This window comes from Rhinatrema bivittatum, chromosome 9 (genome assembly GCF_901001135.1).
Source record: "Rhinatrema bivittatum chromosome 9, aRhiBiv1.1, whole genome shotgun sequence".
Taxonomy (NCBI): domain Eukaryota; kingdom Metazoa; phylum Chordata; class Amphibia; order Gymnophiona; family Rhinatrematidae; genus Rhinatrema; species Rhinatrema bivittatum.
In genome coordinates this window covers 224,028,490-224,272,282 of record NC_042623.1, presented here as the reverse complement: position 1 = coordinate 224,272,282, position 243,793 = coordinate 224,028,490, and the positions used below count along the sequence as shown (strand labels likewise).

Here is a 243,793-nt window from a genome sequence, read left to right as displayed (position 1 = left end):
GGACCCGGAATGAAGAAAGGAACATCATTGGTCTTGCATGGCTGAAAAGGGAGGAACTGGACAGTGATTTCAACCATCTCCGGACCTTTTTAACTCTTAACTTTGCTTCCTCGTGCCACCACCTGCTCCTGCACAGCCTGTTTCCTGAATCCAGCCACTTGCCCACCCCATCCTGTTTGCCTTGGCCAATCGACATTGCGATTTCCTGCCCGTGCATCAAACAGGAGTAAGAAACGGGCAGCATCCTCTTCCACAGCACAGGAGGAGCCCAAGTTAGAGTCTGCTGTTGCTAGTGTGTTTTGAAAGGGGTGGGGGGGAGAGAATGAATGAGCATGTCTGTGAGAGTGAGCGAATGTGTATTTGTGTAGGAAGAAGAGATCTGAGAGTGTATGTAGGTGAGTAGGAGAGAGCTGAGTACAAGTGAGCATGGGTGTGAAAGTGAGTGGCCATGTGTGTATGGAAGAGGGAGAGACCCGTGTGTGTATTGGTGGGAGGATGGCAGAAGTAAAGGTGTAAATGGACATGTGAGAGAATGAGCAGTGAAAGTAAGTGTGTGAACCTGTAAGAGGTTTATGAGAGCAAATTTGTGAGCATCCAGTCCCACTGTGCAGCTGCCCCCGCCCCCGCTAATCCATGGTAATCTCAGGGTGACTGGAAGTCAAAAGTTCCCAGGTATGCCTATTTCATGCCTCCCAGCCCATTTAACCACACACTCAAAGGCCTCCATAAAATCGCCGAATCCCTGCTGCTTCCTCCGTTTCCGCTAGTCGAAATCCCTATGCTCCTCACCAATCCTCGAGCTCCTACTCTTTCCTCATTCCCATATAACCGCTTGCCTACGTTCCCCGTCCCAACTCTCAACCCAATCTGCGAGTCCCACGCTCTTCCTTCCCCGAATCCAATAAGTGAATCGTAATATCAGGAAAGGAGTCCTGGCTTTCCCCACGCGGTGCTTTAATTTTGTTCCTACTCCAGCTCTGCCTATCCCCCCCTTATATAGCTCCTAGGATCGGCAAGATAAAGAAACGCCGGCACTCCAGCAGTAAGAACACTCAGGTTACAAGCACCAAGCCTGGGAACGGAAGAGGGACGGAGACAAAGAGGCACAGCAGAAGAAAGGAACAAAATTACAGCTCGGGGGGGGGGGGGGTCAGCCGGGACTCGAAGTACACTACACACAAGTACACTTGGTGATGACCCCCTCAGGTTTCTAGTTATAAAAATACATCGGCGTCCGAGCCTGTTCCACTGGATGACAAAGGAGCTATCACTGTTTCCATCCGCAAGATGGACACCACCAACGCTACAGTTTCTTCCAGGACTGTTACCAACCACAAAATGTGCGGCGGCGCTCCCCACGTGCCTAGCGGATAGGCGTTGTCATTCCAAGTGTGCTTAATTCTCTCTGATTATCCCACTTCGGATTGGATGTGTGATGGTGACGCGTAAATAGTAGAGCTTGCTGGTAAACTGCCGGTATAGGAAACCGGGTTACCACAGTGTTTATTCCATGCCCCTTTGAAATCTTTAGTCACGGAATGTCTTGGAACTACAACTCCCAGAATTCCAGGCTAACCTTGTGATTGGTGGCCGGTAAGGTGACGTTGCATGTTTTGGTCCTGGAAAGTCATGTGCTGAAGGTCTTTGTTTTCAGAAACAAGAGAAAAAAGCAAGAGAGAAGAGAGGAGAGACCGTTTCCCAGGATAGCTGATCCAAAGAAAGACAGTCTTCCCGGCTGTCGCAGATCGAGAGAGTGAGGCATTCTGGAGAGCCATCCTCAGAAAGAGACATCAAGGAAAGACTATCCTAGAGAGAGAGAAACTAAAGAGTGTCAAAGAGACACCTCAGGGGATATTTGAGAGTTCCAGAGAAAGACACCAGATAGACTGTCCCAGAGAGAGATACCACTGAGAGTCCTAGGAAGAAATCCCAATCGACTTTCAGAAACTATTTTAAAGCGACACTAGGAGAGAGAAGAAAGACTGTCAGAGATACCTGAAAGCAGAGGTACCAGAGACTGTTCTAGAGAAGTCCCCAGAAGAGAGATTTTCTGAAGAGACACGAGAAGTTGTCCCAAAGGCAGATATCAGAGAGGCTGTCAGACACAGGATAAAGAAGAGGTCAAGAGGGGCCTGAAAATTAACAGCAGAAGAGATACTGGAGAGAAGGGAGAGAAAGAAAAGGGAAGAGACTTTCGGAGACACTACCCTAGAAATAGACATCTTATAGACAAGTGACTGGGAGAGAAAGATAAGTGGAGAGAGACGTGGAGGGGATTAGAGACCTTGTCAGTAATTGTCATAGGAAGAAACAGCTGGGAGAGAAAAGAAAGGGTCCGGGAGACTGTCACGCAGTGTAGAGACTATCAGGTTGTTGAGAGTTTGAAAACACATCTCCCTCCCACGTTTCCTCCCAGCACTGGTAAAACGAGTCCCCTGGCAGTGGCAATTAGAGACTCCCTGCTATTATAGGTGAGAGACATCTGGACTCTTGCATGATCAAGAACTGGCTTTGTGGAACACGCTTTTCAATTGGCTGCTGTTGCAAGGCAGTGTCGCTAAGGTGAGTTTTTACAGCGGGTTGTTTCCGATTGTGTTTGCCTGAGGAATGGGGCCAACTTCAAAGACTCCACTATTTCCTATGTAGGGCCCAGTTTGGTACCCCTGGCAATCAAGGGGTTAATTGTGACTTCTATCATGGCAAAGGTTATTGCTGCGCCTTACATTTGCAAGTGTTTGTATATTTCCTAGCAGCAGTGGGGCTGGGAGTTCATGCAGTGCCGGTGTTGGGATTCTTAGCAGCGCGAAGCTATTTTTACTCTTAGCAGTATGAGGCTATTTTTATTCCTTACAGTGCCGGGTTGTTTTCATTTCTGGCTGTGCCGAGGTTAGGATTCTTCCTTGCAATGTCAGGCTATTTTTATTCCCGGGCTTTGGATGCGGGTGGCGGATATCTGCTTTTTTTGTTGACGTTTCCTGCTGGTTAAACAACAAAGGAACAGAGAGCAGTGTGTGAGCTGCGCAGTAAGATCTGTCGGACGTTAGCAGACTGCTCCAGGGAAAAACTGCATTTCTGATGGAATTTCATCCTGAGGGAAAGGAGGTGTTTTTAGTAAGAGTGAATTGTATTGCCCTGTAGGACAGGTGTTTCAATAAACTGTAATTCTGGGTCCATCCCAACGGAAAAAAACAAGGAAGGAATAATTACTATTATTATAATCATCACTCCAGGCCCTAGAGGGTAGGCGGTGTTATAAACCAAGTAGGATGGCACAGTTACCCTTTCAAACAGCAGCTAAATAATCTATATTGAAACATATGTAATATTAATATTTTTGTGGAAGGGATGACCATCTAACTAGTTCCAAAAAAATAGTAGCTGAAAACTTAAGAGTCCTTGAAGTCCTCGTGGCCCTTTAGTATTGATGTCATTTGGTATAATTGCTTTACAATCTATTATGTCATCTAAAGCTTATTTGTATGAGTATTTTTTTTTTACTTTTCAGTGCATAGCTCAAGGGTACAGTTAAGATTCACTATAGCAGAGCTTTCCAAACTTTTCATGTTGGTGACACACTTTTTAGACAAACATAATTTCATGACACAATAATTCAGTCTACTAGCAAACCAGAGGTTAAAGGTTAAACGAACAAAAATTTCTACAATTTATGTATGTTTCCTTAAATATATACATACATTTTTGTGGATTACATAATGTTACCCCCAGCAGGCACCCATACATTCACACATATGCACCCCCAGGCAGACTCCTATTCATACACTTGCACACACTGAAGGTAGACCCCCCTCTCTTTCTTTTGCCAGCAACCTCAGAGCCTCTCTCATTCCTCTGCTACTGCTGCCACTGCTGACATGTGGATATTTGGGGAGGTGCTGATTGCTGCTACTGGCACTGAAGCCCGTTCTGCTGCCTCCTCTGTGCAGGCCCCGCGGTATTGAATATTTGCCGGCTTCCACTTCCTCCATGCCGAACTCGTACATTGCGAGATCGGAATAGAGAAAGTGCTAATCTTGCACATTCCCAAAGATAATATATGTCAATCACTAAAAAGTAATTTTTTTTACCTTTGCTGTCTGATCTTAGTTTTCTAATCGGTTGGTCACAGGCTTTTTTTTTCCACCTTCCCTTTCTTGTTTTTTTGCCAATTCCTTTTATAGGGTCTTTTTTTTTTCTTTTTCTTTTCTCTACATCTGTCTTCTTCCCTCAAGCACACAATCAGGTTCTCATTCTCACAGCGGCCCTACTACCGGGTTTCCTCCTCTTCTCAGGCCACCGCGACGTGGGATATGCGGTGGCCCATTAACGCTGCTCTTCTTCTGCACATGGCAGATGCTCCTCCTCCTTTCTGCTCACGCGGCTCCAGCAACGTTTTTCTTCCGGGGCTGCGCAGGCAGGAAGGAGGAGGCGTGAACGTGACCCTTTTCTTCGGTCTGAGGTGAGATAAGCTCCACCACGGCCCCACCGATCTTCCTGCTGTAGTTCCCTGCTTCCGCCGGCCCTGCTGCTATGTGGACCGGGCGACACACCTTCACACTGCAGGTGACACACTAACGTATCGTGACACACAGTTTGGAAAGCTCTGCACTACAGATTCTGATGGTCACGTTTCTCTATTCCTTTCTCTGTGTTTGCTTTTTGCTGTCTCTTTGCTCTTCAGTGAGCCTGGCTCAAAAATTTAACTTAAGATTCAAGATCTACTCAATAACCTCTGGGGTCCTATGATGAACTTAATCAGTGCCTCCCATTTTAGGCCTGGATTAGAGGAGCTTCAGTGATGTAAAGGAGGGTGTATGCTTCTCCACGCTCACAGTGTGGTGCATCCTTCATGCACTGCTTAAGGAGGAAAAAGCTTTATCTTTTTTTTTTTTTTGAAATATGTTTATTAAGATTTTATGGTTACAACTTTCATGCAAACAAGCACAAGAACATTCCTTCTATCAACCAAAATAAAAATCCCACCCTTAGCCATCCCTTCCCCCCCCCCCCCCCCCCCCCCCCCCCCCTATTGTCCTGGTGGTTTGTCCAGTGATCTCCTATCCTGGAGAAAGGTAATGTCCATGACATGTGGGTGCCGCTGAGCGTGATCCGGTGAAGACGGAGGCTGTGTGTGGTTGATTTCAGAGTGAGGTGTCCTCTTCCCAGTCCGTGTTCTGGGCCATTTGCCATGGGTCTGTGGCCACACCTGTAGTGGGAGCTAAGTAAGTTGTAAATGCAGCCCAAATTCGAGAAGTGAGTACAGCTTTCTTTGGCTCCTTATGGGATAAAATGGCGTGTTCCATAGAACAAAGCCGCGTCATTTGTCTGAACTAGTGTTCATAACTAGGTCCAGCTACATTTAGCCAGTTTTTAAGGATGACTTGTTTCCCCACGGCTCCTGCTTTCAGAAGAAATAAATTTGCAGGGGTGGAAAGTGGTGTGGGAAGCGATGCTGGGATCTCAAATGACCAAAGGTTTGGATCCGGCGGCAGTGTCGTGTTCATAAAAAGGGAACAGGCGTGGGCTATTTTATTCCAGAAGGAAGAGCTTAAACCACAATCCCAAAAACAATGATAGTACCCGCTCTCAGTTTGGAGGCATTTTGGGCAGGCCGGGGATTGTGTAATTTTCATTTGGTAAGCTCGTGTGGGGGTAATATAAGATCGCCAAAGAAATTTGTATTGCGTTTCTTGCAACAAAACATTATCAGCTACCATACAGATATTTTTAAAGCAGGTCACAAATTCAGCATATGACAAGGAGAAAAGCGGCCAGTCCTGCCATTGAAGATACAAGGAATATAAAGGTTGGCTGTTGACCAGTTCCCCCACGGCTTTATAATAACAAGAGATTGTGGGCCTACCCCACCTCCTCTTCAGCAATATCTCTCTGACTCTCTTGGTGTTCGGGGTCTCCACTATCGAAGGTCTAGAAGTGTTAATGAAATGGGCCAACTGTAAGTAGGCATAGGTGTCCGCCCCTGCAAGTTTGTAACGTTCCTGGAGGGCAGGAAATGGCAAGATACCTTCCCCCGTCTTGCCCAGAACATCTGAGAGATAATTGATCCCCAGTTCTTTCCATCTTTGGAATACGCCTCTTTTGTTCCCCGGGGGAAACAGCGCATTTCCCACTATAGTAAGCAACGGTGTGGGCGTGCTCGGGGTAGCACACAGCTTGCAAAGGAGGAGCAACGCTCGCCTGCTCGAGTTCACTAGCTCCAGAATCCTAATTGATGCAGGAATGTAGTGTGTGGGGAGTTGTATCAGGGGGTTTAGGGAGGTCACTTGCAGCCACTCCAAGAGGCAAGAGTGCGGGGTCAACGAGGATGTGGCAAGGACCCAATCGTTAATATGCCTAAGGCAGCAGGCTAAATTATATAATTCTAAGTTCGGGCAGCCTAGTCCCCCCCCTTCGCCGGGACTCATCAGAACTTGTAAAGATATACGCGCTTTCCTGCCCTGCCAGAAAAAGGCGCGCAGTGCTCTCTGCAAAACTCTGTGATCAGCCTTAGTAATCCAGAGCGGCGCCGTCTGTAGCAGATATAGCCATTTAGGTATTAACACCATTTTATATAACTGTATACGCCCACTCAGAGACAAGGGTAATAACGTCCATCTCTGCAGCACCGCCAAAGTGGACTGCAGTAGTGGTTTGATATTGGCCCTGTATAAACTCCCTCCCCGCCTGGGGATGCGAATCCCCAAATAGGTAAGGGCTCCTTCCGCCCAACGTAATGGGAAATCTCCCCTCCAATTAGCGCGGACTGCATTCGTAACATCTAATGCCTCTGATTTTGCACAGTTTATTTTCAGTCCCGCAAATAGACCAAATTGATGCTGTATGTTTAAGACTGCCGGCAAGGAAATATCTGGTCTGGTGATAAAAACCAGTAAGTCGTCCGCGAAGGCCGCGGTTTTAAAAATATGCAGAAGCCCTCCCACCCCGACCACCAAGGGGCTATTCGTGAGTTTTCGTAAAAGGGGGTCGAGGGATAAGATATATAGTAGTGGAGATAATGGGCAGCCTTGCCTGACCCCTCTCCGTACCCTCACCTCTCCATTCACTAAAATACGAGAAAGGGGATTGCAGTATAACAGATAAAGAAATTTCAGAAAGTCTCCCTGTATGCCAAAGCGTTGGAGGACTGAAAACAGATACCTCCACTCGACGCGGTCGAAAGCTTTCTCCGAGTCCAAACTTATGGCCAAGGCCGGGATATCTTGTTGCTGGCAGAGAGTCATAGCCGTTAGCCATTTTATAATGTTTGCATTGGGCTTGCGACCTTTAACGAAGCCAGCTTGACTCGGATAAATCAGACGGGGTAAAAAAACATTCAGCCTTTCAGCTAGGATCTTGGCTAATATTTTATAATCACAATTGAGCAGTGATATAGGCCTGTACGAGGCCGGGTTAGTAGGATCCTTCCCTTGCTTGGGTAGGACAATAACATGGGGCCTCATTAAAGGCAGTAGGGAAAGTGCTATTGGTAATTCCCGCCGCATAGTAGTTAGTAAGGGGGGTAGTACTAAAGGGCGAAAGAATTTTATAAAACTCATATGAGAGCCCATCCGGGCCGGGAGACTTTCCTGTTTTGGCAGCTCGTATGGTTTGGTCAATTTCATACTCTTGTAAGGGACGATTCAAAAAATCGCGTTGAGAGGCTGTAAGGGCCGGTACGGGGAGATCTTGAAAGAAAGCCACCTCCTCTGACTCTTCCCCCGAGGAGTAAAGAATACTATAAAATTATCGAAACACTTCACTGATTTCCTTCTCGTTAGTCGTGGCCACACCCACAGAGGATTTTAAACCAGCTACAAAGGACTTCGGGCGCTGGGTTTTGGTAAGGTTCGCCAACAGGCGTCCTGGTCTATTCCCAAATTTAAAAAATGCTTGCTGACCCCTCCAAACATACGCCTGGGCCCTCTTGTCCAAGAGGGTGTTTAGGCGTCCCAGCACACTATAATATTCTTCCCGGGTTTTGTCTGTGTTGTGAAGTAACATGGTCTGTTTTCTGCCACGCAATATAGTTTCGAGTTGTAAAATAGAATGGTTAAGTTGTTTATTGCGAGTATGGATGTATGAAATTATCTCACCTCTGAGAACTGCCTTGGCTGCCTCCCAGAAAAGATGTGGTGTGTCAGTATGCTGGCTGTTATTTAAAGCATATTCTTTCCATTTCCCCTTAAGAAACTGCTGAAATTGGATGTCATCTTTTAGAAAGGCCGGAAAACGCCAGACGCGTGTGCGGTGAGCGGAGGGGTGGGCTTGCATCTGCACTGAGATTGGGGTATGGTCAGAGATGGATGGGGCTTCTATGCATGCCTTCTTTACTTCAAAAAAGGCTCGCTGAGAGACTAGGATATAGTCTATTCGTGAATGTGTATTGTGAGATCTCGAAATGTGGGTATAATCTCGCTCAGTAGGGTGGAGCGTCCTCCACACATCAAGGAGATCTAGGTGTTGACAGAGATAGGCTACGCCCCTCTCTCTCTGCCCTGTGGGATTTAGTTGGGATGGGCTCTTATCCATTGAGGGGTCGTGAACAATGTTAAAATCACCCGCTACATACAATGTGCCCTGCGCATGGAGATGGAGCACGTTACATAACTCTGTGAAAAAGCTATGCGAGTAAGTATTTGGGGCATAGACCGAACATATAGTTACTGGTTTTCCGTCCCAGGTACCCAACAGGATAACATAGCGGCCCTCAGCATCTGTGAGAGTTTTGAGCACTTGCAAACTGGCAGTTTTGTTAATTAAAATTGCCACTCCCCCTTTTCGATGGTTTGCCACTGCATATTCACACCTGCCCACCCAGTCCCTTCTAAGTTTGTTGCTCTCCAATGCTGTAAGGTAGGTCCCCTGGAGGCATACTACATCTGCATGGAGTCTTTTAAGGCGCGCCAACACTTTACTTCTCTTTAAGGGGGTACCCAACCCATTTACATTCCAGGAAACCAAATTCAACATTTCTTAAATCGGGTTAAGACAACTTACAGAACACAGTTCGAGCGCAACTCTGAGTGTATACTAGGTAGTGGGAAGAGGGCTCCCAGCCAGGCCCCCCCCCCCTACACCTCTCGGTCTCCGTCACCCGTTCAAAGACAAGGAACTCCATTTGGTTTGGTCCCTCAAGACCTCCTTCACAGCCATGTAACAACCAGGAAAAAAAAATAAGTACCATTGCTATCCACCAGGTGTCTGCTCCCCCACCCACCTTCCCCTCCCCTTCCCCGCTCCCACCCCATCCCCCTTCCCCTTCCCCTTCTTCCCTTCCCATTCCCCCCTCTTTCAATATTTCCAGAGCCTCTTCAAATAGAGGCTGAACGAACACGTAATGGATGCGTCCAAAGTCACCGCTCCACATTTGTAAGTCCACGAAGAGAAAAATGAAAGTAAACGAAACAAGAACTGAGGGTTCTGGGGGCCCGCTGTCTGCAGTCAGCTCGGAATGTCTCCCCTCCACCCCCCCCATCGTAATTGATAGTATGCCGGAAAGATGGGCAAGGAGGGAGAGTCCTCAAACAGAAAACTCATAGGGCCAAAAACTTCTGGCTATTTGGCGACCGGGACAAATTTGGGCCTTTCATCCGGGAAGCGCTCTCCCGGGAGAGGCCGTGCGAACATCCCCTCCCGGGCTCCCTGCGAGAAACGAGTCGGCAAATCCGCCCCCGGATACATCCTGGTGTTCGAAGGTCCGCCTTAGTAGCGCCATATTTCTTCTATTTTCTTCTAATTATTCTTCTCCGATTTATTGTTTGTTGTTTTTTTTTTTTTTCTTCCCCTCTTCTTTTTTTTTTTTCGTCCGCCGAGGGCTGCCACCGACCCCCGGATTTTTCAACCGCAGAGTCGCGCCCTTCCCAGCGCCTCCTACGGTCGCAAGCATGGTGGGGCCTAACTGTTCTTGGCCTCCGCTCTTATGCCCGCAACACTGTTATCCAAAAGGGCTCGTAAAACTGGGCAACGGGGATCCGAAAACAAACTCAAAAACACGCTAACTTTGCAACAGTACAACATGCGTTTTCACGTTCACGGAGCCCCGGGATCAAAATAAAAAAAAAAAAAACTAATCGGACTCCCCGCCAAATCTTCCGGTACCTGAATTGAGACCAGTCACAGCTCCAACCCGGGAACTCAGGTCTTTAACCGCTCCATAAATGCTTGCGCCGCCGCTGGCGTTTCAAATACCTGTGCTTTGCCGTCCTGCCATATTTTGAGCTTCGCCGGGAAAAGCAAAGCGAACTTCGGGCCGTGAGTGTGAAGGGACGAGCAGGTAGCCGAAAAGGCCCGTCGGGCTTCCGAGACCGCTGCGGAGTAATCTTGAAAGATCCGAATTTGGGACCCATTGTAGAGCAGGGGAGATTTACTTCTGGAGGCTCTCCAAATTTCGGCTTTATGAGCCGAGTTAAGGATTTTCGCAATGATCAAGCGCGGCCGTGCGTTGTTATCCTTCCTCGCCCCTAGTCAATGCGCTCGTTCCACCACAAGTTTACCCTGTAGGTGTGGGAGGGCTAGGGAGGAGGGAAGCCAGTCCTCCAGCACCGCGCAGAGCGTTTGGTCCTCTGTGGTTTTCGGGAAGCCCAAGAATCGGAGATTATCTCTGCGTGTGCGGTTTTCCAAGTCATCTATCTTCAGCTGAAGTGCTTGGAGCTTTCTATCTCTGTCGGCCATTTTAGTACCTTCACTCCGCGCCTCGTCTTCCAAAGTCGAGATCCGGTGTTCTGCATTGTCAATCCGAGGGCTTAGGTCCCGAAGCGTGTTTTGCACCTCTCCGAGTTGCGTTGTAATCTGTTGCAGTTTTTTCATCAAGGGCTTCCCGTATGGCCTCCTTAATGTCAGTAATTGTCAGGGCCTGCTGAGGCGGGTCCCCGTCTCCCCCGGCCGCCATCTTGGGATCGGGATTCTTCGGCTTTTCCTTCTCCCGTTTACTTCCCTTTGTTGCCATGGTTGGTGTCAATTTTTGCATGTAGGGAATAATGGACATAAGCTCTGTCCGCTAGTTCGTTTTGGTCCCCGTTGCTTCAGGTTTTAAGCGTCGATGGAGCACGGTTCGTGGAGCGGGCTTTGGAGCCAGGAAAAACGCAGCTTCCCAGCTCACCACATCACGTGATCCCCCAAAAAGCTTTATCTTATATGCATTGTTCTGATATGGTTAAGTGTGGTGCATTAACTCCAAGTTAAAGGGTTGTACGTATCAGGCACTGAAGCATTTTTCCAAACTTTGGAGAGCTACTTCTAGGTTTCATTGCCCCTTCTTGAGGTTTGACATTTGCCATATTATCCATATGGATGCATGTGAGAAAGATAGTGGATGTAGTGGATGTAGTGCATAAAAAATATCCTTTTGGGAGACTGTCATTATAAGTCCATGTTTACTCATCCATTCACCAAGATCTAAATGGATTTATTTATTCATCTGTTTATTTTATAGGAGGATTGAGCTTAGGGATGTGGAGTTAATCAGTTGGCAGGGTAGTGGGTGGGTTTGAACTGGGTGTGAGGTAGAGAGAAAGAGAGCCAGGGGTTTGAGTATGGGGGAGAAGAAGAGAGAGAGGTTGGGGGCGGGGGGGGGGGGGGGGGAGAAAATCTGTCTGGGAAAGAGAGAGCTGGAGGGAATGAGGGAGGGCAAGCCTGGGAGAGAGAGAGCTGGAAAGGAGAGGTTAAGCATGGTAGGGGGAGGAAGTGGGGAATGGGCCTAGGGGGTGGCAGAGACCAACCTGAGGAATGATGGGGGCTGAGTGGCAGAGGGAGAGAGAGCGATCTGGTGGGGGGAGAATGTTGGATGGGAAGACAGCTGTGGGGTTGAGCCTGAGCAGGGGAAGGGAGCTGGGTAGTCAAACCTGGGTGAAGAACCTTGGTGGGATGAGAAAGCAAAATGGGTAAGGGGAGAACTGGGGGGGTTGCTTCTAGCTTGGGGAACAGTACTTTTTCAGTATGCTTGAGGGAATTCTCAAATAATTAAAATTCTTCATCTTTGACTACTTCTGTATTGCATTTTCAATTAAACTATTGCTTGGACAGCGATTATGTTGTGTTATTTTGCCAAATTTTCTAATTTTTTTGCATAGGATATTTTTTTGTGCAGAATTCCCCCAGAAGTAATCTAGATTCATTGTAGTACTCTGTAATTATGGGCCCTAAGTCCAGCCATTGGGTGGTAGTATTACACAATGACTGGGACTCTCTCCCTGCCCTTCTTTCCCTGGGGATTATGAATGCTTCCTATAGAATATCCCCAGCCCAGCCTTACCCAAGAATGGAAGACATGACCTGGAACTGAACTAATGCTGCGTTCTGGGTTGTTGTTTTTTTTTTGTGTGGTATACACTACTGTTGGGGACATAATTTTGTTAGTGAGCTGGAGATGGGGGTTCCCAATTGTGTGCTGTTACTCTCCATACCATATTAAACATGACATACATATAATTTAAAACTTAAAAAATGACAGTGATGTTTCCAGACTTAAAATACAAATTTTCCATGTTTGTTTTACTTTTTCTTCATCCTATTGGTGTCAGTTTCCTCTGTAATCTTATCTGTCTTCTCCTGCTTCCTTTCTTAGTTTCATTTCATAGAAACAGAACATACCAGCAGATGAAGATCATGAGGCACATCCAATGTGCCCATTTCCATCTTGCATCTCACTTACTACAGACCCTAATTGATCCTTTGTATTTCTATCCTTTTTCCCCACTCCAAGAGAACCCTGTGCCTATCTCCTACTTAATTAAAATCTGATACTTTCTTTATCTCTACCAACCTCCAAATGGGAAATTGTTTCACAGATCCACCACTCTTTCCATGAAGAAATATTTCCTATGATTGCTCCTGAGTCTTTCCTCTTTCAGCCTCATCCCGTGATCCCTTTTTCTTTGAAAAAAGGCCTGTCTTCTGTGTATTTATTCCATGGAGGTATTTGAGTTTCTCCCATAACCTCCCTCTCTCTCCTTTCCTCTAGGGCAGAGCTTTCCAAACTTTTCATGTTGGTGACACACTTTTTAGACAATCATAATTTCACGACACGGTAATTCAGTCTACTAGTAAACCAGAGGTTAAAGGTTAAACGAACGAAACATATTTCGACAATTTATGTATGTTTCCTTAAATATATACATAAATAAAATGTTTCACGACACAACCTATCTCATGAAAACCTAAATTTATATTAAAAATATATATTCCAAGATTCATGTTATTGTTATAATTTATGAGAAACAATAATAAAACAAATTGTCTGTCCCCCACACACTCATCTCTCTCCTCCCCCCAGCACATGTCTGGCCCCCACACACTCATATCTCTCCCCCTCAAGCACATGTCTGTCCCCCCAGCACGTTTGCCCCCCACTCACTCATCTCTCTCCCCCCAGCACATGTCTGGCCCCACACTCATGTACCTCGTCTTTTTGATTGTTGCCAGTTAAGTGCTTCACTCCCTTCCATGATCACCAGACACTGCTGCTTGCAGTCAGTACTCCTCATGGCCAGCCCTCATCGGCAGCAGCAGCCAATGCAAGGATGGCTGGGCTCGTTCCACCCACCAAGCCCCCCCAAAAACGCGATTGACAGCAAAAATCACCCAATAATAAGCAACCCATAAACTGAAAAAAAAAGTGAATCTCTAGAAAAAAAAAAGCCCAAACTCGCATCAGAGTTGACTGGGCTTGCGCGACACACCTGCACACTGCAGGCGACACACTAACGTGTCCCGACACACAGTTTGGAAAGCTCTGCTCTAGGGTATATATGTTTAGGAAAAGTCTCTCTCCATATGTTTTCTGGTGAAGACCTGTGATCATTTTAGTAGTTGCCCTCCGGACTGATTCCATCCTGTCTATATCCTTTTGCAGGTGTGGTCTCCAGACTGGACAATACTCTGCATGGCCTTACCTTCTACAGTTGTATGGAAAGGTTTAGTACTTCTGGTTAAACTGTATGTTTCAAAGAATATATTAAGTGAGCAGAAGCTGACACAACCTCTACATGGTACAAATTAAACACAATATCTTTCTGCAGTTTTTAATACAAAATTACTTTCTAGCCTCTCAGGTTGCGACTGTTGTTCTGTCCACTTTCAACAACTATGGGCTCCTCTAAGCAGCTGTATGAGCATTTAAAATGAAGATAATTCATTCTTACAAAGCAGGAGAAGGCTATAAACTAAATCTCTAAATGGTTCCAGCTAGCAATTTCAACTTTTTTTTCACCTCTCCATTTGTTTCCCCTTCCAATCCTCAATCTTCCTATCTCCCTCTCTCATCTCAACTCCTCTCCTCACTTACTCCGCCCAGTTTTGATCTATTTAATTTCAGCCAGCTTCCTTCCCTGTCCTTTTCATCCACATGTAAGGTCCACCCTGGTGTGCATGTCCGGCATGGGTGGGGCCATAAAAGTATTTGTAGTCTCTTTGGGGCAGAGACCCTGACCAGCTCTTCTACTTCCCTTTACTCCCAAGATGTGAATCCTTTCGACTGGGGGAAGAAAGAGTTCCTTTCAGATCCCAGTGCTGGGTGACTGACTTCCTACCTTTAATTCCCTGGTTGAGGTGAATTTCTATACACTGTGTGCCCAAACAAGACACAGGGACCACTGCATTAGTGTCCAAAATAATAACTTTACTGCAGACAATGATGGACTGATTGCACAGTAAATATGAATGACAGCACCACAGTCTTTCTAGTTCTTTAGTAAAGTTTTTGTCTTCTATCTGTGCAAGAGTCTTTTGATCTGTCGGGGAATTCGGTCACCCTCCTGGATTTGGCTAAGTAGTGATCTCCTTGGTTAGGGCAAATCTTTAGTAGAACGAAAAACCCTTCACAGATGGCAAAAACTGTCTCTGCACAGAGAGCGGTTTTTATCTCTCTCTCCAGTGGCTGTGAAGTCTCTGGATAGGTGTCCTTTAATTATAAATGAGTTTTTACTCACAGTTAGATGTCCTTTGTCTTGATGGGGATTCCTGATGGAAGGATCTAGCTGGAACTGCAGATCTTACAGGTCCTCAGATGAGTAGGGGCAGAAAAGACGGCTTCCTCCCAAGTCTTCAAAATTAACTTCTTCTGTTCCCCAAACGTAAACAACACCAGAGCTGCCTGTTGTAACAGGTCACCACCAACTTCTGGAGCAAGTTTTCCCTATCCCTGGGCATCCTGAACACAGGGTTCCCCATTCCCTGAGTCCCAGAAAGGCCCAGGTGTGCAAAAAGGGTCCTTCCAATTAACATCCAAAATGCCAAAATAGTCCCCGAACGTGCCCTGAAGGATCTTAGATGGATTCCAAGGCCCCAAGTAGGCCAAAAATGTAATTCAGAAAAATCTCTAAACTTCCCCTCAAACTGCCAACTAAGACTGCCCCCAGAGCCCTTTGTGGAGCTCTGCTATAAAACCTCATGCAGGGGAAATCCATGACAGCTCCATAAATGGGAGGGGCTGCCAACGATTGGATCCTCCCCCTAATTATCCCTCTCAAACTGCACTAACATGAATGGTTCCAGGGCTTACTGGTAACCTGGAAAGTTGCCTGGGTTACATGCATATTTCAGCTTTTCTTCCCTGGCCAACCCAAATTATCATTCCTCCTCTCCCTATCATCCCATTTCTCCTTGTCTCCCTCTATCTACCTCTCTCTTCCCTGTCCTTTTCTATCTCTTTTCCTTCATTGCTCCTTGCTTTCTCTTCCTATTTTTCTCCCTCTTCCAAATCCTCTTTCAATCTCTTCTATTCCCATTCCTCCATCTTTCACACTCTGTCTCCATATATCTCCAGCTCTCACCATCTATCCCAATTCCTCCCGTCTCTCACCTCCAATCCTGTTCTTTCTCCCCCTCATCCAGTTTAATCCCCACTCCTCCCCTTCCTTCAACTTGATCCCTGATCTTCTCACTTCCTTTCTCCTCATTTGATCCCAGGTCCCTCCTCACCCAGATACTCTTTGCCTCTCTCTCCCCACTCCACATCCTCCTTGCTTCTCTGCCCCCTCCCACCTCACTGAAGGTCCTCTTAACCCTTTCTCTATTCCATGTCCTCTTTGTTTCTGTCTATCCACCCCACCCATCCCTCCCACACCCTTCTCCAACACACCGACCTGGCCTTGCCCAAGCCATATGACTGGGGCAGGGTCTGGGAATTGGACTTTGGCCACGTGGTTAGCATTCAATCCCCGGACCTTACCTTGGTCACATGGCTGGGGCAAGGTCAGGTCGGCACCATTTTGGAAAAGTGCACCCAGCCCCCACGCAGGATCCCTTGTCAGGTCCGGAAGGGTATTGGGGGGGGGGTGGGGACCTGCTCTTTTTTGGGGGAGGGAGAGGGGTCTTGATATTGGTCTTGGGGGGGAGGAGGAGGATCTTTCTCATCCCCCCAGCTGATCCCGTCTCACTCCAGCTCCTCACTCCTCTCTTACATCATCTAGTCTAGATCTTTTGTCATTCCCTTTCTCTCACCATCTGCCATCAATCCATCTCCACCTGATCCAACACTGAAACCTGTCCTGCATCTGATCCTTCCTTTCAAACAGCCCCTCCTCAAACAATTCCCATGGCTAGGATCAGCGACAATATTTTCCTTTAGGTCCCAGGCCAAAGGTGGATGACAACTGGTGGAAAAAGAAGGTTGGTTGATAACAGGGACAATATGTTTTCCCGTCGATAGCAGGGCTGAATTAGCCATGCTGTTATGGGAGCTGTCTTCAGGTCCCAGGGAGGCGGAGCTTCCCAAGCAGAGGTCAGAGCTTTCTCCCTCTGCGGCTGCGCGTGGGTTCCCGCGCAGGAAAGTAACAGATTCTCCTCAGTCTGTTTTTTCCGTGCGCAGGATCGTACGTGGAGCTTCTGATCTCAGAAGATTTTTCTTTTTTTCAAAAGATGTCTAAAAAACAGAGCAGGCAACCGGGGTTCAAGCCCTGTGTATGTGGCAAAATCATGTCCATAACAGATGGACATGATTTATGCTACAGGTGCTTAGGTCCCGACCATATCCAGGGTGACTGCCAACACGGTGGGAAGATGTCGCTGAGGGCCCAGCAACAGCAGGCCCAGAAAATCTGGGATTAAAATCGGTAAGAGAGGGCTCTTACACCCCCCCATCCGATATTCACTCTTCGCCGGGACTGGAGAAGAGACAGGCCCCATTGATAAAACGAGTAGCCTTGGTGGAACCTACAATCTCCAGGCCTGGAGAAAAGGAAAGATCCAACAGGAAAGAAAAAGAAGCCCGCTCGAAAATTTCGGCACGGGGCAGAGAGTTTTCTCTAAGCCCCTTGGCGCATAGGGGAGACAAGTTAACTTCCATATCTGCGCCGAGACCGTCAATGTAAAAAATGGCCGAAGCAGCGTTGGGAGCATCGGCAAAAGAGGTGCGGATGCACTCGGCTTCGAAGTCAGGATCCTGGACTCCAACGCACAAATCGACGCAACATATCATTTCAAAGCCGACGCATGGAGCATCGCTACCAACGCATAAAGAGTCGACGTCGACGCGGAAGTCGAGAATGATGCAAAAGGAGTCGAGATCACCTGGAGCCCCCAAGTTGACGCATCTTGCGTTGAAACCGACGCATTCGACGTCGACATCGACGCAAGTAATGTCAGTGGATGCACACGGGACACCTCAGTTGACTCTTTTGACGCAACAGATAATACACTCGACGCATAAGAGGAAGCATGCGACACAGACAATATCTACACCGACGCAAAGCAACTCACGACTCCACAAAGTCCATTGGAATTATCAGAACTGGGTTTCTAAAACGTAAAAGGCATCATGTTTTCCATAAACACAGGGAGACAACAAAGCCGCTTATTGATTTATTTATTTATTATTTTGCATATTTATATACCGTTTTACCAGTATCGATACTGATCAAAGCGGTTACAATAATATAGTTATAAAAACAAAATCAAAATCAGGTTTAAATATAAGATAACTAAGTAACGATAATAAAACAAAATTTCAGCAAAAGTAAGAAAAAAATACAATGTACTGTATTATCAAAACATAAAAGTAAAAATGATGTTGATAAACGGACTCAGCCTTTTTATTTACAGAGTCCCATTTCATCAGCAACAAGACGGACTGACATATCCAGCTTGTCATCAGAGAGGGAAGTGATACACTTGTCACCCTCAGCTAGGTCTTCTCAGAGTCAATCTGACAGTTCATTCAGATCTCACTCCCATTCCTCCACACCACCAACAACCAATCCCTCTAGAGGAAAGAGAGACGATTCCAAAGAACTTAAGAACCAGCTCAACCTGCAAGCCGACAAAATACCCTCGCAGGTACCAATTTATTCCTCCTAATCGTCACGGTCATGCCACCTTTGACAAGGGAAGCTTTTTTTTCAGTTGTCTCAAGCCACTATCAGGATTTTTTGATACCCTGCAACATATTTCTCAATGCCATCCGAATTGCCTACCACTCTCTGGAATCTCCACGGCCTACAAAACAACCATCTCCGACCCCCTCAAGGTCTCCTGTTTCACGTCACTCTCCTATACCTGTTGACGTCCCCGATTCACCATGGGACACGGACTCACCATCTTCCTCACCGTCCTCTTCTACGGGGTTTCCATCTGTCCCCTTGGCCAACCTCAGGAAGCCATACTCACCTCCTGAAGACCTATCTTATCCCAAGTTTTTAGATAAGATGGGAGCAATCTACACATCTAGAGACCGAAAAAATGCCTGATCCCAGAGCGGAAACTTTCGGTCTTCTAAAAAGTTTTGATGCTCCAAACGAACCAACCTCACTTCCTCCACAACCAGTTCTTGACAAAGTAAGGGAGAAATCTTGGGAAACCCCTTTTTCCATACCAGCCGTGGCCAGAAAAACAGAGCTCAAATACAAAATGCAGAAAACATTTTGTTATTCATCTATCATGGTAGAGTCGGCGATGCAGCGGGCGAAGAAGTCAAAATTACATGCATTTGTCCCACCCTGGTCGTGATAAGTGCTTGGATGACTTCGCAAAAAAGATATATCAGAATGCCATGCTCACGGGTAGATTACAGCACCACCAATTCTATATGGTGCAATACCTTTATGAGTACATCCAAGCAACCAAAGACATGCTGGTCTCTGCAGCAGATTCTGTACCACGTCCTCTTCAAGACATGGAGGAGTGTACCAGGCATTTGCTTCGTTCTATTTACGAAGGATTCGAAAATACATCAAGGGCCTCCGCCACGGCGATCGCAGCCAGACGTATGGCATGGCTTAAAGCCAGCACCATACGGGAAGATCTTCATGAAAAACTAGCTAATCTTCCCTACACGGACGACAACCTTTTCAGAGACCGTTTTCAAGAAACAGTAACGAAATTAAAGGATCAAGCGGTTGCTGTTCAATCTCTTACGGATCCATCTCAATACTCAGCCTCACGGCGCACTTTTGGTCCCTCACATCTGCTTCAATACCCACGCCGACCATATAGATCTTATCAACCATACAGGGCCACTGCTTACCAACCGTACCAGCGCCCTCAACAGCAGCAACAACAGTTGAGCAGAAGAGGGAAACCAAGAGCTCAACGTACACAATCTCAATCAACAACAGCAAAAACTTCACAATCTTTTTAAGTTTTCTGCCACCACCTCCACATCAAACACCCCCGGGAAGAATTACGGCTCGTTTTCAGGCGTGGACAGAGATAACATCGGATCGCTGGGTCCTGGACATTGTACAAAGGGGTTACCAATTACAATTCCTAATACCCCCCTTACTGCCTTATCCACCGGAACAGACAAACAAGATGTCTCATCCCCAACTCGAACAAGAGATCATCTCGCTCAAACAGGGAGCGATCCGTCATATTTTGCAAACAACCCACATCAAAGGGTTTTACTCTCCATATTTCCTCATTCCAAAGAAATCCGGTGGCCTTCGCCCGATCTTAGATCTTTGCAAGCTCAACAAATGTCTCAGCAAAGAGAAATTCAAAATGGTATCCCTCAAATCAATTCTGCCTCTCCTTCAGCGGAATGACTGGATATGCTCAGTAGATTTGAAGGATGCATCATACATTCCTATCCATCCATCTTCCTGGAAATACCTATGCTTCCAATACAAGAAGCAGAGATATCAGTACAAAGTTCTTCCTTTCGGCCTTTCGGCAGCCCCAAGAGTTTTCACCAAATGCATGGTGGTGGTGGTGGCACATCTCAGAAAGAAAGGCATGTGTATCTTTCCATACCTGGACGACTGGCTTATAGTAACCTCGACCCCTGCTATATTACTAGATCACCTTCATCAGATAATCGAATGCCTGGACAAATTGGGCTTAGTAATAAATTTTGAGAAGTCAATGTTGAATCCCACACAGATTCTACAATTTATAGGAGCGCGACTGGACACTATTCGTTGCAGAGCGTTCCTTCCAGAAGACAGAAAACAAGAGATGACACGACTTCTTCGCGACCTGATCACTATGCACAGGCCGACAGCGCGACATATACTCAGAATTTTGGGACATATGGCGGCGGCCATATTTACTATTCCCAATACCAGACTACACATGCGTCGACTGCAATGGGGACTAAAACGGCAATGGAAGCAACATGTCCAACCGTTAACGAAACGCCTCTTCCTCACCTCCGAGATGAGAAGGATGCAAACTGGTGGCTCAATGACTCCATTCTCTCCAAGGGAGTGCTGTTCAGCCTTCCCCCACATAATTGCAGTCCTCACCACAGATGCCCTCTCGCAAAGGATGGGGAGCACATCTGGACCTCTTAGAAATGCAAGGTCTGTGGTCTCCACAAGAACAGATTTATTTATTTATTTATTTGTTTGTTTATTTAAAAACTTTTCTATACCGTCGCTAAGTTATATACCATCGTAACGGTTTACAAATAGGCACATAGACTAAGGTAAGTAAATGTAGGATATCGTACATTCTAACAGGTGCCAATAAAGTTCGGTTACAATTTCATAAATAAAATCATTATTTGCGTAATGTTGGTCAAGTCCAGGTATATTATTGAGTTACTATCTCTTTGAGATATTACTTCTTAAATGTAGGATTGAGTAAATTGAGATCTTACAAATAAACTTACTGGAACTAAGAGCGATCCGACTTGCTCTGAAAACTTTTCAAACTTACCTAAAAGGCTGACGACTGATTACCTGCACGGACAACCAAGTAGCCATGATTTACATAAACAAACAAGGAGGATCAGGTTCATGGTCCCTCTGCAAGGAAGCTCTCCAGATATTTCAACACGCACATCAACATTCGATTCATCTTCAGGCAACTTATCTTCCCGGAGTGATGAACACCAGGGCGGACAGGCTGAGCTGAATATTCCATCCACACAAGTGGTCTTTCAATCGGGATGTAGCTCAGAACATATTCAATATATGGGGGCTCCCAACGATGGATCTATTTGCCACAGAAGAAAACACGCAAGTCCCACGCTTCTGATTGGTATGGCCCAGCCAAATAAGAATAGCACAGGACGCGTTTCTGACAAGTTGGACAGAATGATTGATGTATGCCTTTCCTCCCATACCTCTCATCACAAGGACGATACAAAAATGTATCGCGGACTCAGCTCAACTCATACTTGTAGCTCCAGCCTGGCCCAGACAACCATGGTACAGCTACCTATTACAACTCTCCATCGAAGACCCGATAACCTTACCGGACAGACCGGATCTTCTCTTACAACAGGAGGGAACTCTTCTTCACCCGCTTCATTCTTCCCTTCATTTAACAGCTTGGAGATTGAACGGTTCCTTTTATCAGAACAAGGAATTTCAATTGCAGCACAGGATGTGATATTGCAATCCAGAAAGTCATCAACCAGAAGGAATTACAAATGGAAACGTTACTCATCCTGGTGCACATCCAAGGACATTTCACCTATAGACTGTTCACCGGAGTTGCTTTTAGATTACCTTCACTCCCTCCATACATTAGGTTAGCGACGGCATCAATTAGGGTACATCTTAGTGCCATAGCAGCATATCACCGATCGCTAAACGGTCAGTCGATCTCCACGCATCCTTTTCTATCTCGTTTCCTGAAAAGACTTCTTCATATTCGACTACCAGTGCCTTGGAACCTAAATGCAGTTTTGGAACAACTCATGCATTCTCCATTTGAACCTATGCATTCTTCTCACATAAAATATCTCACATGGAAGGTAGCTTTCCTGGTGGCAGTAACATCAGCTTGCCAAGTTAGTGAACTACAAGCCTTGGTTCATTGCCCACTGTACCTGCAGTTTTATCACCACAAAGCAATACTCCACACACGTCCCAATTTTCTTCCAAAAGTAGTCTCACAATTCCATTTGAATCAAACAATAGAGCTGCCCACATTTTTTCCCAAACCGCAACACAATGATAGAGAACGTTTACTTCATTCATTGGACTGCAAGAGAGCTCTTGCCTATTATAAAGAGAGAACAAAATTGGATAACTGTGCTTCACAGTTGTTTTTATCTTTCAATCCAAACTTCCCGGGTCTTCTGGTAACAAAAAGGACTATATCCAGCTGGATTACTCAATGTATTCAATTCTGCTACGAAAAGCAAAACTTACCGCTAACCTCTCACCCAAGTGCTCACCAAGTACGAGCGGTGGCTACCTCAATTGTACATCTACATCAAGTCCAACCTGCGGACATTTGCAGAGCAGCTACGTGGTCTTCATTACACACTTTCACATCCCATTACTGTCTAGACCAACAGTCAAGTGGGGACGCCACACTGGGAAGAGCAATCCTCACATCATTAACGACAGAATTTGGTCGACAACCACCACATTCAGATCACACTTAACAGACAAATTACTAACAGAGCGTGATCAACAGCTTGGGACTCCCATAACAGCATGGCTAATTCAGCTCTGCTATCGACGGGAAAAAGCAAGTTTGCTTACCGTAAACGGTGTTTCCGTAGATAGCAGCATGAATTAGCCATGCTGACCCACCCTCGTCCCTGGTTAGTCGACCTTTCAAGGATAACACAAGCTTAATTACAGACTGAGGAGAATCTGTTACTTTCTTGCGCGGGAACCCACGCGCAGCCGCAGAGGGAGAAAGTTCTGACCTCTGCTTGGGGAAGCTCCGCTTCCCGGGGACCTGAAGACAGCTCCCATAACAGCATGGCTAATTCATCCTGCTATCTACGGAAACACCGTTTACGGTAAACAAACTTGCTTTTCTCTTGGGTAGGTTCAGTGGTGGGTGAGGAGGGAGGAACAGTGGCTCTCGCACACTCAGTCCTCCCCCTCTTCATTGCTGGTTCTGAGCCTGACGATGATCTGCAAGCAGCAGCAGCAGCAATATTAATGAAGGTTAGCTCGGAGCCTCCCAGCTAGTGCAGGCTCACAGGCCCTGTAAACTATTTGTAGCCTTTTTAGGGAGAGACGGGTAATAAATTGAAAATAAATAATATAAATAAATCCCTCCTCATGCAGGTTCCTGTTACCTCATGTTGAGGGCATGGCCATTGCAAGGCCTATGAATGTATGCTAGCTCACAGGCCCCATGCTGACTTCCACAGTAATGCTGCTGTTGTTGGTGCCTGAAAAGAGCTGCGGTGTGAGGCACTTGCAACCCCAGCTGGAGGTTTTGATACCTCATTTGGGGTCCCATCACATAGTTTGGGAAGTCTCTGCTTTAACCAGTTACCAAGCCACAATAGAACATAGACCCAGCACATGACATTTTAATTTCATGAGGAGTCTCTTTTGATGGACTTTATGAAATGCCTTCTGAAAATCCAGATACATTTTCGACCAGCTTACTTTTAAATAATAGAGTAGTAAGGCATCAGTTTTCTTTGCTAAAACCATGTTGACTCTTCCCCATTAATAAATGACTATCCATATGCCTACTAGTTCTGTTCTAAACAAGACTTCCACCATTTTGCCCAGCACCACCATCAGGCTCACTAGTCTTTAGTTTCCTGTATCACTCCTGGAGTCCTTTTAAAAAATGAGTGTTATATCTGCTACTCTCAGATTTTAATGGTAGGTTACAGATTATCAGTAGGGCTCATAGGAGCCAACTTTTCAAAATGATCGGTGGTGCTAAATTCAACACAAATCACTTCTTCCTGAACACAATGAGGAACTTCATTCAATATTGGGGTGCTTAAGCACCCACTGCTCCCACAGAGCTGGCACCTATGGCAGGCCTGCAGTTTCATATTTGAGTTATTTCAGAACACTTTGGTGAATACTGTCAGGTCCTGATGATTTGCTACCATTTAGTTTATTAATTTGATATAATATGTCTTCCAGTTTCACAGGGATTTTCTTCAGTTTCTCTAATTCATCTCCGTCAAGTTGAGTATATCCCCAATATCTTTTTCAGTAAAGAATTAATTTATTTTGTTTGCTTATAGCCTTAATCCTCATTCATTTTCTTTTAACCCCGGTCATATGATGGTCCAGCTGACTCCCCTATAGACTTTTTTACTTTTTATGTATTTTAAAAAGATTTTATTGTTAGTTTGTGCTTCTATGGCAAGTTTATCATAAAATTCTCTCTTATTAATGTTTCACATCTAACTTTCCAGTGTTTATGCACATTTTTTTTTCTTTATTTGGAGCTGCTTTCCATTATTTTTAAAGGATGCTTTTTAACTTTAATACCCTCTGTGAGGGAGAGAGTCACAATCATTGCACAATGGTGACACCTGGTGGCCAGATTTAGAACCCATGATTTCAGAGATCCAGAGAGAGCCCTGGTACATTGGCCCTGGCTAAAGACTATCTCTACAATGACTGGACTAGTTAGGTGGAATCAAGATTGTGACAAAAAGATGGGATGCACAGCACTAATCTTGCATGTAATGCCATTTTGGAAAGTCATAGTAATTAAAATCTAAGTTTTAAATGCTCCGAGGCAGGCAGCTACAGCTAGCTGAACAAAGTGTAAGCTCTCTGGGTGGCAAAGTTGGGATGCACAGTGCCAGCATACTGTTTGTTACGCTCCTCATCTCTGATCCAAAGCGACTCTGGCAAAGCCTCCAGAAGCATGCTGATCCAAGACCCCAGAATAGAACTTCCTGCAACACTAGACCTCCTTTATAGGTCCTCGAGCTGGGACTTCCTGTGGTTCTGGCTGATAACATCACATCCTCCAGGATTATATAAGGAAGTATTTTGCAACCAACCAGCGCCTCAGCAACAGGTCTCCTGGTGTACCTTTGTGACCCAGTTTTTATTGCTAATTAGTCTGTGTTCTTGCCTAGTCTTTGCCTTCTCCTTTCCTTGCTTTGCCTTGTTCATGCCTTGTCTGCTCTGTCTTGTTCTTTGTTCCATCTTCCCCTGGCTTGTCTTCCTGGTTCTGGCCCTAGCATGGATTTTGACCCTAATTCATCTGCTGCCTGCCCCAACCACTGCCTGCCAATTATCTCTGCTGTCTGCTGCCTACTCTGGTCCCTGGTCTGCCTCTCACCTCTGCTGTCTGTTGCCTACCCCGATCCTTTGCTTGGATTTAACTCTCTGTTTTCCTGGCTCTCCCTAGGGACCCACCTAATACCTGCTGGCCACCAGAACCCAAGGGCTCAACCTGTGGGCGGAGGTTGCTGGTATAGGAGAAGTTCCAGCTGGTCCCACCTAAGGGCTTCTCAGCCAGCAGGTTTGCCCACTAGGCAGTGTCAATCACACTACAGCACAAAGGGTCCACTCTTCCAGTCTGCATTACACTGGCTAACTTCAGGTGCCCACCCTGAAAGTTTACACTCGAAATTAAACTCCTTGGTCCAAGGTGGAGTAAACTCAATTTCTATTGCTATGCCCAACGTAGTAGAAGCAGCTAGACACTTCCATTCTGGGCACAGCAATAGAATAACGTGGCCAGCAGAAATATGAGTTTTTACTCCTGTTCTGACCCAGGAGTTAAATTTCCAGCGTTAAAAAAATGTGCTTTAAGGTGTCTGTGCTTTAACACAGTTCCCTGCATTGCTAATGCCTTCTTTTACATGGAATTTGTATGCACCTGTGCTAATTTTAGGGCGGATTTTTACTCCTGTTTTAGCATGCATTTTTTAGGAGTTAACACTGCTGTTAAATAACAGGGTTAACTTGTGGAAAAATGGGCGCTAAGACAGGAGTAAAAACCTGCACTGCCGTCAGTGTGGGTCAGGGATCTCATTCAGACCCTGCCCCTGTAGTGATGTCAGTGTGGTGTCAGGGAGGTGTATCACTCCCCATTGAAAGGGGTTGTGAGTCTGTATAAAAGTGCTACTCCCGTGTGATATAGTCAGAGGGTCCGAGTAGGCGCAAGGATTCCAAGAACTGGAGTTCTGCAGGATAGCCCCCCTCCCCGTAGAATGACAACAGTAGGCCTTATCCTTCCATAGGGAAAGTGCCTGGAGAAGGTTTCCTGCTCAGGGAAGGTGGCTGGGACCTATGGAAGAGGCTGGCCAAGCATTACTGGGAGGAAGGTGAAGGAGAAAGCCTAAGATTCCAAGATTTATGGAGAGCCCTGTTAACTCATGATTAAGTAACTAGCAGAAATATGTTTCAGTTAGAGGAAGCCCCAAAGAGTTCAAATTATAGGCAAGAGCAAACATTTTTCATTTAATTGATTAAAGTGCTTCATTATACAACAAGGGCCACAGGAAGACCTGTCTCTCTCCTCACTTGGCTTCGAGGAGCAACGGGAAAGCCTGACCCCTTCCTGACTGGCCTCAAATTGCATGGGAAGGCCTTCCTCGGCCCTCTTCTGGGCCAGAGCTATGCATCTTTTTTTTTTTTTCTGTAATGCTGAAAGGTAAAGTTTTGTTGTGAATAACAGATCCTTGAGGGGGCAGGGTGTGGTAAAGATTGTTTTCACAAGGCCTACCATGATCTAAAGGTGCATTCAGAGCCTACCATACCATCCAGCCAGCAACTCCGCCAGCCAGGGATTTATATCAAGCTATTTTATGATAGGTAAAATGGACCTGAGTAAATAATTTCTTTAAGTTCTGTGGTGAATAGAAGGCAATGAAACTTTAGAAAAAATTATGCAGGGCCTAGCCTCAGTAAGACTGATCTCATCTGTTAAGGACTAGCACACTGACATAGAGGTAGAGCAGCATATTGCCTTGAACAAGACCTGGTATATAATCTCAGAGTAGGCTTCTGTCCAGGAGGTTGGCAGAGGCTGAAGATGTTGCTGTCAGGATTAGCAGGGAGAGCCACAAGAGGAGCGGAAGCAGAACGAAGCCAAAGTTAAATCAGTCTCTGGCCCAGAAAGAATGAGGACCAGCTGGTAAGTGTTTACTGGTTCTGAGAAGAGACTATCCCTAAGCATCCATCATATTTACACCCAGAGATAATAGGGATACAGTACTGGCGTGAAATCCAGGAACCTCTTGCCTTAAATCCTCTTACTGCGTTTGGCCCTTACCTTGGCTGAACTTCTCTTACTTAGTACCCGATTCATTAAGGGTTTCTCCCATAGACACAAAATGGAAGAAAAGTCTTAATAAATCTTGTCCTCAGACCTTTTGCCCATACTTTGTCTGGACCTTCCTCCTAGATCTCACTTGGACTATTGTCTAAACTGTGCCTGGAGTTTTCATAAATTGGACCTTTTTCGTATGACTTTGCCCAAATTGACTGGGAAGTGCTAGAAGCTATGATGGTAACTTGGAGGAAATTCCCCATCACTTTTGCGTTCCAAGTAGGCATGTAGAAATTTCCGGCCGTATATGTTCTTGACTCCTCCCTGCTAGTGAACTTGGGTCACCCACACTCTCGGGTGCAAAGGCAGCAGGCTGAGACCCTTGAAAAAGAATCCCAGCCACTGCATAACAGCAGCATTAATGTGTGGGATTTAAGGAGAATGGGTACTGAATTTTGAAAGGAAACAGTCTGTGGCTCTGACCAAAGACTGTAGTTCTGATAGCTAGGTCGTAGAGAGAGGAGGATCGGACCTAAATCAAGGATAAACTTATTTCCTGTGAAGGAAGGCCCCAGCTTCAAACCCTGGGCCCATTTCCTAAATGTCAGTGAGCAAGGTTGGGCCAGCTTCTGACTCAGCTAGAAGCTCGGGTATGGAGGTTGGTGAACTAGGGCAAAGCAAAACACACCAAAGGTCTTGGATGCTGCTGGATTTTAGATTCTCTGTGAGGTTCTTAGAAGATACTCATGTTACATGTTGGTGAGTCTGGTATGAGATTTGAGCAGTTTTCTTATCTTCTGATTCACAATAAATAGGAGACCTAGAGTTTACCCTCTTCCAATCAGGCATTCTCTTCTTAATTTAAATGTGGCCAACACACAATGAAGATAAATGTTCAGAGACTGCAAGATGTTTAAGTCGGTTTATAGTACGCCTAACATAAAACCTCTAAACGTGGCACAAAACAAATGACAATTTACAAAATACAGAATTCAACAATTGTTAACAGTGAAATCAAAATTAAACATAAATCAATAATACAAAATACAATAGTTTGTAAAGTATATTTATAAATCACTCGCTACAAATTAAAAAATCAAAATACTATTAGAATTTAAAAATACAATTGCCAATTAAATACACAAAATCCTGTCAGGTAAATAAATAGAAATGCAGAATTAGCCAAAACTATTTATTAAAGTCAAGGTAATATTCGGCAAAATAAGAGAACTACAGAATGCTATAATACTTTACAAAATACAGTGTAAAATAATGCAGAGCTGAACATTCAGCCAGTCAAGTTTCTTCTCTCTCTAATAAATCTCCAGCTTTTCTAACTTCACTGTTACCTGAGACAGTGAAATACTAATTGGACTGATCCTGAGGAAAGGAGCGGAACCACTGTAAAGGTGTGCTCCAAACACCAGAGAGCACTCATGCTGAATCAGCACATCGTGATTCATAGACTCAGAAGTTGCCCTTATCAGATTCTATTCTGATATTATTGTTCAAGCAAGCAAAGCAGATTCAGTACTGCATCCCCTTCCAGATCTTGACTGACAAGTCTGGAAAGCAGAAATATTCTCCAAATAAGCATCGGATTGATCAAGAACTGCCCTTTCAATTATTTTTTAAAGAAATGGAAGATTCAAAGTGGGTCTGTGTTTACTCACATCCATAGGATCTGAATCCTGTTTTTTTCAAAATTGGATTTACCACCACCTCCTTCAAGGAGGGTGGCAAACCCCTGACCCAAGGTAGAATTTACCAGGGAGAACAAATATGGAAATAAACCAACTTCCTGATTTTTACTATTTTGAGAAGGAAATAGATTCAGAATGCAAGTAGTCAGTCTGACAGACTCCAGCAATTTAGATAAACTAAACTTGGTTATCTTACTCAATCCCTCAAAACTAACAGATATAGTCACAAGATGGGCCTTTTGAAAGTCATCATGAAGGCCAACACAAGAAACATTCAAATGCTAAAGCTGAATGAATCCTGAGAATATTAGTATCAAAGTAATCTGCAAGAATATGCCACGTCAACTCCTCAATATCCCCATGTCAAAGGTTAAAGCTGTTCTAAAATTGACCTGGGCTCAGTGTGCATTAAAGGAAGCAAAACCTGAGGCCTCAGGAAAAACGGCAGCTTCTAAATAGTTGCACCTGGTTTCTCCTATTAGTGGGTAAGCCTAAGGCTGAGAGGAGCAGCCTAATCAACAAGTTGACCAGTTTGTTGTGGTACCAGTTGGCTTGCTGCAGCTTGGGCATTGGAGGAGGATCTTCTCCTGGACTATAGAGTTCTGGCTTTGTGCCAGAGTAGGAACTCTTGCTGAGGCTGAGGTTGGATCGCCAGGGCTCTCAGACTGCTGAACCAAGAAAGACGGTACATAGAGTGTTTTACCTGTGCCTCAGTGTGCATGCTAGAGGTGTGCTGGCAAGCTATGACCTGGTTTGAAATGTCTTTACCTGGACACATTGAGGATTTGAAAGTTTACTGTAAAAAGGCACAATCTAGTCATTTATATGAACACTTAAGGACAATGCTTAGATATGTGGCAATTTAGAGATCCAGACGGGTTCTCTTAGAAGTCAAAATTGTGTACTTATTTGGGACAACACCTTCCTTCCTGCAAAGATTGAGAAGTTAGTGAATGCCAGCAGTAGAAATAATCTTTACCTGATAATTTTCCCCTAAATTTTTGAATATTTTGCCACAAGAGATGTTTAAACAATATTTGCAGGAAGTATTACACTTCTCAGGAGAAGTTATGCCTTGTTTGATTAAACCCTACTACCTCCTAAATGCCATTCGATGCTGGTGAATATCAACTATCAGTGGACAATTTGGAGCTGACCCAGTTGTTGGAGTCCTCACAGGAGGAAGAATCATCTAAGCTACTCTCCTGATCTCACTTACCTAGCAGCTTCCTAGGATATAAGGTTTGGATGCTCCTGAATGTGTGTCAGGTAACTCAAGCTAAATGCTAGATGAGATAACTTTGTGGTACAGGGAATTTTTCCCCAGCAAGTTCCAGTATTCATTTGTGGATACTTCTCATCTGGAGATCTAGGTCTTCTTCTCAGGATTGTTGATGGATCTGCCTGAAAGGTTGGGGAGGGGTGTAACCTGGATTATTGTTGAGACATATTGTTCCTAGTTATGATAAATGTGTGAGTTTAGCTAATATTTTATTGTGTTTCTTCAGTACCATTTGGGTTCAGCTCTTCCTCACAACTGAGGTCTTGAGATTTCATTTTCATTTTCACGTCACTTCATTTTTATATTTATAGACTACCTTCCGCAAACAAACACCCCAAAGTGGTTTACAATGTCCAAATCCAATAATGCATCGACAAAAAAATTACAAAAGCATAATAATCCTAATGTATGACTGTTGGGATCAATCATTTGTCTTTTCGCCTAGAGGAAAGCAAATTAATTACAGTGTTGGGAACTGTTAGCTTTATGGCATGTACTGTTCAACCAAGTGGGCCATTTTTGGGGGTTTTGGAGGTGGGGATATGGCCAACACTTCTTTTTTTTATCATATGTCAGTAATATACAGGATAAACTATGTGACGGAGAACAAGTAATACACAAAAACCCATCACCTATAGCGACACAACACATTTCTTTGCCCAGCAGTTTTGCTCCGGTTCTTTTCAACTTCCAGCTCAAGTCATTACCCAGTTTGGCCTTGGCACGATGAACCTTCATTGGCAGCTCCCCAGATGTTTTTCCCCCTAGCTCATATCCCTTAGCCCAGTTGTTGCAATGACAGCTCGTGGCTGGGTGGACATGTACCAGGGCTTCTATTGGAACCCTGCCATCACTGGCCCTGCATCCAGCAACTGGGCCTGATGCAATAAAGCTGCGCAGAAAACGGGCACTCAGTGCTGATCGCTCGCTTTCCTTACGTGCGCCCAGGCAACTCTCCTGGGTGTGCGATTCAGTATTTAAATGAGGGGTCGTGCTGCCAAGAAGGCAATATTAAGTCGGAGGATGTACAGAAAAGCAGTATTTTTTTGCTTTTCTGTACACGTTTTTGGTCTGCTCAGAAATTAATGCCTGCCCAGAGCAGGCATTAATTTCTGAGTAAAAATGTGCAGGACAGGCACACATTTTTACACTTTTATTTTTAGATCAGGGGGAGAATAACTAATAGCCTCATCAACATGCATTTGCATGTGATGAGCGCTATTAGTTTTGCAGGAGGTTGGACGCACGTTTTGGACACGCTAATCCCTTTATAGCATAAGGGGGTGTGGACGCACATCCAACCATGGGTTAAAGAGTGCGCTCGGCTGAGCACACTGTTTTGCATCGGCCCCAATGTGCGTTACCATAGAGCTGTGTCTGGGATTCTCCAGGGGCAGTGAGCACTGCTTCTGCAGCGCTCCTGGCCCCTTTCAGCTCAGAGAACAGAAGGATGTGACCTGAGAGCTGGACTCAGGCCCTTCACAGAGTAGTGCGTATCACCTGTCACCGGGCTGGCCTGCAGTAGTGCTTTTAAAAGTAAGAGGTAGCATTTACAATGTATATTAGCTGTTCTTGCTGGGAGATTGTAACTGCTGTCGGCACCTGAGAGATTCACCTTGCACAGGATCGGATCCCTTGTCATTGCACAGGGCCATCTCACGTTTCAGGACAGCCAGTTGGCACTTCCAGGAGGGAAGTGAAGAGGGAAGACAAGCTAGCAACCGTACTCATAATCAGAATTGTTTTAATGTACAGAAGTTAAAAAGCAGCAGTTAGCCCCCAGGGAGAAGAGCACATACAGATGTATTGTGGATATCAGTTGGTTGAGTCATAAAAGGAGTTGCACCTGTTTTAAAAAGACATTTATCACTTACTGGTTCTGTAAGGGGGGTGAGCTTTCTGCACACTGAAACCTACTGGGAGGAACAAGTAACCATAAAAAGCAGATGAGGCAGTAACGAGGGGCATATCTCAGCCATGGGGCAGAGGACATTTGTTTGCATGCTTTCCATGTATAAGAGAATTTTATAGAATAAATCTTTCATTTCCTGCAGCAATGCTATTTTTTTTTTGATCTGGCAGTTTTCTCCTGTTTTTTATACTCCAAACTCCATCAAAACCAGGCCCTGGTGCCATGAATACCCAGAGCCTCCCCCACCCTCTTCCTCGTTTACTAAGCATAGACGCAGAATGGGAGAAAAGCCTTAGCAAATCGGGCCCTTAGTCCCATCATTGTGGTGACCATCTTCAGCTGGAGTCAGTGGCTTATGTTTCAACCAGGCGGCCCTTGCAGTGCAGGGGGACCCAAGGAAGAAGGGGCTTCTCCTGGATCTTCTGAGATGGATGCCTCCTGCTCTGGTGGCCCTTTCTGAAATTGTCGCTTTGGTAGCGGGGGGGTGGGGAGCCCTTAATTTGAACTTATGCCACTGGCCAGAGGACCTGTACGATGTTCCTTCTGCAACCCTGCACTCATGGGCCCTAAATCCAGCCGCTCTGTGTCACCATTGAGTGATGGCTGCGACCACCTCCCTCCCAGAGGCTGGGTTGCTGTGGCAGCCCTGGCCAATCGGAGAAAATTCTTTTTCACTCAACGCACAATAAAGCTCTGGAATTTGTTGCCAGAGGATGTGGTTAGTGCAGTTAGTGTGGCTGGGTTCAAAAAAGGTTTCGATAAGTTCTTGGAGGAGAAGTCCATTAACGGCTATTAATCAAGTTTACGTAGGGAATAGCCACTGCTATTAATTGCATCAGTACTCCAACTTTAAACATACAAGGGAATGCTTGTCTGGTGGTAATTTTGTACGGAGGTTATTCAATGAGGGTAACCGATTTACAGTTATCCTCTCCTTAGCCTCCGTCTATTATTCTTTTATTAAATTGAACAATGTCTCTGAAAATGCTGTTTTTGTATTATTTTTGATTTTTCTTAAAATCCCTTCTCCCCTGCCGCTTTTCCGTCCCACTACTATTTCATTGCATACTTATCAGGGTCGTCGCCTCTAATAGTGTCTCATGGGTACGGAGCTGCATGTCCGACACGGTCCATGTTTCGGCACAATGTGCCTGCTTCAGGGACTATGGGAGAATGTACTGTGTCCAATACTGGGTTCACAGTGTGCAGTAAACCTTCAATATATAAAGATGTAATTTTGGTCAACAAACCTCTAAAAACTTAATTTCACATTCATTAACAACGCTTAAATCCTTACCCACCTTTCCATTTAGCACTTACTTATTCAAAGGTTCTTCTGTCCGACGTGCGACGCCTTCTGTGCTTGTCTGGGCGTCAGGTCTACTCTGACTGTTTTTATAAGCCTGCCTAGGGAGTCTACCTCCTACTCTCTGCCAGACTGAGGCTGTCTCAGGTGCGTGTGATAAAACTAATTAATTCTTCACGGACTTCTATACAATCCTAACCACTGAATATATCTAAATTTAATCAATAAAGATCCTTGCTACCAAAACTACTATATTACTACTGAATACTATAATATTCAATAATTTTTGTGTTGTCGGCAATAGCGGACCTGATGGGGGACTGCAGTTTAAATAACATCGTGTTTCTTCATGTCGAGCGGACCTGGTGGGAAACTTGTTCTCACCGCGTCATTTAGGGATACATTTTCAAAGGCTTAGGGAACTGTGCAGGTAAAAAAAGGGGAAGGTACTATATATGTGGGTAGAATGGCTGAATCTATATCTTAAATGGTTTTTCAGCCAACTAAAAGCATGTGCAAACTTTGAACAGCAGTAAAAGTAGGGATCTCTAGGTGCATAGCTTGATTGGAAGAGAAAACTACACATGTACATTTCATTTTCCAAAAATGTGCATTCACACTCAAACAATACTTTACACTCCCATCTGAGATGGCTAACAATGCGCATGTACTTTTAATTCACGTAACTACCTGATCAGGTGGCTAATAAATAAATTAAGTTGGTTTATGCAGGCTGAAATCCTGCATGCCCTTTGTCACTTAGTGCCCCTTCATTTATACACAGGGGGCTTTTCCTTCAGCTGGGTAACTTCGACAATGCTTTTTGGGTTGTCTTTTTTTTAACCTTAGAAGAGGACTTTAATATACACTGCAGTATATTGTTCTTTTCCAGATCTTTCCCGAATTTCAGTTGGCTATTGAAGCCAATAGATGTCTCCTCTGAAACTGAATTCTTCAAAATCAGCCGATTTGGGTCACCCAAGCAATGCACATCTGCCAGCTCTCCCCAGGATCCAATGGCTCTACTTCTGTGACCCAAGTGAACCTCCCATCCCTCTTGCTCTCTGACTGACCCCTATCCTGTCAATCGGAGTCTCCTGCTCTATTGTTGACACTCATCCTTATTACACTAGGGTCTCTTTCTCTGTGACTGACCCCCATCCTGTCACTCGGAGTCTCCTGCTCTATTGCCAACACTCATCCTTATCACTCTAGGGTCTCATTCTCTGTGACTGACCCCATTTCTGTCACTTGGAGTCTCTTGCTCTATTGCCGACACTCATCTTTATCACCCTAGAGTCTCTTGCTCTGTGATTGACCCCATTCTGGTCACTCAGAGTCTCCTGCTCTATTGCCAACCCTCATCCTTATTACACTAGGGTCTCTTTCTCTGTGACTGACCCCATCCTGTCACTCAGAGTCTCCTGCTCTATTGCCAACACTCATCCTTATTACACTAGGGTCTCTTTCTCTGTGACTGACCCCATTCCTGTCACTCAGAGTCTCCTGCTGTTGCATGATGCAGCCGTACGACCGGCTCAGCTTACCAGCGTGGGCGGATCTGCGGTCGGGCAACGAGGCATCCGGGTCATCCCCTCCAGCACGATCTCCAACGTCACTGAATGCAGGCATAAGCAACCCTCAAGACACTCGCCCCGCCTTTTAAAGGGGTGAGGGACCAGGAAGTGACCCAGCCCCAGGAAGTGACATCAGTGTCAGCTCCCCTTAAAACCTGGGACCTGCCTGCTGGTCTTTGCCTTGCAACAGGTCTTCCTGCCTAGCTGTGTTTCTGCATTGGTTGTGATTTGGACTGCCTGCCTCTGCCTGTTTGTCTGCTGCCTGCCTCTGCCTGTTTGTCTACTGCCTGCCTCTGACCTGGATTGCCTGACTTTGTCTGCTGCCTGCCCTGATTTGGATTACCTTTTGGAGTTTGCCTGTTTGTCTGCTGCCTGCCCTGATTTGGATTACCTTTTGGACTTTGCCTGTTTGTCTGCTGCCTGCCCTGATTCAGATTACCTTTTGGACTTTGCCTGCTTGTCTGCTCCCTGCCCTGATTCAGATTACCTTTTGGACTTTCCTTATTGGCCAGCTTCCTGCCCTGAGCTGGACTACATGGGACTCTGTCTTCCTTCTGCCAGTTGCTGACTCCAGTCCACACCCAGATTCCACCCAGTCAGGTGAGGGGGTTTCCTTTTCACTACTGATTCTGCCTTCCGTTGGTGAGGGTTCGTGGGGTCATCATCTGATAGCCCTATCTCACCTTGGTATAGGGTCCACATTCTGGCTGGCTTCAGCCAACACCTGCTTTATTGCTGACACTTACACTAGGGTCTCTTGCTCTGTGACTGACCCCATTCTTGTCACTTGGAGTCTCCTGCTCTATTGCTGACACTCATCCTTATCACACTAGGGTCTCTTGCTCTGTGACTGACCCCATTCTTGTCACTTGGAGTGTCCTGCAGTTTGCCAACACTCATCCTTATCACACTAGGTTCTCTAGCTCTGTGATTGACCCCATTCTTGTCACTCAGGGTCTCCTGCTCTATTGCCGACACTCATCCTTATCACACTAGGGTCTCTTTCTTTGTGACTGACCCACATCCTGTCACTCGGAGCCTCCTGCTCTATTGCTGACACTCATCCTTATCACACTAGGGTCTCTTGCTCTGTGATTGACCCCATTCTTGTCACTCAGAGTCTCCTGCTCTATTGCTGATACTCATCCTTATCACACTAGGGTCTCTTGCTCTGTGACTGACCCCATTCTTGTCACTTGGAGTCTCCTGCTCTATTGCCGATACTCATCATCACACTAGGGTCTCATTCTCTGTGACTGACCCCAATCCTGTCACTCGGAGTCTTCTGCTGTATTGCCGACACTCATCCTTATCACACTAGGGTCTCTTTCTTTGTGACTGACCCACATCTTGTCACTCGGAGTCTCCTGCTCTATTGCCAACACTCATCCTTATCACTCTAGGGTCTCTTGCTCTGTCATGACCCCATTCTTGTCACTCGGAGTCTCCTGCTGTATTGCCGACACTCATCCTTATCACACTAGGGTCTTATTCTCTGTGACTGACCCCCATCCTGTTACTCGGAGTCTTCTGCTCTATTGCCGACACTCATCCTTATCACACTAGGGTCTTATTCTCTGTGGCTGACCCCCATCCTGTCACTCGGAGTTTTCTGCTCTATTGCTGACACTCATCCTTATCACACTAGGGTCTCTTGCTTTGTGACTGACCCCATTCCTGTCACTCGGAGTCTCCTGCTCTATTGCTGACCATCATCCCTAACACTCTATGGTGTCATTCTCTGTGACTGACCCCCATCCTGTGACTCGGAGTTTGCTGCTCTTGCCGACACTCATCACACTAGGGTCTCTTGTTCTGTGACTGACCCCCATTCTGTCACTCGGAGTCTCCTACTCTTGTGGACACTCATCACACTAGGGTCTCTTGCTCTGTGACTGACCCCCATCCTGTCACTCAGAATCTTTTGCTGAATGATTCCCTTCCTCCATCTCTTTCACACAGGTGCTCATGCTCCATGGCTGACACCCAGACCCTTCACACATTTTTCTGTAGTTATTCATCCCTTACACTCTGGGTAATGTCTCCAAATGAGTCAATTTTGTACATACTTTGTAACTTAGGGTATATTGGGTATAATCTTAGTCTCTGAAATTAACTGCTAATGCTCTTACTTTCTTGCTTAGTTACATCTCCAAGCTATCCTAGGTGCACCACTCTTCAAGCCTGGTTTCTGGCTTTAGGACCGAGCTTCCTAAACCTGCCTGGTATACCTCATAGGTAGTTGGCTTTTCAGGGTATCCACAGTGAATATATATGAGATACATTTGCATGCAGCAGAGACCTAGTGTATGCAGATTTCTCTCATGCATATTTATTGTGGATATCCTGAAACCCTGTCTGGCTGTGGGATCACCTGGACAGGTGTGAGAAGACCTGCTTTAGGGATTGCAGCTGTTGTCTTCCTTTCACTCTCAGGTGACCTTGTGGATTCCTATTAATGCCTGATATTTCAGTGTACAGCTGTTGTGGGAGCGCTAGGGTGCGGTCCCAAATCCAGAGAGGTTGGTGTGCCCCTGGTCCACGGCGCGACTGCAGAGAGCTCTGTAGAAGCACCGAGGCAGGTAAGATGTGTCCAAGGACAGGCTGAAGACCAGGGATTCTGACCTCTGCCGAACCTGAATGCATCAGAAGAGACCCAACAACACAATGCTAGTCTCTGGGGTAGCCCTCTGGTCACTCAATAACCCTTTCGGACCTGCCGTACGGGAATGGCAAATGCATCAGGACGGACAGAGGTCGAGGACAGGCGCTGGTAGTGGAACTTGGAACAAGACAGGAACTTGGAGGCTTGGACAAGACTTGAAGACTGGAGACCTGGTCAGACGAAGGTACAAGGACAGATGAAGGTACTTGGAGATGAGGTCTGACGACGATACTTGAAGACATGGTCAGACGAGGGTACTTGGCAAGGCTGAGGCAAGGCTCAAGAGAAGAACATCAGGAACATTGATGGAAACACTTGATGAGTGGAAAGACGACAGCAGAGCTAAAACTCAGCATGAAGAGGAATACGGCCAAGACTTGTAGCAGCATCCGACCTGGACAGAGCTTCAGTGACCCAGTGTGATCGACGCACCTGACAGGCCCACCAGAAGAAGAGAAAACTTCAGACCTGGCGTGGAAGACGCACCAGAAGGTCATCCCAAAGTTGACGGAGGACGGCAGCCCACTGGGAGGTAAATCCAGAACCAGGACATCCGAGAAGAAGGCTTCCCTGAAAAGGAGCCAAAAGGAATGAACGCTTGAAGGCAAAGTATCAGAAGATGAGGACATCAGGAGAATCTGAAGACGAGGACATCTGGACACGAATACGTCTGGAACGTCCGGACTTCAACCCCCAGGACACTCAGCCAAGGGCATCAAGGAGGTGCCGAAAGAACTGGAGAACAAGACATATGAAACATCAGGACATCTGGACTTCGGATCCCCAGGTTACTCAATCAAGAGCATCGAGGAAGCACCGAGAGGCAGAACAACTGGACGACAGGACCACTGGGGAGACAGACATCAGAAAGCGAGGACATCAGGAAGATCTGAAGGCGAGGACATCAGGAACCTCGGATGACAGACATTTGAAGACAAGGACATGGGATCCGACGAGAGACCAGGACATGAAACGAAGATGCAGCGAAGGATCAGGAACCACAGAGGAAGACAAGGGAATTTCCACGAAGAACAGAGTGCCTTGAAGGAAGCGAAGATGAAGATCGGAGCCTCCTGGAAGAAGAGCTGGAACAGAAGAGACTCCAGGAGCAGACAGTTCCATGACTGACTCCTTGCAAAGGCGACAAAGAACTGAAGAAAGGCCCTTCTTATAGGGCTGAAGAGGAACGCCCAAGATGACATCATCAATCAGGGCTGCGGGACCTCTCCCACTGCTGGCCCTTTAAATAGGCTGAAGAGGCGCGGCCCCGTGCCTAAGGAGGGAGGACCAGGGACAGTGGTGTCCATGCCGCGAAGAGGAAGTTGGAGGCAGTGCTAGGCCACCAAGCAGGGCCCAGCATTAGAGGCGGCTTCCCGACCGCATAGGAACGGCGTCAGAGGCCTCCTGGTTGCAAGGGAGGAGAAGTGACAGCGGCGGGCCCACCGCGGAGCACAGTGGTGGCAGTTCTGACCGCCACCGAAGGACGGATAATGTTGGCGGCCTCCAGGCCACATAGAAGCACGGTGGCAAAGTCCTGATGTTTCATATGTCTTGTTCTCCAGTTCTTTCGGCACCTCCTTGATGCCCTTGGCTGAGTGTCCTGGGGGTTGAAGTCCGGACGTTCCAGACGTATTCGTGTCCAGATGTCCTCGCCTTCAGATTCTCCTGACGTCCTCGTCTTCTGATACTTTGCCTTCAAGCGTTCATTCCTTTTGGCTCCTTTTCAGGGAAGCCTTCTTCTCGGATGTCCTGGTTCTGGATTTACCTCCCAGTGGGCTGCCGTCCTCCGTCAACTTTGGGATGACCTTCTGGTGCGTCTTCCACGCCGTGCAGGGAGATGGCATGGGCGGTCTCCAGACCGTGGAGGAACACCGGCGGCAGCCTCCTGGCCACGAAGGCTGAAGAGGAGCAGCTCTGACCGCCTAGGAGCGTCGGGGGAGCTGGCAGCAAGGAGGTGAGAGGCTGCTCGCGGCCAGGCCCGTGAGCAGAATCACAACAGCAGCATTATGCCTTGAGGCTATGGGTGAAAATACTAGCCTGCGTCCTTTGCACATGATGATTTAAGCGAGTTCTTATTTGGAAACATTAAACACACCTTTGTAGGTTTCCTTAACAGGAATTGTTGGCCTGTGTGTAAAGGCAGCGGCTGCACACCCTTCTGGCAAGCAGACACCCCCCCACCAGCCCCCTAGAACTGGTGCAGCTTGTTGTATGTTGTCTAGCAGATATCACTGCAAGCAAGATTGTGAAACAGGTTGGCAAGAGGACAAAATAAATCAATATATGCAGGGTATGTGGAGGCAGTATTATTAAACATTACCTTGCAGAAAGGCACTGCCACTCAGAATGTAACTGACAGTGTATCAGCGCATCCAGCCTGCACCAACAGTTATTTCTCATGCCAAGGAGCATGCAAACTCTGCTTTGCATGTTGCTTCCAAATGTTCCTGACATACGGGTAGGGTGGAATGTGAAGCTGTGGAATTGCAGTGTTGAAAAACTTAAAGCCCCTTGGAATGTAACTTGAAGAAAGGCTTTGGCAGCTGAGTATGCCAAGACCTGTTTGTGTGTAGCTTATCTGCCACGTCCATTCTCCCTTTCCCTTCCAAAATCCTTTTTTACATACTGTTACTGCACAGCGGGAATGGAATGTAAAGTCTGGGATATGTTCTTTCTGCCATTGCTATAGTCAGAAAATAGGATTAGGGCATCAGCAAACTGGCTAATCAAAGCACTTGCAGAAAAAAATAAACCTGAAATCTATATGCTGTCTTGTCTGTAGTAATTGAGTCTGCAAAATGCTTTTTAGCAGTAAACAGGTGGCAGTCATAGGATAGTATACACAGTAATCTGGACGTTTTACAGCAGAGAATAATAGGACTAGGGGGCATTCCATGAAGTTAGCAAGTAGCACATTTAAGACTAATCGGAGAAAATTCTTTTTCACTCAACGCACAATAAAGCTCTGGAATTTGTTGCCAGAGGATGTGGTTAGTGCAGTTAGTGTAGCTGGGTTCAAAATAGGTTTGGATAAGTTCTTGGAGGAGAAGTCCATTAATGGCTATTAATCAATTTTACTTAGGGAATAGCCACTGCTATTAATTGCATCAGTAGCATGGGATCTTCTTAGTGTTTGGGTAATTGCCAGGTTCTTGTGGCCTGGTTTTGGCCTCTGTTGGAAACAGGATGCTGGGCTTGATGGACCCTTGGTCTGACCCAGCATGGCAATTTCTTATGTTCTTAGAGAAGCACTTAAGAGTAGTAGTACATTCAGCACTGAGCAATTTGAGCCTGATATTTAAAAAAAATGTGGGTATTTAACTTAGGAGATTGAACCTCAGAAGGGTTAGTACAGCTAAGTTTGGGTCCCAGCCAGACAAAACTTGAGTTTTAAATATCCTGCCCTGCTGAACGGGCTAAGTTTGAGCAAGGTAAATCAAACTTAGCTGGCTGAAAAAGTTGCAGTGTAGGTTTAAATTTACTCGACTAAGACTGAATGGCAGCACTAGCCATTTAAACTGATCAGGCTAATTCTGGCTCTGATGTAATAAATTGCACTGGGCTGTCCGCCCAGGTTTCTTGTGAATGGGTACAGACTTTACTCTCTATGCAGTAAGGAGTTTTGCATGCAAAAAATGTGCACACAAAATTAGCGCTCCTCCATTAAAATCCTGTGTTAATGAAGGCATTAGGTATTGTTCCCTGGTGCAAAGAGGCGCACAGGCCTAATTTATGGTGTCTTAATGCTGGAAATTTAACTCCTGGTCAGAGCTGGCATAAAATTACTCAAGCTAATTTAAGTTCATGGTGCAGGGGTTCTGTACTCAGAATTTAAGTGTATAAAACACAATTTGTGCACAAATCAAGTTTTTGGTGCAAAAAGTATGTTTCATATGCAGAGGATATGCTTTATACACAGATTTTATTTAATGCGCACACGTTGTGTTTCTCTGCAGAAAATGTTTTTTTCTGCAGAAATCATTTTATGCCGCCCTGAGCATGTTTTCTACATACATTTTTAGGTTAGCACACTTTTTTAAACTGCTGGAGCTTGTGCTTCAGGAGTTAACTCAATTTTTACCATGAGTAAAATAAAATGTGAGCTAAAATATAGCTCACAATTTTTACTCACATTTTATTATATCAGGCCCTCTGGTCAGAAAATTGCAGGCCTAAAATTAACCAGATAACTAATAAAAACCCTCCAGCCTGCTGAATGGGTGCCAATCATTTCTTCCATCCCCGATACACTATTGTACAAAAGGTGTTGACCAAATGTCCACCTCCTGAACCCCCATGAAGAGTTTCCCTTTGAAAATAAGTTTGCAGTCCCATGTGGCTGTGTTACGTAATGGGTGTTTTAGTGTGCCCTTGGGCCTCAGCCCGACCCCAGACGGATCCAGGGCCGAACCGAGGGTTGACGGCGTGTTCCAGCATGGCAGACGGTCTTACCCTCTGCCAGGCCTGCAAGCTCCCAAGGCCAACAACATGATGTTGGAAGTTGAATGGTCCTCCGACCATTCCAAGCCCTTTCGGACCTGCCGCTTAGATCGGCATGGAGCAGCAGGTCTGGCCTGAGGAAGAGAGCAGACAGGCCTTGACAAGAAGACATAACACCAAGGTGGATGCAGGTCAAGGATCGCAGTCCAGATATTGAGCAGAAGTAAATATATGCAAGTAAGCTGCCAAATTTACATGTGGAAATTGCCTACGCACATAAATATTGGCCCTGCCCTGGAACGCCCCTGGTCTGTCCCTTTTTTTACATGTGCAAGTTTCCTAATGGACTCCGATTTACATGTATATGTTGAGGTTTCTGCAATAGCATTTACTCATGTATCTGCTATTTTACATGCATAACTGCTCAATTTTATGCACGCAGCTTTGAAAATTCACCTTTAAGTGTATTATTTTGGTATAAATTGTAATTATTCCAATTTCTGTTCTCATTTGCCTTTGTTTATTCTTCCTTTTAGAGCTTGCTGCATTGCAATAAATATATCCCGAGGTAGATATTCACAGCTGGCCGTGTAAGTAACTTATCCGGTTAGAACTTATCCGGCTAAGTTACGATGTACGTTCAGTGGCACATCGAAGCCACTGAATATATGCATATATGTATGTACTTAGCCAGATAACTGTACCTGGCAAAGTTTAGACCTGCTCTCTGGCGCGTCAAAACTTTCAGCTATTCTTATGCAGCTAACTCCGAATATCAGTAGTTAGCCGTATAAATTATACAGCTAACTCGCTCCACCCCGATCTGCCCAGTACACGCCTACCTTTTGTGCATGTAACTTTTAGCTGTATAAAGAACTTATACAGCTAAGTGGCGGCTGCTGAACATAGCGCATATTTAGCGGCCGGTAATTAGCCACATAAGCCCCGCTTATCCAGCTAAATAGCACTGGACACGCTTTGAATATTGGGTCCCCTATGTTTTGCTATTGTTTTTCGAATGTGGCTGTCTAAAGAGATTTAAACAAGAAAAGAAACCAGGTTTGTTACAACTTACACCCAAACAAAGTAATGAGTTTAGAGAAAAACTAAGTAAATATTGGAAATGAGTTTACATAAAACAAGGTAAATATTGGAATAGTTTAACATCTGTTCCTTTCTTGAAAGAGGCGATGGCACTTTTGTTGTAAATAAATTATTTTCAGTTGCAGATGTTAGTAGCCGTGCAGTGAGGTGGTGGAGATTGCTGCTAACAATGCTGGCAACCTTTCAACATGACAGATTGGCTCATAAGCTAGTTCCTGCAGGCTTGTTGATGATATTCCTAGTGATGTTGTATTCCCTGACTTTTATGTGTTTATCTCAGATCCATAACATTTTCCTAATCAAACTTTGCTAATGAATTTCCTTGATTTTTTTGTCTCCCCATCCCACATGACATGGCTGATACAGAGTCCTGTGGCACAGAAGTTTCAGAGGGTCAGGGGAGGTAGACCTGAGACAGGCCTCCCGCGAGGCTAACAAAGCAGGCGACCCGCTCCCTAACGCGACCGGAGCCCACCCCGAACCGGACCGAGGCGAAAAAAGAAGAAAAAGAGAGCGGTAAGCCCACCCACCTTGTCCCGACGTTACACCAGGCGCCCCGGAGCCCTTTAAAGGGCACTCGACGGCGCTAGGCTCGCCCTTCTCTCTGTGCCGTCCAGGTCGGCCCTCCCCGCGCTCTCGGCATGTACCCATTGGGGTCAGGGGAGGTGGACCTGAGGCAGGCCCGCGAGGCTAACAAAGCAGGCGGCCCACTCCCTAATGCTACTGGAGCCCACCCCGAACCGGACCGAGGCGAAAAAAGAAGAAAAAGAGAGCGGTAAGCCCGCCCACCTCGTCCTGACGTCACACCAGGCGCCCCGGAGCCCTTTAAAGGGCATTCGATGGCGCTAGGCGTCGTGTGCCTAAGGAGCACGACAAAGGGGCCTGCCCCTTTGTGCGCCCCTTCGTGCACACCGGAACGATACCTAGCAAGGCACCCACCCTCCCAACCCGCCAGCACATGGAAGCTCTCTCAGATTCCAGCCACTCCCCAGCTCTCCAGCAGACGGATGCTCACTCATCATTCATCCTCATCCAGCTCTCCAGGACCCGGTCTCTCTCTCAGTCTCCAGCCACTCCCCAACTCTCAAACAGATGGACGCTCACTCAACGCTCTCCCAGCCCCTCAACACAAGAGAAACATGACACAAGGCCACCCAATCCCTATCCTACACCACAGCGCTCTTACCAAGAAAAAATAACTCACGCCACTCCGGACTCGCGCTACTAGAACTCTCATCCCACTCATGATCTCCCCCTTTACTCAACTTCTCGGTCTTGCACTATTCTCATTGACTCTATTCAATGCACAATCTCTCACAAAGAAATCACATATTCTAAATGATTACCTCCTCGACTCAAAGCCAGACATCTGCGCTATAACGGAAACCTGGCTTAAACCTACAGACATAGCCCCGATAAACCAACTACCTACACATCTTTACGACTTCTTCTCTCTTCCCAGACAAAAAAAAAGAGGCGGCGGCCTGCTCCTAGCGGCCAAAAAAGAACTTAGGCTAACTCTACAACCAGCCAAGTCTGCGTCTAAATTAGAATTAGGCCTGTTTAAATCTGACCAGCTTCAAATCCTCCTCATTTATGCTCCGCCAGGTCTCCTAGACACCGATGCCTCCCCCATTGTAGAAATCATAGCCAAATATATTAATCTAGATGCCCCCGCTATGATCTTAGGGGACTTCAACCTCCACGTTGATTCAATCCCTCTCTCTACCAACTGCGAAGCATTCCTCACCTCCCTCAAGGCTATGGGCTTCAAACAAATTATCAACAAGCCCACCCATAAAGCAGGTCATACTCTAGACCTCATCTTCATAAACGCTGGCCTCTCACTTTCTACCCCTCCTGAATGCATACCAGTCCCCTGGTCTGACCATTCATTGATTTCCACCACCCTCGCGAGAAAGGAAAATCCCAACTCTCACCCCACACAATCTACCTTTCACTACAGGAGATCATGCTCCCCTGAGGTCCTCAGTGAGCACCTAACAAAGGAACTTCTCAACCTAGATGTCTCAAACCCCAACTCGGCTCTTCTCTCATGGCACAGTATCACAGAATCAGTAGCGAACAAAGTATGCCCTCTTGCAGCCAAAAAAATCTGTCAGACATCTAACAGGAAACAACCGTGGTTCTCCGATGAACTCAGAAATCTTAAACAAAACCTCAGACAGAAAGAGAACAAATGGCGTAAGACCCCAATGCCCGAGCACATTAGCCGCTTACAAATCAGCCCTCCACTTCTACAGAAACTCCACTCTTCGAGTAAAAAAAGATTTCTACGCTCACAGAATCCACGACCTCGTTTTTGACGCCAAGGCCCTATTCTATGTATCGGGTCTCACAAAAACCACCACCCCGGCCATCCCGGATGATCAGGCACAATCAAAGGCAAACAAACTTGCAATCTTCTTCCAGAGCAAAATATCCAACCTATTAACACTCCTGCCCCCCAATTCTACCTCTACTCCCATCTCCATCTCTCCCTCCTCAAACACCGGAACATTACAGGTATCATTTGAACCTACATCAGCTCTAGAGATAGAATCCTTAATAAAGAAAATGAAACCCTCATACCACCCCCTCGACCAAATCCCATCTAAACTACTCCTATTGGTGCCAGACACCATTTCCAAGCATCTAGCCAACATCATAAATTGCTCACTATCACAAGGAATCTTCCCTGAATTCCTAAAACTCGCCACTCTCAAACCCCTTCTCAAGAAACCAAACCTAGACCCTAGGGAACCCAACAATTTCCACCTCATCTCCAAACTGCCTTTTGTTGCTAAGATTATGGAAAAACTAGTCAATACCCAACTATCAGACTACCTGGAAGACCACAACATTCTCCACCGAACGCAATATGGATTCCGCAAATCACTAAGCACTGAAACCCTTCTCATCTCCCTCACAGATCACCTCATCATGGGGCTGGACACTGGACACTCCTTCCTTCTAGTACTTCTTGACATCTCGGCCGCATTTGACACGGTGAATCACTCCATTCTCCTTAAACAACTTTCAGACATCGGGATAACAGGTACGGCCTTCAGATGGTTCGACTCCTTTCTCAGTAACAGAGGCTACAAAGTAAAAATCAATAACAAAGAATCTCCACGCATCAACTCCACAAGAGGAGTATCCCAGGGCTCCTCCCTGTCCCCCACACTCTTCAATATATACCTTCTTCCCCTCTGCCAGCTGCTTATGAATCTAAAACTTAAACACTATCTCTACGCCGACGACGTACAAATCCTGATCCCGATATCCAAATCCCTCTCAAACACTTAAGTTCTGGGACAACTGTCTCCAAGATATCAACTACCTCCTCACTAACCTAAACCTGGTTCTGAACACGTCTAAGACAGAAATGCTCCTTATATCTCCCAACCACAGCGATAACCTTCAATCGATCCACACCAACACCCTGGTCAGTCAAGCAAGAGATCTCGGAGTTATAATTGATAACCAGTTAAATCTAAAGAAGTTCATCAACAACACAACCAAGGACTGCTTCTTCAAACTTCAGGTGCTAAAAAGACTCAAACCGCTTCTGTACTTTCAGGACTTCAAATCTGTACTCCAGGCAATTATATTTTCCAAATTAGACTATTGCAATTCCATTCTACTAGGTTTTCCCGCCTCTTCCACCAAACCTCTTCAGATGCTTCAGAACTCTGCCGCGAGAATCTTAACAAATTAAGAACATAAGAACATAAGAAAATGCCATACTGGGTCAGACCAAGGGTCCATCAAGCCCAGCATCCTGTTTCCAACAGTGGCCAATCCAGGCCATAAGAACCTGGCAAGTACACAAAAACTAAGTCTATTCCATGTAACCATTGCTAATGGCAGTGGCTATTCTCTAAGTGAACTTAATAGCAAGTAATGGACTTCTCCTCCAAGAACTTATCCAATCCTTTTTTAAACACAGCTATACTAACTGCACTAACCACATTCTCTGGTAACAAATTCCAGAGTTTAATTGTGCGTTGAGTAAAAAAGAACTTTCTCCGATTAGTTTTAAATGTGCCCCATGCTAACTTCATAGAGTGCCCCCTAGTCTTTCTACTATCCGAAAGAGTAAATAACCGATTCACATCTACCCGTTCTAGACCTCTCATGATTTTAAACACCTCTATCATATCCCCCCTCAGTCGTCTCTTCTCCAAGCTGAAAAGTCCTAACCTCTTTAGTCTTTCCTCATAGGGGAGTTGTTCCATTCCCCTTATCATTTTGGTAGCCTTTCTCTGTACCTTCTCCATCGCAATTATATCTTTTTTGAGATGCGGCGACCAGAATTGTACACAGTATTCAAGGTGCGGTCTCACCATGGAGCGATACAGAGGCATTATGACATTTTCCGTTTTATTCACCATTCCCTTTCTAATAATTCCCAACATTCTGTTTGCTTTTTTGACTGCCGCAGCACACTGTACCGACGATTTCAATGTGTTATCCACTATGACACCTAGATCTCTTTCTTGGGTTGTAGCACCTAATATGGAACCCAATATTGTGTAATTATAGCATGGGTTATTTTTCCCTATATGCATCACCTTGCACTTATCCACATTAAATTTCATCTGCCATTTGGATGCCCAATTTTCCAGTCTCACAAGGTCTTCCTGCAATTTATCACAATCTGCTTGTGATTTAACTACTCTGAACAATTTTGTGTCATCTGCAAATTTGATTATCTCACTCGTCGTATTTCTTTCCAGATCATTTATAAATATATTGAACAGTAAGGGTCCCAATACAGATCCCTGAGGCACTCCACTGTCCACGCCCTTCCACTGAGAAAATTGCCCATTTAATCCTACTCTCTGTTTCCTGTCTTTTAGCCAGTTTGCAATCCACGAAAGGACATCGCCACCTATCCCATGACTTTTTACTTTTCCTAGAAGCCTCTCATGAGGAACTTTGTCAAACGCCTTCTGAAAATCCAAGTATACTATATCTACCGGTTCACCGTTATCCAAATGTTTATTAACTCCTTCAAAAAAGTGAAGCAGATTTGTGAGGCAAGACTTGCCCTGGGTAAAGCCATGATGACTTTGTTCCATTAAACCATGTCTTTCTATGTTCTGTGATTTTGATGTTTAGAACACTTTCCACTATTTTTCCTGGCACTGAAGTCAGGCTAACCGGTCTGTAGCTTCCCGGATCACCCCTGGAGCCCTTTTTAAATATTGGGGTTACATTTGCTATCCTCCAGTCTTCAGGTATAATGGATGATTTTAATGATAAGTTACAAATTTTTACTAATAGGTCTGAAATTTCATTTTTTAGTTCCTTCAGAACTCTGGGGTATATACCATCCAGTCCAGGTGATTTACTACTCTTAATTTGTCAATCAGGCCCACCACATCCTCTAGGTTCACCGTGATTTGATTCAGTCCATCTGAATCATTACCCATGAAAACCTTCTCCATTATGGGTACCTCCCCAGCATCCTCTTCAGTAAATTCCAACAGAAGAGACCACATCACCGTTATTATAAATGATTTCATATTGTTTAGATCCGAGTTACCTCTGCCACTGGCTCCTCTTCTTCCCAGTTAGAGTACCCCTGTTTTATTGTAACTTTTCGCTATCTTTATGTTTATGTTAACATTATTTCCCCCTTGTTCCTTGTAAACCAATATGATATGATCTGTATCATGAATGTCGGTAAAAAAAGCACTAAATAAATAAATAGTTCCTATAGGGCTGTATGTCCCACCCTTGGCCTGCAGGGGTGTCATTAACTATGGGCACATGGGGCACATGCCCCTCATCTCTGCTTCTTTGGGTGCTGGCCAAGCCCTTCCCACCGGCGGCTGCTGGCAGCTGAAGAAGGAGAGGCCCACTTGCCAGTAGGCTGCAATGAGAAGCCAGGAGTCCGGATTTTTGGGCAACAGCCACACTAGCATTGGTAGTTATTTAGATTAGGCAAAAGAGATAGAATTAAGCTAGCAGCTGGGTCTAGCCGGCAGGCTGCAAGTTTAATAATACTTAGAAGTTCTAGCAAGTCTGGCAGGCTATTCAGAGGACCTATGAGCCTGGATATTCGGACAATAGCAATACTAGTACTGGTGGTTATTTGGGTTAATACAAAGCTTTGTGGTTAGATATGGGAAGGGTGCAAAGTGTAAATCGGTGGGGGATCTTATGTGCTCATGTGCCTAGGATGGTTCAGTACAAATGAAAAAGATAACAAAAATAGTCCTGGATGAGGGACAATATCTTACAAGTAGTCCCTGGCAGCTGGGATACATCCTTGCGGTGTGGACAAGAATAACTGGGCAGACTGGATGGATTGGTTGCTCTTTTTCGACAGTCATCTGCTGTTACTGTGCTACCACTTTCAGCTTAGTTCTTGCTGAAACCTTTAACTATTTGTTTTGTTTCTTGGTCTTCCTTTTAAAAGAAATTTAGCAGTGAATAACTGGTATTAGTTTGCCCAGGCTTTCCTGGGTGCATGAGGTCTCAGTCCCTCTGTTAAGCAACACAGATGGATACAGACACAAAGTTTTCATCCCAGGAAAGGGATCATTTTAACCTCTACCTGGATTATCCTTTCAACCTCAATCCCAATCTTTTTGGAAAGATGCGAACTGTTTGTGTTGTGTACCTCGGCCGCGGGCGGCCACGGCCGGCCACGGCCGGGTTCCCCCCTTACCTACTGCACATCTCCGGGGTTCCCTGCGGCAGTCTCTGTGCGGCTCCGGGCTGAGGCTGGGCCTTCCCGTGGCGTTCTCCCCACGAGGGAGACGCCGCCGACCTCCTCTTCCAGACCCCGCCCCTTAGGCGCGCGCACGCAACGGGCTGGGATTTAAAGGGGCCGTGGCAGGAAACCTCGGCCCGGCCCCCGAAGATGACGTCAGACACCCAGGGTATTTAAACCCAGCTTGGATCTCTGTTCCCTGCCTTGGCAACAGGCCGACTCTCTGAGTGCCTCTTTGCTGCATTCTCCAGTTCCTGCGTCCTCCGTGTTCCTGTTCCAGCTCCACTCCTGCCTCCGTGTTCCTGCCTTGCTCCGCTCCCGAATTCCTGGTCCTGCTCCTGTTCCCTCGTCAGCTTGCTTTCCTGGTTTGACTTCGGCTTGGCTTCTGGTTCTCTCTCTGTCTGCTGCCCATCCTGACCCTTAGCTCATCCTTCTACTTCGCTTGTCTTCAGCCTGCCCCGACATCTGGCCTGGATCTCCGTCTCACACCGCTGCCACCAGCCATAACCTCTGGGCTGTCTCCGTCTCTCCCACACTTCTGCCTGCCTCAACCCGGACTGTTCTTTGGACTCTTCATTGCCAGGAGACCCTCGCCTAAGTCCTGCTGGCCCCGGCACCCAAGGGCTCAACCTGCGGGGAACGAGGGCTGGTATAGGTGAAGGTCCTGCTCGGTCTTCTGGTCTTATACTGCTTGCCGGCTACGAGTCCCGCTGTAGGCCTTCCTCCAGCGGATCCTTCCAGCACTCTAGCCGGTCCAAGGGTCCACGTTCATAACAGTTTGCCAAGGCCATGGACCCGGTGGACATTTCAGGCCTCCAGGCTGTTCTAGGCATGGCCCAGTGCTTGCAACAGCAACAACACTGCCTGGACGTTTTGGCGGCTACTGTGGAGAGGTTAGTCAACCGCTGGATGCTACCCCTCCTGCAGCAACTTCACCCCCGGCTCCGGTTCCTGCTCCAGGACCTGCTGCATCACTACACCTGCCTGCACTGCAACGATATGCAGGGGATTCGAAGCAGTGCTGTGGGTTCTTGAACCACTGCTTTATGCGGTTTGCCCTACAGCCGGCGCAATTCCCTTCAGACCAGATCAAGACAACATTCTTATTGTCTTTTTTGGATGGTCGAGCCCTAGCCTGGGCTTCACCATTATGGGAGTGTGGCGACCCCTTGCTTGGGGATATGAAGCAGTTTGTTCATGCTTTCAAGCTGGTATTCGACGAGCCGGCTCGGCAGTCTTCTGCAGCTACAGAACTTCTCCATCTTCATCAGAGGCCCCGCCCCCTAGTCGACTACGTGGTCAAATTCTGCACCTTAGCATTGGAGCTGGGTTGGCGAGAGGACAGCTTGAGGAGTATTTACCTGGAGGAGTTGTCTCCCTGAATAAAGGACGAACTTGCCGCTCGGAACCTCCCAGAGGACCTCGAGTCCCTAATAGATCTCACAGGGGCGGATTGACCGCTGGCTTCAGCAATATGCCCGGGAAGTCAAGCCTGCTCTGAGACCGGTTCCACTGGCTCCTTCCTTCACTCGTCCCCTCTTCTGAATCTCAAGCCAATCGAACAGAGGAACCCATGCAGCTGGATCGCAGTCCACTTACTCCAGAAGAGAGAAAACGCCACTGTTCTCTAGGCCTCTGCCTGTACTGCAGAGGCAAGGGTCACTTGCTGGCTCAATGTAGCGAGCGGCCGGAAAACTCCAGAGCCTAGGCATCATTGGGGAGCTGACCCTAGGCTGCATTAATCCTGCTCCTCAATGTACTGTTCCAGTCACCCTAGAATATCCTGGGGGACGTTTTCCACCCTGGCCTTTATTGACTCTGGGGCAGGAGGAAACTTTATCCTTGTGGATTTGTGCAACAGCTGCAGCTCCCGGTACTGCCTCGCACGCCGCCACTATGGATATCTTCCATCCATGGCACACCACTTCCAGGCTGTGTCTCAGCCACTATGGTTCCGGTGACCCTCCGCACTGGAGTGCTTCATACCGAGGAGATCTCCTTTTTTACCTTGGGGAAGGCCATCCATCCCATTGTTCTGGGCTTACCCTGGCTCCAAAAGCACTCGCCTGTCATCAAGTGGGACACTCTCCAGATTGCTGCGTGGGGTCCATCTTGCTTCTCTTCATGTTTGCCTGCGATACCCCAGCCGTGCATTCCTCTGCCTGCCACTCCACTGTCTCTGCCACCACAGTACTCTGAATTCATGGATGTTTTCTCTAAGGAGATGTCTAAACTCCTTCTGGAACATCGCCCCCTTGATTGTGCCATAGACTTGCTACCGGGCACCATGCCTCCCAGGGGGCGTGTCTACCCTCTGTCCCTTCCAGAGACACAAGCCATGTCCCAATATATTCAGGAAAATGTGGATCGTGGCTTTATTCGACCCTCGACCTCTCCAGCAGGAGCGGGTTCTTTTTTGTTGCAAAAAAGGATGGCTCTTTCAGACCCTGCATTGATTACCATGGTCTCAACGCCATTACCCGCAGGGACAGGTATCCCCTACCACTCATCCTGGAGCTCTTAGACCGCCGACAAGGGGCTAAGGTCTTTACCAAGCTTGACCTTCGTGGTGCCTACAACCTGGTACGAATCCGCCCAGGTGACAAGTGGAAAACCGCTTTCAATACCCGAGATGGGCATTACGAGTATCTTGTCATGCCCTTTGGGTTGTGTAATGTCCCAGCGGTTTTTCAAAACCTGATGAATGAGGTACTACATGATATGCTACACTCCTGAGTAATCGTCTATCTAGATGATGTACTTGTATACTCCAAAGATCTCATTACTCATCGACGGCAAGTGAAGCAAGTATTGCAACGACTTCGAGACAACCTCTTGTTTGCCAAGTTGGAGAAATGTTTATTTGAACAAGAATCGCTACTGTTCTTGGGATACATTGTATCCTCCACAGGATTCCACATGGACTCCGAGAAAGTATCAGCCATCAAAGATTGGCCCCGTCCAGTTGGGATCAAGGTTCTTCAACACTTCCTTGGATTCGCAGACTTCTACCGGCAGTTCATACCCCACTGCTCACAAAAGGTGGCTCCACTCACTGCCCTCACTAAGAAGGGAGTGAATGCCAAGGATTGGCCACCAGCGGCATTGCAAGCTTTTGAAGAGTTAAAACAAGCTTTCCTCTTAGACGCCTGCTTACATCACCCAGATCCTCAACACCCTTTCGTTGTGGAAGTAGATGCATTGGACCTAGCTGTGGGGGCTGTCCTCAGCCAACTGTCTAGCAAAGGCAAACTACTTTCTTGTTCATACTTCTCCCAGAAGTTCTCAGCTGTTGAGAAGAATTACGGCATAGGTGACAAGGAACTCTTAGCCATAAAATTGGCCTTTGAGGTGTGGTGTCAGTGGCTGGAGGAAGCCCAGCCACTGACACGATTGTAGTATATACGGACCACAAAAATTTGGAATTCTTATGTCGAGCCCAACGCTTGAATCACAGACAAGCTCATTGGTCATTGTTTTTTAGCCGTTTCGATTTCTCCCTACATTACTGGCCAGCATCTAAGAATCTATGTGCGGATGCACTCTCCCGCAATACTGAAACCGAGGACACACCCATCTCTCCTGAGTACATCTTAGATCTGGCTAAGGTCATCATTGCCGCTTCTGAAGTAGTTCCTGCTGGCAAAACGGTTGTGCCCATCCGTTTACAAAAGGAAGTTCTCTCCTGGGCACACGACTCCCTAACGGCAGGGCATCCGGGCAAGGCCCAGACCTTAGAACTCTTAACACGGTACTACTGGTGGCCACACGTCAACGTGATGTCTAGGCATACGTCAGCTCCTGCCCTACCTGTGCTAGGCAGAAGCCCTTGCCAGGACATCCCTGGGGCCTTCTGCAACCTTTACCCATACCTGCGGAACCATGGACTCACCTCTCTACAGATTTTATAACAGATCTCCCCCCTTCCGAGGGGAAACAAGTCATCTGGGTCACTGTAGACAGGTTTTCTAAGATGGTTCACTTTGTGCCACTCACTAAACTTCCTACTGCACCAGAGTTTGTGCAGGTCTTTACCCAGCACATTTTCCGCACACATGGACTACCATTGCACATTGCCTCTGATCGTGGCTCGCAATTTATAGCTAAATACTGGAAAGCACTTTGTAAAAGGTTTGGGGTTCGCTTAGACTTCACGTCTGCTTTCCATCCGCAAGGCAATGGGAAAGCAGAACGGACTAATCGTTCTCTGAAGACCTTCCTCTGTTCCTTCGTGGGGGACAAACAAGATGACTGGGTTCCCCTACTACCAGGGGCAGAGTTCTCTTACGACTACCACATTCAATCTGCAACGGGCACTTCGCCCTTCCAACTTGTTTATGGCTCAGGCCTCCCTTGCCACTCCCTCTAACTGTACCTTCACCTGCAGCCCAACTCACAGCTCAGCGGCTTCACTCTCTATGGGACTCTACGCAAACTAAATTGCAGCAAGCAGCTGCCATCACAAAGAGGAACACTGATAAATATCGTCAAAAAGCCCATTTTCAGCCCTGGAGATAGGGTGTGGGTAAGCACCAGGCACATTCATCTCTGGATTCCCTCCAAGCGCCTGGCTCTTAAATACATTGGTCCCTTTGTGGTCGTGGAGCAAGTGGGTGCTGTCTCTTACCACCTACGTCTTCCACCTACTTTGAGGATATACAATGTGTTCCATGTTTCCTTACTCAAGCCATTGATACTTTCAACCTTTCACTGCAGACCACCCGAACCTTCCAAGACAGTAGCAGAGGAAGAGACCATATACCAAAGTATATGATGTTTTGGAATTATGTGATGTTTTGGAATTACGGTTCTACCATCGAAGATGGGAGTATTAATATCATGGGAGGAATGTGGTCTGGAGGAGAACATGTGGGAGCCTGCCTCCAGCATCCTGGACAAATCCCTTCTCTGTCAGTTTTATCAAGGCCATCCTGGTAAACCAAGACCCCTAGGGAGGGGGCGTAAGAGGGGGATACTGTTGTGAACCTCGGCCGCGGGCGGCCATGGCCGGGTTCCCCCCTTACCTGCTGCACATCTCCGGGGTTCCCTACGGTAGTCTCCATGCGACTCCAGGCCGCGGATGGGCCTTCCCGCGGCGTTCTCCCCATGAGGGAGACGCCGCCGACTTCCTCCTCCATACCCTGCCCCTTAGGCGCGCGCGCACGCACACACCCAACGGGCTGGGATTTAAAGGGGCCATGGCGGGAAATCTCGGCCCGGCCCCCGAAGATGACATTAGATGCCATGGGTATTTAAACCCAGCTTGGATCTCTGTTCCCTGCCTTGGCAACAGGTCGACTCGCTGAGTGTCTAGTTGCTGCGTTCTCCAGTTCCTGTGTTCCAGTTCCTGCATCTTCCGTGTTCCTGTTCCAGCTCCGCTCCTGAGTTCCTGGTCCTGCTCCTGTTCCCTCTTCGTCTTGCTTTCCTGTTTTGACTTCAGCTTGGCTTCTACTTCTCTCTCTGTCTGCTGCCCGTCCTAACACTTGGCTTGTCCTTCTATTTCACTTGTCTTCAGCCTGCCCCGACATCTGGCCTGGATCTCTGTCTTGCACTGCTGCTGCCAGCCACGACCTCTGGACTGTCTCCGTCTCTCCCACACTTCTGTCTGCTTCGACCCGGACTGTTCCTTGGACTCTTCGTTGCCAGGAGACTCTCGTCTAAGTCCTGCCGGTCCCGGCACCCAAGGGCTCAACCTGCGGGGAACGAGGGCTGGTATAGGTGAAGGTCCTGCTCGGTCTCCTGTTCCTGTACCACCTGCCAGCTACGAGTCCCGCTGTAGGCCTTCCTCCAGTGGATCCTTCCAGCACTCTAGCTGGTCCAAGGGTCCACGTTCATAACAGTTTGCTACACACTTTGCTGATAAAAGTAATAAAGGTTTCAAAGGTTTTCAGATTCCATCTGTTTAAAGTTGTTGACCAGGTTGAGCAATCAGCTTTGAGGACCAGGAAATTATTTTTAAAGTTTCTCTGCTTGAATCTAGAGGAGGTTGAAGCTATATTTGACCAAACTAAAGCCACTCTGAGCTGATATAATTCCTGCCCATCTTGTTTGCTCAAAAAGGTCAAGCCTAGCACTATAACTTGGCTCCACCATATTATTATTACCTCACTGTCAGATGGTGTGTTTTATGATTCCTTGGAAATAGCAGCTGTGCTCCATTTGCTAAAAAAAAGAGTTCTTTAGATCCTACTTAAGAACATAAGAACATAAGAAATTGCCATGCTGGGTCAGACCAAGGGTCCATCAAGCACAGCATCCTGTTTCCAACAGAGGCCAAACCAGGCCACAAGAACCTGGCAATTACCCAAACACTAAGAAGATCGCATGCTACTGATGCAATTAATAGCAGTGGCTATTCCCTAAGTAAACTTGATTAATAACCATTAATGGACTTCTCCTCCAAGAACTTATCCAAACCTTTTTTGAACCCAGTTACACTAACTGCACTAACCACATCCTCTGGCAAGAAATTCCAGAGCTTTATTGTGCGTTGAGTGAAAAAGAATTTTCTCCGATTAGTCTTAAATGTGCTACTTGCTAACTTCACAGAATGCCCACTAGTCCTTCTATTATTCGAAAGTGTAAATAACCGATTCACATCTACTCATTCAAGACCTCTCATGATCTTAAAGACCTCTATCATATCCCCCATCAGCCGTCTCTTCTTCAAGCTGAACAGTCCTAACCTCTTCAGCCTTTCCCCATAGAGGAGCTGTTCCATCCCCTTTATCATTTTGGTTGCCCTTCTCTGTACCTTCTCCATCGCAACTATATCTTTTTTGAGATGCGGCAACCAGAATTGTACACAGTATTCAAGGTGCGGTCTCACCATGGAGCGATATAGAGGCATTATGACATTTTCCGTTTTATTAACCATTCCCTTCCTAATAATTCCTAACATTCTGTTTGCTTTTTTGACTGCTGCAGCACACTGAGCCAATGATTTTAAAGTATTATCCACTATGATGCCTAGATCTTTTTCCTGGATGGTAGCTCCTAATATGGCACCTAACATCGTGTAACTACAGCAAGGATTATTTTTTCCTATATGCAACACCTTGCACTTGTCCACATTAAATTTCATCTGCCATTTGGATGCCCAATCTTCCAGTTTTGCAAGGTCCTCCTGTAATGTACCACAATCCGCTTGTGATTTAACTACTCTGAATAATTTTGTATCGTCCGCAAATTTGATAACCTCACTCATCATATTCCTTTCCAGATCATTTATATATATATATATATATATTGAAAAGCACTGGTCCCTGAGGCACTCCACTGTTTACCCTTTTCCACTGAGAAAATTGACTATTTAATCCTACTCTCTGTTTCCTGTTTTTTAACCAGTTTGTAATCCACAAAAGGACATCGCCTCCTATCCCATGACTTTTTAGTTTTCTTAGAAGCCTCTTATGAGGGACTTTGTCAAATGCCTTCTGAAAATCCAAATACACTACATCTACCAGTTCACCTTTAACCACGTTTATTAACCTCTTCAAAAAAATGAAGCAGATTTGTTAGGCAAGACTTCCCTTGGGTAAATCCATGTTGACTGTGTTCCATTAAACCATGTCTTTCTTTATGCTCTACAATTTTGATCTTGAGAATAGTTTCCACTATTTTTCCCGGCACTGAAGTCAGGCTCACTGGTCTATAGTTACCTGGATCGCCCCTGGAGCCTTTTTTAAATATTGGGGTTACATTGGCCACCCTCCAGTCTTCAGGTACAATGGATGATTTTAATGATAGGTTACAAATTTTAACTAATAGATCAGAAATTTCATTTTTTAGTTCCTTCAGTACCCTAGGATGCATACCATCCAGTCCATGTGATTTACTACTCTTTAGTTTGTCAATCTGGCCTCTACATCTTCCAGGTTCACAATGATTTCGTTCAGTTCGTCTGACTCATTACCCCTGAAAACCATCTCCGGAACTGGTATCTCCCCAACATCCTCATTAGTAAACACAGAAGCAAAGAATTCATTTAGTCTTTCTGCATGACTTAAACAACTTCCGCCCTGTTTCAAATATTCCATTTTTGTCAAAATTGATTGAAAGGGTAGTCTTTGAACAGTTAAAGGATTCTGTTGATTTATTTGATCAATGAGCTTCATTGATTTTAGATCAAGGAACTTCTGTATTGTGCTGTTGGATATTTTAGTAGCATTTATACGCTTGACCACAGCATTCTGTTGGAACATTTGTCAATGTTAGGGTTGGGTGGAGAAGTGCTTTTTTGGTTCAAGTCTTTTTTTAGAAGATCAGACTCGATATATTATTTGTGATGAGTTTGTCTCCTCTCCTGGATTGGTTCCCTGGGGTATTTCCTAAGGATCACTACTGTCACCATTATTGTTTAATTTGCATTTGAGATTCTGACTAATCTGATTAGATGTCACCTTTGCTGGACCTCAGCTGCTCCACACTTAGACTCCAACTTTCGGCTTGTCATCACATCATTGTTCTTCTAGTTTGTGGCCCTAGAATCTGTGCTGCTAATGCACACCTCTTGCTTACATGGTATCAGAATCAATGTTAATATGACACAAAATTGGGAATATTTGGTATGGTGGTGTTCTCTCTTTCACCCTGCCAAATGGATGCTAATAATGTAATAACAATAATGTTTTGAGAAGGGAATTTGCCCATTCTTTCTTGGAAGGCTAACAAAGAGGTGTTAGATGATTCTGGTGATGGCTGGGGTATTGAATGTGTGCTTTTTCAAAATCTAGATTTTGTGAAAAGCCTCTTATACAGGTGCTGCTCATGGGGAGAATCTGTGGAAAGAAACAGTAAATTAGACAATTGTGGTTACTATTTCTTTCTTTATTGTTTTAAAAATTTAGGGCCTGATTTACTAAGGCTTTTCTCCCATTCTGTATCTATGGGAAAAATGCTTAGTAAATGAGGCTCTTAGTTTGCTAATCTTTTTATAGTGGAATAGAGCTGTGACAGGGTTTGGTATTGACTTGTATTAATCTTTTGTCCTACAGTTTAGCCAGCAGCAGAGACGATCTCCAGTTGTGCTGCACAATCAGTGGAGGAAGCAGCCTTTCCTTAACTGAGTAGGGAGCAAGCCTGAAAATGGTGCTGATATTGGGTCGGCGACTAAACAGACAGGATGTAGGGGTCCGGGATTCCCCAGCAACTAAGCGGAAAGTTTTTGAAATGGAGCAGAAGTCATTAACAGGCCATGAAGTCTTTGATTTCTCATCAGGATCTTCTCATGCAGAAAGCATCCTCCAGGTATTTAATGAATTCCGGGATAGCCGCTTGTTTACTGATGTCATCATTTGTGTGGAAGGGAGAGAGTTTCCCTGCCATCGCGCTGTTCTTTCTGCCTGTAGTAGCTACTTCAGAGCCATGTTCTGCAACGATCATCGAGAAAGCCGTGAGATGTTAGTGGAAATCAATGGGATTTTTGCTGAAGCTATGGATTGCTTTCTACAGTATGTCTACACTGGGAAGGTAAAAATCACCACCGACAATGTACAATATATTTTTGAAACATCAAGTCTTTTTCAGATAAATGTCCTACGTGATGCTTGTGCCAAATTCCTGGAGGAGCAGTTGGATCCTTGCAACTGCCTTGGGATCCAGCGCTTTGCTGATACACACTCACTTAAAACCCTCTTCACCAAATGCAGAAGCTATGCACAGCAGACGTTTGAGGTTGTGGCCCAACATGAAGAGTTTCTGGAGCTGGACAAGGCCGAGCTTATTGATTACATCTGTAGTGATGAATTGGTTATCAGTAAAGAAGAGATGGTGTTCGAAGCAGTCATGCGTTGGGTGTACCACCATGTTGACATGAGACGGCCCATGCTGCAGGAACTGCTGATGCATGTCAGACTTCCATTATTGCATCCAAACTACTTTGTTCAGACCGTAGAGGTAGACCAGCTGATTCAGAATTCCCTGGATTGTTATCAGCTGCTGCATGAAGCACGACGGTATCATGTACTTGGGAATGAAATGATGTCCCCAAGAACTAGACCCCGCAGGTGAGAGGGTTCCTTCCATTTCTATTATTATTTACTGTTGTTGATATCTTGCAGAAAGGACATGTTGAGTAAGCAAAGCATTTTATTTATTCTTTTTATTTATTTGTTGGGTTTTATATACTGTCATTCGAATTAGCCATCATAACGGTTTAACAACTTTAAATATAGGTAAAAGTAAAACTTAATAAAAATACAATAAGATTTGAGATAAAAGTAAAGTACAAGTTACAATAAGATTCATTATAAAAATTTAGCTACGAGTTACATATTAAAAGACAAATATTAAAAAGCAATAAGTACTAAGAGAAATAAATATTAAAAAAAGGTCTTGCAGTGTAAGAGTAGGAGGGAGGGGATGCGTAAGGTTTATTGTGAATCTTGTTAGGCGTTGGTAAAGAGCCAGGTTTTTAACTCCTTCTTAAATGTTTTTAAGCTTGGTTGTAATCGTAATTCAGTGGGGAGTGCATTCCAAAGTTTAGGGCTGGCGAGTGAAATTGCACATTCACGGACTAATGTGAGTTGTGCAGAGCATACTGAAGGGATTGTTAAGAGGCCTTTGTTGGCTGAGCGTAAGTTTCGCTGCGGAACATGAAGTTTGATTGCTGTGTTTAGCCAGTCTGTTTGCTCCTCGTATAGTATTTTGTGTAGAATGGTAAGTATCTTGTATTCAATTTGGGATTTTATTGGAAGCCAGTGTAGAGATTGGGGTTATGTGTTCGTACTTTTTAGTGCCTGTTAAGATTCTGGCCACTGTGTTCTGTAGGATTTGAAGGGGACGAATAGTAGAAAGCAGTAGACCAAGTAAGCAAATTACAATAATCTAGATTAGAGAATTTTATTCCTATAATCATATAATTTATTGTGATTGGCACACCTAAATCTTGTAGAATACATGCATCTTTGTTCATGCAGCATATTCCTGTATGCAGATAGAGCTCGGTGAACTTTCAGCTGCAAGTAAAGAAATATATCTGAATTAAGACGGGATGTAAGGGCGGGGCGGAAAGGAGAGGTTTAGGAGTGATTGTGCTTGCAGATTCACGATCTACTCAAAACTGACAAGCAGTTTCAAATGAGTACAGCCCACTCCTCAGAGAAAAAATAAGTTTAAAGCAAAACATACTAGCAGAAAGCAAAGAATTTTTCCACTTAAAATTTAAAGGAAGAGATAATAAAGGACAGAGAAAGAGAATGAAAATAGTACAAATGCATGCTAATTGTTCTAAAATAGATGTTTCTAAATGAAGTGACAATCCATTTAATGGTGATGTTACAACCACTGAAAAGTGAGAACCACGTAGAGGCTGATTTATTAAAAGGCTTGCACCAGGTTTTTCCCAATTAAAAATGGGATTTTTTCATTGATAAATCTAAGCCAAGTTTTGCACAAGAGTGAAAATGGCACAAACCTTTAACAATTCAGCTCAATAGAGGTCTATTCCATCATAGGTGGTTTTGATAAGTTCCTGGAAATGATGTCCATAAACTGCTATTAATGAAATTGACTTAGGGAATGGCCACTACTTATCACTGACCAATAGCAGCATGGGATCTATTTATGGTTTGGGATCTTGCCAGGTAATTGTATCCTAGATTAGCCACTGTTAGAAACAGGATGCTGGGCTTGATGGACTATCGGTTTGAATCAGTAAGGCAACTTCTTATATTCTTATTGATCTGACAATTTGAAAGATTATTTGGTCCAGTAGCTTGTGGAATCCCTTCGTGCTCGGTATATCAACAAGACTCAAACAAGTTAAAAGAATTTAAAAACAACAGGTCAGGAAAATTGTTTGCAATCAGAAATTTCATAAATTGCAATACACCAAATGTTGTTTATTGCATTGCATGTCCATGTACCAAAGAGTCTGTTGGTTACATTAAAATAATGTATATCAGAAAACATAAAGAGGCAGAAATATTGGCTTTGTTATCTCTTTTTTCAAATTACTTTTTGTTTTGTAAGAGATGCAGATCTGTTTCATTTCAGATATTTTGGTATTGAGTTGACAAATTTTGAAACCATTAGGAGGAGAAGACTACTGAGGCAATTTGTATCAGAAGTAAAGATGGAATACAGTTTTTGCATATTTCAGTGTATCTTCAATTTGTTTTTATAATAAAGATATATATTTTCATAGGTGATTCATTCCATTCTAAAAATAATACATTTGTGTATTTTTGTTGAATTTTATTTTTGTTTATTGTAATTATGTAAATGACTGGCTATAAATAATGAGGTCCATATTCAGATACAGTCCGGATAACAAAGTTAGTTGGATAAACGTATCCGGCTAACTTTGGAGGTATATTCAGTAGTGCAGCCGCACTATTGAATATAGCCGGTTATCTAAAAGTAAGACATTCAGCTAACTCTGAATATCGGAATTATTCAGTTAACTTAGCTGGCAAACTCAACTCCTCCAAGATACACCTCTGAAATGCTCCTAAATTATCCAGCTAAATTCTAGCCGGATATATATGAGTATATATTAAATGACCTTTGACTCCAGATGAAGCAGAAGCCAAATGAGTTGTTGGAGCTGTGCGAACTCCAGTGCACAGAAAGGAGCATTTTAGCATGTATGAAATAAATGCTTCATCTAGATAAGATTTTAGACATTGCTGGGGAGGAGCCAGCTGTCAGGCTAAACGTGGGCACCAACGATATAGGAAAGCGTGGGAGGAAGGTTCTGGAAGCCAAATTTAAGCTCTTAGGACGTGATTCACTAAGTCTTTTTTCCCATTCTGTATGTATGGGGAAAATGCTTTGTGAATCAGGCCCTTAGAAAATTGAAATCCAGAACCTCCAGGGTAGCATTCTCTTGAAATGCTGCCCGTCCCATGCACAGGACACCAGAGGCAGGCAGAGCTTTGGAATCTCAATGTGTCGATGCAGGGAAGAGGGCTTTCATTTTATTAGGAACTGGGCAACATTTTGGAGAATGAAGAGCCTATTCCAAATTGATGGCTTCCACCTTAACCAGGGTGGAACCAGGCTGCTGGTGCTAACTTTCAGAAAGGAAATAGAGCAGTAAAGAACCACCTGAGTTGAAAGATTACCCCTGTCAAGTGAAAAGCAGATTTATATCAACCAAAAACAGAAGTCTAAAAAGTAAGATGGGAGAGTTAGAGTGCATATAGCACTGAATGAATAGACAGACATAATTGGCATCTCAGAAACCTGGTGGAAGGAGGATAACCAATGGGTTCCCTGTATGTATTTGGATCAGTCCAGACTGTGGGTTATGCCTCCCTTCCAGCAGATGGAGACAGAGAAAAACTTGAAGGGCACCCTCACTTAACCTGGTGTGCCTCCTGCATCCCTTCAGTATTTCTCTGTCTCCAGCAGATGGAGGTGGTGCAAACCCTGCAGTCTTGCCCTGTTTCTGGGGTTTAGGCTATCCCTTTAAAAAAAAAAAAAAATCAAGTTGCAGAGACAGGCTTTGGTTATCTGCAGTAAAGTTTTGAATCAAGCAAAAAAAAAAAAAGGTGCTTCAGCAGAATGGCAGTGCTTTGCTAATCCTCCCAGGGGTTGTTAGATCCTTCAGGGTCATCCCCTCTGGTGGCAGATTATTGGAGCTGGGGTTGGTTACCCCATGGGGCTCCAGCCAGGTAAGAGGCTGGGGAAGGTGGTCCAGTCCTTCTCTTACCCCGTGGCCATTTTCAGCATTTAAAAAAAAATAATTTTTTTTTTTTAAGTTTTCTTTTTTGGTCAGTTGCATTTGGGGACAACTCTGCGTCCATTTTGCCGCGTTTTCGTGCAATTTCACCGCATTTTCGCTGCGTTTTCGCCGTTCTTTTGCCGTTTTTGGACTCACCACAATGCCGCAGCCATCTTTATGTGTGGCTTGCAGGGAGTCCTCCTTGCGGCTTTCCCGGGCCGGCATTTGCTCTCGCTGCCTCCCTGGAGGGGAAGGCAGCTATTTTTCTGAGTCTGCAGCATTGCCAAAGCCCTAAGGGGCTCAAAAACTGGCTGCTCCGCGGGATCCTCGGGCTGACCCGTTTCCCCTCAGTGCAGGGACGGCAGCCATTTTGAATACCTTTGCTGAGGCTCAGGCAAGGGCTATGGGGCGGGGGAGCTTCCCCCAGCACTGTCGCCGGTCTCTGCCAGTCCTGTGGATACTTCTGATCCAGACCAGGATTTTTTCCAGGAGGATCCTGATGCCCCTGGTGGGGATGATGTGGATTCAAACTCTTTTTCTTTAGATTTTGTTCTTCTGATGCATAAAGCCTTTTTGGCTTCTCGGTCTTTGCAGAGTGGTGCTTTGCCAGTGAGACCTATACAGGGACCTCCCCCCAAGGTTGCCAAGCGCACGGATGTGACCGCGTCTCTGAGGGTCACGAAGTTAAAAGGGTCTTCGGTTTCAGGAGGAACGGCCACTCCGGAGGTTCTGGGCAGTGCGGCCGCAGGCGCAGTAGCCTCTCCTTCCCCCCTGTGGGGGGGGGGGGGCATCGGAAGAGGATCAGGGGAAACAGACCCCATTGGATGGCAATGATCCGAAAGTGGTTCATCTGTTCCAAAGAGAGGAGTTGGAACCCCTTATTCCTTCGGTCCTTGCAGAGCTGGGGGTAGAGATTCCCCCGCATGTCCCGCCGCAGGATTCAGTGGATCCGGTCCTGGCGGGGTTGCGAGTACCGACCCAAGCTTTTCCTTTTCATCCCATGCTGCAGCAGCTGATGACCAGGGAGTGGGATGCTCCAGATGCTGGTCTGAGGGTTGGTCGGGCTATGGATAAGCTTTATCCTTTGCTCGACAAGTCGTTGGAGCTTCTGTGATCCCCTAAGATGGACGCTTCCGTTTTGGCGGTTGTGAAGCAGATCACCATTCCAGTAGCTGGATCAGCGGCTCTCAAGGATCTTCAAGATCAGAAGCTCGAGGTCCTGCTAAAGCGCATTTTTGAGGTGTCAGCCTTGGGTATTCGAGCGGTGGTCTGTAGTAGTTACATGCTGCGGGCCAGCCTGCGCTGGGTACAGCAATTGCTGACATCTAGAAATCTCCCTCCGGGGGAGGCAGAACAGGCGGAGCAGCTGGAGGCTGTGGTAGCATATGGCTCCGATGCACTGTACGACCTTCTCCGTACTTCTTCGCGCACCATGTCGTCAGTGTCAGCGAGGCATCTTCTGTGGTTGCGCAACTGGTCAGTGGATGTTTTCTCCAAGGCCCAGCTTGGGGCTCTTCCATTTAAAGGTGGTTTTCTTTTTGGTGATGATTTGGAGAAGTTGATAAAGTCTCTGGGTGAGAATAAAGTTCATAAGTTGCCGGAGGACAGGCCAAGAGCCTCCAGAGGGTTTCCATCTTCCCGCTCTCACTTTCGGGGGCAGCATTGGTTTCGGCAGAACCGACCACAATCGGTGGGACAGCATCAGCCTGTGGCCGGTCCCAGCCTTGGAACTCATCCTTTCGCGGATGCAGGCCCTCCCGTGAGGGAGGTTCTGCCTCCTCCCTTGCCTCCAAAACTCCACAATGAGATGGGGCCGGCCCATCTCTCAATCCCTTGGGTTGGGGGTCGCCTGTCCCAGTTTTACGAGGCATGGGCCAGAATTACTTCCGATCAGTGGGTGCTAAGCATAATAGAACAAGGCTACGTTTTGGAATTTGCTTGTCCTCTCAGACTCCTTTCTAGTGTCCCCCTGTGGAGCGAGGGGAAAGTGGGACATTGTTCTTCAGACTCTTGAGCGATTACTTGCTCTCGGAGCAGTGAAACCAGTCCCTCCGGAGTACTGGAGAACGGGGAGATACTCCCATCTACTTGGTAGTCCCGAAGAAGGACGAGTCCTTCTGACCGATCTTGGATCACAAGAAGGTGAACAAATCTCTCAAGGTCCCACATTTTCGGATGGAAACGCTACGCTCCGTCATAGCGGCGGTCCATAAGGGTGAATTTTTGGCCTCTCTAGATCTCATGGAGGCATGCTTGCACATTCCGATTCAAGAGGATCATCAGAAGTTTCTTTGCTTCATGGTCTTGGGAATGCATTACCAATTCTGTGCCCTACCATTCGGTCTCGCAACTGCGCCCCAGACATTCACCAAGGTGATGGTGGTTGTGGCAGGAGCCCTACGGAGACAAGGCCTTCTCATTCATCCATACCTGGACGATTGGCTTATCAGAGCAAAGTTAAGAGAGCTCTGTGTAGAAGTTATCCACAAGGTGACTGGTCTTTTGGAATCGCTCGGTTGGGTGATCAATCAGGCCAAGAGCTCTCTTGTTCCTTCTCAAATGCTGAATTTTCTGGGAGCTCGGTTCGATACCACTGTCGGGAAGGTGTTTCTCCCGCCGGATTGGATGCACAAATTAATGGATCAAGTTTGTCGCGTGTTGTCACTCCCGCTACCCACAGCTTGGGACTATCTTCAAGTTCTCAGCTCGATGGCTTTTGCTCATATGAGCGTTAAGAGTGTTGCTTTCCCGCTGGGATCCCAAGTCAGTAGAGTTTCGGTTTTCTCTGCTGCTTACAGATCATGCCAGGTCCAGTCTTGGGTGGTGGCTGTGCCCGCTCCACTTGTCTCATGGAGTGGATATGGAGGTCCCAAACTCGATAGTGGTGACCACGGATGCCAGTCTCTCCGGTGGGGGAGCTGTCTGCCACTGTCATTCGGTGCAGGGCAACTGGTCACGGGAGGAATCCCAATGGTCAGTCAATCGGCTGGAAACCAGAGCGGTTCGCCTGGCGTTACAACATTTCCTTCCGTGCATTTGCAATCAGGCAGTTTGCGTCCTCTCCAACAATGCAACAACAGTGGCCTACATCAGCTGTCAAGGAGGCACTCGGAGCCAAGTTGTAGCCGACAAGGCAAAGCACCTTATGGCTTGGGCGGAACAAAATCTTGCGCTTCTGGCGGTATCTCACATAGCTGGGAAGGACAACGTACAAGCGGATTTCCTAAGTCGAAGGCGCATCGACCACGGAGAGTGGGAGCTCTCGGACCAAGCGATGGTTTCCGTCGATAGCAGGGCTGAATTAGCCATGCTGTCATGGGATCTGTCAATCAGGTCCGGGAGACGGAGCTTGTCAAAGCAGAGATCAGAGCTTTGCTCTCTGCGGCTGCACGTGTGTTCCCGCGCAGGAAAGTAACGGAATCTCATCAGTCTGTTCTTTCCGCGCACGGGATCGCACGTGGAGCTGTTCTTCTCCTTAGCGTTAATAAAACAAAACATGTCAAAATCGGGGTTTAAGCCCTATAATTGCAGCAAGGTAATGTTGGTCACGGATGGCCATGACCGATGTTACCGATGCTTAGGATCAGATCACAATCGGGAAGATTGTGAATTTTGCTCAAGGATGTCACCCAGAGCACTGAAGCAAAGGGCCTACAGGCTTCAGGAACTTTATGCCTCACTGGAGCTATCGGAGGCTCATTCGTCGCCTGGCCCTGCGATTTTACCGGCTCCCTCAAAAAAGAGGGCATCATCGTGGGATCCTCAATCCTCCAATCTTGGAGGTAAGGATGTGGCAAGCCGACAAAGGCCATCGGATTTTCAAAAATCCAAAGAGCCAGAATCGCCAGCATAGGACACATTGGCGCCAAAAATCTTGGCGCCTAAAACTTCTGCGCCTAAGGCGCCTTATGCGCATACAAAAGTGTTGGCGCATAACACTTCGACGCCTGAAGAAGTATTGGAGCACAACATTTCTATGCGCATGGCGCCGAAGACACTTGTGCGCATGGTGCCGAAGGACCCTGCACGCAACGCGCAGAAGATTTCTGCGCACAAGGTGCCAAAGCAGTCTGTGCGCACAACCAAAGAAAACTCTACGCGCACGGCACTGACACCACCTGTGTGCCCAGCGCCAACCATATCTATGCGCACGGCGCCAGAGACATTGGCGCCGATCACTCTTGCACATACAGAAACAGAAAGATATGCGCACAAGTCTAGATCCGCGCATAAATCCAAATCCGCGCATAAGACACATGAACACCCATCTCAAGTATTAGAAAATGAGTTGAAACGAAGACGTGGACCCTCACAAAGGTCTTCTTCAGCCTCTCCATCAATAACCTCACCTCGTTCGGGTACTTCCCTTTCTTCGGGAGATAATTCAACAGAGTTTACAATAAAACGTAGAAAACGATCACCGTCTTCACGGAGAAGTCATACAGACTTGTCGTCACACTATTATCAGAAGCACTCACGACACTCCCACCACAAAAAGTCGGCAAAGAGCAGTGCAACATGGGAAATAAGCCCTTCGACTTCTAAATCATCTCATATACCAACTTCAAATACCTTCTCCCACAGAGGTAATACAAGTTGCTTCCTCTACCGCTTCTACAGCTTCAGAGGATTCGAGGGACAAAATATGCGACAAAAAACAGAAAGACCATAAAGTATACCCTACTTTACCTCAGAATACTCCAGTGCACCATAAAGCATGTGAGTCACAAAAACCAGATGATCGTACAATAATGCCCCCTCGTACAAAAGAGGCATTTTATCAATTGTCCCAATCCTTAGCAGGTTTTTATGAAACTCTTCAGTCATCATTCAAAATGACTAATATTGCTGATGACAGTTCTCCGGAACATAAGCGCAGACTAATAGAGAACCGTCGGTGGAGCCTCCGACATCTCCCATAGCAAACCGACCAGCTTCACCAAATTATAAACAGGATACATCTTTTGATTCTCCTTCACCACAAACATCATCATCTGCGGGATTCCCATCGGATCCGCAGGAACAACCTCAGGAGCCATATTCCCCTCCAGAAGACCTTACATACCCAAAATTTCTAGAAAAATTGGGTACAATACTGCATCTAGAGGTCCAAAAAGAGACAGACCCTAGGTCAGAAACCCTAGGTCTCCTAAAGATTTTTGATACTCTAGGGGAACCAACATCTCTTCCACCACAAGAACTCCTGCATTCAGTCTTACAGAAATCCTGGGAAACACCTTACGCAATCGCAGCGGTTTCCAGAAAAACGGACATAAAATTTCGTATGAGGAAAACATCACCGTACTCTGTACCACAATTACCTCATGCTTCAATTGTAGTAGAGTTGGCGATGCAAAGATTTAAGAAAACAAAGTCATATTCTTCATACCCACCAGGGAAAGACAACAAATATTTAGATGAGTTTGGCAGGAAAATATACCATAACTCAATGTTGAATGCCTGAATTATGCACCATCAGTTCTACATGGTACAATACCTATATGAGTGCATACAGGCTATAAAAGGTATGCTTTCTTCGACTGCGGATCAGATACCTCCGCCTCTTCATGACATGAAAGAGTGTTCCCGACACGTTTTGAGGTCAATCTATGAAGCATGTGAAACAACGTCTAGGGCATCGGCAACAGCAATTGCAGCCCGCAGACTAGCATGGTTACGCTCAAGTTCGATACGTGAAGATTTGCACGAAAAACTAACAAACCTCCCATACAGGAGATAACCTGTTCGGAGAACGATTTCAGGACACAGTAGGTAAACTTAAGGAAGAAGCTCTAGCAGTACAATCATTAATATCACATCCTAACTATTCGACCACACGTTGTTATATTGGATCTACTCGTAGGCAATCATATGCCAAGAGACCCTACAGATCTTACCAGTCCTTTCGGACACAGGCTTACCCTGCATACCAACGTCCTGCTCCACAACAGAATACCTCAAACCAACGTAGAGGTAAACTATGTAACCAGAGACAGCAGGCACAACAGCCGGCTACTGCAGTGAAAGCAACTTCATCCTTTTAGTTACCCAGCCACCACCACAACATCAAGCACCACCCGGCAGGATTCATTCCTGCCTGGCAGCCTGGGAGAGAATAACATCCGATCAATGGGTTTTGGAGAAAGTACGTCACGGCTACCAACTCCAATTTGTCACAAAACCCATATTACCTCATCTTTCCACTTTCAAGATTCACAACTTCCAACCACAACTGGGGGAGGAAATTGCTTTGCTTCGCAAACAAGCAATTCGACAAATTTACCCGGGAACCCAATCAGTAGGATTTTATTCCCCATACTTCCTCATACCCAAGAAGTTGGGTGGCCTTCGCCCCATCCTAGACCTAAGGGAATTCTCACCAAAGAGAAATTCAAAATGGTATCGTTGAAATCAATCCTTCCTCTGATTCAAACCAACGATTGGATGTGTTCTATCGACCTGAAGGATGCTTACACACACATTCCAATCCATCCATCCTCGTGGCATTACCTATGCTTTTGCTACAGGCATCAACACTACCAGTACAAAGTTCTCCCCTTTGGACTATCGGCTGCACCCAGGGTGTTCACCAAATGCATGGTAGTAGTGGTGGCTCATCTCAGACAACAAGGTATAACCATCTTTCCATATCTGGATGATTGGCTCATAATCGCCTCAACTCCAAACATCTTACTCGAGCACCTCCATCGAGTGATACAATGCTTGCAAGAATTAGGATTGGTGATCAGTTTTCAGAAATCACACCTACAACCAACACAACAGTTACAGTTCATAGGAGCATGCCTGGACACTACGCTCAACAGGGCATACCTACCAAGCGACAGAATATCACAATTCCATCTTCTGTTACATTCCTCGGCCACATAGCAGCGGCAAATTTCATGGTTCCCAACACCAGGCTACACATGAGATGCCTGCAATGGGGCTTGAAACATCAATGGAAACAGCACTCGCAACCATTGACACAGAAGTTATCATTGACTGCCGAAATGAGAAAAGATATAACATGGTGGCTTCTAGACTCCACCCTATCCAAGGGAGCATTGTTCAGTTCCCCTCCTCACAACGCAGTATTAACCACAGATGCGTCTCGCAAGGGCTGGGGTGCACACCTCGAGATTTACGAAACACAAGGGATATGGACAATCTCGGAACAAAACTTGCAAATAAATTTATTGGAACTCAGAGCGATTCGGAATGCATTACGAGTGTTCCAAGACCACCTGAAAGGACGCAGGGTCATGATCTACACGGACAACCAAGTTGCGATGTTTTACATCAACAAACAAGGAGGGTCCGGTTCATGGTCCCTTTGCAAGGAGACCCTGACAATCTTCGAACATGCTCATCGAAATTGCATACATCTCCAGGCATCTTACCTACCAGGAGTTGCAAACACAAGAGCGGACAAGCTAAGCCGCATCTTTCATCCTCACGAGTGGGCACTCAATACAGAAATAGCCCAAGACATATTCATGCAGTGGGGGTCGCCTTCGATAGATCTCTTTGCAACGGAGATCAATGCTCAAGTTCCCAAATTCTGCTCGATAAGACCAAGCCAATTTAGGATCGCCCAAGATGCCTTCCTTATCCCGTGGACGACAGGCTTCCTGTACACTTTTCCTCCCATACCACTCATAACAAGGACAATTCAAAAGTGCATAGCAGACAAAGCTCAACTGATACTCATAGCCCCGGCTTGGCCGAGGCAACCGTGGTACAGTTTCCTTCTCCGACTATCCATCATGGATCCAATTCGATTACGGAATCGTCAGGATCTTCTCTGCCAAGATCAAGGGACGCTTCTACACCCGCTACACTCATCTCTCCACTTGACAGCATGGGGATTGAGAGGCTCCTTCTAACAGAACAGGGAGTTTCCACCTTGGCACAATTCATCTTGTTAGAATCCAGGAAACTCTCAACGAGGAAAAATTATAGCTATAAATGGAAATGTTACTCTACCTGGTGCATTTCCAAAGGTGTACCACTATTAGACTGCTCATTGATTATCTTCATACACTATATACAGCGGGTCTAGCAACATCATCCATCAGAGTTCATCTGAGTGCCATAGGGGCATATCATAGACCAGTTAACAATATTCCTATATCCAATCATCCCTTACTATCTCGTTTCATTAAGGGGCTAACTCACATTCGTCCTCCGATCTCTAAACCTCCGGTTCCATGGAACCTCAACATAGTTCTGGAACAGCTCATACTTTCCCCATTTGAACCCATGGACTCGGCACATATTAAATACCTCACATGGAAAGTGGTATTCTTGGTTGCAGTAACATCAGCACGGAGAGTTAGTGAATTGCAGGCCTTGGTCCATTATTCTCCATATTTGCAATTTCATCACCAAAAGGTAGTTCTCCGAACTCACCCTTCCTTCCTACCAAAAGTGGTTTCCCAATTCCATCTCAATCAGACCATGGAATTACCCACCTTTTTCCCTAAACCTCATGCAAATGATAGGGAAAAACTACTGCACACACTAGATTGTAAAGAGCTTTTGCATACTACAAAGAAAGGACAAACTTGGACTCCCATGTTTCTCAACTCTTTGTCTCCTTTGACCCAAAGGCACCTGGATTACCAGTGGCTAAACATACCATCTCCAGCTGGATAGCACAGTGCATCAAATTCTGTTACCATAAACAGAAACTACAACTACATTCAGAGCCGAAAGCTCACCAAGTCAGAGCAGTAGCAGCCTCATTGGCACACCTAAGGAATGTGCAACCCATAGACATTTGCAAGGCAGCTACTTGGTCATCGCTCCATACCTTCACATCTCACTACTGCCTTGATCAACAAGCAGCCACGGATGCGAAGATAGGGCAAGCAGTCCTGCAATCTCTATCCTCCTGTCCACGGTGACTGCCACACTGTCAAAGATCACGTACAAACATATATATCAAAAACAACGTGATCGGGAGCTTGGGACTCCCATGACAGCATGGCTAATTCAGCCCTGCTATCGACGGGAAAAAGCAAGTTTGCTTACCGTAAACGGTGTTTCCGTAGATAGCAGGATGAATTAGCCATGCTGACCCACCCTCCTCCCTGGCAGTCACCAAGTCTTCGACTACACTAAGGCTTAATCACAGACTGAGGAGATTCCGTTAATTTCCTGCACGGGAACACACACGCAGCCACAGAGAGCAAAGCTCTGATCTCTGCTTTGACAAGCTCCGCCTCCTGGACCTGATTGACAGATCCTATGACAGCATGGCTAATTTATCCTGCTATCTACAGAAACACCGTTTACGGTAAGCAAACTTGCTTATGTAATTTCCCGCAGGTGGGGAACTCCTCACATGGACCTGATGGCAACGCGGGACAGTGCCAAGGTTCCGCAATTCTTCAGTCGCCGAAGGAATCACAGCGCAGAGGGAGTCGATGCGCTGGTGCTTCCCTGGCTGGCCTCAGTTCTTCTGTACGTGTTTCCTTCTTGGCTGTTGATGGGCAAGGTTCTTCGCAGGATAGAGGTTTACCCAGGGAGCATCATCCTAGTGGCTCCAGAGTGGCCCCAGCTTCTGTGGTTCACAGACTTAATCAATCAGGCCGTGGACGGTCCCCTGCAACTCAGACATCTGCCCCGTCTTCTTCATCAGAGTCCTATATTTTTCGACCAGGCAGATCACTTTTGTCTAGCGACCTGGCTTTTGAAAGGAGGAGATTGAGGAAAAAAGGGTAATCGGAGGAGGTCATCGCTTCGCTATTGCAAGCTAGGAAGTCATCTACCTCTCTATCATACGTTCGCGTGTGGAGAGTTTTTGAGACGTGGTGTCGGGAGCGATAGATTCTGCCCAGACACGCTACTATTGCTCAAATGTTGAGTTTTTTGCAGAGCGGTTTGGCCAAGGGCTTGTCTTTCAGTTCCCTCCGGGTTCAGGTAGTGGTCCTAGGTATTCTGTTCGGTATGTCGGTGGCGTCACATCCGGATGTGGTGCGTTTTCTCAGAGGAGTAAGGCATTTGAGGCCACCTGTCCCCCCTGTATGTCCATCGTGGAGTCTTAATTTGGTGCCGTTTGAGCCCATTAAAAAGGCGATGTTAAAGGACCTCACGTTGAAGACTGTGTTCTTAGTAGTGATTTGCTCAGCTCGCAGAGTTTCTGAGTTGCAGGCTCTCTCTTGTAGGGACCCTTTTTTGAGAATTTCTAACTCTGGGGTTTCTCTTCCTATGGTCCCATCTTTTTTGCCAAAGGTGGTCTCGACTTTCCATTTGGTTGAGCTTCCGGCATTTCCAAATTCATTAGCGGACGATCCACACACGAAGGAGCTTCATCGCTTAGATGTGCGGCGATCTTTGTTGTGCTGTTTGGAGAGCACAAATTCTTTCAGGCTGTCGGATCATTTATTTGTCCTTTGGAGTGGTCCCAGGAGAGGTCAAAAAGCTTCTAAGACAACGATTGCACGCTGGTTGAGAGAAGCGATTTCATCCGCGTACATTTGTAAAGGTCATTCCGTTCCGGAGGGTCTGAAAGTACATTCTGTTCATTCCCAAGCGGCTTCATGGGCCAAATGCCAGTTTGTTTTGCCCCAAGAGATTTGTAGAGCTGCTACTTGGAAGACACTCCATACTTTTGCTTGCCACTACCGTTTGGACGTTTAGGCTCCAGAAAGCTGCAATTTTGTCTGGTGTGCTGCGCGTGGGACTCGCAAGGTCCCACCCGGTTTAGGCAAGCTTTGGTACATCCCACGGTCTGGACTGATCTGGGTACGTACAGGGAAAAGAAAATTGGTTCTTACCTGATAATTTTCGTTCCTGTAGTACCACGGATCAGTCCAAACACCCGCCCTAGGACTAGGAGTGGGTGGCATTGGGTGTTTATATTTCAGGAGTCCGCGCGCAAGTATCTGGTTATTTTATTGCAGCATACTAAGAAAGAACTCTACAGATTGTTTTCAATGTTATCCATTTATGGTTACAGTTCTGTTCTTGCTTGATTCATTGCTAGTATGGTTAATTATTATTCTGCTTGGCTATTCGATATACTGAAGGAATGCAGGAGGCACACCAGGTTAAGTGAGGGTGCCCTTCAAGTTTTTCTCTGTCTCCATCTGCTGGAAGGGAGGTATAACCCACGGTCTGGACTGATCTGTGGTACTATAGGAATGAAAATTATCAGGTAAAAACCAATTTTCTTACACTGCTGTAGCAGGGTACAAATTATATCACAATGATAGGGTATATTAATCTGGTGGGGAGGGAGCACTTTATGTTAGGGATGGCAGGAGACTTAGGGCCTGATTTTTAAAGCATTTTCATGCTGAAAATTGGGTTTTACATCTGTAAATGCACTTTACATGTGCAAGTGGGCTTTTGAAATTTGCTACAATATATGCCATTGAATTGTCAATAGAAAATTAATCTGTAAGTGACCTTTATGTGCATAAATGGCTTTTTAAAATTGCTACGATAGTATGTTACATTTACATGTGTATCTCCTTTTAAAATGATCTCCTAAATGCACAATAGAATCCTTATGAGTGGAAAATCCATGTGTGATGAGGAAGAGTGTAGCGCTGGTGGTATACTGTCCTCTACCAGGCCAAAATGAACAGATGGACAATGAAATTCTAACAGAGATTAGGGAAGCTAATAAATTTGGCCACACAGTAATAATGGGATATTTCAATTTCTCCAGTATTGAATGGGCACATCTAATATCAGGACATGCTAGAGGTAAAGTTTCTAGAAGAAATAAATGACTGATACAAGGAGCAGTTGGTCCAGGAACTGACAAGAGGGGGAACCGATTTGGAACTAATTCTTAATGGTATGCATGATTTAGTGTTAGAGTTAATGGTGGTGGGGGCCGCTCAGCAACAATGATCATAGTGCATTCAAATTTGATTTAATGACTGGGAGGACTGTTGAAACTTTAAAAATCAGCTTCAAGGTGCTGCTCCAAGAACACACACAGAGGTCCACTAGTACAGACGAATTTAAGTTTATTATTTAATATTGAAAGCCAATCATATAACACCTCTGGAAGACTACAGAATGGGAGCCTCTTTTCAAGTTCCAGCTTGGATCCAGTACCTGTCCTGCTTCAGTTCCTGCTTGGTTCCAGTAACCTGTCCAGCTTCAGTTCCTGCCTGATTCTGGATCCCTGCCCGTCTGCTTCAGCTCCAGCTTCCATGATCTCCTAAGTCCCAGCGGCCGGGCTCCTACGGGCTCCTCCCAGGGGAGCACCGGCTTCCAGGGTGAATCCCCTAAGTCGCAAGCGGCTGGGCTCCTACGGGCTCCTCCCGGGGGAGTACCAACTTCCTGGGTGAAGCTCACCATCCAAGCCTGCCAAGCCTTCGAGGACCTTAAGAATTCCTTCCTGCTAGACACATGCCTCCGCCATCCTGACCCCAGTCGACCATTTGTGGTGGAGGTCGACGCCTCGAAGCTGGCAGTCGGAGCAGTTCTGAGCCAACACTCCGACACAGGACAACTTCTCCCGTGTTCTTACTACTCACGGAAGTTTTCCCCGGCCGAGAGTAATTACTGTATCGGGGACAAAGAACTCCTCACCGTAAAACTTGCCCTGGAAGAATGGAGACAGTGGTTGGAGGGAGCACTACAGAAACCGCTCGTCGGGAAACCAAGAGGACTGCTACAACCCTTGCCTATCCCAGTGAAGCCGTGGACGTATATCTCCACGGATTTTGTAGTGGACCTCCCAGCATCCGCCGGGAACACGGTCATCTGGGTAATAGTGCACCGGTTCTCCAAAATGGCGCATTTTGTCCCTTTGTCGAAATTGCCCTCAGCTCCCGATTTGGCTACCCTGTTCGTCCAACACGTATTCCGACTCCATGGTCTCCCTCAAGACATAGTATCTGACCAAGGTCCACAATTCACCGCCCGCTATTGGAAGGCTTTATGCAAGCGCTTCAATATACAACTGAGTCTCTCATCTGCCTTTCATCCCCAAAGCAATGGACAGACAGAACGAACAAACTGGACCTTAAAGACTTTCCTACGATCCTTTGTAAATGAAAAACAAGATGATTGGGCCAAGCTACTCCCATGGGCGGAGTTTTCTTACAACAATCATACACATTCCGCTACAGGAAGCTCCCCCTTCCTAGCAGTTTATGGGAAACAGCTGCGGCCACCCTTGCCTTCGCCTGAACCTAGTGCACTGCCAGCAGTGCAGCTTTCCGCCCGCCAGTTACTTGCTCTGTGGAAGTCCATCCAAAAGAAGATACAAGAAGCTGCCCGGTCTGCCAAAAAATGGGCAGACAGCCATCGCCAGCCAGCGCCAGTCTACCTCCCTGGAGACCGCGTTTAGCTGAGTACAAAGAATCTGCAACTTCGGATTCCCTCCCGCAGACTCGCCCCCAAATTCTGTGGACCATTCCGTATTGCCAAGCGTGTAGGGGCTGTTTCCTATCACTTGCACTTACCCTCCTCGATGCATGTGCACAACGTCTTCCATGTGTCAATCTTGAAGCCTCTCATTCTTTCCAGGTACCATCCCCGGGCTCCTGATTCTCCAGATCCTTCCGTGCCAGGAGATACCACCTATCAAGTTCGGGAGATCCTCGACGTAAGATTCCATCAACGCCGGTGGGAGTATCTAATTGCCTGGGAAGGCTGTGGACCTGAAGATAACACATGGGAGCCTGCCCACAACATTCTTGATAAGGAGTTGTTGAAGACATTCCATCAAGACCACCCAGGTAAACCCAGGCCTGCTAAGAGGGGGCGTAAGAGGGGAGGTACTGTTATGGTCCCGGTGGCGACGGTCGCGACCCGGCCCTCATCTCCTTGATCCCGTTCCGTCTCCGAGAGCCTGCGGCCTGTTTCAGTTCCTGCTTGGTTCCAGTAGCCGGTCCTGCTTCAGTTCCAGCTTGGATCCAGTACCTGTCCTGCTTCAGTTCCTGCTTGGTTCCAGAAACCTGTCCAGCTTCAGTTCCTGCCTGATTCCGGATCCCTGCCTGTCTGCTTCGGCTCCAGCCTCTGTGATCTCCTAAGTCCCAGCGGCCGGGCTCCTACGGGCTCCTCCCGGGGGAGCACCAGCTTCCAGGGTGAATCCCCTAAGTCCCAAGCAGCTGGGCTCCTACAGGCTCCTCCCGGGGGAGTACCAGCTTCCTGGGTGAAGCTCACCGTCCATCGCCTGCCTGGTATCTGCCTCCCGGACTGCCCTCAAGCAGACACTATAGCCCATCTCTCCCCAGTCTCCCGCAGGCCGGCCCAAGGGTCCAGTAAAACAGCTTATTCACAACATTGGGCACCTATTTTTTGGGCCTCCATGGTAAGTGCTTATGGAGAGCGCAGCTGGGTGCAGTTATTGGACACTTTTTGGAGCGTACTGATAGCGGATGTTTACCATGGCGCTGGTAACAAAGAAGCCTAAACGCCTTACTCTTTGTGTTCTTGCCATATTTGGGCATCACAGCCTGTTGTCTCCTCTAACTTATGTCAGCGCTGCTTGGAGGCTCAGAGAGAATTGTCTCTGACTGATTTTGCTAAGCCCAGACCTTTCCAGAATGATGAGAGAATGGAAAAGGAGGGGGAACTGCCAGAGTTTTTGCCTGGTTTTGGGCTCCCATAACTGGCTCATCAGTGGGGGAAGGTAGTTCATTGGGCGCAGGACCAACGCCTTCTGGTTTTGGTAAGGATCCCTCTGCTTTTTCTTGGGTGGAATTTTTTCAAGGGCTGCAGACCTTTCTTCAGGCACAGTTGGCGGCCTTGGCCAATCAGTTTAGGATTGCAGGCTGTGGATTCCCGCATGCCTGGTGCTGCGGGTAAGCGTTGGAGTACGTCTAGACTTGCTGTAGGTCATGCTGATAGGGACCCGGATGGTACGGATGATAAAGCCGATCCTTACTCCCTGGAGGATGGGAAATTCCTCTGGGATTGGAGCCATATAGAACAATGTTGCGGCTGAGGGGGGATATGATAGAGGTGTTTAAAATTATGAGAGGTCTAGAACAGGTAGATGGGAATCGGTTATTTACTCTTTCAGATAATAGAAAGACTAGGGGGGCACTCCATGAAGTTAGCATGTGGCACATTTAAAACTAATCGGAGAAAGTTCTTTTTCACAACGCACAATTAAACTCTGGAATTTGTTGCCAGAGGATGTGGTTAGTGCAATTAGTATAGCTGTGTTTAAAAAAGGATTGGATAAGTTTTTGGAGGAGAAGTCCATTACCTGCTATTAATTAAGTTGACTTAGAAAATAGCCACTGCTATTACTAGCAACAGTAACATGGAATAGACTTAGTTTTTAGTTACTTGCCAGGTTCTTATGGCCTGGATTGGCCACTGTTGGAAACAGGATGCTGGGCTTGATGGACCCTTGGTCTGACCCAGTATGGCATGTTCTTATGTTTCATAGAGATGAGTTGTCGGCTCTGATTTCCCAGACATTGAAGATGCTGGAAAGGCCAGATGCCGATTTCATATCTGAACCAAAGAAAGATTCCATTTTAATTTCTTTGCGTAAAGCTTCATGATTTTTCCCCATTATGGAGGCTATTCAAGATTGATCTTGAATGGGATGACTCCGGAAGCTAATTTTAAAGGGGGACGAGCCTTGGAAGGGCTGTACCCCCTGGATCCAGCTGTGAGAAAGCATTGTTCTTTCCAAAATTGGATGCGCTTGTGTGTGCCATCACCAAGCAGACAACTATCCCTGTAGAAGGGGGAGCGGCATTGAATGATGCACAAGATTGAAGAATTTAGGCTATCCTTAAGCAGGCCTTTGAGGTGATGGAAATGAATTTGCAGATAACTTCTTGTTGCTTCCTGATGGCTCACTCTTGTTTACTTCTCTCTTAGGAAGTCGATGAATCTGGTGTGACTTCCAGGGCAGTGATGGAACTGGCAGCCACCTTTTTGGCAGAGGGGGGCTATGACCTAGTCTGCACTTCTTCCAGATGGGTGGCTTCGGTAATAGCAGCCAGGCATCAGCTATGGCTTAGGAATTGGTCAGCTGATACAATTTCAAAGTCTAATATTATGAAATCGCCAATATTAATTGCCAATATTAATTGCCAACATTATCTCCATACAAAGAGATACATGATTTCTTTTGCAGGCATCCTCGCATAGTCTACCTTCAGAGATTGCTAAACAATGGTTACTGGCTCCCATGCGCCTAACATGGAGGATTTTGATGGAAAGATTACATTTGTCTGCAACGTGCTTTCCCTTTTTGCCTCTACAAGGAAATGTACACCAGGCTTTAACACTAAAGGTTTTATATTTTGGCAACTCAAGGGGATCACGCAACTTCAACATGTATTATCACACGATGGTTCCATTCTTCCATTCACTGACTTGAAATTACCCTTTAAAGGATCACTCTTGTTTGAGCTGGAAAAAATTACCAATAAGTGGAGTGAGTCCCAGGTTTCTCGTTCACCAGAAGATAATAAGCAGGTGCCATGCTCCTTTGGCACGAAAAGGTCGAGTTAGGGGTTTCAAACACTTTTGACCCTTCAGAAGACTGGCTTCTCAGAGGGCTCGACCTTTGGGTAATTCTCAGACCTTTTGTCCCATGCAGCCCAGACAGGGTGCAGGCTCGAGTGGCGTGCCCTTTGAACCTCTCAATGAAGATATGCTGACCCACCCCTGGGAACAGGAGATAGGGGGTTGCCTCTCTCTTTTTTACTGGAGGTGGTTCGAGATCACATCAGACCAGTGGGTTCTGGAGGTGATAAGAAATGGCTCTGCTCTGGAGTTTCTCAGTGTTCCTCGGGACGTTTTCATGGTGTCTCCCTACAGTTCTCCACGGAAGAGGCAGGCAGTGGGGTGTACATTGTCAAGACTCCTCAGCCTGCGGGCTGTAGTCCCGGTGCCCGTGTTACAAGAAAATGCAGGCTAATATTCCATTTATTTCATTGTGCCCAAGAAGGAGGGTTGTTTTCGCCCTATCTTAGATCTCAAGGGAGTCAACCGCCATTTGCAGATGACTCATTTCCGCATGGAAGCTTTATGCTCGGTGATAATGGCAATACAGTTGGGATTTCTTACATCTCTGGATTTGTCAAAGGTGTACTTACATATTCCCATCCAGCTGGAGCATCAATGGTTTCTGCATTTTGCTGTTTTGGGGCAACATTTCGAGTGCTGCCCTTCAATTTGGCCACCGCACCCAGAGCCTTTTCCAAGGTCATGTTAGTGGTAGCAGCAGTGTTGAGAGAATGGCATTCTGGTCCACCTGTACTTAGACCATTGGCTGATTCGGGCCAAGAGTATGAACAAGAGCTTTCATGTCTCTCGCAAGGTCATCTCCTTGTTACAGGAACTAGGTAGGGTGGGGAACTTGATCAAGAGCAATCTACAGCCATCCCAGACACTGGAGTATCTCGGTGATCATTTCAGCATGAAGCAAGGCAGGGTGTTCTTGCCAGAGATCCGCATTCAGAAACTGATGGCGCAAGTGTGACTATTGACAGAAACAATACACCCAACAGTGTGGTCTTATCTACAGGTGCTCGGGTTGATGGCAGCTACCCTAGAGGTGGTTTTGTGGGCAAGGGCGCATATAGAGGAGGAATAGCCTAGTGGTTAGAGCAGTGGACTATGAACCAGGAGACCAGCGTTCGAGTCCTGCTGTCGCTCCTTGTGACCTTGGGCAAGTCACTTTACCTTCCATTGCCTCAGGTACAAAAACTTAGATTGTAAGCCCTCTGGGGATAGAGAAATACCTACAGCACTTGAATGTAAACCGATGTGATATCTCAATTTGAGATCAAATGTCGGTATATATATATATATATAAAAAAAAAAAATATGCATCCTCTTCAGCGCACTCTGCTTGCACATTGGAGTCCACAGTCTCAACTACTTGAAATAGCTTCACTTGCCAGTGGAGATCAGCATTCAACTGCAGTGGTGGTTGCAAGCGGATCATCTAAGGAAGGGAGTTTCCCTACAAACACCGGAGTGGCTAGTATGATGGATATGAGCCTCCAGGTTTGGGGGGACTCACTGTCAGGAGTTGACAGTCCAGGTGCACTGGAGTACAAAAGAGTCTCTCTGGAGTATCAATCAGCTGGCAGCCCATGCTGTTCAGTTGGCATGCTTGTGATTCGTCAACCGCTTGAAGGGTCGAGTGGTCCGGTAATGTCAAACAATGCGACGATAGTGGCTTATGTCAACTGCCAGGGAGGAACTAAGAGCTAGCAAGTGTCACAGGAAATAGCCCAACTTATGGAATGGGTGGAAGTACATCTTCAGGAGATCTCAGCCTCACACATTGCAGGAAAAGACAATGTAAGAGCAGACTTTCTCAGCAGACATAGTCTGGATCCAGGAGAATGGGAATTGTCAAACGAGGTGTTCCAGCTCATAGTGGACCACTGGGGACTCCCATTTTTTAGACTTTCTGGTGATACCTCACAATGCGAAGATTCCTCACTTCTTCGGTCGCAGGAGGACATCTAAAGTCCTTGCCCTGATGCAGGAGTGGCTGGAAGGCAAGTTTCTATTTGCTTTTCCCCCGTGGCCCTTGTTAGGCAGAATGTTTCAGAAAATCGAGAGTCACATGGGGATGTTGCTTCTAGTGGCACTGGATTGGCCCAGGAGGCCATGGTATGCAGATCTGCAAAGGCTTCTGGGTGGACTCTCCTATCTGATTACTGGTCCACATGGATCTGCTATGGCAGGGGCCTGTTCTTCACGAAGATCCAACTTGATTTTGTCTTATGGTATGGCCCTTAAGAGGGCATGGTTGCTGAATGTGGATATTCCACTACTGTGATTGCTACCTTGCTGGGAGCAAGAAAGTTCTCCACTTCATTAGCCTATGATTGGGTTTGGCAAGTGCTTGAGGCTTGGTGTGAGGATTGAGGAGTTCATCCTCATTCGGTTAAGATCCCGTTCGTTTTGGATTTTATGCAGGATGGATTGATTAAGGGGTTGGCCCTTAATTCATTGAAGGTACAGGTGAAGACTCTTACCTGTTTCTGAGGTCAGGTGGATGGTGGACCCTTGTCGGACTATCCAGATGTGGCCCGATTCTTAAAAGGGGTGAAACATCTTCATCCTCCCTTGCAGTTATTGGTGCCCTTGTGGAGTCTTAACCTGGTTTTGGAAATTTTGGCGGGTCCCACCTTTCGACCACTGCGTAGCCTCTCCTTGGGGTTAATTACTTTGAAGACAGTGTTTCTTGTGGTAATTTGCTCTGTGCGTAGTCTCCGAACTGCCTGAAATAATTTCTGCAAGTGACTCCAGGGGCGATACAGCTGCGTACTGTTCTATCTTTTTTTTCCAAAGGTGGTCTCAGATTTTCACGTGAATCAATTTCCCTGCCGACTTTGGACACAGAGAGAGATGCGGATGAATATTGCCTGTGACGGACCTTGGATGAATATTGCCTGTGATGGACCTTGGATGTCACGCATGCGGTGTTGATCGGATTGCAGGCAGCCTCCCGCCCTTTTCGGGAGTAGCTTTGGTACATCCCACTGGTGTGGATTAACCTGTCTGAATGCTAAGAGGAAAAATTACTACTTACCTGATAATTTCCAATTTCTTTAATGAGGACAGGTTAATCTATCTTCCCGCCCTTGGCTGCCAGATGGTGGTGATATTGTCCTCCTGAGTGGCTGTATTTCCAGGGATTACTGATAAGTGTCAGATCCAGTTCCTTGGTTAGTGTATTACACTCCTTGTCTGAGTTTTCCTGTTAACTGAGTGTTTGAATGGTTATCTGTTAATAGTTATGTTCATGTATTGTTTAATTGTCCACAGTTGTCTTTTGCAGAGAATACTGGTGGGCTGATACTGGTGCAGGGGTATATATACTGAGACATCATCTTTTCTCCATCTCCATCTGCTGGTAGAGTGTATAATCCACTGGCGTAGCTTAACCTGTCCTCATTAAAGAAAAGGAAGTTATCAGGTAAGTAGTAATTTCTCCATTTAATATATTTATAAATGATCTGGAAAGGGGAACAACAAGTGAAGTGATCAAATTTGCAGATGTTACAAAATTATGGTGAGTTGTTAAATCACAAGCAAATTGTGAAAAATTGCAGGAGGACCTTGCAAGACTGGAAGACTGGGCATTTAAATGGCAGATGAAATGTAATACGGACAAGCGCAAAGTATTGCACATGGGGAAAAATAACCCACACTGTAGTTACATGATGTTAGGTTCCATATTAGGATTTACTACCCAGGAAAAGGACCTAAGTATCATAGTGGACAGTACTTTGAAGTCCTCAGTTCAGTGTTCAGTGGTAATCAAAGAAGCAAACAGATTAGGGCTCTTCAGCTTGGAGCAGAAATGACTGAGAGGGGATGTGATAGAAATGTTTAAAATCACAACTGGTGTAGAACAAGTAAATAGGGAATAGTTAGTCAATCTTTCAAATAATACTAGGCATAAAGGACACTAAGAATTTTTTTTTTCATTCAACAAACGAATTTGTCATCAGAGGATAAATTCAAGACCAGTAGTATAGTTGGGTTTAAAAAATGATTTAGACAAGTTTCTGGTGGACACGTCTATCAACAACTATTAGCCAGGTAGGCTTGGGAATCACAATCTCATATTGCCATAAGGTGGGTGTTAGCACCGCCGGCCGCGGCACACCGGGACCGGGTGTCATGGCCGCCGGCCACGGCGGACCGCAACTGAGGCTGGGCCGGCAGGTGCGCAGGAAATAGCTTACCCGGGACGCCGGGAGCAGGCAGTCCCTTCCATGCTTCTGGTGGCCGCCGCCATTGCTGGGATCGGCGGCGTGGCTTAGAGGCGATCCGGCTCCTCCTCCTCTTCTCCTAGGAGCCACGCACGGCTGATGGGTATTCTTAAAGGAGCCATGACAGGAAGTGTCATGGCTCCCCCTGAGACTCCTCCCCTGGCTTCCTGTACTTAAGGCAAGGGCTGAGCATTCAGTCCTTGCCTTGGTATTGAGGTTCCTGCCTGAGTGCATTCCTGTGTTCCTGGTTCTTCGTTTTTCATCCCGCTCTGCTCCCCTGCTCTGTAGATTGATTCTTGGCTTCTGACTTCTGGACTGGTGGATGTGTCTTCTCCTGGCTTGATCCTGGTACGGCGTTGGACCCTTCTCCTGGCTTGATCCTGGTACGGCTTTGGACCCTTCTCCTGCTTAGACCCTGGACTGGACTCGGACCCCGCCTGTGTATCGAACCTCAGACCGGCTTTGGACTCTTCTACGACTCCGCCCTCAGACTGCTCGACCTGCTGGAGGCGCCAGCCGTCTGGAACCCACGACCTGCAGGAGGCGCCTGCATCCAGACCTTTCTACAATCTTCAGAGGAGTCGCCTAAGTCCCAGCGGCCGGGCCCCTAAAGGCTCCTCCTGGGGGGGTCGCGTGCTTCCAGGGTGAAGTCTTCAATCAAGCCTCTCCAGTCCAAGTAGCCTTGCTCTTCGACAGTAGCTATCTACCTCAAAACAGGGGTCCACTTTCATAACAGAATACCAAGGCCATGGACCCGGCAGAGGCCTCAGCTCGGAAAGCTATTCCAGGACTAGCCCAGAAGGTCATGGAACAACAACGCATACTAGAATCCATGGCAGCCTCTCTAGAGCGACTTAACACGCGTCTGGACTCTATGGCAGCTGCTCAGGCTGCTTCTTCAGCAGTACTAGCGTTGATGTCAAACACCGCCTGAACTGCAATTCCGCTACCCATACCTCCATGCTATGCAGGGGATCCTCAGTTATGCCAAGGATTCATCGACCAGTGCAGCATGCATTTCCAGCTTCAAGCTTCTTCGTTTCCAGATGACCTCACTAAAACTACTTATATTTTATCGCTCTTGGAAGGGAAAGCCCTGGCATGGGCTTCTCTCTATTGGCGGCGATCAGACCCAGTCCTGCAAGATCTTCAAAAGTTCCTGGAGCTATTCCTCGCTGTTTTCGATGATCCAGGAAAGCAGGTAGTAGCCGGTTCTAAACTTCTGCAACTTCGGCAAGGGAACCGAGCTCTCGCAGATTACACCATCGAGTTTAGAACACTGGCGTCAAAGCTTCACTGGGAGGAGAATTGTTTGCGTTCCATATATTTGGAGGGTCTGTCATCTAAGATTAAGGACGAAATGGCGACTCGAGAACTACCAAGGTCCTTGGACTCTATTATAGACTTAGTATCTCGGATAGTCCGTTGACTGCAAGAAAGAGGTTCGTGAAGGAGCCAATTTCAGAAAAACCACCTCAGGGAACTCTCCTCGTCCAGTATCGACCGTTTCACGAGCTACACCTGTTTCCGAAGGAATTGTAGAAGAACCTATGCAATTGGGACGTGGTCCTCTTTTCCCTGAGGAACGACAAAGACGCCGTCGTACAGGCCTCTGTATGTATTGTGGAGGAACTGGTCACCTCATAGCCCGTTGCCCGATCTGTCCAGGAAACTCCAAAGCCTAGGCTCCGGCGGGGGAGTAACCTTAGGCATTACCTCTCCAGCTCCCCCACTCACTCTTCGGATTTCTTTGGAACTAAGAGACCTTCAGTTTTCTACTGTGGCTTTAGTAGACTCCGGTGCAGGAGGGAGTTTCATCCTGCAAGATATCGTGGAAAAACTCCATATCCCTCTTCAACCTTGCCCCAGGCCACTGATCATATCCTCTATTCATGGAGATCCGCTACCAGGAAGGATAACCCATCAAACTGTTCCTCTGGTGTGTCGCATCGCTCCCAAGCATTCTGAACAAATTTCATTTTATGTCATCCAGAGAGCCATACATCCCGAGGTATTGGGTATCCCCTGGTTACAACGTCATAACCCTCAGTTTGACTGGACGACTTTAAAACTTCTGCAATGGGGATCTACTTGTCAAGAGACTTGTCTACAAGGAATCATGCCAACCGACAGCTACATCTGCACCGCACTGCTTGAAGGACTGCCCGCACAATATAGTCAATTCGCAGATGTTTTTTCTAAAAAGGCCGCTGATGTCTTGCCTCCGCATCGGGAGTTTGACTGCGCTATTAACTTGGTTCCAGGAGCATCATCTCCCCGAGGGAAGGTCTACGCATTATCCGTCTCAGAGACTCAAGCTATGACCAACTACATTCAAGAAAATCTACAGAAGGGGTTCATTCGACGCTCTACCTCGCCAGCCGGAGCTGGTTTTTTCTTCGTGGGAAAAAAGAATGGGACACTGCGGCCATGTATTGACTTCCGCGGACTCAACGCAATCACCATCAAAGATCGCTACCCATTGCCTCTTATCGCTGAACTTTTTGATCGTTTACAGGGGGCTCAGATATTTTCCAAATTGGATCTCCGAGGGGCCTACAATCTAATCAGAATTCGTGACGGTGATGAATGGAAAACGGCTTTTAATACTAGAGATGGACATTACGAATATCTCATTATGCCGTTTGGATTAACCAATGCCCCTGCAGTGTTTCAACACTTTATTAATGAAATATTTTGAGATCTAATTTATGTCTGTGTTGTGGTCTATTTGGACGACATTCTTATTTTCTCGGCCAATTTACAGTCCCACAGACAACATGTCCTTCAGGTGTTACAGCGTCTAAGGGAAAACAGACTGTATGCTAAGCTTGAAAAATGTATCTTTGAAAAGGAATCATTACCCTTCCTGGGTTACATTATATCTAAGCAAGGGTTTCAAATGGATCCCGCCAAGCTGAAATGCATTAAAGAATGGCCTCAGCCTAATGGATTACGTGCGCTTCAACGTTTTCTGGGGTTTGCGAATTATTATCGCAGTTTTATCCAGAATTTTTCTAAATTAGCGGCCCCCCTGACTGCTCTGACTCACAAGGGAGCCAACATCAAGGCGTGGCCTGTCGAGGCTGAGGAAGCATTCCAAGCACTCAAAAACTCCTTTCTTCGACAACCATGTCTTCGGCATCCCGACCCCAAGCTCCCATTTATTGTTGAAGTAGATGCATCGGCTGAAGGGGTTGGAGCTGTTCTGAGTCAGACTAATACATCAGGAGCTTCTCATCCTTGTTCATACTTCTCCAAGAAATTCTCTGCGGCAGAGCGTAATTACTCCATTGGGGATAAGGAGCTTCTCGCTATCAAGATGGCACTAGAAGAGTGGCGACAGTGGTTGGAAGGAGCACAACATCGCATAACCATCTTTACTGACCATAAAAATTTAACATATCTTCAACAAGCTCAACGGTTAAACCCTTATCAGGCCCGTTGGGCTCTCTTTTTCACTCGCTTCGACTTCGAATTACGGTACCGTCCTGCCGACAAGAACATTAAGGCTGATGCCTTATCTCGATCATTCTCCACAGAGGATACTGAGGATCCTGAACAACATATCGATCCGGTTCGTATCATTTTGTCTGCTACCTTCACGGTACCACCAGGGAAGACGGTGGTGCCTAAACAGCTTCGTAATAAAGTTTTGGCTTAGGGTCATGATTCCAGATTGGCAGGACATCCCGGACGAATGCGAACGCAGGCTCTCTTACAACAGTATTATTGGTGGCCTGAGATGCATAAAGATATACGAGCCTATGTAGATTCATGTCCAGTCTGCGCACAAAATAAAGTCCTCACCGGGAAAACTTGGGGTTTGCTACAACCATTACCCATTCCCACTAGACCATGGACACACATCTCCACAGACTTTATAGTGGAATTTCCTCCATCTGATGGCAACACTGTGATATTTTATTTTATTTATTTATTTAACGGCTTTTCTATGCCGACATTCGTAAGGCACATCATGCCGGCTTACAAAGAACTGATAAGAGGAAATACAGAGAACAAAATATGATATGGGTAGTGGTAGATCGTTTTTCAAAAATGGCTCATTTCATTCCCCTCCCCTCCTCCCATCTGCTCCACAACTGGCTCAATTGTTCATGCTTCACATTTTTCGCCTACATGGACTGCCTCAACACATCACCTCGGACCGGGGTCCTCAGTTCACGGCTCGATACTGGCTCAACCTCTGCAAGAAATTCCGGATTTCGCTGGATTTTACTATGGCATTCCACCCTCAGGCTAATGGTCAGGCAGAGCGTACAAATCGTACGCTGAAACAGTTTCTACATTTTTGTCAACTCTCGACAAGATGACTGGGCGTCACTTCTTTCCTGGACTGAGTTTTCACATAATTCGCATGCTGGGACCTCTACGGGGGCATCCCCCTTTCAGATTGTTTTCGGTCGTCAGTCCAGGCCGCCCTTGCCTGTACCCCTGCCTGTTCCATCGCCAGCAGCTCAGTTAACAGCTATACAGCTGAAACAGCTTTGGGTCCATACTCAGAAGATGCTACAGAAAGCTGCCCGCTCCGTGAAGAAATTTGCTGATCTACATCGACGACAGGCTCCTCAGTTTCATCCCGGAGAGAAGGTGTGGCTCAGCACCCGGCATATCCGTCTGAGAGTCCCTTCCATGAGACTGGCTCCTCGGTATATTGGACCTTTCCAGGTACTGCGACAATTAGGTCCAGTGACCTACCAACTTCAGTTACCTGCTACATTGCGAATTCACAACTCATTCCATGTATCTCTTCTGAAACCATTGATCCTCAAGTGGCCTAGCCGGAAGCCGCCCGGGGCTGTGCACCATCAAGCAGTGGATGAAACTATTTATCAAGTTCGTGACGTGTTGGATGTCCGGAGACGGGGCACCACTTGGGAGGACCTCCTAGCATGGGAGGGATTTGGACCTGAGGAGAATTCGTGGGAGCCAGCAAAGAATATATTGGACAAATCCCTGCTCAAGGACTTTCATGCAAAACACCCTGGTAAACCCAAACCTTCTAGGGGGAGGCCTAAAGGAGGGGGTACTATTAGCACCGCCGGCCACGGCATGCCGCGACCGGGACCGGGTGTCATGGCCGCCGGCCGCGAAGGACCGCAACTGAGGCCGGGCCGGCGGGTGCGCAGGAAATAGCTTACCCGGGACGCCGGGTAGTGTCGAGGGTTCCTGCGGGAGCAGGCAGTCCCTTCCATGCTTCTGGCGGCCGCCGCCATTGCTGGGATCGGTGGCGTGGCTCCGCGGTGATCCGGCTCCTCCTCCTCCTCCTCTGCTCCTAGGAGCCGCGCACGCGCGGCTGATGGGTATTCTTAAAGGAGCCATGACAGGAAGTGTCATGGCTCCCCCTGAGACTCCTCCCCTGGCTTCCTGTACTTAAGGCAAGGGCTGAGCATTCAGTCCTTGCCTTGGTATTGAGGTTCCTGCCTGAGTGCGTTCCTGTGTTCCTGGTTCTTTGTTCTTCGTCCCGCTCTGCTCCCCTGCTCCGTGGATTGATTCTTGGCTTCTGACTTCTGGACTGGTGGACGTGTCTTCTCCTGGCTTGATCCTGGTATGGCGTTGGACCCTTCTCCTGGCTTGATCCTGGTATGGCTTTGGACCCTTCTCCTGCTTAGACCCTGGACTGGACTCGGACCCTCCCTGTGTATCGAACCTCGGACCGGCTTTGGACTCTTCTACGACTCCACCCTCAGACTGCTCGACCTGCTGGAGGCGCCAGCCGACTGGAACCTACGACCTGCAGGAGGCGCCTGCATCCATACCTTTCTACAGTCTTCAGAGGAGTCGCCTAAGTCCCAGCGGCCGGGCCCCTACAGGCTCCTCCTGGGGGGGGTCGCATGCTTCCAGGGTGAAGTCTTCAATCAAGCCTCTCCAGTCCAAGTGGCCTTGCCCTTCGACGGTAGCTATCTACCTCGAAACAGGGGTCCACTTTCATAACAGTGGGAGTAAATAACAGTGAATAGATCTCCCCAACAGATATCTTGGATCCTTCTTCCAGGCAACCCAGATTGGTTAGTGTTGGGTGAAAGGATGCTGGGCTCAATGAGCTATTGGTCTGACCCAATACAGCATTTCTTATGTTCTTATATTCTTAGGCAATTTTCAAGGTGATCACTCAGGCAAATTTATTTATTTATTTATTTGGGCTTTTTATATACCGTCATTAACGGTGAGAATCACTATATCAGAATGGTGTATTAGGTTAAAATAATAATGAACAAAGGAAAAGTTCAAAGCAAGGTAGATGAACAGGAGGACAATTAAAGGAAAAATTATAGATTTAAGTGGAAGACGTTTAGTTATTGAGTTAGTGTGGAGGCATTGTTGAAGAGCCAGAATTTTAGATCTTGCTTAAATTTCTTGGTGTCAGTAGATATTCTTAGGTTCTCTGGTAAGGAGTTCCAGAGTATAGGGCCTGCAATTGATATAGCTCTGTCTCTTGTTTGTTTTAGGTGCTCAAACCAGTCTTCAGGCCCCCCCAGCCAGTCGCTAATGGATATGTATGAGCACTCCTGGGCTAAACATATGTGTGGGCTTCACAGTGCTCACACTTTTAGCCAGATTAGAAAGCGTGGTTCCTGGGGGATGTGGAGGGGAAGAGAAGATGTTTAAATCAGTAGAGATAAGCACACATAATTTTGCATTTTCCAGTGTGCGTATGCTGTTTTACCCCACAGTCAACCACCCATAGAAATAACACATGCAGAGTATGTGGCCACAAATACTTGTATACATGTAGCTTATTGTCAAAGGGAATCTACAAGTGTACAAAGCATGCACTTACTAAGGTGCACAAGTGTCTTGTACCTAGGCAGGCTACGGAAAATTGTCCCCTGAAAGCCTACAACTCCTGTCATGCAGCACTTCCTGTGTCCTCCACTGTTAACAGTACCCAGCTCTGAGAAGCTGTCTCTCCTCCAGCACAGGAAAGGATCTCCTGGCTGATGCAGAGCAGGAAGCACATGGAAGAGAAATGGCCATCCCATTTACCATTTGGTAGTTAGAGCAAATTTTATCTTATAATACTGTGATACTATTTCTGTCAACAGCATGATTTATTCCATGTAAGAACAGGAAAAAAGAAATTATTCTCTCTGTACTATACTAAAAATATTTTATAGTATATAGAAAAGTTTGTAGTGTTTTGATTTTGCTGGTACTTTGTTTTCTATAAAATGTAAGAACTTTGGTTATCAGGGTATGTTCTTCTGTTTTCATTGATCTAGGTCAACAGGATTCTCTGAAGTGATTGTGGTGGTTGGGGGCTGTGAGCGAGTCGGAGGGTTCAATCTGCCTTATACTGAATGCTACGACCCAGTAACAGGAGAGTGGAAGTCATTGGCTAAACTGCCAGAATTCACCAAGTCTGAATATGCAGTCTGTGCTCTGCGGAACGATGTTCTTGTATCAGGTACATAACATGCCGGTGGACGTGTAGGCCACTGGTTATGGAATAGGACTGTCAGGAGAAATCCTGAGATAAATTTGCATCCCCGATCTGACGCGATCCTGTGTGACCTTGGACAGGTTACTTTATTTCTAATCCCAACTCTGCTACTGTTCTTGTGTCCTTAAGTCGGTCACCATCATGAACAGGTTTCATGATTTCAGAAATTTATTTATTTATTTATTTAACATTTTTCTATACCGACCTTCATGGTTAAATACCATATCAGGACGGTTTACATCGAACAGGGATAAAAATAATTAGGTAAAGGAAGAGACAAAGTTACATTAAACGAGGACCGTGAACTTGGAAGCTTAGGTAGCTGGAAGAAAAGAGATAAAGTTAAGTAAAGAAAAGAGAAATAACAAATTCCGGACTAGAGATAGTTCAGAATAGAATTAGTCCACATGTTAGAGTTGGTATCCATGCTGTCCAGGAATCAGATGAGGGGAGGTATAATTATAAGAAATTATATTATATTATATTATATATATTATATTATATTATATATTATAATTATATATTATATTAATTATAAGAAATGACATGGGTACAAGGTCACTGGAATCCAAGATGAAACTGTGTTCCAGATTCACCTTTGGATTTCCCATTTGCAGTTGGAAGCTGCATGTGGATAGCTTTCACCTACAGTTTGTCACTTTGTGTCCCAGCCTGGATTTTCTGCAGGCTGTGATGCATTTTATTGGACCAGAGTGAAACTGTCTATACTTGTTGTGCATCATCACCATTATCATTGTTTATTTATATCACGGTTTTCCAGTTAGCTCAAAGCATGTTATTTATTTATATTATTTATATTATATTATTTATTTATTTGTTTAGGAATCTTTTAGCCTGCAAATCCAATAACCCTCAATGTGAATTACAATAGAAACATACTTATTAAAATTCAAAAACATACAAATAAAATACAAGAACACAAAGCACAATACACAGGAGGTCTACACAAACATTAAATACCTGCTTACGCTTGTAAAAATGGGTTACCTTAGATTGGGAGTCTTCAACTGGTATAACATGGAATAAATAGAGAAGAAACAATCAAGAGCAGTGCATAAAGAATGTGAGTTTAAAAAAATCACCTGCCTGATGCTGCTTTTAATTACCAAGTACTTCTCTACAGTAATTACACTTCCCACAGATTCTTGTTTGGCCTGTGTATCTTGACTATATTGTAAGTTCCATGAAGCAGGGACTGTCTGTGATGTGTATCTGTACAGCACTACTTATGCCTATTAGCCTTTAGAAATGAGAAATAGTAGTAGTAGGGACATATCAGAGTACATAGCAGTGTTCATGAGTAGGGGTGTGAGGCAAAAGCTTCTTCAGAGAGCCAAGTTTTCAATAGCTTCCTGAAAGTTAGCGGGTCTGGAGCTTAGCACCACAAAAAACCAAAGAAACTGTGAGGCCTTTTTTTTTTAACTTTATAGAAAAGACTTCCTTTTTGCGGCTGCAGGCTTCAGCTGTCCAGCTGTAGGAGGGAGGAGAGGGATCTGGCCCCACCAGTTATCTCCCCCCTCAGTGGGTCAGGAATCTGGACATACCCAGAGGTTTCTAACCCCTCCCGCTCGTCCACTTCTCTACCTGAAAGGATGGCCCCACCAGGACCTACCGACCTTTAGGGAGGGCTAAGTATTAATCCTAACCCTAAAACTACATCTAAAATCTTTTCAAAATCTTTTTTTTTTATTCTTCTCAGACTGCAGGATTTGCAACACCTTCCATCAGCTGGAGACAGAGAAATACTGATGGACTGCAGGTGGCACACCAGGTTCAGTACTGAAGAAACAGCAAGGAAGGCTGTCTAACAAAGCCGTGAGGGCGACAAAACAATTGTTCATTTACTCGTGTTACTACCCAATAAAGGATACTATTTGGACATCTGGCTGCTAATCCTGTTTTGTCGCCCACACCAGGTTCAGTGACAGTGTCAGTAAACCTTTCTCTGTCTCCATCTGCTGGAAGGGAGGCAAAACCCAGAGGTCTGGACTGATGTGGGTACATACAGGGCTGAGACAGATCTTGAGAAGATTCTCTTGATGTTGGAAGGTATCTTTCCATAGGGGCCAGCATGACTAAGTGGGGTCGTGGCAATGAGCACGGAGAGCGGGTGATTCCCAGCCTTTGTGGATCTTGTTAGCCAGGACTACTCTTGGGGGAATTCTGCGTTACTGCGGAATGCAGAATTTGTGCAGAATTCCCCCCCTGCGCAGAATTGCTAAATTCTGCGCAGAAATTAGCAGAGGAGACCCCGGCATGCCGCGAACGGAGCGTGTCCCGCGGAATATGCTCCGTTCGCTGCGAATAGGGAAGGCCCCCATGTGCCGCGCTCTGTTTGCGACGAAGATGAAGGCCCGGCGCGCCAATCGCAGCATATGGGGGCCTTCCCTTTTCACTGCGAACGACGTGCCGGGCCTTCATCTTCGCTGCGAATGGAGCTCGTCCGTGGGCATGCCGTGAGAGAGAATGTGTGTCGGGGAGGGGAGGGTGAGAGAGAGCATGGGGGAGGATGCCGGTGAGAGAGAATGTGTGTGTGAGAGAGGAGAGGGTGTCAAAGAGCATGGTTGGTAAGAGGGGGGGTGGGTAGGGTAAGAGAGCAGGAAGGTGTGAGAGAGAGCATGGGAGGTAAGAGAGGGTGGGTGGTGCGATGCTTGAGTGTGGGATCCAGAGAGAGGGAGCCTATATGAGGGGAGGGTGATGCCGGTGAGAGAGAATGTGAGAGAGGAGAGGGGGTGTGGGGGAGGGTGAGAGACAGCTTGGTTGGTAAGAGGGGGAGTGGGTGGGATGCTTGAGTGTGGGTTTCAGAGAGGGAGCCTATATGAGGGGAGGGTAACAGAGAGCAGGAGGGTGTGAGAGAGAGCTTGGGAGGTAAGAGAAGGTGGGTGGGGGGGATGCTTGAATGTGGGTTTCAAAGAGAGGGAGCCTATATGAGGAGATTGTGAAGGAGTGTGTATGTGTGTGAGAGATTGGGAGCTCATGTGTATGAAAAAGTGATCGTGTGTATGTGAGGGTGCTAGCCTGTGTGGAGAGATTGTGTATGTGTGAGACAGAGCCTGTGTGAAGGACTGCATGAGAGAGAGACATAGGTATCCTGTGTGAGGATGTATGTGTGAAAGAGATAGGGAGCTTGTGTGGGTGTGTATGCAAGAGAGAGGGCCCTGTATGAGGGGATGTGTGTATGCGAGAGAGTGAGGGAGCCTGTATGAGGGTGTGTGTATATGGAAGGGACACTCTTATAGTGAATTTCTAGGGAAATTCTGCTCAAAATATTTAAAATTCTGCAACTTTAAGTAATAACTTTTTTCTGTAATAAATTGCACACCAGTACCTTGGTCAGACCACTTTCTTATAAACTTGCAAGACAAAACTTGTATCCACCTCCACCCAGGAACCCAACAAACCTTACTACTTCAAATACAGACCTCCATTCCCCCTTGAACCACTGCAACAAGAATTGGAAAAAAAACTAAAAGACATAGACACTACCACCATAAACAACGCAACCCGCTCACGGCAAAACAACACCACAAATATAGCCAACAACTTAAACCCTGAAAGAACAAAAAAGATCAATAACAAAAGAAAGAATGATAATCCATGGTTCAACAAAGATCTAAGAAATGCCAAATCAACACTCAGAAAAAAGGAAAAAGAATGGCGCAAAAACAAATGCTCCTTGACACTAGCCAGATATCGAACCTTCCTTGCATACTACAAAAACCTCATAAACAAAGCAAAGAGAGACTACTACAGCAAAATAATCCAAAACCACTCAAACAACCCTAAAACTCTGTTTAACATATTAAAAAAACCTAACAAGTGCAATGATATCATCCATTCAGCCAAAACCCTAAGCCAGGATCTAGCAATCTTCTTCAAAAACAAAATATGGAAAATTATGGAAAACATAATCAAAACTCCCAATAATCTCATACAACCAAACAACACCAAAATCACTCCATGGTCATCATTTGAAACTATATCATCCATCGAAATTGAAAACCTAATTAAATCACTAAAACCTGCAAGCCACGATTTTGATAAAAAACCTACACAAACCCTAACAGAACTATCACATACCATCGCTCCAACCATAGCTGCAATCATTAACAAATCACTCGAAGAAGGCGAACTCCCAGACAACCTCAAGATGGCAACAATCAAACCCATCATAAAAAAAAAAAGAACTTGGACCCCACTGAACTCAATAACTACCGCCCCATCTCTAACTTACCATTCCTGGCCAAACTACCCGTGCAAAATGGTATTCATCTATGTCAATTATAATAAGCATTTCAATTCATCTAATAGACCTACTGAACCATGAGTTAACCCTGCTCAACTATGAGGTAACTAGTGCACATGTTTAACTGTTAGACAACGGACATAATAGAACAGACATTATACACTTTGGGGCGGATTTTAAAAGGCCTGCGCGCGTAAATCCTTCCAGATTTACGCGCGCAGGGCCCTTGCGCGCCGGCGCGCCTATAGCCCCGGGACGCGCGTAAGTCCCGGGGCTTTGGAAAAGGGGTGGGGAGGGGGTGTGTCGGGGGCGTTCCCGAAACGACACAGCGTTTTGGGGGCGTGCCGCGGCATTTTGGGGGCGTGGCGCCGGCCCAGGGGCGTGGTCGAGGCCTCCGGACCAGCCCCCGGGACCGGAACACGGAGCGGGGCTGCCGGCCGGCGCACCCTTTGCCGACAAAGGTAGGGGGGGGTTTAGATAGGGCCGGGGGGGTGGGTTAGGAAGGGGAAGGGAGGGGAAGGGTGGGGAAGGTGGGGAGAGGGCGAAGGAAAGTTCCTTCCGAGGCCGCTCCGAAATCGGAGCGGCCTCGGCTGGGCTCGGCGCGCGCAGGTTGCACAAATGTGCACCCCCTTGATCTAACATGCATTACATTCTAATAAGTTGTTTTATCTGTAAACTGGAGTGAAGGCGTGTTCCAAACTTCGGTATATAAAAACACATACATAAATAAATAAAGTAGCAGTGTTGGCTCCCTTCTTAATGGACTTTTAATGGAACAGTCAATGAAGAGTAATTTTTAATAAAGGTCCGGTAGTAATTGGTAAATCCCCAAAATCGTCTTAGAGCTTTTAGGCCCGTGGGCTGTGGCCATTTTTGAATACTCTCAAGCTTCTGAGGGTCCATTTGGAAACCATTGTTTGAGACAATGTAACCTAAGAAGGGCACGGATTCTTTATGAAATTCACATTTAGACAATTTGGTGTACAAGTGGTTTTCACGAAGTCTCTGCAGAACTATTCTGACATCTTTCTGATGGGATTGCAGGTCCTGAGAAAATATCAAGATGTCGTCTAAGTAGACAATGACACAGTGGTAGACTAAATCACTCAGAATATCGTTCATCATGTTTTGGAAGACAGCCGGGGCGTTGCACAAGCCGAAGGGCATCACCAGGTATTCAAAGTGTCCATCCCGGATATTAAAAGCCGTCTTCCATTCATCGCCAGAGCGGATGTGAATGAAATTATACGCTCCTTTGAGGTCAAGCTTGGAGAATATCTTGGCTCCCTGTAACCTATCAAATAGCTCCGAGATGAGTGGTAAAGGATAGTGGTCCTTTATGGCGATCTCATTCAGACCTCTGTAGTCAAAGCACGGACGTAACGTTCCGTCCTTTTTCCCCATGAAGAAAAATCCTGCGCCAGCAGTAGTCTTTGAAGATCTTATGAAGCCTTTCTGGAGATTCTCCTGGATGTATTCCGACATCGCCTTATTCTCCACTACGGAGAGGGGGTAGACCCTTCCTTTGTATGGTTCCGTATTTGGCTTCAAATTAATTGTGCAGTCGTATGATCTGCATGGAGGTAACACATCAGCAGCTTCTTATGAGAATACATCTTGGTAAGATGCATATTGAGGCAGCAACCCAGGCAACAACGGGGTAGTTGGCATGCATGGTATTGGAGAGACTTCCATTAAGCATTTGCCATGACAGTCTGGACCCCAACGTGAAAGCTCCAAAGTGGTCCAGTTGAATTGTGGCATGTGTTTCTGCAGCCACGGTAGCCCTAGTACCAAAGGATGCATGGCCTTCTCTAGCACAAAGAAGGAAAGAGTCTCTGTATGAACAGCACCGGTATGCAAGCTCACTGGTTCTGTAAGCAGAGTTACTTCATCTGGTAAGGGCTCTCCATGAGAGGACAATTGTAATGGAGGCATCATAGTAGTGGTAGGGATCTGCAAATGTTCCACTAGACGTTTCAAAATGAAATTTCCCCTTGCCCCAGAGTCTACTAAGGCAAGGGTCTGAATTTCCAAAGGCCCGCAGATTAAAGATACTGGAAGAGAGAGTGGAGGAGAGGGTGCAGTTAGACTTAAGAAGAGTTCTCCCACAGGACTTAGGTCTGCCAGTTTTCCGGACATATAGGGCATGTTTGTACAGCATGACCAGCTTGTCTACAATACATGCATAGTCCCAACCTCTTTCAGTCTCGTCTCTCTTTAGAAGTCAAATGACTGCGGCCCAATTGCATTGGTTCTTCTTCGCCAGCAGCAGGCCCTGGGAGTGTAGGCCTGGGTACAGACTTGACACGAATCTCTCCCTGGAGTGGTCTTCTGGGACTCTTGACCTCTTGAACTTTGTTGCGAATTCGGCGATCAATCTTTGCTGCCAACTGCATAAGTTCCGCTAAGGTCTCGGGCATCTCACGAGTCACTAGTTCATCTTTCAACCAGGAGTTCAGGCCTTCAAAAAATAGGGTTTTCAGGCACCTAGGGTCTCAATGTAATTCTGAAGCCAACGTCTTGAATTCAATGGCGAAGTCTGGTAAAGGTTTGTTACCTTGTTTTAGATGAACCAAAGCTGATCCTGCTATCGAGTACCAGGCAGGGTCATCAAATACTGACTTAAACAGTTCAAGAAACCCGGCAAGATCATTCAGGATAGGGTCATTGTGCTCCCACAGCGGTGAGGCCCAAGCCAGCGCTCTTTTGTCCAGATACGAAAGGATATAGGTGGTCTTGGCATACGCTGTAGGGAAATGGTTAGGTTGCAGAGAAAAGTGCATGCAACATTGATTAATAAATCCTCTACACTTCCAAACCTCACCCGCGAAGCATGTCGGAGCAGATAGAGGCACTGTAGGCTTGACCGTCACTTCTGGCAGTATAACTTCTTTACCTGCGGCAGCCGGTGCATTTATCTGTGCGTGTAACTGATTAAAGGCAATAGTCAAGTTGTCTAACGAATCCTGTTGTTCGGAGATTCACTGGGCCAGGCCTGGAATGGCCTGCAAAGCGGTGAGCTGAGCTGAATCCATGGAGTTAGCAATCTGTTATGGTTATGAGGTATTGGAGTGGATTCTTGGGTACTGCGGGGATGGCCTCTGCCACGGGGAGGAGACCCGTGAGGAACCGCAGTGCTAGGCTAGACTCCATACACGCAGACACAGAAAAGTTATATTTATTGTACAGCTCGATGGTACTGCCCGGGGAATGGGCAGCAGTGAAGGTAACCCAGTGAAGTAGTCCAGGGGTCCTCAGCAGAGGAGACCAGTCTCACACTCGAATAGGTGATAGGCAGCGCGGCGTAGCAGGGACAGGTCCCAGATGTAGACACAGAGCGCTGAAGCTGCAGGTGAGACAGACTGATAGGTTAGTACTCACTGAAGCAGAAAGCTGTATTGTTGAAGGTCCTCTACCCACCCACCCCTGGGGCTTGTTTTCTAATAAAGACTGCCTAACGTACCATTGGCAGCGAGATAAATTAGTGCATTTGTAAAAGTCAAGAAAATACAATTCACAAATTCCCATGATGAGGACTATCCAATGTAACTGCTGTGGAGCCTTTATTCTGAGGGAAAGCATCTGGACACTTAGAGCTTGCCCAATTTGTGCACAACTCTCTTCCTTGAAAAAGGAGCTGACTGAGATTAAAGATCAATTAGCTTCAATTAAAAGTAATACACCCACATTGCATTACTCAGAACATAATTCCCCAATATCACAAAAAAACCAGGAGTCAAGAAAAGGAGATTCATTAGGCTCAGGTAGGACCCACAGTCACCCATTCTTGACAGATGGGCAGCCAAGAGGTACACCCCCCCACTCAAACAGGTCATTAAGTTCTTTAAAATCCAGGAATACAGTGGGCTCAGGTAGAATTAGACCTGTGATGAGGAGACACACAATGTACCAAATGCAAAAAGAACAACAAGCCATCTTTATATTAAAAACTGATGAAGTTCTTGAGAAAAACATTGAAGTGTTACCAGAAATGAGAGAAAAAACACAATGCATGCAGTATTTCAAGATCCATAACCAAAAGAAAAATCTAATTCAGAGGAATAACTCTGTCAACAGTGGCACAACTACAAAAAGAGAGAGTGAAGTGAATAGCAAATCTCAACTAATATCTTATAAGGAGTCCAGGAAAAGCAATAACCTTAAAGAGAGTACCTGGAAGGCTATGACCACAAATGCTCATAGTTTGGGAAATAAAATCCCAGATCTGCAGGCCCTAATGGCTGAGGCAGAATTGGACATTGTTGCTATCACAGAGACATGGTTCACAGAATCTCATGATTGGGATACAACAATACCAGGCTATAACTTGTTAAGGAAGGACAGAGAGGATAGAAAAGGGGGAGGTGTGGCTCTTTATGTCAGAAACAACATCCAAGCATCTGAGCTACAAGGAAGTTGGGGTAAGGAAGAAGCTCTATGGCTCGACCTAAAAAAAGATGACGGAGCGTCCATTTATATTGGAGTGGTTTACAGGCCTCCAAACCAAAAGGAAGAGCTGGACAGAGACCTGGTTGAAGACATCCATAAGATAGGTAAGAAGGGAGAAGTGGTGATCATGGGTGACTTTAATATGCCAGATGTAGACTGGAAAATCCCATCTGCAGAAACTAAAAATAGCAGAGCGATAGTGGATGCCATGCAAGTATCTTTGTTCAAACAAATGGTGTTGGAACCCACCAGAGAAGGAGCTATACTCGACTTAGTACTCACTAATGCAGATAATGTCTCAGATGTCCAGGTGGGTGCCCACCTCAGCAGCAGTGATCATCAAACGGTATGGTTTAATATCACTAAAAGAATAGGGAAAAGAACCACAAAGACCCGAGTTTTACAGTTCAAAAACACAGACTCTGAGGAAATGGGGAAGTACCTGGAGGAAGAACTAAAAGGATGGGAGAACGAGAGAGATGTGGATCAGCAGTGGACCAATCTAAAAGGAGCAATCACCAAGGCAACTGCTCTATACGTTAGAAATGTAAAGAAAAGCAAAAGAAAATTGAAACCTATCTGGTTCTCAAAGGAGGTGGCTGACAAAATTAAAGCTAAAAGAACAGCATTCAAGACATATAAAAGATCCCAAAGGGAGGAACACAAAGAAGAATATTTGTATCAACTGAGGGAGACAAAGAAATTAATCAAGTTGGCAAAAAGTCAAGCGGAAGAGAGGATTGCCAAGGAGATAAAAAATGGTGACAAAACATTTTTCAGATACATCAGCGAAAAGAGAAAGATCCAAAGTGGTATAGTGAAATTGAAAGGTGGTAATGATCAATGTGTGGAGGGAGATGAAGAAATGGCAGAAATATTAAACGAATACTTCAGCTCTGTGTTCACTAAAGAAGACCCTGGAGAAGGACCATCTCTACACAACAAAAAACTGGTGGGAAGTGGAATAGATGAAAATCCTTTTACAATAGAAAATGTGTGGGAAGAGCTAAAGAACCTGAAAGTGGACAAAGCCATGGGGCCTGATGGGATTCATCCAAGGATATTGAGGGAGCTCAGAGATGTTCTGGCAGCTCCGCTGTGTGACTTGTTCAATAGATCCCTAGAAACGGGAGTGGTGCCGAGTGATTGGAGAAGAGCGGTGGTGGTCCCGCTTCACAAGAGTGGGAACAGGGAGGAGGCTGGCAACTACAGACCGGTCAGCCTCACTTCGGTGGTGGGAAAAGTAATGGAGTCACTGCTGAAAGAGAGAATAGTGAACTATCTACAGTCCGGAGAATTGATGGACCAGAGGCAACATGGATTCACCAGGGGAAGATCCTGTCAGACAAATCTGATTGATTTTTTGACTGGGTAACCAAGGAATTGGATCGAGGAAGAGCGCTCGATATCTTATACTTGGATTTCAGCAAAGCTTTTGACACGGTTCCGCACAGGAGACTGGTGAATAAAACGAGAAGCTTGGGAGTGAGTGCCGAGGTGGTGACCTGGATTGCAAATTGGTTGACGGACAGAAGACAATGTGTGATGGTAAATGGAACCTTCTCTGAAGAGAGAGCGGTTTTAAGTGGTGTACCGCAAGGATCGGTGTTGGGACCGGTCCTGTTCAATATCTTTGTGAGCGACATTGCGGACGGGATAGAAGGCAAGGTTTGTCTTTTCGCGGATGACACTAAGATCTGCAACAGAGTGGACACGCCGGAAGGAGTGGAGAGAATGAGACGGGATCTAAGGAAACTGGAAGAGTGGTCGAAGATATGGCAGCTGAGATTCAATGCCAAGAAGTGCAAAGTCATGCATATGGGGAGTGGAAACCCAAATGAACTGTATTCGATGGGGGGGGAAAGGCTGATGTGCACGGAACAGGGAAGGGACCTTGGAGTGATAGTGTCTAATGATATGAAGTCTGCGAAACAATGCGACAAGGCTATAGCAAAAGCCAGAAGAATGCTGGGCTGCATAGAGAGAGGAATATCGAGTAAGAAAAGGGAAGTGATTATTCCCTTGTACAGGTCCTTGGTGAGGCCTCACCTGGAGTACTGTGTTCAGTTCTGGAGACCGTATCTACAAAAAGACAAAGACAAGATGGAAGCGGTACAGAGAAGGGCGACCAGGAAGGTGGAGGATCTTCATCGGATGACGTACGAGGAGAGATTGAAGAATCTAAATATGTACACCCTGGAGGAAAGGAGGAGCAGAGGCGATATGATACAGACTTTCAGATACTTGAAAGGTTTTAATGATCCAAAGACAACGACAAACCTTTTCCGTAGGAAAAAAATCAGCAGAACCAGGGGTCACGATTTGAAGCTCCAGGGAGGAAGATTCAGAACCAATGTTAGGAAGTATTTCTTCACGGAGAGGGTGGTGGATGCCTGGAATGCCCTTCCGGAGGATGTGGTGAAGACCAGAACTGTGAAGGACTTCAAAGGGGCGTGGGATAAACACTGTGGATCCATAAAGTCAAGAGGCCGCCAATGAAGAGTGGGTGACTCGCCAGAATGATGGCTACTGCCTGGAGACAATACCCTTATTCAATAAACGTACACATGCTTACTGTGACTCCAACATCGTTCTAGCTTCAACAGCAAGAGGAAATGTGGAATAAAGGATCTGCACTCACAAAGGGGGGAGTAGCTGACTTGTTACGGCGGTTACTACCCCAAATCAAATAAGCCTGTTACTTCAATTTCTATGCATATACAGCATAGTTCTCTGCTTCAACGGCAGGGGAGAAGAAAAAACTGATACTACACACATCCAGCAGAGCTCTCTGCTTCAACGGCAGGGGAGAAGAAAAAAGGGTTCGCACTCACAAAGCGGGAAGTAGCTGGCTTGTTACGGCGGTTACTACCCCAAATCAAATAAGCCTGTTACTTCACTTTCGATGCATATCCAGCATGGCTCTCTGCTTCAACAGAATGGGAGAAGAATAAACTGATACTTCAAGCATATCCAGCATAGCTCCCTGCTTCAACGGCAGGGGAGAAGAAAAACAACCAATAAGGGCTGTATAACATAGTCTGAGTAAAACAAATATGCATGGGTGTAGCTTGCTTATTGCGGCGGTTACTACCCCTACTACCCCTAACTTATCAAGCTAGATATTTCACTTGGATGCAGCTCCATCACTGCTTTCTACATTAATGGTGGGGGTGGAAGGGAAATAGAACCAAGAGCTAAGAGAAACAGATAAGTATGAGAGAAAAAAATGTGTGAAGCTTGCTGGGCAGACTGGATGGGCCGTTTGGTCTTCTTCTGCCGTCATTTCTATGTTTCTATGTCCTGGCAGGCAGAAGTTGTTCAGTGGCAGGCACCAGATTAGGGAGAGCAGGCCCTCGAGGAGCGAGTACCCGGTATCCCAAGATATGTACCTGAAATAGAGCAGAAGGGCCCCCGAGGAGCAGGTACCCAGGTTAGTGAAGAAATGCCCCGAAGGGCATTTGTTAGCAAAAGAAGGGCAGGCTAAATACCAGGATGTGATGACGTCACTTGGAGGGGACGCACCCGAGGTTCCAGCCTTGACGGGGATAAAGACGTGGATGGCATGCGCGCGCGCACCCTAGGAGGCCCTCAGGAAAAACATGGCGAACACTGTCGCCGTTGCCGATCCAGGGACACTGGAGAGAGCAGCATGAAGACGCGGCAGCAGCCATCTTCCCAAGGCTTGAGGAGAGAGAACAAAGAAAGGTGAGGCACAGAGGTCGAAGCCGTTTGAGACTGATGGACGCAATATGGATAAGAGTTATGTTATCTGGCTAACATAGCTGATTTGTAACTACAACCAGCTATGTTATCCAGTGTTGTGGGACCAGATAACCTGCCACATAAGAACATAAGAACATGCCATACTGGGTCAGACCAAGGGTCCATCAAGCCCAGCATCCTATTTCCAGCAGTGGCCAATCCAGGCCATAAAAACCTGACAAGTACCCAAAAACTAAGCCTATTCCATGTTACCGTTGCTAGTAATAGCAGTGGCTATTTTCTAAATCAACTTAATTAATAGCAGGTAATGGACTTCTCCTCCAAGAACTTATCCAATCCTTTTTTAAACACAGCTATACTAACTGCACTAACCACATCCTCTGGCAACAAATTCCAGAGTTTAATTGTGTGTTGAGTGACAAAGAACTTTTCCAATTAGTTTTAAATGTGCCACATGCTAACTTCATGGAGTGTCCCCTAGTCTTTATATAATCTGAAAGAGTAAATAACCGATTCACATCTACCCGTTCTAGACCTCTCATGATTTTAAACACCTCTATCATATCCCCCCTCAGCCGTCTCTTCTCCAAGCTGAAAAGTCCTAACCTCTTTAGTCTTTCCTCATAGGGGAGCTGTTCCATTCCCCTTATCATTTTGGTAGCCCTTCTCTGTACCTTCTCCATTGCAATTATATCTTTTTTGAGATGCGGTGATCAGTATTCAAGGTGCGGTCTCACCACAGAGCGATACAGAGGCATTATGACATTTTCCATTTTATTCACCATTCCTTTCTAATAATTCCCAACATTCTATTTGCTTTTTTGACTGCCGCAGCACACTGAACCGATGATTTCAATATGTTTCTTGGGTGATAGCACCTAATATGGAACCTAACATTGTGTAACTATAGCATGGGTTATTTTTCCCTATATGCATCACCTTGCACTTATCCACATTAAATTTCATCTGCCATTTCGATGCCCAATTTTCCAGTCGCACAAGGTCTTCCTGCAATTTATCACAATCTGCTTGTGATTTAACTACTCTGAACAATTTTGTATCATCTGCAAATTTGATTACCTCACTCGTCGTATTTCTTTCCAGATCATTTATAAATATATTGAAAAGTAAGGGTCCCAATACAGATCCCTGAGGCACTCCACTGTCCACTCCCTTCCACTGAGAAAATTGTCCATTTAATCCTACTCTCTGTTTCCTGTCTTTTAGCCAGTTTGTAATCCACGAAAGGACATCGCCATCTATCCCATGAATTTTTACGCCATCTGAAAATCCAAGTGCACTATATCTACCGGTTCACCTTTATCCACATGTTTATTAACTCCTTCAAAAAAGTGAAGCAGATTTGTGAGGCAAGACTTGCCTTGGGTAAAGCCATGCTGACTTAGTTTAATGGAACAATGTCTTTCTATATGTTCTGTGATTTTGATGTTTAGAACACTTTCCACTATTTTTCCTGCACTGAAGTCAGGCTAACGGGTCTGTAGTTTCCCGGATTGCCCCTGTAGCCCTTTTTAAATATTGGGGTTATATTAGCTATCCTCCAGTCTTCAGGTGCAATGGGTGATTTTACTAATAGGTTACAAATAGGTCTGAAATTTCATTTTTTAGTTCCTTCAGAACTCTGGGGTATATACCATCCTGTCCAGGTGATTCACTACTCTTCAGTTTGTCAATCAGGCCTACCACATCTTCTAGGTTCACCGTGATTTGTTTCAGTCAATCTGTATCATTACCCATGAAAACCTTCTCCAGTACAGATACCTCCCCAACATCCTCTTCAGTAAACACCGAAGCAAAGAAATCATTTAATCTTTCCGCGTTGGCCTTATCTTCTCTAAGTGTCCCTTTAACTCCTCAGTCATCTAACAGTCCAACTGACTTCCTCACAGGCTTTCTGCTTCGGATATATTTTAAAAAGTTTTTACTGTGAGTTTTTGCCTCTACAGCCAACTTCTTTTCAAATTCTCACTTAGCCTGTCTTATCAATGTTTTACATTTAACTTGCCAACACTTATGCATTATCCTATTTTCTTCTGTTGGATCCTTCTTCCAATTTTTGAATGAAGATCTTTTGGCTAAAATAGCTTCTTTCACCTCCCCTTTTAACCATGCCGGTAATCATTTTGCCTTCTTTCCACCTTTTTTAATGTGTGGAATACATCTGGACTGTGCTTCTAGGATGGTATTTTTTAACAATGACCATGCCTCTTGCACACTTTTTACCTTTGTAGCTGCTCCTTTCAGTTTTTTTCTAACTATTTTTCTCATTTTATCAAAATTTCCCTTTTGAAAGTTTAGCACGAGAGCCATGGATTTGCTTACTGTCCCCCTTCCGGTCATCAATTCAAATTTGATCATATTATGATCACTATTGCCAAGTGGCCTCACCACCGTTACCTCTCTTACCAAATCCTGTGCTCCACTGAGAATTAGATCTAAAATTGCTCCCTCTTGTCAGTTCCTGAACCAAATGCTCCGTAAAAATATCATTTATTCCATCCAGGAACTTTATATCTCTAGCATGTACCCATGATACTTTTAGTCAGTCAATATTGGGGTAATTGAAGTCTAGAGAATAACAATGAGCAGGCAGCTGCACTTCAACAAATACTACAATCCAATAGTGCAGACAAAACAGTCTGAGTCCCAATCAGAGTTCAAAAGTTGAGTTTATTGATGTATCCATGTATTTTATGCGGCAACTCCACTGACTTAAATAGCAAACATTTCAACAGAGTCCCCCGACACGACCCGTGTTTCACCAGAGGCTGCGTCGGGAGGGACCAAGAACTTCACAAAGAATCTGAATGCAAGGCACTCCCTGCCATGTTAGAAGTCCTTGCATTCAGATTCTTTGTGAAGTTCTTGGGCCCTCCCGACGCAGCCTCTGGCGAAACACGGGTCCGTGTCAGGGGACTCTCTTGAAATGTTTGCTATTTAAGTCAGTGGAGTTGCCGCATAAAATACATGAATACATCAATAAACTCAATTTTTGAACTTTGATTGGGACTCAGACTGTTTTGTCTGCACTATTGGATTATGGTAATTGAAGTCTCCCATTATTACCGCACTACCAATTTGGTTAGCTTCCCTAATTTCTCTTAGCATTTCACTATTAGTTTCACCATCTTGACCAGGTGGACGGTAGTATACTTCTATTACTATAGTCTTCCCTGACACACAAGGGATTTCTACCCATAAAGATTTGATTGTGCATTTAGTCTCATGCAGGATGTTTATCCTGTTGGACTCTATGCCATCCCGGACATAAAGCGCCACACCGCCTCCCGTGTGCTCCTCTCTGTCATTGCGATATAATTTGTACCCCGGTATAGCACTGTCCCATTGGTTGTCCTCCTGCCACCAATTAAGTCTATGTCATCATTCACTGCTAGGTACCGAACCTCAAAAAGCACCTCAAAAAGGGTGTACAGGGTGTACAGAATTGATAAAAATATTGGATGGAGGAGGTTTGGTTGATGATTATATACGAGAAAAGAGTTCACCCAGTGGGGTTTTAATACTCACATATATGAAACCCTTCCTCTATCTTTCCAAAATTTTTTTTGTTGGTGAAACAACTGGGCTATAGGAGCCACCACAGACTCCGGAGCCCTCAGTGAATATTGGTTTGATCAATATATGACTCTGTTTTGAGCATGGAATAGTGCATTTTGAAGGTTTAGAGAAAAGATATTTATGGGGCATTAATCCATTGATTTGATAGTTTATCATTCACTGCTATACATTCTAATTCTCCCATTTTACTTCTTAGACTTCTGGCATTAGCATACAAACATTTCAAAGTTTGTTTTTTGTTTGTATTTTCATTCTGCTTTTTAATTGATAGGGATAAATTACATTTTTTTAGTTCAGGTAAGTTTTTAGTTACAGGCATTTGGACTACTTTTCTTATTATTGGAATCTCACTGTTGGGATGCCCTAATTCTAATGCATCATTAGTATCCTTTGAAGATACCTCTCTCCGAATCATTCGCTGCTGAGTGACTGTCGGCTTTCCCCTTTGTTCTAGTTTAAAAGCTGCTCTATCTCCTTTTTAAAGGTTAGCGGCAGCAGTCTGGTTTCACCCTGGTTAAGGTGGAGCCCATCCCTTTGGAAGAGACTCCCCCTTCCCCAAAAGGTTCCCCAGTTCCTAACAAAACTGAATCCCTCTTCCTTGCACCATCGTCTTATCCACGCATTGAGACTCCAGAGCTCTGCCTGCCTCTGGTGATTTGCGCATGGTACAGGGAGCATTTCAGAAAATGCTACCCTGGAGGTTCTGGATTTAAGCTTTCTACCTAAGAGCCTAAATTTGGCTTCCAGAACCTCCCTCCCACATTTTCCTATGTCGTTGGTGCCCACATGTACCACGACAGCCGGCTCCTCCCCAACACTGTCTAAAATCCTATCTAGGTGACACGTGAGGTCCGCCACCTTTGCACCAGGTAGGTATGTTAACAGACGATCCTCACGTCTACCAGCCACCCAGCTGTCTACATTCCTAATAATCGAAACACCAACTATGATGGCCAACCTAACCCTTCCCTTCTGGGCAGTAGGCCTTGGGGAGATATCCTCGGTGTGAAAGGACAATGCATCACCTGGAGAGCAGGTCCTTGCTACAGGATCCTTTGCTGCTGCACCAGGTTGATGCTTTCCAATCATGAGACCTTCTTCCTCCAAGGCAGCACCAGGACTGCCAGTCTGAAGTTGGGACATGGCTACTATGTCCCTGAAGGTCTTATCTATATACCTCTCTGTCTGCCTCAGCTCCTCCAGGTCTGCAACTCTAGCCTCCAGAGATCGGACTCGTTCTCTGAGAGCCAGGAGCTCTTTGCATCGCATGCACATGTACAATTTCTCACCGGCGGATAAAAAAATCATATATGTGACACTCGATGCAAAAGACTGGAAAGCCCCCCTCTTGCTGCTGGACTGCTGCCTTCATATCAAAATTGTTCAGTTCCTACTTAAGTTTTAGGTTGCTAAGGGAGTAGGAATGTGTCTAATTAATGTCCTTTAAATGTATTAGTGAATTCACTATATGTCTAGTATTGGCCTACAGGGGAATGATCAAGCTCATAAGGTTTTTGGGGGTTTTTTTTTGTTTTTTGGTAAGGGGCACCTGCCTATAAATTAAAGGATGAGCTAGGGCTGGGTGGGTGTGGGGTGGGAGGGTTGGAAAAACAAACAGTCTAACTTCAGTTAGTCAGCCAGAGTGACACACTGCTCTCTTGATTAACAAATGTTGGTACCTAATTAAACCAAATCACACTACCTGAACACCTTTCCAAGGTGAGTAACTGAACTGAACTTTTCAACCTTTTTACTTAGGTTTACACTGCTCCTAGCTTATTTCTAGCTTCTAGCTACTTTTTTTTTGTTTTTAATATACAAACACTCTAACTTCTGTTTACTAGCTGCCTTACAGACTTTTAAAAATAAACACACTAACTACTGCTTGTTAGCTGCCTTACTGACTAACTATTTAAAAATACAGTCTAACTTCTATTTATTCGCTGCCTTACTATTAAAAGCACAAACACACAAACACAGTAAATAATATTCCCAAATAGTTAATGTTGCCCCAATACTTTTTAAAAAAGACAGTGTCCTAAGCAAAAACTTACTGATTCCTTTCAGCCACCAGCAAGGTGATCCTCTCCTCTCAGTGCTCCCACTGGATTGTGGGTTACTGAGCTCTTCCCTTGCAATATATAATGTGCTTTTAAGGTAAATTAGTGCAAAACAATCCCTTTGGAGATTTACACTACAGTTAGTTGTCCTGAGTGACTCACTGCTGTTCTGATTAACAAATAATGGTACCTAATCAAATCAAACACACAACCTTAACACTTCAGTTAGTCAGTCAGAGTGACTCACTGCTCTCTTAATTAACAATGTTACGCTCTCCTCCTCCAGAGGGGAGGAGTTAGCAATCTGTTATCGCTCACCCCGCCAGGAGGGCAGAGTTAGTAATCTGTTCTGCTGTTCTCCTGAAAGGGGGAGGAGTTAGCGATATGACATGACCTGCTCCTCCAGAGAGGAGGAGTTAGCTACCTGTAGATCTGTTAGCGAACTGCTGTTAGATGCTCCTGTAAGGAAAGAGGTAGCAATCTGTTATGGATCAACTCTCCAAGGAAGAGGAGTTGGCAGTCTGTTCAATGATACTCTTCTGCTAACAATAGATATATTGTACTTCGCTACTGAGATAGCAATTATCATGCCTCCGCTACGGAGTAGCAATCTGTATACATATAGGCTGCTGGGAAGTCCCAAAGAAAGAGGAGTTAGCTATCTATATAATACTTCCGTGAGCAGTGTTAGTGGTCAGTAGTGGTTGGCTCCCACAGAGTGATAGTAGTGAAAGGAATGACCACTTGGAGGAAATGGTAAATCCCTGGGCCGATGGCAGCGCCCCCAGGAGGAGATCCTGAGAGGAACCACCGGCTAGGCTAAATATGAAATATCACAAATAGTTCTTTATTAGACTGGAAGCTGGACCACCAGTGGTGGCAGTAGTGAGTTGATGTGTTCGGCATGGCTGAAGTCCTTCTGATACTGGAATATAATCTCTGGGTTGCTGAGCTGTAGAGAGAGACTAGAAGTAGTGAGTAGACAGGGTATACTGGATACAAGATGGTACACTCACAATAGTAAATGTCTGCAGTGGTCTCTATGCCACAGAGAGTCTTCAGTACATTCAGGGTCAGGAGCCGTAGGCGAGCACTGGTCCCAAACAGTCTGTAATAAGAACTCACAATAGCTGTATATGAAATGGCTTCTAGAGTAGAAGTGAGTCTGTAAATGATTCTAGGAACATGGGCCCTCGTGGAGTGCCAATGTAACTCTCGATCTCCGTACCTGCGATAACGTCTTGGACGGAAGGGAGTCTTCAGAATTGTAGGAATGTAGGCCCTTGTGGAGCGAGTACCGATTCCTATGTACAATAGAACTCACTGTGTTCACGTCCGCGATCGCTTCCAGGCAATGAGGAGTCTTCTGAGTATTCAGGAACATAGGCCCTCGAGGAGCGAGTACCGGATCCCGTCTTGGCAATCTGAAATCAAGAAGAGAGAGCGGAGCCCCCGTGGAGTGGGTACTCCTGGTAAGTTTGAAAAGGCCGAGCAGTGGAGAAGGATTCCCCTGGCTGTCTCGGATCGTTGTTGCAAGTAGCATGGACTGCTGAAGCAAGTCCTGTTGGAGTTCCTTGCTAACTCGTTAGAGGTTAGCAAACAAAGACCTTTTAAAGTGAAAATGGATGATGTCACTACGGGGGATGCCCCCGAGGTTCGCGCCCTTGCTGGTACAAAGTCTGGAGCGCGCGCCCTTACGTCATCGGGAACATGGCGGATCCGTAGCGTCAAGCCAGCCCGGGGACACCGGGAGAAAGAGGAAGGGAGAAGCCGCGGCTGCATCTGTCCATCAGAGCCGAAGGGAGTCGCTTCCAAGGTAGAGAGGGTGGAGCGAGGGGCGAGAAGAAGCACAAATGCAACAAACAAATGTTGGTACCTAATCAAACCAAATCACACTACCTCAACCCTTTCCAAGGAGAGAAACTGAACTGAACTTTTCAACCTTTTTACTTAGGTATACACTGCTCCTAGCTTATTTCTAGCTTCTGGCTACTTTTTTTTTTTTTTTTAATTTAATATACAAACACTCTAACTTCTGCTTACTAGCTGCCTTACAGACTTTTAAAAATAAACACACTAACTACTGCTTGATAGCTGCCTTACTGACTATTTAAAAATACAGTCTAACTTCTGTTTATTCGCTGCTTACTGACTATTAAAATTACAAACACACTAAATAATATTCCCAAATAGTTAACTTTGCCTCAATACTTTAAAAAAAGACAATGTCCCAAGCAAAAACTTACTGATTCCTTTCAGCCACCAGCAAAGTGATCCTCTCCTCTCAGTGCTCCCACACAATATCTTTGAAAAGTCACAGGCACGATTCCCACCCCCTCCTCCACCACAAATGTCTCAAACCCCTGCTGGCCAAGGGGCCCCACAAACCCCTCCTAAGGAAAACAATAAAGAAAATATCAGTGCTGGCCCTCCAACTCTCCTTCTGCCTCCCTGGTAAATAGTAAAAATAAATAAATAAAATTGCCTCCTCGCCACCAGCCTCCTCCACCCACCCACCCAGTATCTCAGCTTGCCTCCTTTTAAAAGCCCAGGATCACAGTATACTGAATTATGGGTGCTTTCCACATTGCTCTGGGAATCAGCACTGGAAACATAAACTGTCAATGTAACTGGGTACTTGCCAGGTACTTGTAGTCTGGATTGACCCCTGTTGGAAACAGGATGCTGGGCTTGATGGACCCTTGGTCTGACCCAGTATGGCAATTTCTTAAGTTTCTTTAAGAATGGTTTTGGGAGGCCTTAGTCAGCAGGGGTTTGACACATTTGTGGTGTGGAGAGTTGGAATCAGGTCGGGAGGCCTGCAGTTGCATTTTTTTTTCCATAAGAGTGCCACTTATTCAGATATCTTTTGAAGATTAAGTGGCAGCTTATCTGGCCACACAAGGCTGGATAACTTTAGATCTAAAGGTAGTCGGATAACTTTAGGAGAGTATATTCCGTGGGACATTTAGCTGAATATCTGGGACAAGTTGTCCGGTTAACTGTAGCCAGATAATTTGTCCTCTCACCGCCTTGCTGGATATGGACATCATGTACATTTAACTTCAGTCACATTATTCCAAAATATATTTCAGGGTATGCTACAGTATGGTATATATCTTTTCTCTGGACGAAAACCACAGTTTATTTCATACTCATCATATTGAACATCCTAAGAAGCACAGCACTCATTTATTGGGACCAATTTGATGCATTTGTATATAAATTTGCCATCAGGAAAATGTATACTGTGTTGAGCTTTTAGAACCGAAGGAGTAGAAAATAAAAATAGTTTATTTGTAATCCAATATTGCTTCTGGAAAAGATCTGGCTTCTTTGTATATCGTGTTACCTTTTACTGGAATTTAGAAATGAGGGCCATAAGGTCGTTTATTTTAGATGCAACAACCTGAGGAGGAGGGGCAGGCTATTGCCTCTGCAGCACTAATTTCTCCTCCTTCTCCATCAGAGTAAATGCACTTCCTTCCTTGAACTTTGCCATCACGTCTAAAGAAGGGACCTGTGAGATATCAGCAGTTTGTGTGCTTCCCCTCATTTTTAAATAATTCTTATGTTGATGCAGTCAGGGCTGGATTCAGGGCCGGTGCAAGGGTATTTGGCACCCTAGGCAAACCTTACAGTCTGGCGCCCCCTCCCCATACACAATTTTAGATTATGAATTTATAACATATTTTACATGAACAATGACATTCTGAGGTAAAATTAATATACAAGTTGTTGTGATAATTTCATGCACTGTTGGGATGCCAACAAGAAACCTTTGCATCTTGGAATTCATATGGCATCATATCTATTGTGATATGTTTTGGCATGGTCCTCCCATATCAACACAGTACTATCTGCCAACACTCAAAGAATAACAACCCTACCTATGAAAAAGAATACCAAAAATATTACACCAGAATCTAAAATACCAATATACCTCCTATCAGGAAAACAGAACAGGCTAAGCTACTACAGATCCCTACAGAGAAACCACATGCTAAAAGAATGCTTCATCTCAGTCTTTGCATGCAGAACACAAACCTTCACTAAATACAGAATAAAGCCACATAAAGTATAACTAGAAACGTGCAGACAAAAACTGAACTGTAAAACGCATCACGCCAGACTCTATACAGTGTAACAATGGAAAAACAAAAATGTCACCATTCCTCGTGAAACAAATCAATAAAATAAAGATATATAAATCATTAATCATAATTATAAAATCATACAAATAAAATAATTTCAAAACAGCTGATGAATAGAATATCCAATAAAGACATGCAAATTTTGAAAGCCTTACAAAACACCAATAAAATATTTCAAACAGCAGACACATCACATACTACCCAATAATTAAAATGATAGTCAATCAAGAAAAATGAACTTAAAAAGCCACCTTTACTTACCCTCTCCAGCAGTTCTCCTACTCCTTTCCCTTGCAGGCCATACCAGAAGCAGCAGTAGCTGCTGAAGCTGTCCTCACAGACCTCTTCCTTAGGGACCACAACCAGTCTCTTCTGTCTCTCACTCACATACCAGTCACACCCTCAGGACCAGTTTCTGTCTCTCACACACCAATCTCTCCCCAACCAATCTCTCTCTCTCTCACACACACACACACACACACACACACCAGTCATCTCCCTGATCAGCCGTTCTCACACATACACACGTCACCTCTCTGGCCAGTCTCTCTCAACCACACATGCTCTCGCTCTCTCTTACTTACACACAGGCTTTCAATCACACACATGCTCTATTTCACTTACATACAAGCTCTCAAACATGTTCTATCTCACTTACAAACAGGCTCAATCACACACATGCCCTCTCTCACAGCCACAAGCCAGCCAAAAACATGCTCCATCTCTCTTGTGCACACACATTGACACACACAAGCACCCTCCCTGCCTCACATATACACCACACACACACATACAGAAGCACCCTCCCTGTCTCACATACATATTACACTCTCACAGAAGCACCTTGCTTTCAGACTTGCAGCATTTTTCACTTTTACTAAAAGTGAAAGTGATGCTTCCAACCGTTAAATAAGAAAACCACATTCCTATCAAAAGGCGAAATGACACCCTTCCTTCAGGTTCTGTCCTCCCAAGGGACAGCCACCCACACAGTACAGCTTCTCTTGTTTTACGCTTCCAGGCAATAAAGCAAGTGTCTTTCTTCAAACTATCAGTCGTATGATTATTCATGTGGGAGATATGGAACAGAAAGACATCCTTAGTCGGCTTCCCTTTTAAATGGGAAGATTCCAGTGTTAGTCATTTAAAAATATACATTTTCTAAAGGCTTAAAAAAAAAAAAAAAAAAGCAAAACCATTTCAGATTCTATTCTAGTCTTCATGCTTAAATTATGCTTAAAAAAAAAAACAAAAAAACAAACCCCACCTGGCATCAGTATCTTAAATTTGTGATTTTGATGAGATGAACATTTTAAAAACTTTAATTTTTTTTGCTTTAGTATTTGTCTCTACCCACTTTAAGTTAAATTTTATTTTCCAGAAGAGGGATGCTTAAAATTTAGTAATTTTATCTTTCATCCAACTTTTCAAAAGTTCAGCTATATGTATTATCATATTTCATTTTTTTAAACTGGCAGATTCCTTTCTCACATACACACACACTCACAGAAAGAAGATCGGCGCCGAGACTTAGGGGGCGCCCTGGCAGGCAGGCAGCCAGCTCCCGACTCGCCCTGCCTCCCCGCCAGTGCCACCCTCCCGACACCCCCCCCCCCCCATAGTGGTCCAGAGGAGGTCCCGGGAGCGATCTGCCGGTCCAGGGGCCTCGGCTGCCACTAAGCAAAATGGCGCCGGTGGCCTTCAGCCCCTACCATGTGACAGGGGCTACCGGTGCCATTGGTTGACCCCTGTCACATGATAGGGGCTGAAGGTAACCGGCGCCATTTTGCTTAGTAGCAGCCGAGGCCCCGGGAGCGGCAGATCGCTCCCGGGACCTCCGCTGGGCCACTAGGGCGTGTCGGGAGGGTGACACTCGGGGGGGAGGCAGGGCGTGTCGGGAGCTGACTGCCTGCCGCGGCGCCCCCTAAATCTCGACACTTGGTCTCCACCTAGGCGAGTCGAAGGTTGGCAGAATTTTGAAAGGGCACTTTTTGCCCTTTCAAAATTCTGCTGCCTGCCGCGGCGCCCCCTAAGTCTCAGCGCCCTAGGCACAGGCCTCGCTCGCCTAGTGGTTCCGCCGGCCCTGGCTGGATTTAAGAACATAAGAAATTGCCATGCTGGGTCAGACCAAGGGTCCATCAAGCCCAGCATCCTGTTTCCAACAGAGGCCAAACTAGGCCACAAGAACCTGGCAATTACCCAAACACTAAGAAGATCCCATGCCACTGATGCAATTAATAGCAGTGGCTATTCCCTAAGTAAATTTGATTAATAGCCGTTAATGGACTTCTCCAAGAACTTATCCAAACCTTTTTTGAACATAGAAACATAGAAATGACGGTAGAAGAAGACCGAACGGCCCATCCAGTCTGCCCAGCAAGCTAAACACTTTATCTTTTTTTTTGTTTTATCTTTTACTCTCTCCCACCTGTTACTATTGGCTTCCAGTACCCTCCAGCCCTAATTCCCCTCCACCCCACCACCAATGTAGAGAGCAGCGCCGGATCTGCATCCAAGTGAACATCCAGCTCAATTAGGGGTAGCAACCGCTGCAATAAGCAGGCCACACCCCTGCCCCATACTCTTACCCACCCCTAGTTTTTTTTGGGGGTTTTTTTTGGAGATGGCAGCCCTCCATCCTTCCGCTCCGTGAAGGTGGAACACCAACCACTGGCATCCCGCTCCGTGAATGCCTCTGTGGCTACTGCCGCTCCGTGCAGTGTTTTGCTGCCTCCTCTTTATTCATGTCCTCTAGACTTGATGGATCCACAGCTAAACTAACTGCACTAACCACATCCTCTGGTAACAAATTCCAGAGCTTTATTGTACGTTGAGTGAAAAATAATTTTCTCCGATTAGTACTGGCAGGGGTCTAGGGCACAACAGGATCAGGGCGAGGGGGGAGAAGGCACGCCAGAGCTGCGGGGGTGGGGTGGGGGATCCCCTCAGAGAGTGCACAGCAGGGGGAAGAGGGGGAGTCGACTTCAAAGAGAGGTCATGGTACCTCCTCCGTTATCCTTAGTGGCAATCTTTCCTCTGACTTGCCCCCTTAAAAATCTGCAGCATCCTGCAGACAGCCTAATGGGGAAACCTAGGCCTGGGTCCAGCGATAAAAGGGATTGTAATATTAACATTTATCATCAGCCTAAATGTTGGGATGGAAATTACACATTCTGTTTGGTGGTCTCCCTATTTACTTCAAGCATTCATTTGACTGTTAGGGAACCCCTGAAGCAAGCAGCTCGTTGCCATGATGGATCTAGAGCAGCAGCCTGCTTAGCTATTGAAGTTTGTGAGCGTTCTTGTGATTCTGCTGATAAACTATTTCACCAGCTGAGTGCTTTTGAAAGTTTTGCCTTTTGAAATATGTAATTGCTAAATGCTGCATGTAGTTGCCTCCTTGAGACAGCGTTTCCTCGAAACAGGGCTCGGGGGGGAGGGCGGGATCTTTCTCCCCTGTGTTACCGTCTGGCAACCTCTGCTGATGTAAACATTAGCCTTCACGTTGAAGATTCTATGCAGCCATATGAATAAAAATTCTCCCTTGACTCTCCTACAATTTGGTGGACAATATTTCATATTTGCTATACCTCTGCTTTGATCTTCATTGTATCCGGTATGCTGCCTGCTCCTATTGTTTGTGCTGATCTAAAGCAGCAAAATAATCATTTGTTTTATTAAATTTATTTAACTGTAAAAGTCCTGGTGGCTTGTTTATAATAGCAAAAAAAGACCCGAGAGGGTCAAATGTTAAAAGTTAGAAAACATTGGTGGTTTTCCCTTAAAATTTGTAATATAAAATGTTAGTATTTTATTGTTCATTCTTAGGTGGGAGGATAAACAGCCGTGATGTCTGGATGTATAACTCTCAGCTTAACATTTGGATCAGAGTGGCCTCTCTAAATAAAGGCAGATGGCGTCATAAAATGGCTGTCCTGCTTGGGAAAGTAAGCAAACAGTTTCTATTCTTTTACCTTGGCTACTTACCATCTTAGTCATTGTTAGGGATCTCATTTTCTTTTGTTTTTTTGGGGTTTTTTTTAAGCTATTGTTGGAAAACAAGTCTCTTGCTTTTTCTTTACAGTCAGACATGAACCTGTATTTACCAGCTGAACTTCCTGCTTGCAGTTAAGGAAGTACCTGGTCTTGCCTGTGATTCAAAGAGCACAGTAACATAAACAGTCAGGTCACTGTGTGTTCAGCTCTCTACTCATGTCTGAATTAATAACAGAAGTGTTTTTCAAAGGTTAGATGGCACAGAAGATGTCAGGAGGATATGACAGGTGATTTTTAGAGCATTGGGCAGTGGTGACATGAGTTTAAGCCTCCTCTCTTTAGACCAGTGGGTTCTGTTTCGGGTTCAAACTGTGCACACTGGTATTCTATCCAGGGGCTCTGACCTGGGGGGGGGGGGGGGGGGCTAATCTCACTGAGGTCTACACTGGGGGCTACCTGAGGGTCTTATCCCATAAAAACACACACAATTACTGGGATTATACCTGGGGGCTTGAACCTAGGAGCTTATCCCCTGCACAAATAGCCACACACAAATATTAGGATGATATCTGGGGGCTTGAACCCAGGAGATTATCCCCTACACAGAGAGCCACACACAATTACTTGGATTATACCTGGGGGCTTGAACCCAGGAGCTTATTCCCAGGACAAAGAGCCACACACAAACTTTGATTCAGTACATCATGGTTCCAGGTATTTAGGAAAGTGAGTTTATTTGAGCAATAGGAGGATAGAACAAAATAAAATCAGATTAGGAGATCACGTGACACTGTGAGGGAGAGCAGATGTAGCTCCTCTTCTCGGGCTCTCATCCCGCTCATCCAGCCCCATCTTTTATATTCCAAACATAAAATTTGCTCCCTGACCACAAGATTAGATTCGGGTGCTGACACTGCAAGTGATCGCTGGTGAAATGTCAACTCGGACGGCGCGGAAAGAGAAGGAAAAGGAAAGAGACAAGGTGCAGCCCAATGACATGGTGTCTGATGAGGAGCCGGGAACGCCCGAATCACCTGTCCCTACTAACTGGTCTGATCTTAAAGCAGCAGTCGTGGAGGTGCTGGAGCCGGAATTTAAAAAGCTATCAAACCAAATAGGTGAACTTACATCCTCTATCATGGGTTATGAAGCCTGGTTTGGGGACTTGGAACACAGAGTTTCCGATGCTGACGATGGCCTCCACAGCACGCAATCAGAGCTGGAAATCCTAAAGAATACGCTGGCACAGCACACCGATCGTCCTGAGCACCTGGAGAATAGGTCAAGATGATCAAATCTTAGGTTTGTAGGGCTGCCAGAATCGTTGGACGAAAGGGAAATTCCTCAATGGCTCGAATCCTGGCTCACCAAAGAACTTGCCCTAAATTTGGCGCGAGGGCCCTTACGAATGGAGCAAGCGCACCGCCTCGGCCTCAAATGACCCCAGCAAGATCGGCCCAGAGTGGTCATAGCTAAAATTCTCAATTATGCACATAAGGAGGCGATCGTACAAGCCGTGCGTGGAGGTAAGGCGCCATTCTACGAGGGAAAGAAGGTCCTAATATTTCAAGATTTCTCGGCGGCATTATCGGCCCAACGACGAGTACTCTCACCTTTGTGTGCTCAGCTGCACAACTTAGGCTACCGCGCCATGATTGTCTACCCGGCGCAGGTCAGGGTCGCCACCCCGAAAGGTCCTCGCTGGTTTTCAGATGTTGGAGAGCTGCGGGTGTTCATTTCTTCCCTTGATGATTCTTCGGCGACCCCTCTGAAGTCCCCAGACGCTTGTGATCTCTGAGCGCCACGTGTTCAATATGGCCGCTGGGACCTCGCTGTTTTTTTTTTCCTCTTTCTTTTTTCCTTTGCCTGAAGTTGTTTTGATCGTCTAGCATATGACTGAAGTATTTGTCACTGCCACGATCTGTTTTTCTATTTATTGTTTGTTCGCTGCTTGCTAGGACCCAGCAGTTCGGGACACCTAGACAATTTCTGCCCACTATCATGAACTGTGAGCCGGGCGACTCTCGGCCGGCTGGGAGGCCCGACTCGATGGGAATGTACATAACTAAACGTACCCTTCACCGGCTCCCTTCACCAGAACCTTGCGCTTTGTTCCCGTGGCTGGACTTTGGGAACGATTTAATCGACAGAACGGAGGGTGCATTGCAGATTCGGAGCCACAATCAGTACAGCCGGAGGTGATTGGGACTATGACGACTAGTTGGATATTTTCTTTATTTGTTGTGTATAATACCTTCTTACTTGCGGGAATTCTCTGGGCTGCTGATTATTGTGATATATGGCCACAGTCTGTTCCCCCAGCTTCGGGGTATTTCTGCAAAGATTTTCAGACTCTTTGGCTTAGGGGCCAGACCTTTCCCCTTACCGGGAACAAAAGGGGTGAGTTCATTTTTCTCCATGTGGGGAACTATGTAAGGCGGCCGCCTAGTCAAGGGCAATTTGTTTATCATACAGAGTTTGTGGGAAGGGGGGGGCAGGTAATCCGATGCTATTTATTCCTGTATCTTCCTTGGTCTCCCACGGTTTCGGGAGATATGTTCTTTCCGTGTTTTGGAGTTAAGTTAACTAGAATACCTGGGCGGCCCCCGAATTCCTTGGGATCAGCCCAACATGTGTTTCCTGTTTTGGAATCCCCTAACTCTGTTACTCGCCTTATTACTCGTTATCAAGGCAGAGAGGGCGGGAAAAGAGAACCTAGGACCGATATTGGGGAACGCTCATGTACGGAGCTGGGGCTGGGGGGTGGCGGGGGGAGTCTTTAGCGTATTGAGTGACCTCTGGGAACAGGGTATGGTAAGATTAGAGGCGGGGGGGTTGGTACTCAGAGGGTACGGGGGTGGGGGATGCAGGGGGTCAGAAGGGGGTGGGAGGGGGGGGACGGGGGGGGGAACTTTAGTTTAATAGTAGTCCTGCTCCTTTCTCCGGGAGGGCTGGGAATTTGGTTCCTCCTGGTTGGTAGTTCACCGGGTGGGTGAGTCTTCGTGGCTCAAGAGTTGGTCTTTGCTGGGACGGCCATCTCTTGTCTCATTTTAGTGCAATCTGTTGTAATCACCTTCTTTGTTCCAGAGAATGGCTAGAACGGGCCCTATTTTGACTTCCTGGAATGTATGTGGTATCCATTCTCCAGTTAAGAGGTACAAAATCTTACAGGCCTTGAGGCGCAAATCTACGGATCTCGCATTCCTCCAAGAAACCCATCTCACAGATGCGGAACACTCTAAATCGCGCCAGGGTTGGGTAGGGGAAGTTCATTTTGCATCTGCAAACTCCAGATCGGCAGGGGTGGCAATATTAATTCGTAAAAATCTCCCACTGCAAGTGTTAAATGTGATTAAAGACCCAAATGGAAGATATGTGCTCTTAGAGGCTGAATTTCATCAGATCCCTATAGTGTTCTGCTGTGTATATGCCCCTAACTCCCAGCAATCTGCTTTCTACCACACCCTGCAGCAGGTGCTTCTTCCATACATAGACAAGAATTTGGTGGTAGAGGGGGATTTTAATGCCTTAAGGGACCCTGCATGGGATAGAATTTCTTCAGTGCCGTATTTTGGGCAGCCCAGTAAAGATCTTCCGTCTTTAGAAAACACTTTACATTTGGTGGATTCATGGAGGACACTCCATCCCTTTGAAAAAGGATTTTCGCATTTAGCAAGGGCGCATGCAACCCAATCCCGCATCGATTACTTTTATGTGAGTGCCTCATATTTTTCTCAGATTTCCTCTGCCGGGATTGGTGATGTCATAATATCTGACCATGTACCCATTTGGCTAGAATTAAAGGCCAATCCAGTTCAACGGAGATATCCGTATTTTTTAGCTGAGGATACTTCATTCCAGGCCTTTGTCCGGGAGAGGTGGGAACGTCGACGGTTCCTTCAGATTTGGAATGGACACTTACAAGCTTTACCGCACCGGGCACGTAGCCTGATTCTCAATTGCTGACATGGTTTTTGAACAGGCTCGCTCGCTTACCTCGTGGACTTTACCAAACATGGACTATACTGAGCTAGGACTTTTGTTGTGGACCTTGGGGAGTGGGTTGGGGGGGTAAATTAGACATGATATTGTTGTTACATTGGGTTGCTGATGGAATTGGGGATATAGAAGGAACCATATGTCTCTAATTCCCTTTGTACTGTTATCTATTTCCTTCAATAAAAAACCGTTTTCTACTAAAATCAGATTATACTGAAGAAGTAATGGTAAATAGTATCTATAAAAGCTTACATGTTTCCAAAGGATCAGCCTCTGCTCTCATGTTCAGCATGCTCTCCCCCTCTCTCCTTATACACTAAAAAATGCTTGTAAAAGCAGTGGTGTTCCCTCTCTCTGATTTCTTATCAAATTTCAGGCACAGCTGTGTGGCTTTCATTCTCTCTCAGGCCTTAATTGCTAGCTTTCTCATCGTAGACCTACTGGAATAACTAAAATAACAGACTGTAAACATTTCACAGTGCAAAACAGTAAATAGGAGTTCACTCAGAGGTTGGCCTGTGTCCTTCAAACTAGTCTGTTTCTGAATGAAAACTCTGAAACTATACTACACATCCTCAGCAAAAGTAACAAAATTTGACTCCATAGGTTCTCAACCTTTTTTGATTGGGACACTCCTGACAGATGGTTCTCACATGTGTGACACACTGCTCATTACAATCTACGGTGGAAATAATAAAAAAAAAAAAAGGCCCCATATTACTTTCATTGTTAAGAATGGCGCAAGGGAAAAATAAGTGTACTCTCTCTGACATAAATTATATAAATAGTAAACATCCCATACCAGAACAGCACCAACTTCCAGTACTCAAACAGTAACCATCTTACCTAAGAAAAGACAACACTGAAAATATTATGCCAGACCTTAAAAACTCCAATTCTTCTATTAGGAAAATGGAACAACCAGGCTGCTGTAGAGTCCTACCTAGAAACTACATGTAGCAGAATATCTCACCTGAATCACATGTGCAGACCCTCCACCAAACAGAATAAAGAGACCATAAAGCATAAATAGAAACATGCAGTCAAAAAGTGAACTGGAAACCGCAACAAGCCAGAGTCTCGGTATGCAGTGTTATGGAGTAACGGTTTTAGTGGACCCTTGGGCCGGCCTGCAGGAGACTGGGGAGAGGAGGACTATAGTCTCAGTGTACAAGCAGGCCGGGAGGCGGATATCAGGCAGGATGCGAACGAAGATCTTCACCCTGGAAGCCGGTGCTCCCCCGGGAGGAGCCCGTAGGAGCCCAGCCGCTGGGACCTAGGTGATTGGTGGTGAGACTTCACCCTAGAAGCCGGAGCTCCCCCGGGAGGAGCCCGTAGGAGCCAGACTGCTGGGACTTAGGCGAGTACTGTAGCTGGATCAGGAACAAGCAGGCTTGGGAACTGGAACCAGGCAGGGAATTGAAGCAAGACACGGGTACTGGAACCAGGCTGGAACTGAAGCAAGACACGGGTACTGGAACCAGGCAGGAACTGAAGCAAGACACGGGTACTGGAACCAGGCAGGAACTGAAGCAAAGTCTGAAGCAGGAACCAGGCTGGAACGGAGCAACTACCGGCAAGTAGTAACACACTCCGGGGCATGGAGCAACTGGAAACCGCAAGGTAACCCCGTTGCAAGGCAAAGACTGAGGGTCCGCGGCCGGCTTACATAGGCCGCGGCATCTGACGTCAGGAAGCGGGCGGAGCTTTGAATGGCGGGAACAGGCCTACAAAAGCGTCCTTCTTGCGCGCGCGCGCCTAGGGACAGGGCGTCCACCGAAGATCTCGCACCGGCATCGCCCCCGCAGGGACACCGCCACACAGGCTGCAAACTCCACCAGCTGAACCGGGAGCGGGACCAGGAACATGGAGGTAAGGGCCTGGTCGCGGTACACGCGACCGGGACGTAACAGTACCTCCCCTCTTACGCCCCCTCTTAGCAGGCCTGGGTTTACCTGGGTGGTCCTGATGGAACTGCTTTAGTAAGTCCTTGTCAAGGATGTTGCGGGCAGGCTCCCACGAGTTATCCTCGGGACCACAACCCTCCCAAGCGAGCAGATATTCCCAGCGTCGTTGATGGAAGCGCACATCAAGGATTTTCTGGACTTGGTATGTGGTGTCATCTGACACAGAAGGATCCAGAGAGTCAGGAGCCCGAGGATGATATCTAGAAAGAACGAGAGGCTTCAATAATGACACGTGGACGACATTATGTATATGCATGGAGGAGGGTAGGCGTAACCGATACGAGACTGCTTCCACTCGTTCGGCGATACGAAACTGTCCACAAAATCTTGGGGCTAGTCTTCGAGACAGGATCCATAGCTGTAGATTCTTAGTACTAAGCCAGACGCGGTCTCCTGGGAGGAAGATAGGTGCTGGCTGACGATGCTTATCTGCCCATTTCTTGGAGGTCCTGGCGGCTTTATGCAACTTCTTCTGGATAGAAGTCCATAAAGTAAGTAACTGACGGGCTGAAAGCTGCACTGCTGGGAGTGCACTGGGATTTGGCGAGGACAGAGGCGGGCGAAGTTGTTTCCCATACACAACGAGGAAAGGTGAACTTCCAGTAGCGGCATGCGTATGATTATTATACAAAAATTCCGCCCACGGGAGTAACTTGGCCCAATTGTCTTGTCGTTCGTTAACGAATGACCAAAGAAAAGTCTTTAATGTCCGGTTGGTCCGTTCCGTCTGCCCATTGTTCTGGGGGTGGAACGCAGACGAGAGACTGAGTTGCACGTTAAAAATGCTTACATAGTACCTTCCAATATCGAGCGGTGAATTGCGGACCTCGATCTGACACTATGTCCTGAGGGAGGCCATGGAGTCTAAAATGTTCTGAGCAAAAAGGTTGGCCAAGTCAGGTGCTGAGGGTAACTTTGGCAGAGGAACAAAATGCGCCATTTTGGAGAACCGGTCTATGGTCACCCAAATGACCGTGTTTCCTTCTGAAGCAGGGAGATCCACCACAAAGTCTGTGGAGATATGCATTCAGGGCTCCACCGGAATGGGCAACAGTTGTAATAAGCCCCTAGGCTTCCCGGTGAGTGGCTTCTGTAAGGCGCAAGTAGGGCAGGAGCCCACAAATGCATGAACGTCCTGTCTCACTGTCGGCCACCAGTAATACCGGTTCAGCAGATCAAGGGTTCCTTCGCGGCCTGTGTGGCCCCCAGTGAGGGAGTCATGGGCCCAGGCAAGGACTGCTCTACGAGAGCGGCGAGGGACGACGGTTTTCCCTTGGGGGGACACAGAAGTCGCCGAGAGGCACACCTTCGTGGGGTCCAGGATATATTGTGGAGTCTCTGGAGTTTCCTCGACTTTGGTGGAACGTGACAGGGCGTCAGCTCGGATGTTCTTAGAGCCCGGACGATAACGCAGAATAAAGTTAAAACGGTCGAAGAACAGGGACCACCGAGCCTGCCTCGGGTTCAGGCATTGGGCTTGGCTCAAGAATGCCAGGTTCTTGTGGTCGGTGTATACAGTAACTGGATGGTTGGCCCCTCCAACCACTGTCTCCATTTTTCCAAGGCGAGTTTCATGGCCAGCAACTCTTTATCGCCAATATAGTAGTTGCTTTCCGCCGGTGAGAATTTTCTTGAGAAGTATGAGCACGGTAGTAGTTGTCTTGTATCGGAGTGCTGACTAAGCACGGCCCCAACCGCCACATTGGAAGCATCGACTTCCACCATGAATGGTTGGCAAGGGTCAGGATGATGAAGGCAGGTATTTTGCAAAAAGGACTTCTTAAGGTCCTTAAAGGCTTGGCAGTCCACAGCACTGGCTCCCTTCTGGGTAAGTGCAGTTAAAGGCGCCACAATGCGAGAGTAATTTGGGATGAAATGCCTGTAGAAATTTGCGAAGCCGAAGAAGCGTTGCAATGCTTTAAGGCCCCTCGGCTGAGGCCAGTTCTTAATCACAGCCACTTTCTCGGGATCCATTTGAAAGCCAGCTGCTGAGACAATGTAGCCCAGGAACGGCAGGGAAGACTTCTCGAAGCTACATTTCTCCAGTTTCGCGTACAAGCTATGCTCCCTGAGTATCTGGAGCACTTGACGAACATGCTGATGGTGTGTAGGCAAATCTTGGGAGTAGATTAGAACATCATCGAAGTAGACGATTACGCAGGTGTTCAGTAGGTCCCGTAGCACCTCGTTCATCAGTGCTGAAAAACCGCCGGGGCATTACACAAGCCGAAGGGCATTACAAGATACTCGCAATGCCCGTCTCTGGTATTAAAAGCTGTTTTCCACTCGTCTCTGGGACGAATTCTGACCAAGTTGTAGGCACCCCGTAAGTCCAGTTTTGTAAAAATCTTTGCTCCCTGAAGCCTATCGAGGAGCTCCAGGATTAGCGGGATAGCAATCCCGCTTAGTAATGAAATTAAGCCCTCGATAGTCAATGCATGGCCTCAGCAAACCGTCCTTCTTGCTGACAAAGAAGAAGCCCGCCCCAGCAGGTGATTTGGACGGGTGGATAAACCCCTTGGCCAAGTTCTCAGATATGTATTCGGACATGGCCCGGGTTTTGGGTAATGACAAAGGATATACCCTACCTCGAGGGGGCATGGTTCCGGGTAACAGGTCAATGGCGCAGTCATACGGACGGTGCTGCGGAAGGATCTCCACCTTCGTCTTGGAGAAGACATCTGTGAAGTCCTCATAAGGTGCCGGAGGACTGAGGGCGGAGTACAGCAACGGTAGTCCTGGACCCTTGGGTACCTTCATACAATTAGCGAGACAGAATGGGCTCCATTTGGTAATTTGTAGAGTATCCCACTGGATCGTAGGCGAGTGTTTTTGTAGCCATGGCAACCCTAGATATCTCATCCGAATGGATCGCCCTGGTGCGGACAGTGATGGGTGCCGGGGACGTCATGATAGGTCCTGGAAGGAGCGTCCCCTGGATGGAGGTAATTCGTAACGGAACCTCCCGTCCTGCAGGATAAAATTACCCCCTGCTCCTGAATCCGAATGCGAGTGTCTCTAGAGACCCTCCAGGGTACTCCAGAGTAATAGGCACAGTACATTGAGGAGCTGTAGCGCAACCTAGGAGGAGCTCCTCTCGACCTCCTAGGTTCTGGCGTTTTCCGCACGCTCCTGGCAGCATGCCAAGTAGTGGCCCTTCTGCCCACAATACAGGCACAGGCCCATCGAGCAACGACGTTGTCTCTCTTCAGCAGAGAGCGGGGCATGTCCCAGCTGCATGGGTTCGCAGAAGTCTTAGGAGAAGACACTGGTCTCGTAGGAACAGAAGTTGGACTGTGTCTGGTCGGGCCGCAACTCCCTGGCCCTTTGTTGTAAGCGACGGTCAATGCGGGCGGGCCATCTCTATAAGAGCGTTGAGGTCCTCCGGAAGATCACGGGGGGCAATCTCATCTTTGATACATCCGAATAGTCCTTCCAGAAAGGTGGCTTTGAGGCTGCCGTCTTGCCAGGCCACCTCTTGGGCAAGAGTCCGGAACTCCATAGTGTAGTCTGCCAAGGAGCGAACCCCCTGACGGAGCTGTAGCAGTTCGGACATAGCCATGGCTAATCGGGCCGGCTCATCAAAAGCCTGTCGGAGGTTCGAGATGAACTGCTGTAAATCCACTAATGAAGAATCATTATGTTCCCAAAGGGGGGAGGCCCACACCAAGGCCTCCCGTCAAGCAGGGACAGGATGTAGGCTACCTTTACCATGTCGGTGGGGAACTGCCGGGGCAGCAGGGAGAACCGTATGAAACATTGGTTCAAAAAACCCGCGACAGGTCTTAGCATCCCCAGCGTAGCGAGAGGGTGCAGGTAGCTGAGTTACGGAAGTAGCTTGTCCCTCGGGTGCCGGGCCAGCGGCAGGAGGGGAATCAGCAGGCAAAGAATCAAGGTGGATTGCAAACTGGCTAAAAGACAGGAAACAGAGAGTAGGATTAAATGGGCAATTTTCTCAGTGGAAGGGAGTGGGACAGTGGAGTGCCTCAGGGATCTGTATTGGGACCCTTACTGTTCAATATATTTATAAATGATCTGGAAAGAAATACGACGAGTGAGATAATCAAATTTGCAGATGACACAAAATTGTGCAGAGTAGTTAAATCACAAGCAGATTGTGATAAATTGCAGGAAGACCTTGTGAGACTGGAAAATTGGGCATCCAAATGGCAGATGAAATTTAATGTGGATAAGTGCAAGGTGATGCATATAGGGAAAAATAACCCATGCTATAATTACACGATGTTGGGTTCCATATTAGGTGCTACAACCCAAGAAAGAGATCTAGGTGTCATAGTGGATAACACATTGAAATCGTCGGTTCAGTGTGCTGCGGCAGTCAAAAAAAAGCAAACAGAATGTTGGGAATTATTAGAAAAGGAATGATGAATAAAACGGAAAATGTCATAATGCCTCTGTATCGCTCCATGGTGAGACCGCACCTTGAATACTGTGTACAATTCTGGTCGCCCGCATCTCAAAAAAGATATAATTGCGATGGAGAAGGTACAGAGAAGGGCTACCAAAATGATAAGGGGAATGGAACAACTCCCTCTATGAGGAAAGACTAAAGAGGTTAGGACTTTTCAGCTTGGAGAAGAGACGACTGAGGGGGGATATGATAGAGGTGTTTAAAATCATGAGAGGTCTAGAACGGGTAGATGTGAATCGGTTATTTACTCTTTCGGATAGTAGAAGGACTAGGGGACACTCCATGAAGTTAGCATGGGGCACATTTAAAACTAATCGGAGAAAGTTCTTTTTTACTCAACGCATAATTAAACTCTGGAATTTGTTGCCAGAGAATGTGGTTCGTGCAGTTAGTATAGCTGTGTTTAAAAAAAGGATTGGATAAGTTCTTGGAGGAGAAGTCCATTACCTGCTATTAAGTTCACTTAGAGAATAGCCACTGCCATTAGCAATGGTTACATGGAATAGACTTAGTTTTTGGGTACTTGCCAGGTTCTTATGGCCTGGATTGGCCACTGTTGGAAACAGGATGCTGGGCTTGATGGACCCTTGGTCTGACCCAGTATGGCATTTTCTTATGTTCTTAGTTGTTCTACTACCGTGGCTGCCAGCATATCAATGCAGTGTTGCTGCTGTTGCATCTGCTGGGCCATCCCAGGAAGGTCCGGACGGTCCGGCATATCCGCCGAATCCATGGCCTTGCAATCTGTTATGGATTAACGGCTTTAGTGGACCCTTGGGCCGGCCTGCAGGAGACTGGGAAGCGGAGGACTATAGTCTCAGTGTAGAAGCAGGCCAGGAGGCGGATATCAGGCAGGATGCAAACTAAGAGCTTCACCCTGGAAGCCGGTGCTCCCCCGGGAGGAGCCCGTAGGAGCCCAGCCGCTGGGACTTAGGTGATCGGTGGTGAGACTTCACCCTAGAAGCCGGAGCTCCCCCGGGAGGAGCCCGTAGGAGCCCGACCGCTGGGACTTAGACGAGTACTGTTGCTGGATCAGGAACAGCAGGCTTGGGAACTGGAACCAGGCAGGGAACTGAAGCAAGACACGGGTACTGGAACCAGGCTGGAACTGAAGCAAGACACGGGTACTGGGAACCAGGCAGGAACTGAAGCAAATTCTGAAGCAGGAACCAGGCTGGAACAGAGCAACTACCAGCAAGTAGTAAACACACTCCTGGGCACGGAGCAACTGGGAAACGCAAGGTAACCCGTTGCAAGGCAAAGACTGAGGGTCCGCGGCCAGCTTACATAGGCCGCGGCGTCTGATGTCAGGAAGCGGGCGGAGCTTTGAATGGCGGGAAACAGGCTTACAAAAGTGTCCTCCTTGCGCGCCCGTGCGCGCGCCTAGGGACAGGGCATCCACCGAAGATCTCCCAAGGGCGTCGCCTCCGCGGGGACGCCGCCACACAGGCCGCAAACTCCGCCAGCTGAACTGGGAGCGGGACCAGGTACATGGAGGTAAGGGCCTGGTCGCGGTACACATGACCGGGACCGTAACATGCAGTGCAACAAAGGAAAAAGAGAAATCACCAGTCCTCATAAAATAAAGCAAGAAATATAAAATCAATAGCAGTAAAATCATACTAATAAAAAGAACAGGTTATTTCAAAACAGTTGATGAATGGAATATCCATAATTAAAAACTCAATAAAATATTTCAAAACAGTAGGCACAAAGACCCAATAATTAAAAATAATAAGGATTAAAAATGCTCTGTTCTCCATTCGATATCCAGGTTCCCCAAGATTGTTGTGAATTGGGAGGAGGGGACTTCAGACGGAAGCCAGCAGTAAATATCTCCTTTCTCTCACACACATGCTCTCTTTCTCACTTACATAGGCTCTCAATCACACAATTACACACATGCTTGCTCTCTCACTTACACAGGCTCTCAATCACACAATTACATACATGCACTCTCTCTCACACAGTTACACACATGCACTCTCTCTCACACTTACATAGGCTCTCAATCATATAATTACACACATGCTATCTCTCTCTCTACTTACATAGGCTCTCAATTACACAATTACACACATGCTTGCTCTCTCACTTAAATGGGCTCTCAATCACACAATTACACACATGCTTGTTTTCTCACACAGGCTCTCAGTCACACAATGACACACATGCTCTCTCGCTCATATACACAGGCTCTCAATTACATGACATACATGCTCACTCACTTACATAGGCTCTCAATCACACAATTATACACATGCTCTCTCACTTACATAGGCTCTCATCACACAATTACACACATGCATGCTGTCTTACATAGGCTCTCAATCACACAATTACACACGCTCCGCTCTCACGTAGGTTCTCAATCACACAATTACACACATGCTGTCTCTCTCACTTACATAGGCTCTCAATCATACAATTGCACACATGTTCTCTCTCTCACTTACATAGGCTCTCAATCACACAATTAGCCCACATGCTTGCTCGCTCACTTACATAGGCTCTCAATCACACAATTACATATATGCTTGTTCTCTCCTTACAGGCTCTCAGTCACACAATGACACACGTGCTCTCTCGCTCACATAAACAGCTCTCAATCACATGACATACATACTCACGCACTTACATAGGCTCTCAATCACACACATGCTTGCTCTCATCAATTTGCATAGGCTTCAGTCCACACATTACACACATGCTCACTCTCACATTGTGTGATTGAGAGCCTATCACCCACATGCTTGCTTTCTCAAATAGGCTCTCAAACACACAGTTACACACATGCTCTATCTCTCTTATATACACAAGGCTCAATCATACATACACATTATCTCACGCAAACAGGCTCTCAATCACACACTTACATACATGCTGTCTCACACACACACACACATATGCTCACTCACTCACTTTTCCCACCAAACTAGTGGCAGTAACAGCCTCCTCCTCTTCCAGCCTTCGCAGCCCTTGAGAAAGGAGACCAATCGGCCACGGGGGCTGACATTGCTTCTCATTTTGCTCCAGGCCGATACTGCTCTTCTTTGGGCCGGCGCAGCTGCTCTTCTTCAGGCTGGCGCTACTGCTCTTCTTCGGGCCAAGTCTGGCAGAGACTTTACCTAACAGAGTCTCTTCTTCCCACGCTCGTGGCTGCTGCACTTCACTTCCTCTTCCAGACCATGGGGACAGAAAAAAGAAACCATACTGGTGCTACTGTTTCCAGCTCTCCTGCCGTGTTCTGCCCGGGCTTATAGCTGGGTGGAGGAAGAGTTCCAGTTCTCTGGAGCAGAAGCAGCTGGGCCAGCAGAGGACCGGGAAGTGTGATTTTTCAAAATGTTATGTGCGTAAAAATTAACATATACGTGCATAAGCAGCCTTTACTTGTGTATTTCGTATTTTATAAAGTAAAAAAAATATATGTGCATATTTTCACTTTCGCATATACATATACATGTATAAAAAAGGGATGGAAAGAGATTGGTGCCTTAAAAACATTCAAAGATATTTTATCCAGTCAAGAGTTTTTAATCGTGCAGGATGCGGTTTAGCTAATGAAGGCCTTTTATACACCTCTGTTTGTGTCTGTTACATTTAGGAAATTGTTCAGCTGCAACTTAGTTGTCTAGCTTGTGGCCGAAAGTTCACCTAAAGATAGCTGGCTGTAGCATCACCTATTTCATAGTCAGCTATGTTGCTGCTGATTAATTTCAATAGTCCTGCTTAATTGCAAAGTACGTGCATACCTTTTGCTTAATTTTCACAGAGAAACTAACTGGGTAGTTTCTCTTTGAAATGAGATGCAAGTAAGCATATATAAGAAGCACACACATTTTGCACCAGTTGTTTCTTTCAGCAGTCAACTGGAAGTAAAGCATTGCATGCACATTTGAAAGTCAAGCGCACATGTGCTGTTTAATCCCCTGACCTAACACACACCTAGGAAACACATCTTTTTCACCTGACTAAACGTATGTCTTGTGACAGCTCATGGCTACTTTTAGCTGCTCTGAGGGGGAAATTTTACAATCAGGGCAATCTACCTAGGTAAGTGCCTTCAAAAATTGTATATATTTCAGAATCATGTCAGTGTATTGGATTCAGTTACTCACCTTTGCAAATCCAAACTCAAGGCGAGTTACATTCAGGTAGACTAGGTATATCCCTGACCCAGAGGGCTTACAATCAAAGGGGCGGGTTTACCAAAGGTTTTTCCTCCCATTCTATGTCAATGGGCAAAATGCATAGTAAATGACATCATAAGTTTGTAACCTGTTCAATGGAGGGTAAAGTGACTTGCTCAAGGGTCGCAAGGATCCTCGGCAGGAAAAGCAGGATTTGACCCCTGGCTTCCTTGATTCTCAGCCACCAGGCTCCCTATTTTATATGGGTGCAGAGATGTGTTAGCTGTATCAGTCAGGAACATAGAGCACATGTGTATATAAGGGATGTTTAGTGTACATATTTTTTGTATGGGTGGCACCAATCATATATTTCTGATACACATTTATATATATATATTTTTTTTTTTAATTTTTTTTTGCATACATGTACTGTCTGTACAGTATGTAAGCTGGTATTTGTCAGTGCACCATTTACACACCTGTATACAGGTATATGTAGGTGCACATACCGGTATATTAGAGAGTCCTATTGATAAGTACTGTTTAATCAATGAAATCAGAGATGGGTGAAAAATACGTGGAATCAAAACAAAACTGTGAAGGGAACACTGAGACGCATAAATTCACAAAGTAAAATGGATATGAATCAGTAAGATGACTGTGTCTGGAACCTCTCCCTCAGGTATATGTGGTTGGGGCTATGATGGCCAGAGCAGGCTGAACAGTGTGGAGTGTTACGATTCATTTTCCAATCGCTGGTCTGAAGTGACTCCCCTTAAAGAGGCAGTAAGTTCACCAGCAGTCATCAGCTGTGTCAGCAAGTTGTTTGTGATTGGTGGAGGTCCAGATGACAATACGTGTTCTGACAAGGTGAGACTTTTCTTTGCCCCAGTACCATAATTGTTTGTGCCACTTGTTTCTGGTGCTTCTCCTTTTTAATTTATAGTTGCTCTCAACCTACATCACATCCACCTTTCCCGATTACAAGTTTTCTTCTGTAGGTAGATAAATAGTCTCTGTACTCCACTATAACACTGAAACAACAATATTTCTAAGAAGTGTCACGAACGCATTCACAGGGAAGTTTTTGGAAAGCCTTACAAATTTTTAAAAGTCTAAACCGAAATAGTATCATGGGAGTTTGGGTAGTATAATGCATTTGAGGCTTTAGTTTTAGAGAGACTTCCAAGAAGCTCAGTTTTGCCCTGTCTGTATCCAGCTGTCTCAGATTAGGGTAGATCATTAGGTTCATTAGGACAACGAAAATCCAGCGGTTCAATTTGTAATACAAAAGACTATGCAGGATTGGGCAAAGAGGCGTTCAGTGTTACGAGATGCAAGACGGCCTATCACTATGGAAATTTTCAAAATAATTTTACGAGCTTTACGCTTCATCTGCCACAATCGATATGAAGAAACCTCTTTAGCTGCGCATTCTCTATGGCCTTTCTTCGCCGCCCTAGGGATTAGCAAGTTAGTCACAAGCTCGGGAAAACGAGCAGAGTATTCGGGTTTACAGATCAACGACCTGGGAAATGGAAAAAAACAAGGGATAGTTATCATTCACCGCTCCAAAGCGGGACCAAAAAAGGGAAGGGATCAAAAATTCAACTATATCAGCTAAAGGACAAAGTTTGCCCAGTTAATAACCTAAAGTGATTCTTAGCGATGCGCCCAAAAGTTGATAGCCCTCTACTACTGCATGAAAATCGTCACCCCCCCTTACGCGTTTTCAGTTTTCACGGGCTTTGCAACTAGCACTTAATGCAGCAGGCATAAAAACAACAGGCTACAAACCCCCCAATCGTTTAGAATAGGAGCTGCGACCATGGCCTCTGCCTATGTCTATCTTTTGATGCCATAAAAGGAACTGGAAGATGGAAATCGTTTCAGCAAATCTATCCGCGCACCTGCAAAGGAGTCATATTACTAAGATTAGGTAGATTAATAGATTACGATGGGTTCTGATAGGATAAGACCTGTAAATCGCAGCACCCTCTTCCCCCTATGTTATTACTGTGGAGCACTTTCACTGCATTAGCAATAGAAGATACGTCTGTGCAGGTTTGTGAGGCAGATGGAGAGTTGAAGGAGAAGACCCATCAAAAAAGTAACAGCAACAACAACACAGCAGATCGCAAACGAAGAGTAGATTGCTTCTGGTAGGAGACTCGATCATCAGAGAAATTGATTTGGGGCATGATTGGAGAGAGACAGAAAGATCAAATGCCTAGAAGTGCAAAGTCATGCATATGGGGAGTGGAAATCCAAATGAACTGTATTCAATTGGGGGGGAAAGGCTGATGTGCACGGAGCAGGAGAGGACCTTGGGGTGATGGTGTCTAATGATCTGAAGTCGGCTAAACAATGCCGACAAGGCGATAGCTAAAGCCAGAAGAATGCTGGGCTGCATAGAGAGAGGAATATCGAGTAAGAAAAGGGAAGTGATTATTCCCTTGTACAGGTCCTTGGTGAGGCCTCACCTGGAGTACTGTGTTCAGTTCTGGAGACCGTACCTTCAAAAAGACAAAGACAAGATGGAGGCGGTACAGAGAAGGGCGACCAGGAAGGTGGAGGATCTTCATCGGATGACGTACGAGGAGAGATTGAAGAATCTAAATATGTACACCCTGGAGGAAAGGAGGAGCAGAGGTGATATGATACAGACTTTCAGATACTTGAAAGGTGTTAATGATCAAAAGACAACGACAAACCTTTTCCTAAGGAAAAAAAATCAGCAGAACCAGGGGGTCACGATTTGAAGCTCCAGGGAGGAAGATTCAGAACCAATGTCAGGAAGTAATTTCTTCACGGAGAGGGTGGTGGATGCCTGGAATGCCCTTCCGGAGGATGTGGTGAAGACCAGAACTGGTGAAGGACTTCAAAGGGGCGTGGGATAAACACTGTTGATCCATAAAGTCAAGAGGCTGCCAATGAAGAGTGGGTGACTCGCCAGAATGATGGCTACTGCCTGGAGTCAATACCCTTATTAAATAAACATACACAGGCTTGACTCCAACATCGCTCTAAGCTTCAACAGCAAGAGGAAATGGTGGAAAAAAAGGATGCACACTCACAAAGAGGGGAGTAGCTGGCTTGTTACGGCGGGTACTACCCCAAATCAATAAGCCTGATACTTCACTTTCAATGCTATACAGCATAGTTCTCTGTTCATTCAACGGCAGGGGAGAAGAAAAGAGGGTTCGCACTCACAAAGCGGGGAGTAGCTGGCTTGTTACGGCGGTTACTACCCCAAACCAAATGGGCCTGATACTTCACTTTCGATGCACATCCAGCATGGCTCTCTGCTTCAACGGCATGGGAGAAGACTTATACGTCACGCTATCCAGCATAGCTCCCGGCTTCAACGGCAGGGGAGAAGAAAACAACAATAAGGGCTAATACATAGTCTGGGTAAAACAAATAAGCATGGGTGCAGCTTGCTTATTGCGGCGGCTACTACCCCCAAACTAATCAAGCTAGATATTCACTTGGATGCAGCTCCATCACTGCTCTCTACATTAAAGGTGGGGGATGGAAGGGAAATAGAACCAAGAGCTAAGAGAAACAGATAAGTATGAGAGAAAATATGTGTGAAGCTTGCTGGGCAGACTAGATGGGCCATTTGGTCTTCTTCTGCCGTCATTTCTATGTTTCTATCTGGAGCCTCAGCTAGCCAGAAGACACATCATATTGTTAGGATTGCTGGTGAAGGAGGTAATGTCATTGTCCATGAGCACACTGACACGCTAGGAGGGGCCCAGTCTGCTTAGTAAAAGACAATGTAAAAACATTAGGGGACGAATCATAGGCAGCTCTGCAAGGACAGTAGCATTTTCAGAGGTATTGCCTGTCTATGGTGAGTGAAAGAGTAGGCTATGTCATGCCAGAATTTTAATTCAAGGCCAAAGCTGATATAAAGAAGGTTTTGGACATCTTGGCGCATGCAGCGATACATATCAGGATACAGGATTATACTAGAGGATGGCCTGCAGCTTTCAGAGAGGATCAATGAATAGGTCAGATCATATATTGACAAGAATTAAAACTAGATGAAGGGGGTGTTAAAAATGGAGTATGTTAGGAGATCTGTAACAAATAACCAGCAGGAACCTTCTCGCTATAGCCTTACTTATAACACACAGGAGACAGATACTTTTCACAATAAAATCCTGCAAAAAGAACACATTTTACTATGGACTATTATCATCAATTACGAACACAGCATCAGAGATTTAATTTAGGTGCTAGTTGGTTGTGCAGCCACCATCTCTCGCCATGGCAATGGACCCCAAGTGATACAGCAGTAAGCACTCAAGGTTCCATTCACTAACCGGTTCTGCCCTATTAATCACACTGTCTTATCTTTTATTGTGTCCCTTGAAAACTTTGCATAATATTAATAAGGGATACAATAAAAGTTTGTTGGATAATAGACAGTGGGGACCAACAGGCAGAACCGGAGAAAGAAGATAACTCAAGTGATAAAACCAAGGTGACAGACAGGCAGGCCAGTGAAAGGAGAAAGTGCAGACCGCAAGACTGGGAGAGAAAAAGGACTGCATGGAGAGCGATGAAGAAAGAGTGGGAAATTGCTTCACAATACTTAGAATGGAAATTGCTGAGAAAGGAATTGGCCTGCTGACTGTAGGTAGGACTACATATTAGATACCACACCAATGTACAGGAGAAGAAGGTTTGCGTGCAACTAGCGGAAGTGAAAAGAGACAAAGCTATTGGGCCAAAGGGGGATGCATTCTAGGGAGCTCAGAGAAGTTCTCACAATCTGTTTAACAGATCTTGGAGACCAGAGTAGCTTCGCAGAACGGAGAACGTCAGATAGATGCTGCCTTTCACAAAAGGGATAACAGAGGGAAGGCTGAAAACTACAGATTGTCAGTGGTGGGAATATTAAGGGAGATTCTACTGAAGAAAAGGATAGTGGAAGTATAAAAAATGCAATGTGTTGCAGGATCCGAGATAGCATGGTTTTTATACCGGAGCCAGAGCATGTCAAACAAATCTGATCAATTTCTTTGATACACTGACTAGAAAATTAGATCGAGGGTGTGCGCTGGCTACGGTTTTACATGATTTCAGCAAAACTTTTGATACTGTCCCACATAAGAGATTCATAAATATAACTTAAGCAGCCTGGGGTGAGCCCTAAGGTAATGAACTGGATTAGAAACGACTGAGGGATAGACAATAGAGGGTACTGATAAGGGAAATCTCCTTAAAGAAAGAACGGTGATTCTCTACTCAGTCTGCTTCAGCTTGTTGAGGTCTGCCACTTAAGCTTCCTCCAGAGATCAGACTCATTTTCAGAAAGCCAGAAAGCCTTTTGCACCAGTACACATATGCAACCTCTCCCCAACAGCAAGCTAATCATAACCATTGGCACTTGGTGCAAGAGATTGGATAGCTCCCATCTTACTGCTGGACTGCTCACTGCATCTTAATGTTGTTGAGCTGCTTTTTAAAATTGTATAAGGTGTGGAGACACTTAATTCAATTTAAAAGATTTTATTTTAATCTGTCACTGACCTGCATTAGGACTACAGTTAGTCAATTGCTAAGATCAGTGTTTCTAGTTCACAGATGCTTAGGGCCCTCATATTCCACATGGCTTCTCATTTCCCCCCTGATCGCTCACTGTTTTCATCCTAACCTACTACTCAGCTCTAAAACTGCCTACAAGGAACAGTAACACATTAGCTTCCTGTGTGGATATTCTTGTATGGGTGACCTTTAGGAACTAATTTATGATTAACACGTACTCTTTTTTAATGTATGACAAGCTTTGTGTGCATTTCTGCTCACAGGTACAGTGCTACGAACCAGATAGTAATACTTGGTTTGCTGCGAGCATCAATCCCAGTTGCAAAGAGATGTATCACTGCTGTATCCCTCAATAACCTGATCTATGTTGCTGGAGGACTAACCAAAGCTATATACTGCTATGATCCAGTGGGAGGATTACTGGATCCATGTGCAGAACACATTCAGTAGACAGGTAGAGCCAAATATATTTCTGTTATTTTATTAATTTACTTTTTTCACTACCATCCTATGCTTCTTTTACAGGAGCTAAATAGCATTTCCACCAGTTTTGGTAAAAGGCTGACTAGTTTGATGGCCTGAACAAATAAGCATTTTGAAATCGCTGGATGGCCATTCCTTAAATGTAGCTTTTTCAGGCAAAGATACTGCCGAGCTTTTCCTCACAGGAATGTTGCTTGCACAGTTTTTGTTTTTTCTGTTGATTATTTTCCCTTTCCAAAACTGCAGAAAATAAAATTATTGGGCAAATATATGCTATTTCAAAATTATACAGGCAAACAGACCTGCAGGGTTTTTGCACTTATTTTGGTCATTCCATAAAGGTGGCTGCACATTTTCATACAATCAGTTTTAAATAGAAAAAAATCTCCTTGCAAGGCTAAACTGTGAAGAAGAAATAAGATAAGAAACAGGCTACTGAGGGAAAGGAGAGAGGTTTAAGAGAAAGATCAGACTCACAGGCCGAATCAAAAAGGTGCATGCAGCCTAACGCACCCTTTCTGCCTGCACTTGAACGCGCATTTTCTGTGCTCAAACTTACTGCCGTTGCAGTGAGGAGTTCTGTGTGGCGAAAAAATGTGTGTTCATGAACAGGAATACCTCTTAGTGCCCTCACATGGAAATCCCATGCAAATGACGGATTAAGCAGTACTTCCCCATGCAGACAGTTTGCATCTGGCCAGTGCAACCTTTCTTAGCGCTGGAAACTTTACCCCCCTCAGTCAGAGCTGGAGTTAAGTTTCCAGCATTACTGCACTGGCACTTAAAACCCTTAAAGTAAAAAAAGTCCAGAAGATTATTCGGGTACACTATAGCAACTGCTGCCACTTACCAGGATAAGTATTCAGTTATCTGACAGTGGCTGGCTGCAGCCAGATAGCCGGTTAAGTCCAGTACATATCTGAATAAGTGACAGTGGCCTGTCAGGGATGCCTCCCCCCAACTTATACGGAGTTAAAATATGCATTTGGCCTTTGCTGAATGTACATTTTAACACAGAACACACTTTTTTTTACTCCGAAGCATTAGCATAGCATTAGTTTACTGCATAGGGGAGTTAAAAAAAAAAATCTAGGCGTTAAAAATGTGTGCTGAAAAGCAGGTCAGTTTCTTCTGAAATGCCCAGATTACTGTATTGGCCTGTCAGTGCACACCTACAAAAAGAAAGTGTAGCAAACAAAGAAGAAAACTAGTGGCTTATAGTAGTAGTAATGCAGGACACAGTTTATACCACTACCACTCTGCTATTACTTTGCTGTAGACATTCAGGTTCCTAGAATGTTCTAAGAATAATGATTCCTTTTATAATCTTCCCAGGAAAACTGTGGCATGTCTGTGTGTAATGGCAAAATTTTTATTCCTGGGAGGGAAGAGGAGAAAATGGTGAGGCCACTGACACCATTCCTCTGTTATGATCCCAGCTACTAGCATCAATCCACCGTTGTGGCTGCCATGCCAAGACCTGTCTCCTATCACGGCTGTGTAACATCCACAGATATAATGAGAACACACTAAAACTGTGAGGGGAACAAAATTGCTTTGGCTTTATTTAAACTCAACATGTTTGGAAGATGGCAAACTGCTAGGATCCAAGGGTCTTGTAGGATTATTTTTCCTTTTTCCCCCAAGGTTTAAAATTTGTAAAAACGTCAAATTTTTCTAATAAGCAAAATGAGACCTTTCTTTGTATTGCTGTTTCTATGAGTGTATATAATTCCATGTTTTTTCTATATATGGTTAATAACAAGCTTGTTTGTTTTAGACAATGTGCCTTATCAGATATTCGTAGGCTAGTCCTTTTCCAACAGCATGTATGTCATGCCTATCAGGAAATAGTAAAGGGTACTTATGAATAAAAACAGGAAAAAACAGTTGTATCAACATACATGTTAACAAGAGAAACAAAAAGGTTCACAGACAGAATTCCTTTTAGAACAGGTGTCTAAAATGATCTCCAGTCCTTGTGATGCATTCAGTGTATCCTGGTCATGTAAGCCTTTTATGAAGATGCCACAGGGCCTTGTTGCTACAAATGTTCTCTAACACACTATTTTCATCTATATTGGGAGCTGCAGTTAAACATTTTGTGCACATTTGCTTTTTTTTTTTTGTATCAGTGTTTGCATTGGTCACGGTGCCTTTCGTAGCAGATGAGAATGTGCAGAGAATAAAGACACACTGGGCTTGATTCACACAAATTCTTTGTGGCTTCTGCAGGGCAACCAGCAGGAAATATTCAGGTTATTGACTAGCAACTGTCCCTGAAGATATTTGTCAAAAAAAACAAAATCTGTCAAGGCCTGAAAAAGATGGTTGAGACACTCAGGAGGAGCCACTAGTAGACAAACCTAACGCTATTTAACCCAAATATATTTACTGTGTATTTGCACTTTTTATTGCTGCCAGCAACCCTCTTAATCAAATATAGTTACTACTTCCTGCCTTGGAGGTAGGGAAAAGCTGGGCTGGTGTTGCGCCGGAGGTGGACCCTTGGGCGAGGTGGGGTTGAATGCAACCCGAGGTAAGGACCTACGGGTCCCCACTGTCGGCAGGTGGAGTGAGCTGATAAGACAGAGGCCGCTGGAGCTTCACCTATACTAACCCTCGTTCCCCGTGGGTTTGAGCCTTTGGGTGCCGGGGCCGCAAGACTTAGTTGGGCCTCTGTGAGAGATAGCAGAGTCGTACTCTGGACAGGGTAGTGTCCTGGAAACATGGGCACCAATGGAACAGAGGCAGACAGGGAGCGTCTCGAGCAAGAGCAGGCCGAAGCCTGAGTACCACGTCCAGGAAGTAAGCCGGAGAGGCATCGAAGAACAGGCTTGAGTCAGGGGCTGGCAGCAAATACGAAGGCAGTAGCAAGCAAGGCTGAGGTCTGATCACGGAAATAGTCAAGCGTAGTTAGGCGAAGCAATGGTCTGGGTCTGGAAATAGGCAATAGTGTAATCAGGTGAAACAAGTGGTCCAGGCTTGGAGAGAGTCGATGGCGTGGTCAAGCGAATCAGAGGTCGAAGTTCGGAGAGAGTCAACGGCGTGGTCAGGGTGAAGCAGAGGTCGAAGTTAGGAGAGAGTCAACGGTGTGGTCAGGTGAAGCAGAGTTTGAAGTCCAAAGGAAACAATCCGAAGATACAAGGACTCAGGAACTTGAAATATCGGCTGGAGGTAACAGGGAGTGAGGGGACCTGTTGCAAAGGCAAGCTCCGACTGTCAGAGCTTGCCTTAAATAGGCCAGGTGAGTGACATCATCTGGAAAAGGGCCGGCAGCCTTAGCGTGCCACGGGCCCTTTAAATCCAAAGGAGGAGCGCGTGCACGTGCCTGGGGAAACCTGGGGAGAAGAAGTGATCGGCAGCGGCGTCTCTGCTGCAAAGAGGACCCATGAGGGGGTTGGCCATTGTCTCCACCGCGCCATGAGGTCGAGGACTGCAGGCAGGGCCTTGGAGGGAAGGGCAGCGCCAAAGGCGCTCTCTTCGCATTGCGGGAGCGGCGACAGAAGGTGAGGAAGGCCAGCCACGGAACCCGTGGTCAGCCGACTAACAGCTGGACCACTGCTGCAGCCTTGCAGTTAGCAGTACTTCCTATAGAAATGAATTTGGCATGTTAGTTTGCTATATCAGCCCTCTTCTTTATCAGATAACACAAAAATGTTTCCCTATTTTTAAGTGCCTTGTAAACTCCCTTTGAGGTCACATACAATGATGAGGTTGTGATGACTGTTTAAAAGCTGAGCATCAACTTCTGCATTTCGAAAAATAAAACTGCGGGGGTCAGAACAGATGGTATAGCAGATGTGAAGCAAGGACTCTTATTTCTCCTGCTGGATAGAAACACCACAAAATGCATTCTCTGCCCCCTCAAAGTGGAATACATTCAAGTTCTGTAGGTATTTCCCTATCCCCAGAGAGCTTATAATCTAAATTGTACCTGAGACAATGGAGGGGTGAAGTGACTTGCCCGAAGTCACAAGGAGGATTTGAACCCTGGCTTGCAGCTGCTGCCTTAACTACTAGGCTACTCCTCCACTCCTTATTTAGGATGCAGCCAAGTCAAAGCCAGGAACTAGGCAACTGCAGGGCTCAAGTCTGTTAAGACTTGTCCAGCTCTAACTACTATGTAGAATCAATTCTGAATCACTCAAGTTAATATGCACATTTCATCACACGCATCTTTTCTGGCATACAGATTATGTCTGAACATATGGCATACAAAACTCATAGGGCCTGATTATAAAAAGTATTTACATGCGTAAAAACTGGGTTTATACGTGAACAGTTCAATTTACTCAAGTAAGTGGGCTTTTGAAAATTGCTACAATGTATGCCATTGAATTGTCCTAGGATTTACTCATGTAAGTGCACTTTACTCAAGTAAATGCCTTTTGAAATTTGCTATGAGTGTATGTTACATTTAACGTGAGTAACTCCTTTGCAATTACCTCCTCATTGACTGGAAAAAAAAACATTTAAATAAGTGTTTGGCTGTCTGACTGTAAACTTCTTCAGAGTCATGGGAGTGGGTTGTTTTGTATTTGTAGTCTAGTTTGCAATATGCGTGTTCTGCGAGAGTGCTGACAAGCGATGGTGGCATTTTTTTTATGTAAGGGTGCCCATCTCTTTTGCCATTCCCTTACCTTTCCTGTGCTGGGTTGTTGTATATAAAGAATGGACATGGAAAATAAAACGGAGGATGTCATAATGCCTCTGTATCGCTCCATGGTGAGACCACACCTTGAGTACTGTCTACAATTCTGGTACCAGCATCTCAAAAAAGAAATGGCTGCACTGGAGAAGGTACAGAGAAGGATGACCAAAATAATAAAGGGAATGGAACAGCTCCCCCATGAGGAAAGGCTAAAGAGGTTAGGGGCTGTTCAGCTTGGATAAGAGACGGCTGAGGGGGTATACGATAGAGGTCTTTAAAAATTATGGGAGGTCTAGAACGGGTAGATGTGAATTGGTTATTTACTCTTTCAGATAATAGAAGAACTGGGGGCATTCCATGAAGTTAGCAAGTAGCATATTTAAAACAAATCAGAGAAAATTATTTTTCACTTAGCGCACAATTAAGCTCTTGAATTTGTTGCCAGAGGATGTGGTTAGTGCAGTTAGTGTAGCTGGGTTTTAAAAAGTTCTTGGAGGAGAAGTCTATTAACTGATATTAATCAAGTTGACTTAGGGAATAGCCACTGCTATTACTGGCATTAGTAGCACGGGATCTACTTAGTGTTTGGGTACTTGCCAGATTCTTGTGACTTGGAATGGCCACTGTTGGAAACAGGATACTGAGCTTGATGGACCCTTAAGAACATAAGAACATAAGAAATTGCCATGCTGGGTCAGACCAAGGGTCCATCAAGCCCAGCATCCTGTTTCCAACAGAGGCCAAACCAGGCCACAAGAACCTGGCAATTATCCAAACGCTAAGAAGATCCCATGCTACTGATGCAATTAATAGCAGTGGTTATTCCCTAAGTAAACTTGATTAATAGCCGTTAATGGACTTCTCCTCCAAGAACTTATCCAAACCTTTTTTTGAACCCAGCTACACTAACTGCACTAACCACATCCTCTGGCAACAAATTCCAGAGCTTTATTGTGCATTGAGTGAAAAAGAATTTTCTCCGATTAGTCTTAAATGTGCTACTTGCTAACTTCATGGAACGCCCCCTATTTATTTATTTATTTGGCACTTTTATATACCGATATTCTTGTAACAAGTTACAAATCACCTCGGTTTACATTCTAACAAAAACCTTTGCACAAGGATGCATTATATTGAACAGAGAGATCAAGACTTGGAACTAACAAAATGGGGATAACAATTAGATAACTGGATTAGAGTATTACAGCTGAAGAACATTGATGGTATGTCAGTCCTCAGAAGCGGCTTGCTAGCGATGTGGTTCAACTAACAACGCTGCCTGACATGAACCCGACAGGTCATCCGAGTTGGGCAAAGGCTTCGCAAAACAACCATGTCTTTAATCTTTTCTTAAAGGTGTAAGGGCATTGTTCTAGTCTAAGCTCCGGAGGGAGGGAATTGCATTGCATAGGTCCCGACGTGGAGAGGGCTCTCTTCATTAATGTGGATTTAATGGGGTGGGCCAGCAGGGTGCCTCTGTACGCTGATCTCACTGGTCTGGAGGGCATGTGATGGTCGAAAAGGGAACTTAAGATCCAGGGGGAGATATTGTGGATGGTTTTATGGATGATCGTTAGAACTTTGTAAGAGATTCTGTATTTGATTGGAGCCAGTGCAGGTTCCGCAAGATGGGTGTTATGTGGTCTCTTTTGTTGGTCTTTGTCAGATTCCTTGCTGAAGCGTTTTGAAGCATCTGTAATGGTTTGATGGTATTAGCTGGGAGGCCAAAGAGAAGAGAGTTGCAATAGTCTAACTTTGAAAATATGATGGCTTGGAGGACTGTTCGAAAGTCCTGGAAGTGGCGGAGGGGTCTCAAATGTTTTAAGACTTGAAGTTTAAAAAAGCAGTCCTTGGTGGTGGTGTTGATGAAGCTTTTGCAGTTCAGTTGGCTGTCCATGATGACTCCTAGGTTTCTGACTTGGGAGGTGAAGCCTGATTGGTTGACAGGGTGTGTGTTGGACAATGGGAAGTTTCCTTCTTGGGTAATGAGGAGGATCTCCATCTTCTTGGTATTCAGGATCAGGTGAAGGGCTTTTAGAAGGTTGTTTATGGATTGGAGACAGGAGTTCCAGTATTCCAAGGTTTTGAAAAGGGATTCAGTGATCGGTAATAAAATCTGAACATCGTTTGCGTATATGTAATGAGTTAGGTTTAGTTTTGTGAGGAGTTGGCAAAGCGGTAACAGGTATATGTTGAATAGTGTTGGAGATAGAGAGGAACCTTGTCCCCCCCTAGTTCTTCTATTATTCGAAAGTGTAAATAACCGAGTCACATCTACTTGTTCAAGACCTCTCATGATCTTAAAGACCTCTATCATATTCCCCCTCAGCCGTCTGTTCTCCAAGCTGAACAGCCCTAACCTTTTCAGCCTTTCCTCATAGGGGAGCTGTTCCATCCCCTTTATCATTTTGGTTGCCCTCTCTGTACCTTCTCCATCACAACTATATCTTTTTGAGATGCGGCAACCAGAATTGTACACAGTATTCAAGGTGTGGTCTCACCATGGAGCGATATAGAGGGCATTATGACATTTTCCGTTTTATTAACCATTCCCTTCCTAATAATTCCTAACATTCTGTTTGCTATTTTGACTGCTGCAGCACACTGAGCCGACGATTTTAAAGTATTATCCACTATGATGCCTAGATCTTTTTCCTGGGTGGTAGCTCCTAAAATGGAACCTAACATCGTGTAACTACAGCAAAATTTATTTTTCCCTATATGCAACACCTTGCACTTGTCCACATTAAATTTCATCTGCCATTTGGATGCCCAATCTTCCAGTCTTGCAAGGTCCTCCGGTAATGTATCACAGTCTGCTTGTGATTTAACTACTCTGAATAATTTTGTATCATCCGCAAATTTGATAACCTCACTCGTCATATTCCTTTCCAGATCATTTATATATATATGTTGAAAAGCACCGGTCCAAGTACAGATCCCTGAGGCACTCCACTGTTTACCCTTTTCCACTGAGAACATTGACCATTTAATCCTACTCTCTGTTTCCTGTCTTTTAACCAGTTTGTAATCCACGAAAGGACATCACCTCCTATCCCATGACTTTTTAGTTTTCGTAGAAGCCTCTCATGAGGGACTTTGTCAAATGCCTTCTGAAAATCCAAATACAGTACATCTACCGGTTCACCTTTATCCACATGTTTATTAACCCCTTCAAAAAATGAAGCAGATTTGTTAGGCAAGACTTCCCTTGGGTAAATCCATCTTGACTGTGTTCCATTAAATCATGTCTTTCTATATGCTCTACGATTTTGATCTTGAGAATAGTTTCCACAATTTTTCCCGGCACTAAGTTAGGCTCACTGGCCTATAGTTACTCGGATCACCCCTGGAGCCTTTTTTAAATATTGGGGTTACATTGGCCACCCTCCAGTCTTCAGGTACAATGGATGATTTTAATGATAGGTTACAAATTTTAACTAATAGATCAGAAATTTCATTTTTTTTAAAATTCTTTATTTCTAGATTTTCAGAACAATAGAATAAATCAAATATTGCATATGAAATACAATAGTATAGTTTAACATTCCAATTTAACAATATATTTCCATATCCATAAATTTAACTTCTACTATTTTAGACATCAATCAACATGGAGGAGTATTTTAGTTTCATGAGATACTGGGAGAACATTATAAAAAGAGAAACATGATTTCAGAAAAATATCTAGCTTGCCTATATACCATTTCCAATTCTAGGTCAACACTGGGGTTGATGAAGGTATTCTCAGTGGTTCTAAGAAATTATTTAACTGGTCCGGAGTGAAAAATATATACATATCTCTCTTAATTATACATTTACATGGAAAACGTAGTACAAATGAAAAACCCCTAGAAAGAACTTCTTGGCGGTGGACTAGGAAGGCTTTACGGCGTTGCTGAGTCGAAATTGCCAAATCCGGGAAAATCTTTATTTGTTTCCCAAAAAAATTTGTTGGATATTTATTAAAGTATTTTTTCATGGTTGAATTAATATCAGAAATATTATGAAAATTTACCAATAAAGTTCCCCAGTCAATTACATTGGCTGAGGAATCCTCCAGAAAATTTGTTAAGTCCCCTTGAAACATTTCTGATCTCTCATGTTCATTCTTAGACTTTGGAAGGAAGTAACAATTGTTAATAATTGGGAAATACTCATGAGAAAATCCAAGAATTTCAACCAAGAATTTCTTTAGAGTTGTTAGGGATTCCTCCCCAACGACTCTAGGAAAAGGAATTTCATTTTTGAGTTCCTTCAGTACCCTAGGATGCATACCATCCGGTCCAGGTGATTTTCTACTCTTTAGTTTGTCAATCCGGCCTACTACATCTTCCAGGTTCACAGTGATTTCATTCAGTTCGTCTGACTCATCACCCCTGAAAACCATCTCCGGAACTGGTATCTCCCCAACATCCTCATTAGTAAACACGGAAGCAAAGAATTCATTTATTCTTTCTGCAATGGCCTTATCTTCCCTAAGAGCCCCTTTAACCCTTCGGTCATCTAATGGTCCAACCAACTCCCTCACAGGTTTCTTGCTTTGGATATATTTTTAAAAGTTTTTATTATGAGTTTTTGCCTCTATGGCCGACTTCATTTAAAATTCTCTCTTCGCCTGTCTTATCAATGTTTTACACTTAGCTTGACAATGCTTATGTTTTATCCTATTTTCTTCAGATGGATTTTTTTGGTTAAAATAGCCTCTTCCACCTCACCTTTTAACCATAACAGTGATCGTTTTGCCTTCTTTTCACCTTTCTTAATGCGTGGAATACATATGGACTGCGCCTCTAGGATTGTATTTTTAAACAATGTCCAAGCCTGTTGAACACTTTTAACCTTTGCAACTGCACCTTTCAGTTTTTTTCTAACTATTTTCCTCATTTTATGTTTCCCTTTTGAAAGTTTGGTGTTAGAGCTGCAGATTTACTTATTGTCTGACCCAGTATGACATACCTTATGATCTTATGTTTTTATGTTCCTGTCTGTATTATAAGCTCCAAGCTGTCCAAGCATCTTATCCTAAGAGGTCTGCATTAGAGACTCAAGCTACAGCATAGTAAAAATTAGGCATATGTTGTTTCTGGAGATATTGTTGATGTTGGCTTGCAGTGTTACAGGTAAGGGAGGATAAAGCAAAGTGTGCAAAAGGGATTTAAGTTTCTGGATCTTTCTTTATGTGTGAGCTTTTCCTAACTCTTATAAGTAAAATAAAACTATCTATAGCAAATATTATATGAGCGATTTTCTCCATCACAAATGAAAGTTCTGTTTATAGTTTGGCTGTGTAAGTGCTTTTGAGTATATTTCATTGAAGTAGTGTTGTGCAGGACATGTGGATACGTGTTTTTGGTTTCTTGCAATGTGTGAGCTTACTTGTTGGGTACTTGTGTTGATGACTTCCTCCACCTTCCAGATGCTGATGATGACAGAAAAGTGACTCATCATATCTGAAAAGGGATAATGACAGTCTTACATATTGTGAGGAAATAATGCATTAAGCAAATATAAGAGGGTTGGACCAGAACGCCCATGTAAAAGTGGGTTTATTTGCTTTTTCTGGTATATGCCAAGACCACTTAACCTGCATTTTTTAAAACATAAATTGTAATTATCTTTATTTTCTGAAGTTACCAAATATCTTATTGCTGTCCTAAATCAAGCCTGTCCTTTGTACTTTTCAAATCATGGAATCAGACTCCATTACTTGATAAGATGATCCTTCTAAACCCCTTCCAAGGGTCAACGGGAATAATGAGGTCCATATTCAAAAGCCATTTAGACAGATAACGTAATAGTTATGCATCTAAATGGCTTACCTGGCTATATTCAGTCTTTATCTAGCCAGATAAGTTAGGGGCGGTCCAGGGGCATAACTCTACTCCTAGGAGGAATTGACTTAGCTGCCTAAATTAACTGGCTAACTCCAATATTCAGTTAGCCAGATGACTTAGCCGGCTAAGTCTGACCAAGTCAAAGAGCTGTCCTAAAGTTAGCTGGCTATAGTTAGGCGGCTAACTAATTAAGATAGCCTGCTATATTTAATAGTGTGGCTGCACTGTTGAATATGCCTCCAAAGTTAGCCGGATAAATTTATCTGGCTAACTTTGCTATCCAGACTGTGTCTGAATATAGACCTCAATATTTATGGATTTGGGTCCCAAAGTTAGAATTGTAATTAGTCTTTTATATTCCAGTGGCTGATTAGTCCCTCTTTATTTTCTTAGCTGTTTGCTTTAAAAGAAAATTGTACCTGCTATGCAGTATATAATTGGAAATGTATGGAAAGCAGTAAAATACATTATATTAATTTAAAAGTCATTTCATATTTTTTAATTTATTCCCTTGTAATTCTCTTGTATCCCTGGAACCAGTCTTATTAATTGCGATGGAGAAGGTACAGAGAAGGGCTACCAAAATGATAAGGGGAATGGAACAACTCCCCTATGAGGAAAGACTAAAGAGGTTAGGACTTTTCAGCTTGGAGAAGAGACGACTGAGGGGGGATATGATAGAGGTGTTTAAAATCATGAGAGGTCTAGAACGGGTAGATGTGAATCAGTTATTTATTCTTTCGGATAGTAGAAAGACTAGGGGGCACTCCATGAAGTTAGCATGGGGCACATTTAAAACTAATCAGAGAAAGTTCTTTTTTACTCAACGCACAATTAAACTCTGGAATTTGTTGCCAGAGGATGTGGTTAGTGCAGTTAGTATAGCTGTGTTTAAAAAAGGATTGGATAAGTTCTTGGAGGAGAAGTCCATTACCTGCTATTAAGTTCACCTAGAGAATAGCCACTGCCATTAGCAATGGTAACATGGAATAGACTTAGTTTTTTGGGTACTTGCCAGGTTCTTGTGGCCTGGATTGGACACTGTTGGAAGCAGGATGCTGGGCTTGATGGACCCTTGGTCTGACCCAGTATGGCATTTTCTTATGTTCTTATTTTGATTTGTAATAGATGTGTCAGTATAGTATGACAGTATGATATATGTTGCATCTACTTGTCTGTTCCTGGTGTATGCTATAAGGTTTGTACCAATATGGCTGTTATGGGAGTCTCAGTTTTAGTGGACCCTTGGGCCGACATGCTGGAGACTGGGAAAGATGGACAATGTCTCTTGTGGATAGCAGGCCGGGAGACAGATGTTCGGGCAGGACGTAGATGCTCTTCACCCTGGAAGCTGGTGCTCCTCCGGGAGGAGCCCGTAGGAACCCAACGACTGGGACTTAGGTGGCTTCACCCTTGGAAGCCGAAGGCCCCCCCTGGGAGGAGCCCGTAGGGGCCCGGCCGCTGGGACTTAGGCGGGTTGTGGATCAGGACAGGTAACTGGAACCAGACTAGAACAGTAGAGACAATGTAACTGGGCTCGGGTACTGGAACCAGGCGGAACTGTAGCAGGTAAACAGGAACCAAGCAGGCTCTGTAGCAGGCAAGCAGGAACCAAGCAGGTACTGTGGCAGGCAGGCAGGAACCAAGCAGGTACTATGGCAGGAACAGAGCGACGAAGCAAGGCGAGTCACTCCAGGGCACAGCGCAACCGGGAACCGGGAGGCAAACCCGTTGCAAGCAAAGGCTGGATGGCCACGGCCGGCTTATCAAGGCCGCGGCGTCTGACGTCAGGAATTGGGCGGAGTCACCACTGGTGGGAAACGGCCTTAAAAAGCGCCCAAGTAGCACCCGCGCCTAGAAGCAGGGCGTCCATGGGAGACCTCGCAGCGGCGCAGCCCCAGCAGGGACGCTGCCAAACTAGACCTTCGGAAGTGGGAGCAGGTCCGGGAGCCTGGAGGTAAGGGCCTGGCCACGGTGCTCACGGCCAGAACCACAACAATGGCTGCTTCCAAGGACAGTGGAATTTACTGGGGGCGAGCTTAAAAAAAAATTACAGACACAGCAGTAAAAGTTATCATAATTTCTTGGCGGGTGTTGCCATGTGCAGTTTTTAAATACTGCACAGCGCACCGTGATTGTGATTTCCTTTGAAATATTTACCTGTATGCATCTTACAAGGTTCTTCATAACTATTGCTTATACTGCAAAAGTTAAGAAATTGTTATGAACACAACATCCATAGCATATCATTCATTTGCACTCATTACAACACAAATGGTTTCTACTTTATCCTCCCAGAATTCTGCGAAACTAGTGAGGATACAAAATATCCTGAGTGGATTCTTAAAATACATATAATCAGTTTTTCTAAATATTTTACATTTATGATATTATTTTGCAGATCTGCATATATGAACATTGAACCTTGCCTTAGTAGATATGCCTTGTCTTCAAATCCTACTTATAAGTGCCTTCTTATCACTACTCTATATTTATCTGTTTTGTGAGGCTTCCATCAGTTTCTATATATTCTTTATACCTGCATATATATGGTGCAGTAAACAATTTCCAGTACAACTTTTTCAGTGCCTCAAGTTAGAGTGGTGTTTCCCAACCAGGGTGTCATGGCACTCTGGGGTGCCTTCAGACCTGATAGGTGTACCCCAGAAAAGTCCCTGGTGCCTGATGCTCAGATCCAGAGCAGCACCTCACAGCAAAAGAAGCCACCAGTGGTAACACTTAATCATGTAGGAGCTCCTTCCTGAGTACATGTATAATCATGTGTGCTGCTTCTTCCTAGCTAAGGCATGAGCTCTGGAGTTAATAATTAATGGCCAGCATATAGAGCATGGATGTCTGGGCCTCGCTTTGTTTGGAGCACATATGGGGTAATTTTCAAAAGGATTTACACACAAAGCTGGGCTTTACAAGTGTAAATGCATTTTACACATGTAAGTGGGCTTTTGAAAATTGCTACAATTGTATGTTACATTTACACATTTAACTCATTGGTGCACAGAGCACCTTCTCATCTTCCTTTTTCTGAGCTTCCTCCTTTGAGTCCTTCCAGCCTCTGTCTTATCACCAGGCTGAGCGAGACAGGGAGAGCCTGCCCTGAGCACTGGATGTGACTCATTCTGAGTGTTGAGGGCAGCAGCAATGGAGGAAATCTGATAATTACCTTAGCTACCTCATGTGGCTAACTGAGGGGTGGATTTATCAAAATGCGGTAAGTACCGCATGCAATAGCAAAAGGGGTGTGTTTTATGCTAATATAGCATTTATCGCAATTTACCTGTGTGAAGAGCTAAGTTAGTGCAAATTGCGATACCATTTCAGATTCTGTGATAAGTGCCAGACCTGTTGTATTTCCTTCATTCAACCACCAGGGGACCATTGTTAATGGTCAGAGAGAGAGAGAGAGAGAGAGAGAGAGAGAAAAAGAAAGCCTGGCCATAATATCAGGGCCCATAGGTAGGTATTTGTATCCCTATGGTAGGCCCACCTAGTAACTCGAGGTGGGGTTTAGGTAAGAGTGTAGGGGGTTAGGGGCCACTTTGACATTCTACGTGACACCTACGAACAGAACAGTGGTCTCTTGTGAAGATTTGCTGGCCTTCGGAGTGAGGAAACTCACTCCAAGATGAGATTTGGGCAAGGTTCTCTCAACCAAGCTTGATGGACTCTCTACCTGGGTAACATCAAGCTAGGTTGAGAGAACCTTGCCCAAATCTCATCTTGGAGTGAGTTTCCTCACTCCGAAGGCCAGCAAATCTTCACAAGAGACCACTGTTCTGTTCGTAGGTGCCACGTAGAATGTCAAAGTGGCCCCTAACCCCCTACACTCTTACCTAAACCCCACCTCGAGTTACTAGGTGGGCCTACCATAGGGATACAAATACCTACCTATGGGCCATGGTATTATGGCCAGGCTTTCTCTCTCTCCCTCCCTCCCTCTCTCTCCCTCTCCCTCAGGCTCTGGACCTATCAATTCACCTGAAATAGGACTTACAGGAGACATCTCAAATGGCAATGAAGCAGCACAGCAGCTATCACACAGCCTAACGCAATCCAAAGAGGTGTAGTTAAAATCAGCATTATGGCTGTGCGATAGCTCTTCGCAAGACAGGCTAACCCAGCCCACTCTCCGCCCCTAACTCCTCCTATTTTCTGAATTTGCATCGCACCATACGATATGGTGCGATCGCATGCATTATACACGTTTTCGCATGCATTAAAGGCCTATCGCATGCGTTAATGTGGCGTTTCACATGCGATAAGCTCTTAACGCATGCAAAAAAACCTTATCGCATTTTGATAAATGACCCCCTGAGATGGCTGGCTGCACCACAATGACTTCTCCATGTTTCCTTCTTCTGCACTTGCATATACAGGGTCTGTGTTGGGTTCATGTGTGTCTCTGTGCCCCCCCACACAAACACATACATTGTTTTAAAATTTGAAAGAAAGGTTGGTGGGATTTTCGGTGCTTCCCTAAGCTCTTCTTCTGAATATAAGTCTTCTCCATGTCTATATTGTCTGCCCCCTGGAGGTTAGAGTGCCACATAACATTTTTGTAAATGGAGGTGTGCCTTGAGTTTGCAAAAGCTGAGAAACACTGAGTTGGGGAAATGACTATCTTTAACGCCTTTAATGTCAGGCATAAATGGTTCATCAATGCTATCAATATCTAGAACCATTACCACTAATAATTGTCATTAGTCATATTAGTGGCACTTGTCAGAATTTGGATCTTAGGAGATTTTCACCCATCTCTCAAGCTTGTCGGTGAAGAAGGGAGAGACTGTTTCAGTTGCAGATGGGAAAACACTTAAAGACTTCCTGTACAGTGCACATTTTGTTATCCAATAAGACAATCATTTTTGGACCTAATCTGAATCTGCTTATTAGTTCAGTCTAATGAGCAAATTGTTTGTTCTCACAATAAAAAAAAAAACCTCAAACACCTCTTATTTCTGAAGGAGGTAACAGTTTGTTACAACTGTTAACCAGGTCACTTCTTTGTACTTGTGCAATGTGGATTAACCCATTTCAGAAATTGCCTGGTAACTCTTGCTCAAGCCGGGGTTTTTTTGCACTACTTTGTGAGATGCTAGTGATACTGGGTCAGTTTGAACATCAAAAGCGAGGTGGCTTTCCTGCCAGCTAAAGAAGGGAGGGCCGTGTGTATAACTTTCTTTAGATCATTTACTTAGTACCCACTGGAATAGGTCTTAGAAAATATATATAAAGGAAAATTAGTTCTTACCTGATAATTTTCGTTCCTGTAGTACCACGGATCAGTCCAGACACCTGGGTTGTGACTCCGCACCAGCAGATGGAGACAGAGCAAAACTTGTCGGGCTCCCTACATATAGTAAGGTGCCACCCACAGCCCCTCAGTCTTACGGAATGTCAAAGCAAAGAACTGCCCGACTAACTAACTAAAAACGACCCTCAATACAAGCCAATTCAACTACCCCCAGCTGGAACAGAAATGCCAGACCCAGAGGAGAATGGTATTACTCCAAACGTGAGTAAATGAAAAAAACTGGAATCCAACCGAGCGGACTCTGTGACTTCAGCGCAAAAACCAGAACATAAGGGCGGGAGCCTGGACTGATCCGTGGTACTACAGGAACGAAAATTATCAGGTAAGAACTAATTTTCCTTTCCCTGTACGTACCCGGATCAGTCCAGACACCTGGGATGTACCAGAGTCAATTACCGAGGGTGGGAAGCAGAGAGTCCCGCTCGGATCACTCTCCCTCCAAACCCCCCTGAATCCGGACATCAAGCCGATAATGTCTAGTAAACGTATGTAATGACTTCCAAGTCGCCGCCCTGCAGATCTCCTGCGGGGACACCTGAGAGGCCTCCGCCCATGAAGTGGCGTGTGACCGAGTAGAATGAGCCCTGAGGTCCTTAGGGGCCGTCCTGCCCTGCAAAAGATACGCCGAGCTAATGGCCTCCTTAAGCCACCTCGCAATCGTGGCTCGAGAAGCCGCAGTGCCCCTTCGGGAACCAGAATACAAAACAAAGAGGTGGTCGGAAACCCGAAAAGGATTCGTGACCTCCAGATAACGGAGAAGAACCCTACGAACGTCGAGCTTTCTCAGGTCTTTTGACTCCTTGTCCACGCCCGAAAAGGCGGGGAGCTCGATAGATTGATTCAGGTGAAACGCTGAAACCACCTTCGGCAGAAAAGACGGGACCGTTCTCAAAGACACCCCCGAATCCGAAATTCGCAAGAACGGTTCTCTGCACGACAAAGCCTGTAACTCCGAAACTCGGCGAGCTGACGTGATCGCAATCAGAAAAACCGTCTTCAAGGTTAGGTCCTTGATGGTCGCCCGCTTTAAAGGTTCAAACGGCGCAGAACATAGAGCTGAGAGAACCCAATTTAGATTCCAGGACGGACAAGGATTCCGCACCGGCGGGCGCAAATGTTTAGCTCCTCGCAGGAAACGCGCCACATCCGGGTGGATTGCTAACGACACCCCCTGTATCTTACCTCTGAGACAACCAAGAGCAGCTACCTGGACTCTAAGGGTACTACAGGACAACCCTTTCGAGAGCCCGTCCTGGAGAAAGGCGAGGACCTCAGGCAGGGATGATACGATAGGATTCACCTTGCGAGAGATGCACCAGTCCTCAAAAACTGTCCAAACCCGAACGTAAGCTAAGGACATGGACTGTTTCCTAGCTCTCAACAAAGTGGCTACCACCGCATCCGAGTACCCCTTCAACTTCAGGCGTTTCCTCTCAAAAGCAGAGCCGCGAGACAAAAGTGATCCGCGTCCTCCAAACAGACGGGTCCTTGGCGAAGAAGGATCGGATCGTCGCGGAACCGAAGAGGCGGTTCCGCTGCCAGCTGTAGAAGATCCGCGAACCACGGTCGCCGTGGCCACTCCGGCGCCACCAAGATCACCACCGACGGGTGCAACTCTATCCGCCGAAGCACCTTGCCTATCAAGGGCCAAGGAGGAAACACATACAGCAACACGTCCATGGGCCAGGGCAGTACCAGCGCATCGACGCCTTCTGCCCCTTGTTCCCTTCTCCGATTGAAAAACCGCGGAGCCTTTGCGTTCCGAGCGGTGGCCATCAGATCCATGTGTGGCCGTCCCCATCTGGAGCAGATGAGGTGGTAAGCTACGTCCGGCAATTCCCATTCTCCTGGATCCAGGCGATGTCGGCTGAGAAAATCCGCTTGAACGTTGTCGATTCCTGCTATGTGTGACGCCGCCAGGCTGCTGAGATTCTGCTCCGCCCAGCGCATCAGCCGGCTGGCCTCCTCCGCCACCTGTCGGCTCCTGGTTCCGCCCTGTCGATTGATGTAGGCCACTGTGGTCGCATTGTCCGACAGCACCCGGACCGCCCGCCCTCGAATCAGTGGGCGAAAGACTTGCAACGCCAGCAACACTGCCCTGGTCTCCAAACGAATGATGGACCACCGCGATTGCTCCCTGGACCACTATCCTTGAAAGGGCGCCCCCGACAGACCGCTCCCCAGCCAGAGAGGCTGGCGTCCGTTGTGACTACCGTCCAGTTGGGCATGAGCAGTGACACTCCACATGTCAGATGGTCGGACCGCAGCCACCACTGCAGACTGGACCTGGCCCGGTCCGTGAGGGGAAGGGGAAGATGGAATTCTTCCGATACCGGTTTCCAGCGGGAGAGTAAAGCGAACTGCAATGGTCGTAGATGAGCAAAAGCCCAGGGAACTAAGGCCAGCGTGGATGCCATGGTGCGCAAGACCATTAGATAATCGCACACCAGCGGGCACCGTAGTGACAACAGGCGCCTCACCTGTCCCTGCAGCTTGGTCACTCTCTCTTGGGACAGGGAGACCCTGCCCTTCTCCGTGTCGAACAGGGCACCCAGGTACTCCAACCTCTGGGTCGGTTCCAAATGACTCTTGGCGAGATTGATCACCCATCCGAGAGAACGCAAAAGCTGTAGCACCCTGGCAACCACCTGCCGACACGTGACCTCCGATTTGGCTCGGATTAGCCAATCGTCCAGGTAAGGGTGTACCAGGAGGCCCTCCCGTCTGAGTTGTGCCACCACCATGACCTTGGTGAAGGTGCGAGGAGCCGTGGCGAGTCCGAAGGGAAGGGCCCTGAACTGATAGTGTCTGCCCATGATGCAAAATCACAGGAATTTGTGATAGGCCGGCTGAATTCCGATGTGCAAGTACGCCTCCGTCAGGTCCAGTGAGGCTAGAAACTCGCCCGGCCGCACCGCGGCCACCACCGAGTAAATCGTCTCCATCTTGAAGCGTGGAACGCGAAGACACCTGTTGACCCCTTTTAAATCCAAAATTGGTCGAAACGTGCCCTCCTTTTTTGGCACCACGAAGTAGATGGAGTACCTCCCCTCACGATGTTGCCTTAGGGGTACGGGAGTGATGGCGCCCAGTGCTTCCAGATGCCGTAAGGTCGCCCTTACCGCTGATCGCTTGTCGAACCCCTTGCAGGGCGACACGAGGAACTTGTCCACCGGCCGACGTACAAAATCTAACGCGTAGCCGTGATTTATCACGTTGAGGACCCACTGGTCCGACGTTATCTTGGTCCATTCCTCGAAAAACAAGGCTAGCCTTGCTCCCACGTTTGGCACGAGGTCCTGAGGCTGCCGCGAGGAATGGACCTCCCTCGTTTCATTGGGCCGCCTTGGCCCCCGAACCCGACGAGGGACCACCTTGTCTTCCGAATTTCTTCCCACGAAAGGACTGAGACCACGAGGAAGACCTGGAGGAACCGGATCCGGCTGATCTCTGCGGTCGCTGACGTCTGTTACTCCGAAAACGATTCCTAGTGTAGAAGGAGACACGAGGTCTGGGTCTGTCCTCCGGCAACTTAAACGTCCTGTTCTCCCCGAGGGACTGCATCAGGTCGTCCAGCTATTTTCCAAACAACAATTTCCCCTTAAACGGCAGCGAGCCAAGGTGAGCTTTGGACGATCCATCAGCCGCCCAGTTTCTAAGCCAGAGGAGACGACGTGCGGATACCGCTGACACCATGGCCCTGGCTGACGTCCGCAGCAAATCATGCATAGCATCCGCGCTATACGCAATTACAGCTTCCAGGTGATCTGCCTGCTGTAATTCCCCTTCGGAGAGACCGGCATTCGCCTGGAGATTCTGGGCCCAGCGCAGCCCAGCCCGCAGCGCGAAGTTACTGCAAATGGCCGCCCGGACTCCCAGGGCGGAAACTTCAAAAACCTTCTTAAGCTGCACCTCCAGCTTTCTATCTTGAATATCCTTGAGCGCCGTAGCTCCTGTGACGGGAATCGTAGATCTCTTCGTCACCGCCGACACCGCTGCGTCCACCCTTGGGAGGCGAAGAAGTTCCAAGACCTCCTCTGGCAGTGGATACAGCTTGTCCATGGCCTTACTCACCTTCAGGCCCAGCTCAGGGGTATCCCATTCACGGAATAGGATATCGGACGCTGAGAAGTGAAAAGGGAAAGCCACCGGTGGCCCCGCAAGCCCCAGCAACACCGGGTCCATATTGGCCCCCTGCCGAGATTCCACCGGCGGGGCCTCCACTCCCAGTTCCCTGAGAATAGCCGGAATGAGGGGCGACAGCTCATCTCTCCGGAACAGGCGCACGACTTTCGGGTCATCGCCATCCGCCGCCTGCGTCCCCTTGCCGGCACCCAGCGGGACTGGCCCCTCCTCCTCGTGTCCCTCAGCCCCTCCTGGGGCCCCTGAGGACAGCTCCCCCTCCTCTGAGGAGGTGGACTCCGTGTCAGAGTCCTGCGCAGCCCCCCGCAGCTGCCGCTTTTCCCTCGGCGGGTCCTTCTGAGACCGATCCCGAGCCGTCCTCTTCCGGGGCTGAGAGCAACCCTCCGAGCCCCCCGATGCCTTGGACTTCCCGGGCTTCCTCATGGATTTTTTGTATTTCAGCAGCTTGCGGAGCAGCAATGTAAAATCCGCTGAAAACGAGGCCTCCGAATCAGAAGAGGCCTCCTCCATACTTAGGTCCCCCGGCGAGCTCAGCCCCCCCGGGGCCTCCCCCCCGGGGGCTCGTTGTTGCGGTGGAGGCTGGCCGCCATTACCGGCAGCCTTCCACGTTGCTTCTCTAACTGTTTCCAAAATGGCCGCCGTTCCCGCGCTCAGCGGGAACGGGTCAGCCACACTGCCTTCAGCGTGCCCGGCGCGCAGCGGCGATCGTGCCGCCCGAGGGTGGCCCCCCCGACCGCCCTCCGACGGTCCCTCGCCTCCGGAGACGCAGTTCGCACAAACCCCGTCGTGCGAGACCCGCGCGCGCGCCAAGCCGCACGCGCACCAAGCCATTCCCCTAGGCATCCCCGGTACCCTCCGGCAGAAGGAGAAGACCCAGAAAGTAACAACAAAAACAACAATCGCCCCCCCTTCCGCAAAACGCCCGACCGAGACCAAGAGAAGAGAGAGAGAAACGGCGCGGCTGAAGCAAAAACAAAGTCCCCGGCTTTACTTTTTTTTTTAACTTTTACCGCTTTCCCGGGTCCTGAATCTTCTGCTCCAGCAGGGGTGAGTGAACCAGGCTCCCCGGTGTCACCCCCGACGCTGCTGCCTGCCTCGGCCGGGTCCTCGACCCTCAGCAGCTGGCTCAACCAGGGGGGGATGGTCCTCTCAGAACCTTCCCAACCCCCCTGGGAGACTTACACCAAAGGAGACTTGTCTTCTCTTTTTCTTCTTCTGAATATCTTTTACCCTTTTGTTTATTTCTTTCCTATTTTTTTTTTCAACTATCCCTGATTACTACGACAAACCCCGAACCAGGGATCCCAGAGACTGTGGGTGGACCTGCCCCATCTGCTGGAGACAGAGAAAGACTGAGGGACTGTGGGTGGCACCTTACTATATGTAGGGAGCCCGACAAGTTTTGCTCTGTCTCCATCTGCTGGTGCGGAGTCACAACCCAGGTGTCTGGACTGATCCGGGTACGTACAGGGAACTGGAATCTTGTCAAGAGACAGTATGATGGCAGAGAAGGAACAATAGGCCTATATAATCTGTCCAGTGTAATGCCATAGACCCCCAGTTGATCTCTCATGTTTCCTTGCTTCTTCGTAACTAGGGATCCTGTGCTTTTCTTGAATTCTTTTGCTGTTTTCTCTTTACTACCTCCATTGGGAGGCCACTGTATGGATCCATCCTTTCCATGAAGAAGGGTTTTCAAATGTTGCTTCTGGATCTTTCCTCCCCAGTCTCATACCCTTTGGAAAAGCTTCGCTTGCTGTGGCTGATTTATACCTTTTAGGTATTTGAACATCTGTCATATTTCCAGTCTCTCCTCTCACGTACACATCTCTGGCCGGACCACCTCCAGAGAGGAGGTTTTGGAGGTAACAGCCTTTTTTTTCCTGCTGGTTATAAAAACAAGGGCTTGTCCAAGATTTAAACCTAAGAGCTTTTGCACACTAAGCCTACTTATTATGTTATTAGCCTTATGTCTAATCACTTCTTATGAATTCTGATTCATTTTTAATGGGTGCAGAAAGAAATAATTGACAATAGTATTTCATACTGGGGTTTTGGGCTTTAGCAGAAGAAATTTAGAGCCTAATATTCAAACCTAAACATTTAGGTAAATTAACCAGATAAGACTTAGCCGACTAACTTACATAGGATATTCAGCAGCACAGCAATGCTGCTGAATATCCATGTATAAATTGTCACTTAACCAGATACGTTATATCTGGCTAAGTTAGACTTGCTCTATGGCAGTTCTAACTTATCCAATTAACTTAAACAGATAAATCCAAATATCGCCACTTATCTGGTTAAGTTAATTGGATAAGTAGTACCACCTTGTTACGCCCAGTGCCCACCCATGACTTATCTACTTATCCGGCTAAGTGGTGAACACTGAACATAGCCGGATATTTGGCGGCCCCCATTTAGCTGGATATGTCCTTACTTGTCTGGCTAAATAGCGCTGAATTTCGGCTTCCCCAGTATTAGTGTGGAACAATTGCTTAATTATCTTGCCTGCTATTTTTTATTTTTTTTACTGCATCAGTACAGATGAAAATTCAGACTACAAGTCCAGCAACAAGACTGTTTGGCAAAACCCAAATCTTTTCATGAGACAAGGAATAGTTAATAAACAAAAATAAAACAATGTCCAAAAGTTATAGAGAGAAAATCGCAGCTGTCAATGAACATTTCTGTTGTGATACAGGGCTTTAATGCAATAAAGATGTTTATCAATAGATACAGAATTGGAAAAATTATTTTTGAACAAGACCCATAGTAGTTTTACAACTTTGATATATAGTACATCAATTATGTAATCTATTGCACTTAAGTTTCAATATGTGGATAAGATGTGTGGTCTCTGATCTTTGACGCATCAGTGAAAGTTTAGTTCAGGGCCTCATGCAAGCTTAGGGAATTATATTGATAAGTTTTTTAAATATTTCTTTATTTGTAGTAAATGTAGGCAATACAATATCTGTTTGCACAAGATTTTGTATATATAGTGTATGTTCCAAAAGTCTACCAGTTTAAACACTTCCTTTTGTCATTTTATAATAAGAAAAAGAAAATGTTTAATTTCATGTGCAGTGTATTAACTGGTAAAAAGAAAAGAATCTGTAGAAAAGATGTATCTTAAATTCACCAGAACCTTTTCAGCTTGAGTTGGGATTCTTGCAGGACTGTCACTCTTATGAAAAGCGATAATCTTGCAGAAAGATTTCATTTCACTGGACCTTGCAAGGTAGAATATTTTTTTGTTGAATACTTTGTGAATCCTTTGGTGCCACAAATGTATCAGTGCCTAATTGTGAAAGAGGTTAGTATGAAATGATTTGCATTTGATGGTATCTGACATGATGTGTATACAATGGTTGCTACAAAGAAAGGCCAATACTAAATCCACACCTCAAGTTGTAATGTGTGAAAGGATTTGTGATCACAGAGATATATCAAATAATTTTTCTAGACATACCATATTGTTAAATTAATGTAATTGAAAATTATAAAAAAGTGAAAAGGATATATACTGCTTACCTAGATACAATCTAAATAAGATGTTACTCATCAATCTTGCTTCCATGTGGTTCAAATGACCCACAAGAAATGACAATAATCAGTCTTATTTCCAGTGACTTTAATAATGCAAGAGTTCTGATACATTTTGGCCACTGCACCGATCTGTCACTGAGGGAGTAAAATGGGGCCAGTATTGTAGAAGCCATGATGATGGTTAACATTCTTTTACCTGGATTGCACTATAGTAATCCCTTTCATCTTTTATTATTTTTTATGTTGTTCCTTTAAGAAACTTACATATACATACAATTTGATATATTTCTGTGAGCATCTGAATTCCTATTCTTTCACACTTATGCATGTTAAATGTATCAATTTCTAAAATTATGTGATATAATCAGATATGTAAAAGGGCTTAGCTATATGCTTCCAAAGAACTTTAATATATTGTACATTTATCATTTTAGTCCTCAGGTGTTATGTTGTACAGCACTATGTACAGTGATGGAACCATATAATTATTGTATATACTTTAGTGTTCATACAGTAAAGATGTGTGCTCCATTCATTTTATTAATCTTTTATCTACAATACTAGAAGAAGCAGGAGGTTGATATTCCACTTGGTTTTTAAGACATGTCCTTGACCATGTTTGGCACATTTAGTGACATTTTGCTGAACTGTTTCATTGTGAAAGAGTTTGAAAAATGCACTTTGAAAAAAAAAAGTTGAGGGCATCACCCCATTCTATCCTGCAGTCATAACTGTGGCCAAAAAGTGCAGGGAATTGACTGAATGACTGCTCTAAGGAGGTAAAGGTTCAACTTTATTTTCTGGATGCACTGGATGGTTTATTTTGTGTACATTGCATTATTTTTGGTCCGGACCGGCAGTTGGTCAACTGTTGACTGCAAAGACAGGTAAAAGAATATAATGTTGTGTGCCTGTTTTATTGTTATACAATTTATATAAACGTACTTCTTTTCTTTTTATAGTGACAAGAATAATATATATATAACTAAAAGGTTCTACATATGTTAATGTGATCCAGTATTCAATAAACCTAAAAATTCTCATTTTGAGAATAAAATGCGCTAAAAATGGATTTGCAGAAACCATTAGTGCTATGCTTTGAGACAGGAAATGACTTAGCAGTCATATTTTGCTATAATCTGGTGTTTATGGCTTTAAATCAAATGCTTACCTAATACAATATTCAAAGACAGGAACAACATCCAACTTCAAAGACAACTACCGGCCTGCGGTTTGATAAGCTGTTTTTGGACAGAAGGTCATGAAGTTTTTCATTGTACTGACTAGACTGAAAATCCATTTAATGTGATTTGTATGTATCTATAACCAGTTTTTAAATTGATATTTGGATTTTAAAAAGCAAAAAGATTTGACTGATGGTCTCCTGTGTATTAGCCCTTTAGTACATTCACATTTTCTGAACTGTAGTTTTCCATTCTCGCCTTCTGATCTGCTCTTTACTGAACTATGGTGGCTTTCACGCCCGAGCATTAACTTATTTGTTCAAAGCAATTAGCTTCTACAAGAAAAACCAACAAATCTAAAAAGAGTTTAAGTTCCTCTCATTTTTAAAAAATCTTCATCAAAGAGGAACGATCATATTGGGCGATGTCTGGGACAAGTTTTTAGCTTCTTACTTATTTGTCAAATATTAGATTCAGGGCAAAATGTTTTTTCTTCAGCTTCACAGCCAGTTGCAGGTATAGTGGGTGACATTGCTTAGTGGGAATCGTTTGACAAAAGCATGGAACCTGCTTTTGGTGTGAACTCGGGAGGGGGGGGGGGGGGGGCCTTGACGTGCTTTTCTCTTATCTTCTTCCCGAACCTACCACCCTTCTTCTCCATGCCTTCTCTGGGAAGTAGCACTACCGTATTTAACCCTTAGTAAGTACTAGATCAAACCCTTACAATACAATTTGTTGATGAAGAACAAGCCAGATGAAAGCATGCAGCAGCTGTAGGCATCAGAGATGGCTAAAGATCAGGTTGTAAACTATAAATTCATTCAGACTTAAGAAGAGCACACATTTGTAATAGGTTTGTCACTTTCTGATGTAGCACAAGTTCTGTAATGTTCGGATATATTTATAGACATGCTCTGAAAAAGTTTTGCAAGTTTGTTTAATGTAACAAATATTTCTTTTTCAAATGTTGTATGTGTGGTATCCAATTAAACATGGTATTTTATTGTTCATGAATTGTTCATGGCACATGGCGGAAGAAGAATAACAGACTGTTTCTTTTTCATAATGCCACCGGGCCCGCACGCAGTGGAGCGCACAGTTTTATCTGTACACGTGTTACTTCTGCCACAGCAGGGGGATTTGCATACAAAAACTGTTTGGTTAGCACCCTTACATGGAAATCCTGTATGAAGGAAGGCATTAACTATTACCCCCCAATGCAGAGAGGTGTGCTGGGTTAACTGGTTTTCTTAGAGCTAGAAATTTTACTCCTGGTTAGTGGAGTAAAGCTTCCAGCGCTAGTATCGGTCTATTGGCAGAAGCTGGAGTTCTGGTCCTAGGACCAGTAATTGAGATTTATGTGCAGAATGCATGCTTTCCGTGCAGAAATATGTGCAGAAAAAATGTGTACATAATCATATTTTGTGTGCATAAATCATGTTTGAGCAGTCCCCCATGTTAAAATATGCAATTAGCCTGTGCTGAAGACACATTTTAATTCAGGTTTGTGCACACATTTTCCAGTCAATGCTCTTTTTTACTCTCGATGCATTAGCATACCATTAGCTTACTGCATTGAGAGTTAAATTTTTTATCTGTGCATTAAGAAACTGTGCGCTAAGTTTTAACTCGCATCTTATTATATCATGCCCGTGGGAATTACTCTGCAAATGGCAATTCCTAATCCCCAGATCATGTGGCAGTTCCTGGTCCCCAGATTTGCTAGGCTTAAACTCCTTGAATTATTTGAAACTAGAACTGGTTTAGTATATGGTAAAAATATAACAAAAAAAGTGAAACCACATATGAAGGAAATGCCGGTGGATTATAGAAAAAATGACAAAACCTTCATAAGTGAGCTGAAAGTTTGAATGGCAAAGCATTACTGTATATTCACTTATTATGGTAACATTTCTCATTACTAAGTGATATGAGAAAACAGCTCAAGTGTGTAATCACTGGGGTTGTCATTTAATAAATTTCTAAATTTTTAATTTTAAATTGGAATTTTTGATTAAATTTAAATGCCACAATAATGAAACTAAAGACACTTATCGTGTTGATAGTGCAGCAGCACCAATTTTAAATGCTCTGCAGTGCCCACCCGACACAGCGCATGTTTTGTGTAAACTTCGTCAGGGGCTCGTAAACATTTTATCTGAAATCAAAAAAGCAATATTGAAATACCAATAAGTGTAAAACAATTTTAAAAAGGTTCTCTTTCTAGAGTTACATACGTGTCTTTAGGGACAGAACTTTTCCCGCAACTGCATTGTGGTTACGGCGTTTGAGAATGGAACCGCCATTTTAAAACCTTCCGCTATTGAACGTATTGCTGACTTGTAAACTGACCAATCAAAAATCATTTTGACTAAAGGAGCCAATAGAATCCTCTGAGAAGGCTCTTTAAATCAGTCATCCATTCTATAATGTTGTTCCTGCCTGATGGAAATTCAGTGGACAGCTTAAAAATCCAGCGTTGTTCCCGGTAGTTTAACAGGGAACAATTGTCTCCTTCATGTGCTGGTGGTACAATGAGGTCCAAAATGGTCCATCGTAATTGTGAGAAATTGTGTTGTGCTGATAAACAATGTTTCACTATTGGAGCTTCAAGGTTTTTAGTATTCAATCGACTGCGATGTTCCCTGAATCGAGTTCTTACAGGTCGAGACGTCTGGCCAACATACAGTTGTGGACAATCACAATGTATCACATAAATTACATTATTGGAATTGCAGTTGGAAAAAAAATTTTTTGTGTATGTTGGGCCGGTGACGGGATGTTGCCATGAATCCCCTTCTAGTGTGGTTGAGCACATATCACATTGACCACATGCTTTGTGGCCAAATTCTCTCAATGGATGAGTAGAAATAGGTAATGCTGCACGGACAACATGATTCCTGATGTTTAATCCTCTTTAAAATGATATTAGAGGTTGTTCAGAAAAAATTGGGTGTAATTGAAGCACATGCCAGTGTTGATGAATGCTGCAAACAATGGCCGAAGACCGATTGGAATGTTGCAAAACATAAGCATTTTGTGATGAAGAACGTCTGGTCTGATATTCCAATAGGGATTGTCGAGGTGAATAGAGGGCTCTTTTATAAGCGGTACGTATTACCGAGAACGGGTAACCCCGCTCCAAAAACCTCATAGCCAAAACATAAGACTGTTTCTTAAAGTCGTCCAATGAAGAGCAAATGCGTCGCAAGCGAAAATACTGGCTGACTGGAAGACCATTTTTGAAGGCTTTAGGGTGGAAGCTGTGATATCTTAATAATGTGTTTCTATCAAATGGCCTTGCGGAATAATGTGGTTTTGATGTGTTTGCCATCTTTAATTTATTTATTTATTTATTTATAGTTTTTATATACCGACATTCAATCTGGGATATCACATCGGTTTACATTCAGGTACTGTAAGTGTTTCCCTATCCCCAGTGGGCTTACAATCTACGTTTTGTATCTGAGTCAATGGAGGGTGAAATGACTTGCCAAGGTCGGTAAGGGCCATAATTAGTTGGTTACTAGAGGGAGGAGGATAATTCGAGTGTTGGTTTCAGTATACATTGGATTTTTTTTATACAGTGATTATATACTAGGTTTATACACACAAACTTGTCAGTCAAGGATTATATACAAGGTCTCTGAAATATACACCAGGGTTGAATGCCGAGGATTATATACAAGGGTTATATATATACATGCCAAGGATAATACAAGAGTTATTTTTTTATTGATTTATTTAGATTTTTTATATACCGGCATTCATGAACAGGTCACATCATGCCGGTTTACATAGAAACAAGGGGTGCATCGAACAGTAGAACTATAACAAGTGCAAGGGGAGCAGTTACAAAAAACCTGGGGAAGCATAACTGTGAGAGAGAGAAGGAAGAACAGAATGGGTAAGAAAGAACTGTATGGGGTTAAGATAAATAACTTAATAGTAATTTACAGTGTCAGATGGAAACAATGTTAAAGGAGATGTCGGTGGTTATGGGTTGTCTGGGAAGGCTTGTTATCCATATAACTCTTGTATTTTTATGTCCAAGAATGGAATCTGAAAATGGTCATGTTGAAAAGTAAATTTAAGGTCATCATCAATTGTGTTTAACCACAATAAAAATTGTTGTAGAGAGTATTCATCTGCATTCCAAAAAAAAACAACAGGTCATCAATGTACCTGACCCAAAAAGTAACATTGTGAAAAAATGGAGATTTATAAATGTGTACATCTTCCAATTTATTCATGACAAGATTGGCAACGGAGGCAACAGAGGACCCCATCGCTATGCTATGAATCTGTAAATAAAATTGATTATTGAACATAAAATAATTATGTTGCAAAACCAATTGTGCGATGGACATTAAAAAATGTTGTAGGAACCTGATGAATTTGGGATGAAAAAACTTCAGCCACAACTTCCAAGGCCACTGTATGGGAAACATTGGTGTATAGAGATTACGTCCATAGAAACAAGAATGGTTTGATCTGAAAATAAAGAAACTTTTTCTAATTTGTTAAGAATTTGGGTGGTGTCTTAAACATATGACTGCATAGATTTGACATGTTTTTGTAAAAATGTATCAAGAAAAATCGTTAATGGTTCGAGTAAAGAACCATTACTGGAAATTATGGGTCTTAATGCGGCAGGGATATGATACTAAGAGAAACTGCCGTTCTTTCTTGGTTAAAAATGGAGTTTTAATCTCGGTCAAAAGGTCTTCAATCAGAGTTTGTAATTGAGGAGTTGGATTCTCTTCCAGTACATGATAGTATTTTTCATCTTGCACTTGTTCTTCCAGACTTTGTATGTATTGTGTTTTGTCCTGAATCACTGTGCTCCCACCCTTATCGGCGGGTTTAATCACAATTTCTGAATTGGATGATAGGGACTGTAATGCATTCCTCAATTTTGATGACAAATTGGCATATTTCTTGTTAACCGAGGATTCAATTTTGTTGATGTCATGTAACATGAGGTTTCGAAAGGTGGCAATATGAGGGTCCATTGGGCCAGGAGGAACCCACTTGGATTTCGAATGTGTTATGACCCGAAGGCTTGAAGGCCTTCGGATCATGTTACAAGCGCGAACTCCGGCAGATGTTACACTCTGAGGCACGGAGGCACGGTCGTCTCTGAAGCTGGTGATGTGAGCCCTTGGACCGCGGCATGGCCCAGGGAGGAGCCCCAAGCCACACCGCGGGAGGTGAGCTGGTGCGAGCATGGGTATGAAAGCAGGACAAGACTGAAGCTAGGACTAGAATACAAGGTCTGACCCTCAACCAGACCTGCACGCCCCAGGATTACCAACAACGCAATGTTGATTGAACAGTCCTCCGACCGTTCCAAGCCCTTTCGGACCTGCCGCTGGGTACGGCAGTGGGCGGCAGGCCGGACAGAGGACGAGGGCAGACAGAGTCCTTAGGACACAGAGGACTTTGGACGAAGACTGAAGCGAGAACGTTGAAGAGGACACTGAAGACGAAGGCTGGGGTAAGACATCATAGACGAGGACTGAAGCAAGACATCGTAGATGAGGGCTAAAGCGAGATACTATAGATGAGAGCTGAAGCAGGACACTGTAGATAAGAGCTGAAGCAGGATCAAGAGCTGGGGCGAGTCTGAGATGCAGCGCGCCCTACACAGTCCACCCGCGGGACTGGTCGTGGACCACACTGGGCTCGAGGCAGTACTCCAGGAGGAATAGTGGAAGCTGATTCCGGAACATGACTAAGCAACTGCAGAGACCTGCACTGGGGCGCGCCCTACACAGCCCCCCGTGGGACTGGTCGCGGACCACGCCGGACTCAGGGCAAGTTCAGACAGAGGCTTGACATGGACATCACGCAGGTTGCAATAGGCTCTGAAGACCGGAACAACTCTGAAGCAGGATTCAATTCTCAAGGATTAAAAACAATAGATTGAAGCAGGAGGTCTTCCAGAGGGTTGCGCTGCGGAGATAAGGATGGCCTTGTACCGTGAGGCGCCCAACACAGTCCACCCGTGGGACTGGTCACGGACCACGACAGCAGTACGCCAGGAAAGTGAACATCGAGGAACCAAGGCATGGCGGTGGAGACGAAGGCAAAGACATCAGAAACATCGGGACAACAGAAGAGCAGGACATCAGGCACCAGGGACACGAAGACATCAGGACAACAGGGACAGAGGACGTCAGGAACCTGAAGACATCTGGGCAAAGGGCATCTGGAACAAGGAGATTACTGAAGACTGGGACGACGGACATCTGGAACATGAAGACAACTGAAAACCTGGACGATGGACATCAGGAACATGGAAACAGCTGAAGACCTGGACGAAATACATCAGAGACATGGAGACGAAGCCGTCAAAGCAGGAGACCACAGAGGACCTGGACCGGTCAAAAGACACAGACGACTGTGAAACCCGATCCGAAGGCCACGAGAGACTGAAGATGAATCCCTTTTATAGGGCTGAAGCAGGAAGTCATCATCAGAAGGAGCCAGCAGCACTTCCTGTGGCTGGCCCTTTAAATGGAGGGAAGAGGCGCGCGCCGGCGCCTAAGGAAAAGCAGAAGCAGAGAAGCAGGACCATGGTCAGCGGCATTCCCTGCACTCTGACACCGATGCAGGGAAGACAGGCTGGCTGCAGGCACCGGCGAAGACCCCGGCAGTTGCAAGGATGGCTCCCTGCCATCAGAGGACCCCAGGAGGAGCGTCGGGGAGCCGGAGTGGCATCGACCGTGAGGGAAGGCCCCCGGCAGTTCAGCCCTGCCGCGGCCGCGGAGGATGGAGTCAGCAGCATCCTGCTGCCGCGGGGCAGGCAGGCGATGGCTGAGGTGAGAGGCCTGCTCACGGAGAGTAGCTCCGCGGGCAGGAATCGTAACAGAATGTACTAACGAAACTCCATCTTGTGGAATGTCGTTCGAAGTGCAGTAGAGTTTAAGTTGAAGCTTCCTTATGAAGCGAAAAAGTGAAACTTGGCTGTCAAATGGATCGTGATAGTTAAAAGGAACAAAAGATAATCTCAAATCAAGTTCTTGTGTTTGCTCGTCAGTAAGAGAGAAATTGATTATTGTTGATCGTGATGTGTTTTTGATCCTGGAGGCACTTCAAATTTCTATTAAAAATGAATACTCAACTGAACGTTTGGACAACATCATAGAGAAACAAACACACCTTAGAGGATTTTTGGACCTTTCTTAAACAAGCAAAAATTAAGAAATTGAGAAGAGACGAAGCCGAATATTCCACAAACAATGTATATCGATGGCTAAATAAAGGTGAGCAAACAGCATCCCATCGTGTTACTTTTGAAGACTCCAATAGTGACAGCTCAAATGGATCTGATAGCGATGGTTCCCACGGGGTTCAAGGTAGGGGACAAACCTCTTACAATACCCAACCTTTTTTGGGCCGAGGCAGACGAGGTTGTTGGCATCAATGCAGTTATCGGAGACAAACGCGCAAAGATCCAATATCACAAGCTTACAAAGACTGGGAAGGTCCTCAAACGAGATCAAAAACATGTCACGATCAACAATAATCAATTTGTCACAGGTCTCTCTTACTGACGAGCAAACACAAGTACTTGATTTGGGATTATCTTTTGTTCCTTTTAACTATCACGATCCATTTAACAGCCGAGTTTCACTTTTTCGCTTTATAAGGAAGCTTCAATTTAAACTCTACTGCACTTCGAACGACATTCCACAAGATGGAGTTTCGTTAGTACGTTCGAAATCCAAGTAGGTTCCTCCTGGCCCAATGGACCCTCATATTGCCACCTTTCGAGACCTCATGTTACATGACATCAATGAAATTGAATTTAGAAATTTATTAAATGACAAACCCAGTGATTACACACTTGAGCTGTTTTCTCATATCACTTAGTAACGAGAATGTTACCACAATAAGTGAATATATAGTAATGCTTTGCCATTCAAACTTTCAGCTCACTTATGAGGGTTTTGTCATTTTTTTCTATAATTCACCGGCATTTCCTTCATATGAGGCTTAAACTCCTGACATGCCAGGCAATAGCTTCTGAAGATAACGAATTGTAGCGGCAATGATGCTCTTCAACTGCTGGGGTATCACAACGTCCCACTGTTTATCTACTTCCTATCATGTATCTGAGATGTCCAGGCAGTGCAGTTTTCAAAACAGATCTAGCCTCCTACCAAAGAGTTAGGAAGCTAGACTCCTTTTTAGAATACTGCCTGGAGCAGAGTGGCTAAATATGGCTACCCACCTGCTTTCACTAAGCAACTGTACCTAGCCTCTCTAACTGTAGGCATTATAGGGGCAGAGCTGGTTGATGGAGAAAGTCTATGTGTCTATTTAATATTTTAAAGTCTTTGTATAGTTTACCCCTACCTGATCCCAACTGTAGATATAGCAGAGGCAAAGTATGCAGGTATGTTCACTTTCGATGCATATCCAGCATAGCTCTCTGCTTCAACGGCAGGGGAGAAGAAAAAAACTGATACCTCACGCATATCCAGCATAGCTCCCTGCTTCAACGGCAGGGGAGAAGATAAACAACCAATAAGGGCTGTATAACATAATCTGGGTAAAAACAAATAAGCATGGGTGTAGCTTGCTTATTGCGGCGGTTACTACCCCTACTACCTCTAACTAATCAAGCTAGATATCTCACTTGGATGCAGCTCCATCACCGCTCTCTACATTAATGGTGGGGGTGGAAGGGAAATAGAACCAAGAGCTAAGAGAAACAGATAAGTATGAGAGAAAAAATGAGGGAAGCTTGCTGGGCAGACTGGATGGGCCATTTGGTCTTCTTCTGCCGTCATTTCTATGTTTCTATGTTCATAATAGAATACATACAAAACATAAGATTTGCAATATTGGGTCCATCAAGCCCAGTATTCTATTTCCAACAGTGGCCAATCCAGGTCACAAGTACCTGGCAGGATTCCAAAAGGCTGACAGATTCCATGTTGCTTATCCAAGTGATAAGCAGTAGATTTCCCCAAGTCCACCTTAATAATGGTTTGTGGACTTTTCTTCCAGGAACTTGTCCAAACCTTTTTTTAAATGCAGTTATACTAACATCTTTCACTACATCTTCCAGTAACAAAGTCCAGAGTTTAATTATGCATTTAGTAAGGAAATATTTTCTCCTTTTTGTCTTAAATGTAACACCTAGTAACTTCATTGAATGTCCTCTAGTCTTTGTATTTTTTTAAAGAGTAAACCACCGATTCACGTTTACCTGTTTCATGATTTTATAGACTTCTGTCATGTTTCCCCTCAGCCGTCTCTTCTCCAAGCTGAAGAGCCCTAACCTTTTAGACTTTCCTCATTGGGGAATTGTTTAATCCCCTTTATCATTTTGGTCAGCTTCTCTGTACCATTGTTTTAGTTCAAATATTTTTTATTAGTATCAATAAAACAAAGAAAGAAAAACAGGAACAGAGTCAACATGACGGCATACAATCCCAGAAACATAGTCTTGAGAACATAGTATAAACAAATTGGTACACAGGACCCTATATTTTCCATGAACTTAGATGTCCAGCATGCTCAGCCAACACCATTTCATACTTATAAAATTGAACTACCACATTCTACCACATGTTCATATGTAATACAATATTGTTTTTCCAGTGTAACAATAGATGTAAAGCAACAGAGATAAAAAAAAATCAAGTAATTTACCTTCAGATAACAACAAAGGGTAGGATAAAGCCAGGGATTTCCAAAACACGAATCAAAATGTTACCTCCTATTGAATGAGAAGGATAGAACAAATACATTCTCATACAGATGTCCAAAAATCATGCAAATTCTTACAACATGTATCTGTTGAGGAATGGCTCTTGTGAAGTCACCACACTCTAAAATCAGCACAATCAACACATGGTCAGATATTACTATATTGTTATATATAAAAAAGCCCCAGTAACAAAACCTTGGAAATAAGAAAATAATCTATTCTCAAAGTGAGATTTATGGGGTAATGAGAAAAAGATATACTTTTTTTACCCATGAGATGTTGACGCTTCCATGGATCAGACAGGCCAAGTGCATTAATTAAAGAATGAAGAACCACACTCGGCTTTGATGGTCCCAGGCATACTTTAGATTGCCTGTCCATAAATGGATCTAAAAGTATATTAAAATCCCCTCCTGCAACAAGAGGTACATCTCCCTCTTCAGCAATAATCTCCGCAAGAGCATTAAAAAAAATTGCAGTATATCATTAGTGGGAGCATACACATTCAGTAACAAAAAAGGTTCTCTATGAATCTCTCTCTAGACCTTAACTCATCTCCCTTCTGAGTCAGATGCTTGAGATAGAATACGTCAATAAAATAATGATATAAACATAACTCATACCAAAAGCTTTATTTAACAAAATAAACAAGCAATATATTATTCAATAATACATCAAATACAATTATAAAATCCAATAACTGCCCTTCCCTTGCAGGAAACACCCATATAAATTCATCCAAAAACATTCATAACACATCACACCAGCCGCGCGGATGTTATAAAATCAAGGGTTGGCACGCGCAAGGGAGTGCACACTAATGCAACTTGCGCAGGTCGAGCCCTCAGTGAGACCAGCTGGCTTTCCCCGTTCCCCCTCCACCTTCCCCTCCCTGTCCCGCCCCACAGCCTGAAAACCCCCCATACCTTTGTTGTTGAAATTATGCGTGCCAGAGGCACGCAATCCCCCGGCCCAGTAGCCATACTGAGGCCTCTGGCCATGCCCCCGCCACGCCCCCGGACCACCCATTTTTTCAAGCCCTGGGACTTACATGCGTCCCAGGGCTTTATGCGTGCCGCTGGGCCTTTTGAAAATAGGCCCAACGCGCATAGGGCTTTGAAAATCTGCCCCTTAATGTGTACTAGTATCTTTTTGTGTTTAATAGGATGCCTAAGACCTTTCATATTTAAGGAAAAGATCAGTAGCATCCCCATGATGCCCAATTACAAAAATGTATACAAAGTAAGAAAGCTCTGAGAAGGAAAAAGGAAAAAAAGAGCTGGACTGACTAGATATGACATGAGAAATATGTGGAACCCAGCCATATAATAGCCATCCATAGAAAACCACAAAAATAGTGCAAAAAATAAATCAACAACTGCATACTCAAGTCCTGATGCACAGCATAATGATGTCATGCCCGTGCTCCCTCTCATCCAAAACATACAACTAGTTACCCGCCAAATATGCTAAGCTATCATCAACCAGATATCCTCAACATTCATGAAATGAGTTGACAACCACCTGAAAACATAGGAAATCCACCCGCCTCTCATATGTCCCCCACTGATCAGAAACCCCCAACCTTGCATACCAAACCCAACATAACTCCTTATCAAGTCATCTGGAACACTCCATGAATGCAATCACATGCTGCAGTTCACATAAACCATCGTACTCAATGGTACCTGATACACCATAAAAAGTCTAGAAAGTGTTTCAGTTTGACTGATATATTCCCTGGAATCACATGCTGAGCAGCAGCATGGCAAGCTAGACAGGACAAACTAACTGTGTTGGCTCTTAAAAAGGCTTGTTACTGGCTCTAATTCTGGTGAACTAGAAGTTTTAATCTCTGAATTTAGCCACAAAGTGGAAGTGGTAATATCCCTATGACATGTCCAGTTTGCTGGATCAGGAAGTGATAGGGAAGTGGGTACTAATAGGTAATGTGTACATGCAGATATGGAGGCAATATTATAAAGATCATGTGCCTGACTAGACAATCTATTCCAAGTCATCTATTAAGAAAGTTTCATGTATACCATTTATGCTACTATAGTACGAGGGTAAGTCAGTAAGTAAGTCACAAACATACATGGGATTAATATTCATGAAATTTATTTAAATGCAAAAGATGAATTATTCACTGTGAAATATACAGAATATAGTCACAAACAGTTTTTCTGGAAAAACCAACTACTTTTCAACGTAATCGCCGCAAACATTTATCCATTTGTCCCAGCGTTTGAAAAGTCAGTCAAAACCTTCTGCGTAAAAGTCTTTTGGCTGGCATCGTAACCAGCGCTTCACCTCTTGTTCCACTTCTTCATCGCTGGTGAAATGTTTACCACCGAGATGGCTTTTCAGTTTGCCAAACAAGTGAAAATCGCTGGGTGCCAAATCCGGACTGTATGGTGGATGTTCAAGAACTTCCCAGTGCAGGTTCGCAATTGTCTGACGAGTCTCATTCGAAGTGTGTGGTCTGGCATTATCGTGAAGAATCAGCTCTTTTTTCCAGATCTGGGCGTTTTCTACGAATAGCTCCTTTAAGCTTTAATAGAGTAGCACAGTAGGAAGCCGAATTAACAGATTCACCACGCTTCCGAAAACTGGTTAAGAGTATCCCATCTCGGTCCCAAAACACAGTCAACATCACCTTTCCTGAAGGCACAAGCTTGAACTTTCTCGGTGTCGGTGATAGTGGATGCTTCCGCTGCATGGAATCGCGTTTCGCTTCTGGTTGATAGTGGTGCACCCACGACTCGTCACCAGAAACAATACGTGCCATCATTGATTCACCTTTGTTTGCATAACGGCAGAGATTTTCCAAACAGACACCCATCTGGTTGTTCTTATTGTCTTCGGTCAGCTGTTTGGGAACCCATCTTGCACAGACTTTGCGAAAGTTCAATGCATCGTGCACTAAGGAATATGCTAATCCATGAGAACACCCAATTTCTTTGGCAACTTCGTCAATTGTTACCCTCCGGTTAGTGCGAACCATCTCTTCAACCTGCTTCACAGTTGCCTCTGTCGCAATCTCTACAGGTCGACCAGGTCTGGTTTCGTCGTTCACGTTGGCACGTCCTTGTGCAAATTTATCGGTCCAGTTATAAATTGCTTTACACGAGAGACATTTCTCTCCATATACTGGATACATTTCTTTATGAATGTCTTTTGCCACTAAGCCCTTAGCCCATAAAAATCAGACAACAGCACGTTGTTCTTCGACCGTACAATCTGTCAACATGGCAGCCATTTTCCTTGTGTACACAGCCCCTGCGCATGCACAGTTTAAATAACTATTTATGTACAGAAGCACTTCTAATGTGCTGCCATCTATGGAATATGACATTACAGATATATGTTTTATTACCTTAGTAGAGAGATTTGTGACTTACTGTTACGGCTATGCCTGCTATGTAGCCGCCTCACCACCAGAGGTCCTCCACGAGCATGTCCTTCTGGCTGGCCCACTCCTTCCTTCCTGTCTAATCTATACACCACTCTTGTCTTTATAACCCTGTCTAGCAGTACCATCGGCGCTTCAGCATCGAGCTCACCTGGGCTCCCTGCTCTAGCCTCCCGTGCTTGGCCTTCGGGCCTTCTGTCCTGTTCTGTGTTGCCTTGCTTGTGGTGTTTGGCCTTTGGGCCTTCTGTCCTGCTCTGTATTGCCTTGCTTGCGGTGTTTGGCCTTCGGGCCTTCTGTCCTGTTCTGGATTGCCTTGCTTGCTGTGTTTGGCCTACGGGCCCTCTGCCTAAAGGGTGTGTGTGTGTGGCCTACGGGCCCTCTGCCTACAGGGTGTGTGTGTGTGGCCTACGGGCCCTCTGCCTACAGGGTGTGTGTGTGTGGCCTACGGGCCCTCTGCCTACAGGGTGTGTGTGTGTGTGTGGCCTACGGGCCCTCTGCCTACAGGGTGTGTGTGTGTGGCCTACGGGCCCTCTGCCTACAGGGTGTGTGTTTGTGGCCTACGGGCCCTCTGCCTACAGTGTGTGTGTGTGGCCTACGGGCCCTCTGCCCTGCTCTGCTGCCTTCGGGCCTATGTGTTTTATGTTCATTGTCAGTGCTGTCCTGGGTTGTCTGTACCGTTCTCTGTCAGTCTTGTTTTCTCATCTCAGTCACTTATACCTCCAGCCATTATCACTCTTACCTGCACGCTTCCTGAATTCATCCTTACCAGCACCCAGTTCCAGTTTCCTGTACACCTGTACCTGCATTCACATTCATACATACCTCCACGCAGTACCAGTACTCAGGTTCACTCTTACCTACATGCATCTGATATTAGGTATCCCCAGTCAGTGTGAAACTCCATTTGCCTATTCCACCTTCCCACTTGCCCATAGGGTGCATTCATTCCTGCCTGCACCAGCCAGCATCTGGACTCTTCTGCAATCCTGCCTCTCTCCACCCGGAGACACCCCTGTTAGTGGTGTTCTCGACTCCTGACCGGAGCCCAACCGTGACACTTACTTACTGACTTACCCTCGTATCATGGTAGTAATACCAAAGAGCTCTACCTACCTTATAGTTTTATGCCCTACACACAAAACCTGGAGCTCTGGAGCCCTGGGGTGAATTTACAGATGCACAGGACCTTCATTGTAGGAGGATCTTGTATATCCTCACATAGTACCAGACATATATAAAGCAATCTATATGCATACTGATACAAGGTTTCCTATAGACAGTGCTCACCTTGCTGTTGTTCTGGTTAGGAGGTGTCCAAATCTACCACCTTTGCATCTGAGATGGTGCTGAGCACCAGATGCTCTGCAGCTGTGAAGGAAATCTGGCTATCTGGTCCCTTGGCATGCATCCTGGCCTGCTTCTTCTCCGAGGCATCACAGGTCCTGTCACTTGTGATCAGCTCACTGGCACTATGATTATTTTTGAATACCAAATTGAACTTGCCATGTATCTTTCTCCCAGACCTGTTCTTTGTGGTAGGACCCCGCCCTCTTAGACTGGGGGGCCATAAGGCACCTTCTGAACCCTTATTACTTCTTTGATCAGGTCAACCTCCTTGGCTAGGAAGTTAGGCTTTCTGAGCTGTGCTCCACTCCTCTGGGGCATGGTTCAGGTTGAAAGAAATGCTGCTGGGCTTGCCTTTTTATTCATGCTGATGCATGTAATTTGTGCATATTTATGTGGGTAAGTGGGTAGGATTTACACAGGTAACAATTACCTGTGAAACCAATTAAAATTTAAAGCATTATTACACATGTACATCATTCTTCATGTAAATACCTGTATCTTACACGCATAACCTCTATTGATGTGGAGATATGTCAAACATGGACTCATCATACAATCCTGATGACCCTCCTAGGTAATCAGGTATTCTTAATTTGAACAATGAAATTGAAGAAGATTACCACTCTATGCAGGCATTGCCATCTATTGTATTTCTTGTACTTCATGCATATTCGTTGTGATTATTATGATCACCTGACTGCCTAGCTGTGTCCAGATGACAGGGTTGAGAGTCCCAGTTTTATACATTGGATCACACCTCAAACTATCTCCTGTGGGACTTTTGCATCCATCCCAGGATTTCTTTGGTGAGATTACAATATTGGCAAGACCTGGAAACTTAATGTCTCTGTATTTGTAAATGAAACCTCATGTTGGAAGTATGTGTTTCTTAGTCCAGGCAAAATCGGTGCCACCGGCGACACAGTCACAGCCTCCACCAGAAGACCAAAACCTGCCAGGCCCCTCTTGGCCTCCCCGAGATGTGCCCCCTCCGGACAAGAGCCTCCTCTTAGGGGACGCGGACACCTCGGAGGAAGAACCAGACTCCCTGGAGGAAGGAGAAATCCCTCCAGGAACGGAACCATACCAAACCATGATGCGTTTAGTCTCTGGAGATGAGTTACCAGACCTCCTGTCTCTGAGCTTGAAGGAGCTGGCCATCCCAGGCACAAGTGCCACCGCGTAGCCAAAGACGAACCCTCTGCTGGTTGAGCTCCGTCAGGCCTCATGCCATTTCCCATTGCTGCAGGCCATACAGCAACTGATCGACTTGGAATGGAATGCTCCGGAGGCCAGTTTCAAAGGAGGATGGGCCCTAGAAGCCCTATATCCACTGGAACCCTCAGCCAAAGAACTCTTGGTGTTCCCCCAAAGGGGACACCATGGTCTGCGCTGTCTCGAAGCATACTACCATTCCAGTTGAAGGAGGAGCACTCAAGGATGCCCAGGACAGACGTCAGGAATCCATCCTTAAACAGTCATTTGATGCAGGAGCTATGTCACTATAGATCGCTGCCTGCTGTGCTGTGGTGACACGTGCCTGCTTATCACTTGCCAGGAATGCTACCACGCCCGTTGAAACATTAGAATTAGCGATATCCTTCCTCATGGATGCGACATCCAACTTGGTGCTCACCTCAGCCAGGGGAGTCTCATCCATTGTGGCAGCCAGAAGACAACTCTGGCTCAGAAGCTGGTCAGCTGACGTGACCTCCAAGACGAAACTCACAAGAATGCCCTTTAAAGGAGCCCTCCTGTTCGGAAGCAAACTGGAGAATTTAGCCGACAAATGGGGCGAATCCCCAGTACCTCAGCTACTGGAGGACAAGAACAAAAGAAGCCATCGCCCCTCTTCCCGAACATCCAAGGGCAGAGGATCACAGCGCTTCAGACTGTACAAGAATACATAGCAAGCACCTCGCCCCGCAGGCAGGGGCCAGCCCTTTCTGAACAAACACAACAAGAGGGGAGCCGGCTCAGGTCCAGGCCCCAGCCGCACCCCACTAAGAGAATCAACAGACCCATCCACAGGAAGAAGCCATAGAGGGCAAGCTTGCCCTATTCTACCAAAGATGGGTCGAGATAATGTCAGACAAGTGGGTCCTAACCATCATTCGAGAGGGATACTATCTGGGCTTCCACAGCATCCCTCCAGACAAATTTGTGAAATCCCCTTGCCACTCCCCCTCCAAGAGGATGGCAGTGGAAACCACACTGACAAAATTGCTATCCCTAGAGGCTATAACACTGGTGCCCACGCACCAAGAAAATACTGGGCACTGTTCCATATATTTTATCGTCCCCAAGAAAGAGGGAATGTTCCAGCCCATCCTGGACCTCAGGTCTGTCAACCGCTACCTGAGGGTACCACACTTCTGCATGAAAACCCTACGTTAGGTCATAAGGGCAGTACATCCGGGAGAATTTCTGACCTCCCTGGATCTGTCAGAAGCCTATCTTCACATCCCGGTCCATCACGACCACCAGTGCTTTCTACGCTTCGCGATCATAGACCATCACTACCCGTTCCGGGTGCTACCCTTCAGACTAGCTACTGCCCCTCGGAAGTTCACCAAAATCATGGTGGTAAGGAATCCTCGTATACCTGTACCTGGATGATTGGCTGATCAGGGCAAAATCTCCAGAAGAGAGTCATCAGGCGACCACCAGAGTCAAGAATCTACTGCAGAATCTCAGGCGGGTCGTCAACACAACCAAGAGCTGCCTGCAGCCCTCCCAATCCCTAGAATACCTGGGAGTCCAGTTTGACACCCAACAAGACAAGGTCGCCCTTCCCCCTACAAGGAGAAGGAAATTGATGGACCAGTTGAGAAAACATTTGAACGGCGCTCGCCCCACGGTATGGGATTACCTCCAAGTCCTCGGCCTCATGACATCGACCCTAGAAGTTGTCCCATGGGCAAGGGCTCACATGTGACCACTACAACGTTGCCTACTGTCACGATGGAACCCGATGTCCCAGGACTAAACAGTTTGCCTCCAGTTACCAGCGGATGTACGGATCCAGCTCCTATGGTGGCTACAAGAAGACCATCTGAGCAAGGGTGTAAGGCTATCCCCACCGACCTGGGTCTTGCTCACCATGGATGCGAGCCTACGAGGGTGGGGAGCCCTCTGCCAGGAACTGATGGCCCAGGGGCAATGGAACAAGGAAGTGTCGGGATAGAAAATCAGCCGACTGGAAGCCCGAACAGTCAGACTAACCTGTCTGCAATTCAGTCACCGACTCCAGGGAGAATCGGTCAGTCATGTCGGACAACGCCACAACAGTGGCCTACATCAACCGCCAGGGAGGAACCAGAAGCCAACAGGTGTCCCTGGAAATAGACCCCCTAATGGCATGGGTGGAAGCAAACCTGCAAGGGATCTCAGCCGCCCACATCGCAGGAAAAGACAACGTCACTGCAGATTTCTTCAGCAGAGAAAGTCTAGACCCAGGGGATTGGATGCTGTCGACCACAGCATTCCCATTAATAATAAACCACTGGGGAACTCCAGACACGGATCTTCTGGCAACCCGATCCAACGCCCAAGTTCCCAACTTCTTCAGCCGCAGATGAGACCCACAATCCCAGGGGATAGATGCCCTCGTCCAGACCTGGCCACAGGAAGACCTGCTATACGCCTTTCCTCCATGGCCACTAGTGGGCGGGATAGAACACCACAGGGGGCTAATACTTCTAGTGGTCCCAGATTGGCCAAGAAGGCCGTGATACGCAGACGTGCAAAGGCTTCTTGAGGGGAGCCCCCCCTGTCCCTACCCCTACACAGGGATCTGCTCCACCAAGGACCGATCCTCCATGAAGACCCAACTCTAATCTCTCTTACGGTCTGGCCATTGAGAGGACGAGCCTGAGGAAGAGCGGATACTCGGGGGCAGTGAGTGACACCTTGCTCAGAGTATGCAAGTTTTCCAAGTCTCTAACCTACAAACGAATATGGAGAATATTTGAAGCCTGGTGTGAAGACTGCGACATACTTTCAGACAGTCAAAATCCCCACGATCCTGGAACTTCTGCAGGACGGCTTACAGAAGGGGTTGTCCCTCAACTCCATCAAGGTTCAGGTGGCCGCATTGGCTTGCTTCAGAGCCAAAGTGGACGGCATCAGTCTATCCTCACACCCAGACGTCTCCTACTTCCTGAGAGGTGTCAAACAGATCCACCACTAAAGTGGCCGGTACCCCTATGGAACATCAATCTAGTACTAGACTTCCTAGTGGGAGCTTCCTTCAGACCTAACTGCGGGCTGTCTCTTTGGCTTCTAACTTTGAAGACTGCGTTCCTAGTGGCAATATGTTCAGCCCAGCCCATCGCATCTCCGAACTTCAAGCACTAACCTGTCGGGAACCATTCCTCAGATTCACACTGGGATCCATACAGCTACGCACTGTCCCTTCCTTCCTTCCAAAGGTGGTTTCTCATTTCCATCTAAACCAAACCATCTCGCTGCCATCTCCAGATGAGCACAAGGACTCAGATGACTCTCGCCTTCTACGAAAGATGGACCACCTATTCGTCCTTCACAGCGGGAAGAAACAAGGGGAAGCAGCCTCGCGGGCAACCATAGCCTGCTGGATCAAAGAAGTAATCAAGGCGGCCTACGTAGAGGCAGGGAAGCCTCCACCTCTACAAGCCAAGGCCCATTCCACCAGAGCCCAGGCAGTGTCCTGGGCAGAAACCATGATGCTGTCACCCGCTGAGATCTGTCGGGTGGCGACATGGTCCTCCACATCTTCTCGAGGTTCTACCGCCTGGATGTCCAGGCCCGGGACGACACAGCATTTGCAAGGACAGTACTATGCGGACCACGGGCAGCCTCCCACCCGGTTCAGGAGTAGCATCCTGAGTCCATCTGCTACACGTTAGGAAATGGAGAAATTATTTACCTGATAATTTTGTTTCCTTAGTGTAGACAGATGGACTCAGTATCCCGCCCACGGCTGCCTCAGCATACGGAAACCTTGGGTGACAATCCCCGAGAGCTAGACAAGCACGGGTAAGTCACGCTTTACCCCTAGTTGACACCCATAATGACCGGGGTGTCGGCGTTTCTGAGTACACTGGGGGTCTCCAGCTAGAATTCACGTCAACCAGTTCAAGTTAATCAAGTTATTCAAACACACAATTTATTTATTTTATTTTATTTATTTAAGGTTTTTATATACCGGCATTCATGAAATGATCACATCATGCTGGTTTACAAATAAACAGGGGTGCAATAAATACATCAAAAACAGAAATAACGTGTCGAAGAAAGCAGTTACAATTAACAAGGACTATTGAACTGGGATCAGAGGAAATAAAGATAGTTTAGCAGAGACTAAATTATTTACAAGGAGAAGAGGTACAGCTGCTGTGTTGGATATGTTGATGGCGAGGTGCATTAATTTAAGTCCGGGAAAGCTTGCATAAACAGCCAAGTCTTGAGTCTTTTTCCAAAGGTTAGGAGGCAAGGCTCCTGTCTGAGATCGGGAGGGATGGAGTTCCATAACAGTGGGCCAGCTGTGGAGAGGGTTCGATCTCTTAAGGTAATGTGACTAGTGGTTTTAGTAGGGGGTACATGGAGGGATCCTCTGTATGCGTCTCTGGTAGGTTTTGTGGAGTTGTGTAAGCGGAGAGGAAATTGTAGGTCAATTGTGGTGTGTTGATGGATGATTTTGTATATCAAGGATATGGAATTGTAGATGATTCTGAAGTGAATTGGTAACCAATGAAGGTCTTTTAGAATTGGGGAAATATGGTCTCTTTTCCTGGTGTTTGTTAGTAAACGGGCTGCTGTGTTTTGTACCATTTGGAGCGGTTTGGTGTAGGAGGAAGGGAGACCAAGTAGGATAGCGTTACAGTAATCTAACTTTGAGAAAATAATTGCTTGGAGGATCGTTCTGAAATCTTGGGCGTGGAAGAGAGGTCTTATTCTTTTTAAAACTTGGAGTTTGTGGAAGCAGTCTTTGGTCGTTCTGTTGATGGAGGCTTTGAAGTTCAGCCTGTTGTCAATTATCACTCCTAAATCTCTCACTTGTGTGGTTGGTGGGTTGGTTGGATGAGAAGCGGTGAGATTGCGGTTCTCTGGAGATATGAGTAGTATTTCGGTCTTGGAGGAGTTTAGTACTAGATTTAGGCTATTGAGGAGACGTTTGATTTCTTGGTGGCAGGATTCCCAGTAGTCGAGGGTTTTCGAGTATGAGCCTTTGATGGGGATCAGGATCTGGATATCGTCTGCGTAGAGAAAGTGTTTTAGGTTGAGGTTGGTGAGGAGTTGGCAAAGTGGTAGAAGGTAGATGTTAAAGAGTGTCGGGGATAGAGAGGAGCCTTGTGGGACTCCTACGGATGAGTCATGGCGTGAAGATTCTTTGTTCTGGATTTTGACCTTGTAACCTCTGTTGCTGAGAAACGATTTGAACCAAGATAGAGCAGAGCCGGAAACTCCTATGGCAGCTAACTGGTTGATGAGTAAGGAGTGGTTGACGGTATTGAAGGCTGCGGAAAGGTCCAGAAGGACCAGCAGAAAAGATTGACCTTTGTCGAGACCCAGGATGAGGAAGTCTGTTAGGGAAGTAAGGAGGGATTCCGTGCCTAGATTTTTACGGAATCCATATTGCGAGGCGGATAGAAGTTTATTATCTTCAATGTAGTCCGATAGTTGGGAGTTCAAAAGCCTTTCCATAATCTTAGCAATGAAGGGGAGATTGGCTATTGGGTGGAAGTTGTTAGGATTTTTTGGGTCCAAATTTGGTTTTTTTAGGAGTGGTTTGAGTGATGCCAGTTTGAGGTTGTCTGGGAAGGAACCGTGGGAGAGAGAACAGTTAATAATGTCCGCCAGTGTTTTGGAGATAAGAGTCTGGGATTGTGAGAAGAAATTTGGTGGGGTTATGGTCCGCCGGGTGAGAGGAGGGTTTCATTCTTCTTAGAACAACTTGAATCTCAGAGGAGGAAATGGGTTCAAAAGCTTCGAAGTGAATATTTTTGATGGGAGGCTGCAGAGCTGATGGTAGGGGGACGATCTTGGAGGGTAGTTGGGTAAGAAGACTGATGATTTTGTTTTGGAAAAACGATGCGAGTTCTTCAGCTTTGGATTGTGCTTGGTTGCTGGGAAATTCTGGGGGGGGGGGGGGCGACCTGAGTGAGGCTAGATACATAGACAAATAGGGCTTTAGCGTCAAAGACCAGGTTATGAATTTTAGACGCATAAAAATCCCTTTTTGATTTGGAAGTGGAGGTCTTGTACAGGTGAAGCGTAAATTTGTAGGCGGAGAGCGTGCTAGCGCATGGTGTTTTACGCCACTTGGCTTCTTTCTGTTTTAAACTTTGTTTAAGCCTTCTCAGGTCGTTAGTGAACCAGGGTTGTCTTTTAGAGGCATTTGAGTGGGATTTTTTTGTTGCTAGCGGACAAAGCTTGTTAGCTATGGATTCTGTGATGACATTCCAAGAATGGAGAGCAGTGTTAGGGTCAGTGAAGTCTATGGAGGGAAGGTGTGGAACCAAGTGATTGTTGAGGTCTTCAGAGGAGCATGATCTCCTGTAAGGAAAGGAAGGTGAGGGTATGTGAGGGGCGATGGTTTGTTCCAGTGAGAAGGAAGTTGAGATCAGGGAGTGATCTGACCAGGGTACCTGCTTACTCTTCAGTAGGGATGTCGACTTTATGCCTTTGTTGACAAAGATCAGGTCCAGAGTATGACCAGCTTTATGTGTAGGTTTGTTGACTATTTGTGTGAATCCCATTGCTGAGAGAGCTAAGAGAAGGGTTTGACAGCTGGTAGAGAGTGAAGGGTTGTCCATGTGCAGATTGAAGTCTCCTAAAATTATTGCTGGGGTGTCCAGGTTGAGGAGCGATGTAGTTATTTCAACAATAGGGGAGGCATCAGTTTCTAGGAGGCCCGGGGGGGCATAGACGAGTAGAATTTGTAGTTGGTGTGATGTGAAAAAGCCGATTTCAAGTTTGGTATCCGAGTGGACAGGATGTTGAGAGAATCTAAGGTCTTTTTTGGTTGCTAGGAGAATTCCACCTCCCCTCTTTTTCTGTCTGGGAAGGGAGAAAATGTCATAGGTTAGCGTTGGTAGCTGGTTTATTATTGCGGTATCTGAAGGTTTCAGCCAAGTTTTGGTTATTGCGCAAATATCCGGCTTAGCATTCATGAGATAGTCATTGAAGATTAGAGATTTCTTGGTTAGGGATTGTGCGTTGAATAGAGATAAGGTGAATAGGGTGAGGCCTAGGAGCTGAGTAATCAGTGCAATCAGGATAGGTGTAAGGGGTTTTAAGTTGCGGTGTTGTGCTTGTCTGGTTGGAATTCTTCTCTGTGATAGGCAGTGCTGTAGAATTGGGATTGGGAAGGCTGGATGCATTCTAAATGTTTGAGCTGGAGAGGGGGAAGGTGAAACTGTAGTCAAGCTGAGGTGAAGATGTTGTTGGTAAGATAGAGAGGGGTGAAGTGGTGGCGGTCTGGGGAAGACCCTAGAAGGTATATTGAGTTTAGTGGGTAAATGGGCCAATTGAGCCAGATAGGGTTAGTGGCTGCGTTCGGATGAAATCAGGATCTGGATGAGAGCTGGATGAGTACTGGAAGTAGATGGATGAAATCAGGATCTGGATGAGAGCTGGATGAGTGCTGGAAGTAGATGGATGAAATCAGGATCTGGATGAGAGCTGGACGAGTACTGGAAGAAGATGGATGAAATCAGGATCTGGATGAGAGCTGGATGAGTGCTGGAAGTAGATGGATGAAATCAGGATCTGGATGAGAGCTGGATGAGTGCTGGAAGTAGATGGATGAAATCAGGAGCTGGATGAGTGCTGGAAGTAGATGGATGAAATCAGGATCTGGATGAGAGCTGGATGAGTGCTGGAAGATGGATGAAATCAGGATCTGGATGAGAGCTGGATGAGTGCTGGAAGTAGATGGATGAAATCAGGATCTGGATAAGAGCTGGACGAGTGCTGGAAGTAGATGGATGAAATCAGGATCTGGATGAGAGCTGGACGAGTGCTGGAAGTAGATGGATGAAATCAGGATCTGGATGAGAGCTGGATGAGTGCTGGAAGTAGAAGGATGTAAGTTGGACAAATGCAGGCCGAGGCGGGAGGAGTACAAGTATGTTGGCTGCGAGTTGTGTGTAGCACTGCTGTGGAGGGGTAGTGTAGCGAAAGGAGGGCCTTTCGTCTGAATCCTCACAAAGGGGCGCACTAAGGGGCAGGCCCCTTAGGTCGCGCTCCTTTGGGCGCGCGACGCCCCGGGAAGCGTCTGCAATTTAAGGGCCTGAAAACAGTGCTGGGCTAGACCGGCTGGGTTGGGGGTGGGAGCAGTATCACTCACCACGTGGTCCTGCTGCTTCTCTTTATTTTGCAGGTTTCTGGGCCCTCTTCTCTGTTTTTTTTCTCTTATTTTCCCGGTTCACTGTTCACTGCTGGCTCACAGAAGGGGAGGGGTGAGCGGGCTCTTGCCCCGACTGGGCTGCGCCGACCGCGCGAGCCCCTGCAGTGGAGGAGAGAGACGGAGAAAGGATCGCGGCAAAAGAGGGACGCCCAGGGAAGTGTCTGCAATTTAAGCGCCTGAAAACAGTGCTGGGCTAGACCGGCTGGGTTGGGGGTGGGAGCAGTGTCATTCACCACGTGGTCCTGCTGCTTCTCTTTATTTTGCAGGTTTCTGGGCCCTCTTCTCTGTTTTTTTTCTCTTATTTTCCCAGTTCACTGTTCACTGCTGGCTCACAGAAGGGAGGGGTGAGCGGGCTCTTGCCCCGACTAGGCTGCGCCGAACGCGCGAGCCCCTGCAGTGGAGGAGAGAGACGGAGAAAGGATCGCGGCAAAAGAGGGACGCCCAAGGAAGCATCTGCAATTTAAGCGCCTGAAAACAGTGCTGGGCTAGACCGGCTGGGTTGGGGGTGGGAGCAGTATCACTCACCACGTGGTCCTGCTGCTTCTCTTTATTTTGCAGGTTTCTGGGCCCTCTTCTCTGTTTTTTTTCTCTTATTTTCCCGGTTCACTGTTGGCTCACAGAAGGGAGGGGTGAGCGGGCTCTTGCCCCGACTGGGCTGCGCCGACCGCGCGAGCCCCTGCAGTGGAGGAGAGAGATGGAGAAAGGATTGCGGCAAAAGAGCTTTTTGAGGAGAATACTGAAGAGCAGAGCTTCCTGCACGGGTATATGTAGTACTGACGTCAGATTGAAGTCTGACTCAGTCTCCAACTGCTATCAGGAGCATACTATACCCATTGGTCCTGAGTCCATCTGTCTACGCTAAGGAAAATGAAATTATCAGGTAAGTAATTTCTCCATTAGTCTTCCCATCATCCTAATTAATTTAGCTTTAGAATTCCCCTTAGAGATTCCCTATATTTATCTCATGCTTTCTTGAATTTGGAAACTATTTTGTGTCTATTTCCACTGGGATGCTGTTCCATGCACTCGCCATACTCTCTGTAAAGAAATATTTCCTAAGATTACTTCTGAGTCTACCCTCTTTCACCTTTATCCCATGACCTCTTGTTCTAGAGCCTTTCTGTTGAAAGCAGCTTGCCTCCTGTACATGGAAACATGGAAACCATTGAGGTATTTAAATGTTTCTCTCATATTTTGCCTTTCCTCTAGTGTGTATATGTTTAGATCTTTGTCTATCACCATATGCTTTAGAATGAAGACCACTGACCATTTTAGTAGCCAGCCTTTGGACCAACTCCGTCCTGTTTATATCTATTTGAAGGTATGGTCTCCTGAACTATATGCTGTATTTCAAATAAGGTTTTACCAGCGACTTATACAGGGTCAATATCTCCTCCATTTTTCTGCTGACCATTCCTCTACCTTTGCAGTCAAGCATTTTTCTGGCTTTTGCTGTTTCTTTATCCATGTTTAGCCACCTTAAAATATCAGATATAAATAATCTCACCCCCTCCAGCTCCCACTCTTCTTTTGTGCTTAGAATAATTTCACTTCCAATACTGTACCTCTCCCTTGGGTTTTTGCATCTTAAATACATTACTCTGCATTTTTTTTTTAACATTAAATCTTAGCTGCCTGACCCCAGACCATTTCTCATGTCTTCTACACCTTCCTGGATGTCCACCTTGTTGCTGATTTTGGTATTATTGGCAAAAAGGCAAAACCTTTCCTGGCAATCCTTCTGCCATTTTGCTCGCCAAAATATTGAAAAGAACTGGTCTAAGGACCAATTCCTGAGGCACATTGCTAGTAATAACCCCCTCCTTGGAGAAAACTACATTCCCTGTACGTACTCGGATCAGTCTGATTCCTGGGTTTTGCCCCCCTTCTAGCAGATGGAGACAGATGTTTTCAAATCAAAACTCCACTTTATATAGGATGGTGCCACCTACAGTCTGGCAGTATTTCTGTGTCTCCAGCAGACGGTGGAGGTGCAAGGCCTACAGTCTGTGCTGCTTGTTCATTGGAGTTAGAGTAGTGAGTTCTGTGAATTTGAGAGTGTTCGGTCTGTAAAACCTTTTTACTTTGATTTAAAGAAAAAAAAAAATTTCTGCCTTGAGCCTCCCAGGGGGTTTGTAAGGTCCTGAGGGAACCATCCTCCACTGGTTGTTGAGGCAGCTGCATTACAGGGTCGAGCGCCGCCTTGTTCCAAGCTAGCAGCTGGGTGCGACACCGGGGTGGGGGGGCGCCTGGTTCACTCCACCCCGCCGGATCAGGACCGTGGACAACTGCTGGGCAAATTTTTTATTTATTTTTTTTTAAAGACAAATTTTGATTTTCTTTCATTTTCTGTCAGTGTCACTGGCGCTGTGGCTCTCTTCCCTCCCTTACTCTGCACTTGGGTGGACCGCGATTCTTTTTCTGTTTTTTACATAATTGAATTTTAGATTTCTCAGGCCCGATGCCGCACTCGTCTGCGTGCTTCGCATGTGGCTTGGCCTGCATGCCTTTCTTGGGAGGAGCTGTGCTCGGTGTGTTTTCCCGGGGGGAGGGATCCTCTGGGAACGTGAAAATGGTTAAAACCAAGGCTGCCCGAGCTCCTTCAGTGTTGGCTGCACCGAGATCAGCTGAGATAGATCTGTTCCCGCTGAGTGTGGGAACGGAGGCCATTTTAAAGTGTTTTAGATCAGCGACTTGTGCAGCTGTGGGGGAGGGGATTCTCCCGCCTCCTCTCTCTCTCCTCAGCCAGGGTTTCCTGGAGGGAGCGAACTTTACAGCCTCTCACCTGCAATGGAGGATAGCCCCGAGGGGGCTTCTGACTCCTCCTCCTCTTCTTCCTTCTCCTCGGAGTTTATTTTATTTTTCCATAAGGCTTTTAAAGCCAGGAGGGAAGAGAAGCTGCAGGCTGGGGGTAAAACCTCCTCTAGTAGTCTTAAGTCTCTTTCTCAAAAGCGGTCTAAGTCTAAGGGAGTCTCTGGGTCCTCCAAAGCTAAGCGCCCTTTGTTTACAGGGGCTCAGACCGATACTGATTCCACAGGTCAGGATACGGACCCAGGGGACCAGGACCCGCAGGGTAAGCCTCCAATGGGGGTGGATACTGACCCTGATCAACATGCACAGGATCCGGCACGAGGCTCTCACATTGTGGAAGGAGATGACCCTGAGGTGGTCCATCTGTTTTTAGGAGGGAGGAGTTGGCTCCGCTTATCCCTGCCATACTCGGAGAGCTACTTACATAACAGAGGGTAAATTTAAGTTTTCTCTACCACAATATATATACTATACAAAAAGAGAAACTAGAACTTCATCACATTTCTTTATATATATTTATTATACCAACAATCCTTAATCCCATCTAAACATTAAAAATTCTCACTATCACAAACGTACCTCATTCATCCACATTAAAAACAATATTGCATATTTCCAAAAATTATTACATTTAAATATCAGATAATTCTATTTCAAAAAATGATGAATTTTAATTATTTCTTCGTCACTTTTATTTATCACGGTATTTTCTTCATATGGAATATAATTTAACTGTATATCTTCTTCCTAGTCCAACAAATATCTTCGTTTCACCCTTTTACCTAAGGGCTTCCTCAGGGACTAACTTCAGTAATACCAAACACTCGATGATAACTGTCTCCAAGGAAACCCGACCCGATCTTACTATGCTTCTTCCGTATCTAAATCTCATAAGAACATAAGAAAATGCCATAATGGGTCAGACCAAGGGTCCATCAAGCCCAGCATCCTGTTTCCAACAGTGGCCAATCCAGGCCATAAGAACCTGGCAAGTACCCAAAAACTAAGTCTATTCCATGTTACCATTGCTAATGGCAGTGGCTATTCTCTAAGGGGTAGATTTTAAAAATTTTTAGTAGATACGCGCGTATCTTCTAAAATCCAGGATTGGCGCGCGCAAGGCTGCCGATTTTGGGCAGCCGGCACGCGCCGAGCCGTGCAGCCTGCCTCCGTTCCCTCTGAGGCCGCTCCGAAATCGGAGCGGCCTCGGAGGGAACTCTCTTTCACCCTCCCCTCACCTTCCCCACCCTTCCTCTACCTAACCCACCCCCCCGGCCCTTTCTAAACCCCCCCCTACCTTTGTCCACGGATTTACGCCTCCCGGAGGGAGAAGTAAATCCACACGCGCCAGCGGGCCGCTGGCGCACCGAGACGCAACCCGGGGACGGTTCCGGAGGGCGCAGCCAAGCCCCCGGACCGCCCCGGGCCGAAACCACGCCCCCGAAACGCTGCGTCCCGCCCCCAAAACGCCGCATCGATCGGACCCGCCCCCCGACAAAAAACCCCGGGACTTACGCGAGTCCCGGGGCTCTGCGCGCGCCGGCAGGCCTATGGAAAATAGGCGCGCCGGCGCGCAAGGCCCTGCTCGCGTAAATCCGCCCGGATTTACGCGAGCAGGGCTTTGAAAATCCGCCCGCAAGTGAACTTAATAGCAGGTAATGGACTTCTCCTCCAAGAACCTATCCAATCCTTTTTTAAACACAGCTATACTAACTGCACTAACCACATCCTCTGGCAACAAATTCCAGAGTTTAATTGTGCGTTGAGTAAAAAAGAACTTTCTCCGATTAGTTTTAAATGTGCCCCATGCTAACTTCATGGAGTGCCCCCTAGTCTTTCTACTATCCGAAAGAGTAAATAACCGATTCACATCTACCCGTTCTAGACCTCTCATGATTTTAAACACCTCTATCATATCCCCCCTCAGTCGTCTCTTCTCCAAGCTGAAAAGTCCTAACCTCTTTAGTCTTTCCTCATAGGGGAGTTGTTCCATTCCCCTTATCATTTTGGTAGCCCTTCTCTGTACCTTCTCCATCGCAATTATATCTTTTTTGAGATGCGGTGACCAGAATTGTACACAGTATTCAAGGTGCGGTCTCACCATGGAGCGATACAGAGGCATTATGACATTTTCCGTTTTATTCACCATTCCCTTTCTAATAATTCCCAGCATTCTGTTTGCTTTTTTGACTGCTGCAGCACACTGAACCGACAATTTCAATGTGTTATCCACTATGACACCGAGATCTCTTTCTTGGGTTGTAGCACCTAATATGGAACCCAACATTGTGTAATTATAGCATGGGTTATTTTTCCCTATATGCATCACCTTGCACTTATCCACATTAAATTTCATCTGCCATTTGGATGCCCAATTTTCCAGTCTCACAAGGTCTTCCTGCAATTTATCACAATCTGCTTGTGATTTAACTACTCTGAACAATTTTGTGTCATCTGCAAATTTGATTATCTCGCTCGTCGTATTTCTTTCCAGATCATTTATAAATATATTGAAAAGTAAGGGACCCAGTACAGATCCCTGAGGCACTCCACTGTCAACTCCCTTCCACTGAGAAAATTGTCCATTTAATCCTACTCTCTGTTTCCTGTCTTTTAGCCAGTTTGCAATCCATGAAAGGACATCGCCACCTAGCCCATGACTTTTTACTTTTCCTAGAAGCCTCTCATGAGGAACTTTGTCAAACGCCTTCTGAAAATCCAAGTATGCTATATCTACCGGTTCACCTTTATCCACATGTTTATTAACTCCTTCACAAAAGTGAAGCAGATTTGTGAGGCAAGACTTGCCCTGGGTAAAGCCATGCTGACTTTGTTCCATTAAACTATGTCTTTCTATATGTTCTGTGATTTTGATGTTTAGAACACTTTCCACTATTTTTCCTGGCACTGAAGTCAGGCTAACCAGTCTGTAGTTTCCCAGATCGCCCCTGGAGCCCTTTTTAAATATTGGGGTTACATTTGCTATCCTCCAGTCTTCAGGTACAATGGATGATTTTAATGATAAGTTACAAATTTTTACTAATAGGTCTGAAATTTCATTTTTTAGTTCCTTCAGAACTCTGGGGTGTATACCATCCGGTCCGGGTGATTTAGTACTCTTCAGTTTGTCAATCAGGCCTACCACGTCTTCTAGGTTCACCGTGATTGCCAGGCGGCCCCACCACCGTTACTTCTCTCACCAAGTCCTGTGCTCCACTGAGAATTAGATCTAAAATTGCTCCCTCTCTCGTCGGTTCCTGAACCAATTGCTCCTCTTGGAGATGCTTCTTCCGTATCTAAATCTCCTCTTGGAGATTTAAATACGGAAGAAGCATAGTAAGATCAGGTCGGGTTTCCTTGGAGACAGTTATCATCAAGTGTTTGGTATTACTGAAGTTAGTCCCTGAGGAAGCCCTTAGATAAAAGGGTGAATCGAAGATATTAGTTGGACTAGGAAGAAGATATACAGTTAAATTATATTCCATATGAAGAAAATACCGTGATAAATAAAAGTGACAAAGAAATAATTAAAATTCATCATTTTTTGAAATAGAATTATCTGATATTTAAATGTAATAATTTTTGGAAATGTGCAATATTGTTTTTAATGTGGATGAATGAGGTATGTTTGTGATAGTGAGAATTTTTAATGTTTAGATGGGATTAAAGATTGTGGTATAATAAATACTGTTGAAATCCCGAGGGCGGCTGTCTCTTTGACTTCCTAGTCCCTTACCTGCCTCCCCTCCAAGGCAGGGACTTTTCTAGTTATTACCTTTCTTACCTCACAAGAAGTTCCCAATTTACTCTGAGGCTGATGGCACTTGGGTTTCGCTACGCTGGCTGGCTTGTTATAGAAAACACTCTAAGTCTTTATATTTCTCAATAATACTCTTTAATATAGAAAGCAAAGAAAAGCCAGAAGAATACAGGAAAGATACGGGTTTCCTGGGAGTGGCTTGGAGCATCTAATCATCACGTATTACCAAAGCCTTCTCAATTTCTAAGCTATACGTTACATCCTTATATAATAATACTGTTACAACGTTTTTTCTCTCTTGTTTTGGGATAGCTCCCTTTTTTGGAGCGGGGACCTTTTACCTAAATTAATGATGTAAAAGTACCGTTATCTGGTATACTAGACACTGAGCTGGAGACAGCTCTCTACACAAACTGTTTCTGTCTCTCATGCAAGGCCTGTTCTGCCTGTTCATAAAAAAACAAAAACACATTCCTTTCTCTTGTGCAAAACTGTTCCATTAATTTCATTATTTGATTATTTAATCCAGGTTATTATCATTCACCTCTTGAAGAATTAGCACTACTAATTCTTCACACCAAATGGCCCATATCTGGTATTACCGATCCTAGTGGTGGGCTAACCAAGTTTTATACAAAGAAATCAAGATAGTGGAAACCAAAAGAATGAGATTGTGTTTCCTTATGGGAGTAAACATAGCATTGTTTTAAATTTGCAATACATATAAAGAAATGTGATGAAGTTCTAGTTTCTCTTTTTGTATAGTGTATATATACTCGGAGAGCTAGGCATAGGTGGGCCACCAGAGGAGTCCAGGCTAGGGGCCATGGATCCCAGTGTTGGGTTTGAGGGACCCGGCTACTTCCTTTTTTTTTTCATTTTTCTGCCACGGACTTGCTATATAGAGAATAGGATACCCCGGATCTGGGATTGAAAGTTAGCAAGGCTATGGATAAGCTATATCCTCTTCCAGAGGAAGTAATTGACATACTGCGGGTGCCAAAGGTGGACTAGGCGGTGTCTGCAGTCACCAAAAGGACCCCAATCCCGCTTACGGGTGCTACAGCCCTGAAGGACCTGCAGGATAGAAAGTTGAAGGTGCAGCTCAAAATTTTTGAAGCCTCGGCACTGGGAGTGCAGGCAGCTATGTGCAGCAATTTTACCTTATGAGCGGGCCTTCACTGGGTTCAGCAGTTACAGGCTAATGCTGGTCTTTCTGATGCAGAAGCATAGCAAGCAGGGCATCTGGAAGCTTCGATCGCTTATAGTGTGGATGCACTTTAGATCATAAAGTTACGGACTTCGGCCAGATTCATGGTGTCAACAGTCTCAGCTCGTCTGCTCCTGTGGTTAAGAAATTGGTCGGCGGATATTTCCTCCAAGGCTCAGCTGGGGGGTAAATTGCTTTTTGGCAAGGACCTTGAGGATATGATTCAATCCCTGGGGGAGAACAAGGTTCACTGACTGCCAGAAGATAGGCCCAAGTCGAGGGGCTCCTTTTCTTCACGGTCTCAATTCAGAGGGAATCTGAGATTTCGTCCATCCAGAGCTCAAGCTTCTTCCTTTCGGCAAGCGTCCGGTCGCCAACAGTCCTGGTCTCAGCCCTTTCATAGCCGACACTTTGGCAGAACCGGGGCTACCCAGTCCGCATCTGGGGCCAAGTCTTCCTAATGAATTGACGCTGACTCATTCATTGGTTCCAGCTGTCGGGGCAGATTGTCTCTGTTTTATGAGGAATGGGTTAAGGTGATGTCGGACCAGTGGGTCCTTACTGTGATAAATCAAGGCTATGCTTTAGATTTTGCACACCGCCTTCCAGGGTGGTTTCTGGTGTCCCCATGCAGTTATGAAGAGAAACGACAGACAGTACAAGATACCTTGCAACGCCTTCTGCAACTTGGCGCCAGCACCCCGGTTCCTCAGGCAGAGCAGCGAAAAGTGCGTTATTCCATTTACTTCGTAGTCCCCAAAAAAGAAGGGTCCTTCCGAACCATTCTGGATTTGAAGCGCTGCCTCAGGGTGCCACGTTTTCACATGAAGATGTTATGGTCAGTCATTGCCTCAGTAAGAAAAGGAGAGTTTCTGGCGTCACTGGACCTAACGGAAGCATACCTTCACATAGGCATTTGGGCTGACCACCAGAAGTTTCTGAGGTTCGATGATGGGTCGCCATTTTCAGTTTTGAGGTTTGACCTTCGGTCTTGCCGCCGCGCCCAGAACATTTACCAAGGTAATGGTTGTGGTGGCGGCTCATCTGCGCAGAGAGGGGTTCCTGGTGCTACTATACCTGGATGACTGGCTAATTCAGGCAAAGTCAGAGTCGCTCGGCCAGTTGGCAATAAGCAAAGTGCTTCAACTCCTGCGATCACTGGGTTGGGTGATCAACTTAGCCAAGAGCCGACTGGTGCCCACCCAGTCTTTGGAGTTTCTGGGGGCTCTATTTGACACTCAATAGGGGAGAGTGTTCCTTACCTCGGACAGAACTGTCAAGCTACAAGCACAAGTGCGGGACTTATTGGCCAACCGTCTCCCCAGAGTGCGGGATTATTTGCGTGTTCTCGGCTCCATGACTTCCACCCTGCAGCTGGTGCCCTAGGCCTTTGCTCATATGCGTCCTTTACAGTCAGCATTGCTTTCGCATTGGAATCCAGTCTCCGAACAGTTTCCGATCAATACTCAAATTATATGCTACTCTCATTCATACTCGTCAACGCTCGATCAATAATAAAGAAAATTCCTCTAATCAACGACCTACTCATAGAAACTAAACCAGATTTCATCACAATAACTGAAACCTGGCTCAAAAACACCAATTCCGTACTAATTAACCAACTAAACAACCAAGAATACAACACCTTCTCAATTCCCAGAAAGAAAAAAAAAAAAAAAAGAGGCGGTTTAATGCTAATCTCCAAAAAAGAAAACCTGCAGTTGACACTTCGTCCAACAAACATATCCGAACCTTTTGAAGTTGCATTATTTGATTCACCAAAACTACGAGTCTGCCTCGTCTACTGTCCACCAGGATCACTCGACAAAAACTGCTCCCCACTAATTGAATACATCATGAATAACATATCACTCAACAAACCCATCATCATCCTAGGTGACTTCAACATACACTTTGACTCACTCACCCACTCAAAAACCTGCCAAACCATCATTGATGCCCTATCATCATTATATCTAAAACAAGTAATTGAAACTCCAACTCATAAAGCAGGTCACACCATTGACCTCATATTCATCAACACTGAAGATTGGCAAACAAATGCAATCCACACCACAGATATACCTTGGTCTGATCACCACCTAATCCAAGCCAATTTATCTATCAACTTCAACCTCAATTCACCTCAAAACACTCCAAATAAAATATCATACCGTCCTCCATTCAACACTGAACTTCTACAGAAAACTCTTCAAAACTGAACTAATAAACATAAATCTATCAAACTCCGAATATGCAACATCATGGCTAAATATCACAAAAAAAGTAGCAGACAGCATCAACCCCATTGTTAGAAAAACAAAAAAGCAATCAAAACACATCAACCAATGGTATAATGATAACATCAGAGCAGCCAAACGTATACTCCGGAAAAAAGAAAAAGAATGGAGAAGGAGCAAAACTGCAACCACACTAAATCCATATCGGAGTCACCTAACACAATATAAAAACACCATCAACAATGCAAAAAAAGAATTATTCTCTAACAAATCACCAAATTTCATCACAACCCCAGAATGTTATTCTCAACAGTACAAAACCTCACTAAAATCACCCAAGAAACTACATGCACCAAACATGGAAGTAATGACCGCAGAATTCTTCAACAAGAAAATATCAAGCCTAATACAAACCAACTTAACAGCCAAAACATCAGACTGAACACTAAGGTAACCTCAACATGGAAAAACTTTGACACCGCCTCCACCCTTGAAATTCAATCAATCATCAAAAAAATTAACCCTGCCAACCACCCCCTAGACAGCATCCCCATAACAACTCTTAAAACAATCGAACCCACCATATCTAAAACTAAAACTATCACCAAGATTGTTAATTTATCCCTGACTGAAGGTAATTATCACAAATGCCTCAAATCTGCAGTAATCAAACCAATACTAAAAAAGAACAACTTGGATCCTGAAATCCTTGCAAACTACTGCCCTATTTCAAACCTATCTTTCATAGCCAAGATCATCGAAAAAGTCGTACACTCCCAACTTGATGATTATCTTGAAACAAACATCCTATCACCAACCCAATACGGATTCAGAAAGAACCTAAGCACAGAAACTCTCCTACTCTCATTGAATGACACGATACTAAGAGGATTCGACAAAGGCAAAAAATACCCACTCATGCTCCTTGACCTCTCAGCTGCCTTCGACAAGGTAAACCACAATATACTCCTAGAATGGCTGACTGAGATCGGTTTAACTGACACCACCTTACAATGGTTCTCATCCTATCTATCCGACAGAACCTACCAAGTATCAATTAACAACAACCCATCCAAAAAGATTAGCCTCAACACTGGAGTTCCCCAAGGATCAGCATTATCAGCCACTCTATTTAACATATACCTTCTTCCCATTTGCCAACTACTAAAAGATAGTGGAATCACCCACTTCCTCTACGCTGAGGACATTCAATTTCTAATTCCCATCCAAAATTCAATTGAAGAAACGTACAAAGAAACATCTGCTCTATTTGTCGCAATTAAAAAAAAAAAAAAAAAGCTAAATAAATAAATAAATTAAACATCTTCTAACATCAGTGAAACTCATAATCAACATCGACAAAACTGAAATAATCCTCATGGACAAAAAAAACCCAATCCAACACCACCACCACCCCAACTCATACTCGACAATCAAATGAACCCAATACTCCGTCACCCATACCAGAAACCTAGGAATAATTGACAAAACTTTCATTCAAGAACCATATATCAAACAAAATCAAAAAAGGATATCGCAAACTACTAACCCTAAGACGTCTGAAACCATTTCTTAACTCTTATGACTTCAGAACTGTACTACAGCTACTCATATTCTCAACCATCGACTACTGCAACTCCCCACTGATTGGAATACCATCTTCCAACCTCAAGCCTCTCCAGATTCTGCAAAACTCAGCAGCCAGAATTCTGACAGGAACAAAGAGGAATGACCACATAACGCCTATACTGATTTCACTACACTGGCTTCCAATTAAATCCCGAATCGAACACAAATCCATGACCATCATACACAAATTACTAAACAATGAACATCAAGGTCAAATTGGTTTAAACCTAACCCCCCAGAATCCCGAAATGTTATGTACGGGCCTCGAAAGGCCTTGCATTCTGTTGTGTTCCGGGTGGTTTAGTGTGCCCATGGGCCTCAGCCCGACCCAGGCCATCCAGGGCCGAGCCAAGGATTGACGGTGGCTCCGCATGGCTGAACAATCTACCCTCCGCCAGGCCGGCAAGCTCCCATGGCCAAACATCCGAGGATGTTGGAAGGTGAATGGTCCTCCGACCATTCTGGGCCCTTTCGGACCTGCTGCGAGCAGCATGGAGCAGCAGGCCTGGCCTGAGGTTGAGGGCAGACGGGCCTTGACATGAAGACATGTGCCACCTGCTCTCTGACCTAGGATTGAACTTTTTCCTATATGCCGACGACGTTCAAATCCTCATCCCTATCCAAAATACACTAAAAGAAACCCTCCAACTATGGGACTCCCATCTTACATCCATCAATTCACTCCTATCCAACCTCCACCTTGCCCTTAATGCTTCTAAAACTGAGATACTCATAATATCTAATCAACCTGAACTATCACTCCCCAATATCCCATCCTCTCCCCACGTCTCATCACCTACTGTCAGAGACCTCGGTATCGAACTTGACCAGCGCCTCGATTTCAAAGCTCACATTAAATCCCTTCTTAAGGGAGGCTTTTACAAACTCCACATCATGAAAAAGCTAAAACCACTGCTCCACACACAAGATTTCCGTCTAGTCTTGCAGACCACTCTCCTCTCCAAAGTGGATTACTGCAATTCCCTCCTCATTGGCCTTCCAGAGTCGACCATCAAACCCCTACAAATCCTGCAAAACGCCATGGCGAGAATCTTAACGAACACCCGAAAAAGAGACCACATCACCCCCATACTTAAGGACCTCCACTGGTTACCCATCTCTTTCCGTATACAGTATAAAACCCTCACTATACTACACAACCTCCTCTACAAATCCAACCCCTGGCTCAAGGACTCGCCGCACTTCCGTATAACCAATCGTCCTACCAGATCCTCCCACGCAGGTATCCTTCATACTCCCTCCCTCAAAATTGCTCATCTCACCTCCACGAGAGAAAGGGCCTTTACCATAGCAGGCCCTTCACTCTGGAACACCCCACCTTTCTCCGCCTTGAACCCTGCCTGGCCACCTTCAAAAAAGGCATAAAAACGTGGCTTTTCAGAAAGGCCTATCCAGACACCAATCAAACCTAGACACACCTACCTAGATCCTCCCATACAGTCCCGCAGCCTCAATCCCTCTCACCCTGCCCGCCCTTTCCCCCCCTCTTAAGGCACTTCCTCATCACCCTTCCTTTGCCCGCCCTCGTTCTGCAAATTTACAAAATTGCGCATTGTGTCCAATGTAATTAATCTTATCCTAATTGTAACTACTGTATATAGCTCCTTCTGTAAATAAGTTCCTCCTATTTCTTATTTTGACGGTTGTTCTTTACTCTCTCTCACGCTACCTATCTTTCCCTCTCTTCTCCTGTCTCCCTTACCCCCCCCTTTTTTCTGGCCTGCTCCCATCCCCTGCCTCCTGTTTATTGTAAGTTCCTCCTTTAATTGAGTTACTTGTAAACCGGCGTGATGTGCTATACGAACGTCGGTATATTAAAAGTTGTTAAATAAATAAATAAATAAATGACTATGGAGTGATGCGACGGCATCTAGACGAAGTCACATGGCTGATGCAACGGCATCCAGGGACGAAGACACATGGCTGATGCAACGGCATCCAGGGACGAGACTCGAGGCATGGACATTGGCACTGTCTCTCAGGGCGCCCTACTCAGGCCACCTGCGGGACTGAGTCGCGGACCACCCTGTCCGTTATGCGCCCTACACAGCCCCAAGAGGCTGGTCACGGACCACGACGGGAGTGGGACAGCACAGGAACACACATCCGGGGCATGACGGCTCAGGAGCACAGGACAACCATCCACCGGCAGGCTAGTCCACTCAGGGATACTGCATCTGGGGGACCCCCGGCCTACTGGACCAGAAGGCTCGAGAGCGAAGACGAGGCACGGCGTAGGAAGGAACATCAAGGAAGGCAGGAACACCGGGACGTAGAAGATCACGAAGACACCTGGACATGGACCTCAGGCACGGAGACTTGACATGGAACTGCTGGACGAAACAAGGAGCTCCTTACAAACTGGAAGATCTTACACGGGCTCTGGCAGGCGGTAGCCTCCAGAGCGAAGACTCATGACGATGCAAGGCCAGGAAGAACTGACGGAGCAGCCCTTTATAGGGCTGGTACAGGAAACAGTCATCAAGGTGGGGCCCAGACACTTCCTGTGTATGGCCCTTTAAATACAGCAGGAAGACGCGGCCGCGTGCCTAAGAGAGTGCAGGAGCTGTGCAGGACCGCGGACAGCGGCCTGCACGATCGTCATCGCGGCAGAGCGTCAAACGAGGCAGAGTTAGCCTGGAACGCAGGCCCAACGTGAGCAGCGGCTCAGTTGCTGCCGGAGGCCCCGGGGGTGGCTCCTGTCACTACTCCAGCCCGGGGCTGTTGCGGTCTCCAGCCGCGAAGGTGGAATCGGTGTCGGGGGTGGTCCCAGCCCCGTGGGAGGCACTGGAAGGCCGCGGCTCCGACCGTGGAGCAGAAGAGGATCCAGGGCGGCCTCTGGGCCGCAAGGGCAGGCCGACGGCGGCGTCCTTCCGCGTCAGTGAAGACGGCAGCATGGGTGAGTCAGTGAGCCTGCTCACGGGGAACACCCGCGGGCAGCGTTCATAACACCAAAGAAACGTACGTTCAAACAACACAGGCTGCCTAACAGTCCCCCTCCATCAGAGATGCTCATTTGACAGCAACCAGAGAGAGCATTTTCCATCGCCTGCCCCAAAATATGGAACTCCCTCCCAAAAGATTTAAGAACCCAACCTAACCTCAAAACATTCAAAAAGGATCTAAAAACGTGGCTGTTTTACAAAGTCTACATTAACAATCAAGCATCACAACATCCAAACACCCAACAGAATTACCAACCGAGACGACACAAAAACTTATCAACCAGCACCAAGCAAACCCATTCTCATTCAAAATTGATTTTATTCTGGACTATAAAAAAAGATTAACTTTATGTTTATAATATGTATCCTGTTCTACCCTTAATTCACAATTGTTAAGAAAATACCTTTTGAATCTTGTAAACCGTTGTGATGGCTTCACTGAATGACTGTATATAAAACTCAACAAATAAATAAATGACCTCTCCCTCTTACGGATATGGTGCGTTCCAGTCTCGATTGGTGGCTTATCTCAGACAACTTATCCCGAGGAGTTCCCCTGGAGGTGACCACGGACGCCAGCCTCTCCGGTTGGGGAGCGGTTTGCCTGAGGAAGTCTGTGCAGGGACAGTGGTCCCAGGAAGACTCTTAGTGGTCGATCAATCGTCTGGAAATCAGGGTAGTGTGGTTAGCGTTGCAAGCATTCTGCCCTCTCCTCCAGGGGAAGTCAGAATTCTTTCCGACAATGCGACCACGGTGGCTTATATCAATCGTCAGAAGGGAACCAAGAGCCAGCCAGCGGCCATGGAAGCCTGGCAGCTGATCAGCTGGGCGGAGAAGCATTTAGTAAGTATTGCAGCGTCTCACATAGCAGGAGTCATCAACGTTCAGGCGAACTTTCTCAGCACCACCTCGATCCCGGGGAATAGGAGCTCGCAGACTAAGCTTTCCAGCTCATATGCGACATGTTGGGCGTACCCCGCATGGATTTCATGGCAAAGTTTCAGAACGCCAAGGCTCCGTGCTTCTTCAGTCGCCGCAGAGAAACAGGAGCAGAAGGGGTAGATGCCCTGGCCGACCGACGTGCTGCTGTACGTCTTCCCTCCTTGGCCGCTGATATGCAAAGTGCTCAGGAGAGTGGAGATAACACCCAGCAGAAGTAATCCTCGTAGCTCCAGAGTGGCTGAGACGGCCTTGGTCTGCGGACCGGGTCAATCTAGCAGTAGCACGTCCCCTGCGGTTGCCACTGCTTCCGGACCTTCTCCATTAAGGGTCTGTGTGTTTGGAAGAGGTCAATCGCTTTTTGTCTAGTGGCATAGCTTTTGAGAGGCGCCACCTGAGGAGCAAAGGGTATTCGAACGCTGTGGTGGCAACTCTTCTCCGGTTTCACAAGACATCCACTAACCTCATGTATGTGCACGTGTGGAGAATCTTTGAATCTTAGTGCGTGAACTGGGCGATTGTTCCTACTCTGTCTTCGGTGTCGGATATTTTAGGTTTCTTACAATCAGGACTCACCAAGGGCTTATCGTGTAGTTCCTTGAGGGTTCAGGTGGCAGCTCTGTAGTACCTGTAGTACCACGGATCAGTCCAGAGTCCCACCCGGGGAACGCATGGAAGTAAGGGAGAGTCCACGCAGTTATTGACTGACTTGTTTTCAGATCTGCAGAAATTGGATAGACCGTCCTCAAGTGGTTCTACAGGTTCCGTTCCTAGGAGGGTTAAGTGAACCGGTTATTTCTTTTTCTTGTTGAAGGGTTATTGTACATAGTTATGATGGTTTTTTGAGAGCCATTCTGCTTTGACATTGAGTAATACTGCCGGACTGTAGGTGGCACCATCCTATATAAGGCGGAGTTTTTTGTTTTGAAAACTTCTGTCTCCATCTGCTAGAGGGGGGGCAAAACCCAGGAGTCTGGACTGATCCATGGTACTACAGGAACGAAAATTATCAGGTAAGAAACTAATTTTCCTTTCCCTGTACATACCCGGATCAGTTCAGCTTCCTTGGTTTTGCCTCCCCTCCAGCAGATGGAGACAGAGAAAGCTTTGACAGACTGCCATATATACTGAGGTGCCACCCATAGTCCGACAGTATTTCTCTGTCTCCAGCAGATGGTGGAGGTGCCAAACCCCACAATCTGTATTGATTGCTTAGTGTGCATAGGAGTGTGTGTTAGATAATTTTAAAATAAGAAGTTGGAAAATCAGATAGGAAGCACAGAGTGCATTTAAAAAACAAAATACAGGGAATTCCTCAGCCTCCCAAGGGGTTGCTAGGTCCTGAGGGGACCATCCCCCTGGTCTGAGGCAGCTGCAGCTTGTGGTCGAGGACCAGACAGCTATTACAGTGTAGCTTAGGGTTTGACACCGGGGAGCCCGGCTCACTCACCCCAAGAGGACCAGGACCTCGACTGTACCGGGCAGGTAATAAAAAGTTAAGATTCTGTGACTGCTAGGAGTGGATTCCGGTGTCTGCTCTCCCTTCCCTCTTTGCCGCAGTTATTTTTAGCTTTCGGTTCAGGAGCGGCAGCATTTAAAAAAAAAATATATAAAAAAATACAGTTTTTTTTTAGTCGGCCTGTCATGCCGAGAAGCTCAGCGTGGGCTCGTCTATTGCGCGACAGTCTTTGTACATGCTGTCTCCCCGGGTGGAGGGTACCTCCATGGCTGCTGGGGGCAGAGTCGTGCTTCGGCTTACCTCTGTCTCCCATGTATTTTGGAAGCTGCCTGATCCTTCCTTTCTCAGTGCGGCAGCGCAGGCCACGTCGGGGGAGGGCATTTTGCTGCCTTCCCTGTCTCCTCAGCAGCCAATTCCAGGGGGGGGGGGGGGGGGCCAAATCGGCTTTCTTGGACCTGATTTCACTGGGGGAAGACCCTGACGAAGATGGGGATTCCTCATCCTCCTCGTCAGAATTTTTCCTTTTATTGCATAAGGCCTTCAAGGCCAGGAAAGCTAATAAAAAGCAGGGGCTGGACAAGTCTATATAATCGGAGCCCCTTAAGTCCTGGAAACGGTCCAAACAGAGGGAGGATCAAGGGTCCACTAAAACTAAACACCCCTTGAGGTCAGTTCTGTGGACGCAGGACACTGATTCGTCCTCAACCTCCGATCAGGAGGATCGGAACAGTCCATCCCAACCCCCGAGGGGGGTGGAAGGGGATGGTGACCCGCCTCAGGGGCTTGGCAGAGACTCTCACCTCATGGAAGGGGATGATCCAAAGGTGGTCCGCCTGTTCAGAAAAGAGGAGATAGGGCCTCTTATTCCTGCTATTTTGGAGGAATTGGGTCTGGAGGCGGCACAGTAGAAATCCCGCTTGGGCTCTATGGATCCAGTGTTGTTGGGCCTGAGGGGTTGTCCTACTTCCTTCCCATTCCACTTTTCGGCTACTGACCTTTTGTTTAGGGAATGGGACACCCCTGATCTCTGTTTAAAGGTCTCTAAAGTTATGGACAAGCTCTATCCTCTGCCGGAGGAGGGTTTGGACCTTCTCCAGTTACCCAAGGTGGATGCAGCGGTTTCAGCTGTTACTAAAAAGACCACAATCCCAGTCACAGGCACGACAGCTCTCAAGGATTTGCAGGACCGAAAGCTGGAGCTCCAACTCAAAGATTTTTGAGGTTTCTGCGCTGGGAGTCAGAGCTGCTATGTGTAGCAGTTTTTCATTGCAGGCTGGTCTTCGATGGGTGCAGCAGCTGCAGGCTAACGAATCGCTGTTTGAGGAGGAAGCTCTCCAGGCTGGGCGACTGGAAGCTGTCATTGCTTATAGTGCTGATGCACTTTATGATTTGCTGCGCACTTCGTCCAGGTCCATGGTGTCCGCGGTCTCTGCTTGTCAGCTATTATGGTTAAGGAACTGGTCGGTGGATGTTTCTTCCAAATCCCAGCTAGGGTCCCTGTCCTCCAGCTCCTCGCCAGTCTCTATGTGAAAATAAGGTTCATCAACTGCCGGAAGATAGGCCAAGGTCGAGAGGGATTTTTTTCTTCTAGGTCTCATTTTCGTGGGGGTCAAAGATCTCGAGCGCCCCGAACATCCTCTTCTTCCTTTTGGCAGAATTCTGGCAGATAGCAGTCGTGATCTCAGTCCTTTTGGGGGCGACGTTTCAGTAGACCTGGTAACACACAGTCCGCACAGGGAAGTAAGCCCCTGCAATGATGTGCGGCCGGTCCATTCCTCGGTTCCGGTCATAGGGGGCAGATTGTTCCTGTTTTACGAGGAGTGGACCAAACTCACATCGGATCAGTGGGTTCTCTTTGTGATAAGACACAGCTATGCTTTAGATTTTGCATGTCGGCTCAGACACCAGTTCCTGGTCTCCATGTGGCTATGCGACAAAGCGTCGGGCAGTAAGATACATTGCAACACCTCATCGACCTCGGAGTGATCGTGCTGGTGCCTCCGTCGCAGCAACGAAAGGTACTCCATCTACTTTGTCGTTCCAAAAAAAAGAGGGGACTTTTTCGCCCATTCTCGATCTAAAGAGGGTAAACAAATGTCTTCGGATACCCCGCTTCTGCATGGAGACGCTGCAGTCTGTCATTGCGTCAGTTCGACAGGGGGAATTTCTAGCATCCCTAGATCTAACGGAGGCGTATTTACATAATATGGTTCCTGAGGTTTTCTATACTGGGAGATCATTATCAGTTCCAAGCTCTGCCTTTCGGTCTTGCTATGGCGCCCAGGACATTTACCAAGGTAATGGTGGTGATGGCGCAACTGCGCAAGGAAGGATTGTTGGTACATCCGTACCTAGACGACTGGCTGATTCGGACGAAGTCAGAAGAGCTTTGCCACTCAGTGATCTACCGGGTGCTTTAGCTATTACAAGCGCTCGGGTGGGTTGTCAACCTGGCCAAGAGTCGCCTAATTCCTTCCCAGTCATTGGAATTTCTGGGAGCTTTATTCGATACGCAACAGGGCAGAGTGTTTCTGACGTCCGAACAGATCGCCACGTTACAAGGTCAAATTCAAGTCTTGTTGTCCATGCATCCTCCGAAAGTCTGGGATTACTTGCGGGTCCTGGGCTCAATGATGTCTACGCTGGAACTGGTTCTGTGGGCCTTTGTGCACATGCGTCCTTTACAATCAACATTGCTTTCCCGGTGGAATCCAGTTTCTGAACAATTTCATCTACCTCTGACGGAGGACGCACAGTCCAGTCTGGCTTGGTGGCTTCTTTCGAGCAACTTGAGTGGTGGGGTTCCCCTAGTGGCTCCAGAATGGACGGTAGTCACCACAGATGCAAGTCTTTCCGGTTGGGGAGCAGTGTGTCTGGGGAAGTCCATACAGGGCAGAGACTAAGGCGGTATGGCTGGCGTTACAAGCCTTCTTTCTGATCCTCCAGGGGAAATCTGTCAGAGTGTTGTCAGACAATGCGACCACGGTGGCGTATATCAATCACCAAGGAGGAACAAAAAGCCAACCCGTAGCATTGGAAGCTCGTCAACTGATAGGTTGGGCGGAGCAGAATCTGGTCAGCATAGCATCGTCCCACATAGCTGGGGTCAACAACGTTCACGTGGATTTTCTCAGTCGACATCGCCTCAATCCTGGGGAGTGGGAGTTGGCCAACGAGGCTTTTCAGCTCATCTGCGACACGTGGGGCACGCCTTGCATGGATCTCATGGCGAAGTTCCAGAATTCCAAGACCCCGCGTTTCTATGCTCGCCACAGGAACACGGGGAGCGGAGGGAGTAGATGCTCTGGTGCTTCCCTGGCCGAACGTCCTGCTCTACATATTCCTGCCTTTGCCTCTAATCGGCAAAGTGCTCTGGCGAATAGAACTACACCCGGCAGAAGTGATCCTGGTGGCTCCCGAACGGCCGCGTCTCCATGGTTTGCGGATCTCGTCAATCAGGCGGTGCCAGGTCCCCTGCGGTTTCCGAATCTTCCGGGTCTGCTGCATCAGGGGCCTGTCTGTTTCGACCAGGCAGATTGCTTCTCTCTAGCAGTAGGGCTTTTGAGAGGCAGAGGCTGAAGAGAAAAGGCTACTCGGACGCTGTAGTGGCTAAACTTTTGAGGTCGCGTAAGACATCCACTTCCCTGTCTTATGTCAGAGTGTGGAAGATTTTCGAGTCTTGGTGCGTAGAGCGACAGATCATTCCTACCCAGGCGTCCATGCCAGATATCTTGTGTTTCCTTCAAGCTGGGTTAGCTAAGGGCTTATCGTATAATTCTTTGAGGGTGCAGGTGGCAGCTCTTGGTTGTTTACATGGTACCATACAGGGGGTAGTGTTGGCTGTGCATCCAGATGTCTCCCATTTTTTTTCTTTGGGGAGCGAAACGTTTACGTCCACCGGTGAGGCCTCCTTGTCCTTCCTGAAACTTGAACTTGGTCCTCACGACCTTATGTGCGGCACCCCTCGAGCCTTTGAAAAGGACAGTGTTGAAAGACCTCAAGTTGATGGTGGTGTTTCTCATGGCGAATTCTTCTGCTCGCAGAATATCCGAGCTTCAGGCATTATCATGCAGGGAGCCCTTTTTTTAAGGATTTCAGATTCTTGAGTATCCTTATGGACAGTTCCCTCGTTTCTTCCGAAGATAGTTTCCTCTCTTCATTTGAATCAATCTGTGGAATTCCTGTCCTTTTTAGAACTGGACTGGTCGGATCCCTTTTCTAAGGACTTAAGGAAATTGGATGTTCGGAGGGCTCTGCTGCAATATTTGGAGGTTACCAACAGTTTTCGTGTCTTGGATCATCTTTGTGCTCTGGAGTGGCCCAAAACGGGGTGATATGGCATCTAAAGCCACGATAGCTCGATGGCTGAAAGAAGCTATCAATTCTGCATTTTTGCTGCATGGTATGTCTTTGCCAGAGGGGCTTCGGGCACATTCTACCCGTTCTTGGGTGGAATGTCAACAGATTTCGCTGCAGGAGATTTGCAGAGCAGCGACATGGAAATCCTTGTATACCTTTGCAAGGCATTATAGGCTGGATGTCCAGGCCCAGAATGCTGGTGGATTTGGAGAAGGTGTGCTGAGAGCTGGCCTCTCCGGATCCCATCCCAGGTAAGTAAGTTCTAGTACATCCCAGGAGTCTGGACTGATCCGGGTACGACCAGGGAAAAGAAAATTGGTTCTTACCTGATGATGTTTGTTCCTGTAGTACCAAGGATCAGTCCAGAGCCCCGCCCACTTGACACATAGAGGTAACAGAGAGTCCGCTCATTCAGCATTGGTTTATTTCTGGCTTGCAGATTAATCTTATTCACGGTATTCACCGGATTCAGTGCCCATTTGGGGTAAGTGATCCAGTTCAAGTTATATAATGAGCCAGTTCATGTTACATGTTAGCATATATAGTTTGGTTTTTGGACCATTCTGCTTTGTTACTGAGTAATACTGATGGACTATGGGTGGCACCTCAGTATATAGAGCAGAATCTGTCAAAGCTTTCTCTGTCTCCATCTGCTGGAGGGGAGGCAAAACCCAGGAGTCTGGACTGATCTGTGGTACTACAGGAACAAACATCATCAGGTAAGAACCAATTTTCTTTTTACCAGTACCCTTTGTCGCCATCCAGTCAGTTGCTTAGGTCCCATACCAAGGGCATTCAATTTATTTTTAAGTCTTCTATGTAGAATAGTGTTGAAGGCCTTACACTTATTAAACATTTATAGACCGCATTTATTTAATTTATTTATTTAATTAAAAGTATTTATATACCGTTTTTCAAAACAAGGTTTTTTGTCAAAACGGTTTACATAGTAAAAATGAAAAATAAAATAAAATTTCTAGGTGGTTTCCATGAGAACATAATAAAATCATAAATAGAACAATAAAACAGACATTTATTGCTCTCCCTTGATCCAACTCTGTTCACCCAATCAAAGAAATTGATCAGGTTCATCTGGCAAGATTTACCTGATGCAGTTTTGGATCTTGCAATCCATTGGATTCCAAAATCTGCAATTATCCCCTTTTGTAGCAGCAATTCTGATAACTTGTTCACTACAGAGGTCAGATTAACCAGTCTAGTTCCCAGCCTCCTTATTATTTCCACTTTTATAAATAACATAATCATCCACCTATCTCTAGTCCTCTGGAACAATTCCTGACTCTAAATAAACTTGGTAAAGGTTAGATTGGCACATTTCTAGCCTGGGCAGGGGTCATACAGAACTGCATGGAGAATTCGACAGTGGGTTTTTTTTTCTTCCTTGAGCAGGCAGCTCTACATTGCAGGCGGTTAGGGTTCACATTTGAGCTATTCACTGATGCCAAGGGTTTGCACTTTGTAAGGGAAGGTGGTAGTATGATCTGCCTAAATATTTATTTTTGTCTTGATTTATTTGTGAAAAAATCCTTCCTCCATCTTGAGTCATCTGGTAATCCTATGGAAAACATCTTAGAAACCCTAATATTTTATTACTGAAATCTTATTTCATATTCACACAAAATGAGATGATCCTCTTGGGGTCTTGGTGGCTTAGCACAGGGATGTAAAGCTTTCATTTCTAGGTCACTTTCAGTCTTGCTCAATTTGGCAGTCAAAATTCATTATCATCAGAATGCTATTATGTGGTCTGTGTGAAATCTGGTGGTCTTAGATCAATTCCACTGTATAATGTTAATGCTGTAATTAACAGAACAGTTGACACCATTATTGATTTATAATTTTCCTTCATCTTGGTAAGACTGTCCTCTTTATCCTAACTTGTTCCTCCATTAAGTTAGAGGGTAATTTATGTATGGCACTCTGATTTTGACCTTATAAATGTCTTGTGAATAGTCTTATTTATCATGTCTCTCCCCCCATTCTGTGCCTGTGTGGGAAGCCTGCTTTGTAGTGTTACTGTTTGGAAACAAATGTTTATAGCAGTCCCAGATTGCCTTGGGTTTTACAGGATATGAAGACCTCATTGGAATTTGTAGTTAAATGGCAATTTAAAATTCAACATACCACCAAATCTTATCTCAGAGCAATAATCTAACTGTAATCCAAAAAGCCCATTAATATTCAATTTTATATACTGTATCTTATGTAATTTTTATTTTTTTTATTTTAGTAACACTCATCTGATGCAAAATTGTTTTAGGATAAATCTGACTCAAAATCGCTATTACAGATCGTACTGTCTCAGAGAAAAGAGAAAATCTGACAGCACCAGCACTCGCATAGGTTTCACTCTTCTTTACCTTCTCAGTTCTACGGTGTCACAATATTTCTCTTCCTTTATTTAATCATTCATAACAATATCTTAATGTCCTTTTATTTAAAAGGTTCATGATGATTCTTTATGGACATTGACCAGAACTTGCTATGATGTGAAAAAAAAATTACTTTATTTGATTGAGAGAGTACTTAATGTTGCCTTGATGACATGGCCATATTTCGCTTTCCAAAACGAGCTGCCTCTGGGCACGCTTCACATCAGATCGCAGCATCTGTACTGGCGTTCTCATAACCTTTCGGTGGCCATCTTTAAAAAATGTTTTGAGAATGCCGGTACAGATACTATGATCTGATGTGAAGTACACATTTATCCTAAAGCAATTTTGTATCAGATGACTGCAAAAATAAAGAGAAAAAGTAAAAATTAAGTAAAATACAATATATAAACAAATACCAGTGGGCTTTTTAGGTTATAGCTGAATTAAAAATTCAAAACATTTTGGAAAATGGAATTTAAAAAAGCAATTAGTCTATTAGCATATCCTCCTTAAAGTTGTATTTCAATCTGGATTACTCAAAAAATGAAGCTGAAGTAATCTATAAAGGCAGATAGTGCAGAATTGTAGCACTATACCTTTTACAAGAGAACATGCTAGAGCAGGGACTTTTTTTTTTTTTTTTAATTTTTCCTGGGAGTTTCAGTGATTATAAATGGGAGAAAATAAATGCAAAAGTCATTTTTTCCACTGATTTTTATCTTCCCTTTTTGTTATAATAACCACTGATAAATTACTAGGTATAATTAAAATAAAAACTGAAAACAAAGGTCCCTAGATATGAGCTGTTTTGCAAAGGTGTGATAACACTTCAATTGTATCAGTGTCATCTACAAACCTCCAACTTGGATAGAAGAACTGGAAAAAGATCTCATTGCAGATGAGCAAAAGATGGAAATGAATAGGGAGATGGCATTGATGGAAGACTTTTAACCTGGTTAGGAGGAGAAGTTTCTGTTAGCAGATGATGTTTGAGAAGTGATCTAAGAGAGCCTGAGAAACTCAGTTTTGGCAGCTGATATTCAGTATTAAAAAATGCAGTGTTGTGCATTTTGGGTGCAGAAATTTGAGAAGGGGTAGATTGGGGGTGAGTTATTGATGTTTGCAGAACAAGAGAGACATTGGGGTGATTATATTTGATAATTTCAAAGTAGTGAAACAGAAAAGACAGTGTCCTAGCAGGAGGGATGCTAGAGTACAAAGAGGCATAATTAGTAGGAAAAGAAGTCCTCATACCATCAGTGATCAAATGTTACCTGGTGTATTGTTTCCAGTTCTGGTGGGCAATACCTCTGGAATAATATTGGCCGTAGAAGTGATCCAGAAAAGAGCTACCAAGATGGTGGAAGTCTGCACCAGAAGGTGTATGATATGAGACAGGAATATAAATGTGTATGCCCTAGAGGAGAGACAAGATAGACACTGAAGTACTTGAAAGATATTAATAGAGCTCAAGAACCAAATCTTTTTCAATCAAAATAAAGTTCTAGAACAGAGCTTAATGATATGAGGCTCCAAGAGGGTAGACTTAGGAGCAATGTAAAGGAAAGATTGGGGATGCTTGGAATGCCCTCCTGGAGTAGTTGGTGGAAACTAAAATGGTTGCATAAAAGTGAAGAAACCGCAGAACAATTAACAGATGGGCATACTGCAAGTACAGTAATAACTAAAAGTCACATAAAAAATGCAGGTGTTTAAGATGGGACTGTCTGGCAGGCTTACATGCTCCTGCGTTGACTTGGTGGCGAAGTGCCATTTGGAAAGGCCATGGCGACTTGGAAGGCCAGATGTTAGTGTAGCTTTTTTTTTTTCTTTCTTAAACACAGTGTGGGCAAGTTCCTAGAGGAAAAGTCCAAATACCATTAAGGTGGTATTGCAGAAATCTGCTGCTTATCCCTGGGATAATCAGCATGGAATTTACCCTTTGGGATCCTGCCAGGTACTTATGGCCACTGTTGGAAACAGGATACTTTAGCTTGATGGACCTTTGGTCTGACCCAGTATGGCAAATCTTATGTTCTCGCTTTTGGGTAACATTCGTGCTGGTGTTGATGGTGGTTGTATTATTGTGGTACCATATGGTTGGATATGGGAGAGAAGGGATGCTGGGTGTCAACTTAAAAGGGGATCTTGCATGCTCAGCTATTATCCTAGAGGAAAATGACAAACTGTTGCATATCCTATTGGTGGTTGGGTTCTGTGGCTACAGGCTGGAATGTGTCCTTGGTAGTGTGGCTAGAAGATGCTGAGCAGATTGGATGGGTCAGGTTTGGTTTTTTTCCTGCCGTAGTCTCCTACGTTTTTTGGACCAGATATACTAAGCATTTATCCCGTAGATTCAAAATGAGGAAAACCCTTTAGAACATCTGGCCCTATCTTTTGGTGTTTGCCAACTACTGCAACAGTGTCAGTTTTTAATAAGTTTTTATATTTTGCTTCCATGTGTATGTAGTGCTGTGCATTGAGTTCCTTTCATTTTAGCTTAATGTTTTGAGTTACATAAATTGCAATGCCCTTGTTCTAGTTTAGAGACTTTACCTCTAGGCCTTTGCCTAGGCCACTGTTTCCTTACAGTATCTAATTGTTTCTAGAAATTATGACTTATAGAGTAATTTATCATGAGTTGACATGCTGAAAGAGGACTATCTTATTGTCACAATATTTGTGTGTACTAAAGGTGTAAGTAAAACACATGTAAAATATTATGTTCAAATCATGCAGATTGTTTTGTAAGGCTTTATTGTTAAGGACCTTAGTTTCCAGTGTTTGTTTTATTTTTCTAGGGAATTTCAGTGTTTTCTCTCCTGGTTTTGTTTGTTATAACCAGTGTAAGAAAAATTAATCATTTTTTTCCATTTTTGTGCATTATGATAAATCCTGATAAATTCAGGAAAATAAAATATTGTAAACCTGACTGAGTAGGGGGGTGGGATGGGGGATATCATCAGGATAGGTTTGGGAAGCCCTGGTTTATTTGGTTATGCTGTAGGCTTAGGGGTGCTGAATTCTCTTCTCAAAGGCAGCAAACATGTTTTGTTTTCAGAGTAACCAAATTATGCAAATGAATCTTGTTCTTGGGTTAAGCGTATAAGAATATTCATTGTGTACATATTTATTTGAAATATGGGAATCTAGGCCTTTCTATGGCCCTTGAGAATCAAGAACCTCTGTTCTGTTCTAGGTTGTTTGCCCTCTTTGTTGTTGCTCATTGGGGAGACTGAATTTTTTGGTTGTGAAGGCCAGGAGCAAATTATCCCAGGCCTTGAGGAGATTCCCTAGATCAGGGCCTAAGTAAGTATCCTACAAGTTTTGTCTATCACCTTGAAAGAATTTGTTCCTCAGTTTCCTAGCGCTTTTGGATATATTTTAAGAGAATGAGGAAATAAACCAAAAAACTGCCAGTGCAAGGCCACCCTACTTCATAACACAAAGATTAACCAGAAAAAAACGAGGCCTTCTAAAGTGGGCTGTCTTGGAAAGAGTTTGCATCCTTTCCTTGATGTGGTTTCTGCAGCTGCTCTTCAAAATATGAAAAATGCCAGTTTAGGGAGTAGCTGTTGAGGATGTGGACCCTTGAGCCGGAATGAGAGGTGATGACCGCCGAGGGACAACCCTCAATAGAACTCATCTCCGGGAGGTGGTGTAGGCGAAGAGGAGGACTCATGAGGACTGGTTCCAGGGAATCAGGCAGGACGGCCCTCCGAGGAGCGGATGGCCTATGAACGCGGGAGGGCCCCTGAGGAGCGGGTACTCAGAGCGTTCACCCAGCGAGATAGGAACTGATCTTCACAAAGAGATGGAATGGAGTCCAGGCAGAAGATCTGGGGCAGGCAGCGAAGATGCAGAATGAAGATACAGGCCAAAGGTCAGGATGGGTAGCAGAAAAGCGGAGAAGAGCTGAGGCCAGACCAGGAGATCAAGCCGAGGAATGGGTCCAGGGACGAAGGCAAAGGAACACTGCACTAAGGCACGACAGCAGCACAGCCCGAGAGCAACGAAAGAATTCTGTTGAAGGCACTGAGGGAGTGCAGCTGCAGGGTATAAATACCCCTCTGGGCCGATGTCATATTCCGGGGCCGGGCAGTCTCTCCTGTCGCGCCCCCTTTAAGAGGCGAGGCCCCAATGCTGGCTGGGAGGATGCTGCTTGGGCCGTGCAGTCTGGCGTTTGAGGCCTGCCGCAGAGGAAGGGCTGTCGTGCTGAAGGAACACCAGTAGGGGGGACTGGCCGGTCGTGGCCAGGCGCCGCAACAGTACACCCCCCCCCCCCCGTCTTATGCCCCCTCTTAGAAGGACCAGGCTTGCCAGGGTGTGTCCGATGGAAGTTCTGAAGTAAGGACTTGTCCAGGATGTTAGAGGAGGGTTCCCACAAGTTTTCTTCAGCACCAAACCCTTCCCAGGCAATTAAGTGCTCCCAACGCCTATGGTGTCGAATATCTAGGACCTCCCGGACCTGGTAGACTGGTTCGTTGTCCGAAACTACCTCTGGAGGCTTGGGTGGCGCGGTATGGTAGGAAGACAGCACCAAAGGTTTTAACAGGGACACGTGGAGGAGGCTGGAGGGCAGTCTTAGACAATAGGTCACAGGACCTAGGCGTTCGGAAATCGAAAAAGGACCAATGTATCTAGGTGCCAGCCGCATAGATGGGACCCGAAGGTGGATGTAGCAGGTGCTGAGCCAAACCTGATCCCCGGGTTAAAGAGAGGAGCTGGACTGAGGTGTCTATCAGATTTACGTTTGGCGGTATCGGCGGCTTTAGTCAGGTTGGCATTGGTGGTCTCCCATAGGTTGTGCATCTGATCAGCCATGAGTTGGGCTGCGGGAGAAGGTACAGACAGAGGTAGTGGTAGTGGAGGTTTAGGATGCCTTCCATAGACCATTTGAAATGGAGACGACCCCGTGGAAGAATGGACGTGGGAGTTGTGTGAAAACTCCACTCAGGGCAAGAGTGAAGACCAATCATCTTGGCGGCTTCCTACGAAGGAACGAAGAAAGGTCTTCAATCCCCGGTTAAGTCGCTCAGCTTGTCAGTTTCCCTGTGGGTGAAAGGCAGTGATAAAGTCCAAGTGTACTCCAAACTTCCTGCACAGGGCCCGCCAGTACTTGGCCGTAAACTGGGGGCCACGATTGGATGCGATATGCAGGGGAAGGCCATGCAGTCGAAATATGTGTAAGGTGAAGAGCTGTGCCAACTCTGGAGCTGATGGTAATTTCGGTAATGGAACGAAGTGTGCCATCTTAGAAATTCTGTCGATCACGACCCAGATTACGTGGTTGCCAGAGGAAGTAGGCAGGTCCACCACAAAATCCGTGGAGATGTGTCCAAAGTTCCCGGGGGGCTGGGAGAGGCTGGAGTGTAACCCCCAAGGCTGACCAGACAAGGGCTTTTGCTGTGCACAAGTTGGGCAGGAATCCAGATAGGATCTCATGTCCTAGGCCATCCGAGGCCACCAGTAATATCGGGATAATAGTTCCAGAGTTCAGGCTCTGCCTGGGTGTCCTGCAGTTTGGGAGTCATGTGCCCATACAAGTACTTTTGGTCACTGACGAATGGGAACTACCATTTTCCCTTGTGGTATGGTGTCTGTAGCGGCTAGATGGACTTTGGCAGGATCCAAGATGTAGTGGGTTACTTCTGGTGCATCTTCGGCCTCGTGCAGCCTGGAAAATGCATCTGCTCGTGCATTTTTATCTGCAGGTCGGTAACGTAGTATGAAGTCAAATCGACTGAAGAACAACGACCACCGAGCCTGGCGCGGATTCAATCATTGAGCCTTACTGAGGAACTCAAGGTTCTTATGGTCAGTGTAAACTGTCATGGGGTGTCATGCTCCCTCTAGCCATTGTCTCCATGCTTCAAAAGCCATCTTAATGGCTAACGGTTCCTTGTCTCCAATTCCATAATTCTTCTCCACGGGGGAAAACTTGCAGGGGGAGAAGCATCTCTTGAGAGCATTGGCTGAGTACCGCCCCCTACTGCAAAGGCCGAGGCGTCTACTTCCACTATGAATAGACGAGCTGGATCGAGGTGGTGAAGACACGGCTCCTGTAAAAATGCCCTCTTTAAGTCGTTGAATGCTTGGATGTCTTCATTTGGACACTGTTTGGTATTAGCTCCCTTCTTAGCGCCGATAACAGTGCTACAATACGTGAATAATGGGGAATTAAATTCCTGTAGAAATTGGCGAAGCCAAGAAACCGTTGCAATGAATGAAGTCCCACGGGTTGTGGCCACTTCTGGATGCTGGTTAACTTGTCTGGGTCCATTCGGAAGGCAGTGGTAGATACGATGAAGCCCAAAAAGGGCAGGGACTCCTATTCAAAAGACATTTCTCTAATTTTGCAAATAGGCGGTGTTCTCTTAGACCTTGGAGGACCCGACAATCATCCATGCGATGTGTACTCAAGTCCTTGGAATAAATTAGGATGTCATCAAGGTAGACAATTATCCCCTTATGTAGCATATCCCGGAATATCGCGTTCATTAAATTTTGGAACACAGCGTCTGAATGGCATTATGAGATATTCGTAATGGCTTTCACGCATGTTAAACACAGTCTTCCACTCGTCTCCGGGCTTTATTCGGACCAGATTGTTAGCCCCACGAAGGTCCAATTTAGAGAATACCTTGGCTCCATGGAGGTGGTCCAGTAGTTCAGGAGTCAAAGGAAGCGGATAACGATCCCTACGAGTGATTGCATTGAGTCCCCTGTAATCAATATAAGGTTTTAAAGAACCGTCCTTCTTGGCTAGAAAGAAGAAGCCAGACCCTGCTGGAGAAGATGGGTGTATAAAACCCTGATTGAGGTTTTCTTTTATGTACTTGGACATTGCCTGCATCTCGGGTAGGGAAAGCGGATATACCAGACCACGGGGCAGAACTGTACCAGGTAGTAGGTCAATGGCGCAGTCGAAGACCCGATGCTCCGGAAGGGTCTTCGACACACATTGGCGAAGTTACTGTACTGAGGTGGTAACTGAATGGTAGTGCTAGCCAGCACCATCCATGGTCTAGGTTGAAGGCAGGTAGAAAAGCTGTCTGTCGCCCAGGCTGTAATTTGCAGGGTTTTCCAATTAATGGTGGATGAATGCTTTTGTAGCCAAGGAAGCCCTAGGACCACGGGGTGAATGGACTTCGAGAATAAAGGACACCTCCTCCTTGTGGAGAACCCCAGTTCGAAGTGTTATAGGCGCAGTGCAAAGAGTGACCCGTCCCGGGATAGCATCTCCTTGGATGGATGAGATCAACAATGGTGGTTTATGGGATATCACGGGTAGTTGTAATTGGTGAACTAACTTGGAGAGGATGAAGTTCCCGCTGGAACCGGAGTCGATAGGAGCTAGCATTGTAAAGGATCCTTCAGGGAATTGCAGTGTAATGGGAACCGTACATGGAGGAGCGGGATTGATACAGCCTAGGGTCAGCCCTCTGTGAGACCTAGGCTTGAGAGTTTTCCGGACATTCAGGACATTGGGCCAATAGGTGTCCCTTGCCACCGCAGTAGAGACATACGCCAAGTCTCCTTTGACGCTGTTTCTCTTCAGCTGACAGGTGGCTACGGCCTAGCCGCATAGGCTCCTCACTGCATTCTGACGAAGACCCAGGAGTTGTGGGAGTGGCCACTGGGCGAGAAAAGGTCGGGGCCAGGGGAACTGAGTGACAGTCTGGCTTAAATTCCTTAGCACGTAATCGTCGATCGATCCAGCCTGCCAGTTCAATGAGTGCCTCTAGGTCATCCGGGAGCTCCCGTGCTGCTAACTCATCCTTGATGTGGGGGGATAACCCCTCCAGGAAGATACCGCGCAGGCTGTCCTTACGCCATCCCAGTTCGGACGCCAGGGTACAAAACTCTACTGCGAAGTCGGCCAGAGTGCGTGAGCCTTGGCGGAGGTTAAGCAATTCAGAGGTGGCTGTAGACTGGCGACCCGGCTCATCGAATACTTGATGGAATGTCCGGATGAACAGAGGCAGGACTCCCAGAATGGAATCTCCTTGCTCCCAAAGCGGAGATGCCCATGCCAGGCTTTACCATCCAGAAAGGAGAGGATGTAGGATGTCTTAACTCTGTCTGTGGGAAACCTGTAGGGTTCCTGTAGGGAGAACCTTATGAAGCAGTGATTCAGGAACCCTCGGCACTGCTTGGATTCTCCAGCAAATCGAGGTTGAGCAGGCATATGGATTAAGGAGGTCAAAGCTACTGGAACCGCCTGGGGAAGGGCGGCAGCCCCATGTCCAGAGGCAGAGTCCAGGCGAGTTAGGCGTTCTACCATGGTGGACAGGGTTTCCAGGGATTGCTGCTGCAGTAGTCATTTGGGCCAGGCCTGGACTAGCCTGGAGGCTAGACAAGTCCACCGGGTCCATGACCTTCGCAAACTGTTGAGGATGTGGACTCTTGAGCCGGAGCGAGAAGTGACCGCCGAGGGGCAACCCTCAGTGGAACTTGTCTCCGGGAGGTGGTGTAGGCGAAGAGGAGGACTCACGAGGACTGGTTCCAGGGAATCAGGCAGGACTGCCCTCCGAGGAGCGGAAGGCTTATGAACACGGGAGAGCCCCCGAGGAGTGGGTACTCAGAGCATTCATCCAGCGAGATAGGAACCGATCTTCACGAAGAGATGGAATGGAGTCCAGGCAGAAGATCAGGGGCAGGCAGCGAAGATGCAGAACGAAGATACAGGCCAAAGGTTAGGACGGGAAGCAGACAAGCGGAGACTAGCCGAGGTCAGACCAGGAGATCAAGCTGAGGAATGGGTCCAGGGACGAAGGCAGGAACTTCGGAGGCGAAGGAACACTGCACTAAGGCACGACAGCAGTACAGCCCGAGAGCAACAGAGGAATTCGGTTGCGAAGATACTGAGGGAGTGCAGCTGCGGGGTTTAAATACCCCTCTGAGCCGATGTCATCTTCTAGGGCCGGGCAGTCTCTCCCGCCGCAGCCCCTTTAAGAGGCGGGGCCTCCTGCACGCGTCAGGGGAGGCCCCGATGCTGGCTGGGAGGTCGCTGCTTGGGCCATGCGATCCGGCGTTCGCAGCCTGCCGCGGAGGAAGGGCCGTCGCGCCGAAGGAACACCGGAGGTAGGGGGGGGACTGGTCAGTTGCGGCCAGGCGCTGCAACAGTAGCTACTGAATTCTGTCACTACTGCTGGTTGTATTTCCCACGCATAGTTGTTTGATCTTAAGAAAATCCCCTGGTGTGTTACAGATTTATCTATTTATTTATGCTTTTTATATACCGTTGTCCAAGCAAATGATCACAGCAGTTTACACAATATCTGTTTACAGATATCTAATGTTCTTTTGGTCTTATTCCTAGGTTCTTTTGTTTCTTTTATATTGTACCTTTTTGAAGTTAAAGTAGTCTTCTTTGGATTGTACAATTCCTCTTTTCTGTCTCCATTTTTAACTTTATAACATGGTATATTCATGCTTTATGTGCATCATTCTGTTACCTGCCTGGGGTTTGCAACAGATGGATCCCAGTTTTACACTGATTTGTTATGATGGGTTTGGCTAAATAGGAGACTTCAAAAATGTTAATATTGTAATGAAATACAAATCAACATAAAATGGAATCTTAATGATTTTCACTTTACATTAATCGAAAAGATTATCTAAAAAGTTAATTAGTACTTGTGTTGTAAAATCTACTGGGTGGTGTTCTTCTTGGGCAGAACCTTTTGAAAGTAAGGTTCATGACTTCGTTGACAATGTTTACTAAGGAAGTTGCCAGGGAATGAGACTATTTTTGAGGGTGTGTGGGATTTGCAGGTTTGACAAATTCCTCCATAATTTTCAGGGATGAAATGCATTAGTTATATGTTCCTGCCACAGTACCCCCACTTTAGAGTGAAGGGGGTGGTGGGAGTACTTTTCTTACCTAGTGTGTGCATACATTCTTATGTTTTTATTCCACCCCACCCTTATGCTGATTATTCTTTTCTCCCATCTCCTCCACTTTCCACCTACTTCACCCAAGTTTGGTCCTCTCCCCCTTCCACCTCCTCTGACCCTTTTCTTTATCTCCTGCTCTCTCTCCCCACCCAGGCTGTTCCAGATGAGAGAACAAGTGGATTTTTCAAACTGGGTCTATGGATCACAGATTTAAAATGTGCTGGCAGTTCTTTATTTTTTTTTTCTATTTAAAAACAAATTTGCTTACCATAAACAGTGTTTTCTGTAGATAGCAAGATGAATTAGCCTTGCTGTTTGGGTGACGTCATCAGTGGCGCTCTCACGGACGTTATTTCAGGAAGCACATCTTTGAATGCCTCTGCGTCTGCGCGGCATCAGTCTCCTCTGTGGTATTGTAAAGCTGAAGAATGGCTGTGGCATGAACCGTAAGGTTAGACAGGACATGTCTAGGGAGGAGGGCAGGTATGCATGGCTGATTCATCCTGCTATCCCTCCTTCCTTTATTCTCCCTATCACCTTTCCATGGACCCTGCCCTTTTGTTTCCTTCTCCCCCCCCCCCCCCCTTCTCCTATCCCTCCCTTCTGTAGTCACTATTTTATTTGGTCTCTTGGTACCTATCCATAGATTTTAATAAAGGCATGGAATGAGAATTTTTATATATAAAAAAATGTTTTTATACCCCCTTTCATATATGTATCTATAATGTATATATCACTTCGATAGGTTGTCATGAGGATGGCACTCTACGTACAGGTTTTAAATGTTTTTAGGAATTCGTTTGTGAAGTTATTCGTATTTTCTTAATTTTTATGAGGTTGAGAACCTTTTATTCTTTAAAATTCACAACAACCATTGACAACATAGCGCCCTGACTAGGTGTAGGTTCGCTTGATATCGCGAGATTTGGAATGTGAGTTGAGTATAAATATCGCTGCTAGGCTGCTAGGCTTCATCTTTGCACCATTTTGTGTTGAGTGGCGAGTAGGTGAGTGACTTCTCTAACCATGGTCTATCGTTAATAGATAGAAGGTTTATGTATAGATGGAAGTTTTTGTATTTATCCAAGGCTTTCATTTTTAAGTATAGATATTTATAATCGCTTTTTAAGAGTTAAAAACGGCATGAAAAACCGAGGATATTTTATACTAAAGTTAATTATAAGGCATAGATATCAGTATCCTTTGGCGATTTCCGGTTTTAATGACGCATTCTAGATTATAAAATAGTTTTTATTGTTAATATTATCTGCATTAGTTTTAACTACTTTGAGTACCGATTAAATATTTATATATTAGCTTTACATTTTTATTAATATTGTTTTTAAGGTTGCTCAAAGTAGACTTTTTTATATGTGACTCACAGACCCCGCTGCCGGCGGTGTAGACAATCGCGGGTGTAGAAAAGCAGAGAAAAACACAAAGCTTCTCAAATTCTTTTTCAGCTTCGTTACTTTATAAGTAGAGCAGTTTTAGCGATGTAGGGTATTGAAATTGGTTTGATTTTACTTTGATCTAAATCTCCTTTCTCTCTGTGCTTTGACTTGTTGAAAGAGTTGGAATATAATTGCTTTTACAGCGGTCCGCCGTTAAAAGTGGCTGTTTTAAAAATAGTTCCAATAGGTAAAAATATTTTAATATATTTACGGTGATTTTTTACTATTTCACCCTTTGTGGCCATTGTAGTCATTATTTTTTTCTTTTATATTAAGACAGTTTGTGCTGATAAATATATCTCTGATTAAGATATGAGAGGTCCATGCTAATTTGAGCCAATTCAAGTGGCTCTTAAGGTATTTATTATGTATTTATTCATTCCATATATGTTGTCTGCACTAACATAATAAGAGGATTTAAAAAAAAACATTCACATGCACTCTTCTTTTTAATTTTTTTCCATTTTTTCACGTTATTTTTTCTTTCCTTTTTATTTGTTTCATTTGTTTGTTTATATACATGTTTTTCTTTAGTTTCAGTATACATTTATTGAATATGTTGGATATATATTATAGCAATATAATATATTTTCATTTTTAATCATTACTCTAAGTTTTTTTATCAAGTTGTTTGTATGTATGTAAACATGCTTCCCCTTGCAATTTTCTGTTTGTATGCCGTTGATATATGTACATACACATGTACATTGTTCTTTTTAATGTTTTTAAAGATTTCATATATATTTGTACACACATTAATACTATACATGTTTGTGAGTCAATTTTGCTTATGTTTATATTATAGTATCTTTTTTATTATAATATTTATTATGATTTAATATTTTTATATTCCATTTTACTTGTTTCAAATACATATGTATGTGTGCCTTTTATTTGTTTGCAATAGCCCCTGAGGCAGCTCGTTGAGCGAAACTCAGCCAGAGTCGGGCAAGATTCAATAAAGTCCAATTTACACTGATTCTACTTTTTGTGTGTGTTGCTATCTGCCATCTTGGATCGGTTACCGGTTTGTTTTCTTGGCCCATCTCTGGAATAGGCCATTGGCAAGCATTAATTTTTGGGTGATCTGGTAACTAGAAATTCTGTATGCATATTCTCTTATACCCCTACTGTGAAAACATTTTGGTAAATCTCTGAAGGGTGTCACTGTAGGTGACGCTCCGCTTGGGCGGAGCGTCACCTACAGTGCCTTGCGGCCTCTCACATCGCCGGAAAAGACAATGTTCAAGCAGACTTCCTCAGCCGGCAGTTGCTCGATCCGGGAGAATGGGAACTCTCGGACGCGGCCATGGCTCTGATCGTGGACAGGTGGGGTCCTCCTCATTTCGACCTCATGGCGACTCTGTGCAATGCCAAAGCCAATCGGTTCTTCAGCCGTTGGAGGGAACACGGCGCAGAGGGCGTGGACGCTCTGGCTCTCCCTTGGCCGGCGGACGTGCTTCTGTACGTGTTTCTCCCCCCCCTCCCGGTGGCGTCTAGTAGGGAAAGTTCTCAGGAGAATCTAACTCCACCGGGGTCCGGTGATTCTCGTCGCTCCCAAGTGGCCGCGACGGCTGTGGTTCGCGGATCTCATCAATCTAGCGGTGGACGGGCCCCAGCGCCTCAATCTCCCTAGTCTCCTCCGGCAAGGGCCTGTATTTTTCGACCAGGCCAATCGCTTCTGTCTAGTGGCCTGGCTTTTGAATGGCGTCGCCTGAGGCGCAGAGGTTATAGGGAGGAGGTCATCTCCACCCTGCTGCGAGCCCGGAAGCAGTCGACTTCTCTGGCCTATGTGCGCATCTGGAAGGTCTTTGAGTCCGCATGTACGGAGGCGGGCGTCCCGGCGCGCTCCACCTAGATTTCCTTTGGTTCTTTCTTTCCTTCAGAAGGGTCTCTCTAAGGGTCTCTCCTTCAGTTCCTTACGCGTTCAATTCTCTGCGCTTGGCTCTCTCCTCGGTCAGGTGGATGGTCATGCCTTGGCTGCTCACCCGGACGTTATTCGTTTCCTGAGGGGCGTCAGACACCTCCGCCCTCCCTCTCGGGCCACGTGTCCATCTTGGAGTCTCAACCTCGTCCTTCGTGCCCTCTGTGCAGCTCTCTTTGAGCCTCTTTGCCTTGCTACGCTCAAGGATCTTACTCTTTAAGACTGTCTTTCTAGTCTCTATCTCCTCTGCTCGTCGTATTTCCGAGCTTCAGGCGCTGTCCTGTCGGGAGCCCTTCTTACGTTTTTCTGATTCCGGGGTCTCTCTCAGGACTGTTCGTTCCTTCTTGCCTAAGGTTGTCTCCGCTTTTCACGTCAAGCAGTCGGTGGAGCTCCCCGCGTTCTCTCCGGAGGAGATTGCGGGTACGGCTGGGGGCGACCTCAGTCGATTGGAAGTCAAGCGAGTCTTGCTTCGTTATCTTCAAGTCACCAATGACTTTCGAGTTTCGGGCTATCTCTTCATCCTTTGGAGTGGTCCCAACCGGGATAAACAGGCTTTTAAGACCACGATTGTGCGGTGGCTGAAAGAAGCCATTTCCTCTGCATATCTTTGTCAGGGCCATCCTCTTCCTGAGGGTCTGAAAGCCCATTCTCTGCGTTCAGGCTACTTCTTGGGCGGAGAGTCAGTCTGTCTTTCCGCAGGAGATTTGCAGGGCTGCCACTTGGACGTCTCTGCATACTTTTGCTTGGCACTACCATCTGGATGTACACGCTCCGGTGTTCGGTTCCTTTGGACGGCACGTGCTTCGAGCGGGACTCTCGGTCCCACCCAGTTTAGGGAAGCTTTGGTACATCCCACTATCTGGACTGATCCGGGTACGTACAGGAAAGGAAAATTAGTTCTTACCTGATAATTTTCGTTCCTGTAGTACCACGGATCAGTCCAGACTCCCTTCCCTGTCTTCTGTCCTCTCGAAGCTTGTTTTCTTGCAGGTCTGCAGATTTCATATTTTCCTTGGTGCAAGATTACTGAGCATTTACACCGGAAGCCTTGGTGGCTATTTTACACCAAGTTTATGCAAGAGCGTATAGGTATACTATGGTTGCTCCGTTGAGCTTTTGGTTACTTGCTTGATCCTATTCTTGGTTTTATTGTTGTCTGCTTTGACATACGTTATACTGAAGGGTGAGAGGATAGGCTCTGTCCTGATATAGGGCATCCTGCAAGTTTTAGTCTGTCTCCACCTGCTGGAAAGGAGGCTCAACCCACTGTCTGGACTGATCCGTGGTACTACAGGAACAAAAATTAACAGGTAAGAACTAATTTTCCTATAAGCAACAAGGGGAAAAAATGGGAAAAAGAGACCAGGACCAACTGATTAGAAAAATACAGATCAGACAACAAAGGTAAAAAATTATTTTGAGATGTTAGCAATTTAAATATAAGCAACACAACCGCTCTCTCAATTTATGGACAGATAGTAGTGTATAAAATCGTAATAAGAAGGCTAAAGTACCACAAATCACCGTGAATTATGTTTTTTTATATCATTAAGTAGACCTCATACATAGGCGTAGATGTGAATGCGATTCAGCATAACGTTTTACACCAGTAGTATAATCATGGGTCAAAAGAATTTTATATGCTTAGTGAGTCCAAAGTGAAAAAATTCAAAATTGATGTAGCATGACATTTCCCATTGTATTAATTGTTGCAGAATTTCTTAACGCATCATAGTTTTGACAACATTCAATTTCTTAAGATAATGTAGCTACTTAGCTTTTTTTGCATGTGAAAGAAATGCCTGAGAGTTAAAGATGTTACAAGGCTCGAGGTGTACTAGCCTGACATTGACCGTGTTTCGGTGACTGCCTTCATCAAGGGGCCGATGAAGGTATGTGAGGAGATTTTCGCGGCATTTTCACCAACATGGAAGTAATGCGTTTCCTCACATTCCTACATTATCTTAAGAAATTGAATGTTGTCAATACTATGATGCATTAAGAAATTCTGCAACAATGAATACAATGAGAAATGTCATGCTACATCAACTTTGAATTATTTTCACTTTGGATTCATTAAGCATATAAAATTCATTTCTGACCCATGATAATACTACTGGTGTAAAAGGTTATGCTGGATAGCATTCACATCTACGCCCATGTATGAGGTCTACTTAATGATACAAAAAAAACGTAATTCACGGTGATTTGTTTTGTTGATAATCTGTGATACTTTAGCCTTATTACGAGCAATTTAAATCTGTCATCTTTGGGAATGTGCATTTCTTATAATTTTGTATTTTGCTCTTAAGTATTCCACTGTTCAGAAATTTTAGTTTCTCAGGCTTTCTATTTTGGTTTTATCTGCATGTTTCTAATTTATAGTCTTACTAGCCGTTAAGCCCGTAACAACGGGCTCGGTCTGTTTCCTTCCCACTCCCTCCCCCTCATTCTCCCTCCTTCACTCTCTCCCCCCTCCCTCTCACTTCCCTCCCTCCCTCACCTTCCCACCTTCCCTCCCTCCCTCCCTCTCTCACACCTCCCTCTCCCCTTTAAGATCATCCACAACCGGCAGATCTCGGGGGGGTGTCCCTCGCGCGTGGCCCCGCTACTTCTCCTCCCGCTCCTGCCGGCAGATCTCGGGGCGCTGTCACTCCCGCGCGCACGGCTTCTCCCGCTCCTGCCGGCAGATCTCGGGGCGCTGTCACTCCCGCGCGCACGGCTTCTCCCGCTCCTGCCGGCAGATCTCGGGGCGCTGTCACTCCCGCGCGCGGGGCGCCGCTGCTTCTCCTCCCGCTCCTGCTCGTCATCGCGCCTGCCGCCGCTCCTGCTCCTCCCACTCCTGCTTCGCGGCCGCCGCCGCTCCTGCGGCCCCACCACCATTTTTTCGTCGCTGCTGCCGCCGCTACTGCTCCTCCCGCCATTTTTTTTTTCGGGCACGCACGGCTCTGACCGACGTGCTCGCCCGCACATGCGCAGTAGAGCTGCTCTGTACTGCGCATTTGCGGGCCGTCGGTCAGAGCCCATTTATAAGGTAGATTTCTATATTAGGTAAGGGTCGGTCTCAGTTTTGCCTGTTTGTGATAGAAATGCAGTATTTCTAGCATATTTCTCTGTAGTAGTCCAGCTTGTTCTGTTATTCCAGTAGGTGATGTATTAATGTTCTAGGGCCTGGTGGTGTATTTGCATTGCTGCTTTTTCATAAGGTTGCTGTTATTTGAATCCTGAGAGTCAGTGCTGTGACTGTATGGCAAGGTTTTAGATGCCTTTCTTTGTAAGAGTTTGTGTTACTTCACAAAATAGCAGTGGAGGGTTATTTTTTGCTGAGGTGACACCAGAATTTGAAAATTTTTTTTCATATTAGTTGTAATGTGAATTGCCCTAGCTCTGTGCTGCACCTGTTCTGATGATTAATTATATTTTATTGTATTTATGAAGATTTCTGGCTTTCTGTAAAGATGGTTCATGAAAGAATACATTAATTTTTGTTTTTACATGATTGGATCTGATTGTTTTCTATACTTGGGCATTTATAAACTGCAATAAATATAAAATAAATTCTGATTAATAAGGAATTTTTAACGCTTGAAATTGAAGTAAATTATTAAGTTTCATACATGATGCATAATGGCTGTTGCAAATTACTTAGAAAGCCATTCTAGGTTGCAGTATATGGCATTATTTATCAGTAAGAAAACAACTAGTAGTCCTGCATGCCTACAGCCCACCATGTTAACCTTGTGCCCACCCAAAAAAATCAATTCTGGCTACGCCACTGGTAGGCTCACAGGTGAATAACCAATTTAATAAGGCACATGTAACAGAAAGCACATACTAACTAGATTTTTATTCCCTTCTCTGCACTTCTGTTTTTTAACTGCACACCTCCATCCCCACATAGCAAATAAGTTAAAAAGTCACTTTTTTGTTTTATAACTTACCAAGCAACCAGCCTTCACTATATTTCTCTTCTGTGAATTGTTGAGCCAGTGCTGACTGTACCAGGATGAAGGACTCATGACTGCTACCAGGGAATTTTGTTAATATGCTGAGAATCTTCAGTTCTGCTTTGCTCATTAAGGGAATGGTAATGTTTCCAATTTCAATATGCCATCTCTCTTCCATGAGGAGAGTTAAGAGCCACATGGGTACAATCGATAGCATTCATCATGTTTGGCATACCAGCTATATTGAAAAATGCTCTCCATTTGTTGCCACTCCCAAAGCTGCTGTGGGTGTCTGATGTACTGCTTGACCCTCTTCATCATGGCCCTCAGTACCTGGGTGAAGTGATGGGAGACTAGATTGCTGCATGCCAGCTTCCACAGCCACTGTGTTCTGGAGAGAACTGGTGACCAGAAAATGAAGGGCTCAAAGTAGCTTCACCAGGCCTGGGATGGCATGTCCCTGTTCTGAGAGGGATCAATGTCCTCTGAGCTCTTCATACAGGTCCATGACAGCCATGGAGCTCAGTCTGTAGATTCTCACCACATCCAACTCTGGCATCCCCAGCAGCGTGGTCCAGAGGCGAAATATCAGTTGCCTCTGTACCCTTCTATGGCCTGTTCCAGTTGGAATAGCCTGTTCTCATGATCTCTCTTCTCTGCCTGCTCCTTCCTAATCCTCTCTCTCATGCCATAACCTCTGTCACCTGTCAAATCTGCTGCTGCTGTCATTCTTTGGCAAAACTGCAGTATATACCACAGCATCAGGAACTGCTGGACACAATTGGAAATCTCCATAGAAATAACACCAGAGCTGCATGGACACAACCACACCACACATATGCAAGCAATGTAAGAAAATGGCACCCAGTTCGATGCTGTCACTTAACTCGTGCCTTGACAGTGGTGGTAAAAAAAAAACTTGCACTAGCATTTCTATCTTCTAGTGCGGCTCCCTTCATTTCCCGTGAATAGGTAATTGCCTCCTTTTCATGCCATTAGCATCTACTAGTGCAGGAAAAACTGCAAGTCGGTAAGCGCTTTTGTACGCAGTTTTTTCCATGCACAAAACCTTTGTTCCCTGTACGTACCAGGATCAGTCCAGACAGCTGGGTTATGCCTCCTGTCCAGCAGATGGAGTCAGAGAGAAAACTGAAAACACCCCCTAGATATACTAGTGAGCCCCCTGCGGTCCTTCAGTATATTCTCTGACTCCAGCAGATTGAGAGGCATAACCTGCGGTCCTGGTCTGGTCAGTTTGTTTGTACTAGGAAAAAAAAAAAAAAATAGTAGACAAGGGGAAAATTTATTAGAGGGACAAGATCATTTGGTTTCTTCTCCTCTCTGCTCTATTTGTGTTGGTGTTTTGTGTGAGCGCAGCACGGGTTTGAGCTCAGAGTGGGGCAGGCACATAGGGCTCTGCCCTGTGACGGTTCCCGGGTTAGACGGTCCTTGAGGCTGGGGGAGAGCTTACCGGTGGGCCGGTCACCCTTCCCCCCAATTCCAGGGGCCCCAACCCTGAAGGGGGTGTTAAAAAAAAAAAAAAAAAAAAACCAAAAAAAAAAAACCCCACTGTTCCTTTTTAAAGTTGAGCCATTTCAGTCCTTTTGGACACAGGCAGTGGATTTGGTGTTTAAAATCACCCCGGCCTGCCAGAGCCTCTGCGGACCCCGGAGGGGGTGACTGTGTCACCCAGAGCGCTGAGCCGGTGAGGGGGTTACTCACCTTCGTTTTTGGCGCCTTTTTTCTGCGTCGGGGCTCCATTTTCTTGGAGCGATGCCGAGATCTTCGGCCTGTGTGGCCTGTGCGGGCACGGGGGCGCGACTCTCCCGGGAGGGCCTTTGTCCCCGGTGTTGCCCCGGGGACGAGGGACCCTCCCGGGGGCCGAGCGCTGCCCGTAACGATGCCTTGCTCCTTTCTTCGCCGCGGCATCGCAGCGCTGCTAGCAGCCGTTCTCCGGCCCCCCCTCCCTCGGGGAGGAGTGCGGCGGCCATTTTGAACACGCGGCACACTGACTCGGAGGCATCGGAGGAAGAATCCTCCCCTCCCCCCTCCCCTAGCGAGCGAAATCCGCAGCCACCGACCGATTTGGGGAGCCCTACAGCCCCCCCTCCCTCGGGATCCACTAGGAGGAATTTAAAAAGGTCGGTGCCTTTTTCCTCCGATTTTGTGCTTCTCATGCACAAAGCCTTCTTGCAGGCTGAATCTGGTTGGGAGGCAGAGGTCCCTTCTCCCCCCAAGGTCCCTAAACCTGACTTGCCCCAGGGGAAGCCTCTGGGCGTAGGGTCCTCCGGAGCCAGTGTTACCCGCCCGTGGGGGGGGGGGGGGGGGGTTGAGGGCACAGGAGTTGCGGATCCGGTTCTGAGTCCCCAGGAGCCTTCGGATTTGCTGGCTGCGGACGAACAACTGCCCGTGGACGGGGATGACCCCCAGGTGCTGCGTTTATTTGGCAAGGAGGAGTTAAGCTCCCTTATCCTCCATGTTTTACAAGAGCTTGAGCTGACGGCGCCCCCCCAGGACGCTGATACTTCTACAGGGGATATCGCCATGGCGGGGATTCGGGCCCCTCCTCAGACCTTCCCATTCCATCACAAGGTGTTGCAAATTGTTTCCAAAGAATGGGAGCAGCCAGAGTCTTCTCTGAGGGTCACTCGAGCTATGGAAAAGCTATATCCCTTGCCTAAGGATTCCTTGGAACTCCTGAAGACACCGGCGGTGGATTCGGCTGTCACGGCTGTGGTTAAACATACGACTATCCCTGTTACGGGTGGGATAGCTTTGAAAGATCTCCAGGACCGTAAGCTGGAGATCTTACTGAAGCGTATTTTTGATGTGGCGGCCCTAGGTGTCCGGGCAGCGGCGTGCAGCAGCCTCGTGCAGAGGGCCAACCTGCGCTGGGTCCAGCAGTTGCTGACCAAGCAGGAGCTTCCTCCGGGTGAGGCTGCGGTCGCTTATACCGCAGATGCCTTATATGATTTGTTGCGTACGTCGGCTCGCATCATGTCTTCGGCTGTTTCGGCTCGGAGGTTGCTGTGGCTCCGTCGTTGGGCGGCGGATGCCACCTCTAAGGCGCGATTAGGCTCCTTTCCCTTTAAGGGCAAGTTGCTTTTTGGAGAGGAGCTGGATCAGCTTATTAAAGATCTGGGCGACAACAAGGTATATACCGTATTTTTCGCTCCATAAGACGCACTTTTTTTCCCCCAAAGGTGGGGGGAAAATGTATGTGTGTCTTACGGAGCGAATATAAAAAAAAAAACCAAACAAAAATCTAACAAACACCCCCCCCCCCCCCGACTCCCCCCAAGACCTGCCGACTTAATTTCCTACAACCCCCCCCCCAAGACCTGACAAATTAATTTCCTGCAACCCCCCCACCCTCCTGACCCCCCCCAAGACCTGCCAAACGTCCCTGGTGGTCCAGCGGGGGTCCGGGAATGATCTCCTGGGCGTGAGCCGTCGGCTGCCAGTAAACAAAATGGCGCCGACGGCCCTATGCCCTCACTATGTCACTGAGACCGACCAATAGCAGCGATCGGTCTCAGTGACATAGTGAGGGCATAGGGCCGTCGGCGCCATTTTGTTTACTGGCAGCCGACGGCCCACGCCCAGGAGATCGTTCCCGGACCGCTCCTGGACCCCCGCTGGACCACCAGGGACGTTTGGCAGGTCTTGGGGGGGGTCAGGAGGGTGGGGGGTTGCAGGAAATTAATTCGGCAGGTCTTGGGGGGGTCAGGGGGGTGGAGGTTGTTAATTTAAAGGGTTGGGATTGGGGGGGGGGGGGTTTTGGGGGTTCCCACAGAAAGAAAAATTTTCTGATCTGGGGAGTGGACCGAAATGGCCCTCCCCAGACCCGAAAACAAAATGGGGAGAAAAAAACAAACTATGCACTCCCCTAATTTGCTCCATAAGACGCCCAGACGCAGAGCCGGTTTAGCACAATTTTTTTTTTTTTTTAAATTTTCCCCCTCTGAATCCTAGGTGCGTCTTATGGTCAGGTGCGTCTTATGGAGCGAAAAATACGGTAAGTTGCCGGAGGATAAACCGCGTCAATCACGGGCGTTTGGGAATGCTAGGGCGCGGTTTCGGGGTCAACGGCGTTTCCATGCGGGAAGAGGTGGTTCCTTCCCACAGAGGCAACAGGCAACGAGAACCCAGTCCTGGTCGCCCTCCTTTCGGGGCAGGAGGCCTCTACGTGGAGGCTCCTCACAAAGTTTCCCTGCCATTAAGCCCGCACAATGAAGGTGCGCAGGCCCATTCCTCCATTCCCGTTATCGGAGGTCGGCTGTCCCGGTTCTGGGAGGAATGGGTCAAAATAACTTCGGATCAATGGGTCCTCGACGTGGTCCGGTACGGCTACGAGTTGGATTTTGCATGTCCCCTCCGCGATCTCTTTCTGGTATCGCCGTGCGGTCCGATGGAAAAGAGGCTGGCTATAGCTCAAACGCTCGAGCACCTACTGGCTCTGGGGGCGGTGACTCCGGTCCCGCCGGACCAGCTTCGGACGGGTCGGTATTCCATTTATTTTCTGGTCCCCAAAAAGGAGGGCACCTTCAGACCGATCTTGGATCTCAAAGGCGTAAACAAGGCCTTACGGGTGCCTCGCTTTCGGATGGAGACTCTTCGGTCTGTTATTGCGGCCGTCCCCAAGGGAGAATTTTTGGCTTCTTTGGACTTGACGGAGGCTTATCTCCACATTGGTATCCGAGATCGTCATCAACGGTTCCTACGCTTCATGGTGCTAGGGTCCCACTATCAGTTTTGTGCCCTCCCTTTCGGCCTGGCCACCACACCGCGAGTGTTCACCAAGGTGCTCGTCGTGGTCGCGGCTTCTCTTCGTCGGCAGAGGGTACTCGTGCACCCTTACCTCGACGATTGGCTAATCAGGGCAAAATCGCATGCAGCTTGCAAACGGGCAGTTTCCCTGGTGGTGCGTCAACTTCAGTCGTTGGGTTGGGTGGTCAACTTCGCGAAGAGCAGGCTCGAGCCGACCCAACAACTGGAGTTTTTGGGCGCGCGCTTCGATACCTTGGTGGGCAAGGTTTTTCTTCCTCATCAGCGCATGCTCAATCTCATGGCACTGGTACGGCGTCTGCTGGCTCTCTCGACTCACACGGTGTGGGATCATTTGCAGCTCATTGGTCATATGGTGTCTACTATGGAGATGGTGCAATGGGCTTTTGCGCATATGCGGCCCTTACAGAGATCTCTGCTATCTCGTTGGGATCCCAGATCAGAGGATTACGGTCTGGAGCTTCCTCTACTGGAGGAGGCCCGCTCCAGTCTCGCCTGGTGGCTCAATCCGGACAACCTGCTTCAAGGAGTGACCCTGGAACCCCCATCTTGGCTGGTGGTGACGACGGATGCCAGTCTTTCCGGCTGGGGGGCCGTCTGCCAATCCCGGGCTGTTCAGGGCTCCTGGACAGCACGCCAGTCCACTTGGTCCATCAACCGCTTGGAAACCAAGGCGATACGTCTGGCCTTGCGTCGCCTCCTTCCCATGGTACGCGGTCGGTCGGTACGAATTCTGTCAGACAATGCGACCATGGTGGCGTACGTAAATCGACAAGGAGGCACGAAAAGTCGTGCGGTGGCGACAGAGGCCGCGTTGTTGATGACCTGGGTGGAATGCCATGTGTCGCGTCTGGCGGCCTCCCACATTGCCGGCGTGGACAACGTTCAGGCGGACTACCTCAGTCGACCACATCTCGATCCCGGGGAATGGGAGCTTTCGCCGGAGGTGATGGGTCTCATCACTCAGCGGTGGGGGACTCCGCACTTGGATCTCATGGCGACTCGGATAAATGCGAAGGCGGCGCGTTTCTTCAGTCGAAGAAGAGAACACGCGTCGGAAGGAGTGGATGCGCTGGTGCTTCCGTGGCCCCGTCACATCCTTCTGTACGTGTTTCCACCGTGGCCACTGGTGGGAAAGGTGTTACGACGCATAGAGTCCCATCAGGGTCCGGTGATTCTTGTGGCTCCGGAATGGCCGCGTTGTCCGTGGTTCGCGGATCTCGTCAACCTGGCGGTGGACGGCCCTCTTCGGCTAGGTCATCTTCCCAATCTCCTGCGTCAGGGTCCGGTGGTTTTCGAACTGGCGGATCGCTTTTGTCTGGCGGCTTGGCTTATGAGCGGAAGCAGTTGAGGAAGAGGTTATTCGGATGCGGTGGTGTCTACCCTGCTTCGAGCGCGTCTGTCTTCTACTATGCTTGCTTATGCTAGAGTTTGGAAGGTTTTCCATGCTTGGTGCGCCGATTTGAGTATTACGCCTAAGCGTTCGACCGTTCCTCAGATCCTCATGTTCTTACAGGAGGGCCTGACAAAGGGTTTGGCGTATAATTCGCTTCGCGTCCAGGTGGCGGCTCTGGGATGCTTGAGAGGTCAGCTGGAAGGGTCTTCCCTTGCGTGTCACCCAGATGTAGCTCGGTTCTTGCGCGGAGTTAGGAACTTGCGTCCTCCCCTTAGGCTTCCTTGTCCTTCATGGAACTTGAATTTGGTGCTCCGGGGTTTGTGTGTGGCTCCGTTTGAGCCTATTCATTCGGCTTCATTGAAGGATCTGACCCTCAAGACGGTTTTTCTTGTGGCTATTTCCTCGGCTCGGAGGGTGTCGGAGCTTCAGGCTCTTTCTTGCAGAGAACCGTTCTTGCGTTTTTCTGATTCGGGGGTTTCCTTACGAACCGTACCGTCTTTTCTACCTAAGGTGGTCTCGGCGTTTCATGTCAACCAGACAGTTGAGTTACCCTCCTTTTCCGCGGAGGACTTGCGGTCTTCTCAAGGAAAGGACTTGCGGCGTCTGGATGTTCGGCGCATCCTTCTACGCTATTTGGAGGTTACTAATGACTTTCGAAAGTCGGATCACCTTTTCGTGCTGTGGAATGGGCCCAAGAGGGGTCTCCAGGCGTCTAAGGCTACTATTGCCCGCTGGTTAAAGGGGGCCATTGCATCCACATACATTGGCTGCTGTAAGCCTGTTCCGGATGGGCTAAAGGCTCATTCGCTACGTGCTCAGGCGACTTCGTGGGCAGAGAATCAGTTGGTCTCTTCCCAGGAGATCTGTAGGGCGGCCACTTGGACATCTCGACATACGTTTGCCAGGCATTATCGCTTGGATGTCCGGGGTCCGTCCAAACAGTCGTTTGGCAGCAGCATGATTCGAGCGGGACTGTCAGGGTCCCACCCCAGTTGAGGCGGCTTGGGTACATCCCAGCTGTCTGGACTGATCCTGGTACGTACAGGGAAAGGAAAATTAGGTTCTTACCTTTGCTAATTTTCGTTCCTGTAGTACCATGGATCAGTCCAGACGCCCGCCCACGGTGTTCTGGGAGTCCGCTCGTGTTCCGTCCTTTTCTTTCCAGTTGGTTTTTCACATCAAGGATGAAGCGTTTTTTGTTCACCGTACGGTTGTCCATGTTTCCTGTTGACTGTACAACGTTGGTGTTCTATTTGTTTGTCTGTTTTCATGGAGGTAACGGTTTGATCTGGCCTCTACGTTGGACTCCATACAGTTGAGTTTTGGAAATTTTGGGGATGGCATTTCTGATGGCTGTATTCTTACTTCTGCTTTGATATCACATATACTGAAGGACCGCAGGGGGCACACTAGTATATCTAGGGGGTGTTTTCAGTTTTCTCTCTGACTCCATCTGCTGGACAGGAGGCATAACCCAGCTGTCTGGACTGATCCATGGTACTACAGGAACGAAAATTAGCAAAGGTAAGAACCTAATTTTCCTTTACATATCCGTATAGGGTTTTGCAAGGGAAAATGTGCATACAAACTCTTGGCAGCTTCATCACCCCTTATTTCATCAACCCCCCCCCTATTAGCTAAGCTTACAAAAGGGAGAGAACTGAAAGAACCTGCAGGAAATCCTGCACAGGTGCAATAAAAGCTTTCTTTACCACTAAGCTCTGGAAAGTTCATTGCGCTTGCTGCCATGTAGTCATGTGATCTTGTGTGCCTGGTGAGTTGCTGTTAGAACATCTATTACATGTAAACAGTTGCTTCCCTCCCCCCAAGATGACTTGTGTAGGCATTATAAATCTCCTTTCTGGTCAAGAGCTTGGGTTAGGGTATCTGCACCTACAGACTTGTGATTATGTGCTGCCCGGTACTACTGCTTATCTGACAATTTTAAAAGATTATGACCATGTATATTTTATCTGTTTATAGAATGATGTCATAGAAATGTACTGGTAGTGTAATATGGAAGACTGCTGAGTCGTGAATGGTGGGGAGTCTGTAACTGAATTTCATGACTTCATTTTTGCTTACAAATTTTTAATGCTGAATTTTCATTTTGGTCTTTAGCTTTCCTATTGATCTAGTGTATAATGTTATAGTGTTTATTGCAAACAGCAGCATGAATGTTCACAGCAGTGTAGATTCCTAGTACAGCAATATCTATATGTTCAACAGATAATGAGAATAAGATCTATTTTGAATGCAGACATATTTGAGGAGGGGAAGCCAAACTTTCATACGAGAGTCACAAAACTAGAACTCACAGTAGCAGAGTTTCACCTTTGAGGAGATGGGCAGGGATTTCCTCCTCATCCTCCCTCCTTCCAAAGAAAGTCAGCTGTCAACCTCATCCCAGTCTCTCTCTCCTTCTCCTTCCCCTTCCCTCAGCCTCTGCCCCTCATAGCCTCTCTTCTCCTGCCACCTACCCCATCTCTCCTGCGTCTTTCTTCCCCTCCCTTCCTCGAACAACCTACAGTTTCAAGGCCACTGTCTCTCACTACAGGCTGGCCAATATTGCACACTCCCGTAACTGTGCCCAGGCCGAAGGCCACAGATCCCGCTCCCCATTCTGCCTCTCATATGGCCTTGAGATGGCGCAAACGCATTAAAAACTCCCAATAGACTTGCTGTTGCCATCCCGCTGCTGATGCTCTTCCCAATCTGTGCTAGCCCTACAAGCATATTCAAAACTTGCAGGCTGGCACTTCCTGTGTGCAGATCATAACTAATAACTGTATTGTGTGTGTGTTAAACTGTTCTGGGTGCTTGTAGAAGGACGGATTAGAAAATGAATGAAATATAGGAAATGTCATCCTATGAGTTTTGAATAGGCTCACAGGGCCAGTACAGATGGTTATGGAGCAGTTAATGCTATATGGCGTGCACAGCCACTCGAGTAAAACTGTTGGCCACAAACACGTGCATCTTACGGGGAATGGCAAGAGCCACAGTCTGCACATTAGAGCCGCTTGTGGCTCATTGGACACTTTGGCCACTCCTGCATTAGATATTTCTTTTCTAGCAATAGAGTTCGGTGACTTTAGTTTTCTCATGTTTGTTTTTTGATTCATTTTAGGGCATTGACCACTGCAACATGTCTGGAATCAAGAGGGTAATTGAAGATAATGACCCAGACTATGATGAGATCTCAGCTGTGCATCAAAATAAACGACATAAATTAATTGAGTTGTCAGGTGAATGCTGTCACTTTCTTTTTATCAAAGTTGCATGTTTGAAGAAGGGAGACTGCACAAGAACTCTCAGCTGTAATGAGTAAACTGTGTTTACTCTTTGGTTTATGTTCTGCCTTTCAGGCAGCTACTCAAGATTCAGCTACTCTAGTCCACTTCTTCTAGTTACTGCGATGTTTAGTTCCAGCCAGGTTACATTTTGATCAGATTTTAAAAGTTAACTTTCCTGATAATAATTTTAAAATCTGCTCCATCCTTTTCTGATTCTAACTGTATGGTAATGACAGATTTATTTTCTTATGCCTCATTCTCAGATATTTTTAATGGATTTCTAGCAGCTAATCTTGGCTGCTAGACTATTTCTAGTGCATACAGCCTGCCTAGGCTTATCTTGTATTTGTACCTCTGCTTTTGGTTGTTTTTATCTTGTGTGGATCCATTTGTTATACTTTAAACTCAATTACTTTCCCTGTTACTGAACCCATAGAGGGATTCAAGCTGGGGAGAAAATTGCAGTTGCTTCAGTTGCTGCTGTTAAATATTTGCTTAACAGAAATAAACATTTTGAATGTTACTGGCAGTCAACTTTGGTTTCTTCCTAACAAATGAATGTCATGTCTTGTTTCTGCACCCGTCTTGTTTTGCATGTGTCAGTTTAAAATAACAGTATTTCCATTTTAAGTTGCACAAGCTCTTCTGAAGCTCAGGAACTTTTTCTGTTTATATGTCTTTCAGATAATGTAGTAATTTCTTTTTCCTGCATTGAGAAGGAAGCTCCACCTGGATGCCAGTTTATCTTCCTCTCTTTAACTTCAGTTGTTTGCACACATCCATTTATCCATGGTTTGAACAGAGGCAGATTTGTTTTGATTTTTCTACAGAGCGTTTATATTTACTGTGTTGAAGACCTTTCCCTTTTATTTTTTCTGCACTGGAGTCTTATCAGCGTCAACTTGATCTTTAATTTTGTTGCCAATGTTTTTCTTAGTATAGTATTCGCTTTGATTTTGCTTCAGTTGTGTTTGGGGGTGTGTGTGTGGTGTGTATGTCTGGACAGATTAGCAGTGAAGTAGGTCAGTGACTTCTAGAGCTGATACCTGCAGAATCAAAAGATGATTCATGCACAGTCAAAATTCCTCTTGGTATTTGAGAATAGGCCACGACATGCCTGGCTGTGAGATCTGTTTGAGAATGTCAACTAGAGCTCTTCAGGAGCTTGGTGGGAAGAGCTCCATGTTTGCATTGCAGCAAGAATAAGTCCAACTCTGCATTGACCTCAAGTTGGAGAAAGTACTCTGTTTCAAAAATGATTTGCTCGAGGACAGGCTCTATTGAAACAGTCTGCAGCTGGTTTGGTTTCCTCAACATGATGCTCTGGTCCATGTCATGACATGAATTGAGGTGTAAAGAGCATTGAAGTGAAGCCTTGATGTATTGGGGCTTTGACTGTCATGTGACTTGGACATGATGAAAGAACTTAATGTTCCACAGCAACCATGAGTGAAAAAGGAACTCTCAATAACCTATGCTTAAACACATTGGTAATTACTGAAATTGGAGAAAAAAACTTCGGATGCCTGATCTCAGCAATAACTGCTTGCGATCAGGTGACTAAAGGGCACCATCATTAGTTTAAAAAAACCTCCAAAAAGAACTTTCTGCTACTGTTATTTTTCAAAACTTTTTAGACACAAAACTTTTTGCAAGAAATACATTTCCACTATATCCACATTATTTCTTCTCATAACATGTCAAACCTCCTGCAGCCTTTTCTAAAGAATTTAAAGCTTGAAAAAAACAGCTTAATCTTCTTGGTGTCTATAAATCTGCAATGACAAACTTCAAGCTGCAAACTGGTGATGACTTCAATACAGGACATCTACTTCCAACACTGACAGTGTTTTGCCCACCATGGGCTGCAACAGGGAAACAGTCCAGGTAACCCTCAATGCATCTTAAAAAAAACAAAACAAAAAAAAAAAACAGGTTTAGGATTTTCAAATGAAAAAAGTTTAGTCACTTGCCACACACTCTCTAGAATGTGAAGTCTACATGTTTCTAAGGAAATGGCTGTGGCCGGTGCACTTCCTTACAGGTTTTTTTAAAAATTTTCTGACCAATCAAAACAATGATTGAAATTGAAAGAATGACAAATTGGACCTGATGTATATATTTCAACATTTTATGAATATATAAAACTTTATCCCAGGACAAGCAGGATGCTAGTCCTCACATATGGGTGACGTCACTGATGGAGCCCTGAAGCGGGAAGCTTTCTGTCAAAGTTTCTAGAAACTTTTGACTGGCCCTGTGAGGCCACTGAGCATGCCCAGCATGCTATGATATTCTCTGCCACAGGTGTCTCTCTTCAGTCTTCGTCTTTCCGCGCTGCAGTTAGCATCGCGGGTATAGGAGCCGTTGAGAAATTTCTCAACAATTCTGACTGAAAAAGTCAATCAACCAGATATTCTCTCACATTTTTCTCAAAAAGGTTACTTTTACACCGGCTGGTGAGTACCAAAGTCTCAATTTTCAATTTTTCTCCAAAATTCTTTCGCATAATTTTCATTCTTTGCCTCGACTGCCGTCGATCGCAATATGGCTACCGGTTTTAAAAAATGTCCGGTATGCGCACGAAAAATGTCCCTTACGGATCCGCATCTCGAGTGCGTCTTATGTCTCGGCAAAAATCACGACATTAAAAACTGTCCGCAGTGTGCCGAAATGACGCCGAAGACGACAAAAAGTAGACTGGAAAAAATGGAACATCTATTCCACCTCCAGTTAATGCAGTCGCCATCCACTTCTTCGAAATCTCCGGCCGGAGCGAAGCCGACTATTACTTAAAAAATCGATCAGGGGACCGTCGGGGGATCATTCATCGCCTTAATCTACCTCGGCAAAATCCGGCGAGTCTCAAAAACATAAACATAGACATCGAAGGTCGTTGACATCCGAATCCACATCCCGGAGTCCGCCGACAGCAAAGCGGCCACGCTCAGACGATACCTCGGTGTCTGGGCCTCCTCCGCTCTCGACACCGGAACCCCTACAGGGCCCTGCAGTGGTTCAAACGCCTCAGCCTTTGCCACCGCTTACAACTACTCACAACAGCAGTTGTAACGCCAGAATTATCTGAAATGATAAAACAAGCGATTTCACAGGCTTTGAGGGAACAATTAATTCCGACGACTTCGTCTATGCCGATGCTACAAGCATCGATGCCGGTGGGACTGCCGGTGTCTACTATGACGCCGATGACTCTGAAAGAATCGACGTCGACACCAAGAATACTAACTTCGACGTAGACATCCATATATGCGCAGATACCGTCCACGACTTCGATATCGATGCCCATGTTACCTCCATTGAGTTAGAGACAATTCTCGACATCGATGTCGAGACAACCAACAGCACCATCGAGGACATCAACCATAGATGTCTAAGATGTTCAAGATGTACCTTCATTACATCATCTCCTCCATAAATACAAAGATGTACTTCACTCAATGCCTAAAGAACAGGAGTTTTCAAATCAACCTCCTGATGATCCACTGCCAGGTCCATCAGGGCTCCATCTGCCTCATAAAACTACAAAACCAAAGCATGTTTATGGACAGGAAGAAGATTCCTGGGACAGTCGGGATACAGAATCTTCTGAGGACTTTATGTCTGAACCCTCCCCTCCTGAACCAAGAAAAGTCCCCACCTGAAGACCTCTTTCTCCAACTTCATACAGATATGGCAGACACTATTCCATTCAAGTTGGAAACTGAACCAGACTCAAGGCAACACACCTTAGAAGTGCTGCAGTTTGGACCCTCCCAAACAAGTCTTGGCTATACCAATACATGAGGTGCTTTTAGACTTACAACACCGCATCTGGGAGCACCCATCCACAGTGTCAGCTGTAAATAAGAGAGTGGATTCATCCTATTTGGTACAGTCAACTCCAGGGTACCAAAAGGCTCAACTACCACATCAATCTGTGGTAGTGGAATCTGCGCAGAAAAAATCAAAACGGATTAGGCCCCATTCCTCTAACCCACCTGGCAAGGATCACCGCTTCCTGGATTCGTTGGGGAGAAAAATTTACCAATCCTCAATGCTAAACTCCAGAATCTCTGCATACCAACTACATGACACAGTATCAGAGAAATTTATGGAAGCAGATGGAGGAACTCACCAATTTACTACCTGCACAGCTACAAGAACCTACACGGGCCATAATCCATAAAGGCCTGGAAGCAGGTAAACATGAAGTAAGAGCGGCCTATGACAGTTTTGATACTGCCTCCAGAACTGCGGCTGTAGGCATTGCTGCACGTAGATATGCATGGCTCAAAGCTTCTGACCTCAGGCCTGAGGTGCAGGAAAAACTTGTTGATCTTCCATGCAAAGGAGACAATCTATTTGGAGAAAAAGTCCAGGAGGCAGTCCAACAGCTGAAGGATCACTCAGACTTTACGCCAATTATCTCAAATGCCTCAAGATCCTTCCACACAGCCTCCTCGCCGACCTCCTCGCAGGGAAACAAGGAGGCCTTATTACAGGCCACGCAAATACTACCCCCAAACATCTCGAGGTAGATCTACAAGACCTCAACAGCAACGCACCCAGGCTAGACAACCAAGGGCACCCCGTGCTCAACCCCCACCTCAGACAGGCCCTGCAACTGGGTTTTGAGATACAGGCCAGAGAACAAATCACTCCTTTAAACCCTCACACACAAATTCCAGTGGGTGGAAGAGTGTCCCACTTTTACACACACTGGCAAACAATAACAACAGACCAATGGGTGCTCTCCATAATAGCACAAGGTTACAAACTCAATTTCCTATCAATTCCACCAGAATTTGCACTGAGAGCCTACCCACAACAGGAATCTCAACTAATTCCTCTTCAGAGTTATCCTCCCTTCTGAGGCTCAGGGCAATACAATTAGTGCCCCAGTCTCAGAAGGGAAGAGGATTCTACTCCCGTTACTTCCTCATTCCAAAGAAAACAGGAGGCCTACGCCCCATCCTAGACCTGAGAAATCTCAACAAATTTCTAAAAAAAGGAAAAGTTCAGAATGGTTTCTCTAGGCACTATGCTTCCACTTCTTCAAAAAGGAGATTGGCTTTGTTCTCTGGATCTTCAGGATGCTTATACTCACATCCCAATATACCCTCCTCATTGCAAATACCTGCGCTTCATAGTAGGTCATCAACACTTCCAATACAGAGTCCTTCCCTTCGGACTCACCTCTGCTCCCAGAGTGTTCACAAAGTCTTTAGCAGTCATTGCAGCACATCTACGTATTTCCATATCTAGACGACCGGCTCATCAGAAGTCAGTCTCTACAAGGAGCTCTCGATTCTCTCAATCAAACAATTACAACACTACATTCAGTGGGATTCCTGATCAAAAATCTCACCTCCAGCCAGAACTGCTTCAATTCATAGGAGCAGAATTGAACACCAACCTGGCAAGAGCTTTTCTACCAGAGGACCGGGCAGAAACAATCTCCTTACTAGCAAGGTGGTTCACATCACAAACACATGTAACAGCCCACCAGTTTCTAACTTTGCTAGGCCACATGGCCTCTACAGTTCACGTCACACCCATGGCACGTCTAGCCATGAGAATAACGCAATGGACTTTAAGATCACAATGGATCCAAGCCATTCAACCATTACATACTCGGATTCAAGTAACCCACAAACTACATTCTTCTCTGCTATGGTGGGTGAACAAGGACAATTTGCGAAAGGGCCTACCCTTTCAACAACCAGTCCCACAAATAACTCTGACTACCGATGCATCCACCTTGGGGTGGGGAGCTCACATAGGCAATCTCCAGACACAAGGTACTTGGACAAAGCTCGAAGCAACATTTCAAATCAATTTCCTGGAACTTCGAGCTATACGTTATGCTCTGCATGCCTTCAAGGACTGTCTTACAAACAAGACTGTGCTGATCCAAACAGACAACACAGTAGCCATGTGGTATATCAACAAACAAGGAGGGACAGGATCGTACCTCCTTTGTCAAGAAGCAGCTCAGATATGGGG

The 243,793-nt window shown here is 45.9% G+C and overlaps 2 protein-coding genes and 1 pseudogene across 15 annotated transcripts in view; all 3 read left to right on the top strand.

The window, feature by feature from the left end:
* The first annotated feature begins 1,488 nt into the window (after nucleotides 1-1,488).
* Nucleotides 1,489-131,709, top strand: LOC115099044 (kelch-like protein 24). 3 transcript variants are annotated; one of them, XM_029616311.1, is made up of 7 exons: nucleotides 1,489-2,562; nucleotides 42,764-42,817; nucleotides 43,698-43,847; nucleotides 59,058-60,068; nucleotides 91,674-91,858; nucleotides 117,982-118,100; nucleotides 131,584-131,709. In XM_029616311.1, the coding sequence occupies exons 4-7, from the start codon at nucleotides 59,149-59,151 to the stop codon at nucleotides 131,677-131,679; spliced, it is 1,320 nt and encodes a 439-aa protein (XP_029472171.1). In that variant the 5' UTR covers nucleotides 1,489-2,562; nucleotides 42,764-42,817; nucleotides 43,698-43,847; nucleotides 59,058-59,148; the 3' UTR covers nucleotides 131,680-131,709. The 3 variants fall into 3 exon arrangements, with proteins under 3 accessions (XP_029472171.1, XP_029472170.1, XP_029472174.1); XM_029616310.1 differs by lacking the exon at nucleotides 42,764-42,817; XM_029616314.1 differs by lacking the exons at nucleotides 42,764-42,817; nucleotides 117,982-118,100; nucleotides 131,584-131,709 and adding an exon at nucleotides 93,615-93,775.
* A 1,622-nt stretch (nucleotides 131,710-133,331) lies between these two features.
* LOC115099625 lies at nucleotides 133,332-143,484 on the top strand (annotated as a pseudogene).
* Nucleotides 143,485-221,346: 77,862 nt separating this feature from the next.
* Nucleotides 221,347-243,793, top strand: part of YEATS2 (YEATS domain containing 2) — a 799,337-nt gene continuing 776,890 nt past the window's right edge. For 3 of the 12 annotated variants that reach the window (XM_029617008.1, XM_029617015.1, XM_029617013.1), the window contains exons 1-2: nucleotides 221,403-221,433; nucleotides 237,622-237,739. In XM_029617008.1, the coding sequence (XP_029472868.1) occupies nucleotides 221,422-221,433; nucleotides 237,622-237,739 (130 nt within the window). In that variant the 5' untranslated portion in view covers nucleotides 221,403-221,421. Of the gene's footprint in view, nucleotides 221,466-221,964; nucleotides 221,990-222,591; nucleotides 222,624-222,712; nucleotides 222,794-237,621; nucleotides 237,740-243,793 lie in introns of those variants that run through there. The other 9 variants (XM_029617016.1, XM_029617007.1, XM_029617010.1 and 6 more) reach the window with 8 other exon arrangements.

Bases quoted from the DNA above. Each gene is read 5' to 3' on its own strand.
- LOC115099044 (XM_029616310.1), top strand. From the start codon at position 59,149: ATGGTGCTGATATTGGGTCGGCGACTAAACAGACAGGATGTAGGGGTC. The intron at 91,859-117,981 runs GTACATAACATG...GTTCATTCTTAG, and splicing joins GAACGATGTTCTTGTATCAG to GTGGGAGGATAAACAGCCGT. The intron at 118,101-131,583 runs GTAAGCAAACAG...ATTTTGCTCCAG, and splicing joins TGGCTGTCCTGCTTGGGAAA to GCCGATACTGCTCTTCTTTG.